The sequence below is a fragment of the Caloenas nicobarica genome, chromosome 5 (genome assembly GCF_036013445.1).
Source record: "Caloenas nicobarica isolate bCalNic1 chromosome 5, bCalNic1.hap1, whole genome shotgun sequence".
In the NCBI taxonomy this organism is placed as follows: Eukaryota; Metazoa; Chordata; class Aves; order Columbiformes; family Columbidae; genus Caloenas; species Caloenas nicobarica.
In genome coordinates, this window is record NC_088249.1 from 50,136,972 (window position 1) to 50,395,460 (window position 258,489).

The 258,489-nt window shown below is 42.3% G+C and overlaps 2 protein-coding genes across 7 annotated transcripts; one reads left to right on the forward strand and one right to left on the reverse strand.

The window, feature by feature from the left end:
* Positions 1-10,342: 10,342 nt before the first annotated feature.
* CHID1 (chitinase domain containing 1) lies at positions 10,343-129,810 on the reverse strand. Of its 5 annotated transcripts, XM_065636039.1 has the most exons (15): positions 129,675-129,810; positions 127,572-127,715; positions 127,079-127,189; positions 126,314-126,479; positions 124,736-124,885; positions 123,743-123,875; positions 122,705-122,749; positions 121,263-121,369; positions 119,780-119,841; positions 110,534-110,626; positions 81,403-81,504; positions 78,921-79,076; positions 17,789-17,869; positions 14,408-14,450; positions 10,343-12,305 (listed from the first exon to the last, which is right to left on the reverse strand). In XM_065636039.1, exons 4-15 carry the CDS (start codon positions 126,437-126,439, stop codon positions 12,207-12,209), a joined length of 1,197 nt encoding a protein of 398 aa, XP_065492111.1. In that variant the 5' UTR covers positions 126,440-126,479; positions 127,079-127,189; positions 127,572-127,715; positions 129,675-129,810; the 3' UTR covers positions 10,343-12,206. The 5 variants fall into 5 exon arrangements, 3 of the variants coding, with proteins under 3 accessions (XP_065492111.1, XP_065492112.1, XP_065492113.1); XM_065636040.1 differs by lacking the exon at positions 127,572-127,715; XR_010606310.1 differs by lacking the exons at positions 10,343-12,305; positions 14,408-14,450 and adding an exon at positions 73,755-73,826.
* A 6,119-nt stretch (positions 129,811-135,929) lies between these two features.
* Positions 135,930-191,356, forward strand: AP2A2 (adaptor related protein complex 2 subunit alpha 2). Of its 2 annotated transcripts, none has more exons than XM_065635763.1 (22): positions 135,930-136,119; positions 148,299-148,367; positions 162,324-162,466; positions 163,116-163,309; positions 165,753-165,882; positions 166,839-166,940; positions 170,188-170,296; positions 170,765-170,915; positions 171,346-171,514; positions 172,652-172,789; positions 176,152-176,334; positions 177,441-177,538; positions 177,712-177,943; positions 178,791-178,964; positions 180,524-180,687; positions 183,378-183,460; positions 184,249-184,338; positions 185,522-185,645; positions 186,432-186,548; positions 186,756-186,825; positions 187,473-187,607; positions 188,377-191,356. In XM_065635763.1, exons 1-22 carry the CDS (start codon positions 136,053-136,055, stop codon positions 188,452-188,454), a joined length of 2,820 nt encoding a protein of 939 aa, XP_065491835.1. In that variant the 5' UTR covers positions 135,930-136,052; the 3' UTR covers positions 188,455-191,356. The 2 variants fall into 2 exon arrangements, with proteins under 2 accessions (XP_065491835.1, XP_065491836.1); XM_065635764.1 differs by having other exon boundaries at positions 170,768-170,915.
* Positions 191,357-258,489: the final 67,133 nt, after the last annotated feature.

Genomic DNA, 258,489 nt, shown 5'->3' on the forward strand with positions numbered 1-258,489 from the left:
CATCCATTCATTTTAAAACAGCCCATGTGACCCTGCAGTCACATTGTCCCCAACTTGTCTAGACCCAGGGTTCAAGAGATTATCTCTGAAGGACAAAAGCTGTTTTTTCTCCTGCCTTGAAATGCAGCTTAACAATTAGAAAGATGTTCATGGCAGGATTCACAGTACTCTGATAATGTTGACGGGAAGCACTGCAGCTAAAGAGACAGACAGACAAGCAGTTGATTAAAGTTAGCAAGACCAGCAGCATTTCTGCTGCGTTCCACCATATTATTTTTTAAATTAATTCAGCCAAGATAGATTTTGCTTAAAAATTAGGCTAACTAGAACGTATAAGCTGGATATGTATCCAAATCAAGATTTTCTGAAAAATCATTTTCTACCTAATAGGGAAGGGGGGGCATCTAGCCAGATGGATTACTTTCCTCTTGTATTTCAGCTGTTGGGGTAGGAGAAACCAGGAAGGCTTTTAGCTGAAATTTTTAGCTCAGATGTCAAACAATCGTCAGGCAGGCATTAACACCCCCACTGGGGAACTTGGATATTGCCAAAAGATGAAAGAAATAAGGAGCTTAGAGTCTGTATGTACACATGCAAACCTAGGGAATAATCAAAACTGGACTATTGGATTTAGTGCTGACGTAAAACATGACACAGCAAAATACCAGACAGTTGTCCAAAGTTCTTCCACCATGCCTGTACCAGGGACCTCAGCACAGACTGGTGGAGACACGCTGCCCTGCTCCGTGCTAGGTGACAGCACTGTGACATGTGTAGCACATGGGTGCTGCCAATCCCATTACACTTCTTACACACGGACTCAAGAGAGCAGCTGCAAAACCAATACACTCACAAAATTTTTCCATAATGCTGTCACATCTCAAAACGCAAAGTTACCCTTTGAATGCATTTTGCTAGAGGTTTAGCTGAGGTTCTGCCTTGTGTTTCCCTGACCCATGTCATGTATAGACCCATCAGTATGGAACAAAGTACTTCATTAATCATGTTTGAGGACCATGATTAACATTTCATAAAAACAAGTTCTTCAGGTACTGCAATAGAGTAAGGAGGTACTGAGGGCTAGAAAACACATAAGGCTTCAAAACCCTTGGAAGGGATAATACAGCATTGCAGGATTATGTAAGCCATTTTGTACTGCAAGTCAATCCCTTTATTAACAGGGTATTACAACAGTCACAGCATTTGGTGTCCTTCATACACACATAACCCATGCCTTAACTCCTATATTTGCAAAACTCAATTCAGTGATATACACCTTCAGCATACTCTTCCCCTTCCCCAAGCTTTTCACTTATAAGAATGTCAGTACCTCAGATTTAAATTTCTAAAACTGTCCCGGCCTACTGCAAAGCATGGCCCTTCACAAGAGCCCAGAGGAATATGGTTTCTATATTTACCAGAAACTGATGAATCTTTGTCCTTCTTCCCCTAGCGACCCACATGACCATACCAGGGAAATGGTAAGGTCTGCAAAGTGACTAGTTTGAAACAAATAAACAATATTCAAATTATGTTATAAGACCTACAGGCCAGTCCTTGAAACAACTGCAGATTTGGTAATAAAACTGATCTTCCACTTATCAATTACTTTTGTGTGTGAACTAGCTTAGTTTGTTCATGCTTTATTCCATACTTGAACACCTATTTTATTAGAACAGTCTTTAGAAATACTCACTATACATGTTTACAAATGCATCCTTATGCAGAATTAACAAAACCAAACCAGACTCATTTTAATGGACAAAACACTTGAGGTGCAAAATAGTTTAAAGAAAAATAATCTGTTCCTTATGTAAGCACAGAAAGTAATTATTCTGATAATGTGCAGAACAATCCATGAGACACTAAATAAAAATAAGCATTTCAGCTTCTTTCTAAATAAATTAATTTATAATCTCCTATCTTGATAGGTAAGCCAAATATGTCTTGCCATAAATTCTGTATGCCCTAGAATAAAGCTTGGCAGACCTATCTCATAATAATTTAATTTCTATCCTTATCCTTCTTCATTCTTAAAGTTCAATTTAACATCAATAGAAATGAGCTAGAATAGTTCAAATTAAGTACAGAATAGCCATTATTTTGAATGCACATTTTACCAGCCAGTTCCAAATACTGGAAATAAAGGGATTTATTCTCCAAAGTGTTACCAGTCCTCAGACCGAGATCCTGCAGACAGATGTATTGGCACCTAATTTACATTTTGAGATAGACCATATTTGGGACACAGCCCATGATGGGGACTCAAAACCAGGTGTACTTTTAAATGCAATTTAACACAGCACTGTAGGGATCTTTAGTTTTGTGCAAATAATTAACCTCAGCTTCACTTTCCTAAATAACTTCTGATGCACATCTTCAATAGTGATCAGGCAGTTGGACTAGATGATCATTGTAGGTCTCTTCCAACTGGAACCATTCTATGCCAGTAGTAATGGCAAAAGGACAAGACACTTATCAGGACACGGATAATTTTGAAACTAAACCAAACATCTTTCTTCAGGGTGATTCACATTCAAGGGGCTACTTATGAAATCCTGCCTTTCAGCTGAGCATCACAAGTTAAACCGTCTGACAGAAAGCAAAGCTTTACAGAGAAAGAAAAGCACTGGATGGAGAGATGCCATTCGAGAACTCACAGGACTTAATGGGTGCTGCTCACTTTCAGTGCTGCGTTTCCAGACCACTCCAATACTATCAGAAATTCAAAAACATTTGCATGTGCAGTGACTCATGCTGTTATCCTCCTGCTTTGTCAGTGGCTGCAGTCAGTCTGGGTGACATGTCTCCATCATAATGAAAAAACTGCCTGACACTTGCACTGTACAATGCTGCTCACTAAGCGAAGCTTTCATTATTTTGGGTTTGCTCTGAAATTAGAAGTAAATTCTTTCAGATGCAACCGTTTACTTCCAGAAAAGCCCCAAGTGAGTTATTTGATGCTGCCAGTGGAAAAACCTTAAAAAACAAAGGGGTATTATTACAAAAGTAGCATTATTAGCAAAAACTGCCTGAGCTATACAACTTCACAGCATAGCTCTATTCTCAGAAGTGTTCTCCTTTTCATCATTCAGAACCATCTACTCTGCCCTTCCAAATCATCGTTTTAAATTTTCTGCAGGATGAGGAAAAGGCATTACTGCTTCTTTTGATTCCTCTCATTCTCACTGAGTCAACATAACTGCAGGAGATGAAGCAGGATTATGTTTTCATTTGAGATTCATTAAGAGAGCTGCAATCAAGCTGCAGCTGCACTGCTAAATTCTGTTTTAATTATAAACAAAAATCCCTAGAAAACAAATGGGCTCCCAGACATGCAAGTCAGTGGCAAAACAGGGCCTGTGGAATCTTTAAGCAGTGATGGTGCCTGAACACCAACAGCACTTGAATGCCAGCAAAAGAAGTACTTTCGCTTACAAAGAAAACAGCTTGGAAATGAAAGCTGAGCAGCAGTTTGACTCAGACATCACACACAGAGACCACACAGTCACTGTCAAAGGAGAGAAGAATACCCCCTGAAATGCATATGCAAGCAATATTAAAAAGCACAAAGTTAGCCATGCAAACATGATCCACTGCAGTTTCTTCTCTCTTTTTTTTTTTTTCCCCCCAACTTATCCCAGTAACATGCAGAAAATGACAAAAGTAGCAAGGTGCTGCGAAAAATGTTCAAATATTGGGGGGGTTAGTTGGAGAGAAGATGCCCTATAGAAGTAACCATTTAGCTAATGGCAGGAGGACTAAAACACTATTATTCTTCCTTTCAAGTGTATAATCAGTGATATCACGACTAGGAAAATATTCAGGCCTTTTAAAGGTCTAGCTACTGTTTGTAGTTTTTTGGGCTTATTGCAGTAGTTAATTCCTCCACCTGAATGCATGCTGTGCAAATTACTATTTACTTTATGCTTTGTAGAGTTACTTGTCTCCATATTTACAAGAAAAGTCATTTTCCGCTGATCGGTGTTGGAGAGAGGAGGGACTTGTGACTTCTCATGGTATCGCTCAGAACTGCAGCGTGCTCTGTTCACTGTGGTGTGCACACGACCCCAACCTGTCGCCAAGAGGCTGTTCTGCAGCAAATGATTTTGAGAAGATGCTCACAGTGTCAGGAGGAAGGCACCCTGCTTTGCTGTGCCTGTTCTGGTTTCTGATGACTCAGCAGCAGGGTCTAGCCAGCAGGCGATGGGAGAGTCAGAAACCTTGGCTCCAAATTGACTTTGTGACAGACTAACTACCCAACACTGAAAAAGTAATTTTCTCTTTTGTTTCCCATTCATCCTTTCTCTTCCAGGTCTAAGGCTGTGTGCCCTTTGGAACACTGTCCTCTTCTAACTCTGTACTGTGGGAAGCCTACCTGTTTTTTTTCAATGCAGTTATTATCTCTAACAACCAAGGGCTTCTGAGAGGGAGAAAGAAAAGGCTTCTCATAAATATGATAAATGAGTTTAAATACTGCACAGACTTGAAATTCAAATTATATGCCAATATGCATACCTGGGAAGGCAATGAGTATTTACAATATTCATATTGTTATTTCCAAAATTCACTCAATAACTTAATTCTCTGCAAAAAAGCACTGGGAGAAGCCATCAGAACAGTAATCTTAGTTTTTACAAATGTATATGCCAAGGATACAGCACTGACTCTGCCAAAAGACTTCATATTCCTTGGCTCCAAGACAGACAAGGCTCAAAAATGCACAGGGACGATCTCAGGAACGCAGGGGTCTGGGGGTGGTTTTGTTAAGTCTAGTTCTCTGCTGCTCCTACAAGAGGAAGAAAATGAGAAAGTGCATTTATCTGAATACAGTTCCTTTGTTCCGGTGAAATCTGAACACAAAACTGGCACCTTGCTCATGCCAAGGTTTAAGCATTCCACATTAGAGAGAACAGGAAAGTGTTCACTCTGGGGATGATAAATACTTTCCCTGCCACTTTATTTATATGTTTTTAAATTCTCTTATTAAAACAACTGAATAAAAAGGTTCAGTAAAAACTAAAACTCTTAAAACTTACTGCCCATCTGCTCTCGTATCAAAGGCAGCAATCTCAAATCCTAAAGCAAATACTCAAATACTAAATATATAATTTAACCCTCAGTGCTTTAAAACAGTCAACGAACTTCTAAACTGGGCTTTCAAGACCTGAGCTCAGCCATGTGCAACTGCATCCTCATGTCAACCACAATTTCAGGGTTGATGTGAATGAAGAAAGGTGGAGTTAGATGGAATTTAAAATTCTGGCCCAATGTTTGACACGGAAAGTCAATCTAAAACAATTCCAAGCTAACAGCAAAAGCACTTTAATTTTACCATAAAGATAGGAGTTAAAAAGCAGAAGCAGCACACAAAGGCCTGATACAGCAGACAACCACTTAGTGCTGTGATTCTAAAGGCATAATTGAATACAACATTTTCTTATGTTAATTCCAGTTAACGATAGCAGCAAGGTACCTAGATTAAAAAAAAAATGGACTGATTTTAAGTTGTATCTACAGTTGCAACACAATCTATTTGCAAAGAAGGGTGTTTGCCACTTATGAGGAAACTTTGTCTACCTGCATCAGCAGAACAGGTCTGCATTCATTATTCCAAATGTTTCCACCTGGTTCATCACTAGCTCCAGCTCTAGCGCAAAACAAAGGCACTTTGGCTTTCACTTAACCAGATTTATCAGTTGTTTTAATGAGAGCAAAATGAAAAAGATTATTAGCACAGAGGTTTTTCACATAAGAAAATGAAACAGCAGAGCAAAAATAACACAACCACTTGCTTTACACAAAGGGACCCATCACAATAACTGAAACAGCACTTACACATAAGGGGGAAATCAGCCCAGAGGTTGCTGCTCTGAGCAGAGCTTTGCCACCCTACCGCAATATCAGCATAGTAACTATAGGGACTAGAGAGCCAGCTTTGCAAATAACATAAATTACTCTCTCCTCCTCTCTCTGTGTGGTCACACAATACTCCCACGGATCTCATCTGTAACCTCCACAGCACAAGAACGCTGATGCTGCTACTGCTGGGCCTTCATCTACTCGTGGTACACAAGCGTGTCTGCTCACAGTGTTTGTTTTGTTCGGTCCCCAAAAGGAAAAAAGGCAAACACAGAAAGGCTGTTAAAAACTGCAATCATAGCCAAATAATCTACAGCAACTTAACTTTTCTGCCCCACATGAGTTCACTTGAAAAATCAGAGAAGAAACATTAAAGACTGGGTGAAAATGGATACATATGGTCCTAAATAACTTGGGCAGTAACTGCCTGCTGGCTGTTTTTAATCACAGTCCCATCCTCCACAACTGTAAGCAAAGAAAGCGTATAGTGAAGTATATGCTCTCCACTGGTACACTGGAAGAAAACTCACCAAAATATATCAAAAGGCCTACCTAGGCCATTCCTAAATGCAGATTCTAAGGAAGAACAGAAAAATAATGTTTAGTGAAAAATAGTTATGTCTGTAAGGTTTTTCTCAGTTGCTTTAACACTTGCAAATGTATGCAATGAACAAAGAAAAACTACATGCAACCTTAACTTTTGAGTAGGATGACCAGCCATAAGGTACAGGCTTTACATATTGGAGGAAAATAGGGAAAGACTATAATCTTCTGACTTCTATTCCACACACACTGACCTTTGAGAAAGGTGCAGTACATCACCTGGGCAATCCCTGCTGCAGCCAAATGCATAGCAGGAACAACAGAGCTGGAACATTAGATAGCCCTGCTCCAAGAAACTGTGCCTGGATCCGCAGAAAAATGCAACAATCCTGCAAGTCACTTATGCTAAAAACACATAGCATACAATCTAAAAATGGAAGGGTCTGTGCCCTTCTGCCACCACAAGTATGTCTGCTGTGATTAGTGGTTTCTGCTAAATGAAATCAGGGCAGTTAGGAAGTCTTTAGAAAGTCAATACGCTTCTTATCTACACTGAACGGTTTTCACATGAGCTTCATTACCCTTCAAAAAAACAGGTGGGCAAGGTAATGCCCCATGATTAAGTTCTACTCCCACCTGGGCAGCCAATTGAGAATTCATATACAGAGGGGCAGCTTTTCAGTTTATGTTTTGCCTTCCCACACTAGAAAATTGCTAAATTTTACCTTATTTAAACTCCACACAATGGGTAGATTAAAATATTATAATTTATGTGCTGCATGAAGACAACTCAAAAGTGCCCCTCTGCTTTGCTCTCAGCAGTTGAGTGGAGAATTAGTTCTAATGTGTTGGAAGTCAGAGTAAGAGCTTATTTCATTAAGAGCTTGTAAGAAACATACCATATAGGTTTTTCTACAGTATTTTTTCTAAAATAATTTTTAAGTTACATTGTAACAAAATAAACAGTAAAAAGTATCCAGGTAACTGATATTAGTAGGAATGTAAAATGACTAATTGGTTCCAATTTTGAGTCTTAGATTCCATTCATCCACTTTTTTTTTTTTGCAAAATAACATTTTTATAATGTTCTTGTTCCAACAGAATACTTATAAAGGCATATTTCAGTTTTTAATCTCAAATACTAATAAGATAAATGTTTATTTATTTTTGCAACTTTTTGAATAAGCAGTGTTAATCAAATTCTATTCCAGTTACTTTTCAGATTAATTTTTTTTTTTTTCTAAAGAGAAGATACATTTTTCCCCAACACAGAGTATCAAAGTGATTGCCCAGTAGACTACAAAACACCAATTCAGGCTTAGTTAATTTGCACTTACCACATGAAAAAAGAGATCACTGAGGGAATGGGATTTTCAGGAAATAGCTACGCACAAGTTCTTCAAGCTGCAGAGGTAGAATCCATCTGCTTTGTGCTGCCATTTGCTTAACTGAAGTCAAACAGCTGCATTGTGTATTAATCAAAACGGTAAACTTCAAAAGACATGTCCCAAATTCAGGAGAGACTGTAATTATAGTTCCTATGAAGTATGCACAAAACACCTGCGGCAGTTGCACTTCCCCCCCCCACCCTGAGAACTGGTGTGGCAGCTGCACGGGTAGCTGCCCGCCCCCCTCCCAGAACGGGGCCTTCAATGGGCAGCTAATGGCTCTTTGTGGAGACCCAGAGTCGGTGGGCAGGGTCGCCAGCAAAGGAGGGGCCAAGAGCGCCCACAGCCCAGAGAAGCCAAGAAGCTTCTGGAATGCCCACAGCCAGATCTGATCAGACTATAAATGGGGTTCCTGCCAAAGATTCCTTTTGTGTGGTCTCCTCGGAGCTGCGGGTCTGCCGTGCTGCCAGAGTCCCTTCCCTTAGATGCAGAAGCCACCTAAGGTAACCTCCCGGCATGGGGAGTGCCTCACCTCTGCTTGTGGGTGAGTGATAAATTACTGAATATATGCTTTAATAAGTCCTTGACTGAGACAGGCAAGTGTAAATCCTTGCCTAGCAGGCAAGCATAAGTCCTTGCTGGAACAAGCAAGTGTTTATCTCTTATGGGCAAAACGGGGCAGAGAGGGCTCTGGTTTGTCTTCTGGTGAGTGCGTGTATGCACGCTGTGGATTCTCATTATTCTTATTTCACTGCACCCCAAATAATCTCCTAACCCAATACCTGAACCCATATCTTATGTTATTGGAGTGCTAACTAATTGTATAAACCCTATTTCTAATCAGTTTATTTGCGGTACTTTTCTGGCCAGAATAAAGTTTGTTTTGGACCTTGTTGTCCGCCTAAACTTATTTTGGGGTGCTTCTGTGACAACACCACACCTACTCTTTAAAATAATTATCACAGAATCACAGAATGTTAGGGATTGGAAGGGACCTCGAAAGATCATCTAGTCCAATCCCCCGAATTACTGCTACTAATTCACAGTAGAAACATAAAAGTTCATATTTTCACCCAAGCCCTTAAACACCACTAAATCGTTACAACTCACTCAACAATTCTTTATACCTAAGAAGCAGTTAAAGAAGCTGTTTTCCTATTGTCATCCTTTGGTCTACCTGACCTCTTCTCTTTCATTCCCAACTTTCTTACCTGGAAGTTACAGTTAATTCTGGAGTTTGACACCTACATATGATAACAAAAAGGAACTATAAAACAAGGCACCAAAGCAATTTTCCTTAAAGAAGTAGCACCTCACAATAAGACAAGCTAAACAATTTATTTTCCACAATTCTCTGTTAAAACTGTTTCTGATTAAAAAGACTCCATAGCAGCTCTGGTTTTGAAGACAGATATACTTACTGCAAGAGACACATTTCCTGAGATAAGATGTGATGCTGTTATCCCAGGAGTATGGTCCATATGATCCTGCAAGTAGTCAGATAAGTCCTCTTTTTTTGTCTCGATAAGATACTTACTTGTATATAGATACAAAAACCCCTTTGCTAACTATTAAAATGATGTATGGAACAATGATGCTAAAAATACTACCTTCGTATCAAAGGCCAGCTGCAACAGCATCAACTGCTATTTCGTCTGAGTGCATAAAAAGAAAAATGTATTTATCTTATCACTGCATGGGTCTAAACCCCAAAAAGTAAAACATAGGGAAACACAAGAGCAAAGATCAGTTAGAAGAAATTCCACTTAGCATCAGGTACCTAAAAGATACCTTTACATTAATACCACCTGGGATCTTACCCTAATATACAGAAAATTTTCTTTCAACAGAACTAGATTACAGAGCACACATGTTGGGGTTTTGTTTGGTTGTTTGGCTTTTTGTTTGTTTGTCTTTCTTTACAGAAAAATGTTTCTTTGCATTGTAAAACAGTGTTTTCTGTTCTTTTTGAAATGATAGAACGAATGTCACCTGACATGGTCCTTACAGCAGCACCACTCCAGCACTCCCACCCACCTTCTGCCCTTCACTCAGTTCTCCCCATTTGTCTGAGGGAAAGTCATAAAAACAGATGCTCTGTAGAACCCACTTTCATACCAGCATCTCCCTCCTGTGTCATCTTTTCATACTCACAGTGAGGTGCAAATTTCAAAAGAAACCTGTTTTCCTGGTGGCTTGCTGATGGCACACTGCTTTGTGGATTCTCTGATATTTAATAAAAGACAACCTGACATTCCCACACACCGAAAAAATAAACACAAGACCAATCCATCAGAAGCCAAACTTAATTCATTCTGGAGCTCACATGCCTTGTGCTGCTTGTTTGGTTTTTTTTAACAGAGAATTTAACAATAAAGAATTACGCCAACTTTGTTTCTTTTGGAGTATTATTTCTAAAGCAACCCACACGTTTTGCCTTTAGAGACAAACGGCAACATCCTTGGCCTCAAGCACCGATATACCACAGATCACAAGGTAAAATCACAAGGTACTTCTCATCTGGTATTTATTTTTCATGATACAGCAAGGGTTAATTTGATCTTTTTGACACACAGAGGTATTCATTTTGCCTCTAAGAATGGAAAAGACACATAGGTGGACTCGCAGACAAACAGGAATCTTGAACTTCATAGAGAAGAATCATCACAGAATATTAAAAAAATTATGAAAAACATGATAAAATACATGTATCTTTCCTAGACAGGAAACAAGCCAAAATGCAATATTCTTTTGTTCTCCACACCCAGTTTTGAAAGCTACCTATGGATGCCATTTCAGATCACAACCCCTTCCACAAGCTATTTTTTTCTGAGACATTCTGGTTCAGTAGTGCCACTGAAAGTAGAACATCAGTGCAACAGAATTTAATTCTTGTGCTATTCTAGATACCATTGCCAGAGTGACTTTAAATTGCTTTTGAACAAACTAGAAAGTTCAAGTTAATTGAACACAAGGATTCACGTAGCAAATTGTCTTACTATTAATGGTATGGAAGAAAGAAGCCTGATTAGTAAACCCTGCTGGATACCTGCAATGTGAGAAGTCAAGAGATGCCAGAACTAAATCACAGAGGTGAAGATCAATAGCTCTTTAATCAGTGGTGGATTACAGTGGGATTTATTCTGCTGAAAACAGCAGGGGCAGATGAATTCCCCACTGAGATTAATTACTACGAAGAGTGGATGCAAACAGAGGAGTGCAGTTGTCTTTGTGACAACTCTAAGTGGCAAGAAGAACACCAGTGGGAGTACAGAGTTATTGCGTGAGTCTCTGCTGGTGACCAATGACAACCTCATCAAATTCCCAGCACCTCTTAGTTCTTTAGAAGAGACTGCATTGAAGCTTGTGTATTTCTACAAACAAAAATATTGTAAACCAAAAAGCAGAGACACAATTTTTTGGGTTTGTTTGGGTTGTTACAGCATTTGAGTTCATAAAAATTCTGTATTGTGGATACAAAAGCAACCATGTGTACGGCTAAAGAATGACAGCTTCGTGCACAAAGATGCCAATCACATTCACAGCACCTGCTTAAGTGAAGCAGTTGTCAGAATTGCTCTGGGGCTCTGTTGGGGCTAATCAATCATTACCATTACAGCATTTGGTCCTAAACATCACAGTTCCCACAAACTAACCACTAATGCACCATGCACTAGTGCTAAATACTGTAAACTGAGACACTAACCAGGCTAAGCAGAAGACAGAAATCACAGAGCCTCTCCTGTAATAAAATCAATTCAGAAACAAGTCATAAATTGAAATTACTGTGACATAAACCACTTCAGGAATTTACTAACATAAAAAAAATAAACAGAGCTAAAGTTTAGCTTGTCAGTGCTTGATTTTCAACCAGTTTGAGGGAGAGATATTTAATTGGTCTCCCCCCTGACATTTTGCATTGACTTACCTTATCAGAAGAGAGCAAGATGCAGATAGTCCAGCAAATATTAAATTTGCTGGACATAATCTGATGGATTTATTTGTTCATTTACTTGGGTTATTACCAAAAACTGAGAGGTCTCTGTCTCAAACTCTGATCAGATGGCATCAACTTGTCCATTTTATTTCTTGTAGAAAACATTTCAGAAAATACTTTCAACTCTGATGCCACCCCAGCTATATTCGTCTGTGTTCAATGATGCTGAATTAAGGAGCCTAAACAGAAATTTCTGTTTTGTTTTGTTTTTTTTCCTGCTGAATTTTATCAGATACCAACAATCACATCTGTGCAGCAAATCAGAAAAGGTTCTTTATTGGAAAAATGCAAGTTTAATACAGATACGGTATAAATTACAAAAAATGTTTTAAAAATCACCTCTCCAGGATACCCAGATTAATTGAAGGTGGAGTCTCAGTAAAGCAAATAAGGTCTTTCCCAGTTCACCTCTTATTTTAAAGCAGGTCATAAAAATAGTCCAGGCCTTGTCCCAGTTCCCAGATGGATATTCCAGTGCCCAATTCTTTTGCAAGCTCTAAGCGCAACTGGATGGACTAAAACAAAGACACATAAAGCAATCACCTTTTAGTCATGCCACCATCTCTTCATGCCATATGAGACTTTTTAAAAACATCTACCCTTGAACCAGATACTGAAAAAACTAGTCTGTATTTCAATTACTCTCTGGTTGGCAAGCAATCATTCACTAAGAGACAGTTAATTGCACCAGTTAATTCAATGGCCTAATAAAAGACAACCAGCTAAACAGACAAAATGCCACAGAAATAAATCAGATTTATGAACTATGCAAAGGACTATTCTAATTTAGGCTATCATTTCACAACATATAGGAATTCTAACTCTTCCCAGAAATGTCTCAGGGGTAAAATAAAACTTTATCAGTGAAGATAATTAGAACAACTTATCAAATGCCATCAAGATCTCTTACCTACCCTTGCCTTCTTCCAGGACAGAGTCACAATTTTCATTAACAATTCTATTTTGAAGAGAGTTTGGGAGACTAATATTTAAAAGTATTCCTATTTAAGCTGCAGCCACTGATTTAGAGTTAGTTTAGCCATTGGTTTACAAGAAAGAAGTGCAGAACATGAACTGTGGCATTGCTTCAATTGCTTCAATGCCACAGTTCACGTTCTGCACTTCTTTTGGTTCAGACAATAAAAATAATTATTTTTCAATCTGTTACTTTCAGGTTTTCTTAAAGTGCAGTACTGCAATATTTAAACTACTCACACTAAGGACGTGTTTAAAACTAATTTTCATGGAAAACAGAATGAAGTACCAAAGCAAGATTAACAAATCCACTGGGCGTGACATTCATGACTACTTTGAACTAATGAACAAACCAATTTTGAGCAACCTGGCAGTGATTATAACATTAAAAATGGAAAGAAACACAGTTATCATGGTGTAAGAAAATTAAGTGTTCCCTGAACATCTTGATCACCACTATGTGAACAACTCTTTGATTTGCCCCAGCATAAAAATCTCAATATATTTCATTACAAACTTATTGAAATTGGAAAGAAAACCTGTTTCCATAACCAACCACCATGGTTGAATAGCTGTTAGAGAAGAAGTAATGAAAGAAATGTACAGGAGTGATTCTTAACCTGGTTAGTACTGACAACAGCAGGGTGAAATCCTTCTAGAAGGTCAAAGAGAATGTAGCATAACAACACTCAGCACAATCTGTCTTTTCTCTGCAAGGTTTGCACTGAAACTTTCTAACTCTAAGACATACTACTAGCAAGAAGATAATTAGACATGGTAATTAATATCACATATATGCTAGTACTTCCACAAATATTAGATTAATGAAGGGAAATACCCTTGTACTCATGGAGCTTAAGGTAACAATGCTGTTCAGAAAAACAGAGCCTTGGATCAATTCACACAAGTTTAACCATATAAAACGTCTCTGTTCTCTGTAAACATGATATACTTTCACTACAAAAGCAATTCCATTCCAATATTAAAAGCCAGCAGAAGCTTAAAATATTACCTGTAGCTTAATTTGAGAAAATCTAAAGATAGCTTCATAGGAACTAAGGCTGCAGGTAACAATTTTATCCTGTATTCTGGTGTGTTGCAGACTATTGTGTAGACAGAAACTGTATGTCCTGCCAAATTACTTTAGTAAGGCCAAATACTTAAGTTTTCAAGACACTAAAATATGTTCCAGGGAAACAGAACTGAAGAAAACAGGGTGATGCAGGCTGACAGGGAGAATCAGGACCCCATTAAAGAGGAAGGCAAAAGTTCCCAAAGCTTCCAGCCAACCTGATCAGAAGGAAAATTTCTTCCATCTCGTTTGACAATCAGCATGTCTATTAGCACATGAACTGTGCACTTGAACAGATTCTCTCAGAGGACTGGTTTGCCCTGATGTGTTTTATCTCTAGACATGGCTAATCTTCAAAGATCCCAAAACCCCATTATGCATGAGACAGAAAAAACAATCTTCTTGTACAGGCAGATGAAGCTTTGAATCATAACAACTACACAAGGGTAAACTTCTTTCACAAAAGCCTAAACCTAGTTCAACATTTTCTGAAGTGGCTTAATAATGCAACAACTGCAGTAAACATCTCTTCTCTCTTACAGCCCTCTGACATGAAAAAGCGGTACCTACCTTCAGTGTTGGGTAGAAGACAGCATGTTTTCCTCCTTTATTTCTGCAAAACCGGAAAACCAAATAGTTACAATAGCTTTGACAGATTCCCACAGGATCTCTAGCTGAGGTTAGAATTCAAAACCAGTTTTATTCCTTCCCACTAAGAGAAAACAAAGTCAGTGCTGAAGAAAACTGCCGATTTTATTTTGAAGAAGTTACTGCTATAAAAAATAAGATATGCCAGTATGTTCAGCACATGAGCATTAATACACCCATATCAAAGATGGGAACTACTTGCCATTTAGTAGCTCATATCTTTGAGATTTCTTACCTAGTGTTCATTTTCCTCTGGAAGCTGAGTCACTCTGTCTCTGAAATCAGACACTTTTGCTATCAACTTCCATTGATTCCATACTTGCACTCTGGCTACTCTGTCTACTGAGGGCAGGGTAGGGCCAAAACCTTCTCTACTTCTCTTGCTTTTCTCCTGAAGATAAGAACTTCTACTCCTGCTTCTTTCCTACTGTAAGCACATAAATCCGAAGTGGTGGGAAAAGAAAAAGCATTAAGAGAAGGTACTCAACATATCTAAACGTCAAGTACTTAACCATGTCACTGTCCTGCAGGTATCAGTTATAGGAATATTTGTCAGAAAGTTCCTTCTGACAAAATCATCCTGCTTCAAATAGGCTTTGACAATGATAGCAGCTGGAAAGTTAGAAAGTTCAAGACATAATAGTATAGAGTCAAAGACTTGCTAGGGGACATTTGCATAGTAGTTTTACCATGCCACACATACAACAAAAGTCCTTGGTTACCTAAAAGATTCCTTAAATGGCTTCAGGATAATGCCTTTTAAAACAGAGCGCCATTTTCTAATAGCTAACACAAAATTTGGGAAGAAAACAGGTAATTTTCCTGAATAAAATTAAAGTCCCAAACTTCTTTGGGACTAACACTTCATCCAAGAATTGGTTACAATGAAATACAATACAGGCAGAGTCAGACAAGATTCTTATTTACCCATAAAAGTGGCCTTTAAGGAGGACAACTCTTAAAAAGGCGAAAAGGTTGACAGTGAAAATAGAGGATCAAAAAAGAGATCTCACAACAGAGATGGTTTGATACTAGATCTAAGTAAACACACTGAGATATCTTGTTGCAACTGGATTATAAAACTGTCAGACAGTAAAAGACAATTGCGTCTGCTAAATGCACATCTGAAACAGATGAAGACATTTGGTTGTCGAAAGCAAACTGTGGAAGACTTTCCCCCATTCCCCAAATTACTATCTTTCAGGTTAAATTAAATGCTACCAGTATAAAATATACAGACAGGGCAAGCTACACTGGGCACAAATGCCAAGGCTGCATTTTAAATCCCTAATAATGAGAAGGATGAGTTACAAGTTATCTCACAGCACCACTTTACCAGTTAGGCTACGAGGAAATGCAGAGTGCATGAACAGACCTATTAGGCACTGCTCCTAAAATCTCCCAAATTGTGTAAATGCATACTACCCGTAAAATGCACTGGGACAAGCACTCGGAGACAACAGATTTCTGTAACTGTTTCTGCCAGCTACATGAAAATCATTAGCTGTGCTTTGCTTAAAGATTCATGATTTGATTTCTTAGCAACTGCAGACACACACGACTTCCAGGTGAGATGCTTTACCAGCAAAGCATATTTCAGGCCTGGCTGCCATCCCCATCCAATGTAACTGAACCTTTGCAAAGCAAAGTGGTAAATGAAAAAGAGTTCCCCTAAATAACCCACCCCTGCAGCCAGCTGAACCACGGCAGACACGCTGAGCCACACGGCAGCCTGCCAAGCACAGCACAGCAGGTGAAGTTCAGAGTGATTTTCAGATCCAGTGTGCTTTATGCATCAAAAAGTCTTCCAGGAAGCCCACAAATAAGAATCTTCAAAGATTAGCTTTCAAAGGCAAATGATGTAGTACTAGGGACAAGCTATCCCTTTCCCACATGTTCAGCTTGCAAGGAGACATTTAGGAAATGAGTCTCAGAAATGAATCCCAGAAGCATGCCATTCAAACAGGGCCCTCAGATTTACTTTTTTGAGAGCAAGTTTTCATCCAGCGGTTATTGTGTCTCCAATTGGATTGTGCATTAAGATGAGTAAAACAAAGCTTCTGATTTATGCCTCTTTAGCTAACATGAAAAACTTGGTAACTGTTTAGCACAAACTAATTTTGCAACAGGATACCAAAGAATTAATTATAAAGGAAAACATATCACAGTACTTTCACTTAATCACAGAAAAGATATTAAAACACTGCTGACCAACAAGTAAATAATTTTTTTCTGATAAAGAGATGTTGCTGAGAAGTCAGGAGAAAATTACAGGCTAAGAGAAACCTTGAAAATTAAACTGAAAATATAAAAATAGGACATTTTTGGTTTGAGGTCGTTTAATTTTGTTTTGCTGTTGTTTTTTGGTATTTTGCTTTGTTGTATGTGTGTATGTGTGTGTGTTTTGTTTGGTTGTTTGGTTTGGGTTTTGTTTGTTTTAATATTTAAAAATACATAAACCAATAAGATACTTTGGAAATAACAAAATAATTCTGTTTTGTTGTTGTTTTTATTTTTTTCTTAAAGCACTGTAAAATGTGTTTTACTCTTCAGTGGTGTGTCATGCATTGAGTAACATACAACACATAGTTTTGTAGAAGTAATAAGATTTTGTTCATATAATTTTACCATATTTTTGTATATTTGCATAAAAATACCAAATTATCACTGAGGCTTAATAAGATGTTGCTATTTTTTAAAAATTCTGTTTCAAATGGGTTTTTCCTAGCGTCAGGAATCCTTTTATCATTTAATGACAAAAAGGGAGGACAATAACCCCTTCCCTTCATGCACATTTTTAAACCTTTTAAACCTTTTAAAACCTTTATCTAGAAGTCACTTGATATGATTCTCATTACAGTTCTCTATAGTCCATTCCATTTAGTGGAAGTCTGTTGATTGACCAATCTCGTCACTAGGACTTTTATACCACAGATTTTTCTAAGAACTGTTTTTGGCCAAGTCATTGGTAATCACCCAACAGCTCACAGTACTAATCTCTGAGCGTCTGATTAACTGACACTCAGCAAATAAGTTTGATGGATAATTCTAAAGATATGACTCATCAGACTTCTCTCCTAAAGATTGTTTTAGTTTATGTTATTTCATTAATCCTTTTCTGATTTACTTCTCTTGCCTGAAGCACTCTTTTATGCTGCAGTTCAGTGTTGATATACGGATCACAAACAGCAGAAATTCCATTTGCTGAATTCAGTTGCATGCAACAGCTAACTGATAATTCATTGTGTACTGGGCCATGCCCAAAAATATTTGCAGAATGGTAAGCTAATAAATGTAACTCACTTTTTGTATTCAAAGTAGTGTTCAGCAATTTGTTCATCCCAGACAATTTTTGGTTTGTGCTCCTTCAACGTTTCAATGTACCTACAAATTAAAAACATAGATATGGAATTAACTTTTCTAAAAAAGTTAGGAAATTACATTGCAGAAAGTTCTGAAAAAGCAGTTTTACCATGTTTAGATTGAACACTGTATCAAAAACATCTTCTTGCTGACAATTAATTTCCTCAGCCACATTACAATTCACCATGTTTGCATTTTTAGACACTTCTTTTTTAAAGCAATGAATTAATTAATTTTCATCAATTGATAAATCCATAAAAGCACATGAAGGCAACGCTTCAATATTTCTACAGCCTAATTCCTATATGCCAAAGCACAGGAACTCAAGTCATCCCTAGCCTGTACCTAATTGTGTCCTCCACGGCCGACCAATGCAATTCTTAATTATAAGCCATTATTATGTGATGAGAAAAGTTCTTCTATTAAAGGGGCTTAATTAATCTTCTAAAAATGAACTTAAAAACCAGCTTGTTTTCAAGGAAGAGTTACTGTCAAGTAACTCTGCATATTAATTTTCTCCACCACTACCTCCTTGGCATTATTCTCATTCATGGACATTTTGAATGTGGAATGACCTACCTCATACCTACTTCACACAAAGTGAGGACAGAATATTACTTGTACCCAAAAAACTGCACAGTCAACTGGTGTGGAATAGTTAGTAAGCTGTAAGTTCATGTTCTTGGTTATCTCACAGTATTGTCCCTGTGTAGAGACAGTGTCTTCTTGTGTCTGCATTTCTGACTGCACAACGGAAACAAAGCTGCTTGCTCCTTCATGTAATAAGACCAGAAGATGGCAAGCTACTGCCAATGACAGGGGCCACGTGAGTGTCACAGAAATAAGAGAATTCTCTATCACATGTTCCTCTGTCTCTTCTGCATCTTTTTAACCTGCATGTTTGGCCTGCAAGAAGGCTGAACTTAACTCTGCTGACAACTTTCCTGACTAAACGTAAGGAGGCTGATCTGGCTCATGTAGAACATGGTACCGAGATGTTGCAGCCCAGAAGACAAGAATTACCAGCCAAGACATCCTGACATGTGGTTTTATTCCTGAATCATAGAATTGTTTCAGTTGGAAGAGACCCTCAGGATCATTGAGTCCAACCATAACCTAACTTTAGCACTAAACCTTGTCCCTAAAAACGTATGACTTTAGATGGGAAACCTAATTTCACTTGTTAAAAATCTCGACACAGTTAAACATGCATATGAACAAGCTTTAAAATTAGAAATGCAACTAGAAGCAATTATTATAGCCTATAATTAATAAGGTATATTATTATTTTAAAGCTGTTCAAGCATGCACCACATTTAATGAGAACTCATCCTGACCAGGCACAGATAATTTATTTCCCTTTCTCCCGCCTCTAGGCATTTATCACCATGTTATGTAAGAGCAAAACCAAACAAGTTCATCTTCAAATCACATCTATGGTGATGAGACTAGCTCCAAGCTCCAGTTGGGGAAAAAAGAAATATTAGGCCCCAAATTGTCACCGCTAGCTCTTAATTTTGGGGGACCTACTTGAAACGTATTAACTTGGTTTTTACATTGTCTCTAGTAAGGACAACAAAAGTTCAATGTTCAAAACAATAAGCTCCCATTTACTTCAGTTGCAACTGTGTACTCAGTTCTTCTGAAAGTCATGTTTTATATTTTTCAACCAGACAACAAGGTTGCTGTGAAGAGACTGGAAGAGGTGCAGCAACAAACCAGAGCTGTTTCACATAGGCTTTCTATTATCACCCTAACCTGGGAACAATCCGTGCCCTTCCTGTAGTCATCTGCCCCAGTCACTAATCATTTTCTTGCAATAAAACACAGGGGCTTTACAGGCAGTATCTCCCAGCTACACCATATTTCCTATTATCTCTGTGCTATCCTACGATGTGTATCATAAGCGGAAAGGTTCCTGTGTAAAACTGCAGCACCTGTAGCACAATGCACTTGCTTGACTCCAACTAGCTGAGGCAGTACTTGACTCAAAAAATATTTGAATGCAGTTATTTAAAAAAAAAAAAAAAAAAAAGAAAAAAAAGAAAAGATACATTTTCCATCACACTGAACCAGACAAGCATAGGATATCAGTATGCTTGGGGTACAAGAGATCTAGATTCATTTCCAGGTTTTCAAAGAGGAAAAGGGATGGGCAGGGAGCTTAGCACAGCCAGCCTTACTCCTTCTTTCCACCTCTCACCTCACTCTTCTCCTTTTGGTTCATATTTATTGCTGTTTTTCTCTCCTCCCTTTCTAATTTGTCCTTCTTTCTACTGCCATTGTCCCAGTACACATCTGCTTTTATACTCCTATTGAGACTAATTTATTTGCTTCCTTATCCATCAGCACTTAACTTACTAGCTTGCTTCTTTTACCAAGCAGCCTCAGCAGTTAAGAGTATGATAAACACTGAAAACTCAGCTTCACTGCCTTGCATTCCATATCTCCTGGGAAGTTTGTGACCGTTTGCAGAGAAAGTCATGTTGTTTCTCTGGTCCTAGCCTGAAATGATGTCAGCACAATGAAGTATCTGGAGCGCTGATGTTAGTCTCTCTCTAAAGTGCCAATGTGGCATATATTACATAAATGATAAATTTGCATGGACTATCAGGAATAGTAACAAAAGGCGGATATCACCTACATATCTACCTTGCACGTACTTGTCCTCAGAGAACTGCCTGCCATTCTGGCTCTTTTAAATAGGTTTTGGTTTAACTTAGCAAAAACAATGTTTTTGTTCCCCAAAACATTCCTTCTTGATAATAGCTAAGCAGCTAAAGTATCAATTCAGTTGTCACAACTGAGCTTTGAAAGTTTAGAAGTTATAATCTAGTAAAAAACATGGCCACATAACACAAAAGTATTTGGAACCAATTTTAAGTCTGCCTGCCACCTTTCATACAAGGCTTCAAATCTGCAGTACTTTACTGTAGTTTATTGCCACACCTCTGTCAAAAAGGTCACTTCTTGGTCTACAGACACTGACTGTTATGACTCTGATAGTCCTGGTTACAGACCCACTGGGCAGGGTTGGACTACCCAGACACAGATTTTTTGATGAATAGGACAGTAGACTTTCATTAGTAAGAGCAGTTTTTTCCTCTCCAAAATCATCATGTGGTCCCACAACATTCTTCTCTCTAAATTGGAGAGATATAGATTTGATGGGTGGACTGTTCAGTAGATGAGGAACCGGTTGGATGGTTGCATCCAAAGAGTAGTGGTCAATGGCTCAATATCTGGATGGACACCAGTAAAAGTGGTATCTCTCAGGGGTCTGTATTGGGACCAGTACTGTTTAATATCCCCATCAATGACACAGAGGGACTGAGTGCACCTACAGCAAGTTTGCAGATGACACCAAGATGAGTGCTGCAGTTGACATGCCTGAGGGATAGATGCCTGGGTTGGGGCAACCCCTGGAATCAATACAAGCCAGGGGATGAAGGGATTGAGAGCAGCCCTGCCAAGGACTTCAGGGTACTGGTGGATGAAAGATTGGACATGAGCCAGCAATGTGCACTTGCAACCCAGACAACCTATCATATCTTTTGTTGTAACAAAACGAGCATGGCCAGCAGGTCGGGAGAGGTGATTCTGCCCCTCTGCTCTGCTCTGGTGAAACCCCACCTGGAGTACTGCGTCCAGCTCTGGAGCCCTCAGTACAGGAAAGACATGGACCTGTTGGAGAGGGTCCAGAGGAGGGACATAAAAATGATCAGAGTCCTGGAACACCTCTCCTGTGAGGACAGGCTGAGAGAGTTGGGGTTGTTCAGCCTGGAGAAGAGAAGGCTCTAGGGAGACCTTATAGTGGCGTTTCAGTACTTAAAAGGGGCCTATAAGAAAGATGGGGACAGACTTTTTAGCAGGACTTCGTGTGATAGGACAAGGGGTAATGGTTTTAAACTAAAGGAGGGGAGACTCAGGCTAGATATGAGGAAGAAATTTTTTACAATGAGGGTGGTGAAACACTGGAACAGGTTGCCCAGAGAGGTGGTAGATGCCTCATCCCTGGAGACATTCAAGGCTGGGCTGGATGGGGCACTGAGCAACCTGATCTAGTTGAAGATGTCCCTCTCACTGCAGGGACTTGGACTAGATGACCTTTGAAGGTCCCTTCCAACCCAAACTATTCTGTGATACTATAAAACAAGCATTCCCTTCCAAGGAATAAATGAGAAGATAAAACATACACATGATGGAGTACCTGTAAAGTCAGTCCTGCCAAAGATGCGTATCTATGAACAACACTAATATGGCTACTCCTACACACTATTGCACTTTGCTGCCCATTTCAACTAATAAATAAAGGATCCAAAAGAAATTTTCTCAGGATTTATAGAGAGTGTTGCTTTTCTAAGACGCTTTTGTTCCAAAATATTAAAAAGTAATATGGCACTGGAATATGTTAAGGTAAAAACCATGATCTATGGTCCCCCTGAAGAAGGCATTTACCTTCACGTGTAATGCTTTTTTACCAAGAATATAAAGAAACAAGTCTCTAGTATATCTTTTGCAATAAGAATATACATTTTAGGAAAATACATAGCTCCATATATTATTTTTAGACTAGGAATTATTTATGAAGGTTAACTTTTTTAATCCTCAGGTGCTTTGCTTTACTGGTCCTGAGTTGCCCTTCAACGAAAAAAAAGCTTTAGTAAAAAGGAAACCACTACTTTGCATACATTCCATTTTGATGCTCTTTTCTAACACTTTACATTTTCTCCTCAGTTCTCACATGAACAAAACTCTGACTAGAAGCAACATGATAATTTGCTCCTTCTGCAGCAAACTGAGCTTATCTTCCGCTATAGCAAACTTGAGTGACTCAGTCAAAGGATAAAAAATGCTGTTCACCTTGAAAATCTATACCACACACTTTCTGTTCAGTCAGCTTCAATTACAATAGACTTAACTTAGTTATTAAACCCTGAACCTACCAGGAATTGCATCTTCATAACTGACCTTCAACTGTGCCTATGCAAGGCAATGGATGTATTAGACTCAAATAGACAGGGTCCCTCCCCTCCTCAGGGAGTTGTATCTTTTAATAAAAGAGAAATCACATAAAAGGCCATATTCTAAACCCGAAGAGTTTATATTTCTGATGTAATAGACAGAAATACCTACAAACCAGTTTTTACAGTACGGCTCCTAAGGACATTCCCTATCTTGGTACATATCTTCCATACAGTACTGGTCAGTATCTCCACCGCTCAGTGTACCTCAGAACACTGTGTGAAAGGGCAAATACCCATTTTCAAAACAAGATTTTTCAGAGGGGTTATATATAAAACCTGTAAGTCAAACCACCTTCTATTTCATGTTTAATTTCAACTACCATGACACTATCACATTTCAACTGTTTATGCTTTTCTTAAAGCCTAAAGTTCAGATACACTAATACATCTGCTGTTCAGCTTCAGCTGTAAATAACAAAAACTATGCTAGTTCTGTTGTACGTCAGGTTGAGCTTGCTGGTTTGTTTTTTTTTTTTTTGCACACATCAAAAAAGCTTTCCAGACTTCCCTCTTGTTCAAAATATACAAATCAGCTATATTCATACAGTGCTACACAGATTAGCTATGAAAACTGCTATACTAGATTTTAAGACTGGTCAGATTTAGATGATCTTAATTCAGTGTGTAAGAGATGAAATTTGATCCACTCCAAGGTTGAGTGTACAGTCACCTACTTTGATATTCTTAATTATTCCATACCCACTTCATTAAAAAAGATAGATATAAAAAAAATGCTATTCTTTTCCATCCTTGCCTAAAAAGTCAGATGATCTTTATGCCAGTGATCACTACTAAGTCTTCCAGTTACTTATTGCATTTCTCTTCAACCATTCCTGAATTAAAACCATCCTAACGCAAACACAAGGTCAATAGCAGCATCACCCACCAGATTTAACAACCACAAAATCCAGCAGGAATGTATTTTCCTCACCTTGTGTCAGTAAAGGAGCACCACAGTTCTTCTTCCAACCCTCTCTGACCTGGGTCTAGAGTAACAGAGGACAACCTTTGGGGTTGCCGGGAGGCCTGTGCCAGGTACGCGCTCAAGCCCACTGTTTCCACGAGGTTGCTAAGAGGCCCTGGCTGAGACATATGGGCAGAGGCCAAGCCCCATGCAGGGCATGGTTACAGAAAGATTGCACTTGGTAGCAAAGAAGAATGAAAGGGAACATCAGATATAAGCAGCAGAAGGCATCAAGGATGGGACAAGGATGCTGTGATTGAAGCAAAAGATCTGATAGCAGCTTAGCTCCCAGATAATCTTCTTAGGCAGAGCACAAAACTTGCAGGCTGCAGGACTCCGGGTATGTAAAACTGACTCAGGTCAGCAACAGCCTTGGGAGAGAAATGCTGGCTCTTTTCTCTCTCTCTGAATTAGGATAAATAGTTTAGGCCAGACAGAAGCAGTGTTATCTGCAAAGAAGCAGAACTTCGGGTGATGAACAAAACTAACTACAGTACGAGATTGTAGCCTGATAAAGCTGACTGCTATTTGGATTCCATCTACTTCACAAGATGATGAAAATGAGATACAGAAATGAATCTCCACTTCCAAGTAGCCTCAGAAGGGTGTGCAGATTGCTTAGCTGACAGTCATGTCAGGCCTACAGTTTCCACTACCCGTATCTCTGCCTGCTCCTCCCTGGCCTCCCTGGCCAGTTAATACAAAATGCTAAACCATGAAAGTGATCCAGTTGTTGAACAGCCCACTCCCTTCAAAGCAGTGGGAATATCCATATTTTTCAAATCTCTTGGAGGCAGTCTCTGCTACCATGGCCCTGCACTTCGGCATAAAAGATATGCTTCATTCTTAAACTATAGGACAAACAGTCCAAGAAGCAAGAACACAGCATTTACCACTGCCTTGTGCAGGCCTGCTTCAGATCCTTGAGATCCCAAGCAACCTGCTGAATGCATCAAATCAAATGCCTTTGAGAATGGTCTTAATGTCAGCCCAACAAACAAATTCATAGTATCATTTCCTCCATTGGGGACACTGCCAAACTCTCAGCTATCAGAGCCCTGGGACTGTAATTTTCAATGCTGCTATGACAAATGAGGATAAAACACTTGTACCTATTTCTGTTCACTTGAAAAGTATGTAGTAAATGCTTTCAAAATGGAAGAATACTTATTAATATTTAAGTAATTCCTTACAAAAAAAAAAGTGATAAACTGTCTAAAAGAAGCTATGAAATTAGAGAGTTGCTCAAGCTTTATGTGTCTTACTGTGCTGTTCTAGTTTGCTGATAAATGTTGCCCATGGTCTCTTAAAACTAATGCATTCAAAATCTATTTCAGGTTATGTTCTTAAATGGAAGCATATTTTAGTATTCTTTTAGAGGTAGCAAATACCAAAATCCAGCAAGTTTTTCTCTTACATCTGAGAATAATCTGCCAAACTCCCACTGCTGATAAATTTAAAGAGGACTTCCAGGTTACCACATACAGAGTTTTTAAAAATTTTCAGTGTTCTTTTGTTCCAGTTTTTACTTTACTTAGCTGGCATGTGAATTATATTTTGGTATTTCAACCTAGCTCTCACAAAGCAGACAAACGTTTCAAAGCTACTCCATGTCTTCTAATTATCAACTGTTGTGACTTAAGTTCAACCTCTGAATACCTGAACGCCAAACACTGTCTATAAGATAAAAGAAACACAATTCAGGGATAGTTTTTTGGCATGAAGTAGTCTTAGATGTGCAGCAATAAAATTAAATGATCAAGCGCAATATAGCAGACAGTTTTACCTTCATGTGAAAAAAACCATAAATTCAGTCCCTCACTGGGAGGATTGTAACCAAAGAAGGCAACTACACTCAAGGAAAATCTATGGCAGATCAGTAAACTCTACAAACCTCCAGTGTCCTATGAAATCATGATTATATACTCTTTTCCATCTTTTGGGATCAAGTTAAGTGAAGAACGAAGAATATTTCTGCTGACTTTCAAGTACATTTTTCATACTTGGCAGAGGGATTTTTCTCCTCTCAACTGACCATGTTTTAGTCACTGTTATATAGATTTATTCTGGATTTACATGAATAGAACTAACATGAGACTTTCAACCTTTGTTTTTGAAAAGATAGAATGATGACAAATTCATGCAAATGACTATTAATATTAATGCAAATCTCAGAGGGTTAGTACATTTTTAACACACCTTAGAATAATCTGGATGGCATAAAATTCCTCCATTTTTGGCATGACTTGAAGATGGGCATATGAAGTAATAAACTATATTTTACCCAATGAGAGTGGAGATTTATGCCCTTTTAAGAAACTATCTTCATTATGGCAGTTAAGTAAATACTTGAGAACGTAGATTTTAAATCTCTTGATATTTAGTTAATTTAATACATATTCATGTGGCAGTGTTCAGTTTTAAAGAAAAGCCCATCACTTTTCATAATGAAAAAGCAGGAGGATGTCTTCCATATCTTTGCTGTAACTCTGACAAATATTTGTATATTTTTGTCTGTTTAATTTCTGCTGAACAAACATACCTGTGCTGGCTGCTAAGATTTGTAAGGTTAAGACTAAATTTTAAAGCAAAAAACAATATGCATATAATTATTTGAAATGACTTTCAAAAGAGCTAACTGATATTAAATCAAATGGCAACAATTGGAGCGCAAATCAAGAGACAGAAGGATGGCCACCACATTTTTTGCCCGTTAAATTAACTGGAAATTTCAAAATGTAATACTATTTTACCTCTAACAGGTATGTATATAGTTTTTTTTAATCCTTAAATAAAACAGCACTACTTTTCCAATTAACCATAACTACAGCCCTCTACAAGATATACAGCACTCTGTACACAAACCATCTTTGGTTTGCTGAAGAAATTGTTTTTTTAGAGGAGCTGTGTAAGAGGGAATTATAATCACAGCATACATGGGATCTGTGTACATTCTCAAATTTTGTTAACATCTGGGAAAGTTAGAAAATAAATCCTTTTTGCCATGTTTGAATGATAAAAATTTGCATTTTGCAATTATTTGAGCAAATTCAGACAGTAAGTGTTCATGATTTATCCTAGTACACTGCCAAAGGTAAAACAGCAGAGCATTTATGTATCTGAAATGGTTCCGCTTGCAAATATATAAATTGCAACAACAATTTCAAAATACTATCACTTTGCATTCCCTGCACGTCATCGCACACAGAGTAATCACCAGTAGAGATGTGTAATTAATAAAAGAATAATGTCCATTAAAAACTTACTAATTGTAAATCTAAACAAGTTAATTAGTAACAAACACTATGATATCATGTAACAGAAGGTAAATCCAGAAATCCCAAAGCAAAATTAAAAAGCAAAAATTCCTGCAAGTCATCAATTACTGAAAGCATAGTGGAAGAGAGACTGATACAATGTGGAATGAAGAAAAAATGTGTGTTTTATTTTGTTTTGTTTTGTTTTGTTTTAAAAGCACAATTTGGAAACAACTGTTGGGGGAAAATGTTATTTTTTCCTTTTTTTCTTCTGATTTCATGAGTGAACATTGCTTTTTTCAAAGACTCAAGAAAAGTATTTGATTCCATTTAATTAAGTCTGGCAAGATACTGAATAGGTTCCTTGCCACAAGTAAGTCAACTTTTCTACCTTAAGGCAGGCCTAAGGGGAGAAGGAAAGCTTTATTTTACATTGCAAAGAGTAATTTCAAAACCATATGGCAGAGATGCCACCTGGGAATAACTCCCTGTGCCCCACATCTCTAATTATCACAAGTTCCTGTTACAGCCCTATGCACAGAGATGAGCTACAAATGACCTTGTTAAGTAAAGAAAACATAAAAAGAGGATGGTAGCAAAGCTAGAAGATGAAGAGAAACAGATGGGACTGTCAACTGTAAAACTGCAAAACAATGCAAGAACGTGAATAATAGGGAGAACAGTGCTTGGATTAGATGAAAAAGTTCCAACTGCAGTCACTGAAAGACTTACTGACTGATACTTGGGACTGGTAAGGCTTTTGCTGGGTATTATTTTAATTGTTCTTACTTTTACGTAAGGTGGAGGAGTGTAATCTCGTTCTCTTTCACTTTCCATTGCAGCTGTTGCAATAAACCTCAGTACGGTTTTACGAACATTCTAGTCTACAATATAGCTATTGCACAACTTCAGAAGCCCTTTTATTCCAATCCCCTCCACCTTCAGGATGGCACAGTCTTCTCTTTAAGCAAAGAACTGTTACTGTCAGATGACAGATTCTGTATTTAGCATCACAAAATGGCTGGTGAATCAAATCCAGAATTTCTGAAGAGAAGTAAAAATTACCTCCTCAGACCATGAAAAAAATGCAGGTTCTTGGGTTTTCAATAAACTCTGATTCCACAACTGGGATTGGCTGAACTAGTTTTTCTGATTTTGGCACTTGCTGACTTGAAATCCCAAATATTATGTTGTGAGTAGCTTTCTTCCTCCCAAAGCTCTACGTTTGTGGATTATGATGATTACTGTCTTTGACCAAATGCTTAGAAAGTTTCCATGCAGAGGACCACACTAGGAGGAAAAACAAAAGTATGTGCAGCAACACATGTCTGAGAGCCAAAATACAGAGAAACACACTGAAAAGTCAAAACCAGATTTTATTGGGTCACTTGTCTGTGTGGATATCACATCAGGGAAGGTCTAAATACCTCATACAATGTTATAGGTTTCTTAAGATGACAAGAAGAGACAAAGGAAAAAAAAAGAGTAGCACCAAGGGCTAATTTTTATCCATTAATGTTTCTGAGCAAACAACAGCAATTCAAATATGCTGGATACTTTTTTGGATCCTGCAGAATGAAGAGGCAGTTAAGATTATGAGACCTATTAATTCATATTCACAAAATATATTCCAATTACAAGTAGTTTCTGACCCTTTCTGGCCCCACAGCCATTGCAAGAACCTCTTTAATTACTTACTTCTTTTGCAATAAAATACAATTAAGCAGTACTAATTATTTGACACAAGATATTCTAAGTCTGAGAGAGGCTAAGCAGTTGCTATAACAACATAATTTATTGAAAATGACTGGCAGGTATTAGAGATTCTCCTCCCATGGCAAAACAGTTTTGAACTATGCCCCCTCTTTCAAACCTATCATCTTTGTTGCAATTTGCTATTTTGTACCTACAATAACTTAAGAATATATTGAATAGAAGAGTGCTGAAAGAATTCATAAAACTGTCAAATTGTCACAGCACTTCACAGTTTGGGATGATGCATAAACATTAAGCAATTAAGACAGAGGTAGGAAGGCTACTATTTAAAGTAAAGAATCTATTTGGAAACAAGTTCTTCCTCTGAAGGACAGAAGTCTGGTATAACAAACTAGATGAAAGCAATACCAATCCAGTCAGTAATTGTGGGGATTTTGTACAATAAAACAGCGACTTCTCCCAGCAACTAAATATGCCACAATATATCAATATTTCTTCAGAAATATTGCAACAGCATTAGCAGATATCTAGAAAAAAAAATTTAAGACTGATATGAGAAAATTATAAAACCTCTTGAAATTTCTTTATACAATTCCAAATAATCATCATTATGTCCCCTAAAAGGATGCCTGGTCACAGAGGGAAAGTGAAAGCTAAGAAGTTACCAATTTAATACAAGAGCAGTTTGAGATAAGTATATTATATGACAAGATTGTATCACTTCAGGAGCACTTTGTGCTAGCTTAATAGCTAAACAAATTATACTGTTTGCCATCTGAATTTAGTCAGCCACCCAGATTCAAATTTTATTTTTAACAGAATGAAATGACAGGTAATTCAAAAGGAATTCAGAAACGCGGTCAATTTTTACAGGCACAGAAACATCATTCCATAACGAAATGGTTCTATAATTGAGTGCAGAATGACAATACACAAGCTTCACAGAATGAGAGGTACTGTTTCATTCCGGCAAATAGATCTCTGTTGTTTATTATAAAATACAAGTAACATATCCAGGTTTTCTTACCTTTTCATTTGAGTTACTGGATACTCAAAATTAAATTTAAAGCTAACACAGGGTATTCATGCTTGTTTTTACTCAGTGGCTAAACAGTTTATTGAAAAGATTCAGCTCTAATAATTAAAACTGATGGAAAACGCTAGAATTTTATAACTATATTATTTGTCACTAACTAGAATCTCAAACATAACAAAAGAAAAAAATTCTTGACTTATGTCTGGTATTCACCTGCACCACCAAACCTTCCTTCTTGACCTTATGACTTGTTTAACAAGCCAGACCAACTTGTGAGTCAAACCAAGACTCAAAAGTGCTTTAGAAAGCCACACATCATTACTGTTCCGCCAGTATCAAATCAATCATCTCTCTCCTTCCTTGAACAAATAGGCAAAACCTACCTCTGTTCCTCTGCTAGTCATTGTTACCAGAACACAAATATTTGCATTTTGTTCCACAAATATTCCCAAAATAATTTAGCTAAATCATAAATTAAGAAATTACTCAAAACAAGTAACATCTAAGGAAACATAAAAATATAAAAATAAACCCAAAATGTTTATTTAGTAGTCTAAATTAGTTAACTTCCATTGTGTAAACAAGAACAGCTTTTTTGGCTGTTTGATTTTCAAATGCATATCAAGGAATTTACAAGTAAAATTGTGTGTCTACTATTACTCATAACATTCTGATTCTATAACAAAAAAAATCCGTTCAAGGTTTTGCTTTGTTTTCAAAAGATTTTAATGAAACCTTACATAAATTTAAGCTTATTTTGTTCTTTAAATGTATATGGAGTTTTAAAGATTCCTACCTTAAAGTCTATGAAATATTGCAGTATAACATACTTGAATGTTTTCATATGAAAGCTCTTAGGTGGACATATTGTATGGACTTCTGGGGGTAAAAATTAGGCAATACCACCATCTTTACCAGCCCAGCATTAATATGAAATAACAGCTTATAGAACAAGTATGTCAGAATTAATCACAAGATTCATATACACGTATCATAATTAAGGAAAGGAAAATGAATGAAAAGGATCAGGAGTGTTTTAAAGGGACAGAAATATATTAGGGTGAAAACCAACTCACACACAAACCAGATTTTGCTAGAAACAGATGCATAAGGGACATTACATTTTACCTCCAATGTTACTGCTATTCAACAGAAGAGTTAAGACAGCTACACATAATACAAACATCCTCCATTTTTCCACACAGTACTGAAGTCTACTGGTTTAGGATTTCCACAACTATTTAAACAAGCATTGACTACTATTTGACTTGCCTGTTAGTGTGTTTTCAAAGGAGCATAGAAGACTATGTGATCTGCTGTTTAGTTTGATTTTCACAGCTACTAAGAAAACAATACAACCATCACTCATCTGAGAGGTGATATCGGTTAGACTGTAGGATGCTGTTATTGATGGTACTCCACTCCACTCTCACATGCATTGAATAATATAGTCCTTCTGTATGGAAAGAGTCTTTCTGCATGGGCCAGTACAAAAAAATTGAAACTGGAGCTTTACATTTTTAAAAAAAAATAGCTAAGATGACAATTTTCATTTACACAAGCAAATACAGAACAATTTAACTTCAGCACATCTTAAACTGACTAATTGACCACTTAACTTTGACTGCACTGAAAGTGTATTTTAATATAACTGTGCGATCACTGTATGCAAAACATACTAATAACTTCCATAATTTATGTATTTTGAAGCATTATGGAGGCTAATGAACTTTGCTGCTTTGATTTATCAAGCAAGATAATCCAGTTAGATATTTAGTCATTAAGAAACTGCTTTCTCATAACACAAAATAGAAGTCAGCTTCACTAATAGAGAAAATACTATAAAATACATCATACAGGTACATAAAGCCTACTTCACCCATTCCAGAATTCTCTATAAATTTATGAAAAATTCAGAAGTGTGAACAATTATTTGTTAGAGGTCTCATCAGATTTTTTCAAGGACAGGTTGAATAATTCTTATTTTCACAATGCTCTGGCATCTTCTAAATGCCTCACTGGCATTATCCAATTAATCTTCTGAGCATCCCACCTTCCACATGGAGGAAAAGGAAGAGATGGTAATTTATGTTACCAGCAAGAGCTATGTATACAAAAATCATAACAGGAACAGAAGTCTGGCATTGTAAAAAAAGGTGGGTCTGGACTGGTAAAGGACAGATTAATACAAAAATAGTTTATTGAAGCAGATTTAAACTACTATTTCAATACAATTATTAAAAAATAATGGCCCACTTGATTAACATTTTTCTTCCTCAATATTTACAAGAAGCACAACTCTTGATTAATCCCCAGTTTGCTTCTCAGTTTGCGTATCACATTAGAAGCCAAGGCTGTAACTAGATTCCAACTTAAACAACAAGTTTATTTCCTTCTGTTGAAACTAAATGCAGATGAAGTTTATTAGGTGCCATGGAAATTTCAAGAGTCTGTACTTAGGTTGACATGTTCTATAGATAAAGTTACAGGTGGATTTCAATTTAAACAACAAAGTTGCTTAGTCTTTGGGTAAGTTTGAGAGATTTGATAATAGCTTGTAAACACATTTAGTAAAAATAAACAGATGTAGTAAACTGAATTTGCCACAGAAGCCAAAACTAAAAAGCATTTGGAGTTCTGGCTTTACAGTACAAAGAGCTGCAAATTTGAAGTCAGTTATTCGAGCCATACTTCCCTGTTCTTTGGAATCCTGTTTTAAGAGGAGTGGTGAGAAGAAGACATACAGACCTTCAAATTAGTTTGAAACTGTGAACCTTAAAGGGCTAACTTGCTTTGATATATGTAGAAGATTACTGTGAAGTAATGTAGCATTTTATCTACCATGTTCCAGAGCAGAGATGTTAAGAGATGCCAAGTGCCTTCTCACCTTGTTCTTGTACGATGTCAGAGGCAAAGACCAAAGCTCTTGCCTTTCTTGGGTCTTCACACACATGCCCAGAAAAAGATTTCTTTATGAGGATTGTCACCAACACATCAACATGCTGCACAGTTACTTCAATGAAAAAATAGGCTCATACTACCTCTGTGTGCATTTGCATGGTGAAACAAGTGGCGTTATGTTCACGCAGTGTGTTTCACAAAGAGTTAGTCTGGTCTAGCCCTAACCTGGTTTCCCAGACTGAAGGTTCATGAGAAGAGCGAACTATACGCACTCGTGCAGCTCAGCTTCCATTCAGTGTTGTCCAAAAGGAATTAATTTTGTATATTCCAAGACTGCTCTGCAATGTGAATTTAAGTAACAGAAATGGGAGATGATATGGAAGACCGACTTCAAAAGTGTATTTCAGAACCAAACTAAAATACACCACCCTATTTTTAAATGTTTGTCACTAAAAGAATGATCAATGCGAGGGGTTAGTTGGTTGTGGGTTTTTTTTACAGTCTATATGCGGTGTATCTTCATCTTTCTTCCTCTTACCACGTTTTAAAAAGTCTATTATGAACAGCCACAGTATGTGTCAAGTTACAATTGTTACAAGGAATTATTACCTGAATAATAATTTGTATGCCAGCAGATAAGTATCCTTAATATGCACATGTAAGATCTCGATTCTATTGCTAAATGATGTCAGAATTCAAGGTATCTCCAAAACAAAGCTGTAAAGTCAGATTTATCTGCATTAGAGGAAAGTGAGAAAAATGTTCACCTTTGGAAACATGATGCACACAACAATGGTGAGACAGTAGTACATCTGAACTACTTGCTTTTGGCACTCCACCAAGTTCTATTTAATTAATAAATAAGAGGGACATTTTCAGTAGCTCATAACACTTCCAGATTCTACAAATTTCAGAATTTTAATAGAAAATGCATGTACTGACATACAATCCTGAATACAAAAATACATATTTATTTTTTTCACAAAAAAAGTAGGTCCTGAGGACATTTGCTTGTTTTTCAGGTTTTGCAAACTTTCTAATTCAGAAAAAAAGCTTCACAGAAAGAGTCAAAGAGTAATTTCAAAGAGTAGTTTTGTATTTACAAGAAGGCAATCTGATTTCTAGGAAACTTAAAACATCCAGGGCAAGGCTGGATGGATATATTTTAGATATACGCTATTGTAAAATAATGAGTGCATACCCCACTGATTTAAAAATTCAGTTTATTCACTTTTGGATAGAAATAATTTGGTCTAAATTTATTAGTTACTAACTTAATTCTGCAAATTAACTTAATTTGATAAGGACCTTAATACATGCTTGCTTTCATGCATTTTTCACAGAATCACAGAATCACAGAATGTTAGGGATTGGAAGGGACCTCAAAAGATCATCTAGTCCAATCCCCCTGCTGGAGCAGGAACACCTAGGTGAGGTAACACAGGAAGGCGTCCGGGCGGGTTTTGAATGTCTCCGGAGAAGGAGAATCCACAACCCCCCTGGGCAGCCTGTTCCAGTGTTCCGTCACCCTCACTGAGAAGAAGTTTCTTCTCAAATTTAAGTGGAACCTCTTGTGTTCCAGCTTGAACCCATTACCCCTTGTCTTACTGTTGGTTGTCACCGAGAAGAGCCTGGCTCCATCCTCGTGACACCCACCCTTTATATATTTATAAACATTGATGAGGTCACCCCTCAGTCTCCCCTTCTCCAAGCTAAAGAGACCCAGCTCCCTCAGCCTTTCCTCATAATGGAGATGCTCCACTCCCTTAATCATCTTTGTGGCTCTGCGCTGGACTCTCTCCAGCAGTTCCCTGTCCTTCTTGAACTGAGGGGCCCAGAACTGGACACAATATTCCAGATGAGGTCTCACCAGGGCAGAGTAGAGGGGAAGGAGAACCTCTCTCGACCTACTAACCACCCCCCTTCTAATACACCCCAGGATGCCATTGGCCTTCTTGGCCACAAGGGCACAGTGCTGGCTCATGGTCATCCTGCTGTCCACCAGGACCCCCAGGTCCCTTTCCCCTACACTGCTCTCTAATAGGTCATTCCCCAACCTATACTGGAACCTGGGGTTGTTCCTGCCCAGATGCAAGACTCTACATTTTCCCTTGTTATATTTCATTAAATTTTTCCCCGCCCAACTCTCTAGCCTGTCCAGATCTCGCTGGATGGCAGCACAGCCTTCTGGCGTGTCAGCCACTCCTCCCAGCTTGGTGTCATCAGCAAACTTGCTGATAGTACACTCAATGCCCTCATCCAAGTCGTTGATGAATATATTGAATCATACTGGTCCCAGTACTGACCCTTGAGGCACTCCACTAGATACAGGCCTCCAACCAGACTCCGCCCCATTGACCATGACTCTCTGGCTTCTCTCCTTCAGCCAGTTCGCAGTCCACCTCACTACCCGATCATCCAGTCCACACTTCCTCAGTTTTGCCGTGAGGATGCTGTGGGAGACGGTGTCAAATGCTTTACTGAAGTCAAGGTAGACCACATCCACTGCTCTGCCATCATCAGTCCACCTTGTTATGTCTTCATAAAAGGCTATGAGGTTGGTCAAACACGACTTCCCCTTGGTGAAGCCATGTTGACTGTCCCTGATGACCCTCTTATCCTTGATATGTCTTAAGATGGCACCAAGGATAAGGTGTTCCATCACTTTCCCAGGGATGGAGGTGAGGCTGACCGGTCTATAGTTGCCCGGGTCCTCCTTCTTGCCCTTTTTGAAGACCGGAGTGACTTTTGCTTTCCTCCAGTCCTCAGGCACCTCTCCCGTTTCCCAAGACTTGGCAAAGATGATGGAGAGCGGTCCAGCAATGACTTCAGCCAGCTCCCTCAGCACCTGCAGGTGCATCCCATCTGGACCCATGGATTTATGGATGTCCAGATTGCTTAACTGGTCCCTAGCCCAGTCCTCATCAACCAAGGCAAACTCCTCCATTGCCCTGCCCTCCTCTGGGGCCTCAGGGGTACGGGGCTCCTCAGGACAGCCTCCGGCAGAGTAGACAGAGACAAAGAAGGCATTCAGTAATTCTGCCTTCTCTGTATCTCCTGTCACCAGGGCACCCACACCATTCATCAGTGGGCCTACATTGCCTCTTTTCCTTAATTTATCCTGAATTCTTAAGATTCCTGCAGTTTTCAGTCACCAGTTCTACCTTTGTGATAGTTAAGTATTTTTGCTGAATGTAGAACTCCTGTTTATTTCTGCAAATCTAATGGTTATTTATGTGAGTCACTATTTGCTGGTGCTTAGTCTTAGTCTTCTGAAAAAAAAAAAGCCAAAACGAAACATGGCAGGATATGGTAACTGTAATGGCACACTCCTCTATCTCTTATGTCTGTTTTTTAAAAAAATCAAGTTTGATTCTCACAACCCCAGCTACAGTCTAAATTATTTTGTAAAATTTTATCTTTTTACCAGAAGAATTTTGCTAAATCTCTTAAGGATTTTTCTTGAAGTGTTCTAAGAAAATACATTTTCTAGTTCCAATAATATGTGTAACATTTCAACCTTATGCTTAAAATGATAATATTTGTATGCTAAAAATCACAGATCACTAAGCATGTCTTGGGAAATCTCTGAAAGAACTTCCAAATTGAGATCATTAGTAAACCAAGCATGTATTAAAAAACAGTTAGTGTGACTGAATTATCTTCAGTTAAAATTTGCACAGTTGATTTTGAAAAAAATGTGTACTATTAAAAAAAACCCCAACACACACGGAGAAAAGCATAGTACAAAACCAGAGTCATTACATCTGTAGTACTAGCCAGTAGTCAAGGAGAGACAAGGGAGATTGTGTATAGCAGGAGAAGGAGGAAAAGAGATCAAGAAATTAAATAAATAACCAACTAGAGAATCTCTAAAACTAGGATGCAAGAAAAAGCTACCAGTTGTTGATCAAGCCTTTCACAGCTGAAGTTGAACAGTAAAGGGGTCTGGTTTTGCATACTTTCATGGCCAAGGGAATGAAGTCTGATCATCAGCAAGCCTCCCAGATGAAGCAAAATAGAACTGGACAACAAGAGTCTCATTACAGAGCCTCCCAAGACATTCATTATGCACTGAATGTCAAACTCAGCTTTACATCACTAACAGAACATTAAATACATCAAAGAAAATGCTGATGAGTGATATTCTGGCACTGGCCATCCCAGTGAGGCATGTGAGCAAAGAGAATTGAGCAATTTGTGGAATTCTCCCTGGCTGAACCAGGTCAAATGCAGAAGAGGACCTTGTAAAAGTAAGTGTGTGGTCTGTTAAGACTGATGTGTCAGACAGAACAATGGTTGAATTTAAATATGATTTCAGGGAAAATAAGAAACTACTTGGGAGGGCACACTGTAGCCTAGTGGTTACACTGTGTTAAATACTTATTCTGTGACACCATTAATCGCTGTATTTGAACTATCTGTATATAAAAATACTGGGCAGCTCCCTTTCTACCGTGACAGTACATTGAGGAACACTACTAATTTAAAAAAAAAAAAAAAAGGAAACATTTTTGGTTTGTATTTCTTTGTGTCATCAAATCAGATGTCCAGGAATAAGTTAACAAAGAAACCCACAACTGCCTAGGGTCTCAAAGCCCAGAGAGTAGTCCAATGCAGGAGAGGGAGGAGTGCAAGCACGCTCCAAGAATCTTGCTAACTGGAGAAGTGCACAGTTTGCAACTTTGAATCAGAAAGCAATATAACTTTGTTAAAATCAGTAAGTAACAAAGTTAAAGTACAGTCTTATGCCCCTAAATCCAGCAAAATGTCTTGCTAAGTTATTTCAGGCAAATAACTGTAATCATCATGCATAAGCCTCAAACGAGTGGTTGTTAAAGTGCACGCATAGTCAAGCCCATTCATTTTAGGAAAAAGAGCAGTGCCAGGCTGCTGCATTGACAGCTCAGCAAGCTGAAAGAACTGTATCCTTTGGTTTGCAATTGAGTGCTTCAAAACCAGTGTGCACAGCCTCCAAAGAACTGACCATCAAAAATATCAAGTATTTCAAAATGAAACATTTAGATAACAGTGTCTGAAAGACACACTTGAAGGATTTATCTCTGGGAAAACCTGAAGCCAAATCAAAAGCAACATACATGCCTCCATCTCACTTTCTGATTACTCAAAATGGTAGTCAGTACAGGTTTTCTCCAAGTGTCCTCTGTAGAATGTCATCAACAAATACAACTTGTAAAGCATATAAATTGTACAAAACAAATTTATAGGACCCAGAGCTGGGTTCATACAGGAGACCTGAAAGAAAGTCGGAAGCAGTACACGGCTATTCTTGTTTATCATTTGGATGTAACAATCCAGATGTGATAAAACATGATTTATTACTGGTTTCACCTAAATCTAAATTTCTGTTCCTCCATATCAATTACCAAGATAAATGTTCTTTTTGAAAAATCCTCCTCATCAAAGTACATAAATAAAATACTGACTATAAAGGTGGATATATACAAGGCTGAGAAATACAAATGCTTCTAACTGATTTGCACATGACACAGCAACAAAAAACTTGCATGCTAGGTCTGATCCTCCAGCATTGTGCACTGCTTTGTAGGAGGTGAAGCATAGATCTTCAAATATTTTTAAAGGTTTCACTTCTGTTAAGATCCTTCATTATAGAAGACTTCAGTAAGAACTAAATGCCCAAATGCTTTGTGCAACCAGGCTTGCAGACTCTAGAGCTTGTATGTGAAGAGTCTGGGAAAAGAGAAGGCTTAGGCCTTAAGAGTTCCAAATCTCTCATATTTTATTTCGAGGGTTGGTAAGGGACAGGGTGGTCATCTATTCTGTCATTTAAATATACCTAAAAACTTTTTAAAAAACCATTAAAATGAATAATTAAGATGATCATAAATTTTGCACTACCCACAAAATGAATGTACTTTACATTTTTCAAATAGAAAAGGAATGCATATTTCATTACAAAACAACATGGATTGTTGCTGGCAGTAAGAGCTGGGTTTATGCATTATTCACTCATGAAAAAATTCATTAATTCAAAGATTGCCTGATGGTCTTCATGCCCTTCTGCAATGCTAAGCCTGAGGAGGAGCGAAGGTGTTTCAAACTCAAAACTTGCGTGTTGCCTGCTTTTGCTGGCAGTGGAATGCTGGGAAGCACCTGCACGCTGTCCAGTCACTTCCAGTTACACATTGGTCTGCAGCCTACAGAGGGATCAACAGAAAGAGTATGGCAAAGCTACACCTGGTGGGCAGTGTTTCTGCAGGGTTCTCAGCCTGACCCATACACAGGAAAGAGCTGCATAAGCATTTTGCGAGATCTGAGCAACCCAAGTGGATACGTGATGTCACTTACAAAGAACAGTAATGTGTGGGCCCATCAGACTACAATTTTGTGCTATTCATCTTCTGTCAGCAGGTAAATGAGAGCAGAACATGGAACGCAGATTTAATTGTGAGCAAGTGAAATTACAGAATTGGAAGGCAAAAACTACTTTAGCATGAGAAGACTAATCTGTGTGACCAAAGGATGTAGGCATGTATCTCCTACTGGCAGCAGAAAGGCAGGCTGCAAGTAATAATTGGACATACTAATGCACCACTAAAAGAGAGAACCGCCTGTTGTATGAACTTTTGCCATAATTTTATATTTCTGATGTCTCAGAAGCCTAGCTTTTTCTGACTTCGAACTCTCTCAAGATGGAAAGAAGATAACAGGAATCCACAGTTCTGCACTGAATAAGGTCTTTTCATCAAGTTAGTAAACATATGGACTTTTTATCTGGCATTAGTAAGTGGTTGGTTTTACAAGAGAAACAAGTAAGCTACTGCATTTCACAAATATCTGTGTTGTGACCTTTGCTCTTCAATCTATATACATAAAAATATGAAAAAGGAGCAATTAACGAGGATGCAAAATTTGCTGATTATATGAAAATATTCAGAGCCAATTAAAACCAAACTTGACTGAAATGAGCTGCCAAAGTTCACAGCAATGAATTACATGGCCACAAAATAGCAACCAAAATCTGAAGCAAATAAACACAAAATAATAACTATGAGAAAAGTGAAGTATTGGTTCTGAATAAGCTGTTGTCACCCAGAAAAATGACTTTGCTACACATCCTCTTGAACTGAGAAATAAATATTGAACCAGAAATCATTTGTATTACTTTTGAATATAAAACCTGTCTTGGTCTGAATACCTATTTCAATTTAGTTTTTCCATGGGGCAAGTAGGTTCCATTGCAGTAGATGAGGGAGACACGCAGGAAATGAAAAAGTCTGGGGCACAGTTCCATTACTCATGGTTTTATCTCCATGCAGGAACAAGCACTAATAGAACCTGCCAATCACCAGAAAAGTTTGTGGGCTGGGGAGTAATTAGAAAAGAGGAGATGAGATACTGAATTGTATTCCAACAAGTGCTGATTCGGTGCATAACCCTTGCCAGGAGACATACCAAACTCAAAAGTAGGCATATTAATTTTACAGTATTTAGAAAAGCATTGGAACTAGAACCAGGTTCTTAATTTTAGTTGCAGCAGACCTGGCATCTTAATGGTATCATCTGTCAACTCGATTGTACAATATATATAAAGGATCAAGGGTTTTGAAATTGGGTAGAACATTTTCTTTTTAGAAACATACACCATACAAATATGCTGAGAAATGCCTTAAAAAGATTTGTCATTTATGTATGAGTTCTGTAACACTAACTAGTCATTAAACATGGAAATATCTTTTTTTTTCCAAATTAAAGTCTCGAAACAGATAGAGATGAGCTACATTTTCTAATTGTTTGCTGGTTTTTTTAACTTCTCTCACTGTGAGCACTACGAACTTTCAACACAGACCAGTTACCACCAAAAACTGACTCTAAAAAAGTCAGTGCCAATGTAATGTCTGTTAATATATAAATAGGTTTGTTACAATTATTTTAACTTCTTTACTAAAAACAAACAGTAACATCAAAATTATTTTCCAATTGGTGTGATAAAGCAGCAACAAACAAATTATATGCAAAACTTCAAACATCTTTTGAAGAACATAATTGTAGCATACTAGAATTTTATTTAAGCAACCCAATATCACAACTCTTGGCAGTAGTAGGATGCTACTATGGTGGAACATTATGGTTGTAACTTCACTGCGATATGCTTCAGAGATTTCACATGTGCAAGATCATGAGTGTGAGTGATCACCCTTAAGATGATGCTGTGAAATCTGAGGATTCAAAAAAGACTGACCAAAATTCTGGAAACTTGCAAGAGAGACTGAAAGATGGGTATTCTTTACTTTTGAAATGAAAATAATAAAAAATACATAAATAACAAACACTTCAGAGATCACCAAGCACAAATATCTCTTGCCATTCTAGCCACTTTGGGGCTATAGCACAGAATAATCCTGGCATTCCTGTAAATGTACAATCCCACAAAGTTCCAGCTTACTCTAATTGTTAATGCAAGCCACATTTCTGGATGAGACATAAAACCATAAAATATTAGAAGTGTTTTCCCTGTCAAGAAGACCAGGCTAATCTGCCAACTGGTACACATTTAAATGCTCAAAGTAACTAGCTTGTCATGATTTAACCCCACTTTGTCATCCCTACAAAATGAAAACACACCTTTAGGACTGACACAGTTCTTATTGGCAATGCCTAAATCATTTACTCAACTAGAATAAGTAAAATGGGCAAAAAGATAAAGGAATCTGCAGTAGGGTGTGCTGGTTTGACTGAAAGCAACTTAATTTTCTTCATGCAGTTAGAAACTTTTCTTTTTTTTTAGTTATTGTGGTGGTGGTTTGGATTTAGTTTGAGAACAAGAAGATAACACCCTGGGACAGAGCTAATGTTTTTCTTCAAGTAACTTTCCTCTGTCTTTGAGTTCGAACAAAGAGAATATAAGAACTTACTGTTATCTTAGTTGTTGTCTGAGAGCCAAGGTCTTTCTGAGATCTCTGCCTCCACATATGAGGCAGCTGGGAAGGGGGCATAAATGTGGCAGACCTGGACTGACATCCACACTGATCAATAAGAATACTCCATGCCATTAGTGTCATGCTTCATATTTAAGGAGAGTAGTTTTTTCCAGCTAGGGAGTGGAGACCTGTTCTGGTTCTGCTCCATTTCAGTGGAGTTCTGTTCAGGAGTTCTTTTGGTTCGGCCTGTTGCCATCCTGCTGTTTTGTAGAGGCCTCTGGGCCTTTCTGCTTTTTTCCCTCTTCCTCCGGGATTGGCTGTTCAGGACCAGCGTTCTCTCTTCCCAGGACTGGCTGCTTGGTCTGGACGGAGTTTGTGAGGAATTGCACATCTTTTACTTTATATTCTATTTTCCATTTTATGTATCTTATTAGTAGCAGCGGTATATTAGCATTATTTTATTATTTTATTAAACTGTGTTTATCTCAAACCACAAATTTCTCCCTTTCCTTTTAATTGTCTCCCCTATTTGGGGGTGGGTGGGTGGGAGTGAATGAGCAGCTATTATGGTTTTGATTGCTAGCTCAGGTTAAACCATAACATAGGGTTTTATCAGTATAAAGCTTTGCTTGTTAAAAGCATAATTTTCATCACTCCTCCTCCTAATATTTTAGGCAAATACCATTCTAAACATTCTACATCTTAAACATCCCCTAGAGTAACAATTTTTGCATCAGTCCTATCTAACTTGTGCAGATTGTGCAATGTAGATAGAATAGGAAAAAGAACAGTTTATCTGTTAAAATCCCACAGTTTATCTGCAAGACTGAAAGATTTCAATGCAATTCATTTTCTCCACTTCTCTAAAGAAGTGTAAAAAAACTCCCTGTGTTTTGAAGTCACTTGTCATTTTATGCAAGTAAAAAGAACAATAAAATAGTTAACTATGTAAACATAAAAAATGAAGATTTCCAAAGTAGAGAAACAGTATTTGCAAATGTAATCCAACTGAAAACCATAAGTTGGACAATCCAGTCCACCTCATGTTTCTATTTTGCCTTTGTAAGCACATTTTTGCTGTTTAATAACGATGTAAAGCTATGTTGCATGGAGCCTGACTCCTCATAATGAAGTGCAATATTTATAGACTTAAATAGAACAGATTCCAGAATCCTTGCATTGACAAACTTCATTTTGTGAAAGTAATAAACAGACATGTCTTCACGTGCTTCTTTCACATCCATCCCTTTGCAAATAAAATATTGCTTTTACTTGTGTTAACAAGCCTTTACATTGCCATTCTGTCCATGTTCTATCCAAAAGCAACATCACAATAAGCGTTTCAGAACATTTTCTCGTAACTTCTGCAGTGCAGGTCATAGAGCATACTCCTCAATAAATCTTTCAAATTTCATTTCTTCAAGATGCATTTCTATCAACTGCATCTGACAATTAAGAGTATGTCACTAAGTTATGAATTTTGCTTAAGGTTATGAAAATGTGGCCTCAGGGCGCACACACTCTGCAGTTGTTCATCAGAGCGACATCTGGTCTCACAGGTCAGATGCAATAAAGAATCATTTACTGACCAGCTATTCAGAGGGAGCAATCTTGGAGAGGGCTTGTTACACAAGACAGAACTCACTTCATGTTTAAATTCTAACAGGCTCTAAATATGCAAATGAACTTTAATGCTTAGACAAGGCTGCCTGAGAAAGAGACATGAAAAGAGACAGGGGATTACAAAAGGAGGGGTTACATAATGGCTCTTTGGGGAGAAAATAGCAAAGCGACAATTTTTTTTCTAAGCAGAAGAATAAAAACTATGTGCAGGAGGGGAATAATGAACTCTTAGAGGCTCTGATGTTTACTTCAAATAACACTTAATGAGGAAAGTAAAACCATAAGAAATAAGTAGGCATTTTTTATTTTGCCCTCTGTATGTTTCTTTTTTCTAGCTAAAGAGAAGAGTGTTTGTTTTCTTGTACCCATTTGCAAGTCCCAGTGTGTATTGACTTGTTTGGTTTTCCTCTAAATAACACAAATATCTGATAAGACAAACGGCAAAATGAAACTGCACAACAGGAGCTCAGGGACAGTGTGTGCTAACAGTGAATTTGCAGAATCCATGCTCATCTGGGAATTTAAAGAAGCCAGCTGCAAGGTACAGTCCATCACTGGGGAACAAACAAGGATCTGCCTCCAAGAAAACTATCAGGAAGGCAAGGAGAATGACATCACTATGACCAACCAAGTGAGACCCAGCAAAGGTATGGGCACAAGTATGACAATGAACTTCAAAACCAGCAATCTGCATTTGCAGCAACAGAACCAAGTGGTACTTGTGCCACCACTTCAAATTGCTTCCCCAGACCTTTTGCAGTTCCTGCAAGAGCTTCCTAGGTAAGTCCCCACTGTAGAAACACATTTTTTCTCTGAAATCCCTGAGGAAATCTCACTGCATTAACAGCATTAATTACATTAACAAGAACTGCTGCAAGTGGAAAATAAACATCTAAACTTACTTCAAAGAGCTGTTCTGGAGAACTTACCTGTGTACTCATTCTGTTTCATAGGAACAGGCTATTACAGATGTATATTTCTTTTACTACATCTAGCCAATCATTCCAGTATTACTTGGAACACATGCACCAGATAAAAGATTTGGTTACAGCTCACACAAAAAAGTTTGTGTATTTGACTGCACAGTAGAAGGAACCATAATTATCACCAAGTATAATTTTACATACTTCACTGTTTTGAATTTAGGCTGTGTTTAGAGTGACTCCAGAACAAGAAAGACCCATTGAAGTCAACGGAAACCAATACTTAATTGGTTTGCCTACAGTCTCTGTATTGGTTCTATTCATCCTGCAGGTAAGTCTTAAGTTGTTGTAGCAACAGCTTTCACCTCAAACTTTTCTTAATAGAGTGGCTTTTATTTATTATTTATTATTTATACATTTAACTAACTCACTGCCAAGAAATCAGATGTAATTTCTAGCAACAACTCTAGCCTAAGTGAAGTTTTTGCTGGGACAGCCATGATGGTTATAGGTGTGATTCTTTTCTTGTAGCAGTATTTCTCATCTAGTGAGGCATTTTATATGTAACAGTGTCTTTCACATAGTTTACACCTGGAGTGTTTCCTCTGGTAGCCCTACCTACAAATATTTTTAGTGCCAAATCCAAACATTTGCAGACTGTAACAAATATTTGTAAAGTCTTCAAGCAAACATTTACAAAAATACTCAGAGATTGTCAAAAAGGTGCAAAAAAATTTCATTAGAATGCTGCACCAATGAGGAAGATAAAGAAAAATGCTCCAGGACATGAAAAAGTCTGTATTAGAGACATCATACATTACATATGAAGCCTACATTTTTGTGCAAGAATCTAATGTTTGAACTCTTAATGTATGGGGTTTATGTTACCTTTGGGCAAGTGCTTTTCATGCATAGGGCTAAAAAGAGGACATAAATTAAGAAAAGTTATTTTCCATCCTTACGCGCATAACTGGATGTACATATATGCACGCACATGGATCATGGCAACTGCCCTGAAAAACAACCTGATTTTTAGCTGAACTGACATTTCAGTAATGGTGTCACTGAAGTAACAGTGCTGGACTAACCACAAGTAAATGTGACATCAGAAATTAAAAAAATGTAAACTATTAATTTTGAGACTGGAAATTTGGCAAGAACTTCTCAAGAATCCACAGTTACACTTTGTATCAGTCACACATATGGAATTCTAGGGATCCCTGTGAATTTAGCCTATAAAAGTAAGACTGATTAAATACTTTTTGAGTTCTTTACTACATATGGTATTTTTAAACTTTAAGCAGTATCTTATCCGTCAACATTTTACTTTCTACAAGTTCCTAATTCTTAAATATCTCCCTATAAGTCTTTTATTTATTTATCCTAAAAAAACCAACCAACCAACCAACCCAAACCCACCAGCCAATGCGTAATATTAAATAACCATTTTGGTTGAGAAAAATAACATTCAGCCAATCAGACATAGTACCAGGCAAGTAGTTACCAAAGTTACTTAAGCCTTATGTTTTTGAATGGTGTTTCCCCTAAATATGGTTTTGTGTCATATGGAACTATAGATAACACCTCCCAATCCCCTCAAACCTTCTTGGTTTTCTTTATTGACTTTTCTGCAATTGTGCTATGACTCCACAGCTGTAAGTCCCATCCTTGGTTTACTGACATGGAAAGCCAAAAAGATGCCCCCAAGCCCTGCTTTTCAAACTGATTGCTTTATCTGCTAAAGTAAATTAGAAATATTCCCTAAACTACCAGAATTTATTTGGAATGATGTCTCCACTCTTACATTTGGCATACAGTCCACTCAGTCCTTCCATTTCCAAACAACAATAATGTTAGTTAGAATTAATAAGTATTGGTTATGATCCAGCCTGTTAATATCAAGATTGATCCATGGGGTGTTTCATAGCTTGTTAAAAGTTTATTAGCTATTGCAGATCATCAATAAAAACTGTTTAATTGGCTAACTACTACAGCTGCTGCTGTCAGTGAGCTTGTGATTCTTCCTGTGTATACAGTAGCATCTACTGAGCACCACCTGTCTGATATTCCTTTTACAGGAGACTCTTGTTGCCTTTTTTTACGCTCTGATAATGCAGCAGTTTTTACCTCTTAACAGGTGCCATGAGAAAAACTAGATTAGGTTACAGCTGGAGTCAGAAGAATGTTCAAATGTATGGAAAATTAAAAAATTAAAAGCCTTTCAAGTATCTTGTTTAGATAAGTAGTGAACTCAGAAAGCCAGTGACTAGGGATTACTACAGCATCTTTGTTCGAGCCTTTATTGCAGCTGTTTCACAATCTCACATGGCTCAGCAAGTATTTGCACTGAAAAGTGTCGAGAAACCACACATTTGGCCAGCTGGAATTAAAATAATGATGATATTTCACAATTATTATTAGATATTTTGTCACTTTATTTGAGTTCCATTTCAAGAAACAAAATTATCATGTTTGATGTGCAGGAACTTCTAGTTTTCTCTATAAATTACTCTAATTGCTTTTAATATGAAAATTGTGTTTAAATACATCAAGAGTGTATTTTTGCTCACAAAACAGCTCTTAACTATTGCATATGAACAGCTGACTGCCATACTGTACTGCAGATGTCCATATGGGAGTATCAACTCCTCCAGTGTTCTCAGAGCAACCCAGAAAGTCAATACACATAAAGAACATCATCAAGATTTTGCTTGTTAGAATCTGTTGAATACTGCATATATTTTGAGGTTTCAAACCTACACTAACCAAGTACAGCTACCTTCTCAATATGCATTCTGGATGGCAGTGCCCAGGTTTTCACCAGTGAAGAGCCAGCCCCTGAGCTGAAAGACAGGGACAGAGAGGAGAATGAAGCCATAATTATCCAAGGGGAAAAGGCTGGCAATCTGCTACACCACTTAGACACACACAAGTCTACGAGGCCAGATGGGATCCATCCAAGGAGCAGAAGAAGCTGGTGAAGTGCTCATCAAGCCACTATGTATAATTCACCAGCAATCTTGGCTAACCGGGGAGGCCCCAGTTGCCTAGAGGTTAGCAAATGTGAAACCCATCTACAAGAAGGGCCAGAAGGAGGATCTGGGGAATTACAGGCCTGTCAGTCTGACCTCAGTGCCAGTGAAGGTCATGAAGCAGATCATCCTGAGTGACATCACATGGCACTTACAGGATAACCGGTGAACGAGCCCCATCAGCATGGGTTTATGAAAATGCAGGTCCTGCTTGACTAACCTGATCTCTTTCTATTACAAGGTGACCTACTTAGTCCATGAGGGAAAGGCTGTGGATGTTGTCTACCTGGACTTCTGTAAAGTCTTTGACACCATTCCCCACAGCATTCTCCTGGAGAAATTGGCAGCTCATGGCTTGGACAGGTGTACTCTTCACTGGGTAAAGAACTGGCTGGATGGCCAGGCCCAAAGAGTTGTGGAGAATGGAGCCAAATCCAGTTGGCAGCTGGTCACGAGTGGTGTTCCCCAGGGCTCAGTACTGGGGCCAGTTCTGTTTAGTATCTTTGTCAAAGATCTGGACTAAGGGATTGAGTGCACCCTTAGTAAGCTTGCAGATGACACCAAGTTGGGTGTGAGTGTTGATCTGCTGGAGGGTAGGAAGGACATACAGAGGGATCTGGACCAGCTGGATCAATGGGCTGAGGCCAATTGCATGAGGTTTAACAAGGCCAAGTGCTGGGTCCTGCACTTGGGTCACAACAACCCCAGGCAGGGCTACAGGCTCAGGGAAGAGTGTCTGGAAAGCTGCCTGGAGGAAAAGGATCTGGGGTGTTGGTTGACAGCTGGCTGAACATGAGCCAGCAGTGTGCCCAGGTGGCCAAAAAGGCCAATAGCATCCTGGCTTGTATCAAGAATAGCGTGGCCAGCAGGATGACAGAAACAATCATCCTCTTGTACTTGGCACTGGTGAGGCCCCACCTGTGTTCAGTTTTGGGCCATTCACTACAGGAAAGACATTGAGGTGCTGAAGAGAGTTCAGAGAAGAGCAATGAAGCTGATGAGGGATCTGGAGCACAAGTCTTATGAGGAGCAGCTGAGAGAACTGGGCCTGTTTAGTCTGGAGAAAGGGAGGCTGAGAGGAGACCTTATCATGTCTACAACTACCTGAAAGGAGGTTGTAGCAAGGAGTGTGTTGGTTTCTTTTCCCAAGTAACGAGTGTTAGGACGAGTGGAAATGGCCTCAAGTTGTACCATGGGAGCTTTAAATTAGGTATTAGGAAGAAATTTTTCACCAAAAGGGTTCTCAAATATTGGAACAGGCTGCCAAAGGAAGCGGTGGAATCGCCATCCCTGGAGGTGTTTAAAAGATGTATAGAAGAGGCTCTTAGGGACATGGTTTAGTGGGGGACTTGGCAGTGTTAGGTGTTGGAGTCAATGATCTTAAGGGTCTTTTCCAACATATATGATTCTAAGTGCACAGGCCAAGTATTCTTCTGAAACAGGGTTATACTTGCAGAAATTCCTAAGAAGCAAATTAATAGAATATTTATTTATTCATTCATCTATTCCTTCTGTAGATACTAAAACACTAATACTAAAACACTCAATAGATGAAGCCCTCAGCACTGCTCTGAAGTAGGTATTCCTACAATACTCCCCCTTAAATGTTCTGAGTAAAGAGCAGCAGCACAACAACTGAGAACAGCTTGTTATGCCTCTGAATTTATTTATAAGTGTGCAAAAGCTGGATAAAGGGACAGGGGATGTTTCTAGCAACAAGTCTCTCCAGACTTTCCAATTTTCCTGCTGCCGAAGGGTATTGTAAAAGAGCAAAATAGAGACACACATAAAAGAGGGTTCTAATTTCAGTTATTTTTATAGATCATCTAAGGTTCATTTTACAACTGTATGTCCCTTATGTAGCACAGCTCCACATTCCTGACACTCAAATTCTAAAGCCAGTGTTATACATATCATATTCCATTTTACTTTGCCTTCCAATACCAACTTGATATTGATATGACGCACAAATATTTTACTCTGAAATCTAGCAACACAGTATCTTTGCTTGTTGAACAACAGTGTAGTTATGACAATCTTTCTCTTGTGGCTTTTTTCTGCCCTGGATTTTGTGAGATATGAGCACAATAGTTAGGCAACAGAAGTATTGTCCTAGCAGATTGTTAAATCTGCTTGCTAATTACACATTAAGCATTGACCGATGCTGAAAGTGAATTAATGCATTACAAGTACATGACATGTATCTTAAGCTACTTAAGTCTACAGTCTTCTGAATAATGAATGAAGTAACAAAGAATTTTAACAACAGTTTAACAGGATAATCACACAGAACAATAGTTTATGGTATGCACGCCTGAGTGCTTTCAAAGCTGGTAGGAGCTTATCAGGTCATAAAAACCTAGGTCAACTGCAATTCATATTACTGTTTTAGACTCTTACACATATTACTTTAGATCATGTCTACCAATAAATATAAGTATTAAATTTTCAGTAGCATTCCAGTACTTCTTACCCTTCAAAAAGGCATCTTTTGAGCTGACTTAGATAGAAGCGCAAGGGAAGAAAAGATGTAATAATTAGAAATATGATTAGCACTGTCAGTTGTAGACGAAAAGACAGATTCATTTCTCAGTGCTGAGCTGCTGCTTCTACTCCAGACCCTCTTACCCTCTCACTTATTTTCTGATCATTTCACAGAATTCCACCAGTACAGTGTACAAATTTACAAAGATCGTTACCATACTAATTCTGCATGGATGCAATGTATCAGAAGCTAGAAACAGAATATTCTCTATAGTTCTGCCTCTCTGAGATTTGAGAGAATTCACATTACTAGATCTCAGTTCCATATTTAGATAAACAGAAACTCTTGAAGCTCCTAGGAGCTGTGATGATGCCTGTATCTAATTCCTCCCATGAATAGCACCAATGTCATGGGCCACTTTTTGACAGCTTTTGGGATATTCTAGACAACCAATATCCTCTGATCTATCCAGCCAAAATAACTAAAAAAAATATGTTGCACAAGAGAATTTAAATCAGTATTCACAATAAATATTAAGATCAAACATATATAAAAGCTACTGGAGAGTGTCCAGAAGAGGGCTACAAAGTTGGTGAAGGGTTTGGAGGGGAAGCCGTATGAGTCACTTGGTTTGTTCAGCCTGGAGAAAAGGAGACTGAGGGGAGACCCCATCGTGGTCTACAGCTTCCTCACAAGGGAAGGAGGAAAGGTAAGGTGCCAATCTCTTTTCTCTGGTGACCAATGACAGAATCTGAGGGAATGGCAGGAAGATGTCCCAGGGGAGGTTTAGGTTGGACATTAGGAAAAGGTTCTTCACCCAGAGGGTGATGGAGCCCTGGAACAGGCTCCCCAGGGAGATGTCACAGCTCCAAGCCTGGCAATATTCAAGAAGCGATTGGACAACACCCTCAGACACATGGTGTGAACTGAGGGGTTGTCATATGCAGGGACAGGAGTAAGACTCAATGATCCTTGTGGGTCCTTTTCAACTCAGGACATTCTATGACTCTATATCCTGAAATTTCTTTCCCCCTTGTGCTGTGTTTCCAAGTCTTATAAGTGTCCTGGATATTCACAGATATGCAAAGCTTTAAAAAAAAAATTGAGTCTCGGCTCCTGACTATAGCACATCAGTACATCAGTACTGGGATGCAAATAATAAATAAATTCCTAAGCAATATGATGGTCAACAGAGCATTCATTAAACCAAAGAAAAGGTCACGGAAGATGCACAGCTATACAACAAGGCCCTGCAAAAAGTTGTTGAGATGCTTGAAGAAGTGGTAGTCGGTTGGCGAGAGGTCAGGTGAATAAGGTGGATGAGGCAAAACTTCATAGCCCAATTCGTTCAACCTTTGAAGCGCTGGTTGTGCAACATGCAGTCGGGTGTTGTTGTGGAGAAGATTTGGGCCCTTTCTGTTGATGAATGCTGGCTGCAGGCGTTGCAGTTTTTGGTGCATCTCATCAATTTGCTGGGCAGACTTCTCAGATGTAATGGTTTTGCTGGTATTCAGAAAGCTGGAGTGGATCAGACCAGCAGCAGACCACCAAAACAGTGACCACAACCTTTTTTTGGTGCAAGTTTGGCTTCGGAAAGTGCTTCTTCTTGGTACAACCACTGAGTTGGTTGTCACCGGTTGTCATATAGAATCCACTTTTTGTTGCATGTCACAACACAAAAAAGAAATGGTTTGTTGTTGTTCCGTAGAATAAGAGAAGATGACACTTCAAAATGACAAATTTTTTTTTATTTTCAGTCAGCTTGTGAGGCACACACTTTTTTTTTTTTCCCAATTTGCTTCAAATGCAAACCGAACACAGAATGGTTGACGTTGAGTTCTTCGGCAACTTCTCATGTAGTTGTAAGAGGATCAGCTTCGATGATTGCTCTCAATTGGTTATTGTGAACTTCCAATGGCCACCACTACACTCCTCATCTTCAAGGCTCTTGTCTCCTTTGTGAAATTTCTTGAATCACCACTGACTGTACGTTCATCAGCAGTTCCTGGGCCAAATGCATTGTGCGAGTTGTCTCCGCTGCTTTACAATCCATTTTGAACTCGAATAAGAAAATCGCTCGAATTTGCTTTTTGTCTAACCTAATTTCTATAGTCTAAAATAAATACAAAATAAACAGCAAGTAATAAGCCAGTAGTAAAAAAAAAAACAAAGTGAGAAAAAGGCATTATGTATAACAAAACCACATTTATTTAAGTATATATTCCAATATCAAACAGCAAATTTCAACAGTGCAAAAACCACAATTCCTTTTGCACCAACGTGACAGAATGTCAAAGTCTTCACATCTAAACAAGAATGTTTTTGCACTGAGGGAAGGATGGGGAACCCAACTTCAAGCTCAGATGTCAAGTTCATAGCTGGAGCATGAATTTCACAAATTAAAGTAATTTCAGTTGGTTACAATTCCCTGTGCAAGCATTAAATTAATAAAATGGGAATAAGCCTTGCTGTACAATTTGTGCCAGCACTTGCTCTAATTTCCCAGACAGCCATAGCCTCATTACCTTTAGATTTGTGCATCTCATTATGATGCTGACACTTACACTTGTGCGATTAGTGCTGAAATTACAGATTCATCCTGATTTAGTGTGGCCTTTATTGCTGTTAATTAGGCAACAAAATGTGAAAACTGTTACGGCATTTTAATTATCTGAATGGAATGAGATTTGTATACTAAAAAAAAAAAAGGAGAGAGAATGCAATCTTTTTGTTGAAACAGTTGCTAGTTTTGATGGAAACAGCTGACTGAGAGAAATTTGACAATTTATTTTGCTGTTAGTTGAGGTGACCCCTTCTGTCTGTATCTGCCTGTATCTGCCATGTTTTATTTTTTGCAAAAAAGACAGATTAAAAATGCATCAAAAAGGGCATCAAAATGTGCACTAACAAAAACCTGAATGAAATACAGACAGACAAATTGCTTAACCTAGGTAATATTTTTGTATTATTTTGGCCAAGATCCTGGAGGAACAGCCACCAGTAGGCACAGCTGTGCAGAAACACAGCCTCAAAGCAGACAGCATCAAAACTCCAAGGGAAGAAGCGATAAAGTCTCACCCTTGTTGCTGGACCTAGGTTGAAGTAATTTTATAAGTTGAGTGGTCAGCATGATGCCCATCCTCATCAGTTATCTCAGCCGAGATCTCCTGCAGTCAGTTGTCATGGAATGTGCATGAGAGTAAAACTTAGCTGGTGTAGCATGGGCTATACACAGCATGTAACTGTAATGTCATGTGTGAGTGAGGTATGTGTCTGTGTCTCCTACTATTTGATCTTCTCGCTGTCTAAATGTTTCATTGAGCATTATTGCTTTGCTTCACTAGTTTTAGTTATTACTGGTTTATTAATTTTTACTAACGTACAGTAACCGATCAATTGTCATAGCACACTGTGGAGGACTTTGGTTTGTGGGCAGAAGAAGGCTTTAAGGAAATGGAGAGCCACATATCCTTGCATGCTGGCACCATGGTTGCCCTATGACAGCTTGCTGGAGAAGGCAGGCAGCAGGAGGATGCCCCTCAGAGAGACAACTCTTGATGTCACTAGTAGTTCTCCAGTGGTTGTGTACTTCTAGGCTTCACTTACTAAAATGGTATTTGAGGCACACAGACCACAGGTGGGCACTTACATGTACACACAAACAGGTCTGAATCCCGAACTGCACCACGCCTTCTGTGTTTGTATTTCTGCAAATACTTATGTCAGAGCCTGTCTTTACAACCACTCATAAGAATGCAGAGCCTGGCAAGCCTGCAGACAGCTGCTGATAACACACATGCAATCTGTAGAAAAGCACTGTCATCCCACGCTTTTTATGATAGACTCACATCTGTAGGACATTATTCTCACTATAGCCATTTAAAACAATCTTCAATAGTAAACTGTTATTTTATTTGATTATAAATAACTTTTTATACATAAAACTTTCATTTTGATAATTCTGATCAAGCTCTCTTAAACCTATCTACTCTTTCATCATATATTGGATAGAATTTTGTGCGTTTTCTTCTACAAGATCACACACACACACACAAATTAGTATTATGCTTATTTGCGAAAAGGAAACTGAACTGGTGTCATAGTTTTTCAACAGGTATGAGATTTCAAATAGATTTTAAACAGACAAGCATCAGGAAGGCTCTCAAAATGTCAAATTTAACAGATGTTATGAATATATATATATATATCTCTCTCTATATATCTCATGCATATGCATCCATCAGTAGTCCATAACATTAAAATATAATTGGCATGGTGCTGCCCCGGGAACTTCTCTGATCTCTCATTTATACTGTCAATTTATGTACATTATACATTTCTGGATTGGTAATTTTTTAATGAAATAGCTAACGAAAATATTCTCAGGTAATGTCCCATCCCAACTCAGCTGGGGTGAGGGCAAAGGTTAACTCTTGAAATACTCTGCACAGTAACACAAAGTGATGACAGTCACCTGAGAGGTTAAATTAAATCACAAATTTACTAAAAACGCTCAGTGGAATTACAGCGAATAGTGGTTTGGCAAAAGTTTGTAACTATATCATTAAAACTTAACAAGACTTTAACAACAAAACTTGCAAGATATTACTCTCATATGCCCAGAATAAAGTTAGAAAGAGAGAAAGAGAGAGAGGAAAAGGAGAGAGACAGGCTAAGATATCAGAAGAAAAGGTAACGTCTCACCACTCCGTTGTTCTCTGTAGCTGTCTTGGTGGTGGGTGCAAAACTTTGTTAATGCCACGCAGCACACACACACACACACGAAACCACAAAACATCCCCCAGTGTCCCAGGTGAGGAAGTTTTCTAACTTCCTCCATTTGCATGCGAGATAGGAGAGGGGTGGCTTGTCTCCTCCTTCTGCTTGCTCTTCATGCTAATTAAGAAGACTGTTCCAGAAATGAGTCAATGGTCGAAAAATTAGAGGAATTGTGGCAGTGCTGACTGGAAGTGAGTTGTGTTGTCTGTTAGGGGTAGCTGGTGGTTCGTGATTTCTCCCAGTGGTTGATGGTCTGCTATATGACCCATATTGGCCATTCCAATTAACGAGTAATGAAACACTGTTAATTGTCTTTATCTCAAAAATGTATGCCTTTGTTCTGCAGGGCCTTGAGGTGAAAAAACAGAGTGTCTGCCTTTGCAGCACCTATCTTTTCCTGTCCAAGGTTGCAAAAAACAGCTGTTTAAGGCACTATACCGTTAATGAGTCCTCTGTTTTGCAAAGGATGGGGGTGAGTGCTTCAAGGCTGTCACAAGTAAGACTATTTTTTACTGTTCTCTATAACTCTAGTGAAACCAAATTCAAAATACTATGGTGAAAACATTGAAGTACTTGCATTATTGCTCCTACAGACCAAGTAACTTTCATGATGTAAAAACCCAGCATGCCATTACGCAGGTATTTAGTCTTCAGAAAGCATGGAAAACTGAGTGTTTCAGATATCCATTGTTTCTCTCATGTAGATAAAATGATTAGTATATTTTCCAGCAAAGAAGTCAGTAGCTTTCCACGAATGTTGATTAGGCACGAGAACCAAATTTTACTCCAATTAAAATCAAGGCCATTACTTTAATATTTGGTTTAAAATCCTCCTTGAAAAATGGTATTCTCTTAATTTCAAGACAATATGTTTATGGGTGTGTTTCTGAAGTCAAAACTCATCACCTTTTCCTTCCACTGCCACATGCCTGTCTGGACATTCTGCTTAAAAATGGAAGTAACACTGTACTTGGAGCTAAAGACTGCTCTGCTGGGGGTCAAAGCATGAGTATGTGGAAAAAACCCCATGTGATTCCCTGCCTTCTACCTCCTGTGTACTTTCAATACCACCATCAGTCCCCTGAAAATAATTTTGGGAACTGTACCAGAAAGAAGATACTATTGATTTGAGCATCTGCCTAAGGAACTTTACGTGGAAGAAAACCTAGACTGATGGGCTTAATATAAAGAAATAAACATGAATGTATCCAGCAACTTTTCACTCTAAAGCCAGCTTCCCCCAGAAGCATTATACAAGAATAAATACCAACATTTCTCAAACACTAGAAATGCAAATATTAGGCAATTTGCCAAAGGCTACACAAGTCAATAAGAGAAACACGAGCACAGTCCAGTTCCTCACTGAATTCATTACACTGCTAATCAGTAAAGTCCTTAAAGTCAGGGCAAGCAATGCATATTTCTAATATAAGCACAGAAATTATGTTGACAGAATATACATAAATATGTGCACACACTCAGTGTGACAGTATTGCAGCCCTTTAAGCTTCCTGAAAAAGCAGACCTCAAAATCTATAAAAATAGAGTGATCTTTATCTCATTTTCTACTTAAAGATACTGCATAGTTGTCTGTTCCACTTAAGAGAACGCTCAAGTTCACCCACCCCTTTATGCATTGTTCCATAGGATTTATCTTCTAAATCCCGGAAAATAGATTAACTTGGTGCCTACATTCTTAATAAATATCCCTTTCCCCTTGTCCCTTAAGCATTACTACCTTGGAATTATTGTTCTTGCCAGCTAACCTTTCACTTTTTGACCATTCATTTGCACACAAATAACAAAAAATCTCCAGCTGGAGAGACACTTCAAGGAAAATTTTACAGAATGGTAGAAAGGATGGTACTGGCTCCACTCTGCCAGCTGGCTGTCCCAGCTCAGTGCACATGTTCCCAGTGAAATGGATATATCTTCCTATGAATATGATATTTCTGGAGCACAAGGATGAGTGCAGCCAATTAATGTAAAGCAGTACGACAGACTGCAAGATGTGAAGTCAAATGCATTAGAAGGTACACTGACCAGTTGCATTAAACCAGATCAGAATAATGGACATCTTTAAACTGAAAACTGAATTAATCCCAAGTAATTAATGAAGTATATTTTACCCCTAACTTCATACAGTGTTTTTCAATGGCAGCTAAGGAGAAAAACATTGAAGTTACTCCTGCCCAACCTCTTATTTTTTGGCTCTGTGTGGAGAATAAGACAGTGAACTGTCATTTCTCCAGCTGAAAATCAGAAGGTTGATGTGTTACACTGAAGTCTAGAAGATGCTTCCCTCAATAAATTTGCAAGTTAATAGCTCACATTTTAATAATCCAGCAGACTGCTATACAAGGATACTTTCCATACAATAGTACCTAATTAGTACAAGATGGGTCATTTCATTAAATATTTTTAAGTGATGGAAGAATATAGGCACTCACATGAATTCTAAAATAAGCACATTGAAATATCATACAATAGTTGGAAAAAACCCCTACTGTACTACCTGGCAAAATGACACAGATTATCATAAAAATGTATACAGCACCTGAAATGTCCCAGTCATACCTGAAAGAGACATTTGCTATTACAGCATTCAATCTACCTCTTTTACAAATTCTGTCTTTGCATTAATAATATCCAATATTTCAGATAGAGCATATACACAAAATTCTTATCTCATACATACATAATAAACAATTCAAGAATATCTTTTGCCAAGGAAATCCATCATTTTAGGAACCAATTTTCCATTATGAATCAAAAAAAACCCAAAACAACTAAACTTTGCCATCAGCAGTGTAGACTGCAAAACCACTCCATTAAAGGGAAATATAATACAATACATAAGGCAATTAATGAATATCTGTTAAAAAAAAAAAAAAAAGGTAAATCACTAAGTGTTCACAACAGCCAGATTGGATTAATAATGTAAGAGTGGATTGTCACTCATTAAACACTCCCTCCCTGAGCCTATATTTTTACACTACCAGATATTAGATCTCCTTTTCCATATCCTTTGCTTGTTGAGACTCACTGATTATGACAGTATTTGATACAAAGGAAGATGGACAAGAGAGAGGTTGTACAAGAAACCTGTACAATAGAAAAAGTCAAATTTGCTGAAGAAACATCATGAAGAATTTAACTAATCTTCAGCTTAGTAAGAGGGACGGTGTCGGTGTCTTGCAAAGCTCACAGAACTAGAGACAGTGGAACACTAACTTGACCTGAGATTACAAAAAGCTCTGCACATAGCTTAAATACAACAACATCACAGGACTCCAACAGAAGTATTAAAAAAAGAAGGAAGCTGCACCAATACTGCAAATGAACGCTTTCAAGAATGGCTGTAAACGAAGGTGTATACCTCTGTCCCGTTCCTCAGTCCTTCAACATTATGCTTCAGCATCATCAGTACAGCACACTCATGCATGGTTAATAGAGTACACATCATTCCATCATCCAGCATCCCTGTATTCAGCTTTTATTTCCTCAGAGAGGAAGGCTGATTAAGAACCTATTTTAAATCCTAGGCGTACATGTTCTGCCACTTGTCCTCAGCCCCAAGATGAGTACTACATCTTTCACTATATCTATGAAATTTGAAATAATAAAATAAAAGGCATTTAAAGCATGTGATTCAAAAAGAAAACACCCAGGAGCAGAAGAGATGGGGATGCTGGCGAAAAGTAGTCAGGCATCAGTGCATTGTAAAATCGTTGCCAAGGCAGCCAAGAGGGCGCTGAGAATACTGATAGACCACAGCAACTACAGGGATAGAGTACACATGAATTCTTTGTAGGTGGTAAGCATCATCCTTAGATCATAAAGCAATGGGTAATTGTCTCCTGAATCTTTTTATGAACACATTAAGTTACAAAGGTTGACTTACATAAAAAACTGTGTGACCTGGTAAAACACTTTGAATATCTAACAAGCAACTTAGACACATGAACTATGAAAGTCAAAATGTCCTAACACATACAAAGTTTACATAAAATTTTGTGACCAGTGTGATTCAGATACAAGAATTTGCTGTCTTCTGTAGACCACTTATTACCTGAAGGCAAGCTGATTCCCGTTTTACAGAAGTCAAACTATTATGTCTTAACAATATCTCTTGGATCTTGAAATACTGTCTTAATGTGAGACAATTATGCTTCTGTTGGTCCACCACAAGGATTAAACCCTTCCATCAAATACTGGTTCTTTGGCACCACTCAAGGACAATCTGCTTGATGTCATTCAAGAAGTGTTGACCCACCTTTTCTTGGATATCATTTCCAAAATTGCATCATCTTGAAAGAATACATAAAATGCCAAGTATACTCTCTGCTAATAGCCACTGTTAAAGAAAATATGCTTATTATCCAGTGTAATAAGCTACAAGCTTCTGAATGTCAACGGACCACACAGGGCTGAAAGACAGGAGGGGAACAGTCAGTTTGACCACTGAGGTCTTTCTGAATTGCAGACATTAGCAAATCTCAGTAAGAAAATGCCCTGAAGTGTGTATTTGCAATTTCCCTGCTATTAGAGAGTATTAGAAGTTATTCATATACCACGGCTAGAATAAGATGAAAATAGAAAGCTTACATAAGCTTCTATTATGTAGAATGAGTATTGAATGTAAAAGTAATTGAAAATGATATTTTAGGCAGCCACTGGAAGGCGAGACTTGCCTTAGCTCTAGAAATACACAATAATGTATTTCCTACTTAGTGGCTGTAAAGGACATACAGCTGATTTGCATCAGCTTATAAACACTGCATGTGACCTGGTTACTGAGCTAGTTACTGTATGCATATATGAATCTGGCTTAGTAAAAGAGCTGTTCAGAAGCTATACAGAACCATTTGATTAGCAACACCTGCCAGGTTATGAATCAATCACTCAGTAAACATCACTGATTGGCTCCAAAGTCCAAGAATAATTTTGCTAAAGTTGGAAAAGCAAAGATCTAAAGGACAGTAAACAACAAGGAAGTAGTTTTCAACTTTCAGCTCTGCAAAAACATTGCAGGGGCCTGCTAAGCAATCACAGTTTGTACACGCGTAGATCACCCAGCACTCACTTTAGAAGCAAGTCCTCCTGCAGGTGTGTCCTGGTTTTGGATACGATAGAATTATTTTTTTTTCCTGGTACCTGGTATAGTGCTGTGTTTTGGATTTTGTATGAAAATAATGTTGATAACACATTGATGTTTTAGTTGTTGCTAAGCAGCGCTTATACTAAGTCAAGGACTTTTCAGCTTCCCATGCTCAGCCAGCGAGGAGGTGCACAAGAAGCTGGGAAGGATATTCCATATCATATGACAGCATGCTCAGTACTTGGGGAGTATATGGGGGGAGTTTGCTGGGGGGCTGGGATCACTGCTTGAGGACATCGGTCAACAGGTGGTAAGTAACTGCATTATGCATCACTCGTTTTGTATATTCTATTATTATTATTTTCTCTTCCCTTGCTGTCCTATTAAACTCTCTTTATCTCAACCCACAAGTTTTACTGTTTTTTCATTCTCCTCCCCATCCCACTGGGGCAGGGAAGAACGAGCAAGCAGCTGTGTGGTGCTTAGTTGCCAGCTGGGGTTAAACCACGATAAGGTAAATGTCAAGAACCCTGAAGTTTCCCTCAGGAAACCTCTTTTCTCTAGCACTAGGAGTTTCCAGTGTTCAATAAAATACATGGATTCACTAGCATGTATTAGTCACACAGTGACTTAAAGTGTTCTGGTGCAACTAACTTAAATGCCACATCTGTTAACATCAATATGTTCTAGCCTTCCCTAATACTTATGAGAGTATGTATGGAAAAAAAAATTACATTAAGTGATTCAAAAGCATTATTTCATGCTTCCTATAAAAAACACATAAAATAGAAATTTCTGCTTTTGCTCACAGTAGCAGATGAATACATACAAAATGTATTGCTAGTAAAGGGTCATTTTCTCCTTGTTTTAAGGATTTTAACTGGTATTTGCATCAAGCTTGAGCAGAAGCTATATAATACAACTGATGCAGAATGAATTCCATCTTACTAAAATTATTTTGCAGAGCTTATTCTCATTAGAGGAGAAAGCTTCTTAGGTCAAAAGGCAATGGAAAAGTTGTTTCATTCTGCCTCATACTCTGGACTCTACCTGGAGTTAAACAGAGTGCTTTAATATCTGGATGCATTTGGATCTGCTCAAATCAGGTTTAATAGCCTTCTATAAATAGCAAGTTCTGTCTAAGTTAAGATACCACTGGTACAGGGATAACTCTTGCAAGTGTTAGTATATTTATAGGTAAAATATATACCATAGTCTTTATGTGCAATATTCTCCATACACATATGTAGAAAATGTAATAATGAAATAAACATTTTTATACTGCAAGTGCTTGTATTTTCACTATGATAAAAACTTTTTATCAAACAGTTCTGTGTGGATTAGTAAAATTTCTGCTAATTCTAAAGGAAAAAGCACCTACCAAGTTACCATATCAATTAAATGGAACAGAGACAAATGAGGAATCTACTATTAACTTCTGGAATAAGAAATGTTAATTCTTCTACGTTAATGGGCCTTTTGGGGTTTCTAATGCTGAATCTAGCATACTGTGGGATTTTAGCATTGATGTGTTTCTAATGAGAGGTTAATGAATCTAAACTCTCATACCATGGTAAAACACAAGACTGGGATTCAGGGAGCCAGTTCTGGCAGTGTTTGGCTGTGTTCCAGTTGAGTTAACTTATTGATGAAGAAGTTTTCATCAGATGCTCCACTTCTTACTGAAACATGAAGTGAGTTGGAAAAGAAAGGTCCCTGTGGTGTAGAAGGAACTGTCAGCAACCCAAGGAAAAGGCCAAATTAAAATTAAAATTCATTAACCTCCGCATCTGTCAGTTTTGAAAGGAAGAAGGAAAAAAAGAAGGGTGAATATAGTAACCTAAGACAAACAGATTTACCACTTGCTACATGTTTCCCAGAAAACTACCTACTACATCAACAGCCTTATTTCTCTGAGAACAGTATCTTTGTTAAAGAGAAATAATGTAACCTAAGTAAGATTCTTCACTGACAACTCCCTTAATTTACCTGGCATTTGAATGTGATGAGAACACCTTTTTCAGTCTTCCTGTTATTTTGTTTCCAAAAAAACCCCCTATTTTTTCCAAATTCTTTCCTTAAGGAATGTAAAATCCAGTAACGGTTTGCAGTCATGTAAGGCAGAGATCTTGTGGGGGAAAAAAAAAAGTTGAAAGATTACTTAAGGCTAATAAAGCATCTATACAGGACCAAAATCACTACCAGTGAGACAGAGCATTTTTGATTTGTACTGTGCTCATGGAGTCCACATCTGGGTTTCCTACATGCTACTGCAGTGCAAATAACATAAAAGAGAAATCTGGCAAAAAAAAATCTTTTGCTCTATTCACAAATATTTTTTTTAAGTTTTTGGTGGGATTTGAACATGAAAGATCACAAGGAGAAAACCAAGACCTAGCATGAAATAAGACTAGCACTACTAATGCAAGAAGAAAACAAAAAGAAGGCATAAACTTATAATGTTTCATCTGAAATAGACTGATTATTAGATATATACCTTATATCATATCTGTATCTACCAAATACACCTGTGTCTATGAAATAAGCCATTTTAAAGATCTGGCTCTGAAATGTGAGAGTAATAGTATATTAACAACACTCTTCATAATTTAAAAAGAGCTTTGTAAAATAACTTGGCTTGTTTTCAGCAGAATTGTAAATACTGAATAAAATTTTATTTTTATTCCCCGGTGAAACCTTTACAGTGATAAACTAATACTGCTCAGCTTGAGTACCAGGTAGAGCTGACAGAAGTAACATATAAGAACTCTCTTCTTCAGGAGACAGAACAAGTTAGTGATAGCCATTGAACGATGAAGTCTTGTCGCGGTTTAACCTAAGCTAGTGATCACAACCACAATCGCTGCTCACTCCCCTGCCCCCAAACAGGGGAGAGAATTGAAAGGGAAGGGAGAATCTCATGGATTGAGACAACCATAGTTCAACGAAATAACAAAATAATAGTAACATATATCAAATGGAAAATAAAGAAAATAAAAGTTTACATATCTTACTTGCAGCAGAATATTGCTTGCTGGGCAAACCGACAGCAAATACACTTTAATCATCTTTTTGAGCCTTAGATCAGTGTAAAGCAAATAAGGTTCTTTTCCCCAGATGTATGTAAGGTCAAGCAGAAAGTATCCCACCTGCCAAGTCTGCCCGTCAAAAAGCTGTTGCAATATTCCATGCAATCCCCATCCAAAGAATCAGTGAGAAACGCACAGACGTAACTTACTCTAGCCCAACTACGTACACAGCTCACAGCAGACAGGAGACCCTAAGTACTGAAAACAGTGAAGTCTTCTACAAATTTTCTCCCCAAAAAAACATCAAGGTCTAGAGTTATAGCAAGCAATTGCACGTGCAGCACAACTCACGAAATCTGATTTGCTGTCTTAAGCTGAATTTCCCTCTACTTAATCAAATGCAAACTTTTCCCAGTTGAGCTTTACACAGATTCTCTGGCAACCAGCAACCAGCTTATAGTAGGGAGGCTTACTCTCTTCACAACAATAACTTATAATTTACAGCTCTGCTAAGCCATTTATATTCACAAAAGTTTTCATATCTTTGAGAATGTCTGTCTTTGTCAAATTTGGTTTAAAGTAGTTCATGTAACCAAAGGGCACTGCAGAGAACCACTGCATGGACAAGCTGACCAGTAGAGACAACACAAGTCATAAAACTTATTTTCTTAAGAAATTAAGAAAAACAGTAATAATCTGGGTGACTGAGTGTAGAATATTCAAGATAGGAAATTTATCAAAGTAAATCAAACAATGTATTTGAACACTAATATATATGAGATATGCATAAGCACCTCAAAAGCGAATAGAATTCAGTGAAACTTAAAGCAGTTCATAAAGAGAGATTATTTTTCACTGCTAGTTCAAAAATCACTCCTTTGCATCTCAATACATAATCTACTTCAGCTGTCCTCAAAACAGCCTTTTTTGCAGACTACGCTAACGAATACTTGGAATTTGTTTTCATACGTTTTACGCTTCTTAGCAGCTGGGAGCACAATGCTGCACTTTAACATTGCCATAACATGGATAAATAAATAAATAAATTTTATGCAAGTTATTCAGCCAGTCTTATTGCTTTTCAAATGTTGTTATATTTCTACTGTGCAGCTGTGAATGATTAGCATTCCACCTTCATCTCTCTCTGCTGAGCTTCCTTTTAAGTTTGCTCTTGCCTAAAATACAACTATTTTTTTAATACAAGCAGGTCAAGGTGATCAAAAGTCCTAAAATACTTCAAATATGTGACTTATATCTCCAATCTATTTTAAGATAACATGCTCTTCTGCTCCCCTCACCGTATCTTAAGTTGAATTTCAGATGTTAATCTAATTCACTTTCTTTGGGAACTCTAGTTCCTTATTTGGCTTAGGTAAATTCCATCTCTGGCACCAGAAATGTCCCTTTTTGGTGATGCAACACTGGGAGAAGGTTGAAGCCACACTGAAAGCAACACACTCAATACCAGCTTGAAGCATTCTTATTTGAGAGCTTTTTATTTCTATGTGTCAAAGTTGGTAAAATTTGTGGAATCTGGAATTATAAACAGAATCACTTTTTAAAACTATGCTTTAGCACGGTGTAGGATAAGAGATCATGAGTGGGTGTGGTGAACATTCCATGAAGGAAATGAAAAAATTAAAAATATGTAGTAGAAGTATTAAAGATTCTGAATAACTAGCTGAAAAAAATGACACATCAAATAACAAGCCTAAATAGAACAACATGGCAAGTATAACAAGATTTACAGCACTGGTAATGTTATTGGACCATTATTTGTTTCCAGCATAGAAGAAATCCATTACAATGGGCCTCTGGAACTGCTACAAGACAGTATCATGTCCTTCTCTGACAAGGAATAATCTTTCTTGAACAGACAACATTCAAAACATTTAGTCTGTGCACAGAGTAAAAACCCCCAAATAAAGCAACTCACTTGCCAAAATCTAAACCTATTTCATTCCTTTAAAGGCTGTAAAAAACGGTCAAAAAAGCTCCCCTTCAACAGGCTATCAAATAAGGCAGAATATTCTATGACTTCTCTTTATTCTCTCCCAGTAGCTCTGGCAACCATAAGGAGAAGGGAACAGAGGCCAGAATTGTTATGCACTAGCGGGCTGGAAAAAGGCTGAGTTCTCTGGCTCGTTTCATGAGATGATTCTCACACTGTCACTTGCGTGATAAAAATTATTTATCTGAACTGCTGTTAGTATGAAACACATTTAGGAAGCAAAAGTTCAGTTTATTTCCCATGAGAGTGAATTACTTTCCCCCCCTGACTTTACAACAATCCTGGTTGAGTTTTTGCTAGTTTAATAGACTTGACATTCGCCATTTTTTCTCCCTGTCAAAAACCTATCCTCCAGACAAATTGTCTGGAGAGAAAACGCAAAGTAACTCCATTCATGAAGGAATAATGAACTAAGACAATAAACTAAGACAAACAATTACCAAGAGTCTCAAGGTGCAGGACACAAGCAGTAAGTGAGGGTAGTAGGCCTTTAAGAGAAATCGGAGTAATCAGGAATCAAGAAGAACGAGATAATGCCTAGGACTCATTAAGTAACTGATTAAATCTACATGATTAAAGTAATTTAAGAAACTGGAATATATGAAAAGCCATTATTGGGTAAAGCAAATCACATCTTTGCTTTCAGTGAAAATGTCAGATGTTCTCCTAATACCTCAAAAAAACCCGGAACAAAATACAAGCATAGTCCAGTTGAGGTCTCTAGATGACACCCAAATGTTTATTATACTATTACAGTCCAGTGTTATTTAAATTTGCATTACCTATATCCACCATTGCTCTGAACAACATACCACGGATTTTTTTAAGTTGTGGTAACTTTCCAATTTTAGATACAGAATTGCTACAAGAGCACAAACTGCACATCAAAATTAATGCTTCATCTGTACCAAAAATCTCAATATTTGCCAAAGTTCAAATGTACCTACTTGCTGGTGGGGTGGTGTGAGGAGCAGAATAGGCCTTGACTCTGTGTGAGCACTGCTCAGCAATAACAAAAACATCCCTGTAATATCAACACTGTTTTCAGCACAAATCCAAAACATAGCCCCATACTAGCTACTACAGAAAAAATGTACTCTATTGCAGCCAAAACCAGCACAGAAAGGAAAACATTTAGTACATTTCAGTACACGGAAGACATGGACCTGTTTGAGAGAGTCCAGAGAACGGCCACCAAGATGATCAGAGGGCTGGAACATCTCACTTGTGAGAGCGGGCTGAGAGAGTTGGGGTTGTTCAGCCTGGAAAAGAGAAGGCTCAAGGGAGATCTTATTGTGGCCTTTCAGGGGGGGCCTGTAAGAAGGACGAGGACACACCCTTTTGAGAAGGGCATGTTACGACAGGACAAGGGGTAAGGGTTTTAAACTAAAGGAGGGGAGACTCAGACTAGACATGAGGAAGAAATTCTTTGCAATGAGGGAGGTAAAATACTGGAACAGGTTGCCCAGAGAAGTGGTAGACGCCCCATCCCTGGAGACATTCAAGGCCGGGCTGGACAGGGCTCTGAGCAACATGATCTAGTTGAAGATGTCCCTGCTCATTGCTGGGGGGTTGGACTCAATGACCTTTGTAGGTCCCTTACAACCCAAACTATTCTATGATTCTATGATTTACATAGCACTGTTCTCACATAGCATGTTGGCAGTAGCCATTAGTGAAAGACAGAGAGGCTCAGTCTGATAGTCACAGCAAAAAAAACATTCTGAAGGTGAAAAGTCCCACGTCACAAGGTCAGGTTGTTTAAAGGACAACTTCAACTTAGAATAATAAAAGCTATATTTAAACATAAATAGAAACTGTTCAATGGAGGTGCAAAAGGCAAGACGGGTCATCTAGTTAAAAGTCTAGCTTCAGGCAATGGGATTTGAAAGTTCTGGTCAAGGGTCACAAAAATGCATCGCTTAAATTAGATGTCTACTTCAGGACAAACTGACTATTTAAAGCTGTTCATTTTTGTTGAAATAGTGGAAAAATAACTCCAGATAAAGATTCCATTGATCAATGATTGCTTTATTATTCTGTTAAACTTGGAAACAAGGCTACAGAAAAGTAGTCACTACATTATGATGATAAAATGGCAAAACACTGAAGTAAAGAGAACAGAGGAAACTGAAGACATTTTGTGCCATTGCACTAGAGCACTATAACATGGTCATCCACAGTGTATGTTACACCTAATATCCTAATACTAAAACTACTTGGGTTTCATGCATACTTAAAAGGTAATCATATTACATGGCAAGATGCTCCAACCTTTAACAGCCATGAAAGAGATTACATAAAGGGAATCAATGTTCCACATACTGAAACGAGATACTTTATAAAGAAGTTAAATTCAGAATTTGAGCATTTTGCAGTAGATAAGTATATAATCTACCAGTTACGCCATAATTTATTGGTTTTTTATTTCTTTCTTCAGGGTCCGGCACCTGTGTAGAAACAGTCAACCTAATTTTTTTTTTTTTTAATATGACTCAGACTTATTTCTGCAAGGACTTTTTCCCCATATTTCTATAAATATTGCTAGTTCAACTTATCTATTACTCACTACCAGGGAATACAATTAGACTGTGGAAAGTAAAATCAGCTTTAAAACTGACATAATAATACTGAATAAATAAATATACCAGCATTTTTCACATTATGCATTTATATAAATGAAGGAATGTTAATTTCAAAAGTCTTCTCTCTCCCATTACTCTTCTTGCCTTTATGTCTGATTTTGTGCCAGCTGAGGACTCATTTTCATGAACCAGTAGGTTTTCAATGGATGTGGATTATCTGAGCTGCAGGCTTTATGTGCAAAATATGCAAAAATAGATAAATGTTAAAATGTGTTTCTCATTCCTAATAACAATCAAATCAAAGACTTCAAGCTGAAAATTTAATGTGAAAATAAGCTCTGAAAATAAATTAATTAGCCTGTGAACAAAAAGCTTTCATTGTATACATCAGCACAAGAAGCATCCTATTACTAAAATTCAGATACCAAAGAAATTAAAGCTGCCAAAAATATTTTAATTGCAGAGTTTCCAAACTCATGCAAGGAGGAACAGAGACACTTAAACAGCAGATTAAAAAAAAGTCAGAATCCAAGAAAGATTCCGAACAGTGGTCAAAATATAAACAATCAAGCAGAAAATATGATCCAGATTAGCTAATACTACTCTAGTGGTCTGTGAGCATATTTTGGAATATACGATACTAGGGAGGTAGAAAAAAAAGAAAAAACCAAAACATTTTGGATATAACACATTCTTAAGATTTTAAACCCTCTATAGGTATCAGAATTACACTACACTGCTTCAGTGGGTTTTCTACAAAGAATGAAAGATAACTTCCCATCAGATCCATGAGAACAGAAACACTCTTATTTCAAATGAGAATCTGTTAACATGTGCCAGAGCAGGAGGGTGATCTTAAATTATGTCCATTGCTAAGACAGGAATCCTAGTAACTAACTGCAGTCAACTTGGAGAAAGTAAATGGAAAAGAAATTATTTAGAATGCAATTCCGAACAGCACATCAATATATGCATTTTACTGTCTTTTGAAACAAATGGCTACATGTCAGCTCTAGAAAACATTTTTTTTCCATGCTCCAAAACTATTAATACTGCTGTTTTTGAAGACATTTACTTTTCCTTACTTCAGCTAAAAGATCACTTCTTTTCTTATTCACATACAAGATTACTGAGTAGTCCTTCAGAACAAATTCTTTCACCTGTTGCCACAGACTCCCTGCTGCTGAAATCTATCTACTAATGCACTTAAAGATTTTAAGTTTATGTTCCTAATACAATCCCATTTATACATCTCTTTCTCACAGTACCATAAACCAGATTCTAACAAAATATTACTTATCCTGCAAGATCTTACTGTACATAGTAATGCATGCCATCACTCCTTTACTATGCAGCTTGATAGTCACCATTTCACAAAAGACTAATGGCAAATGGTTTATTTGCAAATTATTAATATGAGTGTTTTACTTTAGGCAAGCTCACAATTCAATATTATTAATAGATTTCTGCTCTAAAAACCCATAGATTTTTACTTATTCTTAATACAGTTGCTAAATAAATTATGCCAGTCAACTATGGGGTTCTGGGCATATCTTATGTTTAATATTCCCTTTATGGACTTTCTCAAAGAAAACTCTAGGGGTAAGGAGGAGGAAGAAAACTCTTCATTTTTGAAAAGGTTTTCAGATATGATTGAAATTTATTGGTGGGGCTCTCTGTGAGCTTGACATACTACCATCAGTGGTATGGGGCTTTTTTATCTGAGGAGAGACTAAAGTTACTTTACACTCATCAAGTACCTTAGTTTTTCATGACTTAAATTTTAATTGATATTCTTAAGACAAAACTGGCTTTGGCTCACGGTTTCCATCACTAGACTGATAATTTTTCTTTCCCGATTAGATTTGCATAGAAGAATAAAGAAAACATCTAAAATATCCTTGAGTATAATTGTTTCTAAGTCAGAATAATTATCACACATGTACTGCTATACTTGGCTATGCATTTAAATGGAAGCACTGTGTCTGCTGCCCTTACCAACTAATAATTCTAAAATCCTTATAATTGGCATCTTCAGGTAAGCTTTACAGAGGCATTGACACAAGATTCAAAACTTTGCAACATGATATCCACTTTACACATACAGATGCTAATAATATTGGTTTCTGGGGTCAAACGTAGGAGCAATTACAAATTACAAACAATTTACAATTCCTCTTTATCTACTCAACCTATTTCCCTGTCTTCTAATTCATTTTCCCAAGGATACACACATCAGCAAAAATAGAATTGTTCAGGAGGCCTTCAATATGCAAACTCAAGTACAGAAACAAAACCAAGGTGAACTAAACACTTCAAAACGCCTGGACTCAGCTAAGACGTAAGGAAGAAAAAAAAAAAGGTGCAATCTCCATATAGAAGAAATTAGATTTTTAATTTGTAAGTAGCAAGCAAGGTGATATGAAACATCCATATCATATTTATAACTCAAAATTTCAGTGTTAACTGCAAGAGACACTATGCTCCCCATGATGTTTTCATCATGTATTCACTGGTTAATGAGGGCTCAGTAGTGCCAGTCTGCAATAATCATACTACTTTCTCAGGTGTGGTACATAGAGGTCTCCATAAGGATGCATGTCTCATTGATTTCTCTGCACATGCTCATAACTCACAAATGCTAAAATCTAGGACCAATTCTATAGATTATTATTCCCAATAGGAATCATAACTTCCCTCACACTGTCAATACCAAAATATATTCCACTTGTATATTGAGTTTACTCAAACTGTCTAGTGCCTCATTACTATAAAATGTAGAATCCAGCGAAATGTAACTATATCTAAATCCATTAAAACTGATCCAAACCAGTGCAAGAATATGGAAAGTAACAGCTTCATTGACTTTTACCTTTCCAGGTTTATGGCTCCAAGTAAATCAGCATATTAAGCAGAGACCTCTAACCCACAACTACTTCTCTGCTGGAAACACCTTAAGAAAATAAGTTACTTGCACTCAAAGCTCAGAACTCATGGAAATTTTGCTTTCACTCAAACGGGAAAAAATTGTAAAACACTGATGTGTCTACATTTTGGTAAATACAAAGGAACTCTAATGATAGATCTCTGCTGGGTTTTAACCATTTCAACAGGTAATTTTATAAAGATCACAAGCACCATTTGCCATCTACACCCACAACCTGTATTTGAGGTTGGCAGTAGGACTATCCCCACTCTTACAGAAACTGGCTCACAGAACTCACAGACTCCATTTTAACCCTATCACCTGATCATCGTCCTCACTCATAAACAGGGAGGTCCACATATCTGCTCTAAGCTTGAAAATACAGCTACCTTGAACTTTACATGAAATACCATTCTAGAGGAATTTTCTTTCCCTTCCTCAACCATAAGGGCAGGTAAATAACAAAAGGAAGAAGCTATTTGCAAAAGGTTTACAAAGATGTGGTACATGGAGAGATTTTTAGTTTTTTCAAAGATGGTTTCTTTCTCAAATAGGGTAACAAACACAACATTTGATTTAAACATGAAAATGACATACATAAAACTGTCAGAGATAACTATTTAGGACATACTGATTAATTTTGGGGCATAATCTTGTAAATTTCATTGAGTTTCCAAATAACACATTTGTAATAATTTTCATAAGCCTGTATTTTTTTCCTAAAAGTAGATTAAGTATCAGAGTCTGCCTTGATTTCCACTTTAGCCATGAACTATATTCCAGTAACATTCTGAAATGTAACTCTCCTGTTTTTAGAGCACAAAATCAAACCACTATTTTAGCTAATATTTATTCCTCAACTTTTCCAGATCCATTTTCCTAAAATAGGCATGGAATAATTTAGGCTGGAAAAACCCCACCTCCCTCTACTTCCTAGTGTTGATAATATACTGAAATATTTCATAAAAATGTAAAGAAAAAAAATTTATTGGGCTTCATACTGCTACTGAATGTTATTAGCAGAAACCTCATTCAATCATCTGCTGTATAACTCCAAGTGTAAACAAGCTGTTTGCACAAATCAAAAGCTGTTAATGTTGTGCAATATACTTGCACGTCTTTCAAAGACTGTGTAGCTATACGCTCTATTACTATTTTCTGTAAGTATTATTTCAAGGCTCCGAGCCTATTCTAAGTCTTACATATTTCCACACTGGCTCTTGACTCAGTTATCAAGTCCTTCGATCAGGACTTAGATCACCCTGCATACTTTGTTGCTGCAACTGCTACTTTTCTCTAGAATTGTAATAAGCACACACATTTATTCTTGCCCTCTGAAAGGACTGTGCACAAAAAACCAGCCTTGAGAAATATTAAAATATTTTTACAGATTTTTTTCCACTGCCTTATGCAAAGAATAATCAATGGTTTTTTACTTTATTTTTTTTTTTAATTGTACTGTTTAAAAGCAGGCATTTCGGTTTAAAAGGAGGCACTTAGATTGAATGATTCTGCTTACATCAAACTTGGAGTTCACATCAGGATTGAGCTTTTACAAGAAAAACTAACACCATGCTTTGGTCTGCATCATGGAGCAGCCTCAGAGTGCATGAAAGCTTTTTTTGCATGAAACGACTGCAGAAGAGACACTCTAACTGCTGAGTTTCAGTCCACAGGACCAGACTAGAGTCAAAGTATAAAGCCTCAAAGACTCATTGCATAAGCAAAGGGTCCCCAGCACCACTTTTGTGCCAGCTTGTTTGACAGCATACACATAGCCAAGTACCCTGTTTCCCTGAAAACAGGCCCTAGCATGATTTTTCAGGATTTTTGAGGATGCTCGAAATATAAGCCCTACTCCAAAAATAAGCCCTAGTTACAGTTCATTTAAAAAGTCAATTTAAATAGTGTCCAGGCAGCTATACATGTGAAAAAGCAAGCATCTTTTAGAGCAAAAATTAATACTGACCCTGTCTTATTTTCGGGGAAACAGGGTAACAAAGACATGACTTCAGCAAATCAGGAAAAAATAAAGCAAAGAACTGTGCTTTATCAGCATCTACCCTAAGTTTCAGAGCTTGCTAAATCATAGAATCATTTGGGTTGGAAAAGACCTTTAAGATCATCCAGTCCAACCATTAACCTAACACTGCTAAGTCCACCACTAAACCATGTCCCTAATCACCACATCCACACATCTTTTAAACAACTCCAGGGATGGTGACTCAACCGCTTCCCTGGGCAGCCTGTTCCAGTGATGAGAACTCTTTCTGTGACAGAATTTTTCATAATTACGAATTTAAATCTCACCTGGCAAAACTTGAGGCCATTTCCTCTCATCCTATGACTTGCTACTTGGAAGAAGAGACCAACACTCTCCATGCTATTATACAACCTCCTTTCAGATAGTTGTAGACAGCAATAAGGTCTCTCCTCAGCCTCCTTTTCTCCAGGCTAAACCACCCCAAGTCCCTCAGCCACTTCTCAAAAGACTTTTGTTCCAGATCCTTCACCAGCTTTGTTGCCCTTCTCTGAACTCTCTTTGGCACCTGAATGTCTTTCATGTAGCAAGGGGCCCAAAACTGAACACAATATTCGAGGTGCAGCCTAAAGAAATGAAGCTTTGAAAGTGGTGCTCTTTAGAAAATGAAGGAGTATATAATTGTCTTCCCATAAAGTCAACAAACTGAAATTATATTTGTGTTCCCAAGAAAGTTAATTCCAACTTTTAAATCTATACTGATGATATTCAGATTAGTTTCAACAGGCCTATAGGAAGTTGTATCTTGGTTTTAATTCTGACTGATTCTCCAGTAATCATGGCAATTCAATTCACTGAATGGTCTAATGTTAAAATTAGGTAATGAGGACTGAAAAATCAGTTTAGAATTAGAAAAACTCCAAGTTGCTTTCTTAAAAGAAAGACTTAAAAGAAAAGCCTGTCTGTTAAAAAAAACCCCAAGCATACGCCACACATCAAACAATGCCTCTCTTTCAACAAAATACAAATGATCTCATTACTGTCAATTTTATAGGGAAGGGAACAGACAATCAGACTCTGGCTCTATTAAAGCTCCAAAACAAACAAGCCCTGTCTTACTGTATCTGTATTCAGATACATGTATTCCATTATTTTTCAAGCCAGCCCAATTTTTCAATCATCAGACACCAATAGGAAAAGTGACTTAGACATAAACCAGTTGAGGGGTGGGCGGGGAATCAGGGAAAATATAACAAAACATAAACACAAAGAAACAAACCAAAACCCCAGGATGTATTATTTTTCTCAGGAAAGGTCAAAAACTCTCCCAGGTTAGAAATAAGGGAAAAAGATGCAGCTGCTTGGAGCCAAGACTTTTAGTTTTTAGAATGTGGCAATGGGAGCTAAGCGGTTGATAGCAGGGAAATCCGGATACGTACATAATGTTACCTGTTCATGTTAATCACCATATATTTGAAGAGATTCAGTCGGGGCTAGCAGTGGGTTTAGCTCCACCACTAGTGATCTCACAAGCCTAATCCCAAAGCAATGAGTTTCTTTCACTTCACTTTACACTTGGTGGAGACACTCACATGCAAATCTATGAACATAAGTAAATGTAACTTACCGTAAAGGTTTCTTTTCTTCCCTTTGTTTTAAACCATGGAAGTATTTTTTCCCAATTCCATCATGCTATCTTCTAATGGTTAGAGTATAACAATGAGACAGTAAAGAACTATATAATTATTTTGTCAACATTTGACTGGGTAAATATTGCCTATAGCAAATTTACTGTCAAAAAAGATCCCGAGAGACAGAGAAGAGCACATTTCACAGCAATATGCCCACCATCTAAAATGTGCATCACAATGACTAATTTTTTTAAAACAGATGCACCGAGATATACACACTCACCCACAGCCAGTATGCCATTGTACAACTGAATTTCAGAACTAATCATGTGCCTAATAAACACAAACCACCTTTCAGTTATTTCAAAAATAAAACCCAATTATAATAGCTTTTGTATTTAATATTGTATTTACAACTTGGGCAAGCTGAAATATGATAAAAATTTTACTTCATAAGATGTTCTACCTACTTTATATGAATTAACTAGTCTGTCACTTTCAGCTAACAGCTCACATTCACCTCCATTCCTAAAGGGAAGGAGACACAAATGTACCATGGAAGCCACACATAATAGAATAACCCAGAGGGATTTTAATAGAATAAACCTCTTGAAACACTCCTGAATTATTTAGATATTTGTAATACAGAAATGACTTCTTTCCAATTGCAGGCCCAATTGTAACTTCCTCCTATCACTGCCATGATTTTACCATCTGATCCAGCTGTACAACTTAAGAAGAAAGAGCTTAACACTTTCGCCAATGAAGCAGAGAGGTGAACAACAGATCAAGAGGATGTTCAGTCCTACAGAGCTAATTGGTCCATTGGTTTATTTGAAATATTAGTATCTCCCCAATGTTACATAAACTAGGAGCAAAATGGATTAAATCAGGAGACAGAATCCTGCTATGCAGAGAAGTAATGCAAATTCTGAATTACAGCATGAAGAGAAACATTGTAAAAGCCTTTAACTTGAAGAGTAAAAGCATCCCTTGCACGAGTTTTTTGCTACCTTCTGTAAGACAAAATAATGAGTCACAGCTGACCCAAATGTTCTTAAATTGCTGCTAATAAAGGCACTGACCTGGTAACTCAGGGAAAAAGCTCACCTCTAATTGTTTCTAAGTACCACTTCTTATTATCTGCTATTTACAGAATGGCAGGCAGCCAATAAAATTCTCAGTAGAACTCTGCATCCTCAGGTAGCTTGCAAGTAATCTTATTTTCGATCTCTGAGCTGTACAATGCATTTTCAAATTAGTTTCTCCCCTTTTCTCAACTAGCAATTTATTATATCAGCCTTCTTAAGTGTTCAAAAAATTAACATAAAAATCCATATTTGGATGCCTTTCAATAAAAGGTAAGCACACACGGCATTTTCTCACAGCAATGGAGTTATTCACATATCTGTTTTCAACAGCTATATTTGGAACAAAAGCAGCTTGGACGCAGATTATATTCCAAAGTTATATACAGCTGGGTGGAACATCAGAGATGAATCTTCCCTCTATCAACACTACCCAAAAAAAAAAAATAGGACAGAATGTCTTTAACATATTAAACTTAGCAGGGATGTACTCAATAAAGAAGGCTGAATAAACCTAAGTGGCACCATTGGCATAACATAGCCTTTGATTTACATTGCTTGTAATTCACAGCCCACAATGAAGTTTCTCAGTTCCCTTTTTGGCCCAGGTCATAAAGACTACAGATATTAGACGGCATGAAACAGAAAACATCACTGCACTGCTGTCTAACCTCCCATGAGAAGGCAAAAGGAAACAATGGGTATTACTGCAACTGAAATACAATGTTCCAATGATTAAGACAGATTCCTAAGAGTAGGTTGCTAAAGGTGAAGAAACTACGTTGGAAGTAAGAAGCTTGTGCGATAGAGGGGCTTGCTGACCTACTAAAGGCCTCAAAAAGGACTCAAAGGTAAAAATTCTGCAGAAAGGCTAAACAATTTCTTAAGCTTCAGGGTATACTGAATAATTATTTACCCAGGACACACACTTTTGAGGTGAAGAAGAAATGCTGTCAGGTTGTGGTATCAACAAAGGACACACTGTAACAAACTGATCATTAGAGCAGCAAGTCAGAAACACCAGATGGTTATGTTCTGACAGGATTTTAATACAGCGGTAAGTTTTAATGACTGCATCTTAGCAGTTCAGACACCTGATTCTTCACAGTCAGAGGGCAGAAAACAGCTCCTCTTGTAACACCACTCAAGCACAAACTACATTGTGCTGTAAAAGAAAAATTGTTTTAATTTCATTTAATCCTGATATATATGTGTACACAAGCACACACACATATATACATATTACTTTTTATGGTGCCTACAAATGAAAAAGGATATTACATGGAAAGGTTGTGTATTTTTTCAGCAAAATGGTAACCAAGTACACTTCTACCTTTAGATTACATTCTGCAATTAAAAAACCACTGCCACATAATATTTTATGCAAATAGGAATTCTATTGGAAGTTATTTTATGAACTTCTGGACTAAAAAAATATTCAGTGAATGAAAGCTATCTATGTTCAGAGCTTATTTCCATCACATAATTTTTATCCTAAAGAAAAACTCAAACATGAGATCGGCAAAGGTTTCTGCACTCTGCATGTAATCCTATATATATGCTATATTAATAATCAATTCAAATGCATACTACCTTTACATCAAAAAACTTGAGAATATATATTTTGCCACTGAAGCTTAAAATTCTCCAGCTGTCTTATTAGATATGATCAGATTCTTCCAATGAATATGGTTCAACAAGACAGTGTGCACTTCACAGTGTGCCAAGGAGCACTGGCATGTTGGAGACCTGTACATGAAGTAAATTTCAGATGCAAAAACCTGAAGAGAAACCTACAACAAAAAAAGTGGATACCCACCATACTGCACTTAACTGATTAGATTTAAAATTCATTTTAATACCAGTACTTTAGCTTAACTCCACTATCACTACAACATATGGAGGGTGCCTTAAAGGAGCCATGACTCAATCGTTCATCACTTTTTACAGGTCATTACTAACACTGGATTACAGTCACCAAGAAACCAGAAGCTCAAATTCACTAAGGAGCCAAGGTGAAAGAAAAAAATATTCAAGCCATCCACTTCTACACTGGACACAGCTTCTGAGCAGCCTTTTTATGTAGCATGAAGCAAATACAAAAATGAGAAGCAATAGGATCAGCCTCAGCCATGTTTCTTATTAGAGAATGAAAAAGCCTTATGTAGCCAGAATATTAATAATGAAATAGGAGGGAGGGAGAGCATCTCTGAAGAAGCTGTCCATATTCTGGGATTCAACTGGATGTGATAGCTATAGTTTTCAAAGACTCACAGATGCTAGAAACTATGACTTCCTTACAAACAGCCTATTACCAATTAAGTGACAGAAAGCTTATTTTACACTAACAACCTTTTTTCTGTTTTCCTCATGTCAGAAGCTTGGCCTAATGTTGAAGCTGGTTTACCTTGAACCTATTTCACTATTAAAATACTACACATGACATATACAGCAAATACTAATACATAACTGTGCATGCTCAAAAATATATTTCTGGAAAAATAACCATTGACAACATTTAATAGGTAAGGCAGCAAACTGAAAACTAATGTGTTTTATGTATAAACTCAAAGTCTCTTAAAGACTTTGTCCAGAACCTTGCTGCTGGTAGATATCCACAAAACTACAACACCATAGTCTGTCAGTGAAGAATATTTTAAAAAGACCATTCTCTGTATAAAACATATTGTCCCATACTGTGCGTCAGTGCCCTACATACAGGTAAACATAGCCTCTTTTGGTAAAAGTTAGATTAATTGTACATGACTCTTTTTGCCATTAATTAAAAAGCAACACGAATTTATACTATAATATAGGCCAGAAGAATCTATAAAAAGTAAAGGCAGATGCCATCCTAGTGTGAAGTATGTTTTCAAGCAGAAACTTCATTCCAAAAGTTGCAGTTCAGGAAAAAAGCGAGATCCTTTTATTCTGCTAGATAGTGCTACACTCCTACCTGCAAAAGGTGCTGTAACTATTACAGTGAAGCTACACTAATTGTACTGAGCTTGTAAAAACAGGCCTGTAAATTAACAATGTTTTGACTGTTGAGTATTTTTCCTGCCTATCCACTACAACTAACTTTACAGAAGCCATTCTGATATACTCATTATATATCTTTCACTGTAGACAATGGTTTTATTTTCCCCACCCTGTAGTAATTTTCTGTTATTCAGCCAGATTCAGACATAATTCAGCACTGGGAAAAAACTCTGTCTACAGTATCATATCCCTTCAAACAGCCAAGGTAAAGCAAGAAGATGGCAGAGGCAAGTGCAATGATGACAAAGTGTTTGTGTAATTGAAGGTATGGACATAAAAAATTCAGGTCCTACCTTATACAGTCCAGCTCAGATAGTATTTCAATGCCCAACAAGCAATCTGTTACTACATTGAAACATCCTGGTGTAATGAACTTAGTAACCTGTGAAGTGAGTGTAGTCACCTCTTGTACTTCAGGTTTGTTTCTACTTGGCTTTGTTCTATTTTGTAAATTAATAACCAATTTCGGAACAAACCTGATTGTTCTCACAGATTGACACTGTGTTTCCTGCTTTTTCTTCTGGCTTGATGTTACTGTACCCTGACTGTATTTCTACAAAGCTCAACGTTGGTATAGGTGGTTATTATACAAAACTAAAACAACCATTTTCCTCTGAGAATCAATACAAAATTACAGGCTGGCTTTGGAATACTTCCCTGTATCTTCTTAAAGATTTTTGTCTCCAGGTAAGACTATTGCAGTTTTCTTCTACTCAAAAGAAACCTGGTGGCATATTGCTGTTTGAAACCAATATCAAATTTCAAAGTAACAGGTAACAACCTCAGGAGCTGAGAGAAACAATCTTTAGGTCAACTACACGAACTCTCAAAATGATACAGAGTGTAAGAGAATACTGCAGGCCACTTTAACACAAAGATGGCAAACTGCAGGTACAAACATGGATAGAAGAAAGAGGGAAAACTACACAAATCTTTTTTCCATAGGAGTTCTGACAGGATAACTGTGCCATCTATCTGCATTTCTGTGAGAATATATCATACATAAGTACTTACTATCCAGAGAAGTCTTACCTGCTACCAAGGATGGGCTGCCCAGAAGCTCCCAAAGCAGAATAGTCCATGCCATAGAAATTCAGACCTAGAAGTATTTTATTTCTCCATTTTGAATCAGGATCCAGTACTTGAACACAGGCTCGTACCCAGGGAAGAGGGGAATTTGGACCAGGTCTGTCAAGTTGGCAATTACGAAACAGGTTGTCAGAAACAGTACATATTCATTCTCGGCTTTCTCTTTTTGACTAGTGTAATTGACAAGAGCAAACTATGCTACACAAAGATCAGTGACGGTTAACCTACAATCCTATGAAGTTTAAATGCACCTTTCTTCAGTGGCTTGAAGTACTGATGCATAAAACATGCTTGCTCCACTCTCGACTTTGTAATTAATTTCTAAGGTGAAGGGACACAAAACTTCTTACAGTGGGTAAGAAAAGGTTTCCAGTTAGCACATTTTCACTGCCACTGGATCTGGCAGAATGTCCACATGATAAATCAAAACTCTGTACGAACTCAGTTGTTTTCCAATACCATCCTCAATGTTTTAGCACAACATAATGGGTCAAAATCCACTATTTACTTACAGAAAAAACTGTAAAATCAGTTACTGCTAATCAAGACACGTTCCAACGATTGTTTAACACTTACTTATGGATAAAACCCTTAACAGGCAATTATCTAACAAAAAGCTACGTTAGGAAAAATAGGAGAGCCTTAATACACAGAGTAATTCAATTGTCATACATTTAGTATCAGAATATCATGCTCATTCTACTCACATCTCATCAGAGAGGAGAGCAGGCCTTATCACAAACACTCACTAACATGATAAAAGGAAAAGCATATTTTAGTCTTACAAATATCAACATCTTCTACTTCCTTCTAATTATTTGCCTCAAAGCCTTCGGGATATCTGTACCATTGAAACTCAATGTGCTGACACAATATAGGAATGTTGCCAGAAATTGTGTTCATATTTAAAAGCAAAAAAATTGTGAAAACACATATTTATTATTCTGTATTTCATATACTCAAAGCAAATTCAAGCAAAAAATATTCGAACTCTTTTTACCAAATATTTTCTCAGATTAAAAGCACTATATCTCAAAAAGTTTCTTTCAAATACTATAGATGTGAACTCAAGAATGCTTCCCTCTTCCTTTCGAGTAAAAAAGATTGGCAGCTCTCCAAGTGAGGTCTAAGTAACTGAAAGTGCCAATGAAAGCATAAAGATGTGACTGCACCATAACAGAACCTGTGATTTTAACATGACACAAAGCATGGTGCGGCTTTGCCACATTGTAAAGATGCGGGCTACAGCACAGTCTTTAAAAATGCATTCAGGGTTCCAGATGGGTTTTATAGCCTGTACAAAAGCCCTTGGCACCTCACCTTCATAGATGTTCGATTTACCTAGAGGAAAGCTAAACTGGATACATCTATGCTACATTATTCCAGCAAGAGAGTAACAAAAAAACCTGTTATAACTTCAGTAAACATTACTGTCTATGTTCTCCCCTAGGCTGCAAGGCTTGAAGATGTAGAGAGAGACCTGGGGAGAGATAGGAAGGAGGTATATAAATTCTTTTCAGAAGAGAGAGAAGTTCCTTTCTGTTAAACCTGTCTAGACATTATCAGAATGCTAATATACTACAGGTGATAAAGGTTTTAGTGATGTAATAAACACAAAAAGATGGTATTTCTAAATCTGCTGTTTTACCACAAATATGAACTCTGGACAGCCACCTTGAAGCAAGATATACAGAATCTCCCAGGAATTCCAAAAGCATATCCTTACTTGCATTTTGGAGATGAAATGAACATGCTTTTGCAGAACAGTAACATAAAGAGTCTCTGTAAAGTTTAAGGACCTCTCAACTACACTGCTGTTCCACAATCACACAGTTAAAAATGTTAAGTTCTTGAAAATGAATATTCATGCGTAGGGTTTTGTGTTAGTTTTCAGTCAGATCAGCTCCCTGCATGAGCAGCTTTATCAGTACAACAGAGGGACCAGCGGAAGAACAGAAAAACATATTAAAGCATGTCCACATTACCAGTGCCGCCAAAAGGCAGTCTCTTGCCTCAGGATGAAGCAAATGAGTTGCCAATTGTGCTCTAAAGATATTTTTTTCAACAATGACATGTACTAGATTATTCATGTACAGAATTGTGCTACATAACTAAAACCAAAAGAACCTGGCCTAGAACCTATAAAGTATCAGGGAACTAGTAAAGGGATAATTTTTTAGCTTGAGTGAAAAGCCTTTCACAACATTAGGGTGCCAAATATATACTACTGTTAAAAATGTTCTGAATTATTGGCTTGTTCAAAAATCACCTATCCTAAATACTAATCCAGAACTTCAGTATCTGATACAGTTAAAACACACTATCCACTTTACTAAAAAATGAATTCATACTGTAGATCTAATAGTGACTTAACTGGGAATCAGTTCCATCAGCAATCTTTTTCGAATTTTAGACAGAGTCTTACCGTTGTGGTGTTGAATAGTCGTATGTCATGAGACTGAAGCTGTCTATTGCAGAAGCCAACTGATCAAATTCTTTCTTTGTGAACATTCCTGGCTGGCTAGTCCTTTTAAAACAAAAACAATGGGAAGAGATAAATTACTACGATAACCTGTCTCATTTTCTCCTTCAGGTTTCATACCATTTGATTAGGTAAGAAAAATCTTTCATTCTGAGGTGACAAAAAAAAGATACTTCAGTACCATTCTTATAATAAATGTGTAAGAAAAAAAAATATTTGAAGAATCAGACTTCCACAGCATACTTACCAAATAAGCATTTCCAGCATGGCTACAGTAGTGACTAAAAGGGCTGTGGACTGATCAAATTGCCTTAGGTAGCAATCGATGGCATTCAAAGCTTTTACAAAACCCTTAATTGTTTGGCCTGGTTTTGATACTTATAAAACTAAGTTATCTGAGCCATACTTAAATAAATGGATGGGTGTAGCTGTTAATACAAAGATACAAACCAAAAGTAATTTTTCTATTAATCTCAAAAAGAACTATAACTTCAGTTTGTACTGTACTTAAGAAATTTCATCTCGCCTGTGAAAAACACTTAGGTTTCTTTTCATTCCCTTCCAAGAGAGTCCTAAAAAGCAGGCGGCTAATTGTCCTGATTTTGTTAAAAACAAATTTCTCTTTTAGTGAATTTCCCTGTCAGCTAAAGCCTTCTTATTAACTGCGTTTTCTGAAAAGTTAGATACATGTTTTGGTAGACATAGCAATGGTATGCAAGGTCATTGATAAAGATGCATTTCAGGAGATGTGCAAGCAGGAGGTGAACTGAAACTGACCAACTAAGTATTCCATCCCATTCACCTGATACTTCATATAAAAGTGGGAGATCATGAGGATCTCGCCCCTTTTTCCTTATGGCCGACATTAGGAGAGGACCTTGTGAGTTGTCCCTGCAAACTGAGGCCTAGTGACAGACTGAATCCAGTTCCGGTTGGCTGCAGAGTCCAGTCCAGGACTTCGGGTGCCAGTCCTATATCTGCTGGAGCAGTTGCCGGGACTTTCAAGATTGATTTTGTATATTTTGTATTATTTTATCTATTTTTATTAGTAGCATTAGTAAAACCTTTTTAATTTTTCCAACTCTCTTCTCTTGGTCCTTCTTTCCCTCCCAATCGCCTGCCTTAGTGGGAAGGGGGGAGAGGGAGGGGCTAAAGAAGGAAAGGTTGGGGGGAGAGGGGGTTAACAATACATCTGCCACGGTTTATTGTCACCCTGCAATCAAACCTCGACACTAATACAACTGCCTTCTTTTAGCAAAAGACTATATAAACCTCTTTTCTTTAGACAAAATCAAGCTCATTTCTTTCTTCCTTTAGGGGGGAAGAAGAAATCCATTCTATGACCTTCTCTAGACAAAAGTCTAGTTACGCCTTCTGTTTATCTTCGTAGGAAATATGGAACATAATTCTTACTTTCTCCTCTTTTTTTTTTTGTTTATTCTTCATTTACAAAATCTAGCACTGGGTTAATATCTACCTGAGCTTTGTGGGTGAGGAGGTGTATTTTTGATGGTTTTGGACTCATGGAAACTAACTTCCTTCATCCATTCAACTCTGAAATAATGCACACAAGTTGCCTGAAAACGCTGAATCTTAACTTAAAACTAGCAGCACACACAGCACAGCAGGGAACATAAGGCAGTCCTAATAACCTTGCAAAGATGGGACTGAACTAAGGAGAAGGTGCTGCCAGGAGAACCATGTCTTCAGCCAGAGGGCTCTGAAGCACATTAAGATGAGACAGACAGGTAGGTAAGTAGCATATTGTCCTAAATAGCCTGGGAGAACAGGGCTCATTGAGAGGAGAGGGGGGAGGGAAAGAAGAAGAGGGAGAGGGAGAAGAGGAAAAAGTGGTTTAACAGCTACAAACTCTGTGGTGCAACTCTGTCATTCGAGAGGTAGGCTTAAGAGGACTGAACAAGATTCCTCTAGAGAACAGAGGAGAGAGACTGAAGAATCCAGACCTTCCCAGTAATATAAACCACCACTTCATCTAGAATTTAGTAGTTAACCCCTGTCTAGACGAGGTACACATTAAAACTACTCATACTCATACTTAAATGTAAAAAAACCCAAAAAGACGTTCATTGACACATGCAAGCAATAAACTGAAAAATCACTTATTCTGAACCTTATCACTTTTGGATCAGTGTGTGAATTCTCAGCTGAACAATATGTGCTGAGTGGATCACCAGAGCATAACAGCATTCATTTATCAGTTTACAATGACACTTTCTGTTCCATCATATTAGGAAAGAGGTTAACAGAGTACAGGTTACAAAGTGGGGCAGATTAAGTCACTTAACATGCCTGTCATGTTATAAGGGTGCAAAGCATGAATGATATTTGCAAGTCAGGTCAATGAATCTGACCAAACATACACTGGACTATGTAGCTGTAATTAGTATGAAGCACAGTGGTGTTCTAGAAATCTCAAGTTTTCAGAACCAGTAATATACTTATCATATTAAGAAGAAATCCTGTCACTTTTCTTCTGTGGTTTTAACAGGTTAAAACAAATCTTCACTTCTGGAACCTATTACTGGACCTCAGCTTTTTCCATAGTTATCTGCTTGTTATTTACTGCAATTGCAAACTACAGTTGTTCTACAAGAATAACAAAAATGAAAGATATCTTTGAAACAATATCATGGCAACTTGGATGTCTCTAGGCAAAGCAATTCCCCAACACACAATCCAGCAAAACACATTTTCAGTAAATTGATTGTGATTACTCATGAAGGGAAAAGCAGAAGTAATTATGTATTAGATATTAAGGCAAGTTGGATTGCTTTATATTAAGCTGGGTAGTACTTGAATAAAATTTGTATATGTAACTTGCCCTCTACATCCTTTTTTTGTATACACTGTCAAGGAATATTTAAAAAAAAAAAAAAGGTTAAAATGGATATTGTTGTTATTTTCTCCAAAGGAAGCTTGTAAGTGAACTATTTCCACTACAAATGAAGGCCATCTGAGGAGCAAGGTCATACACTTCCAAATTGGAAGAAACCCAGTGGCAATGAATATGCTTTGTCCATTCATGGATAGTGTTAAAGCACCATCGCTCTTCACAGAAAACAAGCACCATTCACCAGCTCAATCAGGACCACCGGTCAACTCTGCTCTAGTCAAGCACTTCAGGAAACTGTCCACTGGAACAAAAACAAGACTACTGATTCACACCTCTAGATTTTTTTTTTTTGTTTTTAATCATAGAATAGTTTGGGTTGGAAGGGACCTTCAAAGGTCATCTAATCCAACCCCTCTGCAGTGAGCAGAGACATCTAGAACTAGATCACATTGTTCAGACCCCTGTCCAGCCTGGCCTCGAGTGTTTCCAGGGATGGAGTATCAACCTCAATAGCCTCAATCTCCCCTCCTTTAGTTTAAAACCATTACCCCTTGTCCTATCACAAGAGGCCCTGCTAAAAAGTCTGTCCCCATCTTTCTTACAGGCCCCTTTTAAGTACTGAAAGGTCTCCACAGAGCCTTCTCTTCTCCAGGCTGAACAACCCCAACTCTCTCAGCCTGTCCTCATAGGAGAGGTGTTCCAGGACTCTGATCATTTTTATGTCCCTCCTCTGGACCCTCCCCAACAGGTTCATGTCTTTCCTGTACCAAGGGCTCCAGAGCTGGATGCAGGACTCCAGGTGGGGTTTCACCAGAGCAGAGTAGAGGGGCAGAATCACCTCCCTCAAGCTGCTGGCCATGTTCCTTCTGATGAGGCCCAAGATACAATTGGCCTTCTGGGCTGCAAGAGCACATTGCCAGGTCATGTCCAATCTTTTGTCTACCAGTACCCCGAAGTCCTTCTCCACAGGGCTGCTCTCAATCCCCTCATCCCCCAGCCTGTATTGATACTGGGGGTTGCCCTGACCCCGGTGCAGGCTTTGCACTTGGCCTTGTTGAACCTCACGACGTTCACATGGGCCGATGTCCTGAGCTTGTCCAGGTCCCTCTGGATGGCATCCTGTCCCTCAGGCTTGTCAACCACATCACTCAGCCCAGTATCATCCACAATCATTCTGAGTCAAGAAAACTGGCGCTCAAGGATAAAAACGTAATATTTTTCTACAGCTATTATGCTTCTCATTTTAGGTTTTCCAATCATTCTGATATTTAATCATAAAGTTAACTCAAGGGCAGGTATGTTCTACTGACTATATGGTTGGGAAAATGAACAGGGAGAAAGTCAAGAAACTTGGCACAAAATGTGCAAAGTCTATGAGAATAAAAGTTTCGAATTCTAATCCAAAAGCCTGTAATTCTTCTAAGCCTTGAATATAATTTCCAAAATATTCAGTGAAGTGGCAGAAACTTCATCATCATTTATTAGCATTGTACAACATACATGCTAAAGACGGCTTGTTATTTAATTGTCAGATGACAAAAACTTGGTGATTTTATTTGCTCACTATCAATATCACAAACGTGAAAGAACAGAAGTCAAGGGTGTGAACATGAATAATAGGAAAAGCATATTATTTAACATAGCTGAAAAGTCTCTTCACATGCAAGCAGCCCTGACCTCTGAACTGCTTCATTTGCTTTGAGTTCACCATAAGTCACCATTCAGAAGTTACATCTCGTTTGGAGTCTAACAAATGTACTTATTAAAAGAGTGAAGTTGAACATTGAATAAAAGAGAAATATGCTGTTTAAAGAAACCTGCTCCTATTGGCCTAAAATATACTGAAATTATGCAATATGTACCATAAATATGAAACAATTTGGATTCAACAAGTAAATTTAAGCAGAAAAGGGTATTTTTTTAGTGTTAGCTTATACTAAATCCTTTTTATTGCTGTTCTAAGAGGCAGACACTTCATATGATATTTGCATTCGTATTTTTCTAACTCAATACCTTAAGCAAATGTCATTCAGTTTCCTTAACATTCTGCTCAAATGCACTAGTGTTCTTAGGTGATTCTTATTTCACTGTTCAACATAGTTAAGTCTGAAACTTATTAAATACTAGCAAAACCCCCAACTATTCAGGTTTGGAAATGTCCATCTAATCTTGACAAAATCTGCATCTATATGGACTGTAAAAGTTGCTCCATGGGGAGAAATTCACCACAGAGATGAAATTTATGGCACTTTAAATGCAGTAAAAACACCTCCAATACTATATATACAACAAATCATTCATTTCAGCTAAAGTCTCAATATAATGTTGGTCATGATGTGTATCGGACATTATCCTAGGTGCTTGTGCTGGCTGACAACAGGCTCAATATGAGTCAGCAGTGTGTGCCCTGGCAGCCAAGAGAGCAAAGCGCATCCTGGGTGCATCAAACACAGCGTAACCAGCCAGGCATAAGAGGTGATTATCCCGTGTGTTTAGCCTTGGTGTGGCCTCATCTTGAGTACAGTGCAGTTCTGGGCCCCACAGTTTAAGAAGTATGTGAAGGTCCTTGAATGTGTCCAGAGGAGGGCAACAAACTGGTGATGAAAGGGCTGGAAGGAATGTCCTAAGAGGAGTGGTTAAGGACTTCAGATTTGTCTATTTTGGACAAAAGGAGGCTGAGGAGGGACCTCATTGTTCTCTACAGCTTCCTGAGGAGGGGATGTGGAGAGGGAGGTGCACTTCTCCCTGGGATCCAGTCGCAGAACACCTGGGAATGGTTCAAAGCTGTGTCAGGGGAGGTTTACACTTGACACTATGATGCATTTCTTAACAGACAGGGTGCTCTCTGGACCACTCTCTGGAAGTTTGGTATTGTGAATCTGTATTGAAAACACTGGAACGGGCTTCCTAGAATGTTGGTCAATGTCCCAAGCCTGTGTTTAAGAGGCATTTGGAAAATGCCCTTAATTGTATGCTTTTACTTTTGGTCAGCCGTTAATTGATCAGGCAGTTGGCCTAGATGATTGTTGTAGGTGCCTTTCAATGGAAAATATTCTGTTCTATTTTTATTGTCCCTTTATAGGGAATCACTGAGTTACTGAGAGAAAAAATACTCTACTTTTTGAGCACAATGTTTAAGACAAATATTTCTAAGGGGTGACACACTGCTTTTCTTGTACAGAGAACAGCTGTCCCTGAGACACATCAAAACTTTTGCTTTAGACCAGCCCATCACCTTGAGATGTGACAAAGCTTCCCCCACACACTTTTAAGAGATGCATTTTCTTGGATAAAATACTGACTTTCCTGCTGAAACCTTGTTTACATAGCCCAGTATTAATTTCTTCCCATTCTTAGTTATGTCACTTTTGACTTGACTTCTTGACTTTTGACTTGAGCTTCTTGGCTCCTTCACTTTGTTGAGAGATTCATCATTTTCATTTGTAGGCTCCTGACCCAAATTTCTGCTAGACAACACAGCAAGAACAACTATTACCCTGAGAGCATAGGTCTCATTTGCACATATTCCCAACAATTTGTCAGTATTTTCCAACAGCACACTGCTATCTATATATATGCATATATAAACTATTACGGGGACAACATTAAAGACTTAGAAGAAATCACCTGTTTTCCTTGGTATTTCTGTATACACAGCTTAGAATTTCACAGTCCCTTTTTACCATTGTATACTTTCACATCTACAATAAGTGCAGGGGAGTTTGTTTCATAGCCTAGAATGTCTATTACCTGAATCTTCCAAATAGCATATGGTTATATGTATCAAAATTCCCATTAGTGCTTTACTGATAAGTATTTCTGTAAGGCTTTGACTTTGTAGTCTTTCATATTGAAACACTAGAAAAAATACTTCATGCATGCAAGCCACTTTCATTTATTTTTCAAATGAATCTATATTCTCAATTATTTCTTGTGTCACTATGACTACTCTCAAAATGAAATAAGGGAAAAAAAAAGGTCTTGTAACTGACTGCTATTCCTGCAAGTTCGAACTGTATTCTTGTTTGGTTACATCCCCTTCTCCCTCCCTTACAAAAGAGAAGTTTTCTGTATCCTCACATCTTTGAATAGTCCTTGATAATGAAAAACTGACTGATTTCCTGTCTCCTGTACACATCTATTTCAGAAGTCATCTTCTCAGTCATGACTTAATTTTCTTGTTGTGCATAATTCTGTTTTCTCTGTAAAGCAACTGTTTGCCGATCTTCCCTTCTCCCATCTTTCTTCACCATCAGATATTATTGGTTTTCATAGCTCCTTGCAATTAGCTGCACTAAAGTATAATGCTACTGCATTTTATGAACACAGACCACTGAATTCAGTTAACACACAATCACTGAATAAAAATTCACCGTTTCTTCCTGCATCCAGTCTGTTCCACAGCAACTAGGAGAAAGCTAAAATCTGTATTCTGTGCATCCACAATTATAGACATTGATAATGAAGCAGTCAAATGCAGGAACAAGTTAAATCTGATACCATTTTCTTTTCAGGAAAAATCCTCTTGGTAGTTTTGTAACTACCCTATGTCATTTTAGGTTTTCTAAAACTCTGTAAGGATGACAGCTACTGAAGTAATTCTCCACTATCAGTATTTAGAAAACAGCTCTAAGCAGATCCTGGTTTCTGTGGGTGTTTTGCACCTGGATTCTCTGGTGTCTTACAGATGTTCCATTTACAATGCCTCCTCACTGCCAGGTCTTGGGAAAAAAGGTGGGTCACCTTCATCCATCCAGCTGCCTATTTTCATGAAGAGGTAGACAACTGCCTATTAAAACTCTGTGTCTATGTCAATTTTGTTTGAAACTGGTCAAATACTAAAAAAGCTTTCATTGAGAGATGAAGAACAGAACAGATAAAGCTTACAGACACCTTGTTTCCTCAGAAATCGTGCTAAAAATAGGATTAAGGTCTGTGTGCATTAGTATTGGATCAAGCAGGCAAGTCAACAATAAGACCTTGACACAATACCCCTATTCAAAGCTATGAACAACAATGACAGATTTAATTATTGCTGTCAAAAAAAGTACATGCCCACACTGAATAACCAAAACCCAGAGATTCTCAGACAGATGAAAACATCTTTAATACAGAGTGGGGGCTGAATTCCATGCAGTTGATCAGAGATTTTAAAAAGAACAGTATGATCTCCTCTCTCCCTCAGTGAGCACATCCTTGAAGACAATGTATTAAGGCATTTACAGAAATGGATGTGACTCATTAAGCATTTTGTAAAATGCGCATGCTTGTTATTCAAATACATTCACAAGCATTTGTAACACAGCATTCTTTTTCTCTATTTCCTTTCTAAAGACAAAACGTTGCAAGTCCTGAAGAATTGCATACAATGATATAATCCAAATCTCTGTTAAATTGGAGCCTCAACACAGTATCTGATTTTGTAGCCTATAAATCCAGATCAATATGACAAATCAGGGACTGTACATTGCAAAAGCAAAAGTGTTAGTCCACTGAACCATAGTGTTGAGGTGAGTTTGTTGCAGGAGAAACAAATAACAAATTCCAAGTTAGTATTATATATAATATATCTATTTATTTTTACAATCTGTACAAAAGTCCCATTCCTTGTAAAACAGAAATAAAAATTAAACTGAAAGGTAACTCCGTAAAACCAGTGCAATCACCACTGCTCACATTTCCCAGGGGAAAGGGACCTGGGGGTCCTGGTGGACAGCAGGATGACCACGAGCCAGCACTGTGCCCTTGTGGCCAAGAAGGCCAATGGCATCCTGGGGTGTATTAGAAGCGGGGTGGTTAGTAGGTCGAGAGAGGTTCTCCTTCCCCTCTACTCTGCCCTGGTGAGACCTCATCTGGAATATTGTGTCCAGTTCTGGGCCCCTCAGTTCAAGAAGGACAGGGAACTGCTGGAGAGAGTCCAGCGCAGAGCCACAAAGATGATTAAGGGAGTGGAGCATCTCCCTTATGAGGAAAGGCTGAGGGAGCTGGGTCTCTTTAGCTTGGAGAAGGGGAGACTAGAGGGGTGACCTCAGTAATGTTTATAAATATATAAAGGGTGGGTGTCACGAGGATGGAGCCAGGCTCTTCTCGGTGACAACCAACAGTAAGACAAGGGGTAATGGGTTCAAGCTGGAACACAAGAGGTTCCACTTAAATTTGAGAAGAAACTTCTTCTCAGTGAGGGTGACGGAACACTGGAACAGGCTGCCCAGGGAGGTTGTGGATTCTCCTTCTCTGGAGACATTCAAAACCCGTCTGGATGCCTTCCTGTGTAACCTCATCTAGGTGTTCCTGCTCCAGCAGGGGGATTGGACTAGATGATCTTTTGAGGTCCCTTCCAATCCCTAACATTCTGTGATTCTGTGATTCTTCCAGTTGTGGCTTTTTATCTGGTTCTACTCTCAGAACACTCTCCCAATTTCATACATCATCCCAAGAGATAAAAATTCTGAAAGAATGAGCAAATCAAAAAAAAAAAGGGGGATTTTAATGGAAATATAACAATTTAGCAGTTAATTTCTAATGAGTTAGAACAGTCTGAATATCCCAAGATAATTACTTTAGCAAGCCTGGACTAGGCATTAGGGAGAAACTTCTAATGGTGCAGGTAGTCTGGAAGTAGCAACACTCATTCATTGGTAGATTTTAACAGCTTGTCAGAAAAACTTCTATCAAAAGTCACCAAGCTATGGTTTATTTTGCCTTCGGATAATGCACCTTCCAATACTACTGTCTACTACTCAGAACAGTAGCTTAAATTCAGAAAAAAACCCCTGCAACCCTACTTACGAACTGTCTCTGGCTGGTGCACTAATTTCATGATAAGGATTGTAAAATTCAGATGCCTTCAAAGAGCATGAGGGCTATCTGTCAGTTGTCCACAGAAAAGATCACAATTTAAAATAAAAAAATATCTCTACCAAACGCACCCTAAAAACACAAACATGTCTGATTTTATTAGCATTACTACACTAGGGGACTGTAAATGGTAACAGACTGACAAGTAAAAACTTGCTGTATTTTCATCAGGAAACAAAATTGCGTCCGTGTACCAAATGAAATTTTTGCAGAGCATTGAGGGCTGGCACTCTTCCTTAATATACATATCCCATCCCAGCTGTTGTCTTCGCAGTACTTTCTCTTCAAATAGAGAGAAACACGGGTTCTGTTCTTGTCACGAAGTAGCCTACACTGTTTTCATGAAGCCAAACTAATTGCCTGTGGCCCATCTGGTTTAAACCAGTAACAGAAGTCAAGAAGGAGAATTATGCCAACAATTATATGTCCTGAAAAGAAAGTATGAAATCCCAATAGACACCGAGGGACAAATAAGCCTGAAAACTGCATCCTCAGAGCTGAGGCATACTGACAGGCCAGTCTGCATAATTTACACTGTATTTTTCAAGTAACTTAAGAATTTGCATATGAAACTCTTATGCCAACATCAGAAATTCATCTGTTTGGCAAAAAGAGACAATCTGAAAATACCAAGGAAGAAAAAATATCTTTTGTCATTGCATTTACTGTTTCCATTTTTGGGGAGGTTAACTGCTCTCCTTTAATGCTGTTTCTGTTGGGTTGCTTCAGCCTCTTCAGAGGAGTCGTGCAAGCAAGACTATGCATAAATGAACATCCACTGTGTCACCATTTGGTTCTCCTAATATCCAAATTATTCTAGTGCCCTTCATGCCAGGGCTTCATGCCTAGGCAAGCCATGCTCCAATAGCAGAACATCATGCAAAACAAGCTTGTACTCTGGAGCATATGAGCCTAATTTAAAAACTCTAACACACCAAATATAGGCTTAATTCCTCCTTGCAAAGTTTTGAAAGTTTTCCAACTTAATCCTGAAACTTATGCAGTAATTGCTCTATAGCGGCTGCCTCAGAATTGGTAGAGCTACAAATGCCAGACATGGCGAGGAACACGTTCCACTCTTTCTTCTCTTTGACTGACACTAGTTGACCTACAGATTATTTTAATGATTCTCCCTAGTGGAAGTTCAAAAACTGATGTGTACACCTGTTTCAGCACACATCAGTGCAGTCAGACCTTGGCTGCATTCGTTTTATATAGTAAGGCATAGCCTTTAAAAAGCCACTTCTAAGAACAGATTTGTTCCTCTCAAGTCCTCTCTAAATCTATACAAAATGCATTGAACCTACCAGGGCTGCAGTCAGAGACATGCATTACTGAACTGACAGCCCAACAAACAGCAGCAAAAACAGGGAAGTCATTGGCAAGGGGAACAGATGTAGTTTAGAGCCATTAACAAGCATCCATACTGACTGTAGCTAACAGAATTCAGTTAAAAAGAAATATCACTGACAGACCTATGCTTTAAACCTTTATACAGGGAAGAAACAAAATCCACGAGCCCAACAGCATGACCCTGAGTATGATTCAATAGCATTACTATAATTTGGAGAGGTTATCAAATTTTCTCCAGTATTTGTTACTCAGAAGTAGACAGTAGTCATTTCCTACCCAGTTTTCTGCTCTCCTCAATATAAACTCCTGTCTTAAGCTGTATCTTTGTGATCCAAGCCACTCACATTTTTTACTGTTCTCTAATACACAATAAAAACTATTATGCCAGTCTGCTAGCCTAGACAGCCCACTTAAGAGTCATTTCTATACCTTCTTGAGTGCTAGATTTTACACACAGAGCCCAATTTCAAAATCTCTTGATATGTAACTCTACTCTTCATATTCCTGACAGTGCCTTTTTTTTTAGGATACTCACACGAAGATTGACAGCTACAGGAAAAATGAAGGGCAGTGTGCTATTATCAACTAGGCACAACAAATAGGAAACTCTGCATAGTTAATAGTTTTCAGATTTTCTTTCCCAAGTCCCATTTTCTGTATATTGCTTGCCCAAAGAGACGGTCTTCCAGCATCAAATTCCTTTATTAGCAACAGCAAGCATGGGAGACCATACTTGGTGTGTAGACTAGATAACTCTACAATGAATACAGACTGATCATCTTTAGAATTGCTTGCTTTTACAAGACCTCATTTGTCAAATTGGAAGGAAAAGAAAGATAATCAGACATTTAGAAAGATCAAAAAAGTGCAGCAATAGTATTATTGATTCCAACAAAATAAGATTATTATAGTCAGCTTTCTTACAAACATTTTAACCTTTTATAACGTTAAGTGTAGGCATCGGTAAAATTGAATCCTACTTAATAAACGCAACTCTACAAAGTTGTTTTTCTAGTATGCTGTTATTTGACATAATCTGATAATTTAAAACTCCACCTGAAACAAGCAACAGGCCTCCTATTGCTTTGATCTCTGGCATTATTTACTTATCAAAATTTCAAAGCTTTACCTTCTGGACCACATAGCCCTGCCTGAGAATAACGTTAAAAGTAAGTGATGGTTCCCATTTCATTCCAAAACAGAGACATATTAGAAGCTGTTTATAATTTAATAGAATTTGTTTACTTTACATTATCATAAAAATTACCCTGTTGTTTACTTGTGTATTCCGCATGAGAATTACTACTTGCTAGAAATGCTTCTAAGTAAAACAGTGCATAGGTACTGGAATAGTGAACCCACAAATATATCAATCTGCGTACGCAAAGTTATGGCAAGGCAAATGAATCTGCAATAACTTCTAAAGATGATAGACTCCAGGTGAAAAACACAGGTCACCTTAATAATTACAAGTATCCATTCATAGTCAACTTCTAAGAGACTAAAATACCTGTTTCCTTTATCACATATGCAAAACACTAGTCAGTCATGGCATCCATTGAGCTGGGCAACTGTGAGGTCAACAAGCAATTTTCCATCATGTATTCTTCATACTTTTCAGCTAAATATATATGTGTGTTTATAGAAAAGGAGAAAAAGAACATGACAGCACAAAGGAGAAGGAGGGACAAGTTGTCTGCCCTGCTGTCATTCTTTCCCAAGAGGCAGGGTAGAAAAACTAAGCTGATATCCACTGCTACTGGACAGTAGTAATGAAGGCTGCATAGATTCTGGTAATTTTAATTTCACAGCAGCTCTGGAAAGAAAGAGCTGAAGCTACTTACAACAGCCTTTCATTGTCTGCAATGTTTTCGCAGCAAGAAAAAAGAATAAACTGAGTAGCTAAAATCTTAATTTTGGAGAAGTGGAAGTTTAGAGGTAGAAAATACTGACAGTGCATACCTAGCTTTAACTAACAGGGAGAGAGGCTGTAGGTTGGTTTTTTTGCTTTTTTTTACTCTTATATAGGCAAATATGAACATCCGAAGTTAGGGATGCTTGCTGTATTTTGGATGAGTAGCATACATTATATTCAAATATTTGAAGAGAGTAAAGTGGTTTGGGGTCCTGTGGCTTTCAAATGAAAGCTGCTGAACTACTGCTGGGCATCTCAAGAAGCCAATAAAGACAGACAAATTTGATACGGATTATTTGCCAAGACTGCAGTAGCTTCAATATGCTCTTTTCAAAGTCTAGAATCTAAAAAGCTGAAAAACAAAAGACATGCTCAACTACAGATTGACCTGCATGTGTTTCACAGGCAAGTAACGAGCTGCAAGCAAGACTGCCACACAGCAAAGGAGTATTTTTTCAAACTTTCTAAAAAAGGAACAGGTATTAAAACAGCATTACAGTGAGGTAAGCTGAAGAACCTAAATATCAAAACTTCTGCTTTGCAGGGTGTTTTGACTTTGACTGGCCTGCTTTTCAGCCATCTCTGGTTCCAGCTGCTTAACAAAGAGATTTTCATTAATTCAGTTGTCTGGCTTTCTTTTAAAGTTCAGAGAGCAAATGCATATTGTTTACCATTTTCTTCTTGTATTTAACTTAAGAGATTATCCTAATTTTAGCATAACAAAGGTAGTAACAACTTGAACTTTTTCAGCAAGTACATTTTAAAAAAGATAAATCACTTCAAAGTGCTGGGGGGGGGCTGTCCGTTCCCCAAATCCATTGTACATAACTTGCTGACAGCATACAGAACAAATTTAGGATTCCCTCCAATATGAAGGTGGGTCTTGATCCATAAAACTTATGGTGAGGTGTAAGAGACAGCTGATTCTCACAACAAATGAAAAACACAAGGAAACATCCACCTATTCTGAACAGTCAACTAGTGGTCTAAAAGAACAAAACCCCATTACATAAATATCTCTTCGTAAACAGCAGAGACACTAGAAAAAGTTTCCCAATTTGTCCAGAAAAGTTTTCTCTTCACTTTTTACTCCATCAGAAGAACTGTTTTTTAACAAGATAACATCTTGTTTTCCTGGAAATACAATTTCTCCTTTCCCATAGAAAGAACTAGTATACTCCAAACTTTACAAGCCCACATACAGTGCCAGAGGATTTCAGCTATTTTTTTTTAGAAAAGACTAAATACTTGTCCAGATTACTAACAGTTCTGCCTAAATGGGATGACACTAAATATGAATCTGTATTAACTGCCTCTTGTTTTCCCCAGGAATCTCCTAAAAGCAGCTAGGTTAATTCCATATATTTACATCTCACCATAGCAGACCTTACTGTTCAACAAGAGACAAATGCCATTTCAAAGCTACCAGACAAGACAGACACGTTTTCATTACAGACATACACAAATCTAGAATCAGTCTTGACTACCCTCTGCCCCCGCTACTATAAAACTAAAGCAAAACAAGTATAAAACATTCTTCCCGACCTTGTTCAGGAATATCAACAGATCCAGCTCCTAGAACAATGACTGCTATCATGAAGATTTTCAAAATAGTACTAAACACCATTTGAGCACAAAATGCATTCTCTTTAATGGCTTAAATCAAAAGCACTTTGAGGCTGAAAAGAGGAAAATTACTGAATCACAGTAAAACACTGTCAAGGCTTTATAATCTCCCTACTCTAAAAACAGTGATATAGTAATGGCTCTTAAGATATTTTCAGTTTTTCTTGAAGTACCTTATCTCACAATGCATACGTAAACCAACAATATCTTCTGCCAGCATCTTCTCACTGCTTTTTGTCAAGTGTCAAATCTCAGCATAACCCAAGTCTTAAGACATCAGACTGTTTGAAATGCAAAAAGTGCTATTATTTTCAACTCTTTTTTTTTCTGATCAAACAAGAGATCTGCCACAGTAAGAAGCAGCAGTTAAAAATAATGGTTGGGATATAACTGCACTTAGCTCAGAATGGATGGGAAGAAGAAACACACTTTGACACGCTGTGCTTCACATACAGATATGACAAACTTTTCAGAGCAAGGAGAAAACAGCCAGCACAGTATTTGACAGAAAATGTTTTGCCATTGGCATGTTTTGTCAATTTTAGACAACTCATGAAAATTCACATAAAGTTATAAATTTAATAGTATGGGTCTCTTCAGTGTTTTAGACATTATTTTGGAAATGTTTACCTGTCATTTTAATTCACTGAGGCTGAAAACAAGCACAGAAAGTCTCGATTTGAGAAAAGAATGCCAAAACCTGGATAGGTATCTTCAGCACTCTCCATTCTTTTGCTGGGTCTGCCCCACCCACCCCTTTTTAATCACAACTAAAAGAAAAACATACCTTGGTTTCTAGCTTACCTAAAATTTTAGTAGGAAGACCTAACAAAGAAAGCCTTCAAAAGTATCTATTAAAAAAAGAATAAGGCTAGCTTAAGTCTTAAGTGTATCCCTTGCACAAGGAACTGCCCACAGCTCTTCGCGAGAAATGGGGGGAAGGTGTATTTGTAAATGTTTGCTTTGTTCCTGGGACAGAGGAAAAAAGTTTCACACCAAAGCATATTTTGTCTTCTTTTGCCCACTGGCTTAGCTCTGCTTCCTTGCACTCTTCTGCTGAACAGGCATTTACGGAGCATTGATTCCACCACCAAAAGAAACGAATAAAGGTGCTGCTCTCCCTTTTCTCCTCACACAGCTCTGCATCACCTGCTACCTAGATGTGTATCATCAAGTCACAAAACGCGTATGAAGATTGCAAAATTTTCCTAGGTGTTTCTACAGTGTTTTGCCATCTGACGTTGTTCTTTTTCTAGCATTCAATCTAAGAATTCTTTATCATGAACTAAGAGTATTTTTATCCGTTTCTTCCAGGCTGATGTAAAGACCAATGTATGACTGTCACTTACACAGCCCCTGTTGACACATTCGAAGACTTATTATGTCTCCTGACACTTTTTTCCTCTTTTTAATATACTAAATACAGTTTTTCAAACTTTTCTCAAAGGAGACATTATCTACCCTTCTAGCCATTTTTCTTGCTTTCCTCTTAACGGTCTCATTTTTCCACATCATCCTATAGATATAGTACCCCAGACTCAGTTTTCATGAGTGCCTAGCACTGAAAGCAGAATAATTACCTTTTGACACCCTGAAAGCTCCCCGCCAATTATCTCAAAACAAAAAGTGTCCTACAGCTCGCAGAACCACTGCCTTGGCATTTTTAAATTGTCTGATCCTCTTCCAACACAGGTGTCCCCAGAAAGTTTCCATGAATTTCCATGTTTTACTTCCGCCTCATTAGAATTGTATTTTATATCCATCTTTGCCTAATTTCATGACATTAATCCCAGGTAAATTTAATGTTTCTGGAATATATTCAAGATGTGATCACCTCCTGTTAAATGTTTACTTACCAGTCTGATATCTTCCACAAACTTAAAAACAAGCCACCAGAGCTAGACTTTTAGGAATATGCTTTAGGTCACTTTCATATGAGATACATTGCCCTACCACTTCTTTGGCCCAGATTTGTCAAAGGTCCAGCAGCCTCTGCAGAGGACCAGCAAAGATCAATTTTTATACTGCATATACGACATGTCTAATGTATCCAGAATATACTAGACTTGCTAGGCATGTGCCACACAGTTTATATGGGCCATTCTATACAATCTGTTCTATACCATGTGGACACAAATTTCTTCCTGGAAAATCTAAGGACCATGGCTTAAAATAGATGGTTCAGGGAACCATAAATTAAGGAAGATGTAGGAGATTTATAGAGAATCCAGAGAAGAAGGATCGAAGGTCTAGAAAATATGATCCATACTAAAACACTAGCAGACTTTCGTTTATTTATTCCATACAAGGTTTGCTGATGGGTCCCGCCTGGAAGGTTATCCCAGTCTGACAGCCACGCACCTGCAGAGTGGACTGTTTTAAGAAAGCTGGTACTTACATCAAATTCCTAGAGAGACCTTTTGTTTTGCAGATGAGGAACCATACTTCGTATTTCCACTAATGCTTCTCAGTCCTTCTGCAGATGTGAATCTGTGAGGTTAAGTATCCCTTTTATCAGAGACAAACATGCTTGGTTTTAATTTAAATACTATTTTCATAGAATCATAGAATCATTTTGGTTGGAAGAGACCCTCATGATCATAGAGTCCAACTACAACCTAACTCTAGCACTAAACCATGTCCCTAAGAACCTCCAGGTAGCTAGCTCCTGGGAATTGCAAGACTGGTTCTATAATATTTGTTCTGCTTTATTTTTCTCTATGTTTATTTAGTAGTGTTAGTAAAACGTTTTCAAATTTTCCAGCTTTCTTCTCTCTGTTCTTCTTTTCCTTTCCTCTCAAAATCGCCTGTCCTTAGTGAAAAAGGGGGAGGAGAGGGGGGGCAGAAAACGGGAGCAGGGAAGAGGGTTAAGGAAAACACATCTGCCGCGGTTTTTGATTGTCTCCTTGCGATCAAACCACGACACCCCATAGACTTGTGGGTGTCCAAGTGGTGTAGCAGGTTGCCAGCCATTTCCCTTTGGATTATTGGGGCTTCATTCTGCTCCCCATCCCTGTCTTCTGGCTCAATGGGCTGTGTACCTGGAGCACAACTGGTCTGACTATTAAAAACTGAGGCAAAGAAGGCATTTAGTACCTCAGCCTTTCCCTCATCTTCTGTCACTGTGTTTCCCCCTGAAACCACCAGAGGATGGAAATTCTCCTTAGCCCTCCTTTTGCTGCTGATGTATTTATAGAAGCATTTTTTGTTCCCTTTTACAGCAGCAGTTAGGTTCAGCTCTAGTTGGGCTTTGGTCCTTCTAATTTTCTCCCTGCATAACTTCACAGCACCCTTGCAGTCCTCTTGAGTAGCCTGCCCCTCCTTCCAAAGGTTCTAAATTCTCCTTTTATTCAAGAGCTCCAGCCAAAGCTCTCTATTTAGCCAGGCTGGTGTTCTTCCCTGCCAACTTGTCTTTTGGGACATGGGGACAGCCTGCTCCTGCACTTTTAAAATTTCCTTCTTGAATAATGTCCAGCTTTCCTTTGCGCTTCCAGACTGCCTCCCAAAGGACTCTATCAACCAGGCCCTTAATCAGGCCAAAGTCTGCCCTCCAGAAGTCCAAGGCAGCAGTTCTGCTAACTCCCTCCTTACTTCTCAGAGAACCAAAAAATCTATCATTTCATGATCTTTGTGCCAAAGAAAGTCTCCAACCATCACATCACATCACACCACACAAAAGTACTTCTCTGTTCACAAACAACAGGTCCAGCTGGTGCCTTCTCTAGTTAGCTCACCAGCTCTGTCAGGAAGTTGTCTTCCACAAACTCCAGGAACCTCTCAGACTGTTTCCTGTACTGTATTTCCAGCAGACATCTGGTACATTGAATTCCCCCATGAGAAGACAGGCTAGCGATCGTGAGAATTATCCCAACTGCTTATAGAATATTTCACGTCTCTTCATCCTGTTTGGGTGGTCTGTAACAAACTCCCACCACGACGCCTGCCTTGTTGGCCTTCCCCCTGATTCTTATCCAGAAACACTTGAATCTTTCATCACCATCATCAAGCTCTAGATAGTAAAAACACTCCCTAACATACAGGGATACTCCACTGCCTCTCTCTCCTATCCCTTCTGGAGAGTTTATAGCCATCTACTGCAGTACTCCAGTTGTGTGAGTCATCCCACCACGTTTCCATGATCGCAACTATACCATAGTTTCCCAGTTGTACCATGGCTTCCAGCTCCTCCTGTTTGTTGCCCATGCTGCGTGTGTTGGTGTAGGTGCACTGCAGTTGGGCTACTGATCCTGTCATCTTTTTGGGGGAAGAAGCCCTGATTCCTATGTGACTGTTCTCAGGCACTTGATGGTTTCTAACACATCGATAACTCCTCTGTCCTTGCTGCTGCATGGATCTCCATTCCCTGCTTCCACTGAGATGGCAGCCTGAAGGACCTTGCTAGCACACCGTCCCTCAAACATTGGTGTGGCACCCCCAGGCTTATCTCTAATCATGGCTGTTTTTTTCCCTCCCCACTTCAAATCTAGTTTAAAGCTCTTTCAATGAGCCCTGCCAACTCCTACACAAAGATCCTCTTCCCTCTTTGGGACAGGCGTATCTTGTCTGTTGTCAGCAGGCCTGTTGTCACGTAGACCAACCCACAATCAAAAAACCCCAAATTCTGCCAGTGACACCAGACTCAGAGGCAGGTATTGATCTGCTGGGTCTTGCTGTTTCTCCCCTCATCATTCCCTGCAACTGGAAGGATAGAGAAGAACATTACTTGTGCTCCTGACCCCTTAGTCAGTTGTCCCAAGGCCCCGAAGTCTCTCTTGAATACCCTCAGACTTTTTGTTGCAACTTCCTCACTGCCTACATGAAAAAAATCAGTAATGAATAATAACCAAAAGGCCGTACCAGGGTAGGAAGTTTCCTCATCACATCTTTTACCCGGGCCCCAGGGAGGCAGCAGACTTCCCTAAGAAGTGGATCCAGTCTGCATATTGGGCCTTCTGTTCCCCTTAGGAAAATGTCGCCTATGACAATGATCCATTTTTTTTTTCTTTATGGAAGTGGTTTTGATGCAGGGTGTAGGCCAACTTAACCTTGGTAACTCTTCCAACCTAGATGAACCTTCATCCTTATCATTGTTTGGTTCCATTTGCAGAGTCTCGTACCTATTATGCAAGAGCACATGGGAAGGTGGGGTAGTCACAGAAAAGATGCATCTGCTGCACTGGGCAGGAACTTCTCACCATTGCCCTCTATCTCTTGAGTCACTACCTTCAGCAAAGTGGAGAGAGGACAGGGAGTCCTCCATGTCATGTGCCCTGTCTGCCTGACAGGCCTGTCCCATGGAAGGTAGGGTGCAATTCCAATAATCTGTCTCTCTCTCGGACTCTCTGACACTCCTCAACCTACTCACCTCCTCTCAGAGCTCTGTCACTAAGCAGAGGGAGTTTCTCTACCTAGGTGCACCTCCCACAGGTGTGCTCACTGGTGCCATCCTGTATAAGAGTAGGGCATACCCTGCAGCCTCACACCTGGGTGGCAGCATGTTCCCACCAGAGCTCTGTCTGGGAAGCTGTGTCTATTGTGGTGGGTGCAGAGTTTAGAGACGCCATGGCTTTCTGCTGGGTGGATACCATGGCTCCCTGGTCAAGCTGGCAGAACTACAGTGCCCTTCTTACATGCCCTTCTGTGCAAACCACCCTGTTTGCCCACTCTGATCACTACGACTCCCCATGGGCTTCTTCTAGACGTTGGGGGGTTGAGGAGCCAAACCCCAGCCACCGTTGCTCCTGACCCCACTGAGGTCTTGTCAGCCTCTGTGTCACAAGCTGCAGGCTACTGATGGCGCTCTCAGCTCCCCACGAAGTTCCCCCCAGTCTGGGAAACTCCCCTGTGCACCTCACTAGAGGTGCATATCCTAAGCATCAAAACGCAAGTAAAAAGCACAGTACTATACTATGAAGTGACACAGCCAATGACATTTTTTATTGCTACTTTGTGTAAAGGATTATACTTCAGGGGACAACAAAAGTCCAAGAAAAGTGACCACTAACAACTTGTCTGTAAATACGCAGTTATTTAACACTGGGTTTAGCAAAACTAACAGCTTTTAATGACTCAGTGTATATCAAGCTGATCCTTAACACAGTTACACCATATGTCTAATGTCTGTAATAAACTACAAATGCCAGAAAGGCCATGGTTATGCAACTATGATTAGATTCAGAATCTCAGTGAAGACAACATCTTATTTGCAGCTCCTCAGAGCTTTTTGTCCACCTTTGCTCGTTCTCAGGACAGCAGGAAACAGGTGTATTAACCAACCAGTCCCTGTAATCTTCAGATTTAACAGAACAGGTGCAACCAAATTTCAAGTCCCATTTGGCTTTTTTTTTTTTTTTTAAACAGCACATTTAGGCATAAAGGTAGTTCACTCCAGCACAGCTATCCTATTAAGAGGCTTGTGATATCACTGTAAAAACATCCACACAGCTTTCACCATTATAATTTCTGCAGTACAATAATCACTGAAGTGCACATATTTAAGCCAGGAATTTAATCAAGCCTACGATTACTCAGCACGAATGGCATTACCCACCATCACCAATGGGCAGAATATGCCTGGCTACCCATTGCCCTTTCTGGAAATGGTACTCTCATAATTTATACATGCCTCCATATCCGTGCATGTTAAAAGCAGTAACACTCTAACATTTTGAGACAATCTGTTGAAAGACAGTCTGGAAGTCTTCAGCAAACCATCTGCTCTAGCAACCATTTACATAACACAGCAATCCTAGCACCTCTCTTCAGACACACGCAAGCACAAGTTTCCCAATCCCAAAGGAGAGTCACAGTATAACACACACATTTTTTCAGAGCATAGCTTTGGCTTCTGCTGTTCCCCTGTTGCAAATCACTTATGTTTGCAGGAAAATAATGAAATTCCTGGACATCAGGTGGATGGAAATACTATCTCAATCTTTGCTGGCCACCATGGTAGCTCTACATGCATTCTCTGTGACAGCAAAACTTGCTAGACAGATTCTTGCCTCTTGATCAACCTCCACACACATTCCCACTCCTTGATTATGCCAGTGCAACTGTCTCTGGACAATGCTGTAAGCAGATATACAAAAAATTCTGTAAAGGAATATACGAAATGTCTGGATTTTAAAAACCAAGTTGTTTTGCAAGTGAAATTTTATTTTGGCCCAGAACATTTCACAAGCAAACCAAAAACCAAAGGCTTCACCAGATCCTTTAGTTATGAAAGCAAGCTTCAGCAAGAGGATCAGTCTCACTTTGTTTTTGTTTGCAAAAGCTGAATTCACGATGACCCAATATGTTTCCTTCCTGCATCATGTACTTGATCTCACGTGTAATGCTGCATTTTTTCCAGGCTGTTTTTCTCTAAGCAAATCAGTATTTTTAGCTCTTAAAAGTGTCTCCTTTCAGACGGCATTTTCTGCCAGACTGCTTTGATGTTAATGCATATCAAAGGAGTCTAAATTACAAATTCTTAAATAAACTGCTTACATTTAACTATGCTCTCTCTTTAAATCTTAATCAGGGTAGAACACAAAAGGAACAATGTTTCAGCTCCTAGCATCCCAGCTGGTTAGGGGTATTCCACATACAACTCATGTCTCCTTTATCAGTCTTTTGCCAGCTGCTGAACTCTAAACTATTATTTGATTACTGATGGTACTTATTTCCATGCCTTTTGCTGTATTTTTGATTAACAGTCTACAGCAATTCAAACAAATAAAGAATATAAGACACACAGTTGAAAGTGCTTTAATGCGTAAGTGTTAAAACCCAGTTTCAAGACACAAAGAATTTGGTAGCACCAGATACTTAATACACAATGGGAAGCACTTTTCAGTTGAAGCCTTGTTGTTCTATAAATAAAAAATCTTCAAGTACAGCTGCTTTCTAAAAAGTCAAGTAAGGCAGTGTTGTGGTTTAACCCTAGGCTAGCAACTAAGAATCATGATAGCCGCTTGTTCACTCCCCACCCCATTCCCCCCAAGCGGGAGAGAAAACCAAAAGGGAAGGAGAAAATTGTGGGTTGAGATAAAAACAGTTTAATAAGGCCACAAAATAATAATAATAATATACTACTAATAATAAAATCATAAAATGATAAAATATATATTTAAAAAATAAATTATATCCGGTGCAATCCCTCACGTAACTCCAGTCACACTGAACAGCCAGTCCCAGAGAGGAGAGCACCCTGGTCCCAAAGAGCTGTTCCCAGCAAGACAGCAGAAAAAGCAAAAAGCCCAAAGGCCTGCTGCAAAGTGGCAGAATGGCAAAAGGCTGAACAAAACTAACTGAACTATCGAAACTCCCAAATGGAACCAAACTGAACTTGTGCGCCAGAAAACCTGAACTCCAATTATAGACAAAGCTAATGGTATGGAATATTTCATTGACCAACCTGGACGTCAATCAAGGTCTGTTCTACCTATGCCAGCCTTCCTAGCTGCCTTGCACACACAGAGAGCCTAGAAGGACCTAAGGACCTTGGTCTCCCTGACAACAGCTAAGATATCAGTAAGTTCTTACATTCTTTTCATACTGACTCAAAAACACAGCTAGCCACTGAAAGAAAAACATGAACTCTATCCCAGAAAAAAAAGCAATGTTGTCTCATTATTCTTATACTAAATCCAAAATAAATAGCGGAGAGGGAAGGAAGGAGAGGGAAGGAAGGAGAGGGAAGGAAGGAGAGGGAAGGAAGGAGAGGGAAGGAAGGAGAGGGAAGGAAGGAGAGGGAAGGAAGGAGACGGAAGGAAGGAGACGGAAGGAAGGAGACGGAAGGAGAAAAAAGAAATTTTCTAACTGCATAAAGAAAATTAACTCAATTTCAGTCAAACCATTACAGGCAGAAAGAAAATGTCGGGATTCTGCTTACTGATATAATTAAATCCAACATATTTCTAAGCTTTAAAGCACGCATGGACACTGTGAACGTTTTAGGATGCCTCTGTAACTGATGAACATACTTTCAGCTACCTATTTACTCAAGAAGTTGAAGTGTTTTTTCTAGGTAATGCAATAGGAAGACATACATGGAAGACACAGACGGGTGGCTTATATAACAATATTAATTGAAAATAATGTGACTAATGCATTCACCTGGGCGATAAATGCTTATGAATCAACCCCAGAAACTTTAGCAATGCATAAAGAAACAAAACAACTGTTTCAGAGGAGTAAGACTTTCAGATTCTTTCACATAAGCCATGGGTGTAATTTCTTACAGCTAGAAAGCAGGAATATTTCACTACTTGTCCACAGATACAGCCACTTAATGACAGGCATGCAACACATATTTCAGATTAAAAGCTGCACTTTAGATAGACAGCTCTTCCCAGCTCTAATATGGTGTCTTTAAATCCCAGTTCAGAAAGGTTTCAGAACTGTGAACACTATCCTGTTAATATGCAGGACAGCAGCAGGAGGAGCAATGACAACACAAGGTCCAAACCTCCATGTGGTGTTCAACTGCGAAGTAGTCCTGAAAGATAGTTGCCATACCAAGCAAATTCTAGTCAAGGCAAAAATGTGTTTAAGAATCCAGAGGGCTTACAGTGGCTTCAACTCTCGTTTTGGGAGTTAGAGAAAGACTGTAGATCCCCATGTGGCTGTGTATAAAGAAAATAGATTTAGGTCCCTCTGGCTATGAGACTGAATCTGGTCATGTCAATAGGCACCATGATGAATGGAAATTTTAAAGTTTGTAATATTTTGCACTTTCTCCCTACCACCAAAAGGAGAAAATGCACTTTAATGTGAACACTGTTTACAGCAATTACTTAAATTCTACCAGAGCATGCATTAGCATTTTAAAAAGCTTCTGTGTGATGAAGTGACTGATAAAGCATTTTAGAAAAATGTTTTAAAGTGTTCTCCTTTGCTTTATCTGTAATAGACTACAATTAATAGCAACAGAAAATTGCTTTAAAAAAAGAATTACCAATTGAGATGAAATGTAGATCATAAGAGTGCAGCATGAAAGATTGGAATAAATGACAGAGAGAAGACATAGTAATTTCTCATTATTTTTGACTTAACCAACACAGGAAAATCTCAAAGTATTTGTTATCACCACTGAACATCCATGTGAGGCAAAGGCATACCAGTCCACAATTTTCCAGAGAAATTTGCAAAAAAGGAGTGTATTAATGGTCTGTGAATGTTGCAAAGGCTGTCTCATGAGTCACAAATAGATTTTAAGGACTTAATTTGTATGTTTTTTAAAAAAATAAGTATTACAGCTATTGCTCTGTAGTACAATGAGTTAATTCAACAAGGTGTATAACACTTTGGCTTACTGGGAGCCATACCAGCATTTCAGAGGGCAATAGCCAAAAGTGTAGTTGTTTCTGGAACCTTCCCTATAGTAGAAAGTTTTACCAGCACAGCCATCCATGCATCAGAAAAAGTTCTTAAGTATTTATACTCTAAAGCAAATCTGAATGACTCTCAACATTCTCTCAACAGAGAAAGGTGGCTTCCTAAGACTCAACTATTATCCACCACAAAAGTGGCTCTCAACAGCCATGCAAAGATATCCATGATAGTAGGGAACAACATACCTGCCCTGTAGCTCTGTTTACTTGCAACACATGTGATGCCTCATCCTGAGAAACAGTGCTGATTAAACCTTCCTCCTTTTTAAAATTCTCTGCATCTTATGACCTGAACGTTCTTTCACGTAATTTTGTGGTGGTCAAGTAACTACTGCCTCCAGCTCTGCAAATACGACATATAGAAAAGGTCGGATCAACCTGAGGAGTTTGCACAAACTTCAAACTTCAGCTGAGAGCTGATGAAGAGGAAGCAGATTGTGACAAGAAAACATGTGAAATAGCCTCAAGTGAAACCCAAGGCTGACAAGAAACCTCCAGCATGAATGTCACATTGCACCTGAGAAAGACCTCACCATGCTGATGACTCATCATTCTGCCCAAGGAATAATGAGTGTCAATCCCAGGACCCACAGGAACAGTGGAAGGGTGAGCATAACACCATAGAAACAGGGTAGAAAGTGGGGAGGCTCTGGATAACAATTCTAGCTGTGACATTAGTGACACTTTTCTGTATTAACTAGATAATTTGGACTACCAAACCATTAAAACATAAGTGGAGAAACAACAAATTCTTGACCCCATTTATACAGTGCATTCCTTTTTACACATTACAAGATTTAGAATGCAGCAGAATGCCAAATTGGCTCAAGATTATAGGGTGTGTATTCAGACATGGGAAGACCATTGAAAATTCAGAGCACAGGGAGGAAAGGGAACAAGCCACTCCATGTCTAGAGAAAAAGAAACAACAGCATAAGTCTAGGGCTGTCCTGAGATTTCAATCTACTATCTTCATGCCATAAGGCACTATAAACTAGTAGTGTTCTACAAATAAAGCGTCTCACAAAACATGACACAAAAAACACCAGAATTGAGGCAGAAGCAGAGAGGCTTGAGTGATAGGAAGAAATCTCCTCAAAATGCAGCTAGGCTGCCAGAGTCCTTCAGTCCGTAAAGGGCTCTGTACAGGTATTATTTTACAGGACTGTCTACTTTACCAATTTACATGGAATTTATTTTGTTTGCTTTTACCACAGCCTTCAACACATAGCTTCTCCCCTCTATGCCTATCAAAATTTGGTAGCCAGTCACACACAGAAGCAAAGGGTTTTTTGCATTAAACTAGCTACTTCATTTTAAGGCTATGAAACGATTATATCGTGCAATAGAGGAAAATATAAAACAACAAAAAACACCCCAAAGTACATAGTTTTACAGAAAATAAACTGCAATCAGATTTCATGCAGCTATTGAAGAACAAAATTAGAGGTAGATAGTATTCTGGGCTTACAGTCTTAAGATGGCAGAAAGTACATATATGCAGGAATTGGTCTGGATGCCACTAACCTACAGAAGAGATAACATCATAGCCATAGTGCAGACACTAACTGATGTCAGCACAGACAACTTTTTAGTCACCTACTACAGGGTCCCTGAATCTTTTCAGCAGGCAGCATTTAAGCTCTGCACAGGTATCTGTCAGCAGATAGACTTTGTTTCCCCCTCGTGCTATTGGACCTCCTCACAAAACTCAACAAAAACTTGAGACCATTGCAGAGAAAAGTCCAGCCACAGAAGAGACAATGACAAGCCTGCTCAGGCATTCCATTTTCTCAGCCTTTTTGGCACCTTGATAACAAATGTACACTGAAAGATTGTGACAGCCTACAAGAAATGTAGGAGGTTGTACAACACCATCCTGAAACTGTACTGTTAAACTGTCATAAACCCCGGTGGCTATGACCCTGTCCATACTGTTACATGGCCCAATGTGAGAAAAATAAGACATTGTAATATTTTTCTCTAGCTGTCTACTAACTCATCTGAAAAATACTTAATAATGGCTGTCTATTTAAGATTGACTTACATTACTGAATATTCATGTGCAGGCGTAAGGTTGTGGAACAGCTTGAAGGAAAAAGGACACTTGGAAAAAAATAAATCCCACATTGCCAACTATGCAAATATTTAACGAGCTCCCCATTATAATTATCAGCAAGTCAAGCCCAGTAAACCAAAAATATCTGCATAATCAGAAGAAGATACCTATTCCATTAGGTAAAATTCAGAGATAAGGAATAAGCACAACAATGGGATTAGCACATGTGACATCTGTTACCTATTCTGCAGTTAGCAGAACCCAGTGCAACGTAGTCAATTACTTTATGAAGACTGTTTCACCTATGTAATACTCTACAAGTTATGCTTCATTATTCTGAAGTCCCATAAAACAAGAGTCCCCACCAAACCTCTTAAAAACAATAGGGATTTGGAGCTTCTCAGTCTGACAGTAAAAGGCCATCATCCATGACATATACATAACTAACATTTGGTCTATCCACAGCGTAACAGGGACACTCATTACCTTTCAGAAAATTTAAGGATAAGATAACCCTTATTACCACAATTCTCTGAAAGGCATGATGTATTCCTTGTATCCATGTAGCACGATAGTAACCATAAACACTTTTCCACAAGGTAGCAAACAGAGAGCTATGCTCATGATGCAAGGATACCAAGCATATTTTGACCAGCAAGGGCATGTAAATGTAAACAAATGTTACCAAATGGCAGATGGATACTGGTAAAACTCTTGCTAATAAAGCTGAATAGCATTGGCATAGCCCACATTTCCATCTGAAATTACAATAATGAAGTCACATTGCTCTGCTGGTATTGCGAATCATCTTCTACCCTTATCTTCCGTACTATCTGCTCATTCTCACATGGATGTAATCACTGATTGATATTACAAAACCCTGGAGGACTAGACACAATCTCCCTGAAGTACTAGAGTGCGATCTTCTTTCCAGAAAAAGACTAGCGATATAGCAAAACTGTGATTTTTCAGTTTTACTATGTATCACTTAATGTAGACTCTTTTTCTAAAAATGTAAAAACTTAAAGAGGATTCAAATTCCCTCCACATATAATAAAATTACATTCACATTTTCCACATGGGTTTTATTTCTTCAACAAATAGAGTCTTAGGAAGTAAATATCTCTCTGCTATGAACACTGAAAGATAAGAACTGCTTACTGTACTGCTGCTGAGCCAGAAGAGCATATAAACTGCTACATCTGTCGGATTCAAATCATTACACAAATAAACAGAATCACAGAATCACAGAATGTTAGGGATTGGAAAGGACCTCAAAAGATCTAGTCCAATCCCTCTGCCGGAGCAGGAACACCTAGATGATGCTACACAGGAATGTGTCCAGGCGGGTTTTGAATGTCTCCAGAGAAGGAGACTCCACAACTTCCCTGGGCAGCCTGTTCCAGTGTTCCGTCACTCTCACCATGAAGAAGTTTCTTCTCAAATTTAAGTGGAACCTCTTGTGTTCCAGTTTGCACCCATTACCCCTTGTCCGATCATTAAGAATTCTAAATATTATCCTCTCACTAAATGCATTTTCTGTACACATGAAATCAAAATAAATAATTTTAAAATCTCACAGCCCTACTATGGACATAATTCCTTCCTGTAACTGTTTTTCTTACTTAAAGAATAACGTATCTATCATAGCTGAAATTGTGCCCAGAGGCTTAAAATGTTCTTTTATATGCTACCTGTATGAAACCCTTTTAACTCCTTGGCAACAAGTCATTAAGCTCCACAACCGTTTCTGATCTTGTTCTCCTGGAAGTTCTTACCAGACATTTTGGGTTAACACCACAATAGGAGGTCCCTGTGCAAGTTTTTTGACATCAAAAGTTATGAGGTATATATGAATGCACAATTACTAAGATTATTCAGTGCAACATGCATGAAGATAGGACTACAAAACTCAAATAATTTCTTTTTCATTTAAGCTGCATGGCTATAAACAAAGCTTTGAATTCATTGTATATCAGACAAGAAAGTATTTATCATCCTGAACCTGCCTTCAAAATAGGAATACTTACCCTGCTGCAACTGCAGGAGGGATGACCAGTATGAGTTTAAGTTGTGCTTCATGCAGAGCTTCAGAAAGGTGAATGAGCAAGTGAATCAACTCCCTGAAATATAAATACATTGTTAGAGAGAAATGCAGTAAAACTGGTGCTATATATTGTCAACAGCAAGTTAACAAGTAGCAGTAGAAATAACTGAAAAGATGCAGCTGGCGAGAAAGCCAAACACAGTTTGCAGTGATTGACCATAGCAGAAAAAATTAGGAAGACTGATCAGAGAGGTTTACCCTCTTTCAGGACTAGGAACACTGAACTGCTGACGATAGCCTTAGTTTTATTGGAAAGGGTGATCACCTTGGGGCTAAAATACTTCCTAGTGTAATTCTAATCTAACAATGCATTGTTAGCATGTAAAACCAGCACACCTTATCAGAGCAGGTCACCACTTGAGGTCATATTCAGCAAAAATAATGAAAACAATAGAAGAACCAAACACTGTTGTGAAACAAGCAGTTGTTGAATGGATTCAAGTTGCCACTGTATTACTACATGTGAGATCTGAGAATTTGTAAAGATGCTTTCACAGCAAGACATGCAATCTTCAAAGGGTATTTCTGAGGCCTGTATTTAGAAACATTTCTGCTGCTGTTTTTTTTCTGTATAAGTAATCCTTTCGTTTCTCAATACATTACTGTATAGCTACAAAATAAATGTTTGACAACGCCATATCTGTAAGTATAATCTTCCACATGCATAATTTAAAGGCTTTCACAAAAGCTGATATTGATATCCACGTTCTAAACATTTCAATAGGAAAATAAACTCAAAAATTCTGACGTAAGCTGTTTTTAGTCTTCCTGATTCGAAGGGTGATATTAATAGAAAATCCTTCAGAGGCAGATTGCAGAAACGAGAAAGTTTAATGGCTATTGTTATCCTAAGAGGACTAATATTACCTTCAATCTGCACTACATATATGGCCCTTCTGCATGCCTTCCATAAGTCATTTGATTTTTCAGAACGAAGTCAACTTGCATATTTACCCACTGGTAGGGCAGATCCACAAAAGTAGTCAGACAGATGATATTAGCCGAGAATTCTGTATCTGTGCAGAACTATGCTTAAACCTGAGCTGAGTAGAAAGCAGCTACATGACCCATTCCAGTAGGCTAAGAGTGCTAAAGCAGGAAAGGCAGGACATACATAAGCAATACCCAAGTTGTTTGTTCCACTTAAACTGGACTAGACCTGAAGTCTCAGAAACAACTTCTGGTACTGTCAGGCCTTTCAAGGCAGTATCATCCTAGAGATATTCTTCTGAAGTCATTGATCTTCCAATATAATTATCCATCACAGTAAAAGATGCTTGGCTTGCACAATGTAGAGACTACCCAAAGGTAACCACGTATTTTAATTTTCCCTGAAATGGTTTGATGCCTGATGAAAACTTCTTAAGGACACTACAAAAGCCATTACTCTCAAAATCCTGGCAAACAAACAAAGCAAGTTTTATCACTTTCCCAATACCATCAGTATTTTGTGCTTGCAATTTGAGAGCTGGCTGTGCTGAACAGCTCTTGACAACAAACTGTCACACTGACACCCGTGTTTCTCTTCCAAGGAGAGACATGAGATTACAGGAATCAGCTTTTGCTCTATTTACAACAGGTACTTCTACCATTCTTGCTCTGGGACAGTAACGGCTTTCCCTCCCATTTTCTTATCATATGCATTCCACATAAAGTATGTCACTATTCAGACAAATCAACTACAGCAAGTAACAATCCTTTTCCATAGGAACTCATTAAAAATTACAACATTAAACTAAACAGACATTTATGGACTCCAACATACACATCACAGCACCCACATGACGTAATCTTATCAGAAACTATAATCAGTATAAAATCTAGCTAAGCCTTCTTTCCCACTGATTTGTGTCTCACAGCTAAGTGACCTTTTTGACTAATTATGCCCAAACTTTGGTATGAGTGCACCCTTTTATTAGATGTCAGAGATGCTACATACAAGAAAAATTTGACCAAAGAATCAGTTCCTCTGGCACTGAGATTATTCTACACTGTTCATCAGCAGGGATCTCTATTCTCTACTTGGCTGCCTTGGTTAGCTGCAGGAACTCTGAGACCTCTACACCATGCAAAACATTTGCTGACTTTTAGATTTAATTATTTATAAGGTGAAGGGATAGAAAGAGGTGCAGAATAGGCCAAAAGAACCCAACATAGGTGCAGAGCAAGACAACATCTTCATTTAGAAGCAAGGCTAACACCCTTACTCCCACTCCGCATCTTCACATACCTTTCTCAGTTCCTAAAATGTTGCTATCCAGATAGCAATGCTTTGAAGCATAAGAAGAAAAGCAGTTGGGATTATTTTGAACCAGATGCAGAGAAAAAAAGAAAAATAAAGTGAATATTAAATTCAAGGTTTCCTCTTTCCTCAGCAATCTCAGATACCGGTGGTTTGCCAGCACAGGTAAAAATGTTTCCACAAAAGCAGTGACACACCCACAAAAACAGTGACAAAACAAAAGCAGCCATATTTTAAAACTAGAAGGGCATACAGCATAGAACCACAACCTACATCTGTAGATGAAGGACAGATTCGTGGCCTGATACAGGGGCGGGAATGCAGTTTAGGTTATTGGTTTTATTTTGTAGCTAGCAGACAAGACTCTAACTAAAACCAGACCTCATTAAAACAGTGATTTCCTCCCCTCCTGCCACCAAATCCAAGCAGTATAGCTCTGGTAAAAAAATAATCAGCTTCAACTTGGAGGAAGTCAGGAAGAAAAGGGGTAGCTGGACAAATGCAGATTCTTGCTTAAGAAACCCAGATTAACATCTCCTCAGTAACAGGTCAAGCCAGGTCTCTGGGCCCTGAAAACTTTCTAGGAAATCAGACAGGACTAATGGTTAAATAATTAATTTAGGCTCACTTCCATTTGTCAGCCAAGACAGATTATGTAAATCAAAGTGCATTCTTCCCCTGTCCCCCAAACAGCAATAGCAGGATGTTCATTTGTTGTGTGCTATAAATTAAAACTTTACTGTGTCCCAACAGTGCTTTCTAGTGTTTTAAACACAATAGTCTCCCATAGTACCACAGGTAATTTTGAAATAAAAGCTACTGACATTTAAAACATTTTAATGAGGTGCAGGAAAATAGGAATATAATCAGTCTTCCTGAAAAGGTTTCATTAAATATTTACCAGAGACTTCACCATTGTCAAATTTAACTTCTGAGTAGTTACTAAAACATTGGCAGCTTTAAGACTTTATCTTGAGCTAATTAAGGTCGACTTCATTCCTACTATTTCAGGCCTTCTATTATCACTACCATTTGTTAGGTCAATTTTCCAAGAGTTCATGATTTCAAAGTATCTTGTCCCCCAGAAAGTATGCAGACCTCCCAATTTTCATCACCCAAAGTTTGAGGGAAGGTTATTTTTTCAAAACTGCCTTTTCCTGGCATTGGTCTATTGTGTTTGGGACACCTTGCAGCACAGTTTACTTCAGTGCACAAGAGTGGGCTGTAGGTGTATTTGAAAAGCCTTGCAGAAGACACATAAGGCTGTTACATCCTTCCCTTCAGTTACATGACTCTTTAGAACTCTGCAACTTTCAAACTTCAGCTACTTTTTTGCACAAGTTGGTAGTCAGTATTCCCTAAAATTTATGCCTTGTCAAGAAAATTGGACAGAATAAAGCTGTCTACTTCAAGAAGAAATTGCCCTTTTGTGCCATTTCATTGCCTAGTTAATACCAAGAAACTGGAGTGAATTACAGCAAATCTTTGATTAATAGATTAATTTTTCAGGGACTAACATGAAGGATAGAACTGCCAGAAGAGCTTTTTGCTCGTATACTCCTACCAGCATTAATAAGATGTCTGAAGGTCATCTTCTGCATGATACCAAAAGAAAAAAAATCGGGTTTTTCAGAATGATTCTGTGTGATGGCAGTGCCATCTATCAGCTAATGCCAGACTGATCAGAATAATGTGTGCACTTTTATATATGCTGTGAGATTCTTATGAGACTCATGCCTTTTTCACAACATTACCCAAGTGCCTGGAGAAAAAAACCCACAATAAACCCACAATTGAGGTTAGCAAGTGAGACATCATTCTGTCTAGCAGTTAACTAAATAAGCAGGATAATTTTTCTTGCTCAGTTATCTCAGTATTTCTGCCATGTACACTGCTAAACTTAAATGCCACAGGATTAATAACTTGGAATATTTTATTGCAAAATCAGTCAAGAAAGTTTTATCTGAAAGACAGTGATTTAATTACAAAGCAGGTTTAAGCTATAAGAAGCAGCGAAACATTACAATTGAGGTATCATCCACATAGGATACCTTGGCTGATTTAGGTTTTTGCTAGGAGACTAATTTTCTATGTGTTAGAATAAAAAATGGGAAGCTGAATACTTTTTCACTGTGCAGTGATTGTCAGCATGACAGGAAGCAGCACCAGTTAGATGCAGTTTTTCATATCACATTAAATTTGACCTCACTGTGATTTGTGTATCAATAATTCTATTTCCTGAAATCACAAGAAAGAAGTAGGTATCAGTACTATAGAGGGTACTTCAAAGTATCTGTATTAGATGTCTACAGGAGCCTAAATTGGTCAATACAAAGCCCCTACAACTTAGGTCCACACACATATCAAGACAATTCAGGTTCTTCAGATAGCACACGTGGTATTTTGACACCTAAATGCAAGAACCTAATGCCATTTTATAAACCCAAAGGTATACAAAGCATGCATATGGGATTGCTGTGTAAGACTTTAGGCATCTAGGACCCTACATTAACAGTCAGGCTATCTAATATGAAACTAGGCAGCTATATTTAGGCGCATAAACTCTTGGTAAAATCAACATTTAAATGAATATGCAAAAGAAAGCAGCACAAAGGATTGATATAATTTAAGACTACAGCCTGCTGAGAATTATAGAGCAATTCTAACTCCAAACCAGAACAATCAGAACATTTTTTGTTCTTGAAAACAGACAAAACCAGATTAAGTTAGTTCTGCTTAAGAAGATGTAAAATAGAAGATAAATGGTGAGCCTAAAACCACAGAATTTCATGTCTTAGTGGATGACAACAACATAACTTCTGAGCAGCATATCACCTCATCTGTAATGCCAGCCAGGATAAACAGGAAACCAAAGACTCTTTTTAGATAACTCCTCAGGCCTTGCAGGAATAATTTTCATTCATTTCTAATGTTGAAGTGAGTACCCCAAAAAATCAAGATTTTCTAGAAACATGCAAAGGATTGACAGACAAGTGTCTAAATTTGCCTCATTTTAAAAATGCTTAGTGATCACAGGTTCCTAAAGAGGCTGGTCACAGGATTAATGGGTTACAGAAGCTTTGCACAGAGCTAACACTGTTATTTGGAGATAATTTACAAAGTTTAATTGTCACAAGGTCTTCAGGCAACTCAGTATTTCAAGCCCCAACATCAAACCAAGGGGGAGAGCAAATGTTATGAAGATGTCATCATGCCATTTTAATCCAACCATAATTTGCGTTCAGCTATTAAAAAAAGGTATCTCATGGGGACACTTGCTCAGCTGAGGTCCACTGAAAAAGAGACCTTTAGCTGCAATTAATCCCAATTTCTGATATATGAAGTAGTGCTTAAATCATAATCCAATTTATTAGTGAGTTTAGGACACTAATTTCCAGGTTTTTCAGATTCTTTTGCAAACTCACCTGCCTCAAGAAATATTGCTGCACTTCACTAAAAAGTATCACTGCACATTGTCTTTAAGAGGGGATGTTGATTTCATAGCTAAAACATGATATGGAGCACAAATGTTTCATAAACAAATCCCACTTCCTAGTCATTTTAAGTCTGATAAAGAAACCTGTGCCGTATTAAGCGTTCTTGCACCACTAAGGTAGCGCACTGGATGAGATCATGGCTCTTTTCAAAAGCACTGTTAAAAAATAACAGGAATCATTTCCACAGCTTTTCCCTCGACACAGATAAACAAAATGATGCACTAGAATAACTGAGTGCCATTTTATTATTTATTAATTTAATAGCTAGGTATCCACTTATTTAGGTTTTGAAAAATGAAAACTATAAATATTTCTAAGTGAAATATTTTTTGCTTAGACCCATACCACTGCTCTGTCATTTCAAAAGGCAAGCTGCAGCATATCCCCAGATATTTTTATGCACCTATATTGAATCTCAATAACCTGTTGCTAACTGCTTCTGTGAGACTATTCCTTTTATTTCAGAAAAAAAAAAGCCTGATATTTAGTTTTCTTTCTAAACTAAACCAGGTTCACACTAAATAATAAATTATATTAGCTAGGCAGGTCTCCTTGTATTGTCAGACAGCTCTGAATTTGAAGACAGACTACCTGTTCCTGGGAGTATCATTACGATCTTTTGTTCCTTTACCTAGAAGTAGGTTAAGCTACTTTCAGGTGTTTGACCTTGAAGGATCTGAGATAGGAAAGCCTACACTATGTACCTAAGTTAATCCAGATGCTTTAAAAGGAGCATACACAATTGCTGTTCTATGAACACTTCACATCTCTGAAGTATTAGGGGTCATCTCTGTTGACACCTACCTGTCAGCTGACCCACAGCCTTCCAAGGTTAAGAACATGCTTTACTACTGGTTGTCATTTTCAAAAAAACCAACCTGACAGGGAGAGTCAGGTATTACTCACGTTACAATGCTGCCACTCTGTGGGCTAAAGAGGTCAAGGGCTGCTCCAGGTCTTTTCTGGCAGGGACAATGAAGCAAAAGACCATCTATGCTTACCCATTTATCAAGAATAAATCTGCTAGTCAAAAGGAAATTAACAGATCCCAAAGCAAGCACTCAATGTGCAACAAAAAACCACGCTTGCTAAGGTGCTACGTTCATTTAATTCTGTCTTATGATGTGTTTGAAGCACCTGTTCACTGCAAAAAGCATTAATAGGGAAAGCCCCACAGGCACTGGATACCCAAGCTATCCAGTTTTAGAGCAAGTGACAGATAAATTGACTTAATCTCAAAATGAAGACACTGGTCCATAATTTACAAGCATCAGGAGATAAAATTTTAATGTAATTATATGCTCCTACTCTCACAAAATACCCATTATTCCACACACAAGCCTAGCTTCAGCTTCAGCTTGCTGCCTACATTAGCCTTATGCAGAATGCTTGCCTCTGAGGAGGCCAGCTCAACACAAGGTATTTTGCAACTTAAAACACCCCAACCACTTCTAGGGGAGTGGCAATAAAGAGAGGGAAAAAACCCCACAGAATAGTTACAATGAAGCACTTAAAACTAGTCTTGAAGAGGAGGGAAATCTGCAGTTCTTAACTTTTCTTTCCTATTCATGTTTTTCTGCCAAACACCATCCTTCTCATCTTTAGTTAGCATAATCCTTAAATCTTGTTCATAGGTGGCCACATATGATCAAATATTACTGATTCACAGCAAAGGAGGCAGTTACCAGAATAACACTTTCCTTCTCTTAAGTTATGGAAAATACTTCCCACTCCTGTCTATCAATAACAGACTGTGAATATGTAAGTGGTGCTTCTATACTTCACCTAAATAACACACTGGTACTGAAGGCTAGAACTATACACAGCAGCATCTCCTATAGTACAAACAGTTCGTAACCACACAAGATGGGACAAGCAATGCTGTTCTGAACCAGCATTACACCTGGCAAAGTGTAACATTTCTACCATGCCACAAGTAAACTCACCCTGCCTGGAGCTAATAAAAAAACTCCATGTTTTTTCATGCTTGTCATTTGCACTACAGCACTTTGGTGCTAGCGTGCTTAAATTGGTCTTCAGTGAGTCTTAAAATTACAGTAATACAGTCTGTCTTACATGAATGTAAGTTAACTAATAGGAAAAACATCAGTTTTACTAAAATACAGTAAGCACAGTAGATAAACCGACCACTACATCCAGCTTCCAGCTGGCGGTTACTAATTGCTTAAATCACCTTGTTGGCTGTCTTATTATGACATTACAATAGATTCAGAACTCAGTATAGACTCCTAGGAACAACCTCACAAATTACCGAACTATGAGCAAGAACATCTATCTTAAGGATTATTCGTTCCAGTGCAAATGATGGAGCCGCTGACAAAGCTCTGCAGTTTCAATTCTTCGCTCCCAAGTGTTGATTTTATAGGGAAAAGGTAGGACTCCATGAATAGCACACTCAGTTCCAGACAGAACTATTATATGCCACCAGTCAATAACATTTGCCCTAAACAGAATAACCGGTAACCATTTCTAAAAGGTGAAAGACTTCCATAATGAATTCTACATTCTGTGGAGCTTTCTTCCAAGCTATCAACATTTTGCCCCAGACATCTCAGGCAACAGACAGCTGGTAGGAATATGGTGCTTTAGGGAATGGATGCCTGAATTTCCTGAGGCAACTAAGACAAAATCTTCAGATTGCTGTACTGCCTCATTCATTTCACCACACATTCTGCCATTTCTTCCTGAAGCAGCAGTTTTGAGCTTGCCTTGTCTTGACTCTGTCAAACGTTTTAAGACATCCAAGGGTCTTTTGTTCAAGGAAAACAGATTAGAACATGCCAGGAAACAGCTTAATATGGATAAGCCCTTTACTTTTCGCAGCTACAATAAATTCAGACTCACTGAAACTTCATAGCGGAGCTACCAAAAGGTGGAATCAACTACTTCAAAGTTGTGCTTGCAAGAACTGGAAGCCAATTTCTCCCTAGATTTGCTTCAGGTTGGGGATTTTGGTTTTAGTTTCAGTATGTCTAAAAGATCTCTAAATAGAGGTTTGGAAGGTTTCCTAATCAACTCAAATTTGGTGGTTTTGAAAGCATCCCACAATTCCAAGCTTCGCCCAGTAACCCAAACCAATCAATATTATAATAAAGGCCAGCGCCAACATCTAAGTGAGCAATGCAATTGTGGTGCCCTCCGCACCCTTGTAGAACGGTAACACCTCGCAGAACACCAGTATGAAAGGCTAATGTGGTCTGCTAGGTCTACTATGAAGATTACTGTGTAATCTTTGATCTTATGTAGAGTGGAGTACACTCTTCTACTTCATTCGAAGTAGAACAATCTTCAGTTGTCCCAGAATGAAGTGCATTTATTTATAATGACAAATTCAAATCAACATGGACAAATCAAAAAGATGCTTTAAGAGTCGATTTTTAGCACTTGCATCCTGAAGACTTATACTCACATTTGCTTCTGATTTCCCAGCTGACTCCAAACTTCAACTACAAAACCATCAAAATTTTCATTCTAAATAAAGGCAATCAACAACAATATACAGTTAATCACCATGCTTGTTCATTAGGCTTGTATCAGAGATCATAGTACAGTACCAAAGCACACAATCGCTGTAGTTTTTCTTGTACTATTACAGATTGAACATACTTCGTATTCGTATACCAGCTTTGTCTTCAATGCAGCTTTTCATGAAGAAGTGGAAGAGAAGCACAAATTAACCAACATGCAAAAGTTGGAAATCTCTATTAGTTATCCATTACTTTTACTCTTACAGCATAAACTAGTATCGGATAGGAAAATTCAGCCATTAATGAAAGATGGTTGTTAAACAAATCATTTGATACACATTCACACATATCTTGGCAAAAAACCATGAGCTCTTACGTCTAAAGCTGTAAATGCTGACTTGAAATAGGCATGATTCCAAACAACTTCCACAATTAATCTCACTTGTGATAATTTATGTTTAGCATCATGAAGGATACTGCAGCACTTGAGCACCCTTTCCTTAATAGGCCAGCTGTTGCCATGGACCTAAAATCTATCAGTTACAAATTTTAAGAAACTATGCAGTTTACATCCATCTTCCTCTAGAGTACATTAAAATTTCTTTACATCATGTAGCAAGTGAGAAAACTTATTCTGACAGTCTTTAAGCAGGCTGTCATGAATCAACCCCTAAATCTGAATGTCTTTTGGGTACAACTTGTCTGGCGCTACACATGCATAGCTCTAAAGCCACTAGCTAAGAGGCTGCCCAGAAAACCTTAGCAGAAAGTAACCATTCCTTAAAAGGAAATCCTCTTATCCTCTCTCCAGCCTCTTAACATTTGAAGAAAACTGGTTTGTGAGACCTGAGCAGAACTCTACAGTAACAGATATCTAGTGAGTTATTCTTGATATTAAAAGTGGCTCACTAACTCTGGCACACTGAGCCTGAATGTACTCCTGTAACACAGAAAACCACACTTGTTGCACCCATGACCCTTTTTCTGCCTGTCAAACACACTACTAATCAGTTTAACCTTTGCTTAATAGATTTATATAAAATAGTTTTATAAAAAAGAAAGCAGTCTGCTCACTAGGCAACTTCTATGAGAAGTTTATCAAGTATCCACTACTGCCTTAGTAACATTCAGCCTGTCAGCTATTTGGAACAGATTTTATCAATCACAATTTATAGCCGGCAAGGTTATGTTGATCAGACTTACATAGGCTCACTTTAGACTTGTAGTTAACTGCACTTAAGTGTTCATATTTATAGGAATTGGACACATACTAAGCCACACTCTTAGGAATCCCACCTCATCATTGTTTTGAGCAGATTTTTATTTTGTAGAATATACACCTACTGGAAATGGGAAAATACCCATTACAAAAGGAATCAAATATAATCTCACACTATTTTATAAGCATAAGCAAAACCTTTTTACCTTGGCTAGCAGAACCATGTTCTTGGAAAGCTCTTCTATCTCATCTTCACTGCCAAAAACACTCTCAAAGTCCTGATAAGTCCAGCCATCAAACAAAATTCGAGGCACTATCAAGCAAAGTCATCAGTCAGTAGTGAAAATTAAGAATTTATTATCGACATTGGAGTATTTCTGCAGAAACAGAGTACAGCAGGTACAAGCAGCAATGCCACTAAACAACATATCCCATGACTGAGATAATTGCTTTTTCACTCTGACCAACTTCAGCAGCACAGATCAATTGACACTGTAGAACATCCTTCATTTTATATTTAATTAATGGTCAGGAAGTTTTAAAACAAGATACCTTCATGTGATTGAACTATCTTAACTGAACTATCACTTAGGACCCCAAGTAAAGTCTTAAAAAAGGCCACCAACATGATACAGCAATCTTTCTGTAAGTTGTGCATCTCTTCTATCACAAGATAGAAAAGTTCACCTCAGACTGTAATTTACTCTTCTGTACACAGCCTTATATTACTTCACTCTTCTACTCATCTCAAGACCCTACGACAAATTTTTATTTTGGAAAACATGGGCACTCGAGCTCACGTAATTTCTTTTTCTAATGACACGCTGAAAACATTAAAAACACTGTTAGACGAGTCAGGAAAACTGCTGTTGGAACAGCTGGTGATCACGCACACTGGAAAAGCCAACGACTCATACAGAGCTATCTCTAAGCCCTTTCTAACTACTGAGGATGTAAAAGAGTATTTTAGAAGAGTCTAGAGAGATTTCAAAGGCTTTATCATCTGGCAGCTGAAGTAATTTAAAATATCTGACTGAGTATTCTATTTTTCTAATGCATTTCAAATTTCATACTCCCTTCTGTATCAAAAAAGGTTTCACAGTTCCATAGGATTCTTGCTACAGACAAATGTGAGATGTCTAGCACAGTATGATCTCTATAGCAATGTTTGCCATTTTCACTCAAGAGACACACTGTGGCACATCTCTTGAGTTCCCAGCTTCAAGGGGAGAAAAGCCAAAGGAGAACCTTTCTACAATCATACAGGAAAATCTGACTGACTCACATTTGGATTTTTTTTTTCCTTTTTAACTAAGCAGAACCCCTGAACAACAAGTCTGAAGACTGCTCTCCCAGGTAAGCATGTGGTGCTATATGCAAACTACTCCTCTGAGAGGGCCCTGTGACACAGCGTTTATCCAGAAATAAGAACTAAAGGCAAAACATTAGAGCACCAACAGGATCAACACTTCAGTTACTTAACTATCTATAGTTAACTGCTGTTACTTTTCTTCTCACACTTCTTCCTTCAGACAACTATGCTATGGTAACCTCCCTTTCTCCCATATACACCTGGAACAAAGCCTTCTTTTGCTCTGCTACCAGTTGAAGATGATAAAAAGCAAACAAACATAAAACAGAGGCTCACCTATTCTGATGGTTTTGGAGTTCTTTCTGACATCTTTCATCCAGTCTGTCAAACAGTATCAAGTAAGAGAACAACTATTAACATATAAATGATGTTGATAATAACAACATGTTTTCAAGCATTCCTCAAATAACGTAGCATAGTTCCATCATACCTGTCTTCTTGCCACAGACTGCTAGTTCATAACCACCACAGATGAAACATCCTTTGATGCACAGGATTTGAAGCTATTTACCTCCACCACAGCATAATTAGCATTTACTACAATCTTACAATAGTCCCTACCCAGTGCCTTTCTGCTAGTAACAGTTCTGTCTCATCATGGAAACTATCTTACTGCCTACTCAGAACAACACTTCTGTAGTCACTTTTTCTTTTTTTTTTTTTCTAGGAGGGTATTTTCAAGTGTCCCATCCATTCCTCTTGGCAGTGATCGCATTAGGATGAATTTGTCAGTACGCAGCAACATGGTAAGAATTATAGCTGTTTCAAATGAAATTCCACAGACAAATTTTTCAATCAAGTTCAAAACCATAAATTACTTAGTTATTATTAAGGAACATACTAGCAAAATATGAACTTGCTGCCAGTTTCTTGGCAGTGAAGGAAAAAATTATCTTCAGATTAAATGTATCTTCCATTCCCAAAACAAATTCACCTAAAGGTTTTTGCAGACAGGGGAAAAAAAAAATATAACAGGTAAACAACTACACAGTACAAACACCAAAGACTATGTCTGCCTGCACAGATTCTTTGTCCCATTGTTTTTTTAAGAGAGGCTTTGTAGACAGCCTGGCGGAAGAGCCAATCTTTCTTATTCTTTGAACAGATAAGCTGTGTACACATGTGGAAGCAAGTGGGGACAGAAAAAAGGTTCACTCTGAAGAAAACTCCCCTGAAAATGTAAGAGACACAAGTACTTCACAATGAGGCAGGGCCAGAAAAACCCACATGCATTTATTGCCAAAGCTACCCAGTCTGCAACAAGACCAGCAATCTTACTTGCAATGCATATGCAAAAAAACTTAAAATAACAACCTTTATCAGCATCGTGGAGCCCAGTGAACTGGAACCTTTCCTTCCCTCTCCTTTTCACTTGTAACCAGACTGGTGAGATTAATGTAAATTTGTTTCCAAATATTTTAGCAATGTCATAGCCATGGCTGTTCCACTTGCAAAACAAAGGAGAAAAAAAACCAAAAAGTGAGAGCCTCAAAAGCAAGATATACAATTCACTTTACTTTTGACTGATACAAATTCTTTTACATAAACATAATCATTTGCTAGACTCCCATTTGTTAGTTCGAGGAAACCTTCTGGGACATTATTTTTATTTAAAAAAGAAAGTGCGCTGGAAACTCTGATAGCTATATGAAAGGCAGTCTTCAAATTGTGCAAATTCACCTAAACTACAGGAATTTGCATGCAGATTCCATCACAGTTTTGAATCTACAGACTCGGGATTTATGTTCAAGAGAACCTGAGAAAGGCGAAAGCTTATAGGGCACCTGTTTCTCTTTTTTCAGCAGTGTAAGACTGAAACAAGTGAAAAGCATCCTCTGAACAAAAGGAAGAAACATTTATTATTCAAGAAAGGATGCTCTGAATAATAGTAAGACTGGATAGCAAAAGAGATCAGTTTGACAGCAGCATACAAATGTTACTGCTTATTTAGAAGGTTCAATTTGGTAGCTGCATAGTATGAGGACACTCAGCAGCTCTCCTGCTCTGACTTTACTGCAACTTCTCCTGGTTCATCAAGGACAAGCCAATACTATCATCTGTTTTAGCAGTGAGAAGAAAAACAGTATGACCTAGACATCCTCGAAGAGATGGATGGGAGAACAAGGGTTTGAGACCACCTGAATCCCAAGACAGCTCTCTAATAATCCTCTGGCTATTTGACTGTATTTGACCAGGAGGTCCCATTATTATAAAAATGCTTTTAAAGCAGGGATGCAAGATTGCAGATCAGCAGAGTCTGCTGCACGTTCATTCAAAGCACCAATTTTATTCATTGTATTAACTTACAGGAGTAACATATCCCAGAACATCTCCTGAGAAATGTCTTTCCTTCATCTTCTTGGAGCAGTAACTTCTGTGTTCCAGTATAATATCCTTTGCCTTTGGATCCACAACTACCAGTCCCCGGTCCTGCACATTTTTATCAGAATGCAGCATCTGGGGGGAGAAAACAATTTTTACAACCAGCTGTATGAAGCAGCCGCTTTCAATAGCAACAGACTCCAAAAGAGAGGGGAAAAAAAATAAATCACATAATTAAACTCTGAGCACTCCTTTTAAATGATGCAGAGCAGTTTGATTAAAAACTGAAATAGGAAAGTGCTATGAAACGATTTGCAATCGTCACTAAAATTTGTTTGCAAGGCAAAAAGCATATAAACAACAACAACAACAAAAAAAATCAAGAAGCAGTAAGATTAAAGAACATATTCACCATAGCTGATGGTGCTTTGCTCTGCTCTCTAGTCAGTGCTTTCTGGCATGTTAACCCTAAAATTATAAAAAGAGGTCAGGAGTTCTTAACCAAGAATTTGAAGATGAGTTTTAAACTGGATACATTTTAGACTGAGTGTGCTGCATTGTGGTTATTCAAGGCCAAGGTTCTGAACATCTTTCTTTAAGGAAGATCTGCTTCAACTAAAACAGCACAAGTAGTTTTAGCAGACAGAAAAAGAGTGAGAAGATCTAATAAAGTGTGCATGGTGAGTACGCAGAAATCATCTATTGATTCAGTGTAAGGACTTCAGGGACAAGCCTTGTCTTAACACTTTGTATTATCCTCACTACTTGCAGAGTAGATTTTCTTCCTGGTAGATATTGAGCAAGCAAGCAATAAGAACAATGAGAGATGTATCTGCATAAGGAACAATCAACTATACTTATAATTTAAGGGGAGGATTTTGAACATGTCTAATTTTTTACTTAATGCGCTTAGCAGCGCTAAGTACATATACTTGGTATATGCGCTGGTAAATACACTTCCTCTCCATACACACCCATTCTCTTACACTGCTGTACCTTCTTGCAGTTTTGAATTAAAACAGGCAGGAAACAAGAACATGCTCAGCAAATTAACAGAGAATTCAGCATGTTGGCTCTGGTTGCCCAGATTGCACAGGACTGTGAGCCATTTCTGCCTGCAAAGAAACTGCTGGTTAGAAGGCCCTTCAGATTTTATCAGGATACAGCCTTCTCATTGGCAAGGCTGAGAACACCTTCCTTTCCACCAGGAAATGATCTAGCACTCTTGACCCAAACTACTGCTCCTTGCTCCCTCTTTCCAAAGGGATGAAGTATGTCTCCTCTAGCTATTGGAGAGGGGACGAAAGCTTCCTCTTTCTGCAGCCTGCACAGTGGATAAAGTTCCAGAAGTCTACATCGTATTTGTTCACAGAGTGAACCATTTGTGACACTCATAAAAGCTGGAGGAAAGGACAGTTTCCAGTAGCCTTATTTATGAGCATAAGCTTCAATAGAAATGCATGGTTGCTTTTAACATTGTTTTGACAGAGAGATCCTTTACCAAAGGTCATTTAGCTCACTGCACATGTTAGATAAGATGAGCATTTCAGTTATTTCTCTTACCTTTTCTTCCAGCTTTTTTGTAGCACCTTTCTTTGCATCTGTTTTTGACAAGGTACCTTCAGCTAGCCAGCAAACCATGGTAAGAGAAAGTGACGTACAGAGAAGCCTCATGGTGGATTTCCCCATGTCAAATTCTCCTGATCTGAAAACATACAGGTTCAAATCTCTGTGAATAGAAGAACAGAAGTTTAATTCAGTTCTCTTGTCTAAGAAAAGTCAAGCAATTGTCTTATGTTCCGCCTTCTAAAATCAGACTTATTAAGGCAATACTGTATTCATAGTGGTTTTGCTCTGGCAGCAAAATAGCAGAGTATTTTAAGAGATTCCTAGGCTCCAACATGGTTTTTTGTCCCTTGTTTTAGTAGGTGTATCACAAAGAATGTAGGTTGGACACTTTCTAAAGTGTTCTAAAAAGCTCTAAAGAAGTAAAACAGGTGACAGCTGAAGTGCCCAGAACAATTATAGCACCACCTTATCTTGTCTATAGCAAATAAGAGACACCATTTGTTTCTGCTCCTGCCTAACCCATTCAGCAAGTCACAAATTAATTAAGAGACAGAAAGAAGTACAGCTATATGCTTAGGGCTATGTGCCTTTAACAGGTGAGAGCTTTGCTTTCAATTCCTTGCCAAGTTAGTGATAAACACAGAATTAAAGAAAAAAACAGGAGTCTTTTTGGTCTAAAAGAATTATTTTGACAGTTTGTCCCTGCTTCAGATAAAAGAATTGAGAATTAATAGAACAGTACCGTTCAGTGCTACTTACCTATCACACCTTAGTTCTGTCAGAGCAAAGACTTCACCAAAAAAATTTCAAATACAGCCAGAGCTTCTTTTTCAACCTCTACCCATTCGTGAGTTGCATTGGTTTTCCAGCCTAGTTCCCAGAAGTGGATAAGAAGAAAACAGAGAAAAAATATTTAGCATTAGGGGAACCATGGTTAAATGAGATAAAATACCAGAATGAAGAAAAACAACCTGTTACTAAGTCTGGAACTCCTAACTATCAAACTGGGACTAGCTTTCATCTATAATAAACTAGTGGCTCTAGATCTGTATTCAGGCTGCTTCTCATAATTATGAGATCCTAATGGAGAAGGAAAAAAAAAAAAAAAAAAGAAAAGGTTACCTTTCCCAGGGTTTTCTGAAGTTTTGTCAAACTTAAAAAATAGTCGTGCTTCCTGTATTACTCTGAAGAACTAACATTTCTATCACCCACTTTAAAGACTTATGAGTTCATTTCCTCAAGTCATACTTACAAGGCTTGTTGTTCAGCTGGCACTGGTAACAAGTGCTGCTCAAAGTTTTAGTGTTTTGCTTCTGTACAAAACAGGCAAAGGATCCCACAAGAGCAGACTGAGAACTCTAAAGTACTGTGGCAGTAACGTGGTGGCAGAAAGACTCTGAAATGTTAAATGGAAGTGTACTCAATGAAACAGCAGTTACTTGACGTCATCAGTGGTAATGCAGAGACTAGATCAACAACCCAATAAACTTAAGTATATTTGGATGTGGCCAGCTGTGAGGTTTGAAATAGCAGAGATATTTACTGCAGGAGTTAGGGATTCTGCAGTAAAATAGAGAGAAGTATGTGATTAGGGAACAAAGCAGAAGGATGACGGAAGCAGAAGTGCTTGGAAAAAAACAATGCCACTAGCACCAAATAACGAAAAGCATAAAAACCCTCATGGACAAAATTATATGAAGGCTTTAGTCAGTTCTTATGAAGACTGCAAAATAAAAGCAGAAAGCCTTCTAATACTTCTTGGATCCAGAGGGTGGGATAAAAGCTAAATTGCTCCAACATTTGAAATTCACTATTATTGTGTTAGGTTTCTACTTTGACTTCAAGGTTACTGGTAACCCCCTTGTTTTCCACATCCTAAAAAATTAGACAAAGCAGGTTGCTCTTGATAGCATCTATTCTGTTCCATCTAGCTTGGCAGGATCTATAAACTCTTGTAAAGAGGAACAATTGAGAGTCCAAATAATCAATACGAATCTTAACTATTTGGACAGGATATCAATTCTTCCAGAAGCTGGTATATATTGATTTGGAGGTGTTTGATTTCACTTTCAGAAACAATTAGCAACAGCATCCATTTCCCTGAAGAGAAGTTAACATTTAACAGTTGAAACACAGAAATTTAAAAAACCATCACTGAACTCTAATTAGACATCAAAATGTGCTCATTTCCTTGACATGATCATATCCATCTGCCAATTATTGTTAAGTCAACATCCACTCCTGGATCTATAGGAAGCAGTGAGCTTGTGGTAAAATGTTTTTTGTCAGTGACAGTCCAATATTGACTTCTGGCTGGAACCTTATTTTAATAATGTGTTCTTTAACAACATCAGTTTAGTGAAAAACAAGTAGACAGGATCATTCTACTACATGAATTAGTCAAACTTTAAATGCTCTTTATGGAAACTATAAACACGAATTTTTGCAAGCTTTACATAACCAGATCCCTATCAAGTTTTTCTTCTGACAATCTTCATTCATAACTCTTTAATTCTCCTCAAACTAAGTAAACTGAGTAGAACTCTATGAGCTTGGCACTCCTTTTTTATTTTTTGTATCACTACAAAACACAAGCAAAACTGAAGATTGACTCTGTGTTCTTGTTCAACTGATACTATGGACAATTTCAGGTTTAAAACATCTTTGACAAACTGATCTGAAGCCCAGGTTTCTCTCCAGGTCACATTGTTGTTTAACCTGAGGTTACCACACGAGGTAGCACACTTTTAGCCAGCTGTTTTAAATGCACCTTTATTTCAAAAGAGGAAAAAGCTGGCATAGATTTAGGCTGTCCAAGAGAACCAACCAAATAAACTAAATAATCTCAGAGGCCAGCACAGTAACTATTTGGAAATCAGAGTTAATGTTTATACCATATTTCTAAAGGAGAAACTAGATTCTAACTACTGCTGCAGGAGTCTGCATCACTTAGTAAAGGAAGTCCAGGGAGCATACTGTTGATGTGTTTTCAAATTAAATCAGCCAGCTAGATTCAGGAGTGAAAACAAACCCCTGTGTAAACATTTCTCCCTTTCCTCTTGTAAGCTGCTCTTCTTTGACAGTTTAAGAATTGCCTGCCATACTCGTCTGACTCTAGATACCAAAGCTTTCCCCGCAGACCTCAGAGACCGCCAGCAGCCCGCAAGCCTGCCAAGCCAGCAGGCCCCCTCCGAGCAGGCCTGCTCCCGCGCTAGTACCCGTGGGACCACCTTCAACTGCCGTGTCACCCCTCACCGCGGCCGCGGCACAAGCCGAGGCCCACCGCACCACGGCCTCGCTGCCCACCCCGTCTCTCCCCCCAGGCAGCACTCAGCAGCCCACTGCCACCACCTACCGCCCGCCGCCGCTTCGGAAGTACATGCGACGGCACCGCCCCGCCGGCTGACGGGGCAGCTCGGGGGCGGTGAAGGGAGGAGTAGGAGGGAGAGAGAGGAAGAGGAGAGCCGGGGGATGGTTGGTAACGAGGCGGTTGCGCCAACATGGCGGCGAGGCAGCGCTGGCAAGCTCGGGGGAGTGGCTGTTTCTTGGTGCCGGCTCTCCGGGCGGGGCGAGAGGCGCGGCAGCCGCTGCCTGCCCGGCCGACCCCGGGTGAACAGGCGCCGGCTGGGCGGTCCGTGAGCGCGGGTTGCGTTGGTGCTCATCAATACCCGAGGAAAGCAAATGCTAGCCAGGGTCTAACCGCAAATTCCTATAGAGAGCCTCTTGTTTTTCTCCAAGCTGTAGCAAATAGTGTAGGTAAGCAGGGAGTTTGGGCCAGAATACATGCGCTGGCCTGGAGAAAAAATGATAATATGGAGAAGGCTGCAGAGAGTTAGCAAGCAATATTGCTAACCCCAGGTGCATAGAAAGAAGTCCAAGCTTCAAAATAAAAGTTTATGTTTTAAACTGAGATTGTTGTTATCTTTGGTTTGACCTTCTGCAGTTCGTGTTTTTACATAGAATGTAGCTGTGCTACTACTATTTTTAATGCAGCAGAAGTTTTGATTTAACCCTTGTTATTTCATGGGCTGCTTATAGGGACAAAATACCATATTAAAAGACTTGATAGAAACAGATGTGAAGTAGTGGCAAGTCTAGCGTATCCTGGCAGCGTGCTTCCCAACAGAAGCCTTTCTGTGACCTGCTTTCTGTGTTGGTTACAGCTTGGTGCAATCTCCCAGAAGCTGAACTGGAAGGTTACCTTATTTTCTCCTGATCTGTCCATCTCTTTCATACCCTCTTGCGCAATGAAGATCTTCAGAAACATTCTTCAGCACTGAAAAGAAAAATAGTAGTGTTTTTCCTCTGAACAAAAGTCTTGCCAGTGAACCGGATGTATGGTCTCTCTGGCAAGTGCTAAAAACAGTTACACTGTGCACTAAATCACACGGATTTAAATTCTAGCAAGGACTTCAGAAAGGAAACTGGTATTCACTAGCACATTTGGATCCAAACAGACTAAAGAGCAGGAAAAAGGGATGTCTCATCCCACTTTTTAGTGGCACAAAACGCCTCTGAATCCTCCAGCTTTCACTTAAGGAGTGGTGATTTTTTTTTCACCTCATAGGACTGCATGATAGGTGTGCTCCAAACACAGTACATTTTCATGTATAAACTGCCCCAAATTTAAAAGGTACATAACTACAGTACCTTAAGTAATTTACAATCAATGTGGTATCAGATTTTCTGTTGTTTCATAACATGCTGTTCATCTCTCACAAACTCTAAATGCTTCTAGTTTACACTTCTAAATGGCAGGAACAACAGAGATAAGGCATGAGGGCCTGAAAAATCAGTTTTGTTTCCAGACTCTCTGTGATGAAATCTATCGTTTTCCATGTTGCATTCCCATCATATTCTCCTATTGACTCTCTTTCTTGTAGCCTTAGCAGGACTGATCCAAAGGTTTGCTGCAAGTAGTTGACAGAGTACATACTGCCATTGAGGAGACCTGTAGCTACCTGTAAGGAAATCACATATGTAAGGATGTACCCAAATTTTTAACACACCTTACAAGGTATTGGGCAGTCCCTAGCAGAGGCTCACATTCCACTAAGCAACACTAAAAGGGGATCTTTATGTTTCTACATTTTCAATGTTCTCCAAGGAGAAAAGAATCTGTACCTGTTCTTGGAATCATGAATGTATCTTGTTTCACTCCCATGCAGTACTTACCAAGTTCAGTAACTGAACTTGGCATTATGAATTCCTTTCCTAGAGCCAGATAGTTGAAGATGGGTGCCACAATGCTGGGCATCTCAGCACCTAAGTTCCCTGTACATACGTAACTGTAACTCATTAAATTCCACTTTGCTTGTTACCTTTTTTATTTTCTAGATATGAAAAGGCCCCAAGCTTCAAAGGCGAGTATTTTACATAAAATACTGAACAGTTTCGTGTTTGTTTGTTCCTCATAGCAGTTACTGATTATTATTATTATTGACAATGTCTTTTGCCTTAATTCTGTGCATTTGTGGCCAGACCGAAGAGGCATAAATAAGTTTAAAAATGGGGTATGGTTGCCTGTGATAGACCATATCAGTTTTATTTCTGTGTTTTCAGTCTGTACACTATTTTTCCTTTAAATAAAGAGTAACTGAGTAAGATAGGATACCTGGGAGAGAGAAGTGTACTTCTTTCCTGGTAACTGTGCATACTCAGAAAATAAAAATTGTGTGGCAGCAAGAAATGAGTGGAGCCTGTAGTTAAGGAGAAAGAAAGCTGAGAGAAACAGCAGAAGGACCTCAGAGATTAAATTAAAACGAAACAAAACAAAACTATGAACCAGAAGAAATTATACAGAGTTTATTGCAACTCACAAACCCATCCATTTGGCTGATGTTACTCTGCCAGCATGCAGGTAGCAAAGAAGATCTTGTTTGTAAAACCTTTATTCACCCTTATTGTATCTGATCTACTCTCTTATCATTTATTTTAAAACTTAGGTATTCTACTCTACATTTTAATATAACCCTGATGTTTTGAGGGTAAACCCCTAGTGATCAGAGAAGCATAGAATCATTTTGGTTGGAAGAGACCCTTAGGATCGTCGAGTCCAGCCATAACATAAGTCTATCACTAAACCATGTCCCTAAGAGACTCATCTATACATCTTGAAACACCTCCAGGGATGGCAACACTACCACTTCCCTGGGCAGCCTGTTCCACTGCTTCACAACCCTTTCTGTGAAGAAATGTTTCCTAATATTTGATCTGAACCTTCCCTGGCACAACATGAGGCCATTTCCTCTTGTCCTATCACTTGCCACTTGGGAGAAGAGACCAACACTCTCCATGCTACAACCTCCTTTCAGATAGTTGTAGACAGCAATAAGGTCTCCCTAGAGCCTCCTTTTCTCCAGGTTAAACAGCCCCAGTTTCCTCAGCTGCTCCTCATAAGACTTGTGCTCCAGACCCTTCACCAGCTTCGTTGCCCTTCTCAGAATTCTCTCCAGCACCTCAATGTCTTTTCTGCAGTGAGGGGGCCAAAACTGAACACAGTAGTCAAGGTGGGGCCTTACCAGTGCTGAGTACAAGGGGATGATCATTCCCTAGTCCTGCTGGCCACACTAATCATTGAGGAACTCACTAGAAAGAAAAGAACTAGGAAGATCCATCTTAAATTTCTAGAAGTTTAGGGTTTCATGATAGTGATATTATCCTAACTTTGTGTTTCTTAATTTTGAAAGCAGCACATCTGATACTCTGACATGACAGACAGCACTGCTGATAAGCCTGTGCTCTCTGTTAATGGATAATGAATGTTAGATGTCAAGTAGAGAAACACAATTGAGTGTGCATGTGGAGGAGCCACCAGTTCTGTTTTCTTCTTAGCTCTTTTTGCTTTCAGTAATGTTTAGAATGACCATGAGGACCAGAAGTTAGCAATAACTGAGGGGGCGAGTGACAAATCTGACAGAAGTAACAAAGGGAAAGAACAATTCACTTTTTGTAGTTCCCACAAATGGATGCTCACCAGCTGAATCCATACAGTTGAATGGTAATAGTTTTATGAAGGTCAGTATAATTATTTAAGTCTTTGTACTAAAGCGCAACAAAACTCTCAAAATGATTAAAGCAACTAATGTATGACATGGGAAAGAAGGGATAGAGAGTGTGGATTTGTTGGCAGATGTGCTGCAAAACATTTTTGCGTAATAATAAAGCATTTCTTGAGACTATTTCCCCTTTAATGCTGTTTTACAGTAATTAGAGATATCTTTTAAAAAATCGCAGCGTCTTAGGATGTATGGAATTAACAAAGTCTGTTTTTCTTTCACAGACTGGTATTTTATAGATGTTAAGCTCAAACCAAAACATTTTCCAAAATTATTAACTCACTATATTTGTAAAGGGCTGTGCCTAGTGTGAATTCTGTGCTGTGTTAAAAACAGCTGAGCTCACATAACAATGTTTCCTTCAGTCAGAACACATCTAGGGACTGTTCCAGAACCTTTCCTCTAGCTAACTGTTCCTTAAAATTTGTATCTTCTCCCTACCAAATCTGTCTGAAATGGGCTAGTAGATTCTAAATTACAAGGCAATAAGGGCAGACATATACCTACGCATTCTCCATAATTGCATAAGTCTTCGTTGAGGCAAAAAGAAGCAGGGAGCAAGGATAAATATGGTAAAGCCTCAAAAGTCAGTCAAAGGAGGTTGGCATAAAATAACCAGGGTATGTGTACAGCATACTGAGCCACTTCAGATGAACTATTTAGAAGTGTAGTTACAAAACTAGCGAGCACCACATAGGTTCACTACTTGAGCATTTACCCCAGTTCTCAAGCAGAATTTGCAGTCCATGCTTAGTTTGGTAGTGTCACAGCTATTCTGCTAGCAGTGTTTAAGACGACACTTATGAGGCAATGACTTGCACTTGCAGTATTGACTGGAATACAGCCAGACAGAACTGATATACTTAGCCTTTAGGTGTCACTGTCCTCTTAAGAGTAGAAATTAGTTCAACATTTTGGCTAGCTCAAAAAAGATTTTTTTTTTTTCTGAAATAGAAACTCCTACATAGGGACATCTTATGTTTTCAACCTCAAAGGTAAATGCAAATTATTGTTAAGCATCAAAATCTATTTGTAAAGCTAAGAAAAATGAGGGGTTTCTTCATGTAAGTCTACAGATGCAGAGAATCTGAGTTGAATATAGGACTAGTTGTGCATGACTGCCTGTAGCCGCACTTATTCTACAAAATGGATCCAGGGAGAAATGGATATATGCGTGACTACCACATACTGTCCTCTTTCTAATAGATACTTAAACAACTAAAAAGCACTTATGTGACAACGTATCCTGAAACATGCAGAACAGACAGTTGAGAGTTGACCTGACCTATACAGCCATCATAAGAGAGTATCAAGTATTGCGTAGCTCTTTATGATAGAAAAATGTATCATTAAGTTAAAGGCACTGGAGCTTGATAAATTTAAATAAGATGCAAGCTCTGCATGAGGAGCATTGACCATGGGAACGAACTGCTCAAAGAAACAGTGAATTTGATGGTATCAGATCAAGACTGAGTACCTTTCTGGAAGATAGGCTGTAGCTAAAAGCTAGATACTGGCTCAATTCAGGGAAAAAAAAAAAAACAAAACAAAGGAACAAAAAAAACCCAGATGAAATGAAATGCCTTGAAGTATACAGGAAAACAGACAAAATGACTGATTCATCTCCAGTAGCCCTAAACCTCATGATTCTACAGGTCATTCTTATCCACTAAGTATACTAATCACTTGCATTACAACCAAAACTCAGCATACTTTTGGTTAGGCAGACTAGGCCAGTTTCGATACCCTTTGAACCTATTTTCGGCTGATGACATAAAATGCTCTGTGTGGTCCTACCTCTTTGGTATGTTTAAGACAGTTTAACCTTGAAATGTTTTCAGTCTCAGGAGCAGACGTGGCGTGGGGCTGTGTCACTCTGCATGTTTGCAGCCTTCATGAGAAACGCAAGGCCCTGGCTTTGCGTGTATGAATCGCCACATGCAACACAGAGCAACCTCATCACTTACGCAACTGAGGGCAGGCTCACAAGGGGTATGTGACAAAGGATGGCTCTGCATATAGTAACTCTTGGGCTTGCAAATGTTGAGAGTGACTCCGCAGGGTACGTGAGGGAGATCCCGTGCACTGTTTTGCAGCCCTTTTTGAGCTGGAGGACTGAGACAGCTTCTCGATGATTAGTGGCACGGGGAGAGGAAGGGATTAGGCCGTTCCTGAGCAGGGAGCGTGCAGTGGATTCATTCACACGCAGATCCAGGGGCTGAAGCCGCCCTGGCGACCCCTCACAGGGAAGGATCGCCTGCCTGCCACCCCTCACGTCAGCCTGGGCCCGTTTGTCCTGATGGCGGTGACTGAGAATCGCATCCTAACAGCTGCGCTGCCGATCTCTGGGCCCGGCCTCCATTCAGCCACCCCTCCGGGACCGCAGGTTCCCCCGGGCTTCTGCGCGGATACTCGGCGGGGAGCCCAGGGGCCCTGCCCGCCGCGGCGGCGGAGGGAGGGGCGGCCCCGCAGCGCCGCCGCTTCCGCGCGGCAGGTGGCGCCAGAGCGCCGCGCGCCGGCCGCCAGCGGGGGCGCGGGAGCCGTCCTGGCGCCTGCGCGCTGCAGAGGCGGCGGCGGTGGCAGCGGCCTGAAGAGCCCCGCGGGGAGAGCGGGCAGCGGTGCTGGTAGTTCTGGCGGTTTGGCGTGTCGCTGGGCGGCCGTGATCGCGCGCCACGATGCCTGCGGTGTCAAAGGGCGATGGGATGCGGGGCCTGGCGGTCTTCATCTCCGATATCCGGAACTGTGAGTCGCGACTGAGGCGCAGTGGGGCTGCGGCTGGGGCCGGGGCCTGGTTGGGCCGGCTGTTGCCGTGGGCCGTTGCCCCGTGTATCTGAGGCTTCTCTCCCTCAATCCCTGCCGCGATGCTTTCCTTTCTCCCCCCGCCCCGTAGTGGGCTGCTCGGAGCGCTCCTGACTCACGAAATGGCGACGCGCCCTGGGGGGAGGCGGCGGGCGGGGAGGCAGCCTAAGGCTTTTCACTGTGCTTTTGGGTTGGTTCGTCCGTTTTGGGTGGGTTGGCTGGAGTATTTCCCTCTCTTCCCTCTCCCCCACCCCGTCGTTGCGGAGGGGCGCTCATTGTTGTGGTCACTGCCTCGGCGGAAGGGGATGCCGAGGCGCTGGTGCCCGCCATCGTCGTTGTTTATAAGGCGCTGAAGCGAAGCCGGTGTGTCTTCGGGGTGTGGGTGGGCACGTAGCGGGCTGGAGAGAGGCGTCTCCTGGTCTCCTTCCAAATCCGTGAACGGCTTTCAAAACGTCGCGGATGGAAAGCAGGCCTCTGTAAGGGTGCCTGCGAGCAGGGCCTTTTGTGGGTATGCCTGGGCTTGGCTTAAATTTGCTTTAAAATTCTGTTTTGGCAGAAATCAGCTCTTAGGATCCGTGTAATTAAAAATGGAATGGAGAGGGGCTCGAGTAAGTGCCCCCCTGTGGGAAAAAGGGAGCATGCCTGTGAGCGCAGGGCAGAGAGGAGGAGTACAAATCTGCTGCTGCTTGGGGGCGGGGGGAGGGTGTATGTCTGGGGGCACACCTCAGTGCTCAGCTTTCCTTTTTAACTGAGAATTGCATGTCATAGCAGTTTAATATTAATCTGAGTTAGAAATCTAAGCATATGATGTGGCAGGAATTGCCTGGGGAAGGGCTAAGGTCACTGTGGTTGGTGTGATGAAACAGCTCCATTTTGTCCACCTGTGTGTGTCTCTAGATGACTTAAGGCTACTTTAAAAGCAGTAGCAGTAAGGTTTCTTCTCTAAGGAATAAGAGTAGATTTGGAGATTTTTTTAAAAAAAATGCAAATTATGATGCTCTAACTAGGCTGAGGAGAAAATTATACTGATAAAATGAGACCGTTTAAATGTGGAGTTTCCTGAAACTGAATTCAGGTGATTTGGACTTCTAGCCATGTAAACAGGAGCCTTGTATGTAAAATTCAAGTTGTTAATCTTCCTTGCAGCAGAAGCTGTTTCAGTGTTTTCTCAGAACAGAGTTGCAGGTCCTTAGGTTTCTTTAGTATTCACTTTTGGGTGTGTAGAAGAAGGTTTATAAAATGTGTATCAGTTCAAGGTTATGTGAATGCTCTTGTGCTTTGGCTGGCCCAACTATTTACTGAAAATTTTCCAGTGCCCTGGTATTCTATGCAAGCTGCATATGTAACAGTTTCACCTGATGTCATAGCATTTGAGACTTGCTGTTGTATCTACCTGCTATTTTTAATGATTGTTTTCATTCATTTAGCTAGAAGTAGTATGATTTTATTCTGCAATGTCTCTTATGTCTTGCAGTCAGTTAACACATTTGTCTGCTCTTGTTTTCAGTGGAATCCAGTAGAAGGGAATACAAGAGAAACATTCAAGCTCTTAGTTTCCTAACCTATATTTAGAGATGTAGAGTGGCAAGATTTAAGGTAGTAGGATAGAACCAATTAACTGCTTATTTCTCCATAAGCTTACCAGTGCATAGGCAGTGTGGGAAATCTGATGGAATAACCACCTCTCTGTCCAGACTGCACAAGACAAACCTCTCTCTCATGGTGTCAGTGTCTGCAAGAGTGACAAAGATGTAGCTCATTTGTGAAACAAATACAGTGTTAAAAACTTCCACTGTTGAAACAAATACTAGTATTTCTCAAATGTTTTGTCCCTGTCCAGACAGCTATTTGGGAGCTGTAGTTACTTTTGTATCTTTCTTATCTTCATAATGAAAAAAGTAACTACATCTTCCAAATAGCTGCCAAAGACCTGGTAGTTCCCACTAGTAGGTGATCCATGCAGCATCTAAATAGCTGTCCAATGGCATTTGAATAATTTTTCTTTAAGGGAGCTCTAAGTGTTGCCAGCTGACTGTGGGCTGGTGTATGCTGACTAAGATTCCCAAAAATACTTGAGAGCACACTTTAGAGACTCTGTGCTTTGCAGGCACTTCTATTGGCTTCTGTTCCATCTTCCCCTCTTCAGAGTGGGGAGCTAGGTATTTGTCAAGAACAAAAAGTAACAGGGTCTTTTGACTTGTAAATTTAAGAAAATGTTCCTATTCTGAGATGGGAGGGAAGCTAGGCACCCAGTGCAGTTCTCAACCTCTGTTCTAGCCATAAAATTGGACTAAATATCTGACAGTTGCACTGATCTCCAAAATGCCTGCTGATGTTCTGAATGTCAGTCTTAATTTTGGCTTTGTTGGATGCATTTATCCCTTTGTAATACTACCATAAGAGCCTGACATTTTTTGTTTGCCTACAGCACTTCCAGATTAGGAGTGATGTTGAAATGTGGCATGTGTTTTGGGGTATTTTTGTGTGTGTGTGGTTTTTTTTTTTTTTTCCCTGAAAGATTTTGCACGGTTAAGGAACCTGCATTATAGATGTTGCTGAATAATGAAAATGCAGTCGTTGTGTGCTAACTGCTCAGGTGGATGCACAGCATGTGATTTCAAGGTAATAAAATAACCTAAACTTCAGGGGGATACTTATGTACATTAAGACTGTCTGCCTCTTACATCAAGTCTTATTTCTTGGGCATTTGTACCTGCAATGTCTGCAGCACTCCAGCACTAAATAATGCATGATTCACTTACAATTCTCTTATTATATTACTGATTTGGGAGTGATGCTTGTCTTGCCGAACTGTTTTTACCAGTCTGTTACAGGCTTCAAGAAAGTCTTACTTGATAGCAGTTTTCAGTGCTTACATCTCTAGTTGACTGAGTGAATGAACAGCTCACATTGCCAATCTGTCTTTAATAGCTAAAAGGTTGGTTGTCACTTCTGTGTTGGTTAGGCATATTTTTGGCACTTGGGTTATCTATTAAACTTCTTGATCTGCATATTAAATGCTTCTGTGTTACATATGACTGAGTATAAGAATTACTTTCTACGTGACTTTAAAAAGTCTGCTTAAAATACGCTGATTTCTCAAAAGTCTATGAAGCTTTTCGTTAAAAAAGAGTCAGCATACTACCTGTATCAGAAATTGTAAAATATTCTAAGGGGTCAAAGTGTTTCTTAATGCTTTGACTTTGCTCTAGTCTCCACGACACTGTAATATTGAGTGACTTTTTCAAAGCAAAATGTTCTTTTTCATACAAATACTAAATGAATTTTCAAAATCAGATTGTATAAGAAAATATATATTCCTGAAGTTCCTGATAGCTCTCTAGAGTTTTGTTTCAGGTGGCTTCTTGTTGTAGACTCTGTATTTTGCATATGGAGGTCCTATTTACAGTAGATTTATGGGCTTTCCTAGAAACTTGCTTAGTTGGATTGTTTTATAACATGTTTGAAATATTAACAGCAAATATCTTTTTAGCTTATCTTTCCTAGACACCAGAGAAGAGACAAGAAAGCTATAGATTGAAAGCTGTACTTAAATACTTCGTTAAGATAACCTAGTTAATTAGCACTTAGTTAATGGGGCCCACTGAGAAAAGAGCAAGGTCTTGGTATGCCATAACAGAAATTGTGGTGGTAGTGGTGCTGGAAAGCTCTGAATTCTGTTTGGTGAAGTGCCATTCAGACTTATGAGTTCAGGTCAGGAAGAGTCCTTTTCACTGCTTAGGTGAAGTGCCTCATGAACTAAAACCCAACTAAATCTGCATGTGTTATAAGTATATGGACTCATGCCAGAAATATTTATTCTTAGAGTATGTTAAAACTTTTTTTAGTGCATATACTGCAGAGCTGCTGGAGTGATTTGGCCTATGCAAGATGGTGCTTTATAAATTCTCCAGCTGTCTTAGCTGACAGATATATCACGAGGAGTCTGTTTTCAATTTTTTGAGAGTAGCTTCATGCTTATCTGGTGGTGAAGGATTCCTAAGTAATTTGTCACTCAAACTATTCTGTTGCAATAATGGTACTATTAATAATCTACTATTCACCCTGAAGACTAGGAAAGCTTGCTTCTCTCCTTTTTTTTGGAGGTGGTAGTGTGGAAAGAGTTTCTAGTACAATATTAGCTGGTTAACACCCTTCCTCCTCTGTAAAATCAGGAAGTCATCTACTCTTGCGTTGCTTAAATCACTCTACATGGAGGCAAAAACTATTTTTGCCACAGGCTTGGGTGACAAGATAGTTCTTCATCTCCCTCACTGCTTTAGATAACTGTCTTACCATTTCAGTGTGACCTTAAAAGTTGGACAGAGGGAGGAGGGATCCCTTTAGTTTGTTCTCCAAATGTTTCTGTATATGTTCTGTTCCAAGATACTGTTCCTTTCTCCTCAGACTGTATTTTCTTCTTTAAATAAAACCCAACAAATATATTAAACAAAGGTCTATCTCTTATTACAGAACTTAATGTATTACTTCTTTGTACTGGACAGGGAGAGTGTCCAGCCTCTTGAAGTCTGACTTCAGTAGCCTTGCTCCTCTGAATTGGAACTGGTGCATCAGGTTACAGATGAGCAAGTGGGAATTAAAAAAAGGCTAGTTCGTGAAATTCATCATATGATGATCACCCTTTTGACTGGATGGTAGATAACTGAGTACATTACCTGTGTATGTTGGAGGGGTATGCGCATTAATTAAATGACCACATGGCTATGTATAGAGTTATTTGTTCTCAGTGAGAACAGCCACACAGTGAAACAAACTTCACATAGGATGAGTTATGTACATACAGCGTGTGTTTTATTGCCGCTCATCCAATGTGGACAGTTTTGCACCTGAAAAAATTCTAAGAAGAGCATCCTGCTTAGAGCTATAACATGCACCAAGTCTTTCATCACTTGCTATTTTTTTGTGGGAGAGTAATTTAAGGAAGACACAATTAGCATGAAGTTATTCTGAGGAGGATGTGTTCTTCTCTGTCTTAGCTTTCTTCTGGTCATTTCATGGAACTCTGAGAGGCTGGGTTTTTTGGGGCACTGCATTGGGAGTGTGCGTGTTGGTTTTGTTTATTTTTTTTTTTTTTAACACTGGTTGAATTGGTGCATGTTTAGCTGAGAGAAGAGGAGAATAGGCAAAAATGATAACAGCTGATAGTAAAGAACTAAAATCTTTCATGGCATATCCAACCTCTCCATTAGAGACATTGGAAAATATAACATCTAGTGAATTTGAAATCCTTTGGATAAAGGCTGCCCATCAGGACTGGTAAAAGGAAGTTAAGGACTATTGTAGAGACTATTACATGTCTGCATCAATTAATAAGCTTATATAGGATTTTCTTTCTAAGGCCCTGAAACAGTAGTTTAGAAGTGATAGTTAAACTAGGAGACTTTAGATAAGCCTTGACGTGTTCTTCTATTATTTGAATGTGAGCTAGTAGAAAAGAGTCCACAGTGATTTGTGCTAAACCAGCGCAAATACCACCTTACCCTATTGAAGGGAGTGTAACTGTACAGTGCGAAAATACTGTTCAAGGAAATGACTACTTAAATAAATGCTGCTCAGTCAAGAAGGAGGAAGAGCTGCTTTATGTAGTAGCCTAACCTTGCACATCTGGTATTGTGTATCTTATTAGCTTAAAGCTTCTCTTTTGATAGGAATCGGTGTAGTTTTGTCAACTAAACTGCTAAATAGATGTTCTATATGTCATAAAGTCACTCAGATGTGAGCTTCCTGTAAGCTTTCAGTACATTTGGGGAAAGATCTCGTCTTAAACTAGACCCTATTACCTAGTTACTCCTCAAACTCTTTCACAGTTTGACCTGTAGTGTTATTCTTAATTTGTGCCTAGTTAGAAAAAAACCCATCCATAATAGGCAACTAAAATTATTAAACTTGTATTAAATTGCTGTAATTAGAGAATCTGAACTGTGATAGAATTTGGAAGCTGTTGTGTGTTCTTTTGTGTTTATTTCCCTTCCCTTATGAGGACAAGGAGTTAATGGATTACTGGATTACATTAAAGCCTGTGACTCCCTGCCGTTTCATGAGAAGTATTATAGGGACAAATCTCTAGCAGCATACTGGAGGATGAAGTCAGTTCTGTGGAGAGTACTTCACTTACTGTGCAGAACATTAGAGAATGTACACTACAGGTTTCTTAAATGGGATCATTAGGTCACCGATCTCTGTAGTAATGGATATCTAATCACAAGAGTGTCCCAAGGCACAAAAATCCCAACTGCCTTGGTGCCATTCATGATCTTCAAAATGATAGGCACTTTTTCCTCAAATAGAATCATTTTGGTTGGAAGAGACCCTCAGGATCATTGAGTCCAACCATAACCTAACTCTAGCACTAAACCATGTTCCTAAGAACCTCATCTATACACCTTTTAAACACCTCCAGGGATGGTGACTCCACGCCTGACAACCCTTTCAGTGAAGAAATTTTTCCTAATATCCAATCTAAATCTCCCCTGGCACAACTTGAGGCCATTTCCTCTTGTCCTACCACTTGCTACTGGGGAGAAGAGACCAACACTCTCCATGCTACAACCTCCTTTCAGGTAGTTGTAGAGAATGATAAGGTCTCTCCTCAGCCTCCTTTTCTCCAGGCTGAACAGCCCCAGCTCCCTCGACCGATCCTCATCAGACTTGTGTTCCAGGCCCCTCGCCAGCTTTGTTGCCCTCCTCTGCATTCTCTCTAGTATTTCAATGTTTTTCTTATGATGAGGAGCCCAAAACTGAACACAGGATACAAGGTGGGGCCTCACCAGCACTGAGTACAGTGGCACAATCACTTCTCTAGTCCTGTTGGCCACACTATTCCTGATACAAGCCAGTATGCCGTTGGCCTTTTTGGCCACCTGGGCACACTACTGGCTCATGTTCAGCCAGCTGTCAATCAACATCCCCAGATCCCTTTCTGCCAGGCAGCTTTCCAGCCACTCTTCCCTGAGCCTGTAGCATTGCCTGGGGTTGTTGTGACTCAAGTGCAGGACCTGGCACTTGGCCTTGTTCAACCTCATACAATTGGTCTCAGCCCATTGATCCAGCTGGTCCAGATCCCTCTGTATGTCCTTCCTACCCTCCAGCAGATCAATGCTCCCACCCTGTTTGGTGTTGTCTACAAACTTACTGACGGTGCACTCAATCCCCTTGTCCAGATCATTGATAAAGAGATTAAACAGAACTGGCCCCAAACGTATCTTGTGAAAGGACAGCATGCACTCATGTTTTTGTTCATAACAGGATGTAAATACATCATTAAGCAAAAAGCTTCTTGTTCTGCAGCCTTGAATTGATCAATTTCTGAACAAAACTGAAGCCATACTAATATCTTGTGAAGGTGCAGTTTTTTTATAGCATTCTCTTTTGATTAGTTGCACAGTGAGTTTGGAAACTAATAGCACAAGGATTGTCCTTCAGATATACTCAGACCTGAAAACCACACCTCTATTGTAGTAGTACTGTAGATAGTTCAGTGAGTATATGGAATTTATGCAGACAAGCTGTGAGGGCAGGCATACAGCAAATAGACCACTCTATTGCTGTGTAACCTGCCCCAATCTTGGTCTGTTTCTGCGCTGTGCTAAATAACCAGCTGTCTGAGAGATCAGGGAGAGGTGGAGCGTGGATTTGGTGTTTTACTTCATGAAGCTGAGGATCTGCATAGCAAATGGCTAATCTATAGAGCTGTAACGTGAGTATCCGTTTTGCTGACAGGTAAAAGGAGTGGTTTAATTTATTGAGATGAGATGTAAGTACTGTAAAAGCTCTTTCACAAAGGCAAGGATGGGTGCACTGATTACTTTTAAGTGAATATTTTCCTATAAGTATTTGCATCATTTTTACTGTAGAGATGCTAGTGTTTCTTTTGATTTGGGCCTCTTCTTTCAAACAGTTTCTTTCTGTGTCCTCTGACACATCAGGGTTGAAGAATGCAGTGTAGTATTAGAGTCATGCTTGTAAGTTGTTTTAGCAATAGGAAAGGCAAGTGGGTAGTTTTACTGCTTTATGCCAACTGAAGTGTGTTTGAATGATGAATGTGGTAAACTTCCTCTCTACCTGGTCATGTATTCTGCTGTCTTCTGCTGGTGTTATCACTTGTACTAAAGCCAATACAATTTACCCTTTAGATATTAAGTTAACCAATTGTGCTTTTGGCAGTTGGGCTCCCTAACAGACCTGCGGCAGTGCAAGGTAGTAGCAGGAATGTGTGTGCTAGGAGGAGAGCAGTGCTAAGGAACAGTCTGGAGTTATTGTCTTTTCAGAACTGTATCATTGAATCAAACTGATTATGAAGCTGTATAAACATTTTTTTGCTGAACAGAAGCTAGTGGCACTTTTACTGTGGTGTCTCTCCCACCTAAGTTACCAATCAGCTTCGATGCTTCTAATGTAGAGGCTAATGAAAACATAACAAAAGATAAAAATTTTTTTGTTTGGAAAACAATGACTCGCAGCTCTCAAGAAAGATGTCTAACAACATCTTTAAAATTGAGAATTTATCTCTTGTGTAAGAACTGTGTTCTTCCCAAGTAGGCATTCCTAGCCACTATGGAGTTGGCAGAGAAGCTGCTGCTGTTAGCCTTGGCAGTATTTGTATTACTACTCTCCTAAACAGAAAACTGGAGTTGTCCTGTCTTCAAGGTCTGTTCGATAATTGAATGTGAACAGAGGCATATTCTGTTAGACAAATGGTAGTGCTGCAAATAGTAATCAACAGTACTACTAGCCTTCAAGAAGCATGATTGAATGCTGGCAAACTTTTTTTTACGTTAATAGAGCCTCCTATCCAACATGCTTCATGCTAATAATGGCACATCTATGTGCATAGGATTGTCATATGGCCACAGGCCAAGTAAGGCGAAGAGGTAACACTGTCTAACAGTTCTGACCTGTGCATTAATTCAAAATAAATGAATTATTGGGGGGGGTTAATTACACTGCTGCTGGCCATAAGCAGATTTGAGCCAGATGAGTACTGGGAACATTACAACTTCTGTGAGGCTGTTTTTGTTTTGTGTGTTGTGGTGGTGTTTTGGCTTTTTGGGTTTTTTGGGTTTGTTTTTTTTTATGTTGCCAACACACCTGTCTTTTGAGAACTTGCCTCCAGAAATCTACTCTGCTCAGTATTTGTGTAGAGGCTTGTATAGAACAAGTGCTTCTCTGTTCCTTTGGGAAATAAAAGTGTAGACTTGGTCAGAAAGATAATGGACTCTAATGGTTTGTATGAAAGCTAAGAACTCAGAGCAGTTCTAGTTATTCAACACACGGTGTGCTTTGTGCCTCTAACTTGGCTTAGACAGCCTATAGTATAGCAAGAAGTTAATCTTGATGGAGTAGGTCATTAATTCCAAGCTTGAAGTGCTCATTTAGTCTTGCAACCCTGCTGCCAAGATAGTATTGAAGTGTGTCAAATGTTCTCTTCAAAAGAATGGACTCAACAAATCACTTTCCTGTAAGTTCTGTTTTCTCATTCTTCTGATTGTAGTGCAAAACTCCGAACTGAGATATGGAGGTGTTATTCATGCGGTAGTGAAGCTCTGACTGTAGTCTGGATTACTAGGAGATTTAAGAATAGTAATTGGTTCTCTGAAAAGCTGGGTGACTTTTGATGTTCATTAGTCTATCTTTGTTAACAAGATGGTAATTAAAGATAATGATGCACTACAGACTAAATTTACCTTGCCTAATGAAGGCAGTAGGCAGCCCGGTGAAGTCTGAATGCTGGCAAACTGCCAAATATGAAGTAATTGCCCATAAGCACCTCAGACACCATTGTGGCTGGGTATTTGTTTGCTCAGGTACTCATCTTGGAGATGACTAACTGCAGTTGTATAGTAGAGTTGTAAGGCTATTGATATAACCAGTATATGTTTTTTTCTGCAAAATAGCTAGCCCAAATTTGCTGGCTTGCAATCACCTCTTTTGATAGCGTGTTATGGATATTTAATCATAATATTGCTAAACTGGTAAAGGCTTGAATAAATCAAAGTGAGAAGGATGAGGCCTGAACTAATGTGAAACATAATCTTGTGCTCTGGCTTAAATACTGTCTTACCCATCAGTTTGTATAAATGACATGACCTTTATTAAGCCACTACAAGTTGAATAGCTGGGCTACAGCACATTTTCTTGAAATACAGCTCTGATAATTTCTTGAAACTGGGAGCTGTGTAACAGCCTGGAAGTGAGGCAGACCAATTGCCCTTGCAAGCTTTGAAATGCAAGCCTCTGGTTCTTCCGCACAGCACTCCTTCAAGTGTCATTGGTAGTGATATTATAGAAACATAGAACCATATTGGTTGGAAGAGACCCTCAAGACCATTGAGTCCGATCGTTAACCTAACTCTGGCACTAAACCATGTCCCTAAGAACCTTATCTATATCTCTGTTCAACACGTCCAGGGATAGTGACTCAATCGCTTCTCTGGACAGCCTGTTCCAGTGCTTGACAATGCTTTCTGTGACACAAGCTTTTCCAAGTATCCAATCTAAACCTCCCCTGGCACAAATTAAGGCCATTTCCTCTCATCCTATCACTTGCTACTTTGGAAAAGAGACCAACACCCTCCATGCTACAACCTCCTTTCAGGTATAGACAGCAATAAGGTCTTCCTTCAGCCTCCTTTTCTCAAGGCTGAACAGCCTCAGTTCCCTCAGCTGCTCCTCATCAGACTTGTGTTTCAGTTGTTGGGTGACAGGTGGTTTGGACATGCATGTGTAGTAGGATATTTAAATGCTGTGAGTTGTTGCTTTGCCTATGTAGAAGAAAGGAGATTGGAGGTGCTTTGAAAGGCTGGTCATGATCTGCTCTTCCAGCCTTGTCACATGCCTTCCTTGCACTGACAGGGCTGTAGTTGTGGTTGGAGTGGTGTGGGGAAAAGTGGGATGTGAAAGCAGGTTATCTGATCCCCACCACTCCTAAGGTTGCACCATTTTCAGACAGGGCCAGGAAACTTTTATTCATAAACTTGCAGCCAAATATATGTGATGAAAACTAAAGGAAACTGTGTTTTTCTGCTCCTAGTTGATGATTTGGAAACTGCTTGAAAGTTTGAGTAGGTACAGGTCTGAATTTCTAGCATAACTAGGTGACCAGTTCTGCGTTGCTGAAGTAGACTTAATTTGCTTCCCTCAGTCTTCAAGCAACTGAATATAATGACTGAGTTAGATATTTTACCCTATGATGCTCACTCATGTAGGAGATAATGGACCCAGACCTCTGTAGAAATCTCAGTCACCAAAAACTAAAATGCTAAAGAGCTGCTTTGGTTTGGACAATGCAAGTATTATTTCAATAAGCTTTCATTATCAGAATTTAAACTGCAGCTTATTTCTCTGAATATCTAACTCAAATTGGCACCAGAAACCCTAATGCCTATTATTGTAATAAAAAATTGATATGAAATATAAACAGTGCTGAGAAGCCTAAGGCAGTAAAGTCACCTAATAAAATATGAATATTAAATATTTGTTTTTTCAAGTGACTTCAATGGGGCATATTGGAAGTCTGAACTTGTATATGTATCCAATCTGTCTGAAGTCTTTGAGTCCTTGGGCTACTTGTAAGTTTACTGCTTTTCCTCTTCAGTGTCTGTTAAGAGTATTTCTAAAGCTGTTGAACTGAATGACCGTTCAATACAGAAACAGTAAATGTGCTCATCCTTAAGGTGAGGAATAACACAAGCTGTTTATAATATTGTGCTTACTAGACTCGTTCCTTTCTCCAGAGCACTGTCAACCTAGTAATCAAATTTGAGGTAAAATCAAGTTGTTTCTTGCCAGTTTAAGGAGTAGAAAAACTGAAGCATTTGTGAAAGTCAGTAAAAAAGGCATCTCATTAACTGTACGGACTGATACTATCTAAAGTCTGCAAAGCTTCTTGAAACAGCTATGTCCTTTTAGCTTCTCAAATTCTTCTATAAAGTGATGCTTAAGTTGCCTCTGTGATGGTTGCCTTCATTTAGTCCTAAAAAGGGAGAGTAATCATTTCTCCTGATGTTCGCATGTTCATACAGCAAAGTTGGGCAGAGAGAAGCTTAAGATGGCAGAGGGCTCTCCAAAGCTCTATATCTTGATGTCTGTTCTTTTTATTTCAGGCAAAAGCAAAGAAGCGGAGATAAAGAGAATAAATAAAGAATTAGCAAATATTCGGTCAAAATTTAAAGGTAAGTGACTTGATCATACTAAACTATACATATTTCCTCATATGACCTTCTAGGGGTTTTTGTTTTGTTTTTACATACTTTGATGTTTTGTCAACTGCTGATGCAAGCAAAATGCTGGAGCAGGCTGTTAGACTAACTATTGAAAATGTTCTCTTAATTGCAGAACATCTTGACAGTCCTGTGACTCTTGGCTGTAAAAGAAGAAAACTCCCTCTTGTATCAAAGAGAACTTTTTCTAATACTTCTCCTCCTAACCATGTGACTACTCAGCCTGTTTTCTTCCAGAAGGCCATGAGCTAGTTTGAAGAAACATGGGTGGATGTAATTATTTCCAGTTAAGATGGAACCTGTTTAAGCTTCTCCTCTTTTCCCCCATGTTCCCTCTTACTTGACGTCTTTATGGAAGCAATGGGTTAGGCTGTCCTCTAGCAGAGTTAAGATAAAAATGTGTAGCTGATGAAGCCATACATCTTGACCACTCCCATAAGCAACGGCAGTACAAATTATTCGTATGAAACAAAGGATATGCAGTGACTAATTCCATTCTTGTACATTCCAAGAGGCAGCAATTCACTTCTAAACAACACATGATAAAACTCCGTGCTGTGACTGTGTTCAAGTTGTGTATGTGGCTTCAAATTTTAAAGATTCTGAGAGGGAGTTGAGATGCTTTTGAATGGAGTTCTACCAGTAGTGGCTGTGGTAGACATTCTGTTTGAATAGATATGTGGCTGTGCGTGTAGCTAGATAAGGCGTTGCCGTGTGGGGATAATTATATGTAGCTTCAGAATTTGCTGTATTTGGATTAAACCAGTTTACCTTAATTATCTGTCCTGACTTAGACTATTTGGAATACTCCATGCATTAACACAGCCTGAAATAACTTTCCTTAACTTCATAGGGGTCTGTTGCTGCTTTTTAAGTGGTATGTCTTTTAAAGGCATATGAAGAACTGCAAAAACTTGAGTGTCAACAACTGGGAAGGGAAAAGTTGACCACAGTGCAAGACACTCAAGAAAAGTTAAGAAATCTAAATTAGAAGCCATGACACGCCTCTGTGCTAATATTTTTCTCTTAGAAATTACAACATACTTTATCCAGATTGGTAACTTCAGTTGTAGGGTAACTGTGGAAATTTTAAAGGCTATTTTTCTAGGGTAAATAGAAAAAGGAAGTTTCATTTAGTCACCTCCCTATGCTGTCACGTTGTTTTTCAATTCCTTTTCATTGCAAAGCTTCCGTCTAACACTAACGTTAAACTGGAGGTTTTTTTGTTGTGTGTGTGTGTGTTTGTTTGTTTGGTTGGTTGTTTTTTGGGGGGGGGGTTGTGTTTGGGGGTTTGGTTTTTGTGTTTTGTTTTATTTTTTTGTTTGGGTTTTTTTGTGGGTTTTTTTGTGGTTTTGGGGGTTTTTTGTGGGGGGTTCTTTTTGTGTTTTTGTGTGCGGTTTTTGTTTGTTTCCCTGGAAGTAGCAGGCTTTGCATAGTCTGCTCTACACCAATCAACCAATCCAAGCCTAAAACTTGTATTGATTTTTCTAGTCACAGTGACCACTTATGTCCCTTTTCCAGACACTGACCAGCAGATGCTGCCTTCACGTACTAAGTATGCATGCACACTGAGGAAGTGGCATCTAGCTTAAGGTTCTGTTAGAAACCTTCATGCAAGGGTAACAGCCATTTTTCTCAGTTCCAGCTGTATGATCAAAGTGGATCATCTTATTGCCTAGAAAATGTAAGCATAAAATTGTAACTTTTAAATAAGTCAGTTTAATTTCCCAAGTAAGATCTCTACTGGACAAATATCTTTCAGATTAAAGAGACTGAGTTTGTTTAAAAACTGTTTAAGAAGTTTCTGTACAGTTAAGAAGTTAGCTGAAGCTTCATGTTAGTTATTCAACTAATTTCACTAAGTTGATTAATCTGGAAGATACAGCCACTAAGACTGCTTATTTTCTGCTGGTGTGTGCTTGTAAAATGACTTGCTGTTAGCAGCATTATTGGTTATCAGCTGTTGCTGAAATTAATTTCAGCACCTAAGTTCTTTACTTAATTGTTTAGACAGGACAGGTTTTTCTAGAAATCAGCCTGTCGCTTTCCCTGTAGATACATTAACAGTTATTCCAGGTATGCCCTTCTGTCATCAAGACCAACTAGAGGTCAAGGCTTAGCTGGAAAGCTTGCTGTAGTCTCACTAACACGGAAATGTAATTCTTTCAGCAACTTAAGTTCAGGCTACACCACTGTTTTTTATCTTGATTGGTTGATTTGATGGGCAAGCTTTAGTTTGTTTGCAAAACCTAATCAATTTTTCACTAATGAAACTGGAAGCTTTCATCAGACCAAGTCTTCAGTTTGCACTGAATATATGAAAAGTTCGAAAGGCATAAAAAAAAAAGTTATTGAAGCTCTTGTAGAACCTCACTGCCTACTCTATGTTCCAGTGTGCCTGAAGCATGAAGGAGATGTCAGACCTTCTCACTGCACTTGCTATAGCTTGTCTTTGCTGTTCTTTTCTGTGAATGTCTTTATAGAAACAGCAGTGTAAGCCACTGTATTACTAACTTTAAGAAGACTTGGCAATAGTGAAGTGCTAAGTGAACTGAATTCTGTCAGAATGGCATTCTCTGGTTCACATAGGTAGTTTGGTAGCTGTGTTGTATCACTGAATAATCATAGTTTAAAGAGCTGCTGATAGTACAGTTCGTTTAAAAAAAAAAAAACACCACACAAAAAACCAACCAAACAACAACAACAAAACCCAACAAAAAACGCCCCCACAAAACCAAAAAAACCCACACACCACCACCAGTTCTGTTTCTCGGTTTTGCAAGGTATTTCATGGCTTAAGTACAAAAAAAGTTAAACATATGCACAGTAGATTCTTCTCTGGTTGTGATGCAGGGGAGAAGTGATCTAAGAATCTTTGGCTCTGTAGAACCACGAATCAGGAAATGATCAGAGAACAGAGGTGCTTTCAGCAAAGCAGTGCAATGACTTTAGCCTGTATAACTTGTGTAGCATCCTTTAAGAACATTTAAAATAGTTTCAAATAAATAGCAGTGTGTGCTCATTCAGTAGCTTGAGTGAAAGTTGATGAAACCTTCCCAGAAGCTGATCTTGTGGCTACTTTATTTCTGAATTTGTATGGATTTTACATGAAAAGCCTTACTTAACTGGAGACAACAACTTGATGTAGCCTGAACAAAAACTGGACTTAGTATCATAGTTTGGAAGAAACTGAGTTTGGAAAACTTGTATAACTGCTTGAGGCCTTGAGAGTGTGAGGAGGTGATAGCTGTGTATCTTTTTGCTGCAGAAGTTCTACAAAGGCTTTGTGCTGCATGGGTTGTTCCTTGCAGAAGGGCTGTATGAAAAGAAACAAACCTTCGTCATGCATTTTATTTTTGGTTTAAGTGAAGATTATTCAGTTTAACCCAGTTTCTTTTTATGTAGTTCTGACTTCTAAAAATGTTTTTAAATTGTTTGGATTAAGACAAATGTGTGACCATGAACTTAAGATGGAGTCCTTTGCCGAGTAATTATGGGGAATACTGGGGTCCTCGGTTAATTAACCTGGCTGAAGATGCAGCTGTTTGACTGGCTGCATTTCTGTAACCGGGGAAAGGCCTGACTGTAAGAAGCAAGGCCAGCAGTAGTGCCTCTTGACACAGATATGTTCTTGCTTGAGACTAGTGTAAGAGACTGGTATACCACAAGTATCCTTTCCTTCCTCTGGATCTTTAGACTCTTCAGCATACTCTGTTGCAGTATCTAGATGCCCACTCCATGTAACCTGAAAGATATATTCTTATACTGTTACAGACAGAGGCTGAGTATTTTTACTTTTGTTCTATCATCCAAGTAGCTGGCAAGCCTGTTACCTGCCTTATGTTTGGGTAACCTGCTATTTAAAATATTCTGGTATTTAACAGACTGGGATGAGGCTGCACATCTCTGGAAAAGCCATACTACTTTGAACTGATGGAATGTACGCCATGGCATTGAGTTCTGATCTGGCTTCTGTGCTCCAAGCTCAGAAGGAATCTAGAATCTCTGTACTTAAGGTGACTGTGTCCCTTGTTTCAGCATGAGGAAGTTCCATTGCTGAGGTCAGTGTGTCCTTGACGGTTGCTTTAAATGCTTCTGTGTTAAGTGAGATAAGATGCATGTAGTAAAGAGAAACTACACCCGTGTAATAAAGCAGAAGTTGTAGGAGTTAAGTCTGAAGTGGAGAAATACTATTCCTGTTGTTTAGTGTGTTCAGACTCCAAGCTGATTTTGCTCCCATGCTTGAGCCAAACCAGAAGTCTGGCTACCAAGAGTAGTAATTGCTTTCTAAGTGAATTAAAAAAAAAAACTGGTTTATTGATTTGTTGCATTGTTTTGATCTCTCAGAGCAGAATCTGTGTACTAATGAGACTGCCCACAAATCTATAAGCCGTTTCTGCAGTCAAAAGAACTTGGTTCTCTGCTTCATTCAAGCTTGTTCTTTTTGCCAGATCTGGCATTAGATTTTATTTTGTTCTGATTGCATAATAGGGTGTGTGTTAGAGCGGCTGCTACATTTCAGACATGCTAGTGTATCTTGGTTTTGTTGTGCAGGTGGTCTCAGTGTCAGGTGATAATATTTTTTTTTTTTTTTACTTCAACTCACTTGTTTTCCCAAATTCGATCAAGTTTTCTCTATTGTCCCAAACTACACAGTAACCCTATATCACCTGAGTTGTAGGGCTGCTCTAGTAATAATCTGTTCTGATGGTAGTAGTATGGTAAATAAATACTAGCTTATGGATTTATATGGGTTGCCTGCCAAAAATATTCAGCCTTTTATTTAGAGGGTTTCGACTCTCACTCTTATGGAAAGACAAATCTTTTCTCAAAGTGTAGATATATTCATAAAAGACAACTTCATTTTTCTTAGCCTCCAAGCTAAGAGTAGGCCTTCTGATACAGTATAGCACTGAATTATGTGAACATAGGTCAGAGTCAACCTTGGAAAGAAGCACACTGAATGCAAAGAAACACTTAAAGGTTTTGTCTGTTCTGTTTTGCATAAGCCATTATTGCAGTTATAGAAGCTAAAATTGTCTTTGAGACAGCAACCACCTGTTCGGATGCTAGTGAGACTAGACTTGTCAGGCTGCCTTACCCTCTACCCCTGGTGACCATCTGAGAGGACTAAACCACCTTCTTGCCCCCTCTGGCTGGTAGCAGGCTCTGTAATTGTGCAGCAGGCTGGTTTTTTTAAGTGTACTGAATTAAATGCAGAAGTAGGTGCTGGTTTTTAACTCATTATCTGAATTAGAAGGTGCTGCCTGGGAGCCAAAGGGTCTCGTAATGCATTTCTGCCTCATTTCTTCCTTTTTGGAAAGCTGTCTGAAAGAGATCTATGAGCAATGAAAACCAGAACTTCCCTGTTGAAACAATAGAGAGGTGATACACAGAAATGTGAAAGTAATAATTCTTTCTTAATAATAATACTATTTGCTGGTTGGCTGTTAATAATTTCTTTCTTAAAAAAATGACTAATAAATTTTCCAGGGAAAGCAAGTAGTCTTTGACATGCCCACTGTGCTCAAAACTTGCTGATGTGTGTTCTGAATACTTCCTGTTTCTGCTGGCTTGATTTGCAGTACTTGCAAATGTTCCAGAAAGTATTTAAATATGAACTGAGTTAAAAAAAAATGCTTGTGTATTGCAATAAACAGAACGTGAAATTTCCTTCTGCTCTTGTTCAGATGTTTGCTTGAGTCTGGGGGAAGCTATACTATTTTAGCACATACTTGACCAATGAGTCCTGTTAGTAATGTTTAAAATAGAACCTTTATAACTCTCTGTAAATGCTGTGTGAGAGGGAGAGGAATTGAATAGTTAAACTTGAAATTTCAGTAAGAATCCAAATCAAGACTTCAAAACAGCTGGAGTTAGACAACTACAGTGAGACCTTTGACTGTAATGCCCTTTTTTTTTTTTTTTTCAGGTTGTTCAGCTAATTAAATAAAATTGTAAAGATAATGTTCTATTATTGCTGGGAACTAATAAGGCTTTAAAGAAGACTCCTAGTGGCTGTTACTTGGCCTAGTTTGTAAGCTTGCCTGTTGTTGAGAACCTTCAGATTGCCTTCAGTTATGCATACAAGGGACAGAAGCTTTCCAAAAAGTCAGTGCACTATTTTTTCTGTCTTCAGAAAAAGTGGTTCAGGTACTGATTTTACAATATTGTTCTTTGATAGCACATAATGGAAAAAGAAACTGCTTTTTCCTAGTTAGTAGGATGGCAATATATTTTGAGCTCGATTGTATGTCATAGCTTCCATCGAAAATGCTTCAAATACCACAAGATCCAAGGACCTTGCTAATCTGAGCTATTAAAATACTGGTATCTTGGAGAATATAATGCTTTAAATAGTTGGATCCTGAACCTGAGAAAAAGGAATTGCCAAACCATGAGAAATACTTTGTCGTGAAAGTCGATGTGGTTCAGAGTATATGCGTACTTTTATCTGCTTGTGTTGTTCATTAAGTGTTGCATAATTCTATATTCCTTCTTCCCTTCTCATCTCACAAAGTCAACACCAGAGTCATTCGAAGATGAGAGAATAGAGTTTATACCTGTGACTTTTGTGTAGTGCTGATGGATTGTATACTAACAGCCAGATGCAATTCAATTTCTTGGACTCCTGGGAACTCCAGTCTTGGAGACTGCTTGGGGCTTTTTTTGACTTACAGTAAAGTTCATGTGAAAACTACTTTCTGATGCCTTTTTGTGTATCTGTATGGCTGAGAGAAGCAACTAATGATATTAATGTTACTAAATACTGTAGCAAGTCCTTAATTACACAGATCTCATCCACTAGAGAAAGACTAAAATGGATTCAGCTTATTTAGTGTCCCCTTCTGTGAATCATAATAGTATCTGGTAATGGTATCCAGCATCACCTGTATCCAGTCACCTGGAAGCAGCTGGATTGTAGTGAGTTGGTATATTCTTATTGCTAAATAATAAAGTTGTCCTGGTTTATTCACTAATTATTTCTTTTCCTTCTAGATCTTATGCAGAAGACCACCTGAAAATCAAATCCTAAGATCTTGTAGAAACTTTTCTTACACAGCTGAAAAATGTTTTAAAACGAAAGGAATCACTCTGCCTTCTCCTGTTTGTTTTTTGGTTCTTTTTGTGGTTTTTTTTGTTTGTTTTTTTTTGTTTGTTTGTGTGTGTGTGTGTGTGTGTGTTTGTTTTTCTTGCCTGTCCTAAGGAGTGTATCTTTGATCTCCATCTCCCTACCATGATGGGATGGGAGGAAACTTCTGCTCTTGACTACTGTTGTATTGGGAAAATAGTATAACAGGGGAGATATTTATTTTCTCTGTTATAAATATAGAAGATTCTATTCCTTTGCTGCTCTAGCCATAGTTTGAAGCCCACAGCAGATAGACAGACATGGCTGAATATCTACTTTTCCCTCTGGCCATATTGCTTCCAAAGAATGGAGGAAAAGGCAAACAAAACAACAAACAAAACCACCAAACCAACCAACCAACCAAAGAAAAAAAATAAAAAGAAACCCACCCCTTTCTCCCCATTCCTCATCTGGATGTTTTGCTCTGGTTCTTGTAATGTTAATTCAGATGTCTAGTAAAGCAAACCTCACTGGATTCATTTTGCTGCTGACTCAGCTGGAAAATTGCCTTATGGTAGCAAACTGTAAATGTGGCTTGAAGAAAGCATGTCTTTAGGCAGCTTTCTGCAGAGCTGGCTGTTGTCAGAGGATCTTGACAGAATCCAGTATAGCATGACTTCACTGTCATGAGTACGTTCAGTAACACTGCTTCATGTATAAGTAAAATGTGACGTATTGGCTTCTGTGGCATGGACCTGAAGGCAACTTTTGTTTGTGCAACATAAGAATAGCTTTAGGGTGAAGTTTCTCTTTGTTGGGAACTGATATACTGTGTGTGCCAGTTGGAGGAGGGGGGAATCAACGGGTGGCTAAAAACTCAGACTTCAAAGGTATCATTGTCCATATTAAAATGATAGATGTGTGCTTAATTTTTTTTATTAGGTGAAATTAGAGAGCAGTGTAGGAGAAAGGCACCTGGGGGTCCTGGTGGACAACAGGATGACTGTGAGCCAGCACTGTGCCCTTGCGGCCAAGAAGGCCACTGGCATCCTGGGGTGTATTAGAAGGGGGGTGGTTAGGTCGAGAGAGGATCTCCTTCCCCTCTACCCTGCCCTGGTGAGACCTCATCTGGAATATTGTGTCCAGTTCTGGGCCCCTCAGTTCAAGAAGGACAGGGAACTGCTGGAGAGAGTCCAGCGCAGGGCAACGAAGATGATTAAGGGAGTGGAGCATCTCCCTTATGAGGAAAGGCTGAGGGAGCTGGTTCTCTTTAGCTTGGAGAAGGGGAGACTGAGGGGTGCCCTCAGTAATGTTTATAAATATATAAAGGGTGGGTGTCACGAGGATGGAGCCAGGTTCTTCTCGGTGACAACCAATGATAGGACAAGGGGTAATGGGTTCAAGCTGGAACACAAGAGGTTCCGCTTAAATTTGAGAAGAAACTTCTTCTCAGTGAGGGTGATGGAACACTGGAACAGGCTGCCCAGGGAGATTGTGGAGTCTCCTTCTCTGGAGATACTCAAAACCCGCCTGGACGCCTTCCTATATAACCTCATCTAGGTGTTCCTGCTCTGGTGGGGGGATTGGACTAGATGATCTTCTGAGGTCCCTTCCAATCCCTAACATTCTGTGATTCTGTGAATGCATCCAGGTGGGTTTTGAAGTTCTCCAGAGAAGGAGACTCTATAACTTCTCTGGGCAGCCTGTTCCCATGCTCTGTCACCACCAAAGTAAAGCAGTTTCTCCTCATATTCAGGTGAAACCTTCTGTATTTCAGTCTGATCCCCTTGCCCCTCATCGTATTGTTGGGCACCACTGAAAAGAGTCTGGTCCCATCCTCTTGACATCCACCCTTGAGATATTTACAAACATTGATGAGATCCGCTCTCAGCCTTCTCTTCTCCAGGCTGAACAGACCCAGCTCTCTCAGTCTCTCCTCATAAGAAAGAAGCTCCACGCCCCTAATCATCTTTGTAGGCCTCCACTGGACTCCCTCCAGTAATTCCTTGTCCTTGTCCTTCCTCCTTGGAAGAGGAGCTTCTCCAGATATGTGTTTCCCCCTCCAAGGAAGAAGAACCGTGTAGCTTGTGCCCTGTTCCACACAGGCAGGCCAGGCTCTGTGGGAGAGACCTGTTCCCAGGGCCACGCCAAAGGCAGAACATAGCCAAGTGCCAATGCCAGAGGAAGTGGGAAAGTGGGAGTGAAAGAAACGTAATAAACCAGTGCCTGAGTGGCATGTGCATATCACAAGGAAAAAAGGAAGGCGTACGAAATGAAGGAAGGAAGGAAGCATGAGAGCTGGGAAGAGCAGGCAGAAGCAGCGGGAAGGGCAGGAAGGAGTCTTACCAGGGTGTGAGGAGCTCGGCCATGTAGAGGACACAGTTGAGGAGGGGGAAGATGCAGGTGAAGGCAACAGGCTGGTTTTGGCTGTGGAGGGTGTGGATGACTGTGGTGCAGGGGATTCTTTTGGAGCACTCGTTGTTGGGGGAGAGGGCCCGTGCTTTAGGGTTGTAGGTGTAGGCTTGGGGCTGGTGGTTGGTGCTGAGGTGGAGAAGACTGTGGAAGTGGCAGCCGACGGTGACCGGGTGCTTAGCGGGGTGCTGGGGGCAGGTGGAGAGCTGGGGCTTGGAGACGTCCTTGTCAGCGTGACTTGTGTGCTGGTGGCAGGGCTGATCTCTCTGGAGACAGAGGTCCTGGAGGTGCTGCTGGTGGAGGTGGTGGCAGTCGTCTTGTGTGTGGTGAGCGGTGGCACAACGTGTGGCTTGGATGTCTTTTTGTGAGTGAAGGCTGCTGTGAAGAAAGAACATGCCTGTTGAGGATGGGGGCTAAAGGAGAAGGCAAAGGATGTGGGCACAAGCCGCAGGCCAGGGGCATGTGGAAAAAAGGCAGTGCTGTGCTGCAATGAGACTTGCTGGGGAAGAGGGAGGTGTGGGCCTCTAGCTGCTGCCCTCACCCTCCTATCTGGCTTCTCCCTCAAACGGGGCAATAAGGACAGTGCACGAAGGATGCCTTACAACCAGCAAGCACCTTCTGCTTGTCCTGGAATCACAGATTCAGAGAATGGTTGGGGTTGGAAGGAACCTCTGGAGATCCTCTAGTCCAACCCACCTGCTAAAGCAGGTTCACGTAGACTAGACTGCACAGGAATGAACACCAGAGGCAACGTAGGCCCACTGTTGAATGGGGTGGGTGCCCTGGTGACAGGAGATACAGAGAAGGCAGAGTTACTGAATGCCTTCTTTGTCTCTGTCTAGTCTGCCGGAGGCTGTCCTGAGGAGCCCCGTACCCCTGGAGCCCCAGAGGAAGGCAGGGCAATGGAGGAGTTTGCCTTGGTTGATGAGGACTGGGCTAGGGAGCAATTAAGCAATCTGGACATCCATAAATCCCTGGGTCCAGATGGGATGCACCTGCGGGTGCTGAGGGAGCTGGCTGAAGTCATTGCTGGACCACTCTCCATCATCTTTGCCAAGTCTTGGGAAACGGGAGGGGTGCCTGAGGACTGGAGGAAAGCAAAAGTCACTCCAGTCTTCAGAAAGGGCAAGAAGGAGGACCCGGGCAACTATAGACCGGTCAGCCTCACCTCCATCCCTGGGAAGGTGATGGAACACCTTATCCTTGGTGCTATCTTAAGACGTATCAAGGATAAGAGGGTCATCAGGGGCAGTCAACATGGCTTCACCAAGGGGAAGTCGTGCTTGACCAACCTCCTAGCCTTTTATGAAGACATAACAAGGTGGATTGATGATGGCAGAGCGGTGGATGTGGTCTACCTTGACTTCAGTAAAGCATTTGACACCGTCTCCCACAGCATCCTCACAGCTAAACTGAGGAAGTGTGGACTGGACGATCGGGTAGTGAGGTGGACAGCAAACTGGCTGAAGGCAAGAAGCCAGAGAGTCGTGGTCAATGGGGCGGAGTCTGGTTGGAGGCCTGTATCTAGTGGAGTGCCTCAAGGGTCAGTACTGGGACCAGTATGATTCAATATATTCATCAACGACTTGGATGAGGGCATTGAGTGTACTATCAGCAAGTTTGCTGATGACACCAAGCTGGGAGGAGTGGCTGACACGCCAGAAGGCTGTGCTGCCATCCAGCGAGATCTGGACACGCTAGAGAGTTGGGCAGGGAAAAATTTAATGAAATATAACAAGGGAAAATGTAGTCTCTTGCATCTGGGCAGGAACAACCCCAGGTTCCAGTATAGGTTGGGGAATGACCTACTAGAGAGCAGTGCAGGGGAAAGGGACCTGGGGGTCCTGGCGGACAGCAGGATGACCGTGAGCCAGCACTGTGCCCTTGCAGCCAAGAAGGCCAATGGCATCCTGGGGTGTATTAGAAGAGGGATGGTTAGTAGGTCGAGAGAGGTTCTCCTTCCCCTCTACTCTGCCCTGGTGAGACCTCATCTGGAATATTGTGTCCAGTTCTGGGCCGCTCAGTTCAAGAAGGACAGGGAACTGCTGGAGGGAGTCCAGTGCAGGGCAACAAAGATGATTAAGGGAGCGGAGCATCTCCCTTATGAGGAAAGGCTGAGGGAGCTGGGTCTCTTTAGCTTGGAGAAGGGGAGACTGAGGGGAGACCTCAGTAATGTTTATAAATATATGAAGGGTGGGTGTCACGAGGATGGAGCCAGGCTCTTCTCGGTGACAACCAATGATAGGACAAGGGGTAATGGGTTCAAGCTGGAACACAAGAGGTTCCACTTAAATTTGAGAAGAAACTTCTTCTCAGTGAGGGTGATGGAACACTGGAACAGGCTGCCCAGGGAGATTGTGGAGTCTCCTTCTCTGGAGATACTCAAAACCCGCCTGGATGCCTTCCTATGTAACCTCATCTAGGTGTTCCTGCTCTGTTGGGGGGACTGGACTAGATGATCTTTCGAGGTCCCTTCCAATCCCTAACATTCTGTGATTCTGTGAAATACAACTAAGTAAAAGAAATTTCTAGAGTCGAATAGAAAGCATCCTCCCAAAAATGCATAGTTGTGACCTGTAGACATAACGTTTTACCATCTAGTCCAGTGTGCCAGCATGCTTTCTTTTGATTCACTAACATTACATGGCTTTGTTCATTGATGGTAGTGTTCATTCCTTCACAAACTGTAAGTTTAGCTCATAGTGGTAACATTTCTGATGTTTTTATAGAGTCAGTGAATTTAGTGTGAAATCTATGGGAGCTGTAGATGCATGTGACATGGGAAATCTAACCTGTGTTTGCACCAGTGCGTGAGAAGGAATGACAAGAAGCTTCTATAGTATTAAGGGTTTTTATTATATGTTTACCTGCCTATTACGTAAATCTGAAGTTTTAAAAACAATGCTCCTTGGAGCTTTTTTGGTAAGGGCAATGAGTTAGGTCTATCTCATTTAAGCTTTACTTTATACAGTGCTATTCTGTTTGAACTGCCCATCACTAAGCAATGCACATTAATCTGACAGACTAGTTACTCTGGGCCCAGAATGCAGAGGTTAAGGAGCTTATATAGCCTTTTAGGCAGCAGCATCTATCAGATTTTGCTACCCTGACTGAACTTTCTAGCATTCAGGCTTATTTGATTTAGTGGATGCTTCTTTATCTTCTGATTTGGGGTATGGAGAAGATGTTCTGAAAAAAATTAATGTTCATATTTATCCGGTTTCTTCAGGAGAATTGATCTGCCTGGTGAGCTGTAAGCTGTTGTACTGTTCCATGTAGCTTTTACGTGCTTCTAAAATTCAGCAATACTGCAACATATGGCCCAACCTATTTAGGGTACATTTTTCTTCTAAAACTGAAACACTTGCAGATACCTTACTTTTACAAAATCTTTAAAGCTCTCATGGTAATCTCATTTAATGTATTTTTTTCAAGGCTTTGGGGTATACCTCTATCACTCTATCTTTCTAAAAAGACTTGCTGTTGTTATTTTGTCGAGTTCTCTACTGTGGTGCACTTCGGGAAGTATGTTAAGACCTTTGACTGTGATAAAGGTTTGATATTTGGTTTAACAAGAGAACATCTATGGAAGACATAGCTGCTCTTAACAGAAACAGGAAAATCAAAATTGAGTAAACATGTATGTAACTGCCTCTTAGCAAGAAAATACTTAAAGGACATAGCAGGATAATTATGGGACTAGTTGACAGCATTATTACATGACTGTCCTTTAGGATATAGATAATGGTAAATGGAATTAACACTGAAATGTTCCAGGGTTTATTTTTGTTGTCGTTTGTGGTTGTTTTTTGTTTATGTTTTGGGTTGCTTTGTTTTTTGGTGGTGTGTTGGGTGGTGTTTTTTTTTGGTCTTATAAATGAATTTCAGATTTGATAAATATTTAAAACTAGTATTATGTGAATGTTTTGTTGATTCAGTGACAGCTCAGGTTTTTCAGAGCTATGCGTTTTTTCTGTCTTGGTCCATTAGGAAGAGCTACAAGCTACCTCTGTTCTGTGACTGGGAATAACTTTTTTGAAACCCAGGAATTGTTTTGTTGTTGGACATCTGTTTGGTTTGTGATCACTTTCATGTGTTTAGCACAGGATGATGTAAAGACTTGTAGTCTTTTAAATCGGAGATAAGTGGATATATTTAGCACTTTGCTCACTGTAAGGTAAATAAAAGCTGAAACAACATGTTTAACATTAGTGAAATTCAGGTACTGCAGTAGCTGAACCCTCAGTTTGTTCCTGTTCTGTAGGGTGATACATAGTGAATCAAATGTCAATCTTAATTTCTAGGTATGGCTGTAAGTTTTGTTACTATAAGATATGAAGTACTTCAGTGGAACTGGGGTGAGGAGGGAACAAGGTATAGGAACAGCATAGGTCTTAATTGTGCTTTGTTTCTTTGCTTTCCAGGGGACAAGGCTCTGGATGGTTACAGTAAGAAAAAATATGTCTGCAAACTGCTTTTCATCTTTCTCCTGGGGCATGACATTGACTTTGGTCACATGGAGGCTGTAAACCTGCTCAGTTCCAACAGATATACAGAGAAACAAATTGTGAGTAACTCAATCTCTATTAAAAAGAAAAGCTGTTTGGTCTAATATCCTACCTCAGCTGTATAGTTTGTAATGGACTTTGCTTCATTCCACTCCCCATGCCACCCCCACAAGCCTTATTTTGGATCTAACAGTGATTTGGAAATTTAAACACCTTTGTGCACAGGGAATCTTGTACTAATTGTAAAAGCTAAAATGTGCACTCTGCGTAAAATTATTACTCTTGTTAAGAAACCGCCCTGAGTCTTACACTAAGAGGTAAGTAACCTTTTAATTTTCAGAATATCTCTTCAAACTTTCCTAGGTAAAGTTGTGTTTATCAGGTACCTGCAACTTACTAGTGTCTCAATAATAAGCCAGGTTTTTTATTTGCTCCCATTCATTCAAAATGATCTTCTGAGTACATGCCGAAATAGATTGATGAAACACTTAAAAACTGATAAATTAGGGTAACACTAAACTTACTTGTTTTTGTTTATTTCACTTAATCTTTCTAGCCTTCCTGCTGGCATCTAAATATCTATTTCTGCCTATATGCTTAGTATTGGAGGAGAACCGTATGGCTCAAAGAATTACTTGTGGCATTAATAGAAAACATAATTTAAGTCAGCTAAAATCAATTTTAAATTTTCTTTTTTCTGAATCACAGGGGTATCTCTTCATCTCCGTACTAGTGAACTCTAACAGTGAGCTGATTCGCTTAATAAACAATGCGATCAAGAATGATCTGGCCAGCCGCAACCCCACCTTCATGGGGCTTGCACTGCACTGTATTGCTAATGTGGGTAGCCGGGAGATGGCGGAAGCATTTGCTGGAGAAATTCCAAAAATACTTGTAGCTGGGTAGGTATGGCACGCCTCCTTCACGTACAACACCAATAAACCTTTTCAGCAGCTTGATTGCATTGCAGAAGCTTAATCCATGCTTAAAGCTATATAGCCCTGGGCTTGCAGTACAAATAGTGACAATTTCCAATAACTGCAATTACTTTGATATACTTGAATGTGGAGTTGCTTGTAAAAGTGTAAATACAACATGGAAATTAAGACTGTGTAAATATCTTGAATAGGCTTTTACAGCTTTGTATCGTAATGGAGTTTTTTGTTCTTTATTAATGTGTGGCAGTGAACATCCCTGAAATGTGTATGTTTTACTTTCCTTATCTCTCCTGATGAAAAGAATACATTAACCTAAGCAGATGTTTACACTTCAAATCTTGTTATAAACTGAAGCTCTTGTTTAAATGGTCCTGACTTCATAAGGAATGTGAGAATATTCTGTTGTGTGAGCTTTCTTGCTTCCCCTACTAGCCATGTGAACAGCAATTCCTGTAAATGGCATATAGTCACTGTCAGCTTACTGCCTTTCCCTTTGTGTTGCCAGAAGTTTCCAAACAGGCCTTACAAGTGTCTGGAACTGTAATTAAGTAAATCTAAAATGAAACTTGTGATTGCAGGGCTAATTTATTTTGAAACTTAGAATGTATTTAAACTCTCTTACGGATACAAAATGTTTTGGAATATGTATGGATCATGTTTTATAACAAATTAATGTCTTGCATTAGTATAAAAAAGTAACATGTGTAAGAACTGTATTAACACTCTAAATGTCAAGCACTGGAGCTTGCAAATGTTGGAAATGTGTTTGCTTATGCAACGCTAATTCTGACTGTGTCTGTTATGTGCACTGTCTGAGTTGGCAACAAGGAACAATATAATGTGATATCTAGTTGTGGCAAAAGTCTTGAGAAATAATTATGAACTCTTGAAATAGTGTCTCTATAGTGCCACACTTGAACACTATTACTATTTTGCAGAGCCAAAATGTAGTATGGGCCAGAAAGAAGAATAAGCAGCCAGCACCTGATGCTCAGTATGGGTCTGGTTGAGGAAATGGGGGAGAATCCACCTTTCTCAGATATGGAATTCCCCATGTGAGGGAGCACATTTGGAGATAACATGTTCTGGGGCCCTGTCAGTCTTGTTGCTGTCCTGTCCTGCACTGCCCTTGCTGGGTGCTACTCTCCATGTAGCATAGTGGAGACAACACTGCAATGATGAGTCACGAATTTTGATATCATAACCTTAAGAAGTTTCAAAAATTTCATTTGGGGTCATCAATTGCAGACAAAGCACAGTACCTTCAGTTCAGACTTGTTTGAACTTTGAACTGTGTTTGTGTTCTGTGATCAGTCTTCAGGACCTCATTCCTTCTGTATTTCTAAGAGGATATATGTAATATGCATATGTACAAGTCATATCTAAGTGACCTGTGCAGAATGAGCACTGTCAGTTACATTTGCAACTTTAGCATGGCTGCATTGGTTTGAATATAAGGTAGAGGGAGGTGAGAAATAGGTGTGGTTTTGTGGTGTGTGGCTGGTGGTGGTAGTATTTTGTGTTTTCGTTTTTTGTTGGTTTTGTTTGTTTGTTTTTGTTTGTGGGTTTTGTTGTTGTTGTTGTTTTTTTTTTTTAATTTAACTGAGGTACAATTTGATCTCATGGAAAATTGGTAAATTCATAAAGAATAGATGGACTGAACTTCCATTAGGGATTTGGAGGTTTCTGAACATTTAACCAAGATTGCATGGTATAAACTGCCTCTTAAAACTTTCAGTACTAATGCTCTTTACATTTTTTAGCTGTTGTTTATGCAACATACAAAATGTTAAGTTGACTACTTTGTGAAAGGGAGTTCACTGAAGTAGAATAGTGGCATGCTGTTCTTAAAACAGTCTGTTTCTGGGCCAGCAGCACAGATGGCAAGGTGAATAGACTTGCGGGTGGCATGCTTGCTAGCCGAATAGCATGCTCTCTGTAGGTACTGAAGCTGTTGAATAGTTAATGATTTGTATCTGATATGCAGGACCTATCAGGAGGTCCAGCTTTGGTTGCATGCATAATGTGGTCTACTTTAAATGACTTGAGTCAGTTTGGAAGAAGCTTGTTCTCATGATTAAATGAGCTTGTGCTCATCTAAGGATAAAGTTTCAATTCTGATTAAAAAAAAAAGTGAAATGTCACTCTAAGAGTCAAAGAATCATTGTAGAGGCTACTGGAGATGCATAATGGTTGAAAATTTAACTAGTTAAAGATATTGGGAAATATTAAGAACAACAAATTCTGTAACATAGGAGGAATTCAGTGAACTTCTGTTTCAACTTCTGTTGAAAAGATGCTACCTAACTAGGGGTGCTGAGTCAGTGCAAAAACTAGCATAATCCTGGCCTACAAGTGTTGCTGTGACTTAACCACTGTATTTTAAATCCATATTTATATGTTGCAGAGATACTATGGATAGTGTGAAGCAGAGCGCTGCCTTATGCTTGCTGCGTTTATATAGAACTTCTCCTGACCTTGTCCCCATGGGAGACTGGACATCTAGAGTCGTACATCTCCTCAATGACCAGCACTTGGTAAATAAGCTTCATTACACTTCTCAAGCCCATACTGTAAAAAGAATGATGGCACTTGTGCTGTTAAATACACTATTAATTTATTTATTTTCAAGTCTTTCAAGCAAGTGGGTTTCAGTTTTCTTCAGGCTTCTAGGAGGAAATGGAAGGAGTTGATGTCCATTTTTAGTTGCTGAATATATTAATTTTTAATAAAGTTTTGTTTACCTTTTTCTTGGAGGTATAAGAATAGGATGCACAAGTGGTTCTTTTGGTCTGACACTAAATAAATTAATCTTGTGCCTTGTTATCATAAGTCATATTGCATAGAGGCAATGCTAATTTTCCTAGGCCTTTTAAGATTAGACCCACACTAAAAAGCACAAGGCCTGATTTGTCAGTGCTTGGACTTCCTTGTCCTGTGGTGTCTGTGCTGTCATTCTTATCTTGCTTGCTCAGCAAAACCTGTTGTTCTGGATAAGAAACTTTATTTCCTGCCTCCCTGTCTAGTTACTTTATGAAAGTAAAGCTATTAAGACATGTACTTCAGCAGTAACATAAAATGTTTGTGTTAAATTAAGCCCTCTCTTCACGTTGGGTTACCAGAATTCTCTGGATTATCTGCTGCATCCTGTTTCTTCTACTCATGTTTCTCTTGTGTAATAAGACAGTTTGCATCCAGGCTTTATTTTAATATAGCTTTCTGTTATGTTATACTATCCAAACATGAGACAAAGCTAATACAAAAATAGCATGAAATGCTCTGCAAACGTGGCAGTACCATGTTATTTAAATTCTGTTGGATTTTGAAGATGTGTAGTTAGTCTACCTGCTAGCAAAATAAAGGGCTCTCTAATGTTGGGCTTTGTCATGGGGATAAACTTAGTTTTGTTGTATTTTAAAAATAAGTGAAAGGTGTTAACGAGCAGCATCTTACACTGTTAGAAAATCGAATGTATTGCTTTGTTTTCTTCTAGGGTGTGGTTACTGCAGCTACAAGTCTGATCACCACTTTGGCACAGAAGAACCCAGAAGAGTTTAAAACTTCAGTCTCCTTGGCAGTGTCTAGATTAAGCAGAGTGAGTCCAATGCTGACCCTGATAATACTTCACTGTTGCTTAATTTACTCAGCTTTTGAGGTCAAGTTATCTTACTGTTGCTTATGTGTTCAGCTTTCTAGGTCAGATTAGTTTAGTGTACCATTAAAAGTGAAGATGATTCAGTTTCACTTCATATAGCTGGTTCAGCTAATCTTTTAATACTTGTTGCTTACCAAAGCAGAAAACTGTATTAGCTTGCCCAAACTTTCTTGGTGTAATCCTTGCTATGCTCCGAGTCTATATAGCAAAAAGATGTCTTTCTCTTAACTACTTGTATTTGAAAGGATCTCGTGATGTAGATCAGTTTCTAATCTTCATTTTATGTTACTACAACACCAAAGAGTAGTTGGATCAGAGACTTCTGCAAACTTCTGCACAGAACCCTTAAAAATACAGCCTGTACTTTTAACTTCATCTAAGCTTCTAACAAGATGAGTCTTCTTCCTAGTCCCTCTTTTGAGCTGCTGCTAGGTTAATAATCGTAAGCATTTGATATTCTGTAAATGGATGTAGGCAGTTAAGCAGGGGCAGAGAGTGCAGGGAGGAGTGCAGAGGCGTTTCTGTAAGTTAGCATCTTCGTGCTGGAAGATTTACATTACTGTTTTGAAGTTATGCAAGATGTGGAAGAGTATTACTTCAGAAATATATTTTAGACCCAGATCTGTGTGGTGTTATACCCAAAATTACTTGTAGTTCAGAGAAACTTAATTTCTTTTTAAATATGAAGATTTTGTGTAATATTCAAAAGAAGGGAGTACTGAGGGAAGTGCATAGCTGTTGTGTAATGGAGCAGGAAGAATTAGTTCCATAGAGCAAGGCTAGTGCCAAACTCATACTTGCCCTAGAATCAGGGAGAAGGGGGGAGAAATCCATGAAGAAGGGTACTTTCCCTGAAACCTAATCCTTAGCACATTTCACTGTGTGTATAAACCTCTTCTATGAAAGCTATCTGTTCTTTGATCTGGCGTATGACTGTTACTGAAGGTGGCGTATGACTGTTACTGAAGGTGGCGTATGACTGTTACTGAAGGTGTTAGCTAGTGCTTTCCAGTCACCAGGGACTTCACCTGACTGCCATGACTTTTTAAATGTCGTGGAGAATGGCTTGGCAACTGCATCAGCCAATTCTGTCAGGATATGGATGCATCTCATCAGGTCCCATAGACATGTATGTTCAGATTCCTCCAGTGGTCACCAACCTGATCTTCACTCACAGTGGGAGGGACTCTGCTCCTGCAGTCCCTGTCTTGTGTTTATCCACTCGAGAGGTGTGGGAAGAGAGCTTGCCAGTGAAGGCTGAGGCAAAAAAATGGTTGAGTACCTCAGCCTTTTCCTTGTCCACTGTTACCAGTTTGCCAGTCTTGCTCATTGGCGGGGGGGGGCATGCTTTTGTTGACCTTCCTGTTGTGGTTGACACACCTGTGGAAGCCCTTCTTATTATTCTTTGCATCCCTTGCCAAGCTCAGCTCCAGCTGTTCCTTGGCCTTCCTGACCTCATCTCTGCACAACTGGGCAGTATCTCTATACTCTTCCCAGGATACCTGTCCCTCCTTCCACTGCCTGTGCATTTCCTTCTTACCCTTTAGTTTGACCAGCAGGTCTTGACTCATCCGTGCTGGTTTCTTGTCTTTCTTACCCATTTCCTTACACCTGGGGTTCACAAGCTCTTGTACTCAATGGAAGACCTCCTTAAATATTTTCCAGCTTTGTTCTGCTCTGTTGTCCATGAAGGCAGTTTCCTGGGCGGTCCTGTTGACTAATTCCTTGAAGAGCTGGAAGTTGACTTTCCTAAAATTCAGGGTCTTGAATTTACTCTTTGCCTGTCCTACATCCCTCAGGACTGTGAACTCCACAAGTGCAAGATCACTCCTGCCCAGGCTGCCTCCAGTCTTGATGTCACTGATTAGCTCACTTGCATTGGTGACCATCAGGTCCAGTATCGTATTCCCCCTGGTAGGACCATCTGTAACCTGGCTTAGGAAGTTATCCCCAGTGCAGTCCAGGAGGCTCTTGGATTGCCTGCAGCTCACTCTGCTACTTTTCCAGCAGATGTCACGGTGATTGAAGTCCCCTCAGCAGGACAAGAGCCTGTGAGTGTGATGCCTCCTGTAGCTGGAGTAAGAAGGCTTTGTCAGTCTTCCCTGATAGGGCAGCCTGTAGTATATGCCAACTACAAAGTTTCCATTGTTGCCTTGGGCTCTGATTCTTACCCATAAGCTTTCAACCTGCTTGTGGCTATTCTTCAGAGACCGCTCTTCACACTCTATCCCTCTCTTGATGTAGATGGCAATGCCTACACGCTTCCTTCCTTGCCTGTCTCTTCTGAACAGCCTATAGTCATCGACAGCCACACTCCAGTCATGGGATCTGTCCCACCAAATTTCAATAATGGCCACTAGGTCCTAGTTTTTTAGCCATACAGTGGCTTCCAGCTCCTCCAGTTTGCCCATGCTGCATGCATTGGTGTAGAGGCACTTCAGCTGGACTGTTGGCCCTGTCACCTTCGTAGAGGAACATCCCTTAATTCCTCTGAAGTATTTCACTGGTATTTCCCGGTTGGCTTCTATGACCTCAGGAGCCACTGGCTTATCTACGTAAGACTTCAAGTCTCTTCCAGCGTGGCCAACATGTCTCAGGGCCACCAGCTGAGGGCCCATGGCATCTCATTCCACAGCTTGTCACAGGCAAGCCTGATATCCTCCCCCACTGCATCTAGTTTAAAGCTCTCTCAGTGACCCCCACCAGCTCATTAGAAAAGACTCTCTTCCCCCTTTGACAAAGGCGAATCCCACCTGACACCAGCAAACCTGGTGTTGTGTATGCTATCCCATTATTAAAAAAGCCAAAATTTGGTGATGACACCAGCCATGCAGCCAAGTATTAATAGACTGAGTCTGTCTGTTTCTGCTAATGTTGCTGCCCACAACTGGAAGAAGGGAGGAGAAAATAACCTGTGTTACTGATTCCCTTATCAACTGTCCCAAGGCCCTGAAATCTCTTTTGATTGTCCTTGGACTACAGGTTGCAGCTTCATCTCTACCCATGCGGCAGACAAGTAATGGGTAGTAGTTCCAGGGCCATACCAGGCTAGGAGGTTTCCTAGTGATGTCCTTAACATAGTTTTTTAAGCCTCTGTCAAAGGTGACCTACAGTATTCTTTGGGTCATTGTCATGATAGCATGTTAGCTACTGTAGTTAAGTGATATGCAGTGTGCTTATTTTGCAGATTGTAACTTCTGCATCAACAGATCTTCAGGACTATACATACTACTTTGTTCCTGCTCCTTGGTTATCTGTGAAACTTCTGAGGCTGTTACAGTGCTATCCACCTCCAGGTAACGCACAAATCACAACAGTGGTCATTTCTTTTATGCAGTACGCTATCTCGAAAGAGCTACTGTGATGTAGCATTACCATAACCTGGCGTGCAAGCATCTTGTCTTAAGACAAGGATACTGAAGTCTGTACTCGAGTGTTTTGGATTAGTTAAACACAATTCAAGAAGCCACGTAGCTTAGAGCAAAGCACCAATCTGGTGTGCAACATGCAAACCAGTTGCAACTGTCATTTTAAAAATTTAATGTTACAAACTATATATTAAAGCCTTGAAACATATTATAGTGTAGATGGCGTTTGGCTTTTGTTCTCACCCAAATAGAACTGTGGCTTAGAATTCTTTTGCCAACTGTATGTTGGAGAACAGTGAATTGTTACTTTGTTCAGATTTAGCAAGGTGGGAGGCCTAAGGCAGGGATTAGGGTGTTGAGCAAAATGAAGTTGTCCAACGGCTTGTTCTTCTCCAGAAGACCCTGCGGTACGTGGTCGTCTAACAGAATGCCTGGAAACTATCCTTAACAAAGCGCAGGAGCCACCAAAGTCAAAAAAAGTACAACACTCAAATGCAAAGAATGCTGTGCTGTTTGAGGCAATAAGCTTAATTATACATCATGACAGGTGAGTTGTGACAACACTTGTATTATACAAGAGGATTTTTTTGAAGTGAAAAGCCATGGATTTGTCTTGAATGCTAAATGGAGTTTTACTTGGGAGGGAAAGAAGGGGAGGACAGAATATGGAGTTGCTTGCTAGACTGGAAGACAGCCACAGCAATGGAATTGAACAGTAGTAATGAACTATGTCCCTGTTAGCATATTTTTTATTGCTTTGTTTCTTGCTGCTGCATTGTTGTTGTATTGACCCCACCACTCTAATCCAACAGAGATTATTTGTTCACAGTAGCTGAATTTTCATTTCACTAGTGGGGCATTCTCGCAGACACTTTGAGGCATTTTAAGAAATTTCCACTGCAGAAATAGTATTCTGTATTTGGTGTTCTCAAATCTGTTGCTTTTAACCCTTTCACTTTCTCTCCTGTTCTGTGCAGCGAGCCAAATCTACTAGTCCGTGCCTGTAACCAGCTAGGTCAGTTCTTGCAGCACCGAGAAACTAATTTGCGTTACCTAGCACTGGAAAGCATGTGCACGCTTGCCAGCTCTGAATTCTCACATGAGGCTGTGAAAACACACATAGAAACAGTTATCAATGCATTGAAGGTAAATATTTAAGTGTACAGTCTGTCTGGAGTGTTGTCTTCACCCCTGCGTTAGTGTCCTCTCCCTCATGTCCCCAAGCCCCCCATCTTCAGTTAAGGTAATAATACTTGAGGACCAAATGAGTTATTCTCAGAAATCTGCTTTAGGTTTTTTCCTTAATCCTACAAAGTCATGCTGTGCTGGTAACAATAGAGGTCAGCTTCAGTTTATTTCTGCAGCTTATTAGTAAATATACTTGTAGCTGTGACTCATGTAAAACTTTGGTATCTCCTCAAGCTGTAGACTAAAGATGAATAATTCTTTCAAAATGTGGAATTTCAAAATGAAGAATGCTGGGAAGACTCTATTTCATTACTGTCGTGCTGGTATCAGACACTATTCCTTCACTGCAGTAGCTTTATGGGGACCAGTAGAGCAGATCAACTTCCACTGCAGAATCAAAGTCAAGAAACCAGAAAGACACATTCCCAGGCCATGGTTATGTGAAAAAGCAGAGGTCAAAAGAGGAAGACTGATTTGCATGTAAACTTAGTTGCACATGTCAGTGTTTACATGTATTGTTTTCTTCTAAACTCATGCTGTAGCCTGTTAATACACTTGTCTAACTTTAAAGTACGTATCTGTTCTAGCTGGGATTCTGTTGATAGAAAGGAAGTCCAACACTAAACCTGCAGTTAGCTAAGTGCCCACTGGCCTGGTGACAGTTTCATCTAGTTATTAATGCATTTGTAGCCAGTGGTGCCAGTTACCCAGTGCACAGTGGACCGTTCACCCTAGTTAAGGTAATAGTGGAGTATTCTGTACAAACTCTTCTATCCTTTCAGCACTTGCACAGCTTTGAATATATATACTAGAGAAACAAAACCTGATTATGTGAATTTTTGTAATATTATCAAAAAGCATCAAGCTGAGTCTCCAGAGACATTTTTCTAGGTGACCAGAAGTGAGAATAACATGAAACTCATAGCTTGTCTGAAGGGTATATTTAAGTTCATTTTGCATCTGAAAGATTATGAAAATGCATTTCTTTCAAATTTGACTGTGGATTGTATTAAGTTTCATTTCTTCAGTAAGTTGCATGTGCTTTCCAAATAAAGATGAAATTATCTTGACTTTTTGCTGTGTGTCCCTTTGCAGACTGAAAGAGATGTAAGTGTACGACAAAGAGCTGTAGATCTCCTGTATGCAATGTGTGACCGAAGCAATGCCCAACAGATTGTGGCTGAAATGCTGAATTATCTGGAGACTGCTGATTATTCCATTAGAGAAGAAATTGTGAGATATTTGTGCTTCCTTAATTTTTTCATAGCTGTCTTTGGCACCATATGTATCATTTATTGATTAGGATGCTGGGTAGTCCGTGACAGAGATTCTTTTTTCGTGGTGGTTTAAAAACAAAGGTAAAAGTTGAAAAACTCTGAAGTATGTAGTTTAATAGGAATGAATGTTCTTATTTAGATTGAAGGAATGGGGAGGAGGTGAAAAAAATCCCTTGGAAACTGGGAATTTTAAAAACTCATCTTAGTCTTGCATATAGAAAGTGAAGTAAATTTTATCAGTGAGCAAATACAATCTCTAGATCTGAGAGTAATGTCCTCCTTTAGTCAATTGTTAAATAGCTTCAAAAATTAGTATGATACTTATTTGTAGGTAGAATTTCATACAGTGTATGCTGTGAGAATATTCAGTCTAAGGATTCCCCAAAACAATACCTTATCAGTTAAAAGAGAAACATGATATTTACTTCCTCCCAGTAGGAAAAAAATGGAAAAGTTTAAATACTCACTTAATGATCTTCCTAGAATAGTAGCCAAAATCTCTACTAAAGGTAATTATTTAGCTTCCTTAATTGCTAAAGTTTCTTGACTAGAGTGTCATAGAATCATAGAATAGTTTGTGTTCAAAGGGACCTTCTAAGGTCATCTAGTCCAATCCCCCCTGCAGTGAGCAGAGACATCTTCAACTAGATCAGGTTGCTCAGAGCCCCATCCAGCCTGGCCTGAAATGTCTCCAGTGTTTCACCACCCTCATTGTAAAAGATTTCTTCCTCATGGCCAGCCTGAATCTCCCCTCCTTTAGTTTAAAACCATTACCCCTTGCCCTGTCACAACAGGCCCTGCTAAAAAGTCTGTCCCCATCTTTCTTATGGGCCCCTTTTAAGTACTGAAAGGCTGCAATAATGTGTCGCTGAAGCCTTCTCCAGGCTGAGCGACCCCAACTCTCTCAGTCCGTCCTCACAGGAGAGGTGTTCCAGCCCTCTGATCATTTTCATGGCCCTTCTCTGGACCCTCTTCACAGAATCACAGAATGCTAGGGATTGGAAGGGACCTCAAAAGATCATCTAGTCCAATCCCCCTGCCAGGGCAGGAACACCTAGGTGAGGTTACACAGGAAGGCATCCAGGCGGGTTTTGAATGTCTCCAGAGAAGGAGAATCCACAACCTCCCTGGGCAGCCTGTTCCAGTGTTCCATCACCCTCACTGAGAAGAAGTTTCTTCTCAAATTTAAGTGGAACCTCTTGTGTTCCAGCAGGAACAGCTCTGTGTTCCAGCTTTTCAACAGGTGCATGTCTTTCCTGTACTGAGAGTTCCAGAGCTGCATGCAGTACCCCAAGTGGGGTCTCACCAGAGCAGAGTAGAGGGGCAGAATCGCCTTCCTCAGTCTGCTGGCCACACTTCTTTTAGTGCAGCCCAAGATACAATTTGCCTTCTGAACAGCAAGTGCACATTGCCAGGTCATGTCCTATCTTTCATGCACCACTACCCCGAAGTCCTTTTCCGCAGGGCTGCTCTCAATCCCTTTATCCCCCAGCCTGTATTGATACTGGGGGTTGCCCTGACTCAGGTGCAGGACCTTGCGCTTGGCCTTGTTGAACCTGATGAGATTCACATGGGCCCATTTCTTGAGCTTGTCGATGTCCTTCTGGATGGCATCCTGTCCCTCAGGCTTGTCAACCACACCACTCAGCTTGGTGTCATCCACAAACTTGCTGATGGTGCACTCAACCTCACTGTCTGTATCACTGAAGATATTAAACAGTACTGGTCCCAGTACAAACCCTGGAGGGACACTGGTTGTCACTGGTGTCCATCCAGACATTGAGCCATTGACCACTACCCTTTGGATGTGACCATCCAGCCAGATCCTCATCCACCAAACAGTCCATCCATCAAATCCATATCCCTCCCATTTAGAGAGAAGGATGCTTTGGGGCACTGTGTCAAAGGTTCTACACAAGTCCAGATAGATGACATCTGTAGCCCTTCCTTTGTCTACTGATGTAGTTACTCCATTGTAGAAGGCCACTAGGTTTGCCAGGCAGGACTTGCCCTTAGTGATGCTGTGCTGGCTGACTTGAATCACCTCCCTGTCCTCCATGTTCCTGAACATAGCTTGTTGGAGGACCTGTTCCATGATCTGCCAGGTACAGAGGCAAGGCTGAGAGATTGGTAGTTTCCAGGGTCCTCCTTTCTACTCTTTTTCCAGTCACCAGGGACTTCACCTGACTGCCATGACTTTTTAAATGTCGTGGAGAATGGCTTGGCAACTGCATCAGCCAATTCTGTCAGGATATGGATGCATCTCATCAGGTCCCATAGACATGTATGTTCAGATTCCTCCAGTGGTCACCAACCTGATCTTCACTCACAGTGGGAGGGACTCTGCTCCTGCAGTCCCTGTCTTGTGTTTATCCACTCGAGAGGTGTGGGAAGAGAGCTTGCCAGTGAAGGCTGAGGCAAAAAAATGGTTGAGTACCTCAGCCTTTTCCTTGTCCACTGTTACCAGTTTGCCAGTCTTGCTCATTGGCGGGGGCGGGGCATGCTTTTGTTGACCTTCCTTTTCTGGTTGACACACCTGTGGAAGCCCTTCTTGTTATTCTTTGCATCCCTTGCCAAGCTCAGCTCCAGCTGTTCCTTGGCCTTCCTGACCTCATCTCTGCACAACTGGGCAGTGTTTCTATACTCTTCCCAGGATACCTGTCCCTCCTTCCACTGCCTGGATGTTAACATATAACACGTTGTTAGTTGATTTCTCTCTTGTACTGTCTTGTTGCTATTGGCAATCTACCCTGACTTGTCAGATAATGTGAATTGTATTTTTTTAACTTACTCCTCTTAAAAGAATAGGCCAACATAAATTCAGCTGATAACAAACTATGTAGAGGTCTCTTCCTATGCTGTTTGTTTGCTTCAGGATATAGGAATCTTACGATGACCTGAAAAAGTCAGCTATATTTTGGGTACTCTGGTCTGTCTCTGCTAGCCTCAGTTTCCACTTTCTTTAGAGGTCTTCAGTTGCCTTCCTGGTCCTGTCTCAATGATGGTTTAGATGGTGTTTTTATAGCAAACAAAAAGTGTTCAATGAGTTGCTCTTGATTGTTGAAAAGCCACAGATGCAGCATATTTGAATGCGTTATGGGGAATACATTATGTACCTGGCAACTGATGTGTTCTAGCACAGAATTTCAATGTTCGTCTTTCACCTTAGCTGTTGGAGCAAGTGAGCAAGCTGACACATCTGAACCTGAGGCTTTTGGGATACGATGGGATATCAGTGGGTTTATGTGGAAGTGAATCTTGATATGCAGCTTGTAATAGAAGCTGGTCAACTGTCTTTATTCTCTTACGTGTGTTCAGGTTCTGAAAGTTGCAATTCTAGCTGAGAAATATGCAGTGGATTATACCTGGTATGTGGATACTATCTTGAATCTGATTCGCATTGCTGGTGACTATGTCAGTGAAGAAGTGTGGTATCGAGTTATTCAGATTGTCATCAACAGGGATGATGTTCAAGGGTATGCGGCAAAGACTGTTTTTGAGGTGAGAATGACTGGTTTCAATTCACTTTCAAAATCGAATAGGAATTAAGAAAGCACCATGTGATCTAGCAGGTGTGCATGCTTCCCCGTGTTAGGGAGGAGTAAAAATATCTTGAATATTTCAACAAAACACTGCTGAAATGTTCTTTAAAACTAGCAGCATAGATTTTTCAGAGCCAGAGACTGTGTTAAGTTGTTAAGAAGCTTCTTTGGCTGAAGTAATGTAGAATACACCTGGTACTGTTCTGAGGGAGGGCAAGGTTTTTTCTGGGTTTTCTGTTATCTTGGTGAGTGGCACTGAATGATGCATGGCTTAGTAAGGTGGTCATGTTACCTGAAAAATTACTGAAATGTAGCTAAAATAGAAGCCTTTTACAGGGCATCTTGCTGCTGTTTCTGGTTTTTTGCACCCCCTGCATGGTGTGTTTGTGTGTGTTTGGTTTTTTTGTGTGTTTTGTTGGTTGGGTTTTTTTGGTTTTTGTTTGGTTTGGGTTTTTTTAAATTTTTGAGTTTTCTGCATGCAGGAATCCAAAACACTCAGAGTGATAACCTGATGATCCTTCTGGAAGCATATACCCATTCCTTCTGCTCAGGATCTGATAAAATTGGAATTTGACCTATTAAAGGAGAACACTTTTTTCATATGGGCTTCTAGCTTTTTTTTTTTTTTTTGCCTTTCCTGAATGTTTAATCTGACTTTCAGAACTCATCCCTGCTATGGGTTTCTTCATACTCAATAAAGACAGTATTTTTATCTTGGACAACTTCAGCACATTCTTGCAAATTTTGAATTATTATCATCCTTCTGACACCCTTAAAGATGTAAGGGGAAACCTTACATCTTTACATCTTACAGCTGTATCTGTCCTTAAAGCTCCACAGTGCTGTTAGATGGGCCTAAGAGTGCTCTTAAGCAAGTAATGCTTATGTTAGAGATTCTTCTTCAAAGTCATACCACCTACCATGCTTTTCTTATACATGCTTTATAGTGCCTAGACCTATGGTCTGCTCTTACAGGAAAGCAGGCTAGGAAACTAGACGTGGAAGTGACAGAAAAGATCTTTTTTGATACACTAGAGATTGATGACTATCAATATGTTCTTACAGGCCCTTCAAGCTCCAGCATGCCATGAGAATCTTGTAAAAGTAGGTGGCTACATCTTGGGAGAATTTGGTAATCTGATAGCAGGTGATCCAAGATCAAGGTAAGACACCTGAAATACTGAATTGAAGTAGTAACACTTTCTGTAAAGAATCTAATGTCTATTTAATATTCCTAAAGGCCAGTTAACAAATAATCCTTAATGCATTACTAGCAAGAGTTGAATCATCATGTCTACAAAAACTGAACAAATTATTTTTCTTCTCATCTTTTAAGTCCTCTCATCCAGTTCAACTTGCTACATTCCAAGTTTCATCTGTGTAGTGTTCCTACTCGAGCTCTGCTCCTGTCTACCTACATCAAGTTTGTGAACCTGTTTCCAGAAATCAAAACTACAATTCAAGATGTATTACGTAGTGACAGTCAGCTAAAGAATGCTGATGTTGAGCTGCAGCAGAGAGCTGTTGAGTATTTGAGGCTCAGTACTATTGCCAGTACTGATATACTGGTAGGTATAAAGATTTTTTGTATTATTATTATTATTTTGCAGAAGTCTTTACCTGTGTCTTCTCTCAACAAGTAAAGTGTGCTAAATGTTACCTGATTGCTCAGAAATCTCTATGCAGAATTAAAGATCCACAGTGCTCATGCTGATTCTTTTAGTCTACCTAATTCGGATGTAGTCATCTTTAACTTAAAGCAAAAATCAAAGCCGTTATTCCTTTAGTGGGATAAATAGCTGTTAGAGCATGCTAATTGGGAGCTGGGAAGCCAATAAAAGCTGGTATAGTACCAGGTACTGTAGTATTCAGATACCAAAAGTCTAGTGCTTTGTTTTGAGGACTTCCTTGATGGTGATCAGGAAACTTGTTATTGTGCTGAATATTTTTTTTTTTTCTCTCTAGAAATTTGCAGTGTTTAACCTGACGCTCTCAGATCTGACCAGAGCATGGCACACGTAGTCTTGACAGCTAATAAATGCTTAGATCTGACTACATCCTTTGGAAGTCTTCTGTGGTTTCAGTCTAGGTCTGCTTGACTTAAGGATCATTAGAACTGCAATGGTCAAACTTTTTTTTTTTTTAATTTAATAGCATTGTTCAAGAGAACACGAGCATATCACTTCTCTGGAACAACTGCTTTGGGGGTACTTCAGAAGCTTTTAAATTTATTTTTTTTAAAAAAGCAACTCTACTCCATCACTGTACAGTAAACTGCATAGTCATTTCCTGTGCTGATAATTACTTTTGCTTTTACCTTTTGCAATCTATAAAGGTGTAACTCTTCAAAGACTTAAAAGCTGGTTTGGCTTTTTCTGTATATTTAACCAGCACACTTTTTTTTCCTGTGATAAGGCTACAGTGCTGGAAGAAATGCCTCCCTTTCCAGAGAGAGAATCTTCTATTTTGGCTAAACTCAAGAAGAAGAAAGGCCCAGGCACAGTTACTGATCTGGAAGAAATCAAAAAGGAGAGGAGTTCTGATATGAATGGAAGTGCTGAACCTGCCTCTGTCAATGCCAGTGCTGTTGTGAGTTTAAAAGCTGTTATTTCACTCATTTAGATGGCATACAAGTGAGAAAAGAATGGTTTGCTTCAAGTGCCTTCTTTAGGGGATTAAAACCTCCCATTCAAATTTCAGATGGTAGGTGTTTGCTGTAAAGTAACAGGGCAACATAGAGCTGCTTCTCCCCCATGCTTGAGTGTTATTTTTTTCCCTTGGAAATATTATGTAAATGCAGACAAACTGTCTGCAGCCTAAAAAAATCCTGTTTACGTTGTTACTTTGAAAAATATTACTGTAAATTTAGAAATGGTAACTTCCTTGCAGTGAAGGAGAGATAAAAAAATTAACATATTTAAAAGGAGTAACTTGAATTTCAAACAATCAGTAATTCTTCTGCTTTGTCTAACATGGTAGATATTGTGCATCTTGTTGTGGGTTGTATTGTTTTATTTTACAAGTGGACAACACTTGACTTAACCTGGATGTCCTTAAATAAATATAACGTTGTTACCGTTTATTTGATAGTACTGGTTGAGTTCAGTTATGTCATATACAAGGCCACAGTCTTGTTTCTTTTCTGAGCTGAAACTTCTCATTTTATTGGCAATTAAAGCTGGTAGGATTAATTGTTCCCATAATATAATACTTGTTTCTGGTTTTGATAACTAGCATAATTTCTAATTAGATTTGAGATGTAGTAGTAGATTACCGAAGAGGAGGAAATATTGTAGCATGCTCTCTGCCCAGTTTGTTGAACCGTAATCCTTTAACTTTTAGTTATTGCAGTATGGAAGAGTAGATGTTCCAAGCATAACATCTTTCTAGTGGAAAAGTTGCCAAATATTCTTTGCATGCCAAATTGACTGAGGTGTCTGGCAGTAAAATTATGTTACGCTTTATAATCTTCACTTTATGGGTTGCAGCCGTGTAATAAACTCCACTAAGTTAACTTCATCAGTGGCTTTGGTGTGACCCTGGTTTAAATGCCAACAATATGTTCCGAATTGGAGTTCAACTGTTTGTTTTCAGTAGTTGACTAATTGACTTCTGAAAATTTTTTTGCCAGTGAATTTTTCATTGTATCACAACAAATTTAGTCTTTAGACTAAGTTTTAAAGATGTCATGATATTTTAATCTAGGTTTGTGTAAAAGCCACTGCCTTTCTTGCTGGATTCTTCATTAAAGAAAAGCAACACTTTCGAATTTTATTCCCTACAGTACTTAATTTCCCTTGAAACTAAGCAGGGGGAGAAAAAAGAGGGGTAAACATTGTCTAGAATCTGATTCTGCAGACGACAGACAACAGATGTTTTTTCTGTGGATTTTTTTTGGTTTTGTTTTTTATTTAATGGTTAGATAGACCTAACTCTCTTTGAAGAAATAGGAAAAAGAAAACCACATCTGTAAATGAACTTGATGAAATGCAAGGTGGTAACTGCATTCATAAAGCCTCCTATGTCTATTCAATGTTTGATTTGGGGTGGTGAGAGGCACTTTGCTATAACTTAGTTGTCTGTGCAAAAGAGACAGCTTTGTTTTAATTTTGGTGCAGCATAACCCCTAGGTGTCTTGTCTTCCCTAGTCTACTCCTTCTCCATCTGCGGATCTGCTGGGTCTGGGTGCTGCCCCTCTCACCAATTCAGCTCCCCCACCATCTTCTAGTGGTAGCCTGCTGGTGGATGTATTTTCTGATTCAGCTTCTGCAGTTGCACCTCTTGCTCCTGGTTCTGATGACAACTTTGCGAGGTAATTACTTTACCCTGTAAGGAATCTGAAGAAGTAGCTGTCTGTTAAAACAGGATTAGAGAAAAAAATACATACAGATAACTTTCAGTTTTGTTCCAGCTTATTGAATGCATTCCTCAGTGGTAATTGTGCGGCAAGAGGTGTTTTTGATCTCTATGCTGCGTGTACTGTCTTTGAGGACCTCTGCTTATGGAAAAACTGAATCCGTAGTAATCAATCTGAGTATATTAGCCACACAGTATTGCCCAGTTTTCATTCTGGTTTTGCTTCTTTGTTAAACTGAGCTGCTTATGCATCTCAATACATCTTGAATTTGGGGGCTGTCTGGTCTATTGTGAATACATTTATTCTTATTTCCATAAAGTATTCTTGTGTCTTTCCAGTTATGGCAAGCTGATACTGGAACAGTGAGATGGATTATGTCCAGAAATACTGGTTCTCAGAATTTCAAGATATACCTAAATTGTTCTGCTCCTGTCTGACAAACAGGCGTGAAAAGGGGAAAAAAAGAAACAAGTGCTTTTCTGGTTTTTTAAAAAGGGGATTTGACACAAATATCTTAATTATGTTACCAAGTGCAGTGTGGGTTCAATGTGTTATTAATCCCTTTAATATTAAAATCCACTGTGACTACACTCAGATGTTATTTGCCAGAAATTTTGGAAATAAATAGTATAAGATCACAGAATGTCTTTACAAAAAATCTGTCATCTTATTGACCAAAGAACGTGCTACTGTTTTCAAGTACCAAATTTTGAATGAGGCATAACAAACTTGCAATGCGTCTTAATATAAAAGTCATAATCAGTGAAACTAATCTGCCTGGATCATTGAGACTTTCATCAAAATTTTATAATTGGCAATGCATTGTTGCAGTTTTGCAGTGATAAAGACTTCTTCCTGTGTTTCTCTTGGAAGGCAATAAGTGATATTTAATCATGCTACACAATACCAAGACTTAAAGAAACTACACAGGCTTGTTAGACCTTGTTTTAAAAGAGGATGAGCAAACAAACAAACAAATACTAGTAGCTTCATAAGCAAAAGTTACCTAAAAAGAGTTTTCTCTTTCTGCAGAAGAAAGTATAGCATTGCCCAACCCCTTGGTCTGTCTGTAGATGATGAAATGCTTCTCTAATGATACTGAGAAGTTGCCTTTACAGTTTCCTGCCTCTTTTTAGTGCTATTGTCACTTTTGTTTCTAATCTATTGCTTGGGTAAGTCATTCTGTGTGCCTGTATATTCTTGCCTACACTTAATACTTGTGTCTTTCTAAGAGCTGATTGTGCAGCTGTAGTTCAAGTGCCATTAATGTTGATGAGGCCTCTGCTTCAAAGCACTTATTTGTAGTAGTTGATATACATCTACATGTATGGTTTTGAACTAAAACTTTTTTGCTGTCACAACCACCTAAAAGAACTTGGTTCTTCAGGAGTTATAAGCTACTGAACACCTTCAGCTGTCTCCTGTCTTTGGGAAGAATTGCTGGTTCCTAAAAATCAGGGAGGGGTGGGGTGGGGGAGAGAAGCGGGGGAAAACATTGCCTAATGCCTAAAACCTTTCTAGGTGTACTGAGCTAGGGCAGCTAATAAATCTTTCATGCATTAAACTCAGCAGTGCCATTTTTGAGGAAGGAGGTAAAAGAAATAACTAAGCACTAAGCTGTCTTTACTAACTCCTGCTATCTCTGTCGCTACTGCCTTTCTTCCTTTGTGCTGCCTGAACTAGCCCTGACCTGGCTTCATCTGAGGTAGTTTCTGAGGAACCAGCTGATACTGTGCATGATGCTGATGAGCTTTTTCACAAGTAAGCAACACTAAAACCTTGCAAGGCTGGGCAACTTCCAGAATATAGTTAAAAGCAAAACTATATTGTGCATTAACTTAATACCAGCAAGACTAGAAAAACATGTACTGTCAGACTTGTGACTAGAACACCTTTGTAGATGCTGTGGATTTAATGACAAGCTCATGAATACACAGGTTAGAGTTGCCTTTATGAGTCAGTGCTATCACACACTGCTCTAAAATAAGTCAATGCCGGTTGTATATTAAGTTTTGCAAGTATTCACAAATAAAGGAAAACCGTAAGAGTAAATTGTCAAATATACCAATGTTTGGGAGTGTGTTTTAAGTGCCTTGTACGCTGACCCCCTCTTCCACTTCTAAGTGAAAGGTGACAGAAAGGACTGAAATCACTGCAAAATGGGCTTCCTCTCTCAAAGTAGAAAAAAAAAATACAGCTCTCAGTTGATCTATGTGATACAGAACTGGTAAAACAAGGGATTCTTTTTTCTTTCAGGTTTAAACAGTCAAAGCTTCAAACTTTTCAATTCTGCACCAACCTAATGGGTTTCAGAAGTTGTCAAGAATATGAATAAGAAAAATCCTAGTCTGTTGCCTGGTCCTTTATAGACTCTGTGTGTGTGTATAGCATATTGTGGCTTACTTTGTAGTTTCTCAGACATCCTATCAAATAGAAATTTAAGTTCTTTTAGTATTCTTCAAGTGGTGATTTTGGTTGTAAAATTGTCTTTTCTAACTGCAGTTTTCTGCAATGGCCTCTCTCACAGACTGATGCACTGTAAATTAACCACAATCTTCATCCTCTGTGTAAAGCCTGAATCTTGTGGATCTAAATATTGTTTAATATGGCTCAATTTAAAACACGTTTTCCATCTCTTCCCCTAGGTTTGTGTGTAAAAATAATGGGGTCTTATTTGAAAATCAGTTGCTACAAATTGGATTGAAATCTGAATTTCGACAGAACCTGGGTAAGAGCTTTCAGGTCAAGTGGTTAGCTGTCTGCATTATCAGCCCTGATGCCAGCATGTTGTTGCGAATAGGACTTGCTTTTCAGCTACTTAAAAGGGATATGTGATTTTTGGGCCTAACCTGTCTTAGGATCTTCACTGTTGTGTGTCCCTGGCTTCTGTATGGGTTCTTGTTTCCTTAAATTTTTTGGTTGTTTTGGTACCTGAGATGAAGTGGGAGTGTTAAGTGGTACCATACACTCCAGCTCCTGCTGCCTAGTTGTAAGGCTGATACAGCCAAGATTATCAAGGACTGTTCTCAATTTTTATTTCTCGATAGTGTAGCTTATTGTAATATATGAAACACAATACATTTCAGATGTCTGTCATAATAAATTAATGTACAAGATACTGAAAATATCTAGGAGAGAGCTGGGAATTGAACACAGGCCAACACTAGGATGGCTTGCTTCTCCCCTTCTGCATTGCTTCTGGCACAATAATAGTTTCTTTACATGAAAAGTAATGTTCTCCAGCAACTGGAAGACTTCTGCTGATTATTTAACTGCCTGTTTGACAGCTACAGACAGAGAGGTCTAATGGCTTGTTTTAATCTGTCATTTCATTTTGAGCTGTAAATATCTTGGTAAGACAAACCATGTAAATTATGCTTTGTTATTAGAAGTTGTTTTACAGAAAGGTAGAAAGACAATGTATTAGATACTTGAAGCACAGGTAGTTCAATATGATTACATGTGATGTGCCTGAAAGTTCTGATCTCATTCTTTTTTCTCTTATTTTCTTTCTAGGACGTATGTTCATATTCTATGGTAATAAGACGTCAACACAGTTCTTGAATTTTACTCCAACAGTAATCTGTTCAGATGACTTGCAGTCAAATATCCTTAAATGCAGTAGCATGTGTCTGTTCTTATTTGGTTTTTGTGGTTTATGCTATACAAAATGTTAATAAATCTGCTGGATTGAGGCATGGTGACCTTTGAACATGAAGAAATGAGAAACTTGCTGATAACTTTCTAGAGTTCTTGTAGAAAGAACAAGTCTTGAGCAGAGATAGATCTCGTTACACGAATACTACTTCGAAATAAGGAGGAAATTAGGCTGAATAAATATGTAATGTAACTCTATTGCATTCTCTGCTGTCATGAAGTAGCAGAGGTATAGGGGTGGTGTCCTTCAATTACTGCATTGGTCAATAACCTCAGACTTGAGATGGAGGCAGAAAAATATGTGTACACTACAATGATGATACTGTAAAATAAGCTCTTTAATTTACAGTTCATCCTTAACACTTGGTATTACAAGCTCACGATTTTTGTAGAATCTGTAATCAAGCTTGTTTGACTCAAAGTGTCACTGTAATGTTCACATCAAAATGAGATCACAGAATCACAGAATGGTTGGGGTTGGAAGAGACCTCTGGAGATCCTCTAGTCCAACTCACCCACCAAAGCAGGTTCACCTAGAGTAGATGGCACAGGAATGTGTCCAGGCGGGTCTTGAATGTCTCCAGAGAAGGAGACTCCACCACCTCTCTGGGCAGCCTGTTCCAGGGCTCTGTCACCATCAAAGTAAAGAAGTTTTCCCTCATATTCAGGTGGAACCTCCTGTGCTTCAGTCTGTGCCCATTGCCTCTCCTCCTATTCTTGGGCACCACTGAAAGGAGTCTGGTCCCATCCTCTTGACACCCACCCTTGAGATACTTATAAACATGGATAAGATCCCCTCTCAGCCTTCTCTTCTCCAGGCTGTTTTTTATATGGTCCAGTGGTTTTTATTGTGAAGTGTGTCTGTGCCCTCATACTTTTTTGAGGGCATCTTTCTTTAAGAATATTCAAATAACTGAGAATTGTGGGGGTTATTGCTTCTAGCTGTGTGAGTATGGAAAAACAAAACAAAAACAGCACACTTTTTTGCTGTACAAGAATTGAGCTTTGGATATTCAGTAGCATATAGAGAATGAGTGTACATGATGCTAATTCCTCATATAGCTTATTGGAGGATTTGCCCTTTTTTTTTAAGTCATCAATTCATTTATTAGTTTCCTTAACCACTTCTTATGCCTGAATCTTCAGACAAAACCTGTTGACCCCACAGTGGATGGAGGTGCACAGGTTCAGCAGGTCGTGAACATTGAATGTGTGTCAGACTTTATGGAAGCTCCAATCCTGAACATTCAATTCAGGTAAAACACAGGATTTAAATGCTAGTGAAATATATGAAAGATGTTAAATTTGTCCTGGTCTTCTGACTGAAGTGTAGAATATGGACACATAAAAGCTGTCTTGGGTAGACAATTACTTGAAAAATTGATTTAACAAAGCTTTAAGCTACTGAGGGAGGTGAGGAATCTACTTGGAACGATGCAATTTAAAAAGAAAAAACAACAACAAAAACCACTAATGAAGAAGCAGCTACTGATAAAATGTATCCATGACTTCTCTTTCCACTGTCTGTATAAAACAGCAGCATTCCTGTTTGCTTAAGAAATCTTGACAGTAGCATATGCAGTGACTTCTCCCTTCTGGAAACCAAGAACATTTCTGCAAACAACTTGGATTGGAAATGCATGCAGCCAAAAATAGAATCTTATGTCCATTCAACATCATCCTTTAGGAAATCCTGATTTCTGGGCTACATTCTGTTATTCTAGTCTAAACTGGTTCTTACTGGTATGTTTTACAGGGGTATATTTTCACTCCTCTGGGTGCTATCTAGAAGGATAACTATGTCGAAATTGAGAGATCCTTGTTAGAAGTTCTGCCAATTCGCTTTCATGTGTTGTCTAACAGAGCAAATACATTTATTTAACAGTGGATTAGAACTGTATCTTAGAAATAACATCTGCAGTTGATGGATTTTAATCATAAACAATTGCACCTTACTGTTCATCCTCAATTGTTTAGTTGATTTAGGCTGAACAGCTGCTGACACTGCTGCACACAATGTGTTCTTTCTGTTTCACGTGCAGGTATGGTGGAACATTTCAAAATCTTTCGGTAAAATTACCCATCACACTGAATAAATTTTTCCAGCCAACAGAGATGTCTTCTCAAGACTTTTTTCAGCGTTGGAAGCAACTGAGCAAGTAAGACTTTGTCTGTATTTGGGCTTGGGGCTCTTGTGGTGGGCCAAGGGAAGAAAAAGGGTATATTGTGAATGTAGCTGGTGCAGTGCCCCATCCCAGACTTAATTCCATGATTTACAAACTCTCCCAATATAATTAGTTGCTATTGAACAATGCTGTATATAATACATGTGTTACACAATGTATTCATCTTGCCTTGTCTTGCAGTCCAAAACAAGAAGTACAGAATATCTTTAAAGCAAAACACCCAATGGATGCAGAGATAACAAAAGCAAAGGTGGGTGGTAGTGTGTTTTTACTTTGTAGTGCAAGGGTAGTGCTATAAGCAAACTTTGTTTATCTTGGTTGATATGGCAGTTGGATCATTCTGTTAAAGTGTAAGTCAGTGTTGTCTAACAGACCCTTGGCAGTGCTGGGTTGAATGGATTGTTTCTCAATGTGGCTTGAATTAGATATTGTTTTCAATAGCAGCTGGAAACTTGGAGCTATTTAAGAAAACACCAATTCAGTGCTTAAAACTGAATTAGAAGATACTTCAAACCTTGATTTAAACTAGAGTTGTTAGTCAGAAAAGACAACAAATGACTTGTAGAACTGGCTGCCTTAGGCAAAACAGAAGTGTCTAGTGTAAGACAGGAATGGCTTTATCAAAAACAGGAGAGACTTACATTGAATGTCACTATTTCTTAGTTGTTTTCAAGAAGAACCTTTTCTTCAGGAATAGCTCATTATCAGGGTCACTCTGTCACTTCAAAAACTTGTTATGAAATTGATATATGCTAGTTCTTTAATGTCTTGAACACTTTAAATAAAAATTAGTCTCCTACTTGTTTTGCTAGTTGGTAGTGGCTGTGCTTGGGTAGACTGTGCTGTGCTCAGTATCCCACTGTCTTCACATCTAAATCTTCTGGGTTTCTTTCATAGATAATTGGCTTTGGATCAGCCCTGCTTGAGGAGGTGGATCCCAATCCTGCTAATTTTGTTGGTGCTGGTATCATACATACAAAAACTACTCAGATTGGATGCTTGCTGCGCCTTGAACCCAACCTTCAGGCACAGGTATCTAAGTATCTACAGCTTAAATAGAAGTTCTTGTTTGCACTGTATGTCTGCGTATATCTGAAACTCCTTAAGGTATTTATTTAAAATCGCTATTGCAATAGCTAATTGTGACTGCAGACTCCCAACAAGAAATGAAATTGTAGCAGCTGATCCTGGCCCAGTTTGGTAAGCTGCTTCTTCATAGCACTTCTCTTTCCTGTTGGAACAGATCTTTGTGTGGAGTCTCCTCTTCACTTGAAGATTGGAAACATTTAATATTTCTGTGTTGTGTACCTTAGACAAGATTAAATGTAATTCCCTTTGCCATTTTAAATTAATAGAAGAATGGCTAAAAGAAAACATAAGCAAACAAATACAATGTTAAGAATATTTTTTCTCAAGCATTTGGATAGAGTTTTTATCGAAGTTAACTGAGGACTAAAAATAAGTTTTAGGTGAAAAGTCTCCTGTTTTCTGAAGACGTGGTGCTTGAGACTCTTTAGACTTTTCCACACTTACTCCTCTTAAAGAAAAATTTTGGATAACACCTTGCTGTCAAAGCCTAAAAATATTAGAACAATGGTAATTCTCAACAAAGGTTTGAAAATGTACTCCAGCCTGTGGTTTGAACTATTATTCTGTGGCTGACTGCCTATGAATTTTTTAACTCAAGGTCTTTTTCCTATCAAATCTATACAAAACAAGTAAGGTAGCTTTCACTAATTGACTGTGCATTCATTTAATACCAAACTGAGTTTAAAAAATAATGTTTTATATTCTTTTTCAGATGTATAGGCTCACACTACGAACAAGTAAAGAAGCTGTGTCTCAGAGATTATGTGAATTGCTCTCAGAACAGTTTTAATATTAACCATGTCAGTTTTGGTTTTTCCATTTATATCACTGTCATCATACTGCAAATAAATGTCTTGTACATCACTGTCTGAGTACTGCAATGTTAACCAATACCAGCTCCCTGCCTTAATAGAATTTGACCCTTGTTTGAAATTAAGACTGTAAAATGTACAGTACAGGGAAGTGACTTTTGACATTAAAAATGGCTTTAGTGTGTTACACAAAGGGTGGGATGGTTGTCTTGTGCTCCTTTTTTTGCAGAGATCAGGCTTTTAAACTTGTTAAAAGAAACTTGGTATAGATGTGGAAGCTAAGGATTTCAACTGGAAATGACTAGTGACATTCTACCTTAGTAGCTTTAACAGGTACTCCCTCTGCTCTGAACTGGAAGAAACCAATGTGATGCTGCTTGGTAATTCAGATGTTAATGTACAGTCAAAACCTTGTGAAGCTGAACATTGCCACAAGTCTTGTACTGAATGGAAGTGCAGATTCCAAGATGTGTTTGAGTCTGATTCAAGGGAACATTTATATTGAGTGTCACCAATCTTTGTATTTGGCAAATGCCACAGGACCCAGAGTCTTAAAGTAGTAATCTTGTAATCCTTTACATCTTAATGTTTTCTATCTTTGGAAAGTGGATTGAATACAAAAGCTATTATTAATCCTTGGGCTTATCTTGAATAACGAGGTGAGCTTCTCTGGTAGATGGTGAACGAGTACATGCTTGTTCATTGTTGGTCAAACTGAAGTTAAATACTCTGTTTTCTGTTTTCCATCAGACTTAACAAGTAATAGTCCCAATGATGTGATATAATTAACTACAGAGTCTGGTATTGTATAAAAGGAGAAGACTGAAGAAATGGGCCCTTGAAGGGCTAAGGCATGAAAATGTATTTTTAATCAATGTGTGGTTTTTTTCCCCAGTGTACAGTAATTTTAAAACTTGAGAGGTTGAATAACTGGTATCTGAACAGTTTCCTGTCTGTCAGTGGTGGCAAAAAGATCTAACATGGCGTAGAAGACTTGTGTTGAGACCGAGAATAGAAAGCCTGAAAATGCTCGGCTTTTTTAGTAGCTTTTACAGACAAAGCCTTTGTAAATTGTTCCACATCAGCAAACTCTTAGCAGCCTCTCTGCAGAAGTAAGCGGGCACAGCTTTGGCTCACACCTCTTCAAGCCTTGAGGTGCATAAAAGCTGCTAAAACAAAGCAGGTGAGGTAGTGCAGTAAACTGTGGGCAGTTGTCATTGAGTACTATAGGTCATAGTGGTCCAAGTCAGCTGCTGTTGATGTGAGAATTGAACCTCAGATCAAGATTTCTTCAAGGTTATTTAAAGGAAGCCTGGAAGTGGTTTCTTACAACACATACAGCCAAGTATGCCCATGAAATAAAGGTTTAGAGTGATAGTGATGATATTGAAAATACATTTAAATGAGGCTCCTATCATGCTGCCCAGTACACAGAAAGGGACAGGATTCCTACATGGTTGAGTGTGCCTTGCTTTTTTTCTTCAGTGTTTTGAGTTAAATGATGGAACTGGGTGATTATAGTTTGGTTTGAGTGAAGGCTAGTGACTGTACTTGAATGCAAATGAAAAATGAGGAACAAAGGTTTGGCTGTGGTGTGTAGATTTTGGGGGATACGTGTTGGGTTTTTGTTGTCTGTGTTGGTTGGTTGTTTTGTGGTGTTTTTTTGTTTTGGTTTGGTTTTTTTCCCAGAAATGGCTGGTAACTATGGATGTTATGACTGAAAACCTGGCTATAGACCTGGTCTTTTTGCAGAAGTTCTCTTGAACAGTTGGCCCTTTGTGGCCTTTCAAGCAGGTAATCAAGACTCTTCAATCAAAAGCATTGTATTTGAAAATCTTCATCAGTAGATCCAGCAGTCAGGTTGGGCAGTTGGCAAAATGCTAATGACTGCCTTACGTTTTGTCCTCTGGATGCCATATGTCTCTTTATTAGTCCTGTTATATTAACCATGCTGTTGGCTGCTATGTTAAAAATCTGATGTGCTGAACTAAGGGGAGTCTTAGCAAAGACAGAGGAGGAGCTTCTATTTCATTTTTTCCAAATTCTGTTGTACTTCTGTCCCCCATGAAAATGTTTGGTGCCCTCATTAAAGGACACCTTGAAGCACACTGCACTACTTCAGTTCACTTTGCTTTGTTTCAAGCTGTGCTAAAATGTGCATTAAGATTGTGGGAAGAAGAGGGTAAGGGAAAGTGTCTTTTCAATGGTGACTGTGTTAAGCTTATGACTGTTCACACTTGTATTAAATGTCAGCTTAATGAAGCCATGAGCAGAAAAGTGAACAAATTAAGGACAAATACTTTTTTTTTCTTGTGAATGGTGGTTAACTTACCAAAGTGATGTATCCTGTCAAGCAGACAAAGTAATTTCTGCAGTAAACAGTGTTATTGTTTTAAGTGCAGTATTTTCAGGCATTGGCATGTGAAAATAACTGAATAGCAAAACAGGTAGCGTATAGTCATTCTTGACCTACACTCCAGTATGTAACATTTATGGTGATTGTCTTATTTGTATAAAACAAAGTTCTGTCAAATTAAGTGGAGAATTTTCATATAGAAGACTATATATTAGACTATATTCATCAGAAGAACGTATTAAGATTAAATAAATGATTAGAACAGTAATCAAACTGTCCTTTTTTTGTCTGGGGCATGGAAGTGTAAAGAATACTTGCATGAAATCGGTTGTTATGGAACAACAATTGATGTGTAATTGTAAATTCTTTCCTGCAAACTACTAGTGGGTTCTCTTCTGTTGAGTCTTACCTGGCCTGCAGATCTCTGCTTCCCCCACTGAGTTTGTTTATGGCTTTTTTTTGTTGGTGTGTTTGGTTGTGTGTTACAGATACTCTACTGTAAATAAAAAAATCTTGATGTAAAATCTTTCTTCCTATAGTGTTTAACAACAGTAAGTATATTACATGCTACAGTGAACTGATGTAATGGTGGGCTATGGTTGAGGCTATGAAGCACACACCTGTATTACACAGGGGCAGGACTTGTAGAAAAAGTTGCTGTTGCTGTAAAAGAATATCTGAAGTGCTAAATAATGTCACTCAAACTCTAAATGCATGCTTTAGATTATTAGTACTTCTCTAAAGCTTGCTAAAAGAAAAAAGAATACCTGGGCACTATGAGCTTTTATGTGTTCACACCTTTAGGTAAATTGCAAACAAAGTAATAAAGAATGTGTACTAGCAGCAAGTAGAAATTGCTTGTGAGTGAACTACTTGTGCCATGTTAGACACATACAGTCTTTGATTTCCTGCACAGAACTACCCTGCAAATTTCTGCTGTGTCCAAAAGTCACTACATGTCTGTGTTAATGATGCATCTGGAAATGTCACACCACATTATGGATGCATGTAGAAACCTCACAACTAGCTTTTAGTTCATGTAGTAACTTGCTTTCTGACTGCAGCAGTGTATGGATGAAAAATATAAGTGCTGTGTCCATTTTCAAAGGAAAAGGAACAGATCACCTCAGTTGTCTTCTCCAAGTGAAGTAATGGGCTATTCCACATGTCCTAGTTTAACTGTAGCGAACCTACCAGACTGTTTTCAGTTAAAATTGGTCAAATAATGAGAAATAACTTAGCAAATTCAATTCCTTCTGCTTTATTTGAAAGTCAAAGTCTGTTACTGCACAGTGTATAGGCCAGTTTTTAGCCTCTGGTTAAATATCACCCTGAGCAAGGCCCGTTGGTGTCTGACATGGTCTTCCCTCCCAGGCCTTACCCAGTCCATATTTTTTTTTTGTTTGTTTTCTCCCTTGCATTCCCCCTTCACCCCTCTTTTGATTAGGAGTAATTTATCAGTTAACTTCTTTGACATTCCAGGTAGCTGCTCAGGAAGCCTTGCTGCAAGGCTATGCTGTATAATCAATACAAGAGAATTCCCAGCAATGAGCAGTCACAGTGGAAGTATGAAATTGTGATCAGTGTTTTAATTTAAAAAAAGATAAGGTATATGAGGCCATCTGGGGGTCTGGCTAGTGTATGCAGCTGTCAAAGTCACAAACACAGCCCCTAAATACAATTATTTCTGTAATGAGCCTTTTTCTAGGATTATCTGGGTCTTCGCATGGTAGTTGGAGTTCCTGCTTAAGAAGCTGACGTGGCCTGCAGCAGCCACATGCTGTGTTGACCATCATCTTCTCAACATTCAACCTGTTTGGAAGAGAGGGAGGATCAGGATTTTTATACAGCATTTTAGGCTTACCGCTTTTCAAGTATTTGAATATTATTTTTTTCTTATGGTGTAACGGTTAGAGGAAAGAGCACCCCTTAGCACCCCTTAGTTTTAACAGTTCTATCAACTACAGAACTACAAACAGTGCAGTAATTGACTCTATGTTCGATTCTCATGATGACTACTGCAGTTCAGGTACACTGAGCTTCTACCTTCCTTTTTAAAACTGAATTTTCAAAGGCTGACAGCTATTGCACCTCAGACTTCATTGGAAAACTAATAGGATTTGACTTCCTCATTTTCCTTCTGCACTTCTGAAATTCGTGAAGTAACTATAGATCTAAATTTTTTCAAAGCTGTGCACTGGACTACCTAGTTTGCAAAAGGTCTCTGGTGTGGTCTGTTAACAAAGATGCTGGATTGTGCATGTTCCTTTTGCACAGTTCATGGAGGAAGGAAAAATCCCTTTCTTTCTCTGAACTGTTAGTATCAGAATCTAAGCTGGTGTCTGCACAGTGTCAATTCTGGACTGTGAGATCAGTTAACAAAGTACTAGCAGACTTGCATGTATCTTGCTCTGTTAACAGGAATAAAACACAGGTTGGTGAAGTGGTAGGTTGAATTAGCAGGTGAGATTTAGATTATCTTCTGACAGTACTGTTCTGTTGTACTGTTGCTTTTCTGACTGTTCAGGCAATTGTGCTACTGGACTTGCTCCTATCTTTTTTTTTTGTCAGTGAGAAGTTGTATAAATGTGTACTAGAATTCAGCTATGGGAATAAGAGTTACAGAAAAAATATTTTTGTAGAAACCTCTATAAAAGGTAGAAAAGTCTGCTTGGTTTTAATTAAAACAAAACTGGTTTTTAACCACAAGTGTCTTAGTGATTGTGACAAACCTTAATAACGTCCTCCAGGTTTAACAGCCCTTTTTGAAAACTCTTGAGATACAAAGTCAGTTACTCCGTTTTCAAAATGCTGGGGGACACCAGAACTCACTTGGAAGGGGACAGCTTTTACCTTCAGGATTTATTTAAATTAGTTATTGCAAAAGCAAAAATCTTCATTGCTTCCCTACTCTTGAACATTGTATTTGCATAGATTGTTGGGAATATAACTTAATTTCCCGCCCGCCCCCCGCCCCCCAAATAACTGCGAACTCAGTAATACTGCTGCAGTGAATCTAGTTTTATTGAAGCCTTGATTCCCTGTCTGGATAGTCCCCTAATGAGCATGAAGAACCGCACAGACCAAGACAGCACACTTTTATAACTGTACAATATCACTGAATTACACTATTAGGAGAACATTATATATTTCAATGAGAAATTTCTTATTTTGCTGTCTCAGCTATTTGAAAACCGATATATGTAGTCCAAAAATAAAAAACCCACCCCAAAAAAACCAAAAACATCAACAGCAAAAAAGCCCCCAAAACTGCAGCATTGAAGTCTGTTTTTTTTTAAAAAAAACCCACTACATAGTAGATGATGTTATTAGCGTTGTTTTTAGTTAGCTGGCTTTTACTGCGACATTATATTGCTGGGTAGATGCCAACAGCATTTTTTTCCCTGAATTCGTAAAGGAGTGGTAGTTAACAAATATCACCACTTACAGATGGCCAAATAAGAAAAAGAAACAATCTCTCAACTATCCTTACTTTGTTGAAGATGGACATGATCCTTCACATTTGCTTAAAGTGACATTTGTAGAACAGCCTTTGTAAGTTATTTTTTCTTCGTATTTGAGTTCTCTACAATGTTCTGCCAAATGTAAAAAGAAAAAATTACAGCAGAAATTTATCTTAGTCATCTTGAGTGACCTTTGCTGGATGCCAAAAGCATCCATACTCAGTTTCATAGAAACTGTTCCTATTGCATGAGACAGTTAACAAGTCACAAATGAGTAACACAGCAAGAGCAGGTTTTAAACTAGGCACTGAAGATGCATGAGATAGTTACCCTGGAGGAGAACTAAGAAAATGCAAGTTGCTAGAATTATGAATAAGCAAAAAAAAAAAATCGTGTTAAGAATATAGTGCAAATTCAGTCCAGCAGGAAAAAATTAATCCACTGATGAGGATACAAAGATGCAAATGAAACAACCAGCTGGCTAATTCTAGTGGAATTATTTCTGGTTCAGACTTTGTAATAGATTTCACTTGTTTGAAAAATAGTTTACTCATTTTAAGGACTGATTTATTTATAGGCAGGCAGAAGTTCACAACTTAAATGCCTGCCTGCAGTATGTCTTCCCTTACTAGATAAAATGTATAATGCTGCATAGCAGGTATTGATCTTGCATTTTCTCCTGACTTGAAGCAAGATACTAAGCACTTTATAAAGCAAAAAGCTGACTGAAAACACAGATTTTTCCAATGAATTTAAAGATATTTTTTTTTAAGTTTATATTAAGGAGAACAAAAGTGTTGTATGCTATAAAGGCATTATATGCACCTCTTACACTGCTCCTGTACAGTGCTCTTTTAAGCACCTGAAGGTTCACTGCTTGAAGGAAGGTTGTAGATGAAACCTGAACATTGTTGCACAGAAGATTCAGTTAATATTGTGGTAGGAATTTGTCACTGGAAAATAAGGCAACTAATAACTGGACACGAGACTAAGGTACTATACCCATTTCTCATAAATGAAGAGCTAGGCTAATATTTTAAGTTTTCTTTCTGGACTGAAAGATATTGTTAATAACTCTGCAAGACTGAAAAGTACAAGAATTGCTCTGTTTAGGGATGAAAAATGTGTGGAGGAAGGAGAAGACTGCAACTTTCTGAACTCATGAAAAATATTGGGAGATACTGCAGTTAAACTGCTAGGAACAAACCTGGTAATGGTATGGTTGGGCAGATACTGTGTTCTGAAGCACTTCCCATTCTGTGAGGTGAAAACTAAGAGGAAGCAGGGTCAATAGGAGAGGAGCAATAGAAAGAATCCAATCTACTTGGGTCAAACTGTTATTTCCTAATGCTCTCACAGTCAATTTGAGCCTCCTTCTTGCTAAAAAAACCTGAAATTAGCCTCTTTGGTGCTGCATTACTTTTGTAACAGTGCAGGGAACTACAGACTGTGCATTCAGTCACTTGCTCTGAAAATAGATGATTCTGCCATGCCTTGCGGCTGGGCTGACAGACCTGTACAAGCTGCACTCCGCTGACAAGGTTAGTAGTGAAAACAGAGATGAAAGGTTCTGCCACAGGTGACTATACCCACTGTTATATATTGATTCTCAATTCGTGGTTTGAGAGTAGCAGTTAAGCACGAATACAGTTTCCTTAGTTGACTGGGACCCTTTGTAAAAAATTAGTCTTCTGGAGTAAGACTCGGTAGGTGATGTCTTGGATGACTTGAGCATGGTGTTCCTCTTTGTTCATTTTTTTGTTGCTGTTAGAGAAAAGTTTCTGGTTCAGTTGATCTGATTGTAACAATGGAGTGGAGGACTTTGTGTGAAGATTCCCAATAAGTAAGGAAATAGCATATAGGTCTGTGGAAAAATTTTGAACCTATGCTTCAAAGATAAAGATGCAAATCTCATTGTTAAGCAGGGTACAAAACTGTGGGCCTGTTAGGATGCTGCATATCCCTCCTAATTCTTGAAAAAGATATGGCAAATGAAGGCTGTAACTTGTTGGCGGCGAGGTTGCACTTTCTTTGGGAATTAAACACACAGAAAAGAGCAAACAGTGAAATTGGTGTATGACAGTGGTGAAGGCAATAAGGAAGGCAGGATCATATGGCCAAAGTACACTTTCCAGGTAATTTCTCCTTTGTATGTTGAACTTGCTCAAAAGAGAAGGCGAACTAGCTGAAACTGAGATGTTAACTCTTCTCTGGGTCCTATAACAGTGGTTAGAACAAATAAATGTGCAAAAAGAACTACACAGGAAATACACCTTCCATTCACAGATTGAACAGTGCATATGTCATTCTAGTTTATGTTTGGAAGAGTTAATCCATATTCTAGGAAGTGTTTAATAAAAAACATCTGCCTCATTGTTTTTAAATAGGACTAGAAACTAGACCTCTGCTACCTACACAGAATACAGTTAAAAATGTATAGATATCTCTTGGGAATTCACACCAGTGCTACTGGCTCCTATACTGTAGATCCTAAAGTAGGACAGTTCAATTTAAAACCAGAAGAGAGGATATTGATTTGTGTGCCTCCCTTTACATGAAGTTGTGCATAAATTATAGAATGTGGTATTGCTTGAGTCAAAACACATTAGGTTTTAATTATGCACAGGAGCAAAAAATTGTCACTATACCTTGAAAAGAGAAAACAGTATCTTGCTGAAGAGAGACAAAAAAAAATGTTCAGCTATGCAGAAACAGTGTATGAGAGCTAACAGGAGGACTGCAGGATAAGTCAAGAGACAGCCTGTCCACATAACCTACTTGATTGAGATTTTGAGATTAAAAACTAAACGATTCTGTGACTCTCCTGATACATATCCTGTCATCCTCCTTAACTCAGGTTTTTTAATATTTATATCAGTATATAGCAGGGAACCTGTTCTTATAAAACCAAAGACTTCAGACAACTACTCCACAAAAAATAACTGCAGAAAGGAAAAAAAGAAAACATGGAGCCAACACATACAAATGGTACCATAGCAAAGAATACGTAATGTAAGAATTCGTACACTCATTAATGAAAAAATGTGCTAAAAACAAAAACGTGATATAGGAAATTATATAGATATACTTTACCTTGTGGCACTGTTAATGGTACAACAGAAGACAAGGATGTTGAAAGTTTAGAGGTGAAAGAAGGAGATGATGTAGTGCGGGTAGTAGTTAATGTTGTTGTTCGCAAAGAAGTCCTTTTAAATGCCTCTGTAGAAGCAGTAGTAATAACACTGGGAGCAAAAGTAATTGTTGTAGATAAAACAGAAGGGATCAAAACTGGAGTGGACTTGGCAGAGATACTGGTAGGAATTACTGATGAAGTCTTGCCATATGGAGTAAATGTGGTATTTTGGGAGGAAAAATATGTAGCACTCTCAGCAGACCTAAATGTGGAAGTAGTGGGGGACATAAGTGTAGACATTGGGCTGGTGGTTGGGGCCGAGGTGGAGGAGATTGTGGAAGTGGCAGCTGATGGCAACTGCGTGCTGAGTGAGCTTCTGGGGGCAGGTGGAGAGCTGGGACTTGAAGACGTCCTTGTCAGCGTGACTTCCGTGCTGCTAGCGGGTCTCGTCTCTTTGGAGACAGAGGTCTTGGAGGTGCTGCTGGCAGAGGTGGCAGCGGTTGTCTTCTGCGTGGTCAGTGGTGGCACAACGTGTGGCACAGTTGTCTTTTTGTGGGTGAAGGCTGCTGAGAGGAAAACAAAGATCAGTTGAGGATGAAGGCAAGAGGGGAATGCAAAGGAGGTGGGAAGAAGCCCTGGGCTAGGGCCAAAGTCAAGAAAAGCAGCCCTGTGCCATACTGAGTCTCGCTGGAGAGGTGTGGGCCTCTGGCTCTTGCCCTCACTCTCCTTGTCGTGCTTAGAGGCAGTTGGAGCCAATGTGCATGCCAGGCAGCAGTGGCTTGACCCTGGCTGGATACTAAGTACACACCCAATTGCTTGTTGACTCCTCCTCACCGGGAGCAGGGCGATAATCAGAGTGCAAAATCAAAAAAACACCACATATCCAGATACAGACACTAAAGGAAAAACAATCCAAAACCACCCATGTGATGCAAAGACAATCACTCACCACCTCACACTGATGGCCAGTACTGAGCCAGCCTCCGAGCAATGGCTACTTGGGAAAAACTTCCATCTACCCCATTTTATTGCTCAGCGTGATGTTCTGTGGTATGGAGTATTTCCTTGGTCACTCAGTTTGAGTCAGTTGTCCTGGCTCTGTCCCCACCCAAGACCTTACCCCTCCCTGCTGCCACTTGCCCACTCCCTGGCAGGCAGAGGGATAAATGGAGAAGACCTAGATGCTGTGCTAGCAGTTCTCAGGAACAGCTGAAGCACTTACATGATATCAACACTGGCTGAGGCACAGCTAACACTCAGCACCAGACAACCTACTAGGAACAAAAAGTAGCTCCATCCCAACCAGATCCATTACACAGGACCAGGACATCCCAACGAAGAGGAAGGAGGGCAAAAACACCAGGAGGTCTGCATGGATGAACAAGGAGCTCCTGGGCAAACTCGAGCTCAAAAAGGAAGCCTTCAGAGAGTGGAAGCAAGGACAGGCAGCCTGTGAGGAAGACAGAGAAATTATCCAAGCAACCAAGGATTAAGTTAGGAAAGCTAAAGGCCTGATAGAATTAAATGTGGCCAGGGATGTCAAGGGCAACAAGAAAAGCTTCCATTGGTACATTGGTGATAAAAGGAAGGCTAGAGAAAATGTGGGCCATCTCCAGAAGGAAATATGAGACCTGGTTACCTGGCATATGGAGAAGGCTGAGATACTCAACGACTCGTTTTCCTCAGTCTTCACTGGCAAGTGCTCTAGCCAGACTGCCCACATCACAGATGACAAAGGCAGGAACTGGGAGAATGAAGAACTACACACTGTAGGAGAAAAGCAGGTTCGAGACCATCTAAGGAACCTGAAGGTGCACAGGTCCATGGGACCTGATGAGATGCGTCCATGGGACCTGATGAGATGCATCCATGGATGCTGAGGGGACTGGTGGCTGAAGCTGCTCAGCCACTGTCCATCATATTTGAGAATTCATGGCAGTCTGGCGAAGTTCCCACGTACTAGAAAAGGAGAAATATAGCCTTCTAAAACAGGATTACAGCATTGCTGGGTAAGGGAAGAGCAAGTGACATCATCTACCTGGACTTGTGCAAAGTATTTGACACTCTCCCACACAACATTCTTGTCTCTAAACTGGAGACGTGAATTCAAAGAATGGACCGCTTGGTGGATAAGGAATTGGCTGGACTGAACAACCTGGTCTAGTGGAGGGTGTCCCTGCCAATTGCAGTAGGGGGCTGGAACTAGAGGATGTTTAAATTCCCTTCTGACCTAAACCAGTCTATGATTCTATGACTGCACAAGGTCCCAGGCTATCCAATTCTGGAGGAAAAAGGGAGGGAAGGCAAGTCCCAAAGAAAATGTGCAGATAGAATGTGGTACCTGGAAGAAAGGATGGATGGAAGGAAGTGTAAGACCAGGCAGAGCAGACAGAAGCGCTGAGAAGGGAAGGAACGAGCCTTACCAGGGTGTGAAGAGCTCGGCCATGTAGAGGACACAGTTGAGGAGGGGGAAGATGCAGGCGAAGGCAAAAGGCTGGTTTTGGCTGTGGAGGGTGTGGATGACTGTGGTGCAGGGGATTCTTTTGGAGCACTCGTTGTTGGGGGAGAGGGCCCGTGCTTTAGGGTTGTAGGTGTAGGCTTGGGGCTGGTGGTTGGTGCTGAGGTGGAGAAGACTGTGGAAGTGGCAGCCGACGGTGACCGGGTGCTTAGCGGGGTGCTGGGGGCAGGTGGAGAGCTGGGGCTTGGAGACGTCCTTGTCAGCGTGACTTGTGTGCTGGTGGCAGGGCTGATCTCTCTGGAGACAGAGGTCCTGGAGGTGCTGCTGGTGGAGGTGGTGGCAGTCGTCTTGTGTGTGGTGAGCGGTGGCACAACGTGTGGCTTGGATGTCTTTTTGTGAGTGAAGGCTGCTGTGAAGAAAGAACATGCCTGTTGAGGATGGGGGCTAAAGGAGAAGGCAAAGGATGTGGGCACAAGCCGCTGGCCAGGGGCATGTGGAAAAAAAAAGGCAGTGCTGTGCTGCAATGAGACTTGCTGGGGAAGAGGGAGGTGTGGGCCTCTAGCTGCTGCCCTCACCCTCCTATCTGGTTTCTCCCTCAAACAGGGCAATAAGGACAGTGCACGAAGGATGCCTTCCAACTTACAAGCACCTTCTGCTTGTCCTGGAATCACAGATTCCGAGAATGGTTGGGGTTGGAAGGAACCTCTGGAGATCCTCTAGTCCAACCCACCTGCTAAAGCAGGTTCACGTAGACTAGACTGCACAGGAATGAACACCAGAGGCAACGTAGGCCCACTGTTGAATGGGGTGGGTGCCCTGGTGACAGGAGATACAGAGAAGGCAGAGTTACTGAATGCCTTCTTTGTCTCTGTCTAGTCTGCCGGAGGCTGTCCTGAGGAGCCCCGTACCCCTGGGGCCCCAGAGGAAGGCAGGGCAATGGAGGAGTTTGCCTTGGTTGATGAGGACTGGGCTAGGGAGCAATTAAGCAATCTGGACATCCATAAATCCCTGGGTCCAGATGGGATGCACCTGCGGGTGCTGAGGGAGCTGGCTGAAGTCATTGCTGGACCACTCTCCATCATCTTTGCCAAGTCTTGGGAAACGGGAGGGGTGCCTGAGGACTGGAGGAAAGCAAAAGTCACTCCGGTCTTCAAAAAGGGCAAGAAGGAGGACCCGGGCAACTATAGACCGGTCAGCCTCACCTCCATCCCTGGGAAGGTGATGGAACACCTTATCCTTGGTGCTATCTTAAGACATATCAAGGATAAGAGGGTCATCAGGGGCAGTCAACATGGCTTCACCAAGGGGAAGTCGTGCTTGACCAACCTCATAGCCTTTTATGAAGACATAACAAGGTGGATTGATGATGGCAGAGCGGTGGATGTGGTCTACCTTGACTTCAGTAAAGCATTTGACACCGTCTCCCACAGCATCCTCACAGCTAAACTGAGGAAGTGTGGACTGGATGATCGGGTAGTGAGGTGGACAGCAATCTAGCTGAAGGCAAGAAGCCAGAGAGTCGTGGTCAATGGGGCGGAGTCTGGTTGGAGGCCTGTATCTAGTGGAGTGCCTCAAGGGTCAGTACTGGGACCAGTATGATTCAATATATTCATCAACGACTTGGATGAGGGCATTGAGTGTACTATCAGCAAGTTTGCTGATGACACCAAGCTGGGAGGAGTGGCTGACACGCCAGAAGGCTGTGCTGCCATCCAGCGAGATCTGGACACGCTGGAGAGTCGGGCAGGGAAAAATTTAATGAAATATAACAGGGGAAAATGTAGAGTCTTACATCTGGGCAGGAACAACCCCAGGTTCCAGTATAGGTTGGGGAATGACCTACTAGAGAGCAGTGCAGGGGAAAGGGACCTGGGGGTCCTGGCGGACAGCAGGATGACCGTGAGCCAGCACTGTGCCCTTGCGGCCAAGAGGGCCAATGGCATCCTGGGGTGTATTAGAAGAGGGATGGTTCGTAGGTCGAGAGAGGTTCTCCTTCCCCTCTACTCTGCCCTGGTGAGACCTCATCTGCAATATTGTGTCCAGTTCTGGGCCCCTCAGTTCAAGAAGGATAGGGAACTGCTGGAGAGAGTCCAGCGCAGGGCAACGAAGATGATTAAGGGAGTGGAGCATCTCCCTTATGAGGAAAGGCTGAGGGAGCTGGTTCTCTTTAGCTTGGAGAAGGGGAGACTGAGGGGTGCCCTCAGTAATGTTTATAAATATAGAAAGGGTGGGTGTCACGAGGATGGAGCCAGGTTCTTCTCGGTGACAGCCACCAGTAAGACAAGGGGTAATGGGTTCAAGCTGGAACACAAGAGGTTCCGCTTAAATTTGAGAAGAAACTTCTTCTCAGTGAGGGTGATGGAACACTGGAACAGGCTGCCCAGGGAGATTGTGGAGTCTCCTTCTCTGGAGATACTCAAAACCCGCCTGGACGCCTTCCTATATAACCTCATCTAGGTGTTCCTGCTCTGGTGGGGGGATTGGACTAGATGATCTTCTGAGGTCCCTTCCAATCCCTAACATTCTGTGATCCTGTGATTCTGTGAATGCATCCAGGTGGGTTTTGAAGGTCTCCAGAGAAGTAGACTCTATAACCTCTCTGAGCAGCCTGTTCCCGTGCTCTGTCACCGCCAAAGTAAAGCAGTTTCTCCTCATGTTCGGGTGAAACCTTCTGTATTTCAGTCTGATCCCCTTGCCCCTCATCGTATTGTTGGGCACCACTGAAAAGAGTCTGGTCCCATCCTCTTGACATCCACCCTTGAGATATTTACAAACATTGATGAGATCCGCTCTCAGCCTTCTCTTCTCCAGGCTGAACAGACCCAGCTCTCTCAGTCTCTCCTCATAAGAAAGAAGCTCCACGCCCCTAATCATCTTTGTAGGCCACCACTGGACTCCCTCCAGTAATTCCTTGTCCTTGTCCTTCCTCCTTGGAAGAGGAGCTTCTCCAGATGTGTGTTTCCCCCTCCAAGGAAGAAGAACCGTGTAGCTTGTGCCCTGTTCCACACAGGCAGGCCAGGCTCTGTGGGAGAGACCTGTTCCAAGGGCCACGCCAAAGGCAGAACATAGCCAAGTGCCCATGCCAGAGGAAGTGGGAAAGTGGGAGTGAAAGAAACGTAATAAACCAGTGCCTGAGTGGCATGTGCATACCAAAAGGAAAAAAGGAAGGCGTACGAAATAAAGGAAGGAAGGAAGCATGAGAGCTGGGAAGAGCAGGCAGAAGCAGCGGGAAGGGCAGGAAGGAGTCTTACCAGGGTGTGAGGAGCTCGGCCATGTAGAGGACACAGTTGAGGAGGGGGAAGATGCAGGTGAAGGCAACAGGCTGGTTTTGGCTGTGGAGGGTGTGGATGACTGTGGTGCAGGGGATTCTTTTGGAGCACTCGTTGTTGGGGGAGAGGGCCCGTGCTTTAGGGTTGTAGGTGTAGGCTTGGGGCTGGTGGTTGGTGCTGAGGTGGAGAAGACTGTGGAAGTGGCAGCCGACGGTGACCGGGTGCTTAGCGGGGTGCTGGGGGCAGGTGGAGAGCTGGGGCTTGGAGACGTCCTTGTCAGCGTGACTTGTGTGCTGGTGGCAGGGCTGATCTCTCTGGAGACAGAGGTCCTGGAGGTGCTGCTGGTGGAGGTGGTGGCAGTCGTCTTGTGTGTGGTGAGCGGTGGCACAACGTGTGGCTTGGATGTCTTTTTGTGAGTGAAGGCTGCTGTGAAGAAAGAACATGCCTGTTGAGGATGGGGGCTAAAGGAGAAGGCAAAGGATGTGGGCACAAGCCGCAGGCCAGGGGCATGTGGAAAAAAGGCAGTGCTGTGCTGCAATGAGACTTGCTGGGGAAGAGGGAGGTGTGGGCCTCTAGCTGCTGCCCTCACCCTCCTATCTGGTTTCTCCCTCAAACGGGGCAATAAGGACAGTGCACGAAGGATGCCTTCCAACTTACAAGCACCTTCTGCTTGTCCTGGAATCACAGATTCAGAGAATGATTGGGGGTGGAAGGAACCTCTGGAGATCCTCTAGTCCAACCCACCTGCTAAAGCAGGTTCACGTAGACTAGACTGCACAGGAATGAACACCAGAGGCAACGTAGGCCCACTGTTGAATGGGGTGGGTGCCCTGGTGACAGGAGATACAGAGAAGGCAGAGTTACTGAATGCCTTCTTTGTCTCTGTCTAGTCTGCCGGAGGCTGTCCTGAGGAGCCCCGTACCCCTGAGGCCCCAGAGGAAGGCAGGGCAATGGAGGAGTTTGCCTTGGTTGATGAGGACTGGGCTAGGGAGCAATTAAGCAATCTGGACATCCATAAATCCCTGGGTCCAGATGGGATGCACATGCGGATGCTGAGGGAGCTGGCTGAAGTCATTGCTGGACCACTCTCCATCATCTTTGCCAAGTCTTGGGAAACGGGAGAGGTGCCTGAGGACTGGAGGAAAGCAAAAGTCACTCCGGTCTTCAAAAAGGGCAAGAAGGAGGACCCGGGCAACTATAGACCGGTCAGCCTCACCTCCATCCCTGGGAAGGTGATGGAACACCTTATCCTTGGTGCTATCTTAAGACGTATCAAGGATAAGAGGGTCATCAGGGGCAGTCAACATGGCTTCACCAAGGGGAAGTCGTGCTTGACCAACCTCATAGCCTTTTATGAAGACATAACAAGGTGGATTGATGATGGCAGAGCGGTGGATGTGGTCTACCTTGACTTCAGTAAAGCATTTGACACCGTCTCCCACAGCATCCTCACAGCTAAACTGAGGAAGTGTGGACTGGACGATCGGGTAGTGAGGTGGACAGCAATCTAGCTGAAGGCAAGAAGCCAGAGAGTCGTGGTCAATGGGGCGGAGTCTGGTTGGAGGCTTGTATCTAGTGGAGTGCCTCAAGGGTCAGTACTGGGACCAGTATGATTCAATATATTCATCAACGACTTGGATGAGGGCATTGAGTGTACTATCAGCAAGTTTGCTGATGACACCAAGCTGGGAGGAGTGGCTGACACGCCAGAAGGCTGTGCTGCCATCCAGCGAGATCTGGACACGCTGGAGAGTCGGGCAGGGAAAAATTTAATGAAATATAACAGGGGAAAATGTAGAGTCTTACATCTGGGCAGGAACAACCCCAGGTTCCAGTATAGGTTGGGGAATGACCTACTAGAGAGCAGTGCAGGGGAAAGGGACCTGGGGGTCCTGGTGGACAGCAGGATGACCGTGAGCCAGCACTGTGCCCTTGCAGCCAAGAAGGCCAATGGCATCCTGGGGTGTATTAGAAGAGGGATGGTTAGTAGGTCGAGAGAGGTTCTCCCTCCCCTCTACTCTGCCCTGGTGAGACCTCATCTGGAATATCGTGTCCAGTTCTGGGCCCCTCAGTTCAAGAAGGATAGGGAACTGCTGGAGAGAGTCCAGCGCAGGGCAACGAAGATGATTAAGGGAGTGGAGCATCTCCCTTATGAGGAAAGGCTGAGGGAGCTGGGTCTCTTTAGCTTGGAGAAGGGGAGACTGAGGGGTGCCCTCAGTAATGTTTATAAATATATAAAGGGTGGGTGTCACGAGGATGGAGCCAGGTTCTTCTCGGTGACAACCAATGATAGGACAAGGGGTAATGGGTTCAAGCTGGAACACAAGAGGTTCCACTTAAATTTGAGAAGAAACTTCTTCTCAGTGAGGGTGATGGAACACTGGAACAGGCTGCCCAGGGAGATTGTGGAGTCTCCTTCTCTGGAGATACTCAAAACCCTCCTGGACGCCTTCCTATATAACCTCATCTAGGTGTTCCTGCTCTGGTGGGGGGATTGGACTAGATGATCTTCTGAGGTCCCTTCCAATCCCTAACATTCTGTGATCCTGTGATTCTGTGAATGCATCCAGGTGGGTTTTGAAGGTCTCCAGAGAAGTAGACTCTATAACCTCTCTGGGCAGCCTGTTCCCGTGCTCTGTCACCACCAAAGTAAAGCAGTTTCTCCTCATGTTCAGGTGAAACCTTCTGTATTTCAGTCTGATCCCCTTGCCCCTCATCGTATTGTTGGGCACCACTGAAAAGAGTCTGGTCCCATCCTCTTGACATCCACCCTTGAGATATTTACAAACATTGATGAGATCCGCTCTCAGCCTTCTCTTCTCCAGGCTGAACAGACCCAGCTCTCTCAGTCTCTCCTCATAAGAAAGAAGCTCCACACCCCTAATCATCTTTGTAGGCCACCACTGGACTCCCTCCAGTAATTCCTTGTCCTTGTCCTTCCTCCTTGGAAGAGGAGCTTCTCCAGATGTGTGTTTCCCCCTCCAAGGAAGAAGAACCGTGTAGCTTGTGCCCTGTTCCACACAGGCAGGCCAGGCTCTGTGGGAGAGACCTGTTCCAAGGGCCACGCCAAAGGCAGAACATAGCCAAGTGCCCATGCCAGAGGAAGTGGGAAAGTGGGAGTGAAAGAAACGTAATAAACCAGTGCCTGAGTGGCATGTGCATACCAAAAGGAAAAAAGGAAGGCGTACGAAATAAAGGAAGGAAGGAAGCATGAGAGCTGGGAAGAGCAGGCAGAAGCAGCGGGAAGGGCAGGAAGGAGTCTTACCAGGGTGTGAGGAGCTCGGCCATGTAGAGGACACAGTTGAGGAGGGGGAAGATGCAGGTGAAGGCAACAGGCTGGTTTTGGCTGTGGAGGGTGTGGATGACTGTGGTGCAGGGGATTCTTTTGGAGCACTCGTTGTTAGGGGAGAGGGCCCGTGCTTTAGGGTTGTAGGTGTAGGCTTGGGGCTGGTGGTTGGTGCTGAGGTGGAGAAGACTGTGGAAGTGGCAGCCGACGGTGACCGGGTGCTTAGCGGGGTGCTGGGGGCAGGTGGAGAGCTGGGGCTTGGAGACGTCCTTGTCAGCGTGACTTGTGTGCTGGTGGCAGGGCTGATCTCTCTGGAGACAGAGGTCCTGGAGGTGCTGCTGGTGGAGGTGGTGGCAGTCGTCTTGTGTGTGGTGAGCGGTGGCACAACGTGTGGCTTGGATGTCTTTTTGTGAGTGAAGGCTGCTGTGAAGAAAGAACATGCCTGTTGAGGATGGGGGCTAAAGGAGAAGGCAAAGGATGTGGGCACAAGCCGCAGGCCAGGGGCATGTGGAAAAAAGGCAGTGCTGTGCTGCAATGAGACTTGCTGGGGAAGAGGGAGGTGTGGGCCTCTAGCTGCTGCCCTCACCCTCCTATCTGGTTTCTCCCTCAAACGGGGCAATAAGGACAGTGCACGAAGGATGCCTTCCAACTTACAAGCACCTTCTGCTTGTCCTGGAATCACAGATTCAGAGAATGATTGGGGTTGGAAGGAACCTCTGGAGATCCTCTAGTCCAACCCACCTGCTAAAGCAGGTTCACATAGACTAGACTGCACAGGAATGAACACCAGAGGCAACGTAGGCCCACTGTTGAATGGGGTGGGTGCCCTGGTGACAGGAGATACAGAGAAGGCAGAGTTACTGAATGCCTTCTTTGTCTCTGTCTAGTCTGCCGGAGGCTGTCCTGAGGAGCCCCGTACCCCTGAGGCCCCAGAGGAAGGCAGGGCAATGGAGGAGTTTGCCTTGGTTGATGAGGACTGGGCTAGGGAGCAATTAAGCAATCTGGACATCCATAAATCCCTGGGTCCAGATGGGATGCACATGCGGATGCTGAGGGAGCTGGCTGAAGTCATTGCTGGACCACTCTCCATCATCTTTGCCAAGTCTTGGGAAACGGGAGGGGTGCCTGAGGACTGGAGGAAAGCAAAAGTCACTCCGGTCTTCAAAAAGGGCAAGAAGGAGGACCCGGGCAACTATAGACCGGTCAGCCTCACCTCCATCCCTGGGAAGGTGATGGAACACCTTATCCTTGGTGCTATCTTAAGACGTATCAAGGATAAGAGGGTCATCAGGGGCAGTCAACATGGCTTCACCAAGGGGAAGTCGTGCTTGACCAACCTCATAGCCTTTTATGAAGACATAACAAGGTGGATTGATGATGGCAGAGCGGTGGATGTGGTCTACCTTGACTTCAGTAAAGCATTTGACACCGTCTCCCACAGCATCCTCACAGCTAAACTGAGGAAGTGTGGACTGGACGATCGGGTAGTGAGGTGGACAGCAATCTAGCTGAAGGCAAGAAGCCAGAGAGTCGTGGTCAATGGGGCGGAGTCTGGTTGGAGGCCTGTATCTAGTGGAGTGCCTCAAGGGTCAGTACTGGGACCAGTATGATTCAATATATTCATCAACGACTTGGATGAGGGCATTGAGTGTACTATCAGCAAGTTTGCTGGTGACACCAAGCTGGGAGGAGTGGCTGACACGCCAGAAGGCTGTGCTGCCATCCAGCGAGATCTGGACACGCTGGAGAGTCGGGCAGGGAAAAATTTAATGAAATATAACAGGGGAAAATGTAGAGTCTTACATCTGGGCAGGAACAACCCCAGGTTCCAGTATAGGTTGAGGAATGACCTACTAGAGAGCAGTGCAGGGGAAAGGGACCTGGGGGTCCTGGTGGACAGCAGGATGACCGTGAGCCAGCACTGTGCCCTTGCGGCCAAGAAGGCCAATGGCATCCTGGGGTGTATTAGAAGAGGGATGGTTAGTAGGTCGAGAGAGGTTCTCCCTCCCCTCTACTCTGCCCTGGTGAGACCTCATCTGGAATATCGTGTCCAGTTCTGGGCCCCTCAGTTCAAGAAGGATAGGGAACTGCTGGAGAGAGTCCAGCGCAGGGCAACGAAGATGATTAAGGGAGTGGAGCATCTCCCTTATGAGGAAAGGCTGAGGGAGCTGGTTCTCTTTAGCTTGGAGAAGGGGAGACTGAGGGGTGCCCTCAGTAATGTTTATAAATATATAAAGGGTGGGTGTCACGAGGATGGAGCCAGGTTCTTCTCGGTGAGAACCAATGATAGGACAAGGGGTAATGGGTTCAAGCTGGAACACAAGAGGTTCCACTTAAATTTGAGAAGAAACTTCTTCTCAGTGAGGGTGATGGAACACTGGAACAGGCTGCCCAGGGAGATTGTGGAGTCTCCTTCTCTGGAGATACTCAAAACCCTCCTGGACGCCTTCCTATATAACCTCATCTAGGTGTTCCTGCTCTGGTGGGGGGATTGGACTAGATGATCTTCTGAGGTCCCTTCCAATCCCTAACATTCTGTGATCCTGTGATTCTGTGAATGCATCCAGGTGGGTTTTGAAGGTCTCCAGAGAAGTAGACTCTATAACCTCTCTGGGCAGCCTGTTCCCGTGCTCTGTCACCACCAAAGTAAAGCAGTTTCTCCTCATGTTCAGGTGAAACCTTCTGTATTTCAGTCTGATCCCCTTGCCCCTCATCGTATTGTTGGGCACCACTGAAAAGAGTCTGGTCCCATCCTCTTGACATCCACCCTTGAGATATTTACAAACATTGATGAGATCCGCTCTCAGCCTTCTCTTCTCCAGGCTGAACAGACCCAGCTCTCTCAGTCTCTCCTCATAAGAAAGAAGCTCCACACCCCTAATCATCTTTGTAGGCCACCACTGGACTCCCTCCAGTAATTCCTTGTCCTTGTCCTTCCTCCTTGGAAGAGGAGCTTCTCCAGATGTGTGTTTCCCCCTCCAAGGAAGAAGAACCGTGTAGCTTGTGCCCTGTTCCACACAGGCAGGCCAGGCTCTGTGGGAGAGACCTGTTCCAAGGGCCACGCCAAAGGCAGAACATAGCCAAGTGCCCATGCCAGAGGAAGTGGGAAAGTGGGAGTGAAAGAAACGTAATAAACCAGTGCCTGAGTGGCATGTGCATACCAAAAGGAAAAAAGGAAGGCGTACGAAATAAAGGAAGGAAGGAAGCATGAGAGCTGGGAAGAGCAGGCAGAAGCAGCGGGAAGGGCAGGAAGGAGTCTTACCAGGGTGTGAGGAGCTCGGCCATGTAGAGGACACAGTTGAGGAGGGGGAAGATGCAGGTGAAGGCAACAGGCTGGTTTTGGCTGTGGAGGGTGTGGATGACTGTGGTGCAGGGGATTCTTTTGGAGCACTCGTTGTTGGGGGAGAGGGCCCGTGCTTTAGGGTTGTAGGTGTAGGCTTGGGGCTGGTGGTTGGTGCTGAGGTGGAGAAGACTGTGGAAGTGGCAGCCGACGGTGACCGGGTGCTTAGCGGGGTGCTGGGGGCAGGTGGAGAGCTGGGGCTTGGAGACGTCCTTGTCAGCGTGACTTGTGTGCTGGTGGCAGGGCTGATCTCTCTGGAGACAGAGGTCCTGGAGGTGCTGCTGGTGGAGGTGGTGGCAGTCGTCTTGTGTGTGGTGAGCGGTGGCACAACGTGTGGCTTGGATGTCTTTTTGTGAGTGAAGGCTGCTGTGAAGAAAGAACATGCCTGTTGAGGATGGGGGCTAAAGGAGAAGGCAAAGGATGTGGGCACAAGCCGCAGGCCAGGGGCATGTGGAAAAAAGGCAGTGCTGTGCTGCAATGAGACTTGCTGGGGAAGAGGGAGGTGTGGGCCTCTAGCTGCTGCCCTCACCCTCCTATCTGGTTTCTCCCTCAAACGGGGCAATAAGGACAGTGCACGAAGGATGCCTTCCAACTTACAAGCACCTTCTGCTTGTCCTGGAATCACAGATTCGGAGAATGATTGGGGGTGGAAGGAACCTCTGGAGATCCTCTAGTCCAACCCACCTGCTAAAGCAGGTTCACGTAGACTAGACTGCACAGGAATGAACACCAGAGGCAACGTAGGCCCACTGTTGAATGGGGTGGGTGCCCTGGTGACAGGAGATACAGAGAAGGCAGAGTTACTGAATGCCTTCTTTGTCTCTGTCTAGTCTGCCGGAGGCTGTCCTGAGGAGCCCCGTACCCCTGGGGCCCCAGAGGAAGGCAGGGCAATGGAGGAGTTTGCCTTGGTTGATGAGGACTGGGCTAGGGAGCAATTAAGCAATCTGGACATCCATAAATCCCTGGGTCCAGATGGGATGCACATGCGGATGCTGAGGGAGCTGGCTGAAGTCATTGCTGGACCACTCTCCATCATCTTTGCCAAGTCTTGGGAAACGGGAGGGGTGCCTGAGGACTGGAGGAAAGCAAAAGTCACTCCGGTCTTCAAAAAGGGCAAGAAGGAGGACCCGGGCAACTATAGACCGGTCAGCCTCACCTCCATCCCTGGGAAGGTGATGGAACACCTTATCCTTGGTGCTATCTTAAGACGTATCAAGGATAAGAGGGTCATCAGGGGCAGTCAACATGGCTTCACCAAGGGGAAGTCGTGCTTGACCAACCTCATAGCCTTTTATGAAGACATAACAAGGTGGATTGATGATGGCAGAGCGGTGGATGTGGTCTACCTTGACTTCAGTAAAGCATTTGACACCGTCTCCCACAGCATCCTCACAGCTAAACTGAGGAAGTGTGGACTGGACGATCGGGTAGTGAGGTGGACAGCAATCTAGCTGAAGGCAAGAAGCCAGAGAGTCGTGGTCAATGGGGCGGAGTCTGGTTGGAGGCCTGTATCTAGTGGAGTGCCTCAAGGGTCAGTACTGGGACCAGTATGATTCAATATATTCATCAACGACTTGGATGAGGGCATTGAGTGTACTATCAGCAAGTTTGCTGATGACACCAAGCTGGGAGGAGTGGCTGACACGCCAGAAGGCTGTGCTGCCATCCAGCGAGATCTGGACACGCTGGAGAGTCGGGCAGGGAAAAATTTAATGAAATATAACAGGGGAAAATGTAGAGTCTTACATCTGGGCAGGAACAACCCCAGGTTCCAGTATAGGTTGGGGAATGACCTACTAGAGAGCAGTGCAGGGGAAAGGGACCTGGGGGTCCTGGTGGACAGCAGGATGACCGTGAGCCAGCACTGTGCCCTTGCAGCCAAGAAGGCCAATGGCATCCTGGGGTGTATTAGAAGAGGGATGGTTAGTAGGTCGAGAGAGGTTCTCCCTCCCCTCTACTCTGCCCTGGTGAGACCTCATCTGGAATATCGTGTCCAGTTCTGGGCCCCTCAGTTCAAGAAGGATAGGGAACTGCTGGAGAGAGTCCAGCGCAGGGCAACGAAGATGATTAAGGGAGTGGAGCATCTCCCTTATGAGGAAAGGCTGAGGGAGCTGGGTCTCTTTAGCTTGGAGAAGGGGAGACTGAGGGGTGCGCTCAGTAATGTTTATAAATATATAAAGGGTGGGTGTCACGAGGATGGAGCCAGGTTCTTCTCGGTGACAACCAATGATAGGACAAGGGGTAATGGGTTCAAGCTGGAACACAAGAGGTTCCACTTAAATTTGAGAAGAAACTTCTTCTCAGTGAGGGTGATGGAACACTGGAACAGGCTGCCCAGGGAGATTGTGGAGTCTCCTTCTCTGGAGATACTCAAAACCCTCCTGGACGCCTTCCTATATAACCTCATCTAGGTGTTCCTGCTCTGGTGGGGGGATTGGACTAGATGATCTTCTGAGGTCCCTTCCAATCCCTAACATTCTGTGATCCTGTGATTCTGTGAATGCATCCAGGTGGGTTTTGAAGGTCTCCAGAGAAGTAGACTCTATAACCTCTCTGGGCAGCCTGTTCCCGTGCTCTGTCACCACCAAAGTAAAGCAGTTTCTCCTCATGTTCAGGTGAAACCTTCTGTATTTCAGTCTGATCCCCTTGCTCCTCATCGTATTGTTGGGCACCACTGAAAAGAGTCTGGTCCCATCCTCTTGACATCCACCCTTGAGATATTTACAAACATTGATGAGATCCGCTCTCAGCCTTCTCTTCTCCAGGCTGAACAGACCCAGCTCTCTCAGTCTCTCCTCATAAGAAAGAAGCTCCACACCCCTAATCATCTTTGTAGGCCACCACTGGACTCCCTCCAGTAATTCCTTGTCCTTGTCCTTCCTCCTTGGAAGAGGAGCTTCTCCAGATGTGTGTTTCCCCCTCCAAGGAAGAAGAACCGTGTAGCTTGTGCCCTGTTCCACACAGGCAGGCCAGGCTCTGTGGGAGAGACCTGTTCCAAGGGCCACGCCAAAGGCAGAACATAGCCAAGTGCCCATGCCAGAGGAAGTGGGAAAGTGGGAGTGAAAGAAACGTAATAAACCAGTGCCTGAGTGGCATGTGCATACCAAAAGGAAAAAAGGAAGGCGTACGAAATAAAGGAAGGAAGGAAGCATGAGAGCTGGGAAGAGCAGGCAGAAGCAGCGGGAAGGGCAGGAAGGAGTCTTACCAGGGTGTGAGGAGCTCGGCCATGTAGAGGACACAGTTGAGGAGGGGGAAGATGCAGGTGAAGGCAACAGGCTGGTTTTGGCTGTGGAGGGTGTGGATGACTGTGGTGCAGGGGATTCTTTTGGAGCACTCGTTGTTGGGGGAGAGGGCCCGTGCTTTAGGGTTGTAGGTGTAGGCTTGGGGCTGGTGGTTGGTGCTGAGGTGGAGAAGACTGTGGAAGTGGCAGCCGACGGTGACCGGGTGCTTAGCGGGGTGCTGGGGGCAGGTGGAGAGCTGGGGCTTGGAGACGTCCTTGTCAGCGTGACTTGTGTGCTGGTGGCAGGGCTGATCTCTCTGGAGACAGAGGTCCTGGAGGTGCTGCTGGTGGAGGTGGTGGCAGTCGTCTTGTGTGTGGTGAGCGGTGGCACAACGTGTGGCTTGGATGTCTTTTTGTGAGTGAAGGCTGCTGTGAAGAAAGAACATGCCTGTTGAGGATGGGGGCTAAAGGAGAAGGCAAAGGATGTGGGCACAAGCCGCAGGCCAGGGGCATGTGGAAAAAAGGCAGTGCTGTGCTGCAATGAGACTTGCTGGGGAAGAGGGAGGTGTGGGCCTCTAGCTGCTGCCCTCACCCTCCTATCTGGTTTCTCCCTCAAACGGGGCAATAAGGACAGTGCACGAAGGATGCCTTCCAACTTACAAGCACCTTCTGCTTGTCCTGGAATCACAGATTCAGAGAATGATTGGGGGTGGAAGGAACCTCTGGAGATCCTCTAGTCCAACCCACCTGCTAAAGCAGGTTCACGTAGACTAGACTGCACAGGAATGAACACCAGAGGCAACGTAGGCCCACTGTTGAATGGGGTGGGTGCCCTGGTGACAGGAGATACAGAGAAGGCAGAGTTACTGAATGCCTTCTTTGTCTCTGTCTAGTCTGCCGGAGGCTGTCCTGAGGAGCCCCGTACCCCTGAGGCCCCAGAGGAAGGCAGGGCAATGGAGGAGTTTGCCTTGGTTGATGAGGACTGGGCTAGGGAGCAATTAAGCAATCTGGACATCCATAAATCCCTGGGTCCAGATGGGATGCACATGCGGATGCTGAGGGAGCTGGCTGAAGTCATTGCTGGACCACTCTCCATCATCTTTGCCAAGTCTTGGGAAACGGGAGGGGTGCCTGAGGACTGGAGGAAAGCAAAAGTCACTCCGGTCTTCAAAAAGGGCAAGAAGGAGGACCCGGGCAACTATAGACCGGTCAGCCTCACCTCCATCCCTGGGAAGGTGATGGAACACCTTATCCTTGGTGCTATCTTAAGACGTATCAAGGATAAGAGGGTCATCAGGGGCAGTCAACATGGCTTCACCAAGGGGAAGTCGTGCTTGACCAACCTCATAGCCTTTTATGAAGACATAACAAGGTGGATTGATGATGGCAGAGCGGTGGATGTGGTCTACCTTGACTTCAGTAAAGCATTTGACACCGTCTCCCACAGCATCCTCACAGCTAAACTGGGGAAGTGTGGACTGGACGATCGGGTAGTGAGGTGGACAGCAATCTAGCTGAAGGCAAGAAGCCAGAGAGTCGTGGTCAATGGGGCGGAGTCTGGTTGGAGGCCTGTATCTAGTGGAGTGCCTCAAGGGTCAGTACTGGGACCAGTATGATTCAATATATTCATCAACGACTTGGATGAGGGCATTGAGTGTACTATCAGCAAGTTTGCTGATGACACCAAGCTGGGAGGAGTGGCTGACACGCCAGAAGGCTGTGCTGCCATCCAGCGAGATCTGGACACGCTGGAGAGTCGGGCAGGGAAAAATTTAATGAAATATAACAGGGGAAAATGTAGAGTCTTACATCTGGGCAGGAACAACCCCAGGTTCCAGTATAGGTTGGGGAATGACCTACTAGAGAGCAGTGCAGGGGAAAGGGACCTGGGGGTCCTGGTGGACAGCAGGATGACCGTGAGCCAGCACTGTGCCCTTGCGGCCAAGAAGGCCAATGGCATCCTGGGGTGTATTAGAAGAGGGATGGTTAGTAGGTCGAGAGAGGTTCTCCCTCCCCTCTACTCTGCCCTGGTGAGACCTCATCTGGAATATCGTGTCCAGTTCTGGGCCCCTCAGGTCAAGAAGGATAGGGAACTGCTGGAGAGAGTCCAGCGCAGGGCAACGAAGATGATTAAGGGAGTGGAGCATCTCCCTTATGAGGAAAGGCTGAGGGAGCTGGGTCTCTTTAGCTTGGAGAAGGGGAGACTGAGGGGTGCCCTCAGTAATGTTTATAAATATATAAAGGGTGGGTGTCACGAGGATGGAGCCAGGTTCTTCTCGGTGAGAACCAATGATAGGACAAGGGGTAATGGGTTCAAGCTGGAACACAAGAGGTTCCACTTAAATTTGAGAAGAAACTTCTTCTCAGTGAGGGTGATGGAACACTGGAACAGGCTGCCCAGGGAGATTGTGGAGTCTCCTTCTCTGGAGATACTCAAAACCCTCCTGGACGCCTTCCTATATAACCTCATCTAGGTGTTCCTGCTCTGGTGGGGGGATTGGACTAGATGATCTTCTGAGGTCCCTTCCAATCCCTAACATTCTGTGATCCTGTGATTCTGTGAATGCATCCAGGTGGGTTTTGAAGGTCTCCAGAGAAGTAGACTCTATAACCTCTCTGGGCAGCCTGTTCCCGTGCTCTGTCACCACCAAAGTAAAGCAGTTTCTCCTCATGTTCAGGTGAAACCTTCTGTATTTCAGTCTGATCCCCTTGCCCCTCATCGTATTGTTGGGCACCACTGAAAAGAGTCTGGTCCCATCCTCTTGACATCCACCCTTGAGATATTTACAAACATTGATGAGATCCGCTCTCAGCCTTCTCTTCTCCAGGCTGAACAGACCCAGCTCTCTCAGTCTCTCCTCATAAGAAAGAAGCTCCACACCCCTAATCATCTTTGTAGGCCACCACTGGACTCCCTCCAGTAATTCCTTGTCCTTGTCCTTCCTCCTTGGAAGAGGAGCTTCTCCAGATGTGTGTTTCCCCCTCCAAGGAAGAAGAACCGTGTAGCTTGTGCCCTGTTCCACACAGGCAGGCCAGGCTCTGTGGGAGAGACCTGTTCCAAGGGCCACGCCAAAGGCAGAACATAGCCAAGTGCCCATGCCAGAGGAAGTGGGAAAGTGGGAGTGAAAGAAACGTAATAAACCAGTGCCTGAGTGGCATGTGCATACCAAAAGGAAAAAAGGAAGGCGTACGAAATAAAGGAAGGAAGGAAGCATGAGAGCTGGGAAGAGCAGGCAGAAGCAGCGGGAAGGGCAGGAAGGAGTCTTACCAGGGTGTGAGGAGCTCGGCCATGTAGAGGACACAGTTGAGGAGGGGGAAGATGCAGGTGAAGGCAACAGGCTGGTTTTGGCTGTGGAGGGTGTGGATGACTGTGGTGCAGGGGATTCTTTTGGAGCACTCGTTGTTGGGGGAGAGGGCCCATGCTTTAGGGTTGTAGGTGTAGGCTTGGGGCTGGTGGTTGGTGCTGAGGTGGAGAAGACTGTGGAAGTGGCAGCCGACGGTGACCGGGTGCTTAGCGGGGTGCTGGGGGCAGGTGGAGAGCTGGGGCTTGGAGACGTCCTTGTCAGCGTGACTTGTGTGCTGGTGGCAGGGCTGATCTCTCTGGAGACAGAGGTCCTGGAGGTGCTGCTGGTGGAGGTGGTGGCAGTCGTCTTGTGTGTGGTAAGCGGTGGCACAACGTGTGGCTTGGATGTCTTTTTGTGAGTGAAGGCTGCTGTGAAGAAAGAACATGCCTGTTGAGGATGGGGGCTAAAGGAGAAGGCAAAGGATGTGGGCACAAGCCGCAGGCCAGGGGCATGTGGAAAAAAGGCAGTGCTGTGCTGCAATGAGACTTGCTGGGGAAGAGGGAGGTGTGGGCCTCTAGCTGCTGCCCTCACCCTCCTATCTGGTTTCTCCCTCAAACGGGGCAATAAGGACAGTGCACGAAGGATGCCTTCCAACTTACAAGCACCTTCTGCTTGTCCTGGAATCACAGATTCAGAGAATGATTGGGGGTGGAAGGAACCTCTGGAGATCCTCTAGTCCAACCCACCTGCTAAAGCAGGTTCACGTAGACTAGACTGCACAGGAATGAACACCAGAGGCAACGTAGGCCCACTGTTGAATGGGGTGGGTGCCCTGGTGACAGGAGATACAGAGAAGGCAGAGTTACTGAATGCCTTCTTTGTCTCTGTCTAGTCTGCCGGAGGCTGTCCTGAGGAGCCCCGTACCCCTGAGGCCCCAGAGGAAGGCAGGGCAATGGAGGAGTTTGCCTTGGTTGATGAGGACTGGGCTAGGGAGCAATTAAGCAATCTGGACATCCATAAATCCCTGGGTCCAGATGGGATGCACATGCGGATGCTGAGGGAGCTGGCTGAAGTCATTGCTGGACCACTCTCCATCATCTTTGCCAAGTCTTGGGAAACGGGAGGGGTGCCTGAGGACTGGAGGAAAGCAAAAGTCACTCCGGTCTTCAAAAAGGGCAAGAAGGAGGACCCGGGCAACTATAGACCGGTCAGCCTCACCTCCATCCCTGGGAAGGTGATGGAACACCTTATCCTTGGTGCTATCTTAAGACGTATCAAGGATAAGAGGGTCATCAGGGGCAGTCAACATGGCTTCACAAAGGGGAAGTCGTGCTTGACCAACCTCATAGCCTTTTATGAAGACATAACAAGGTGGATTGATGATGGCAGAGCGGTGGATGTGGTCTACCTTGACTTCAGTAAAGCATTTGACACCGTCTCCCACAGCATCCTCGCAGCTAAACTGAGGAAGTGTGGACTGGACGATCGGGTAGTGAGGTGGACAGCAATCTAGCTGAAGGCAAGAAGCCAGAGAGTCGTGGTCAATGGGGCGGAGTCTGGTTGGAGGCCTGTATCTAGTGGAGTGCCTCAAGGGTCAGTACTGGGACCAGTATGATTCAATATATTCATCAACGACTTGGATGAGGGCATTGAGTGTACTATCAGCAAGTTTGCTGATGACACCAAGCTGGGAGGAGTGGCTGACACGCCAGAAGGCTGTGCTGCCATCCAGCGAGATCTGGACACGCTGGAGAGTCGGGCAGGGAAAAATTTAATGAAATATAACAGGGGAAAATGTAGAGTCTTACATCTGGGCAGGAACAACCCCAGGTTCCAGTATAGGTTGGGGAATGACCTACTAGAGAGCAGTGCAGGGGAAAGGGACCTGGGGGTCCTGGTGGACAGCAGGATGACCGTGAGCCAGCACTGTGCCCTTGCGGCCAAGAAGGCCAATGGCATCCTGGGGTGTATTAGAAGAGGGATGGTTAGTAGGTCGAGAGAGGTTCTCCCTCCCCTCTACTCTGCCCTGGTGAGACCTCATCTGGAATATCGTGTCCAGTTCTGGGCCCCTCAGTTCAAGAAGGATAGGGAACTGCTGGAGAGAGTCCAGCGCAGGGCAACGAAGATGATTAAGGGAGTGGAGCATCTCCCTTATGAGGAAAGGCTGAGGGAGCTGGTTCTCTTTAGCTTGGAGAAGGGGAGACTGAGGGGTGCCCTCAGTAATGTTTATAAATATATAAAGGGTGGGTGTCACGAGGATGGAGCCAGGTTCTTCTCGGTGAGAACCAATGATAGGACAAGGGGTAATGGGTTCAAGCTGGAACACAAGAGGTTCCACTTAAATTTGAGAAGAAACTTCTTCTCAGTGAGGGTGATGGAACACTGGAACAGGCTGCCCAGGGAGATTGTGGAGTCTCCTTCTCTGGAGATACTCAAAACCCTCCTGGACGCCTTCCTATATAACCTCATCTAGGTGTTCCTGCTCTGGTGGGGGGATTGGACTAGATGATCTTCTGAGGTCCCTTCCAATCCCTAACATTCTGTGATCCTGTGATTCTGTGAATGCATCCAGGTGGGTTTTGAAGGTCTCCAGAGAAGTAGACTCTATAACCTCTCTGGGCAGCCTGTTCCCGTGCTCTGTCACCACCAAAGTAAAGCAGTTTCTCCTCATGTTCAGGTGAAACCTTCTGTATTTCAGTCTGATCCCCTTGCCCCTCATCGTATTGTTGGGCACCACTGAAAAGAGTCTGGTCCCATCCTCTTGACATCCACCCTTGAGATATTTACAAACATTGATGAGATCCGCTCTCAGCCTTCTCTTCTCCAGGCTGAACAGACCCAGCTCTCTCAGTCTCTCCTCATAAGAAAGAAGCTCCACACCCCTAATCATCTTTGTAGGCCACCACTGGACTCCCTCCAGTAATTCCTTGTCCTTGTCCTTCCTCCTTGGAAGAGGAGCTTCTCCAGATGTGTGTTTCCCCCTCCAAGGAAGAAGAACCGTGTAGCTTGTGCCCTGTTCCACACAGGCAGGCCAGGCTCTGTGGGAGAGACCTGTTCCAAGGGCCACGCCAAAGGCAGAACATAGCCAAGTGCCCATGCCAGAGGAAGTGGGAAAGTGGGAGTGAAAGAAACGTAATAAACCAGTGCCTGAGTGGCATGTGCATACCAAAAGGAAAAAAGGAAGGCGTACGAAATAAAGGAAGGAAGGAAGCATGAGAGCTGGGAAGAGCAGGCAGAAGCAGCGGGAAGGGCAGGAAGGAGTCTTACCAGGGTGTGAGGAGCTCGGCCATGTAGAGGACACAGTTGAGGAGGGGGAAGATGCAGGTGAAGGCAACAGGCTGGTTTTGGCTGTGGAGGGTGTGGATGACTGTGGTGCAGGGGATTCTTTTGGAGCACTCGTTGTTGGGGGAGAGGGCCCGTGCTTTAGGGTTGTAGGTGTAGGCTTGGGGCTGGTGGTTGGTGCTGAGGTGGAGAAGACTGTGGAAGTGGCAGCCGACGGTGACCGGGTGCTTAGCGGGGTGCTGGGGGCAGGTGGAGAGCTGGGGCTTGGAGACGTCCTTGTCAGCGTGACTTGTGTGCTGGTGGCAGGGCTGATCTCTCTGGAGACAGAGGTCCTGGAGGTGCTGCTGGTGGAGGTGGTGGCAGTCGTCTTGTGTGTGGTGAGCGGTGGCACAACGTGTGGCTTGGATGTCTTTTTGTGAGTGAAGGCTGCTGTGAAGAAAGAACATGCCTGTTGAGGATGGGGGCTAAAGGAGAAGGCAAAGGATGTGGGCACAAGCTGCAGGCCAGGGGCATGTGGAAAAAAGGCAGTGCTGTGCTGCAATGAGACTTGCTGGGGAAGAGGGAGGTGTGGGCCTCTAGCTGCTGCCCTCACCCTCCTATCTGGTTTCTCCCTCAAACGGGGCAATAAGGACAGTGCACGAAGGATGCCTTCCAACTTACAAGCACCTTCTGCTTGTCCTGGAATCACAGATTCGGAGAATGATTGGGGGTGGAAGGAACCTCTGGAGATCCTCTAGTCCAACCCACCTGCTAAAGCAGGTTCACGTAGACTAGACTGCACAGGAATGAACACCAGAGGCAACGTAGGCCCACTGTTGAATGGGGTGGGTGCCCTGGTGACAGGAGATACAGAGAAGGCAGAGTTACTGAATGCCTTCTTTGTCTCTGTCTAGTCTGCCGGAGGCTGTCCTGAGGAGCCCCGTACCCCTGGGGCCCCAGAGGAAGGCAGGGCAATGGAGGAGTTTGCCTTGGTTAATGAGGACTGGGCTAGGGAGCAATTAAGCAATCTGGACATCCATAAATCCCTGGGTCCAGATGGGATGCACATGCGGATGCTGAGGGAGCTGGCTGAAGTCATTGCTGGACCACTCTCCATCATCTTTGCCAAGTCTTGGGAAACGGGAGAGGTGCCTGAGGACTGGAGGAAAGCAAAAGTCACTCCGGTCTTCAAAAAGGGCAAGAAGGAGGACCCGGGCAACTATAGACCGGTCAGCCTCACCTCCATCCCTGGGAAGGTGATGGAACACCTTATCCTTGGTGCTATCTTAAGACGTATCAAGGATAAGAGGGTCATCAGGGGCAGTCAACATGGCTTCACCAAGGGGAAGTCGTGCTTGACCAACCTCATAGCCTTTTATGAAGACATAACAAGGTGGATTGATGATGGCAGAGCGGTGGATGTGGTCTACCTTGACTTCAGTAAAGCATTTGACACCGTCTCCCACAGCATCCTCACAGCTAAACTGAGGAAGTGTGGACTGGACGATCGGGTAGTGAGGTGGACAGCAATCTAGCTGAAGGCAAGAAGCCAGAGAGTCGTGGTCAATGGGGCGGAGTCTGGTTGGAGGCTTGTATCTAGTGGAGTGCCTCAAGGGTCAGTACTGGGACCAGTATGATTCAATATATTCATCAACGACTTGGATGAGGGCATTGAGTGTACTATCAGCAAGTTTGCTGATGACACCAAGCTGGGAGGAGTGGCTGACACGCCAGAAGGCTGTGCTGCCATCCAGCGAGATCTGGACACGCTGGAGAGTCGGGCAGGGAAAAATTTAATGAAATATAACAGGGGAAAATGTAGAGTCTTACATCTGGGCAGGAACAACCCCAGGTTCCAGTATAGGTTGGGGAATGACCTACTAGAGAGCAGTGCAGGGGAAAGGGACCTGGGGGTCCTGGTGGACAGCAGGATGACCGTGAGCCAGCACTGTGCCCTTGCAGCCAAGAAGGCCAATGGCATCCTGGGGTGTATTAGAAGAGGGATGGTTAGTAGGTCGAGAGAGGTTCTCCCTCCCCTCTACTCTGCCCTGGTGAGACCTCATCTGGAATATCGTGTCCAGTTCTGGGCCCCTCAGTTCAAGAAGGATAGGGAACTGCTGGAGAGAGTCCAGCGCAGGGCAACGAAGATGATTAAGGGAGTGGAGCATCTCCCTTATGAGGAAAGGCTGAGGGAGCTGGTTCTCTTTAGCTTGGAGAAGGGGAGACTGAGGGGTGCCCTCAGTAATGTTTATAAATATATAAAGGGTGGGTGTCACGAGGATGGAGCCAGGTTCTTCTCGGTGACAACCAATGATAGGACAAGGGGTAATGGGTTCAAGCTGGAACACAAGAGGTTCCACTTAAATTTGAGAAGAAACTTCTTCTCAGTGAGGGTGATGGAACACTGGAACAGGCTGCCCAGGGAGATTGTGGAGTCTCCTTCTCTGGAGATACTCAAAACCCGCCTGGACGCCTTCCTGTATAACCTCATCTAGGTGTTCCTGCTCTGGTGGGGGGATTGGACTAGATGATCTTCTGAGGTCCCTTCCAATCCCTAACATTCTGTGATCCTGTGATTCTGTGAATGCATCCAGGTGGGTTTTGAAGGTCTCCAGAGAAGTAGACTCTATAACCTCTCTGGGCAGCCTGTTCCCGTGCTCTGTCACCACCAAAGTAAAGCAGTTTCTCCTCATGTTCAGGTGAAACCTTCTGTATTTCAGTCTGATCCCCTTGCCCCTCATCGTATTGTTGGGCACCACTGAAAAGAGTCTGGTCCCATCCTCTTGACATCCACCCTTGAGATATTTACAAACATTGATGAGATCCACTCTCAGCCTTCTCTTCTCCAGGCTGAACAGACCCAGCTCTCTCAGTCTCTCCTCATAAGAAAGAAGCTCCACACCCCTAATCATCTTTGTAGGCCACCACTGGACTCCCTCCAGTAATTCCTTGTCCTTGTCCTTCCTCCTTGGAAGAGGAGCTTCTCCAGATGTGTGTTTCCCCCTCCAAGGAAGAAGAACCATGTAGCTTGTGCCCTGTTCCACACAGGCAGGCCAGGCTCTGTGGGAGAGACCTGTTCCAAGGGCCACGCCAAAGGCAGAACATAGCCAAGTGCCCATGCCAGAGGAAGTGGGAAAGTGGGAGTGAAAGAAACGTAATAAACCAGTGCCTGAGTGGCATGTGCATACCAAAAGGAAAAAAGGAAGGCGTACGAAATAAAGGAAGGAAGGAAGCATGAGAGCTGGGAAGAGCAGGCAGAAGCAGCGGGAAGGGCAGGAAGGAGTCTTACCAGGGTGTGAGGAGCTCGGCCATGTAGAGGACACAGTTGAGGAGGGGGAAGATGCAGGTGAAGGCAACAGGCTGGTTTTGGCTGTGGAGGGTGTGGATGACTGTGGTGCAGGGGATTCTTTTGGAGCACTCGTTGTTGGGGGAGAGGGCCCGTGCTTTAGGGTTGTAGGTGTAGGCTTGGGGCTGGTGGTTGGTGCTGAGGTGGAGAAGACTGTGGAAGTGGCAGCCGACGGTGACCGGGTGCTTAGCGGGGTGCTGGGGGCAGGTGGAGAGCTGGGGCTTGGAGACGTCCTTGTCAGCGTGACTTGTGTGCTGGTGGCAGGGCTGATCTCTCTGGAGACAGAGGTCCTGGAGGTGCTGCTGGTGGAGGTGGTGGCAGTCGTCTTGTGTGTGGTGAGCGGTGGCACAACGTGTGGCTTGGATGTCTTTTTGTGAGTGAAGGCTGCTGTGAAGAAAGAACATGCCTGTTGAGGATGGGGGCTAAAGGAGAAGGCAAAGGATGTGGGCACAAGCCGCAGGCCAGGGGCATGTGGAAAAAAGGCAGTGCTGTGCTGCAATGAGACTTGCTGGGGAAGAGGGAGGTGTGGGCCTCTAGCTGCTGCCCTCACCCTCCTATCTGGTTTCTCCCTCAAACGGGGCAATAAGGACAGTGCACGAAGGATGCCTTCCAACTTACAAGCACCTTCTGCTTGTCCTGGAATCACAGATTCGGAGAATGATTGGGGGTGGAAGGAACCTCTGGAGATCCTCTAGTCCAACCCACCTGCTAAAGCAGGTTCACGTAGACTAGACTGCACAGGAATGAACACCAGAGGCAACGTAGGCCCACTGTTGAATGGGGTGGGTGCCCTGGTGACAGGAGATACAGAGAAGGCAGAGTTACTGAATGCCTTCTTTGTCTCTGTCTAGTCTGCCGGAGGCTGTCCTGAGGAGCCCCGTACCCCTGAGGCCCCAGAGGAAGGCAGGGCAATGGAGGAGTTTGCCTTGGTTGATGAGGACTGGGCTAGGGAGCAATTAAGCAATCTGGACATCCATAAATCCCTGGGTCCAGATGGGATGCACATGCGGATGCTGAGGGAGCTGGCTGAAGTCATTGCTGGACCACTCTCCATCATCTTTGCCAAGTCTTGGGAAACGGGAGGGGTGCCTGAGGACTGGAGGAAAGCAAAAGTCACTCCGGTCTTCAAAAAGGGCAAGAAGGAGGACCCGGGCAACTATAGACCGGTCAGCCTCACCTCCATCCCTGGGAAGGTGATGGAACACCTTATCCTTGGTGCTATCTTAAGACGTATCAAGGATAAGAGGGTCATCAGGGGCAGTCAACATGGCTTCACCAAGGGGAAGTCGTGCTTGACCAACCTCATAGCCTTTTATGAAGACATAACAAGGTGGATTGATGATGGCAGAGCGGTGGATGTGGTCTACCTTGACTTCAGTAAAGCATTTGACACCGTCTCCCACAGCATCCTCACAGCTAAACTGAGGAAGTGTGGACTGGACGATCGGGTAGTGAGGTGGACAGCAATCTAGCTGAAGGCAAGAAGCCAGAGAGTCGTGGTCAATGGGGCGGAGTCTGGTTGGAGGCTTGTATCTAGTGGAGTGCCTCAAGGGTCAGTACTGGGACCAGTATGATTCAATATATTCATCAACGACTTGGATGAGGGCATTGAGTGTACTATCAGCAAGTTTGCTGATGACACCAAGCTGGGAGGAGTGGCTGACATGCCAGAAGGCTGTGCTGCCATCCAGCGAGATCTGGACACGCTGGAGAGTCGGGCAGGGAAAAATTTAATGAAATATAACAGGGGAAAATGTAGAGTCTTACATCTGGGCAGGAACAACCCCAGGTTCCAGTATAGGTTGGGGAATGACCTACTAGAGAGCAGTGCAGGGGAAAGGGACCTGGGGGTCCTGGTGGACAGCAGGATGACCGTGAGCCAGCACTGTGCCCTTGCAGCCAAGAAGGCCAATGGCATCCTGGGGTGTATTAGAAGAGGGATGGTTAGTAGGTCGAGAGAGGTTCTCCCTCCCCTCTACTCTGCCCTGGTGAGACCTCATCTGGAATATCGTGTCCAGTTCCGGGCCCCTCAGTTCAAGAAGGATAGGGAACTGCTGGAGAGAGTCCAGCGCAGGGCAACGAAGATGATTAAGGGAGTGGAGCATCTCCCTTATGAGGAAAGGCTGAGGGAGCTGGTTCTCTTTAGCTTGGAGAAGGGGAGACTGAGGGGTGCCCTCAGTAATGTTTATAAATATATAAAGGGTGGGTGTCACGAGGATGGAGCCAGGTTCTTCTCGGTGAGAACCAATGATAGGACAAGGGGTAATGGGTTCAAGCTGGAACACAAGAGGTTCCACTTAAATTTGAGAAGAAACTTCTTCTCAGTGAGGGTGATGGAACACTGGAACAGGCTGCCCAGGGAGATTGTGGAGTCTCCTTCTCTGGAGATACTCAAAACCCTCCTGGACGCCTTCCTATATAACCTCATCTAGGTGTTCCTGCTCTGGTGGGGGGATTGGACTAGATGATCTTCTGAGGTCCCTTCCAATCCCTAACATTCTGTGATCCTGTGATTCTGTGAATGCATCCAGGTGGGTTTTGAAGGTCTCCAGAGAAGTAGACTCTATAACCTCTCTGGGCAGCCTGTTCCCGTGCTCTGTCACCACCAAAGTAAAGCAGTTTCTCCTCATGTTCAGGTGAAACCTTCTGTATTTCAGTCTGATCCCCTTGCCCCTCATCGTATTGTTGGGCACCACTGAAAAGAGTCTGGTCCCATCCTCTTGACATCCACCCTTGAGATATTTACAAACATTGATGAGATCCACTCTCAGCCTTCTCTTCTCCAGGCTGAACAGACCCAGCTCTCTCAGTCTCTCCTCATAAGAAAGAAGCTCCACACCCCTAATCATCTTTGTAGGCCACCACTGGACTCCCTCCAGTAATTCCTTGTCCTTGTCCTTCCTCCTTGGAAGAGGAGCTTCTCCAGATGTGTGTTTCCCCCTCCAAGGAAGAAGAACCGTGTAGCTTGTGCCCTGTTCCACACAGGCAGGCCAGGCTCTGTGGGAGAGACCTGTTCCAAGGGCCACGCCAAAGGCAGAACATAGCCAAGTGCCCATGCCAGAGGAAGTGGGAAAGTGGGAGTGAAAGAAACGTAATAAACCAGTGCCTGAGTGGCATGTGCATACCAAAAGGAAAAAAGGAAGGCGTACGAAATAAAGGAAGGAAGGAAGCATGAGAGCTGGGAAGAGCAGGCAGAAGCAGCGGGAAGGGCAGGAAGGAGTCTTACCAGGGTGTGAGGAGCTCGGCCATGTAGAGGACACAGTTGAGGAGGGGGAAGATGCAGGTGAAGGCAACAGGCTGGTTTTGGCTGTGGAGGGTGTGGATGACTGTGGTGCAGGGGATTCTTTTGGAGCACTCGTTGTTGGGGGAGAGGGCCCGTGCTTTAGGGTTGTAGGTGTAGGCTTGGGGCTGGTGGTTGGTGCTGAGGTGGAGAAGACTGTGGAAGTGGCAGCCGACGGTGACCGGGTGCTTAGCGGGGTGCTGGGGGCAGGTGGAGAGCTGGGGCTTGGAGACGTCCTTGTCAGCGTGACTTGTGTGCTGGTGGCAGGGCTGATCTCTCTGGAGACAGAGGTCCTGGAGGTGCTGCTGGTGGAGGTGGTGGCAGTCGTCTTGTGTGTGGTGAGCGGTGGCACAACGTGTGGCTTGGATGTCTTTTTGTGAGTGAAGGCTGCTGTGAAGAAAGAACATGCCTGTTGAGGATGGGGGCTAAAGGAGAAGGCAAAGGATGTGGGCACAAGCCGCAGGCCAGGGGCATGTGGAAAAAAGGCAGTGCTGTGCTGCAATGAGACTTGCTGGGGAAGAGGGAGGTGTGGGCCTCTAGCTGCTGCCCTCACCCTCCTATCTGGTTTCTCCCTCAAACGGGGCAATAAGGACAGTGCACGAAGGATGCCTTCCAACTTACAAGCACCTTCTGCTTGTCCTGGAATCACAGATTCAGAGAATGATTGGGGGTGGAAGGAACCTCTGGAGATCCTCTAGTCCAACCCACCTGCTAAAGCAGGTTCACGTAGACTAGACTGCACAGGAATGAACACCAGAGGCAACGTAGGCCCACTGTTGAATGGGGTGGGTGCCCTGGTGACAGGAGATACAGAGAAGGCAGAGTTACTGAATGCCTTCTTTGTCTCTGTCTAGTCTGCCGGAGGCTGTCCTGAGGAGCCCCGTACCCCTGGGGCCCCAGAGGAAGGCAGGGCAATGGAGGAGTTTGCCTTGGTTGATGAGGACTGGGCTAGGGAGCAATTAAGCAATCTGGACATCCATAAATCCCTGGGTCCAGATGGGATGCACATGCGGATGCTGAGGGAGCTGGCTGAAGTCATTGCTGGACCACTCTCCATCATCTTTGCCAAGTCTTGGGAAACGGGAGGGGTGCCTGAGGACTGGAGGAAAGCAAACGTCACTCCGGTCTTCAAAAAGGGCAAGAAGGAGGACCCGGGCAACTATAGACCGGTCAGCCTCACCTCCATCCCTGGGAAGGTGATGGAACACCTTATCCTTGGTGCTATCTTAAGACGTATCAAGGATAAGAGGGTCATCAGGGGCAGTCAACATGGCTTCACCAAGGGGAAGTCGTGCTTGACCAACCTCATAGCCTTTTATGAAGACATAACAAGGTGGATTGATGATGGCAGAGCGGTGGATGTGGTCTACCTTGACTTCAGTAAAGCATTTGACATCATCTCCCACAGCATCCTCACAGCTAAACTGAGGAAGTGTGGACTGGACGATCGGGTAGTGAGGTGGACAGCAATCTAGCTGAAGGCAAGAAGCCAGAGAGTCGTGGTCAATGGGGCGGAGTCTGGTTGGAGGCTTGTATCTAGTGGAGTGCCTCAAGGGTCAGTACTGGGACCAGTATGATTCAATATATTCATCAACGACTTGGATGAGGGCATTGAGTGTACTATCAGCAAGTTTGCTGATGACACCAAGCTGGGAGGAGTGGCTGACATGCCAGAAGGCTGTGCTGCCATCCAGCGAGATCTGGACACGCTGGAGAGTCGGGCAGGGAAAAATTTAATGAAATATAACAGGGGAAAATGTAGAGTCTTACATCTGGGCAGGAACAACCCCAGGTTCCAGTATAGGTTGGGGAATGACCTACTAGAGAGCAGTGCAGGGGAAAGGGACCTGGGGGTCCTGGTGGACAGCAGGATGACCGTGAGCCAGCACTGTGCCCTTGCAGCCAAGAAGGCCAATGGCATCCTGGGGTGTATTAGAAGAGGGATGGTTAGTAGGTCGAGAGAGGTTCTCCCTCCCCTCTACTCTGCCCTGGTGAGACCTCATCTGGAATATCGTGTCCAGTTCCGGGCCCCTCAGTTCAAGAAGGATAGGGAACTGCTGGAGAGAGTCCAGCGCAGGGCAACGAAGATGATTAAGAGAGTGGAGCATCTCCCTTATGAGGAAAGGCTGAGGGAGCTGGTTCTCTTTAGCTTGGAGAAGGGGAGACTGAGGGGTGCCCTCAGTAATGTTTATAAATATATAAAGGGTGGGTGTCACGAGGATGGAGCCAGGTTCTTCTCGGTGAGAACCAATGATAGGACAAGGGGTAATGGGTTCAAGCTGGAACACAAGAGGTTCCACTTAAATTTGAGAAGAAACTTCTTCTCAGTGAGGGTGATGGAACACTGGAACAGGCTGCCCAGGGAGATTGTGGAGTCTCCTTCTCTGGAGATACTCAAAACCCTCCTGGACGCCTTCCTATATAACCTCATCTAGGTGTTCCAGCTCTGGTGGGGGGATTGGACTAGATGATCTTCTGAGGTCCCTTCCAATCCCTAACATTCTGTGATCCTGTGATTCTGTGAATGCATCCAGGTGGGTTTTGAAGGTCTCCAGAGAAGTAGACTCTATAACCTCTCTGGGCAGCCTGTTCCCGTGCTCTGTCACCACCAAAGTAAAGCAGTTTCTCCTCATGTTCAGGTGAAACCTTCTGTATTTCAGTCTGATCCCCTTGCCCCTCATCGTATTGTTGGGCACCACTGAAAAGAGTCTGGTCCCATCCTCTTGACATCCACCCTTGAGATATTTACAAACATTGATGAGATCCGCTCTCAGCCTTCTCTTCTCCAGGCTGAACAGACCCAGCTCTCTCAGTCTCTCCTCATAAGAAAGAAGCTCCACACCCCTAATCATCTTTGTAGGCCACCACTGGACTCCCTCCAGTAATTCCTTGTCCTTGTCCTTCCTCCTTGGAAGAGGAGCTTCTCCAGATGTGTGTTTCCCCCTCCAAGGAAGAAGAACCGTGTAGCTTGTGCCCTGTTCCACACAGGCAGGCCAGGCTCTGTGGGAGAGACCTGTTCCAAGGGCCACGCCAAAGGCAGAACATAGCCAAGTGCCCATGCCAGAGGAAGTGGGAAAGTGGGAGTGAAAGAAACGTAATAAACCAGTGCCTGAGTGGCATGTGCATACCAAAAGGAAAAAAGGAAGGCGTACGAAATAAAGGAAGGAAGGAAGCATGAGAGCTGGGAAGAGCAGGCAGAAGCAGCGGGAAGGGCAGGAAGGAGTCTTACCAGGGTGTGAGGAGCTCGGCCATGTAGAGGACACAGTTGAGGAGGGGGAAGATGCAGGTGAAGGCAACAGGCTGGTTTTGGCTGTGGAGGGTGTGGATGACTGTGGTGCAGGGGATTCTTTTGGAGCACTCGTTGTTGGGGGAGAGGGCCCGTGCTTTAGGGTTGTAGGTGTAGGCTTGGGGCTGGTGGTTGGTGCTGAGGTGGAGAAGACTGTGGAAGTGGCAGCCGACGGTGACCGGGTGCTTAGCGGGGTGCTGGGGGCAGGTGGAGAGCTGGGGCTTGGAGACGTCCTTGTCAGCGTGACTTGTGTGCTGGTGGCAGGGCTGATCTCTCTGGAGACAGAGGTCCTGGAGGTGCTGCTGGTGGAGGTGGTGGCAGTCGTCTTGTGTGTGGTGAGCGGTGGCACAACGTGTGGCTTGGATGTCTTTTTGTGAGTGAAGGCTGCTGTGAAGAAAGAACATGCCTGTTGAGGATGGGGGCTAAAGGAGAAGGCAAAGGATGTGGGCACAAGCCGCAGGCCAGGGGCATGTGGAAAAAAGGCAGTGCTGTGCTGCAATGAGACTTGCTGGGGAAGAGGGAGGTGTGGGCCTCTAGCTGCTGCCCTCACCCTCCTATCTGGTTTCTCCCTCAAACGGGGCAATAAGGACAGTGCACGAAGGATGCCTTCCAACTTACAAGCACCTTCTGCTTGTCCTGGAATCACAGATTCAGAGAATGATTGGGGGTGGAAGGAACCTCTGGAGATCCTCTAGTCCAACCCACCTGCTAAAGCAGGTTCACGTAGACTAGACTGCACAGGAATGAACACCAGAGGCAACGTAGGCCCACTGTTGAATGGGGTGGGTGCCCTGGTGACAGGAGATGCAGAGAAGGCAGAGTTACTGAATGCCTTCTTTGTCTCTGTCTAGTCTGCCGGAGGCTGTCCTGAGGAGCCCCGTACCCCTGGGGCCCCAGAGGAAGGCAGGGCAATGGAGGAGTTTGCCTTGGTTGATGAGGACTGGGCTAGGGAGCAATTAAGCAATCTGGACATCCATAAATCCCTGGGTCCAGATGGGATGCACATGCGGATGCTGAGGGAGCTGGCTGAAGTCATTGCTGGACCACTCTCCATCATCTTTGCCAAGTCTTGGGAAACGGGAGGGGTGCCTGAGGACTGGAGGAAAGCAAACGTCACTCCGGTCTTCAAAAAGGGCAAGAAGGAGGACCCGGGCAACTATAGACCGGTCAGCCTCACCTCCATCCCTGGGAAGGTGATGGAACACCTTATCCTTGGTGCTATCTTAAGACGTATCAAGGATAAGAGGGTCATCAGGGGCAGTCAACATGGCTTCACCAAGGGGAAGTCGTGCTTGACCAACCTCATAGCCTTTTATGAAGACATAACAAGGTGGATTGATGATGGCAGAGCGGTGGATGTGGTCTACCTTGACTTCAGTAAAGCATTTGACACCGTCTCCCACAGCATCCTCACAGCTAAACTGAGGAAGTGTGGACTGGACGATCGGGTAGTGAGGTGGACAGCAATCTAGCTGAAGGCAAGAAGCCAGAGAGTCGTGGTCAATGGGGCGGAGTCTGGTTGGAGGCCTGTATCTAGTGGAGTGCCTCAAGGGTCAGTACTGGGACCAGTATGATTCAATATATTCATCAACGACTTGGATGAGGGCATTGAGTGTACTATCAGCAAGTTTGCTGATGACACCAAGCTGGGAGGAGTGGCTGACACGCCAGAAGGCTGTGCTGCCATCCAGCGAGATCTGGACACGCTGGAGAGTCGGGCAGGGAAAAATTTAATGAAATATAACAGGGGAAAATGTAGAGTCTTACATCTGGGCAGGAACAACCCCAGGTTCCAGTATAGGTTGGGGAATGACCTACTAGAGAGCAGTGCAGGGGAAAGGGACCTGGGGGTCCTGGTGGACAGCAGGATGACCGTGAGCCAGCACTGTGCCCTTGCAGCCAAGAAGGCCAATGGCATCCTGGGGTGTATTAGAAGAGGGATGGTTAGTAGGTCGAGAGAGGTTCTCCCTCCCCTCTACTCTGCCCTGGTGAGACCTCATCTGGAATATCGTGTCCAGTTCCGGGCCCCTCAGTTCAAGAAGGATAGGGAACTGCTGGAGAGAGTCCAGCGCAGGGCAACGAAGATGATTAAGGGAGTGGAGCATCTCCCTTATGAGGAAAGGCTGAGGGAGCTGGTTCTCTTTAGCTTGGAGAAGGGGAGACTGAGGGGTGCCCTCAGTAATGTTTATAAATATATAAAGGGTGGGTGTCACGAGGATGGAGCCAGGTTCTTCTCGGTGAGAACCAATGATAGGACAAGGGGTAATGGGTTCAAGCTGGAACACAAGAGGTTCCACTTAAATTTGAGAAGAAACTTCTTCTCAGTGAGGGTGATGGAACACTGGAACAGGCTGCCCAGGGAGATTGTGGAGTCTCCTTCTCTGGAGATACTCAAAACCCTCCTGGACGCCTTCCTATATAACCTCATCTAGGTGTTCCAGCTCTGGTGGGGGGATTGGACTAGATGATCTTCTGAGGTCCCTTCCAATCCCTAACATTCTGTGATCCTGTGATTCTGTGAATGCATCCAGGTGGGTTTTGAAGGTCTCCAGAGAAGTAGACTCTATAACCTCTCTGGGCAGCCTGTTCCCGTGCTCTGTCACCACCAAAGTAAAGCAGTTTCTCCTCATGTTCAGGTGAAACCTTCTGTATTTCAGTCTGATCCCCTTGCCCCTCATCGTATTGTTGGGCACCACTGAAAAGAGTCTGGTCCCATCCTCTTGACATCCACCCTTGAGATATTTACAAACATTGATGAGATCCGCTCTCAGCCTTCTCTTCTCCAGGCTGAACAGACCCAGCTCTCTCAGTCTCTCCTCATAAGAAAGAAGCTCCACACCCCTAATCATCTTTGTAGGCCACCACTGGACTCCCTCCAGTAATTCCTTGTCCTTGTCCTTCCTCCTTGGAAGAGGAGCTTCTCCAGATGTGTGTTTCCCCCTCCAAGGAAGAAGAACCGTGTAGCTTGTGCCCTGTTCCACACAGGCAGGCCAGGCTCTGTGGGAGAGACCTGTTCCAAGGGCCACGCCAAAGGCAGAACATAGCCAAGTGCCCATGCCAGAGGAAGTGGGAAAGTGGGAGTGAAAGAAACGTAATAAACCAGTGCCTGAGTGGCATGTGCATACCAAAAGGAAAAAAGGAAGGCGTACGAAATAAAGGAAGGAAGGAAGCATGAGAGCTGGGAAGAGCAGGCAGAAGCAGCGGGAAGGGCAGGAAGGAGTCTTACCAGGGTGTGAGGAGCTCGGCCATGTAGAGGACACAGTTGAGGAGGGGGAAGATGCAGGTGAAGGCAACAGGCTGGTTTTGGCTGTGGAGGGTGTGGATGACTGTGGTGCAGGGGATTCTTTTGGAGCACTCGTTGTTGGGGGAGAGGGCCCGTGCTTTAGGGTTGTAGGTGTAGGCTTGGGGCTGGTGGTTGGTGCTGAGGTGGAGAAGACTGTGGAAGTGGCAGCCGACGGTGACCGGGTGCTTAGCGGGGTGCTGGGGGCAGGTGGAGAGCTGGGGCTTGGAGACGTCCTTGTCAGCGTGACTTGTGTGCTGGTGGCAGGGCTGATCTCTCTGGAGACAGAGGTCCTGGAGGTGCTGCTGGTGGAGGTGGTGGCAGTCGTCTTGTGTGTGGTGAGCGGTGGCACAACGTGTGGCTTGGATGTCTTTTTGTGAGTGAAGGCTGCTGTGAAGAAAGAACATGCCTGTTGAGGATGGGGGCTAAAGGAGAAGGCAAAGGATGTGGGCACAAGCCGCAGGCCAGGGGCATGTGGAAAAAAGGCAGTGCTGTGCTGCAATGAGACTTGCTGGGGAAGAGGGAGGTGTGGGCCTCTAGCTGCTGCCCTCACCCTCCTATCTGGTTTCTCCCTCAAACGGGGCAATAAGGACAGTGCACGAAGGATGCCTTCCAACTTACAAGCACCTTCTGCTTGTCCTGGAATCACAGATTCAGAGAATGATTGGGGGTGGAAGGAACCTCTGGAGATCCTCTAGTCCAACCCACCTGCTAAAGCAGGTTCACGTAGACTAGACTGCACAGGAATGAACACCAGAGGCAACGTAGGCCCACTGTTGAATGGGGTGGGTGCCCTGGTGACAGGAGATGCAGAGAAGGCAGAGTTACTGAATGCCTTCTTTGTCTCTGTCTAGTCTGCCGGAGGCTGTCCTGAGGAGCCCCGTACCCCTGGGGCCCCAGAGGAAGGCAGGGCAATGGAGGAGTTTGCCTTGGTTGATGAGGACTGGGCTAGGGAGCAATTAAGCAATCTGGACATCCATAAATCCCTGGGTCCAGATGGGATGCACATGCGGATGCTGAGGGAGCTGGCTGAAGTCATTGCTGGACCACTCTCCATCATCTTTGCCAAGTCTTGGGAAACGGGAGGGGTGCCTGAGGACTGGAGGAAAGCAAACGTCACTCCGGTCTTCAAAAAGGGCAAGAAGGAGGACCCGGGCAACTATAGACCGGTCAGCCTCACCTCCATCCCTGGGAAGGTGATGGAACACCTTATCCTTGGTGCTATCTTAAGACGTATCAAGGATAAGAGGGTCATCAGGGGCAGTCAACATGGCTTCACCAAGGGGAAGTCGTGCTTGACCAACCTCATAGCCTTTTATGAAGACATAACAAGGTGGATTGATGATGGCAGAGCGGTGGATGTGGTCTACCTTGACTTCAGTAAAGCATTTGACACCGTCTCCCACAGCATCCTCACAGCTAAACTGAGGAAGTGTGGACTGGACGATCGGGTAGTGAGGTGGACAGCAATCTAGCTGAAGGCAAGAAGCCAGAGAGTCGTGGTCAATGGGGCGGAGTCTGGTTGGAGGCCTGTATCTAGTGGAGTGCCTCAAGGGTCAGTACTGGGACCAGTATGATTCAATATATTCATCAACGACTTGGATGAGGGCATTGAGTGTACTATCAGCAAGTTTGCTGATGACACCAAGCTGGGAGGAGTGGCTGACACGCCAGAAGGCTGTGCTGCCATCCAGCGAGATCTGGACACGCTGGAGAGTCGGGCAGGGAAAAATTTAATGAAATATAACAGGGGAAAATGTAGAGTCTTACATCTGGGCAGGAACAACCCCAGGTTCCAGTATAGGTTGGGGAATGACCTACTAGAGAGCAGTGCAGGGGAAAGGGACCTGGGGGTCCTGGTGGACAGCAGGATGACCGTGAGCCAGCACTGTGCCCTTGCAGCCAAGAAGGCCAATGGCATCCTGGGGTGTATTAGAAGAGGGATGGTTAGTAGGTCGAGAGAGGTTCTCCCTCCCCTCTACTCTGCCCTGGTGAGACCTCATCTGGAATATCGTGTCCAGTTCCGGGCCCCTCAGTTCAAGAAGGATAGGGAACTGCTGGAGAGAGTCCAGCGCAGGGCAACGAAGATGATTAAGGGAGTGGAGCATCTCCCTTATGAGGAAAGGCTGAGGGAGCTGGTTCTCTTTAGCTTGGAGAAGGGGAGACTGAGGGGTGCCCTCAGTAATGTTTATAAATATATAAAGGGTGGGTGTCACGAGGATGGAGCCAGGTTCTTCTCGGTGAGAACCAATGATAGGACAAGGGGTAATGGGTTCAAGCTGGAACACAAGAGGTTCCACTTAAATTTGAGAAGAAACTTCTTCTCAGTGAGGGTGATGGAACACTGGAACAGGCTGCCCAGGGAGATTGTGGAGTCTCCTTCTCTGGAGATACTCAAAACCCTCCTGGACGCCTTCCTATATAACCTCATCTAGGTGTTCCTGCTCTGGTGGGGGGATTGGACTAGATGATCTTCTGAGGTCCCTTCCAATCCCTAACATTCTGTGATCCTGTGATTCTGTGAATGCATCCAGGTGGGTTTTGAAGGTCTCCAGAGAAGTAGACTCTATAACCTCTCTGGGCAGCCTGTTCCCGTGCTCTGTCACCACCAAAGTAAAGCAGTTTCTCCTCATGTTCAGGTGAAACCTTCTGTATTTCAGTCTGATCCCCTTGCCCCTCATCGTATTGTTGGGCACCACTGAAAAGAGTCTGGTCCCATCCTCTTGACATCCACCCTTGAGATATTTACAAACATTGATGAGATCCGCTCTCAGCCTTCTCTTCTCCAGGCTGAACAGACCCAGCTCTCTCAGTCTCTCCTCATAAGAAAGAAGCTCCACACCCCTAATCATCTTTGTAGGCCACCACTGGACTCCCTCCAGTAATTCCTTGTCCTTGTCCTTCCTCCTTGGAAGAGGAGCTTCTCCAGATGTGTGTTTCCCCCTCCAAGGAAGAAGAACCGTGTAGCTTGTGCCCTGTTCCACACAGGCAGGCCAGGCTCTGTGGGAGAGACCTGTTCCAAGGGCCACGCCAAAGGCAGAACATAGCCAAGTGCCCATGCCAGAGGAAGTGGGAAAGTGGGAGTGAAAGAAACGTAATAAACCAGTGCCTGAGTGGCATGTGCATACCAAAAGGAAAAAAGGAAGGCGTACGAAATAAAGGAAGGAAGGAAGCATGAGAGCTGGGAAGAGCAGGCAGAAGCAGCGGGAAGGGCAGGAAGGAGTCTTACCAGGGTGTGAGGAGCTCGGCCATGTAGAGGACACAGTTGAGGAGGGGGAAGATGCAGGTGAAGGCAACAGGCTGGTTTTGGCTGTGGAGGGTGTGGATGACTGTGGTGCAGGGGATTCTTTTGGAGCACTCGTTGTTGGGGGAGAGGGCCCGTGCTTTAGGGTTGTAGGTGTAGGCTTGGGGCTGGTGGTTGGTGCTGAGGTGGAGAAGACTGTGGAAGTGGCAGCCGACGGTGACCGGGTGCTTAGCGGGGTGCTGGGGGCAGGTGGAGAGCTGGGGCTTGGAGACGTCCTTGTCAGCGTGACTTGTGTGCTGGTGGCAGGGCTGATCTCTCTGGAGACAGAGGTCCTGGAGGTGCTGCTGGTGGAGGTGGTGGCAGTCGTCTTGTGTGTGGTGAGCGGTGGCACAACGTGTGGCTTGGATGTCTTTTTGTGAGTGAAGGCTGCTGTGAAGAAAGAACATGCCTGTTGAGGATGGGGGCTAAAGGAGAAGGCAAAGGATGTGGGCACAAGCCGCAGGCCAGGGGCATGTGGAAAAAAGGCAGTGCTGTGCTGCAATGAGACTTGCTGGGGAAGAGGGAGGTGTGGGCCTCTAGCTGCTGCCCTCACCCTCCTATCTGGTTTCTCCCTCAAACGGGGCAATAAGGACAGTGCACGAAGGATGCCTTCCAACTTACAAGCACCTTCTGCTTGTCCTGGAATCACAGATTCAGAGAATGATTGGGGGTGGAAGGAACCTCTGGAGATCCTCTAGTCCAACCCACCTGCTAAAGCAGGTTCACGTAGACTAGACTGCACAGGAATGAACACCAGAGGCAACGTAGGCCCACTGTTGAATGGGGTGGGTGCCCTGGTGACAGGAGATACAGAGAAGGCAGAGTTACTGAATGCCTTCTTTGTCTCTGTCTAGTCTGCCGGAGGCTGTCCTGAGGAGCCCCGTACCCCTGGGGCCCCAGAGGAAGGCAGGGCAATGGAGGAGTTTGCCTTGGTTGATGAGGACTGGGCTAGGGAGCAATTAAGCAATCTGGACATCCATAAATCCCTGGGTCCAGATGGGATGCACATGCGGATGCTGAGGGAGCTGGCTGAAGTCATTGCTGGACCACTCTCCATCATCTTTGCCAAGTCTTGGGAAACGGGAGGGGTGCCTGAGGACTGGAGGAAAGCAAACGTCACTCCGGTCTTCAAAAAGGGCAAGAAGGAGGACCCGGGCAACTATAGACCGGTCAGCCTCACCTCCATCCCTGGGAAGGTGATGGAACACCTTATCCTTGGTGCTATCTTAAGACGTATCAAGGATAAGAGGGTCATCAGGGGCAGTCAACATGGCTTCACCAAGGGGAAGTCGTGCTTGACCAACCTCATAGCCTTTTATGAAGACATAACAAGGTGGATTGATGATGGCAGAGCGGTGGATGTGGTCTACCTTGACTTCAGTAAAGCATTTGACACCGTCTCCCACAGCATCCTCACAGCTAAACTGAGGAAGTGTGGACTGGACGATCGGGTAGTGAGGTGGACAGCAATCTAGCTGAAGGCAAGAAGCCAGAGAGTCGTGGTCAATGGGGCGGAGTCTGGTTGGAGGCCTGTATCTAGTGGAGTGCCTCAAGGGTCAGTACTGGGACCAGTATGATTCAATATATTCATCAACGACTTGGATGAGGGCATTGAGTGTACTATCAGCAAGTTTGCTGATGACACCAAGCTGGGAGGAGTGGCTGACACGCCAGAAGGCTGTGCTGCCATCCAGCGAGATCTGGACACGCTGGAGAGTCGGGCAGGGAAAAATTTAATGAAATATAACAGGGGAAAATGTAGAGTCTTACATCTGGGCAGGAACAACCCCAGGTTCCAGTATAGGTTGGGGAATGACCTACTAGAGAGCAGTGCAGGGGAAAGGGACCTGGGGGTCCTGGTGGACAGCAGGATGACCGTGAGCCAGCACTGTGCCCTTGCAGCCAAGAAGGCCAATGGCATCCTGGGGTGTATTAGAAGAGGGATGGTTAGTAGGTCGAGAGAGGTTCTCCCTCCCCTCTACTCTGCCCTGGTGAGACCTCATCTGGAATATCGTGTCCAGTTCCGGGCCCCTCAGTTCAAGAAGGATAGGGAACTGCTGGAGAGAGTCCAGCGCAGGGCAACGAAGATGATTAAGGGAGTGGAGCATCTCCCTTATGAGGAAAGGCTGAGGGAGCTGGTTCTCTTTAGCTTGGAGAAGGGGAGACTGAGGGGTGCCCTCAGTAATGTTTATAAATATATAAAGGGTGGGTGTCACGAGGATGGAGCCAGGTTCTTCTCGGTGAGAACCAATGATAGGACAAGGGGTAATGGGTTCAAGCTGGAACACAAGAGGTTCCACTTAAATTTGAGAAGAAACTTCTTCTCAGTGAGGGTGATGGAACACTGGAACAGGCTGCCCAGGGAGATTGTGGAGTCTCCTTCTCTGGAGATACTCAAAACCCTCCTGGACGCCTTCCTATATAACCTCATCTAGGTGTTCCTGCTCTGGTGGGGGGATTGGACTAGATGATCTTCTGAGGTCCCTTCCAATCCCTAACATTCTGTGATCCTGTGATTCTGTGAATGCATCCAGGTGGGTTTTGAAGGTCTCCAGAGAAGTAGACTCTATAACCTCTCTGGGCAGCCTGTTCCCGTGCTCTGTCACCACCAAAGTAAAGCAGTTTCTCCTCATGTTCAGGTGAAACCTTCTGTATTTCAGTCTGATCCCCTTGCCCCTCATCGTATTGTTGGGCACCACTGAAAAGAGTCTGGTCCCATCCTCTTGACATCCACCCTTGAGATATTTACAAACATTGATGAGATCCGCTCTCAGCCTTCTCTTCTCCAGGCTGAACAGACCCAGCTCTCTCAGTCTCTCCTCATAAGAAAGAAGCTCCACACCCCTAATCATCTTTGTAGGCCACCACTGGACTCCCTCCAGTAATTCCTTGTCCTTGTCCTTCCTCCTTGGAAGAGGAGCTTCTCCAGATGTGTGTTTCCCCCTCCAAGGAAGAAGAACCGTGTAGCTTGTGCCCTGTTCCACACAGGCAGGCCAGGCTCTGTGGGAGAGACCTGTTCCAAGGGCCACGCCAAAGGCAGAACATAGCCAAGTGCCCATGCCAGAGGAAGTGGGAAAGTGGGAGTGAAAGAAACGTAATAAACCAGTGCCTGAGTGGCATGTGCATACCAAAAGGAAAAAAGGAAGGCGTACGAAATAAAGGAAGGAAGGAAGCATGAGAGCTGGGAAGAGCAGGCAGAAGCAGCGGGAAGGGCAGGAAGGAGTCTTACCAGGGTGTGAGGAGCTCGGCCATGTAGAGGACACAGTTGAGGAGGGGGAAGATGCAGGTGAAGGCAACAGGCTGGTTTTGGCTGTGGAGGGTGTGGATGACTGTGGTGCAGGGGATTCTTTTGGAGCACTCGTTGTTGGGGGAGAGGGCCCGTGCTTTAGGGTTGTAGGTGTAGGCTTGGGGCTGGTGGTTGGTGCTGAGGTGGAGAAGACTGTGGAAGTGGCAGCCGACGGTGACCGGGTGCTTAGCGGGGTGCTGGGGGCAGGTGGAGAGCTGGGGCTTGGAGACGTCCTTGTCAGCGTGACTTGTGTGCTGGTGGCAGGGCTGATCTCTCTGGAGACAGAGGTCCTGGAGGTGCTGCTGGTGGAGGTGGTGGCAGTCGTCTTGTGTGTGGTGAGCGGTGGCACAACGTGTGGCTTGGATGTCTTTTTGTGAGTGAAGGCTGCTGTGAAGAAAGAACATGCCTGTTGAGGATGGGGGCTAAAGGAGAAGGCAAAGGATGTGGGCACAAGCCGCAGGCCAGGGGCATGTGGAAAAAAGGCAGTGCTGTGCTGCAATGAGACTTGCTGGGGAAGAGGGAGGTGTGGGCCTCTAGCTGCTGCCCTCACCCTCCTATCTGGTTTCTCCCTCAAACGGGGCAATAAGGACAGTGCACGAAGGATGCCTTCCAACTTACAAGCACCTTCTGCTTGTCCTGGAATCACAGATTCAGAGAATGATTGGGGGTGGAAGGAACCTCTGGAGATCCTCTAGTCCAACCCACCTGCTAAAGCAGGTTCACGTAGACTAGACTGCACAGGAATGAACACCAGAGGCAACGTAGGCCCACTGTTGAATGGGGTGGGTGCCCTGGTGACAGGAGATGCAGAGAAGGCAGAGTTACTGAATGCCTTCTTTGTCTCTGTCTAGTCTGCCGGAGGCTGTCCTGAGGAGCCCCGTACCCCTGGGGCCCCAGAGGAAGGCAGGGCAATGGAGGAGTTTGCCTTGGTTGATGAGGACTGGGCTAGGGAGCAATTAAGCAATCTGGACATCCATAAATCCCTGGGTCCAGATGGGATGCACATGCGGATGCTGAGGGAGCTGGCTGAAGTCATTGCTGGACCACTCTCCATCATCTTTGCCAAGTCTTGGGAAACGGGAGGGGTGCCTGAGGACTGGAGGAAAGCAAACGTCACTCCGGTCTTCAAAAAGGGCAAGAAGGAGGACCCGGGCAACTATAGACCGGTCAGCCTCACCTCCATCCCTGGGAAGGTGATGGAACACCTTATCCTTGGTGCTATCTTAAGACGTATCAAGGATAAGAGGGTCATCAGGGGCAGTCAACATGGCTTCACCAAGGGGAAGTCGTGCTTGACCAACCTCATAGCCTTTTATGAAGACATAACAAGGTGGATTGATGATGGCAGAGCGGTGGATGTGGTCTACCTTGACTTCAGTAAAGCATTTGACACCGTCTCCCACAGCATCCTCACAGCTAAACTGAGGAAGTGTGGACTGGACGATCGGGTAGTGAGGTGGACAGCAATCTAGCTGAAGGCAAGAAGCCAGAGAGTCGTGGTCAATGGGGCGGAGTCTGGTTGGAGGCCTGTATCTAGTGGAGTGCCTCAAGGGTCAGTACTGGGACCAGTATGATTCAATATATTCATCAACGACTTGGATGAGGGCATTGAGTGTACTATCAGCAAGTTTGCTGATGACACCAAGCTGGGAGGAGTGGCTGACACGCCAGAAGGCTGTGCTGCCATCCAGCGAGATCTGGACACGCTGGAGAGTCGGGCAGGGAAAAATTTAATGAAATATAACAGGGGAAAATGTAGAGTCTTACATCTGGGCAGGAACAACCCCAGGTTCCAGTATAGGTTGGGGAATGACCTACTAGAGAGCAGTGCAGGGGAAAGGGACCTGGGGGTCCTGGTGGACAGCAGGATGACCGTGAGCCAGCACTGTGCCCTTGCAGCCAAGAAGGCCAATGGCATCCTGGGGTGTATTAGAAGAGGGATGGTTAGTAGGTCGAGAGAGGTTCTCCCTCCCCTCTACTCTGCCCTGGTGAGACCTCATCTGGAATATCGTGTCCAGTTCCGGGCCCCTCAGTTCAAGAAGGATAGGGAACTGCTGGAGAGAGTCCAGCGCAGGGCAACGAAGATGATTAAGGGAGTGGAGCATCTCCCTTATGAGGAAAGGCTGAGGGAGCTGGTTCTCTTTAGCTTGGAGAAGGGGAGACTGAGGGGTGCCCTCAGTAATGTTTATAAATATATAAAGGGTGGGTGTCACGAGGATGGAGCCAGGTTCTTCTCGGTGAGAACCAATGATAGGACAAGGGGTAATGGGTTCAAGCTGGAACACAAGAGGTTCCACTTAAATTTGAGAAGAAACTTCTTCTCAGTGAGGGTGATGGAACACTGGAACAGGCTGCCCAGGGAGATTGTGGAGTCTCCTTCTCTGGAGATACTCAAAACCCTCCTGGACGCCTTCCTATATAACCTCATCTAGGTGTTCCTGCTCTGGTGGGGGGATTGGACTAGATGATCTTCTGAGGTCCCTTCCAATCCCTAACATTCTGTGATCCTGTGATTCTGTGAATGCATCCAGGTGGGTTTTGAAGGTCTCCAGAGAAGTAGACTCTATAACCTCTCTGGGCAGCCTGTTCCCGTGCTCTGTCACCACCAAAGTAAAGCAGTTTCTCCTCATGTTCAGGTGAAACCTTCTGTATTTCAGTCTGATCCCCTTGCCCCTCATCGTATTGTTGGGCACCACTGAAAAGAGTCTGGTCCCATCCTCTTGACATCCACCCTTGAGATATTTACAAACATTGATGAGATCCGCTCTCAGCCTTCTCTTCTCCAGGCTGAACAGACCCAGCTCTCTCAGTCTCTCCTCATAAGAAAGAAGCTCCACACCCCTAATCATCTTTGTAGGCCACCACTGGACTCCCTCCAGTAATTCCTTGTCCTTGTCCTTCCTCCTTGGAAGAGGAGCTTCTCCAGATGTGTGTTTCCCCCTCCAAGGAAGAAGAACCGTGTAGCTTGTGCCCTGTTCCACACAGGCAGGCCAGGCTCTGTGGGAGAGACCTGTTCCAAGGGCCACGCCAAAGGCAGAACATAGCCAAGTGCCCATGCCAGAGGAAGTGGGAAAGTGGGAGTGAAAGAAACGTAATAAACCAGTGCCTGAGTGGCATGTGCATACCAAAAGGAAAAAAGGAAGGCGTACGAAATAAAGGAAGGAAGGAAGCATGAGAGCTGGGAAGAGCAGGCAGAAGCAGCGGGAAGGGCAGGAAGGAGTCTTACCAGGGTGTGAGGAGCTCGGCCATGTAGAGGACACAGTTGAGGAGGGGGAAGATGCAGGTGAAGGCAACAGGCTGGTTTTGGCTGTGGAGGGTGTGGATGACTGTGGTGCAGGGGATTCTTTTGGAGCACTCGTTGTTGGGGGAGAGGGCCCGTGCTTTAGGGTTGTAGGTGTAGGCTTGGGGCTGGTGGTTGGTGCTGAGGTGGAGAAGACTGTGGAAGTGGCAGCCGACGGTGACCGGGTGCTTAGCGGGGTGCTGGGGGCAGGTGGAGAGCTGGGGCTTGGAGACGTCCTTGTCAGCGTGACTTGTGTGCTGGTGGCAGGGCTGATCTCTCTGGAGACAGAGGTCCTGGAGGTGCTGCTGGTGGAGGTGGTGGCAGTCGTCTTGTGTGTGGTGAGCGGTGGCACAACGTGTGGCTTGGATGTCTTTTTGTGAGTGAAGGCTGCTGTGAAGAAAGAACATGCCTGTTGAGGATGGGGGCTAAAGGAGAAGGCAAAGGATGTGGGCACAAGCCGCAGGCCAGGGGCATGTGGAAAAAAGGCAGTGCTGTGCTGCAATGAGACTTGCTGGGGAAGAGGGAGGTGTGGGCCTCTAGCTGCTGCCCTCACCCTCCTATCTGGTTTCTCCCTCAAACGGGGCAATAAGGACAGTGCACGAAGGATGCCTTCCAACTTACAAGCACCTTCTGCTTGTCCTGGAATCACAGATTCAGAGAATGATTGGGGGTGGAAGGAACCTCTGGAGATCCTCTAGTCCAACCCACCTGCTAAAGCAGGTTCACGTAGACTAGACTGCACAGGAATGAACACCAGAGGCAACGTAGGCCCACTGTTGAATGGGGTGGGTGCCCTGGTGACAGGAGATGCAGAGAAGGCAGAGTTACTGAATGCCTTCTTTGTCTCTGTCTAGTCTGCCGGAGGCTGTCCTGAGGAGCCCCGTACCCCTGGGGCCCCAGAGGAAGGCAGGGCAATGGAGGAGTTTGCCTTGGTTGATGAGGACTGGGCTAGGGAGCAATTAAGCAACCTGGACATCCATAAATCCCTGGGTCCAGATGGGATGCACATGCGGATGCTGAGGGAGCTGGCTGAAGTCATTGCTGGACCACTCTCCATCATCTTTGCCAAGTCTTGGGAAACGGGAGGGGTGCCTGAGGACTGGAGGAAAGCAAACGTCACTCCGGTCTTCAAAAAGGGCAAGAAGGAGGACCCGGGCAACTATAGACCGGTCAGCCTCACCTCCATCCCTGGGAAGGTGATGGAACACCTTATCCTTGGTGCTATCTTAAGACGTATCAAGGATAAGAGGGTCATCAGGGGCAGTCAACATGGCTTCACCAAGGGGAAGTCGTGCTTGACCAACCTCATAGCCTTTTATGAAGACATAACAAGGTGGATTGATGATGGCAGAGCGGTGGATGTGGTCTACCTTGACTTCAGTAAAGCATTTGACACCGTCTCCCACAGCATCCTCACAGCTAAACTGAGGAAGTGTGGACTGGACGATCGGGTAGTGAGGTGGACAGCAATCTAGCTGAAGGCAAGAAGCCAGAGAGTCGTGGTCAATGGGGCGGAGTCTGGTTGGAGGCCTGTATCTAGTGGAGTGCCTCAAGGGTCAGTACTGGGACCAGTATGATTCAATATATTCATCAACGACTTGGATGAGGGCATTGAGTGTACTATCAGCAAGTTTGCTGATGACACCAAGCTGGGAGGAGTGGCTGACACGCCAGAAGGCTGTGCTGCCATCCAGCGAGATCTGGACACGCTGGAGAGTCGGGCAGGGAAAAATTTAATGAAATATAACAGGGGAAAATGTAGAGTCTTACATCTGGGCAGGAACAACCCCAGGTTCCAGTATAGGTTGGGGAATGACCTACTAGAGAGCAGTGCAGGGGAAAGGGACCTGGGGGTCCTGGTGGACAGCAGGATGACCGTGAGCCAGCACTGTGCCCTTGCAGCCAAGAAGGCCAATGGCATCCTGGGGTGTATTAGAAGAGGGATGGTTAGTAGGTCGAGAGAGGTTCTCCCTCCCCTCTACTCTGCCCTGGTGAGACCTCATCTGGAATATCGTGTCCAGTTCCGGGCCCCTCAGTTCAAGAAGGATAGGGAACTGCTGGAGAGAGTCCAGCGCAGGGCAACGAAGATGATTAAGGGAGTGGAGCATCTCCCTTATGAGGAAAGGCTGAGGGAGCTGGTTCTCTTTAGCTTGGAGAAGGGGAGACTGAGGGGTGCCCTCAGTAATGTTTATAAATATATAAAGGGTGGGTGTCACGAGGATGGAGCCAGGTTCTTCTCGGTGAGAACCAATGATAGGACAAGGGGTAATGGGTTCAAGCTGGAACACAAGAGGTTCCACTTAAATTTGAGAAGAAACTTCTTCTCAGTGAGGGTGATGGAACACTGGAACAGGCTGCCCAGGGAGATTGTGGAGTCTCCTTCTCTGGAGATACTCAAAACCCTCCTGGACGCCTTCCTATATAACCTCATCTAGGTGTTCCTGCTCTGGTGGGGGGATTGGACTAGATGATCTTCTGAGGTCCCTTCCAATCCCTAACATTCTGTGATCCTGTGATTCTGTGAATGCATCCAGGTGGGTTTTGAAGGTCTCCAGAGAAGTAGACTCTATAACCTCTCTGGGCAGCCTGTTCCCGTGCTCTGTCACCACCAAAGTAAAGCAGTTTCTCCTCATGTTCAGGTGAAACCTTCTGTATTTCAGTCTGATCCCCTTGCCCCTCATCGTATTGTTGGGCACCACTGAAAAGAGTCTGGTCCCATCCTCTTGACATCCACCCTTGAGATATTTACAAACATTGATGAGATCCGCTCTCAGCCTTCTCTTCTCCAGGCTGAACAGACCCAGCTCTCTCAGTCTCTCCTCATAAGAAAGAAGCTCCACACCCCTAATCATCTTTGTAGGCCACCACTGGACTCCCTCCAGTAATTCCTTGTCCTTGTCCTTCCTCCTTGGAAGAGGAGCTTCTCCAGATGTGTGTTTCCCCCTCCAAGGAAGAAGAACCGTGTAGCTTGTGCCCTGTTCCACACAGGCAGGCCAGGCTCTGTGGGAGAGACCTGTTCCAAGGGCCACGCCAAAGGCAGAACATAGCCAAGTGCCCATGCCAGAGGAAGTGGGAAAGTGGGAGTGAAAGAAACGTAATAAACCAGTGCCTGAGTGGCATGTGCATACCAAAAGGAAAAAAGGAAGGCGTACGAAATAAAGGAAGGAAGGAAGCATGAGAGCTGGGAAGAGCAGGCAGAAGCAGCGGGAAGGGCAGGAAGGAGTCTTACCAGGGTGTGAGGAGCTCGGCCATGTAGAGGACACAGTTGAGGAGGGGGAAGATGCAGGTGAAGGCAACAGGCTGGTTTTGGCTGTGGAGGGTGTGGATGACTGTGGTGCAGGGGATTCTTTTGGAGCACTCGTTGTTGGGGGAGAGGGCCCGTGCTTTAGGGTTGTAGGTGTAGGCTTGGGGCTGGTGGTTGGTGCTGAGGTGGAGAAGACTGTGGAAGTGGCAGCCGACGGTGACCGGGTGCTTAGCGGGGTGCTGGGGGCAGGTGGAGAGCTGGGGCTTGGAGACGTCCTTGTCAGCGTGACTTGTGTGCTGGTGGCAGGGCTGATCTCTCTGGAGACAGAGGTCCTGGAGGTGCTGCTGGTGGAGGTGGTGGCAGTCGTCTTGTGTGTGGTGAGCGGTGGCACAACGTGTGGCTTGGATGTCTTTTTGTGAGTGAAGGCTGCTGTGAAGAAAGAACATGCCTGTTGAGGATGGGGGCTAAAGGAGAAGGCAAAGGATGTGGGCACAAGCCGCAGGCCAGGGGCATGTGGAAAAAAGGCAGTGCTGTGCTGCAATGAGACTTGCTGGGGAAGAGGGAGGTGTGGGCCTCTAGCTGCTGCCCTCACCCTCCTATCTGGTTTCTCCCTCAAACGGGGCAATAAGGACAGTGCACGAAGGATGCCTTCCAACTTACAAGCACCTTCTGCTTGTCCTGGAATCACAGATTCAGAGAATGATTGGGGGTGGAAGGAACCTCTGGAGATCCTCTAGTCCAACCCACCTGCTAAAGCAGGTTCACGTAGACTAGACTGCACAGGAATGAACACCAGAGGCAACGTAGGCCCACTGTTGAATGGGGTGGGTGCCCTGGTGACAGGAGATGCAGAGAAGGCAGAGTTACTGAATGCCTTCTTTGTCTCTGTCTAGTCTGCCGGAGGCTGTCCTGAGGAGCCCCGTACCCCTGGGGCCCCAGAGGAAGGCAGGGCAATGGAGGAGTTTGCCTTGGTTGATGAGGACTGGGCTAGGGAGCAATTAAGCAATCTGGACATCCATAAATCCCTGGGTCCAGATGGGATGCACATGCGGATGCTGAGGGAGCTGGCTGAAGTCATTGCTGGACCACTCTCCATCATCTTTGCCAAGTCTTGGGAAACGGGAGGGGTGCCTGAGGACTGGAGGAAAGCAAACGTCACTCCGGTCTTCAAAAAGGGCAAGAAGGAGGACCCGGGCAACTATAGACCGGTCAGCCTCACCTCCATCCCTGGGAAGGTGATGGAACACCTTATCCTTGGTGCTATCTTAAGACGTATCAAGGATAAGAGGGTCATCAGGGGCAGTCAACATGGCTTCACCAAGGGGAAGTCGTGCTTGACCAACCTCATAGCCTTTTATGAAGACATAACAAGGTGGATTGATGATGGCAGAGCGGTGGATGTGGTCTACCTTGACTTCAGTAAAGCATTTGACACCGTCTCCCACAGCATCCTCACAGCTAAACTGAGGAAGTGTGGACTGGACGATCGGGTAGTGAGGTGGACAGCAATCTAGCTGAAGGCAAGAAGCCAGAGAGTCGTGGTCAATGGGGCGGAGTCTGGTTGGAGGCCTGTATCTAGTGGAGTGCCTCAAGGGTCAGTACTGGGACCAGTATGATTCAATATATTCATCAACGACTTGGATGAGGGCATTGAGTGTACTATCAGCAAGTTTGCTGATGACACCAAGCTGGGAGGAGTGGCTGACACGCCAGAAGGCTGTGCTGCCATCCAGCGAGATCTGGACACGCTGGAGAGTCGGGCAGGGAAAAATTTAATGAAATATAACAGGGGAAAATGTAGAGTCTTACATCTGGGCAGGAACAACCCCAGGTTCCAGTATAGGTTGGGGAATGACCTACTAGAGAGCAGTGCAGGGGAAAGGGACCTGGGGGTCCTGGTGGACAGCAGGATGACCGTGAGCCAGCACTGTGCCCTTGCAGCCAAGAAGGCCAATGGCATCCTGGGGTGTATTAGAAGAGGGATGGTTAGTAGGTCGAGAGAGGTTCTCCCTCCCCTCTACTCTGCCCTGGTGAGACCTCATCTGGAATATCGTGTCCAGTTCCGGGCCCCTCAGTTCAAGAAGGATAGGGAACTGCTGGAGAGAGTCCAGCGCAGGGCAACGAAGATGATTAAGGGAGTGGAGCATCTCCCTTATGAGGAAAGGCTGAGGGAGCTGGTTCTCTTTAGCTTGGAGAAGGGGAGACTGAGGGGTGCCCTCAGTAATGTTTATAAATATATAAAGGGTGGGTGTCACGAGGATGGAGCCAGGTTCTTCTCGGTGAGAACCAATGATAGGACAAGGGGTAATGGGTTCAAGCTGGAACACAAGAGGTTCCACTTAAATTTGAGAAGAAACTTCTTCTCAGTGAGGGTGATGGAACACTGGAACAGGCTGCCCAGGGAGATTGTGGAGTCTCCTTCTCTGGAGATACTCAAAACCCTCCTGGACGCCTTCCTATATAACCTCATCTAGGTGTTCCTGCTCTGGTGGGGGGATTGGACTAGATGATCTTCTGAGGTCCCTTCCAATCCCTAACATTCTGTGATCCTGTGATTCTGTGAATGCATCCAGGTGGGTTTTGAAGGTCTCCAGAGAAGTAGACTCTATAACCTCTCTGGGCAGCCTGTTCCCGTGCTCTGTCACCACCAAAGTAAAGCAGTTTCTCCTCATGTTCAGGTGAAACCTTCTGTATTTCAGTCTGATCCCCTTGCCCCTCATCGTATTGTTGGGCACCACTGAAAAGAGTCTGGTCCCATCCTCTTGACATCCACCCTTGAGATATTTACAAACATTGATGAGATCCGCTCTCAGCCTTCTCTTCTCCAGGCTGAACAGACCCAGCTCTCTCAGTCTCTCCTCATAAGAAAGAAGCTCCACACCCCTAATCATCTTTGTAGGCCACCACTGGACTCCCTCCAGTAATTCCTTGTCCTTGTCCTTCCTCCTTGGAAGAGGAGCTTCTCCAGATGTGTGTTTCCCCCTCCAAGGAAGAAGAACCGTGTAGCTTGTGCCCTGTTCCACACAGGCAGGCCAGGCTCTGTGGGAGAGACCTGTTCCAAGGGCCACGCCAAAGGCAGAACATAGCCAAGTGCCCATGCCAGAGGAAGTGGGAAAGTGGGAGTGAAAGAAACGTAATAAACCAGTGCCTGAGTGGCATGTGCATACCAAAAGGAAAAAAGGAAGGCGTACGAAATAAAGGAAGGAAGGAAGCATGAGAGCTGGGAAGAGCAGGCAGAAGCAGCGGGAAGGGCAGGAAGGAGTCTTACCAGGGTGTGAGGAGCTCGGCCATGTAGAGGACACAGTTGAGGAGGGGGAAGATGCAGGTGAAGGCAACAGGCTGGTTTTGGCTGTGGAGGGTGTGGATGACTGTGGTGCAGGGGATTCTTTTGGAGCACTCGTTGTTGGGGGAGAGGGCCCGTGCTTTAGGGTTGTAGGTGTAGGCTTGGGGCTGGTGGTTGGTGCTGAGGTGGAGAAGACTGTGGAAGTGGCAGCCGACGGTGACCGGGTGCTTAGCGGGGTGCTGGGGGCAGGTGGAGAGCTGGGGCTTGGAGACGTCCTTGTCAGCGTGACTTGTGTGCTGGTGGCAGGGCTGATCTCTCTGGAGACAGAGGTCCTGGAGGTGCTGCTGGTGGAGGTGGTGGCAGTCGTCTTGTGTGTGGTGAGCGGTGGCACAACGTGTGGCTTGGATGTCTTTTTGTGAGTGAAGGCTGCTGTGAAGAAAGAACATGCCTGTTGAGGATGGGGGCTAAAGGAGAAGGCAAAGGATGTGGGCACAAGCCGCAGGCCAGGGGCATGTGGAAAAAAGGCAGTGCTGTGCTGCAATGAGACTTGCTGGGGAAGAGGGAGGTGTGGGCCTCTAGCTGCTGCCCTCACCCTCCTATCTGGTTTCTCCCTCAAACGGGGCAATAAGGACAGTGCACGAAGGATGCCTTCCAACTTACAAGCACCTTCTGCTTGTCCTGGAATCACAGATTCAGAGAATGATTGGGGGTGGAAGGAACCTCTGGAGATCCTCTAGTCCAACCCACCTGCTAAAGCAGGTTCACGTAGACTAGACTGCACAGGAATGAACACCAGAGGCAACGTAGGCCCACTGTTGAATGGGGTGGGTGCCCTGGTGACAGGAGATGCAGAGAAGGCAGAGTTACTGAATGCCTTCTTTGTCTCTGTCTAGTCTGCCGGAGGCTGTCCTGAGGAGCCCCGTACCCCTGGGGCCCCAGAGGAAGGCAGGGCAATGGAGGAGTTTGCCTTGGTTGATGAGGACTGGGCTAGGGAGCAATTAAGCAACCTGGACATCCATAAATCCCTGGGTCCAGATGGGATGCACATGCGGATGCTGAGGGAGCTGGCTGAAGTCATTGCTGGACCACTCTCCATCATCTTTGCCAAGTCTTGGGAAACGGGAGGGGTGCCTGAGGACTGGAGGAAAGCAAACGTCACTCCGGTCTTCAAAAAGGGCAAGAAGGAGGACCCGGGCAACTATAGACCGGTCAGCCTCACCTCCATCCCTGGGAAGGTGATGGAACACCTTATCCTTGGTGCTATCTTAAGACGTATCAAGGATAAGAGGGTCATCAGGGGCAGTCAACATGGCTTCACCAAGGGGAAGTCGTGCTTGACCAACCTCATAGCCTTTTATGAAGACATAACAAGGTGGATTGATGATGGCAGAGCGGTGGATGTGGTCTACCTTGACTTCAGTAAAGCATTTGACACCGTCTCCCACAGCATCCTCACAGCTAAACTGAGGAAGTGTGGACTGGACGATCGGGTAGTGAGGTGGACAGCAATCTAGCTGAAGGCAAGAAGCCAGAGAGTCGTGGTCAATGGGGCGGAGTCTGGTTGGAGGCCTGTATCTAGTGGAGTGCCTCAAGGGTCAGTACTGGGACCAGTATGATTCAATATATTCATCAACGACTTGGATGAGGGCATTGAGTGTACTATCAGCAAGTTTGCTGATGACACCAAGCTGGGAGGAGTGGCTGACACACCAGAAGGCTGTGCTGCCATCCAGCGAGATCTGGACACGCTGGAGAGTCGGGCAGGGAAAAATTTAATGAAATATAACAGGGGAAAATGTAGAGTCTTACATCTGGGCAGGAACAACCCCAGGTTCCAGTATAGGTTGGGGAATGACCTACTAGAGAGCAGTGCAGGGGAAAGGGACCTGGGGGTCCTGGTGGACAGCAGGATGACCGTGAGCCAGCACTGTGCCCTTGCAGCCAAGAAGGCCAATGGCATCCTGGGGTGTATTAGAAGAGGGATGGTTAGTAGGTCGAGAGAGGTTCTCCCTCCCCTCTACTCTGCCCTGGTGAGACCTCATCTGGAATATCGTGTCCAGTTCCGGGCCCCTCAGTTCAAGAAGGATAGGGAACTGCTGGAGAGAGTCCAGCGCAGGGCAACGAAGATGATTAAGGGAGTGGAGCATCTCCCTTATGAGGAAAGGCTGAGGGAGCTGGTTCTCTTTAGCTTGGAGAAGGGGAGACTGAGGGGTGCCCTCAGTAATGTTTATAAATATATAAAGGGTGGGTGTCACGAGGATGGAGCCAGGTTCTTCTCGGTGAGAACCAATGATAGGACAAGGGGTAATGGGTTCAAGCTGGAACACAAGAGGTTCCACTTAAATTTGAGAAGAAACTTCTTCTCAGTGAGGGTGATGGAACACTGGAACAGGCTGCCCAGGGAGATTGTGGAGTCTCCTTCTCTGGAGATACTCAAAACCCTCCTGGACGCCTTCCTATATAACCTCATCTAGGTGTTCCTGCTCTGGTGGGGGGATTGGACTAGATGATCTTCTGAGGTCCCTTCCAATCCCTAACATTCTGTGATCCTGTGATTCTGTGAATGCATCCAGGTGGGTTTTGAAGGTCTCCAGAGAAGTAGACTCTATAACCTCTCTGGGCAGCCTGTTCCCGTGCTCTGTCACCACCAAAGTAAAGCAGTTTCTCCTCATGTTCAGGTGAAACCTTCTGTATTTCAGTCTGATCCCCTTGCCCCTCATCGTATTGTTGGGCACCACTGAAAAGAGTCTGGTCCCATCCTCTTGACATCCACCCTTGAGATATTTACAAACATTGATGAGATCCGCTCTCAGCCTTCTCTTCTCCAGGCTGAACAGACCCAGCTCTCTCAGTCTCTCCTCATAAGAAAGAAGCTCCACACCCCTAATCATCTTTGTAGGCCACCACTGGACTCCCTCCAGTAATTCCTTGTCCTTGTCCTTCCTCCTTGGAAGAGGAGCTTCTCCAGATGTGTGTTTCCCCCTCCAAGGAAGAAGAACCGTGTAGCTTGTGCCCTGTTCCACACAGGCAGGCCAGGCTCTGTGGGAGAGACCTGTTCCAAGGGCCACGCCAAAGGCAGAACATAGCCAAGTGCCCATGCCAGAGGAAGTGGGAAAGTGGGAGTGAAAGAAACGTAATAAACCAGTGCCTGAGTGGCATGTGCATACCAAAAGGAAAAAAGGAAGGCGTACGAAATAAAGGAAGGAAGGAAGCATGAGAGCTGGGAAGAGCAGGCAGAAGCAGCGGGAAGGGCAGGAAGGAGTCTTACCAGGGTGTGAGGAGCTCGGCCATGTAGAGGACACAGTTGAGGAGGGGGAAGATGCAGGTGAAGGCAACAGGCTGGTTTTGGCTGTGGAGGGTGTGGATGACTGTGGTGCAGGGGATTCTTTTGGAGCACTCGTTGTTGGGGGAGAGGGCCCGTGCTTTAGGGTTGTAGGTGTAGGCTTGGGGCTGGTGGTTGGTGCTGAGGTGGAGAAGACTGTGGAAGTGGCAGCCGACGGTGACCGGGTGCTTAGCGGGGTGCTGGGGGCAGGTGGAGAGCTGGGGCTTGGAGACGTCCTTGTCAGCGTGACTTGTGTGCTGGTGGCAGGGCTGATCTCTCTGGAGACAGAGGTCCTGGAGGTGCTGCTGGTGGAGGTGGTGGCAGTCGTCTTGTGTGTGGTGAGCGGTGGCACAACGTGTGGCTTGGATGTCTTTTTGTGAGTGAAGGCTGCTGTGAAGAAAGAACATGCCTGTTGAGGATGGGGGCTAAAGGAGAAGGCAAAGGATGTGGGCACAAGCCGCAGGCCAGGGGCATGTGGAAAAAAGGCAGTGCTGTGCTGCAATGAGACTTGCTGGGGAAGAGGGAGGTGTGGGCCTCTAGCTGCTGCCCTCACCCTCCTATCTGGTTTCTCCCTCAAACGGGGCAATAAGGACAGTGCACGAAGGATGCCTTCCAACTTACAAGCACCTTCTGCTTGTCCTGGAATCACAGATTCAGAGAATGATTGGGGGTGGAAGGAACCTCTGGAGATCCTCTAGTCCAACCCACCTGCTAAAGCAGGTTCACGTAGACTAGACTGCACAGGAATGAACACCAGAGGCAACGTAGGCCCACTGTTGAATGGGGTGGGTGCCCTGGTGACAGGAGATACAGAGAAGGCAGAGTTACTGAATGCCTTCTTTGTCTCTGTCTAGTCTGCCGGAGGCTGTCCTGAGGAGCCCCGTACCCCTGGGGCCCCAGAGGAAGGCAGGGCAATGGAGGAGTTTGCCTTGGTTGATGAGGACTGGGCTAGGGAGCAATTAAGCAATCTGGACATCCATAAATCCCTGGGTCCAGATGGGATGCACATGCGGATGCTGAGGGAGCTGGCTGAAGTCATTGCTGGACCACTCTCCATCATCTTTGCCAAGTCTTGGGAAACGGGAGGGGTGCCTGAGGACTGGAGGAAAGCAAACGTCACTCCGGTCTTCAAAAAGGGCAAGAAGGAGGACCCGGGCAACTATAGACCGGTCAGCCTCACCTCCATCCCTGGGAAGGTGATGGAACACCTTATCCTTGGTGCTATCTTAAGACGTATCAAGGATAAGAGGGTCATCAGGGGCAGTCAACATGGCTTCACCAAGGGGAAGTCGTGCTTGACCAACCTCATAGCCTTTTATGAAGACATAACAAGGTGGATTGATGATGGCAGAGCGGTGGATGTGGTCTACCTTGACTTCAGTAAAGCATTTGACACCGTCTCCCACAGCATCCTCACAGCTAAACTGAGGAAGTGTGGACTGGACGATCGGGTAGTGAGGTGGACAGCAATCTAGCTGAAGGCAAGAAGCCAGAGAGTCGTGGTCAATGGGGCGGAGTCTGGTTGGAGGCCTGTATCTAGTGGAGTGCCTCAAGGGTCAGTACTGGGACCAGTATGATTCAATATATTCATCAACGACTTGGATGAGGGCATTGAGTGTACTATCAGCAAGTTTGCTGATGACACCAAGCTGGGAGGAGTGGCTGACACGCCAGAAGGCTGTGCTGCCATCCAGCGAGATCTGGACACGCTGGAGAGTCGGGCAGGGAAAAATTTAATGAAATATAACAGGGGAAAATGTAGAGTCTTACATCTGGGCAGGAACAACCCCAGGTTCCAGTATAGGTTGGGGAATGACCTACTAGAGAGCAGTGCAGGGGAAAGGGACCTGGGGGTCCTGGTGGACAGCAGGATGACCGTGAGCCAGCACTGTGCCCTTGCAGCCAAGAAGGCCAATGGCATCCTGGGGTGTATTAGAAGAGGGATGGTTAGTAGGTCGAGAGAGGTTCTCCCTCCCCTCTACTCTGCCCTGGTGAGACCTCATCTGGAATATCGTGTCCAGTTCCGGGCCCCTCAGTTCAAGAAGGATAGGGAACTGCTGGAGAGAGTCCAGCGCAGGGCAACGAAGATGATTAAGGGAGTGGAGCATCTCCCTTATGAGGAAAGGCTGAGGGAGCTGGTTCTCTTTAGCTTGGAGAAGGGGAGACTGAGGGGTGCCCTCAGTAATGTTTATAAATATATAAAGGGTGGGTGTCACGAGGATGGAGCCAGGTTCTTCTCGGTGAGAACCAATGATAGGACAAGGGGTAATGGGTTCAAGCTGGAACACAAGAGGTTCCACTTAAATTTGAGAAGAAACTTCTTCTCAGTGAGGGTGATGGAACACTGGAACAGGCTGCCCAGGGAGATTGTGGAGTCTCCTTCTCTGGAGATACTCAAAACCCTCCTGGACGCCTTCCTATATAACCTCATCTAGGTGTTCCAGCTCTGGTGGGGGGATTGGACTAGATGATCTTCTGAGGTCCCTTCCAATCCCTAACATTCTGTGATCCTGTGATTCTGTGAATGCATCCAGGTGGGTTTTGAAGGTCTCCAGAGAAGTAGACTCTATAACCTCTCTGGGCAGCCTGTTCCCGTGCTCTGTCACCACCAAAGTAAAGCAGTTTCTCCTCATGTTCAGGTGAAACCTTCTGTATTTCAGTCTGATCCCCTTGCCCCTCATCGTATTGTTGGGCACCACTGAAAAGAGTCTGGTCCCATCCTCTTGACATCCACCCTTGAGATATTTACAAACATTGATGAGATCCGCTCTCAGCCTTCTCTTCTCCAGGCTGAACAGACCCAGCTCTCTCAGTCTCTCCTCATAAGAAAGAAGCTCCACACCCCTAATCATCTTTGTAGGCCACCACTGGACTCCCTCCAGTAATTCCTTGTCCTTGTCCTTCCTCCTTGGAAGAGGAGCTTCTCCAGATGTGTGTTTCCCCCTCCAAGGAAGAAGAACCGTGTAGCTTGTGCCCTGTTCCACACAGGCAGGCCAGGCTCTGTGGGAGAGACCTGTTCCAAGGGCCACGCCAAAGGCAGAACATAGCCAAGTGCCCATGCCAGAGGAAGTGGGAAAGTGGGAGTGAAAGAAACGTAATAAACCAGTGCCTGAGTGGCATGTGCATACCAAAAGGAAAAAAGGAAGGCGTACGAAATAAAGGAAGGAAGGAAGCATGAGAGCTGGGAAGAGCAGGCAGAAGCAGCGGGAAGGGCAGGAAGGAGTCTTACCAGGGTGTGAGGAGCTCGGCCATGTAGAGGACACAGTTGAGGAGGGGGAAGATGCAGGTGAAGGCAACAGGCTGGTTTTGGCTGTGGAGGGTGTGGATGACTGTGGTGCAGGGGATTCTTTTGGAGCACTCGTTGTTGGGGGAGAGGGCCCGTGCTTTAGGGTTGTAGGTGTAGGCTTGGGGCTGGTGGTTGGTGCTGAGGTGGAGAAGACTGTGGAAGTGGCAGCCGACGGTGACCGGGTGCTTAGCGGGGTGCTGGGGGCAGGTGGAGAGCTGGGGCTTGGAGACGTCCTTGTCAGCGTGACTTGTGTGCTGGTGGCAGGGCTGATCTCTCTGGAGACAGAGGTCCTGGAGGTGCTGCTGGTGGAGGTGGTGGCAGTCGTCTTGTGTGTGGTGAGCGGTGGCACAACGTGTGGCTTGGATGTCTTTTTGTGAGTGAAGGCTGCTGTGAAGAAAGAACATGCCTGTTGAGGATGGGGGCTAAAGGAGAAGGCAAAGGATGTGGGCACAAGCCGCAGGCCAGGGGCATGTGGAAAAAAGGCAGTGCTGTGCTGCAATGAGGCTTGCTGGGGAAGAGGGAGGTGTGGGCCTCTAGCTGCTGCCCTCACCCTCCTATCTGGTTTCTCCCTCAAACGGGGCAATAAGGACAGTGCACGAAGGATGCCTTCCAACTTACAAGCACCTTCTGCTTGTCCTGGAATCACAGATTCGGAGAATGATTGGGGGTGGAAGGAACCTCTGGAGATCCTCTAGTCCAACCCACCTGCTAAAGCAGGTTCACGTAGACTAGACTGCACAGGAATGAACACCAGAGGCAACGTAGGCCCACTGTTGAATGGGGTGGGTGCCCTGGTGACAGGAGATACAGAGAAGGCAGAGTTACTGAATGCCTTCTTTGTCTCTGTCTAGTCTGCCGGAGGCTGTCCTGAGGAGCCCCGTACCCCTGGGGCCCCAGAGGAAGGCAGGGCAATGGAGGAGTTTGCCTTGGTTGATGAGGACTGGGCTAGGGAGCAATTAAGCAATCTGGACATCCATAAATCCCTGGGTCCAGATGGGATGCACATGCGGATGCTGAGGGAGCTGGCTGAAGTCATTGCTGGACCACTCTCCATCATCTTTGCCAAGTCTTGGGAAACGGGAGGGGTGCCTGAGGACTGGAGGAAAGCAAACGTCACTCCGGTCTTCAAAAAGGGCAAGAAGGAGGACCCGGGCAACTATAGACCGGTCAGCCTCACCTCCATCCCTGGGAAGGTGATGGAACACCTTATCCTTGGTGCTATCTTAAGACGTATCAAGGATAAGAGGGTCATCAGGGGCAGTCAACATGGCTTCACCAAGGGGAAGTCGTGCTTGACCAACCTCATAGCCTTTTATGAAGACATAACAAGGTGGATTGATGATGGCAGAGCGGTGGATGTGGTCTACCTTGACTTCAGTAAAGCATTTGACACCGTCTCCCACAGCATCCTCACAGCTAAACTGAGGAAGTGTGGACTGGACGATCGGGTAGTGAGGTGGACAGCAATCTAGCTGAAGGCAAGAAGCCAGAGAGTCGTGGTCAATGGGGCGGAGTCTGGTTGGAGGCCTGTATCTAGTGGAGTGCCTCAAGGGTCAGTACTGGGACCAGTATGATTCAATATATTCATCAACGACTTGGATGAGGGCATTGAGTGTACTATCAGCAAGTTTGCTGATGACACCAAGCTGGGAGGAGTGGCTGACACGCCAGAAGGCTGTGCTGCCATCCAGCGAGATCTGGACACGCTGGAGAGTCGGGCAGGGAAAAATTTAATGAAATATAACAGGGGAAAATGTAGAGTCTTACATCTGGGCAGGAACAACCCCAGGTTCCAGTATAGGTTGGGGAATGACCTACTAGAGAGCAGTGCAGGGGAAAGGGACCTGGGGGTCCTGGTGGACAGCAGGATGACCGTGAGCCAGCACTGTGCCCTTGCAGCCAAGAAGGCCAATGGCATCCTGGGGTGTATTAGAAGAGGGATGGTTAGTAGGTCGAGAGAGGTTCTCCCTCCCCTCTACTCTGCCCTGGTGAGACCTCATCTGGAATATCGTGTCCAGTTCCGGGCCCCTCAGTTCAAGAAGGATAGGGAACTGCTGGAGAGAGTCCAGCGCAGGGCAACGAAGATGATTAAGGGAGTGGAGCATCTCCCTTATGAGGAAAGGCTGAGGGAGCTGGTTCTCTTTAGCTTGGAGAAGGGGAGACTGAGGGGTGCCCTCAGTAATGTTTATAAATATATAAAGGGTGGGTGTCACGAGGATGGAGCCAGGTTCTTCTCGGTGAGAACCAATGATAGGACAAGGGGTAATGGGTTCAAGCTGGAACACAAGAGGTTCCACTTAAATTTGAGAAGAAACTTCTTCTCAGTGAGGGTGATGGAACACTGGAACAGGCTGCCCAGGGAGATTGTGGAGTCTCCTTCTCTGGAGATACTCAAAACCCTCCTGGACGCCTTCCTATATAACCTCATCTAGGTGTTCCTGCTCTGGTGGGGGGATTGGACTAGATGATCTTCTGAGGTCCCTTCCAATCCCTAACATTCTGTGATCCTGTGATTCTGTGAATGCATCCAGGTGGGTTTTGAAGGTCTCCAGAGAAGTAGACTCTATAACCTCTCTGGGCAGCCTGTTCCCGTGCTCTGTCACCACCAAAGTAAAGCAGTTTCTCCTCATGTTCAGGTGAAACCTTCTGTATTTCAGTCTGATCCCCTTGCCCCTCATCGTATTGTTGGGCACCACTGAAAAGAGTCTGGTCCCATCCTCTTGACATCCACCCTTGAGATATTTACAAACATTGATGAGATCCGCT

Bases quoted from the DNA above. Each gene is read 5' to 3' on its own strand.
- CHID1 (XM_065636040.1), bottom strand. From the start codon at position 126,439: ATGGGGAAATCCACCATGAGGCTTCTCTGTACGTCACTTTCTCTTACC. The intron at 123,876-124,735 runs GTAAGTTAATAC...TTGTTTTGCAAG, and splicing joins TTCTGGGATATGTTACTCCT to TGGAACAGCCATGGCTATGA. The intron at 79,077-81,402 runs GTAAGACTCTGT...CCAACTTGACAG, and splicing joins GACTATTCAACACCACAACG to ACCTGGTCCAAATTCCCCTC.
- AP2A2 (XM_065635763.1), top strand. From the start codon at position 136,053: ATGCCTGCGGTGTCAAAGGGCGATGGGATGCGGGGCCTGGCGGTCTTC. The intron at 162,467-163,115 runs GTGAGTAACTCA...TCTGAATCACAG, and splicing joins GATATACAGAGAAACAAATT to GGGTATCTCTTCATCTCCGT. The intron at 180,688-183,377 runs GTAATTACTTTA...CTCTTCCCCTAG, and splicing joins TCTGATGACAACTTTGCGAG to GTTTGTGTGTAAAAATAATG.